Here is a 288,358-nt window from a genome sequence, read left to right as displayed (position 1 = left end):
CCCCCCAGATATTCTACAGAGTGGTAGCAGATATTGAACCAGGAGAGGAGCTCTTACTGTTCATGAAGAGTGAAGATTATTCACATGAAACCATGGCTCCGGACATCCACGGTTAGCCTCTTCTTACTGTTTGACCTGACAGAAAGTATCACTGAAATTAACACTGAATTTAGGAACACTTTTTCTTCTGTTGGAATCTGGGGTGGCTTCACTGCAGCCAGAGAGGAGAGCTGGACTGTGGTTGCATTTGTCCATCTTCTGCCCTTTTGTTCCTGATTGAAACTTGATTTTTTTGTGGGGTTTCAAAAGGAGAGCAGCAGTCCATGTCCTTATCTCAAGACTGTCCTGCTCCTTCAGGACATGTATGGGCCCTGGTCCTAGATTATTTTTTGTCATTTAGCCAAACAACTGTGACCTTGAAAAGAGGAAATCTGAGTTTGTCAATGTGGCTGTCACTTGTGAGGACATCCCAGCCATTCTTACGCCTCACACTTGTCCTTTACTCATCCCACGCACAGATTCTTCATCTGAAATTCCCGAGTTGTTGCTCAGATTTGTCCCCCAGTTTCCCAAATCTCCTTTGGCTGTGCTGCCTGTTGGACAGTAGTTTTTCAGCCACAGTGGGACCTGGGTGTGAGATATCTGCTTAATGCCCAGCCTGTGGCAGTTTCTGCCCAGAGGAACATTTTACAAATTTTCAGGGGTTTGGGGACAATGCACAGGGCAGGAATTATCAAAGTCTCCACTTTCTTGTAACTGCTTGTACATTCTTGTTCTCTTAAGAAAAAAGTGGGGGTTATACATTCATTCCCATTTGGTTTTGTGTTTGGGTATTTTCCCCCAGTGGTAACTTTAGTTTTTGCTGAAGGTGTCCCCTTGTGCAGCACTCTCTCCTCCCTGCCTAGTCCCCCTGGTCAAGTAGCTATTGTATAAATGACACAGAGGAGATCTCTGCAGTCACATGCAGGATCATGTCCCACAGGGCTAATTTAGAAGCAGACTGAGCCAAGGTGTTGCTCATGGACAGCCAAGAACAGAGCCCCATGACACTTTCTCTGGATCAGCTCAACTGTCAAGTAGCAACCAAGAACATTCACTGGGGATTCCAGCCAGTGCCTTTCTGACTCAGAGCCTCAGGGCATTTATATCTGGAACCAAACCAGGGTGTCTGGCTCCTTGTATGGACCAACACTAGAAAATACTGCAGAAAAAAACCATTGTGGGATGCTCTTCTCCAAGTTTGTTTCTTGGGATTTACTTTTGCAGGAATTACTAGTTAAGGGAATGCAATTTTGCAGGAATTACTACTTAAGGGAATGTCACTCAAAAGTAACACTTTGCTGATATTCTGCACTTTCCAGCAAGAAATTATGACCAATTTTTTGGAATTTAAAGCACAGAATTTAACTTCATCCATCTCTGGCTTACTTTGAACAGGGCTGGGTGCTGCAGAAGGACTGTGATGAAAATGAAGAGGCTTTTAAAAGCTCTAAACACCCTTTTGGCTCTTTTAGATGCTGGTGTTTGTGTCTGACTCAGTCCCTTTCATTGAGAAATGCACAGACTGGCAGACTCTGCTGGATAGCCGTGTTAGACCCTGTATAATTCCATTTAGGATGGTATTGAAACACTTGTCCTTGGTATTTAAACTTTGTCTTAAGCCAGTGTTAGGGATTCCTGTTGGATGTCACCCAGGCAGTTTTAACATTATAAAGCATTCTTAGGAATCCTTTTTTCTTTTGAGGTTCTTCTCTTTTTTTTTATTGAGGAGCAATTTGTTAACCACCCCATCATCCAGCTTCTGGTGGGGTGGTGGTTAAGGATGAGTGAAAGCTGAGGTGGTGTCCCTGTCCCCACCCCTGTGTGTTGCAGAGGAGCGCCAGTACCGCTGCGAGGACTGTGACCAGCTCTTTGAGTCCAAGGCTGAGCTGCTGGACCACCAGAAGTTCCCCTGCAGCACACCTCACTCTGCCTTCTCCATGGTGGAGGAGGACTTCCAGAAGAAGCTCGAGAACGAGAATGACCTTCAGGATGTGCATGAGATCCAGGAGTGCAAAGAGTGTGACCAAGTCTTCCCAGACTTACAGAGGTAGGAGAAGGAGCTTAAACCACGATTGAATGGGGCAGATTCTTGTTCGTTGGGTGATGTTGGGCAGTGTGTGTTCCATGTGTCTGATTTTCAGTCTGAGGGATTAATTTCAAGGGGCTGATGGAGGCCCATGAAGTCAGAAGAATTGCCTGGGTGAGGCAGGACCCTGGTCTGGGAGGTTTTTGCATGTTGGGAGTTATTCAGTGTTAAAGTTCTTTTCTCCCTGCGAGTGAGAGGACAGTATCTAACATATGGGAATCATTGAGGAAATGTAAATTTAGCTTAAAATATTAAATATTGAAGAGAAAAGGCAGAAAACAAAGAAGGACTCATCATAAATAGATGGGCAGTACTGTGAGAAAGATTGAAAAATGAGCTTGAATGGAGCCGTTCTCTGCGCTGCTGAATTATTGAAAGGCTCATACACCACACAGACAGTTCACTGCAAAAAAAGGGCCAAAGTGTGCTATATCCAGATTACATAAAACAAAGGGCCCAAATGAGCTGTGCTTGAGGGTGTGAGTGATTACATGGAGAAATAGCTGGGTGGGAAGCTGGGGGTGTTGGGTCCAGGAGTGCCCAGAGCTGATGGCTGGTCACAGAGTCCAGGAGCTGGTGCCACAGCCAGGGACAAGAATCTCTCTGGGTCTTATGGCAGATTTGTTTACATGATAGAAAGTAGGAGGAGAAGCCAGAATTATTTTTTTCCCTCCTCGAAAGAAGGAGAGGGGTAGAAGTAAGAGCATCTGCAGGGTGAAAGCATTTCCATTGCCCGTGGCTGAGAGTGGAGGTTACTGTTGGGCTACACAGCCCAAACAAGGCTGTAACCCCAGCAGGTTTGGTCACTGATTCAGCAGAGATCAGTGGGAACTTCATGTGAAAACAGTTTGGGCATCCCCCCTGGCTAAAATTCCCACTTCCCAGTGGGTTTTCTGTGAATCCACTCTTGCATTATGTAGTGACCCTCCCTCAAGCAGTGGTGTGAGTTATGACTCTGTATGTGAGCAAGCAATACGGCTGTTTAAAAATACATATTTGCTACAAATGAATGGTAAAAATTCAAGAAAAAATTTAATTTAAAGATGTGCAACAGACTTTGGGTGGACATTGAATAAACCACTAAGAAATGAATGACTTTACAACCATACAATTGCACACAGTTAGTAACAATCATCAGTAATAGCTTCACTTGTGGTGTACCTTGTCTAGAGGCTTCTTAAACTCATCCTACTCCAGAGGAGTTATTCCTCATCTATTCCTCCTGTAAGAAAAATTGACTCCCATCAAAGCAGCAGATTTATAGCAGGTGGTGGCATCCAAGGTGTGTTTAGAGGGAAAGTCATAAGGCAGAAATAATTCAGACTGCAGGGAAGAATTACCAGAGTGAAATAGTGAGAGGTGTATGAAATAATCTCCTTGGGGAGCGATGGCTGCAGCATCTCCTGGAGCATTTGCAAGTGGCGTGGCAAAACATGAGAGGATGTGTTATTCTGGTGGGGAGAAGGAGGTTCTGCCTCCTGGCTGGGGTGAGCCTGGGACTCACAGGACTTATTTCTGTCAGGGCTGGGCCTTTGGGGCTTTTTAATTTTCTTTCTTTTGGCTGTAACTATGTGCTCTGCTCTCTCCTCTTCCTATAAACCCCAGTCTCACTGAGCCCTGTCCCTGTTTCCACAGCCTGGAGAAGCACATGCTGTCACACAGTGAGGAGAGGGAGTACAAGTGTGACCAGTGCCCCAAAGCTTTCAACTGGAAGTCCAACTTGATACGTCACCAAATGTCACACGACAGTGGGAAGCACTACGAGTGTGAGAACTGTGCCAAGGTACATACAGTGAATTTTTAGGCTGCCTGGCACTTCCTGTGCTGCTGGGAGCCTGGAAGTCAGGGTACCCTAGCCTGGGATGCAGGAGGGCATAGGGCTTCTGCCGTGCTCCAGATGGCTTCTCAAGGGTTTTCACTTCTACTCTGAAAATATGTTCCTTTTCTTTCCCTTTTGGTTTGGAAATGGCTGTGGAGTCTGAAATGGGCGCTGATGCAGGATGCTGAGCATTGCTGAGCTCAGGGCTTGGCTCCTTGAAAAGTTTGGTGGGGTGTAAGAGGGTCAACGAGGGGCAAGAACCCCCAGGGAAACACAGGGCAGAGGATTCCCTAGGCTGTGTGCCAGCTGCTGGGACCAGAAACTTCAGGACACTACTGCAATATAGATCAAAAATAAGCAATAGCAATGCACCCCAGCTGCACTGAGTACAGCTCTCATCTCTAAAACATCTCCATCACTTCCCAGCACTGGGCTATGGGGATTATCTCTATTGTATGTGGTATTCTGCATTTGCCTTTTGTCAGATTTCCAAAGCTTGGCCCTTTTTCATGAGGACTTAATTGGTTTTAGGTTGATTTGCTGCAATAATGGGAATTTCATATTCTGCTGGCACTTATTAGATGTAACCAAGCCCTGCTTTCCAGCTCTGAGTTGTGTACAGGATTACTTGTCACACACTCAGGTATCAGTATAAAGTATTTCTATTGCAGTAACACTTAGAGGTTTCAAGCAGCCACATTTTCACTCATTTCCCATGAAATCCGTGACCTCAAATGTGCAATTTCTAGCAGCAAAGTCAAATGTTTCTGCTGCAAAGGGGTGAACAGACCCACACAACACTTGGGTGATCCTGGGAAACTGAGGCCCCTTCCTGCAGGCACAGCTCCCATTGCTTGCCATTAGCAAGGGTTTTAACCTTAGAATACTCCCAAAAATAGCTCCAAGGTTTGAATTTTAAAGGGCTCTTGTAATAACTGGCTTCTTCCACAGTCAAGTTGCTTGGTTAATCAGTACTCATTTCCTAGCAGGTTTTCACGGACCCCAGCAACCTTCAGAGGCACATTCGTTCCCAGCATGTGGGGGCTCGTGCTCACGCTTGTCCAGAGTGTGGCAAAACCTTTGCCACTTCTTCAGGCCTCAAACAGCATAAACACATCCACAGCAGTGTCAAACCTTTTATATGTAAGTCTCCAACTAAACATCTTTGATTAAGTGTTGTTTCATTGCCGTAAAGCAGCGCACTCTGGGAGCAGCAGGTTGTCTTCTGCTCCCTTTGAATTCCCCACCTGTGCCACAGGGGCTGGGAGTTACTGAGTGAGTTCTGGGAAATTTGTGGTCCAATGCAAGGAGTTGTTTTCATGTGATTTTCCTTTTCAGGCAGACTGTGTGCTGTACAAATGTACCTGTTGTCCTGGGGATGTTTTTCCAGGCGCAGATGCGAAGTGAGGAGTGGGATTTAGCCATGCCAGGCTTGGTGGCTGCAGCCTCATTGCTCTGCTCCTGCTTTAGAAGCAGATTTTGGGCTGCAGTCTCCACAGCAGATGCCATGACTTTTTGCTGGATTTGGAAAACACATCTCAGAGGCAGTGAGATTCGTCTTGCCGCCTTCCTTGAGCATGCCCCATGTTTAAGGACTGAGTTGAGCTGTTAGATCTTCACTAACAGCTTCTCCAGCAATAAAGCTGGCCTTGGATGTGATCCTGGCTGTGTGGTGGGCTTAAGTGGGATCCTCAGCACCTCACAGGTTGCATTTGCATCTGCTGAACCAGACCCTGCTTGGGAAGAGTGCAGGTTGCTTTCCCTCCTTTTTACTGGGGAAGTGGAGGCAGAAAATATTTTAAAATATTGTTGGTAGTGCTATTCTCCACCACAGCCTTTTCAGGCACCTGCTGTGACTGGAAAGACACCTTGACCATCTCTCCTTCTTGTCTGCTAAACCTCTCAATCTTTTGCTGCTCTCAACAATAATTTACCAAAATATCTGCACCATACCTTTGAAAAGCATTGGTCACAAACTATATATTTCCTCAAGAGGAGGAGTCTTACTCCTCAAGAGTAATACTCTTTGAGTAATCCTTTCCTCAAGAGGAGGAGGCGTAAACAACTCATTTGTGCAAAATCTGTAACCTGCCATTGGATTAGTAATACTTTTGGTTTGGACTCCTTCAATGAGAAAATATATAAATAGATCCAATATTAAACACCACTAATTATTTTCAAAGATGATTGCATATTAAATATTTACACTTAATTAGGAAACTAACTTCTGGTTAGGTAGGGACTCCTCAGGTAGGCCTACTGCAATGTCCTAAGTGGAAGTCTCTAAATGGAAGTCTCTAAGTGGAAGATCTCATGAATGAAATAATCTCTCAAATGCTTTTTTGTTGCTCTTTTTCCTGATAAATCAAACAACCACTGGTATTCTTCACATGTGGTGTGAGGGATGAAACCCCATGGAGCAACCTATGGATAACAGCCGTGTAATTGCAGAACAAAAAGGTTTGGAGACCACATGCTTGGTCGGCTTTGCTGAGCTGTGAGAGTGAGGTAGGGTCACCTAGAGCAGATATCTGCTTTCCACCACAAGGCCACACACCGTGATTTACTTGTACCAGTCTGTTTATGGCAACTGTCTCTCATTACAGTGTGCCGCCCAAGCTTGAGTGAAAACTCACCAACACTAAGGTAATTACTCACTGCCTTCACAGAATCTCCAGCCTCCCCAAATAGAAACCACATGCCACAATAGGCTGAATGTATTCTAAATAGTACTTACAGTAATTTTTTTAATAAGCAGAAAATATGCAAGCTTAACTGCTGGCTAATTTGGGGTTCAGAGACAATCACCATACAGAGTGAGTAGGCACGAGATTCTTTTTTTGCAGTTTTGGGGGGTTTGTGTTAAACCTGGGGTCTGTAGAGCAGTAAAAGCTGCAAGTAGGGGAGCTTCTCTTACAAGTTAGTTGCTTAAAAAGTATGGCAGTGAGATTTAAAGGGTGTAATAAGGTGCAACAGCAGAAATCAAACCCAGTTTCTGTTGCTTTTGTACATGGAAACAATTAAAGTCGATAACCACCCCCCATCTACCAAAGTTTAAGTCATGTGATGAAAAGGAGGTAGATGTTATAACACAAATTTATCTGAGGAGTCCTTGGGAATATCCATGGAGGTGTCACAGTCAGTTTTGACACTGAGTGTCCTCTGGAGTCCCTGAGGCAAAGGGTGTGCCTGTCACTGATACTGTGACACACCCGGACTTCAGGTGACAGTCCCCAAGAGGAACAGTACTCCAGGGAGCAAGGGCTGCCACCTGGGCACAACATTTCTTTGCTAGCCCTAAAAATTTAATAGAATGCCTGTTGAATGCAAGAGGCACCTTGAGCAAGCAGCACCTCATTAAGTAGTTTTAAATAACTTCAGTGCTCCAGAAGGTAAATTGTTGGTACAGCTGTTATTGTTTGCTGAGATTATAATAATAAATATTTACGTATGTTAATGGTATTTTCATTATTGATTTAATTTCGTTTAAAAACTGAGATAAAATGCATTTAGTCAAATTATTAATTTGCATCTCTCTTAATAGCCTGTAAAATTTTAAGTGCATAGTTTTGCTTTTCTCCAGAGTAGAAAGAATATTTCTTGATTCTGTTGACTTTGGAATATATTAATGGAGAACAGTAGTTTGATAATGCACCACTGTTCTTTAAGGGAGAACTTTCCAGATTTTAGGAAGACCTGTCTGTGCCAATACCCCTCTTTTCAGTCCTTTGCCACTTTAGCCTACCTGATCAAAGCCTTATCTTTAATAAAGCCATGTGAACAAGAAGCAGGACCTCAATGCAACCTGGCAAAAGATCAAAAGTTCATAAAACATTATTTCTTTTTAATTCTACCATAGCCTATCATTAGAAATGCATGCATTTGAGATATTTCTTTTTCTGGAAAAATGCATATGGTCTATCCTGCTTTAGACATGGGAGAGGAGGAAATTCATAATATCCAGCTTGTGTGACCTATGGATGCAACACTCGAGTCACAATTTGGGTCAGTTTAATTTTGGTTTCTGGGATCAACGTGGTGGGAGCTGGGGGAAATTACTGTGTAAAGCCTCAATAGTGAAGGTAAGGGGAGTGATTCTGTACCCTGGAGCGTGGAATATAAATCTTATGCCTGCAATTAAGTTAAAAATAGAAGAAAATTGCAGAAAAATCAGAGCAAAAAAGAATGTTAAATAATTCTATATTAAATAAAAATCCATCAATGTTAAATAGGCAAATAAATTATTTTTAAAGGGACAAAAACTACTTAAGAGAAAACCAAGCATTTTCAAGAAACTAGAATAATCTTTTCTCATCCTTCTTGTCTCACTTCTTTCTCTTCCATTTTTCTCCCTGTGTATTTTTCGCTTGATTTTTGATTTTCTCTCTCTTCTTTCTTGCCTTTCCTTGTGAATGAAGGTTTCCAGCAGGAACAGTAACTGATACACAGAAACAAACCTCCTTCCTGAATTACCACACTGCGAATTTCCTGTGTTTGGGCCCGATCCTGCACCGTTTACCCCACAAATTGTCCCGGGGATGTCAGTGTGGGATGAGAACAGGGGAAAAACGGGTGCATGGGGCAGGATCAGGCCCGGGAACAATAGCAGCATTGTTGGTGAGATATGGAGCAGGCTGCTGAAGAGGTAAACAGTTAGGAGATGACAACAAGTGGTGGAGTTTCTCAAGGGCAGGGATTTGGAGGAGCAGGAAGGTTAGCGCGGGCCCCGGTGCGAGTGGAAGTTAGAGGACGTGATTGCAGTTCATGGGAACCAAGAGTGCAGGATGGGATACATTCAATTCAGTTTCCTCTGCAGGCTTAAAATAGAGCCATTGTAAATTATGTCAGACTGTCTCGAGTCATGAAAATGATTGTTAAAAAGGCCTCGGAATACACAATGCGTATTGTTGTGCGGCTTTGATGTGTGAAAGATGAGAGTTTATGATATCACAGAAATTAAATAAAAAAATAAAGTGGCCACATGCTTTTTCCTGGCTGGGAAAAAAAAAAAAAAAGAAAAAAAAAAAAGGATTTATTGCAGAGGGATAGCAGTGGTTGCTGATAGTGGTGCTGCCTTGTTTTCAAACAAGTCTGGAGCTGATACTCTTAGAAGCAAGGTAGTGCAGAGGTACAGACAAATTTTGGCATAATAAAAAGTACAAGGCACAGCACAGCCTTGGGGCTTGTCTGGTGCTCCTACTCATCCAAAAGATGCCAAGAAGGGACGTAAAAACTCACTGGGGAACTAAGCACTGCCCTCTTCCAAACCCCACTTCTACTTACAGACTCTTAACTTGGTTGCTGCCCCAATGTGCTCCCTAAGGTTTGTAGCAGCCAGAAAACCAGGAGGCTGCAAAATCCTGTTTGCCTCAGTGATGTGATTGACTCTGCAGTGTCCCTCTCTGCACCACTGGGACCACTTCCAGCCTCCTGCCACTGTGCAAGGCTGCTGGAAGCTGAGCTCCAATGTGCAGAGTGTCACAGGCTAGATCAGGCCTGACCTCAAGGCAGATCTGCTCCCCTCTGTGTTCCCAGGCTTTCTCCCAAATGCTGCATTTGTGAGACTGAAATCTTTCTCATCCCAGAGGTGTTTGAAAGGAAATTCATCAGGCTCTTACTGAGCATCAGACATGCAAATAAAGAGAGTTTTATTCTTAAAGGAAAATGTTGTTGAAATATGGTCTATCTTGTCATGTGCAAGAGGCAAATAAGCAATATTCAGACTAGGAAAATTAAGGTGTGGAATTTAGAGTTACAGGCACCCGTGAGCACTGTTTGCATTGCATGAAGAGAAATGCATTGGACATATGAAAGTACTGAGGTTTTCCAGGTTCCAACCTGGACTTCCATGAGATTAAATTTTTCATAGTAAGTAGAAAAAAAAATTTTTGGTTACGTTTATACTTGGAAATAGGAAATACCTGATTGTCTGCTCCTTCACCTCTGTCCTATTCTTGCAGAGTGAAAGCTCTGTGAGGCAGCTTCATCTCTGTCTGGTCCTGCAAATATTTATTTTAATGATTCATTTCCACATGGGAATAGTGACATAAATGGATGCCATTTGAAGACACCTGTGCTCTCACACAGGAGCACCGTGGGTTCATGCGGGGTCACAGCACGGGGTCATGGCTCGTGGGGGGCTCTGGGGGCTAATGCAACATGGAATAATGGTACTGAATGTGCAGCACTGTGCAGTGCAAAGAGAAAATGAGGAGAGTGTGTCTTTTAGTGATTCCAGACCTTTTCTGCTTGATTGGAGTGGGTTTTGGTGCTGTCTTCTGACATTTGTCTGCCTTTGGACAGTACAGTTGCTTTTATACATTTGTGCACCTAGACCTCTCCCTGTGGCTTCCTCATTGACATTTGATGGGTAAAAAATGGTATTATTTGCACAACTTTTGAGGGTGGGGGCAATTACCACAAAGCCTGAGATGTGTTGTTGTTGTTGTTTACATACAGGTGAGGTCTGCCATAAATCCTATACTCAGTTTTCAAACCTTTGTCGTCATAAGCGCATGCATGCTGATTGCAGAACCCAAATCAAGTGCAAAGACTGTGGACAAATGTTCAGCACTACGTCTTCCTTAAATAAACACAGGAGATTTTGTGAGGGCAAGAACCATTTTGCAGCAGGAGGATTTTTTGGCCAAGGCATTTCTCTTCCTGGAACCCCAGCTATGGATAAAACGTCCATGGTTAATATGAATCATGCAAATCCGGGCCTTGCTGACTATTTTGGAGCCAATAGGCATCCTGCTGGTCTTACCTTTCCAACAGCTCCTGGATTTTCTTTTAGCTTCCCCGGTCTGTTTCCTTCAGGCTTGTACCACAGGCCACCTTTGCTACCTACTAGTTCTCCTGTTAAAGGACTTCCGAGCGCAGATCAGACAAACAAAAGCCAAAGTCCCCTCCTGACAAATCCTCAGATACTGCCAGCCACCCAGGATATTTTGAAGGCACTAAATAAACAACCATCAGTAGGGGAGAATAAGCCAGTGGAGCTTCAACCAGAAGGGTCCTCTGAAGAGAGGCCACATGAGAAACTCAGTGACCAGTCAGAGAGTAGTGACCTTGACCTTGACGATGTCAGTACCCCCAGTGGCAGTGACCTGGAAACCACCTCGGGCTCTGATCTGGAAAGTGACATTGAAAGTGAGAAAGAGAAATTTAAAGAAAATGGTAAAATGTTCAAAGACAAAGTAAGCTCTCTGCAGAGCCTGGCGTCAATAAATAATAAGAAAGACCACAGCAATCATTCCATTTTCTCACCATCCTTAGAGGAGCAGACTGCGGTGTCAGGAGCGGTGAATGATTCTATAAAGGCTATTGCTTCTATTGCTGAAAAGTACTTTGGTTCAACAGGACTTGTGGGGCTGCAAGACAAAAAAGTCGGAGCCTTACCTTACCCTTCCATGTTTCCCCTCCCGTTTTTTCCAGCATTCTCTCAATCAATGTATCCATTTCCTGATAGAGACTTGAGACCGTTACCCCTGAAAGTGGAGCCCCAATCACCCAGTGAAATTAAGAAGATCCCAAAGGGAAGCTCTGAGTCTCCCTTTGACCTCACCATAAAACGTAAGGAGGAGAAGCCACTCACTCCCATCCCCTCAAAGCCAGCAGCCCCCTCTGCATCCAGCCAGGACCAGCCTCTGGATCTCAGCATGGGCAGCCGAAGCCGAGCCAGCAGCACAAGGCAGGCTGAGCCTCGGAAAAACCACGTCTTTGGAGAGAAGAAAGGAGGAGACCTCGAGCAGAGGAAAGCTTCAGAGTCCTCTTTGCAGCACGCCAGGCCCACCCCATTCTTTATGGATCCCATTTACAGGTAAAGGACTCCCTGCTGCCTTTCAGCATCCTCCGGTGCAGGCAGCCAGCTCTGCCAGGGCTGCCACCCTGTCCCCCTCCCAGTGTCCCTGGAGGTGCCACTGCACTGCCAGGGCATGGGGGGCCCAGGCCACAGGCTGACCTGTACATCCCTCCTCCCATCCCAGCTGCTCCAAGTGAGCCACAGGACTGGCAATGCTGCACTTAGCAAGCCCTCGTTGCCATGAATCATTTATCTAACCTGCATAGCTTTTCATGCAGAGGTTGAATATATTCTCTGAGTTGGCATCAGAATTGAGTGTTTGTTTGTTTGATCTGTATTTGATGTCACTGGCTTGCCTAAAGTTCATTTTCTTCCAAACTCTGCCTCCTCTGGCTTCCCCTGGAGATGACAGTACCCCTTGTACTCCACTTTGCCAGCTCCTCTTGAGTTCAAGAGAAGTTTCTCACAAGTACAACAAAGAAACACATTGTCCCTAGATGTGTTAAAAGTCAGGATATTGAGAATGACTTCTGCCCTTTTTTACCATTATTTGAGTACTGGGCTGATTTCTTTGGGCATTTCATTCATAGAAATGAAGGCACAGCATCCTTGTGTGTACAAAGCCTCACCAGTGGGCTCTTCAGTGATAGAATCATCACAGAAAAGCTTGGGTTGGAAGGGGCCTTAAATCTCATCTCATCCCAACCCCCTGCCATGGGCAGGGACCCCTTCCACTCCACCAGGCTGTGCAGATCCCCATCCATGGTCTGCCTTGTGAAATCAGTGGGAGCATTGTTGGCTTCAAAAGGTGCACCCTGTCAGTGAGCTGAGATTTTAAAAACCAGTAGTAAAATACGGACCCTCTGGGATTTCCCAGCAGAACTGAGGTGGATCCCACTGGGATGTGAATTTCACCTGCATCCTGTGTGTGTCAGCCCCAACTTTGCCCCTTCTGCACTTATATCTCTGACAAGTCAAAGTCATGCATCTAAATTAGTTTAGAGAAATATTAGCCATAAAAATATTTGTCTGTAATATAAATGACTGATTTTACAGCCTCTTGTTATAAAAAAAGGATACTGCCATGTAAATTATGCTAATTTATTACTTTACTTGAAAAAGAAATGCTGTGGGCAAAGTTTTTGGAGAGTGCTGGTGCATAAGACAAGAAGTCTGCATTATGAAGAAACAGGATATGATGCTATTTAGTGAGATGGTTTTATTCATGCCAGATTGATATCTGTGTTAGACCATAAGTTTTCTTTGCGTCATATTCACTTAAAATGCCTGAAGCAGCGGATATAATCATCTGTGCTTTATGGCCCTGCATTACCAACTAATTAAATTGCATTGCAAACTCCCCTGCCCAGGGCAGAGGGGCTGGAACAAGATGATCTTTAGGGTCCTTTCCAACCCAAGCCATTCTGTGAGCCTACATTTCCATTTTTAATGAAATCTGTACAAATTCTGGCAGTTACTACTGAGCTTTCCTTTGCCATGAGTTACCTCTACACATGGACAACACGATTCATCCATGAAACCATGCACATCAGTAACAGAAAAAGCAAAATCCTCAAATTCCCACACTGCCTCTGAATTGTCCACGCTGGGTTTTGCTGCCACGAGTGAATTGCAGGATTTGCTGCTGGCACCCCAGAGTCTGTGTGTTCCTACAAGCCCACCTTTCTTGCTCTGCCTGACTTTGGCTGTGCACAGGGGAGGTTTCCAGGGTGGTGGCTGTGATGTTTGGACAGATGGCAAGGGACCCATTGCTCAAGGGACCCCTGAATTCCTCTCCTCTTAGTGCTGAGCATGTTCAGTTGCCTAATTTCTTTATAAAAGTGCTTGGTAGTTAGTCATTGGTTCCTATTATAATGGTTATCAACCTCTTGAAATGGGATTATTCCCTAATTAAATGGTATAATCTACTTTAAAGGTGATTCCCAGCCCCAATCTGGCAGCAATGAGCTGTGTGTGGGAATCAAGACTTGAGCTCCTCCCTTATCTTTTTCTGTTATCTCCTAGAAACAAATTGCTTGATGTGTAATTGCCTGTTTCAAACCTGAGTAGCTGTATGATCATTAATATCTGAGACTGATTCATCACAAGCAAATCTAATTTTAACATTTACAGAGTAGAAAAAAGAAAGCTAACTGACCCACTGGAAGCTTTAAAAGAGAAGTACTTGAGACCTTCCCCGGGATTCTTGTTTCATCCACAAGTAAGTATTTTGGGAATTTTGATGTTGTAAACAAGCCTGTTGATGCTTCAAAGCAGGTGCAGAGAAATGAATGCAGTCTTAGTCATTTTTGGATTTCCTAAAACACAAAGTTTTTGCTGGACCATTGTGGTGGAAAAGCATAAGCATTGTTCTGAGCTTCTTGATGTTTTGCAGATGAAACAACATGTTTTGATTATAGAGGAAGCCAGATTCGAACTGAGTGTGTCTTTTAGAACCATTTTCCTCCAAAACCACAATGTAGCTACCAACATTTGCAGCCGCTTGTGTCTTTAGCACTCTCCTGTGCTCTGAGCAAGGAGAGTCAGTATTGACTATGAGGAGTCAATGCAGATTCACAGTAAGGCCAGAAAAGCTGAACATCCCACTTTAAAAGGGATTTTGTTTTGTTTAAGGACTCTCATAAGAGAGAGAAAAGTTTCCACCTGTTGTTCCCAAGCCTCACAGTGCAAATGATCCATGGTTTCTTTGGTAGCTGGTGTGAGCTGCAATGTGTGCAGTGTTTGTAGGATCCCTGCTCCTCCAGTCCTGAAGAGAGACTTTATGAGGGCTGCTCACTTGTTCACAGGCCACAATCCTGGATGAAATACATTTAGGATGGTGTCCCAAAACAGTTTAACAGCTGTGATGTGTACGTGGCATAGGAAGAGGATCTGTGTGCAAACTGTACCTTGCTTTTCTCCACCAGCACTGCACCCTCATTTCGTCTTTCTCCTCCTTGCTCAAGGAGGTTTTGCTAAAAAATCTCAGTTAAATCTTATACCTGAGATAAAATCCTCTATGGTATTTACAGATTTGAACTCCTTGCTGACTGTGGGCTGTTTCATCTTAGTAATGACACCTCTACACATCCTGTATTTTAGGCACACGACCATGAGCTGCTGTCTCTGGTTCAGGTTCCTCTGAATTCCTGGGCAAAACAGCCCAATTACCAGTTGTTTTTTTTTTCCTAATGAACTCCTAAGTTATTTTGTCCTAACTTGCATAGAATATGTTCTGAAAAATGGTATTTCTGTAGAACAGGGAAGAGCAGCTGACAGCATGTATGGTTGCAGATGCACAACACACCTTTCCAATTTCAATGTCTGAACAAAGTGTTGGATTGTATATGAAAGTATTTAGTAGTATTTACATGCCATGAGTATTTAGGGCATTATGTAAGTATTTATAAGCATTAAATAAGAATTTAAGATGTATTAAAATCACTGAGAATTTATGTGCAAGGTTTAATAGTAGCTTAACACCTCCCACTGAGTTATCTTAAATAAGGTAAATCTGCCCCAATTGGCAAAACAAGTGAAAATTCCCCTTTAGTAGCAGATAGTGCTAATGCACAAATACACAAAGGACCTCAATCTGCTTTTTGTCCCTGCTGTGAAGCAGACTGGTTCCTCCCCATCAAGGCAATGATTCTGTTAGAGCAGCTAAGCAGCTGTAAATTATGAGAAAATTATTTAAATGAGGGCGTTTTAGATAGTGCATTGATTGAAAAAGCAGGATTATTTTGCTTAGTGCTCTCTAGCTGTTCAGAAGCTGTGACTCAGAGTGGTTCAGTGATTTGGGGGTTCTGAAGGTGTTGCTGCAGGTTGGACTGCTGCCAGTGGTAGGTGGGGTGGTCAGTGGGTGGGAAAGGGGCTGCTGAGGTAAAATTCACTGTTTGGAGTTTGGCTGTGGCGGGCAGGAAAGATGTTGGTTATTGAGTTGGAAAGGAGTTGTATATTCTTTAATGTATTCTTTTATGGAGTTGAATTTTCTTTTATGTATTCTTTCACATGGTTGGATAATCTTTTGTGTGACTGGGTTACCTGGGGAACTGGGGGTCAGGTGAGGATGTGTGGGTGAAATGGAGACATGGGGCATTTCCCTGTTAAAGGGAATGATGTCAGGCTTCCACCCTCCCTGTTTTGTCCCAGGGAGTTGTTGAATCTCTTGTTGGTGCCAGAGGAAGGTCCCAGTGCTGTCACCAAGGCTGTCAGTGTGAGGAGGAGGTGTCAGGTGCCACCTCCCCATGGCAGGGCCAGCCCAGGTGGGGCAGAGCCAGCCCAGGTGGGGCAGAGCCAGCCCCCAGGGGCAGGAGGGAGGGCTGGCTCTGCAGAATCCCTCCTCCACATTTCTCACTGTGCAACAGAACAAAAAGCCCATGGCAAACCTGGCTTTGGTTTTATCACTTGCCTGAGGGAGAGGGATGATGTCTGTGACTTGGTGTGAGCTGGAGCGATGCAGAGGTCAGGAGTGTAACGGGCACTAAGGAACGTTGTAAAAGAAAACCAAACCTCCAGCACATGTCCTGTCAAAAAAGTGAATGTCAAAATGCTTTCTTGCAAACTTTAATAGAACAGAAAGGAGCCTTCTGTTTGCAAAGGCAGAATCTGGCTTGGTATTTATGGAGGGCTGGGGAGCGGCTTCCAGAAAAGCTGTTTTTCCTTTATAGTCCTGTTCACTCCTGTAAAAGTACAGGTGGGGAGTGCTCCACGAGTTTTCATTTTCTGCTGGCGGGATTTAAAATATTTACAAACTTATTGTTCATGTCCTAAAAGCTTGTGGTTTTGCTGTTGAATTTATTCCGGAAAATTGCCATCTCAGGGACCAAGAATTTATTGTTTCTTAACTGGGTAATATGACAGCAAACAGATGGATCTTTCAAATAGGTTTCTGAAATAGACATAAACCCTGAAGTCTGTATCCTGTCCCTGGCTGGGGAAAAATCCTCCCTGTGCCCAAGAGCTATGAAAATTAGATAATCTAATGGCATTCCACAATTATTTGCCATTACAAGGATTGTAATTTTTAGGAAGAGAATACCCCTGCCCAATAAATCATTCATAAAAACTTTTTAATTAGTATCTTTAAATAAAATCTTAATAAGTACATTGATTGCAATAAGGATTCCAAAGCAGGAATAATGTGTTGTTTTTGTTTCAATTTTGCTCCCAGTTCCAATTGCCTGATCAAAGAATTTGGGTAAGTTCATTGCTTATATTTTTAATTTAATCACTGTGAAATAAATTGCATAAGAAAAATATAATATGAAAGATAACTTACCTCTCATTTATGGAGCAGGCCACTCTTTCCTACAGGGTCGTACAGCTGAGCAGACAAATATGCTCTTATGAAAAATTGGCTTTATTTTTACGTACCTGATCCTGCTGGTTTTGTTTGGTGAAGGCAATGGGAGCTTTACCTGAGTGAGGGTTGCAGAATGCAGTCTTTTGTTTATATGTGACTGAAATTGTTCCAAGCCGTTTTCCTTCAGATATTGCAGTGAAATTTTCAGGCTGAAATCTTGTTAGATAGCAATAGTTAATAAATATTCAATCTGCATTAAAATACAGAGTCTCAGAGGATTTTATGTTTTTCTCTCGCTTGACTTAGGTGGGAGTTAGTCACTTTAATAGTCAGTTTAATAGCTTTGAAATTTTGAGCCTAATTGCTCATTGCAGTGCTTGAAGCAGAAATAAAACACCCATTTATTTGCTGTGTTTAGGTCAAATTTGTCCTCTGTGCACACTTACATCATCCTCCTTACACGAACAGGAATTGTGCTTTAAATGCACTATGGGATAAATTTGGGCTTTCTCTTCTATTTTTATAAAACCTTGTTTTTAATACATTTAAATAGTTCATGAGAAGGAAAAAAAAATTAAAAAAAAGAACCACTGCAACTGCTTTTGCAGATGCAAGTCCAGAAATTCCGTGTTCTGATCTCGCACTGCTGGCTGCTCGGCTGCAGCGCCGAACCCATAAATGCTTGTCCCAGATTTTCCCAGCCTTTGGGCTTTGGAGGGGAGAGCTGGAGCCAGGAGGCAGGGCTGGGGTCCTGACTCACTGCTGCTCCTGGCTCTCGCTGCCACCTGGACTGGTTTCACCAGGCACAGCCAGAATTCTGCAGAGACCTTCCAGAGCTTCTCTGCTTGTGTGTCCCTGCTGCAGGAGGTGCTGCCCCTGGGCTCTGAGCCTGCCCTCTGCTCCGTGCCCTCCTTGGCACGCCTCTAGAGCAAGGCTGGACCTTTGCTCTGTGGGAGTTTAATCCCACTTTCTTCTGGGAAGAGCTATCTTAAGCAGCTGCAGAGATGCTCTGAAAGGAGCTGAGCAGGCACCAAAGGACTCCTGAGAGCATCCAGAGGTGCTGCAGCAGCTCAGCAAGCAGGAGGTGGGATTAGATGCCAGACTTGGAGAGCACAGAAGGTGGTTCCCAAATATTTTCTTTGGGAAACTCGTTGTAGGACATGAAGGGGCTGTAGTAGGATTTGTGATTTGGCCCAGGCACCCTTAATCCTCTGCCCTGAGAAAAGTGGCTCTGCTTCAGCAGGTTTGGGAAGTGGAAAAACCCAGTGCAGTCTGTTTCTTCTGTCTGATTTCCTTGCCTTTGGCTTAGCCCTCAAATTTCCATCATTCTGCTCCTTTTGTGAGTGTACTTCTCCTGGCTGTGCTCACGCTTTGGGGAGCTCCAGCAGAAATAGGTGTTTAAAACATGAAGTGGTTGAGCAGGATGCTGATTCATGGATGAATCTCCATCTTGAGAGATTTGGTTATGTCACACAAGCCTTTCCATCTCAATTCCCAGTTGCATGTGACACATATATCAAGATTATTTGAGATTGGTTTTTTCATTGTTTGGCAGGAGCCCTATGGTGCAAATCAATGGGCATCTGTTTTGAATGGATCAGGATTGATTTGATTTATTTGTGCCATTTTGGTCCCATCAGGAGAAGGTTGCTCTAAGGAGGGTCTGTAATTTTAGGCAGACGATATTTGCTTTAGGAAGAACCATTGTAAATAATTAAAACAATTTTACAAATAAATAGAAAGGAATTTGGTGAGCGCCTTAAAAAAGCTTTTGTTTTACTGGGCTTAGTTTTAGGGCATGATCCATTCTGTTAACTGAGCTTAGTCCCCACCAACTGGATTCATACAAATCCAGTTATTCTGGAGGCATACTGCAGATCAGAAGGGAGTTTCTTGCTACTGCTTCATAAAGTTCAGCCACATGTGATAGGTCTCTTGAACGTGAATATAACTCAGCCAAGTTCCAGGGCTGGCTGTCCAAATACACTCAGTTTCAAGACAACACGATTCACAAATTGCAGATTTTGGAGGCAGCATTATAACTTCAGCTGGGGGAGGGAGAAATGCTGAGCTTTAGCAGTTGGATTTTAAGAGTTCCCCAAATAACAGTAGTAAAAATAGAAAGCAAACACTTGAACAGTTTTTTTTTCCCATGAGGTCTGGCCATAAAGTCAGTTGTTTTTGTGATAGTAGCAATGAAGCAGTCATGTTTGTCAAACAGGTCACGTAATTCATGGCATTGTCTGCGAGATTATTTCATATCATCAGGTTATTCTTAAAAAGCGGCAACAGCAAACCTTCACTTTATTTATGCCACTTTTTCTTGGATTGGTTAATAAATTTTAAGACAAATGTTCAAGGCCCCTGCTGATGATATCTTGCCCGCTGAAATGTTTATAAATACTTGTTTTAGCCGATTATGGTAATGTCTGCATTTTTGAGTCGGAGCTGGGGAATTGTGACTGCACATTAGTTTGCGTCAGTTGGAGGTTAATAGCCTCTCAGGGAGGTGGGGGAAAGCTGCTTCCTTTTCCAGACATCTGGACACAGATAGAATCAACAACTCTTACATATGTAAATCAAAAGTTACTGTTCTATATAAAACACTGTCATTCACTGATGGCAGATTAGGAGCCACGTGACCTGTCCATAAGGCAAAAGCTGTATGTAAAATGTGTAATAGGATCTTCTCCCTCTCCTGCCTCCTCAGAGAGCTTTCTCCATGGGCAATCCCACTAATCCAGTCCTTGGGGTCAAGCAGTGCTTCCCCCCCCCCCACCACCATGCCCCATTCAGGGATCACCACAGCCCTTGGGTGTTGGGTTGGGGTGCAGAACCCCCTGAAAGCACAGCTGGTGGCTTTAGCCACACACCTGCCTCCCTGGTGGTCCCAGGGACCATCCCTGGAGAGGGGAGGTGACCATGAGCACCCACCCAACCCCCAGGACAGGCACTCTGACCAACACCTCTCTGCAGGAGTTGCGTGGATTGAGTAGCATCTCCATGGCCAACACAACTCCTGTGGAGGCAGGTCTTGCTTTGCCATCAGTGCTAACAGTGTGTAAAAGGCAGAGCAGCTACATCAGTTGTGTTTCAGCTGGAAGAGGGAGTTTCATTGTGGAAGAAAGAAAGTCATGACCTGGGTTAACATTTAGTCATTAAAAAAGAGGGGGGGAAGAGGGGAAGAAAAAAATTATGATTTTTACAGTCATTGAACCATTGGACCGGTGGGTCTGCCTTGGGGTGTCACTGTGGTCTGTGTCTGTAAATGCCATAGGAAGAAGGATGAGCAGGAAGAGAGTTTGTGACTGTTCACTGTGAGTACCCAAATCCAGAACTGACTATGAAGATTCTGTAGAAGATTCAGAGAAAGATGAATCACCAGGATTAAAACAGCCATAAAAGTCAATGTCAGTAAATACCCACTAATACCATGGGGAAAGTGTGACCTTTGATTCCTGTCATTCAGGAAAAAGATTTTGAAGCTGGTAGTCTTATGAAAATATCACCTGAGTGCTTTAGCAGAAAGGAGTTGAAAACATCATTATGCTATAGTGGCTTCAGGTCTTGAATACAGCTAATGTTCCTTTCAAAAAGGCCATAGCAGAATTAGAAAAGACACAGAAAAGTGCAACAATGATGATCACAGGTAGAGAACAGCTTCCATTCAAATAGAGGCTAAGTAGATTTTGATTTTTTCAGCTGGGAAAAAAAAAATGCCAGAGGGAGCTGAGCCCCAGCTCCATGAGCCCATGAATGGTGAGAACCTGAATGAGGAATGGTTGTTCATTAGTGATAACAATACCAAAAAAAAAAAAAACCTCACAAAAAATATTAGGCAAAAGGCTCAGCAGGAACAAAAGCCAGTATCTTTTCATATGCACCTAATTAAATTGGTGAACTCTCCTTGACAGAAATAGAAATGGGTTTGAAAAGGTTTAGCCAAGTGAATGGGAGCAGAGGCCGGTGGCTGCTCAATGTTGTAACAGAGATGAAGCCTCCAATTAATGCTCCTGCACCTCCCTGTGCTGGTGTGGGGCAGTGGGGAGATCTGTCCCTTGCCCACCCTCCAGCATGTCCCCTGGAGCCACCGCTTGGCACCAAGTACCAGCTTCCAAAAGCTCACGTGGCAGGTTTAGAATTCCTGCTTGGTTTTCGTGTCTGCATGAGACCTCAATGCAAACCCTCTGGATTTCTTACTGCTCAGCTGATGTTTTGCAAGTAGACTGGTGAGCAGGGTCTGTCTGCCTGCACTGAAGGTGATGGACAGCATGTTGGGGATCAGGGCTGCAGGATCTCATGAGCTGTAAAATGCCCCCACAGCCCCGGGACTCATCTCACAATAGGGATTTGCATCTTGAAGGCTCTGAGCACCAACACACTGCAGGACTTCTTTAAAAACTGCCCCAATTTTGGTTCTTGGGAGCCCTAACTCCAGCAGATAGTACCAACTGTGATTATCCTGATAGCAGTGGAGTGACAGTGCCTTGGAGCAGGAAAGCCATGGGGCCAAACACTTCCCATTGGTGCTGCTGCAGTTCTTGAAAAACATAAATCATACCAGGTCACCACATAAGTCAGGCTTTAAACAAAAAACCCACAAAAACAGCTAAACAGCAAAACAGCAAGCACAATAGTCATTCCTATGGTGAGAAACATATTTTTAGAAGGCGAGTAATACTTTAAAATAATTGGAAGTGCTCGTGTTTCCTCTGGATGAGGGATTTAAGATTAGGTGCTGATTTCATACCTATTTTGGGACTGATGTAATCCTGGAGGCAGTGTTGGAGGTAGAGCTGGTCTGTGTTGCTGTTCATGAAACAAGAGTCTGTCTCAGTTTCTACTCTTCAAAATCCTGGAAGTAGGAACTAAAACAAAAATCAGCATGACTAAGACATTTTAAATGTAAAGGGGAGAATGGTTGCTTTAATATATTACTGGTGGGCACCATGTGCATGAGAAATTGTGATCCAAAAATGATTTAAACCCACTAGATAATGAAATGGACTTGAATATTAAATATACATAAATAAAACATTTATTATACTTCTCAGTACCCTTATTATTCTTCACCATAAATATGTGATATCATAACCCATGCACTGTCTTGTCATTGCTAATCAGCCCCAAGGCCAAAGGGCATTTTTCATTCAAACCATTTATTTTCAGCAAATATAGATGAGTGAATTTTTGTGGGGAACAATTAGAAGGACTTAAAGGCAGTGGAATGACTATTTTAAAAGCTTTAAGAATCAATTCCAACTAAAGGAGACTATGAAGTCGTATAAAAAGAAATATATGGTAATGTTGAGGTGTATGGGTTGATAATGACATCTCGGTGCTGAAAGAGAATTACCTCCTCTCCCAGCAGCATCATCATTACATATCTCATGCCTGTGATCAGTACATGTCAAAATCCTTCATATTGACAAATGTGCTGTCCACTTGCATCTGTGGAGAATGTTTTAGCAGCTGAGTGATTATGAATCAAACCCCAGAGCTTACAGCCCTTACTGCCTCGCAATGCTTTCACATTTGTTGCCTGACAAGTAAATGTATCTTGACTTCCCTCTGAGATTTTTTATTTTTTTCCACTGTGTTTGATGAAAGACATTTGGCAAATTGGCAGTGGTACCCTGTACGTTGCAATTTGTACTCAGCATTAGGAATCTGAGCATGAAATGAGAGGGCAGGCTACAGGCTAAAGGGAAAAAAACAACCCAGCCCAAAGGCAGAGCTAACCATCGTGGAAATAGTCATGCCAGGAAACAACCGTGTCATTCTGCCAATGAAAATAAAATCCAATAAACCTGCAAAAAATCCCAGTTCTTCCAATTAAAATTTCAGTTTTCCAACAATCAGAGGAGCCTTTTATGGACTTTGAAGAACAGTCTGTGGAGGTGTTCCAGCTGAGAAGGGTTCAACATCTTGTCTTTAATATAATTTCCTTCTTTGTTACAAGCAAGATCTTGCACAGGGCTCATGCTGTGGGTTTTGTGCTCTGTAGGTGAGAGCTTGGCTTTCTTTTTTTTTCATTTGTTGGTGGTGTTATGGAGAGGTGGATGGTTATTCTCACCTGTCAGTAGTCTCAGCAGCATTCTTGAACTCTTCAAGAGGCAACGTTTGAGGTTTTGGAGGAGCTTTTCATGGTCAGTTCCAGACAGTTTAAAGGAAACTGTTCTCCAGAAATTATTTAATCCCCACTCCCTGCAAATTACAGACAGCTAATCAAGAGTGGAGCTATCCCAAAGCACATAGGAGTTACAAGCAACTAGAGGTAGAGCAAGAATATTAAGAGGTGGAAAAATAGCATAGACATCTAGCAGGGAATGTGAATGCAGACCACCAAAACTACCAAAGCTTCATTTCTTCTGTGTTTATCTGATGGTCTTTGGCCGTGATGGGCTAGAACACTGGGCTGGATGGTTGGATGTGGCTGGGAAATTGATGGAGCCTCTTTGGATCTGGATTGTGTCAGTCCTTTGTTGAGCTAGAGCGCTCATAAGGTTTCCTCTGCAGTATGTCTCCTCTGCAAGTCCTTAAAAAAATAAAATAGGAAGTTCAGTTATTGTTTCTGTTCATTTGGTAATAAATACTCAATGATTTCGGTAGATGGGATTCATAGACTTGTAGGCACACAACCACAGACCATGACTGCAAAACCTGGAATTTTGTAGGAGTCAGGGCTTACAAATAAGAAGACATGAGCACTTGCTGATTATTACCCTCATGACCCACAATTTTCAAGACTGCAGCTCTACACTGAGTCTTTTTCCCTTTTCTTCTTTCACTTGTCAGTTGATGTTCTCTGCATTTCAGGTTCCTGGTGGGGGCAGAAAGCAGAGGGGATTACTTATGGTGGTGGGCTCTGTGCTCTCTCCTGCTGCAGGTGTCAGCTATAGAAAACATGGCCGAGAAGCTGGAGAGTTTCAGCGCCCTGAAACCCGAGGCCAGCGAGCTGATCCAGTCGGTGCCGTCCATGTTCAACTTCCGCGCGCCGCCCAGCGCGCTCCCCGAGACGCTGCTGCGCAAGGGCAAGGAGCGCTACACCTGCAGGTACCTCTGCCCTCCCCAAGGCCCTGCTCTGACACCCAACAGCGAGGCTCTCAGGCCTCTCCCTGCCCAGCATGGAGAGCGTTTCCCTTTGGGGCTCCTGGCCTGGATCAGGAATGGTGTGGCCAGCTGGAGATGGGAGGTCGTTCTTCCCCGGTACTGGGTGCTGGTGAAGGCACACCTGGAGTGCTGTGTCCAGCTCTGGCCCCTCAGTTTGGGAAGGACTTTGAGATGCTTGAGCACATCCAGATGGGGAAACAAGGCTGGAGAGAAGCTTGGAACACAAACTCTATGGAGTAATGACTGAGGGAGCTGGGGGGGTCTCAGCCTGTAGAAAAGGAGACTCAGGGCTGCCCTCATCACTCTCTGCAGCTCCTGAAATGTGCCTGTGCTCAGCTAGGGCTGGGCTCTTTCTCCAGGCAGCACTGACAGAATGAGAGGACAGAGTCTCAAGCTGTGCCAAGGGAAATATAGGTTGAATATTAGGAAAATGTTTTTTGCTGAAAGAGTGATGAAGTACTGAAATTGTCTGCCCAGGGAGGTGGTGGAGTCACCATCCCTGGATGTATTTAGACTGGATGTGGCACTGGGTGCCAGGGTTTAGTTGAGGTGTTGGGGCTGGGTAGGACTCGATGATCTTGAAGGTCTCTTCCAACCCAATGATTCTATGATTCTGTGATTCTGTTTATTAAATTTTTGGTGTTAATGAAACAAAGAGCTCTCCCTTGATATCTTGGAGTGGCTGCCTAGAACTGAGGCTGGATAAGATTAAGAGAATAAAAGCAGGTATTTATTAAAGGCCTTCAATAGATACCCCTTGGGCTGTCAGAAGCCTCCCAGAGGCTACACCCAAGATGGACAACAGTCATGAGTTTTTCAGGCAATTACAAGTTTGGTCCATTTACATACCAGAGATTAATACTCCAATTGCAGTTTCAGGTAATGAAGTAATTTACTCCAACTTTGCCCCTCCCAATTCACTGTTGTTTACATCTCTCCTTGAGTTTCAGGTCCAGAGAGGAATTGTTTTGTCTGACTAAAATGTGAAGACAGTAGCTAACACTTTATATGGAATTTTAGAGTTATACACTAAAGCAGTACAGGATTTGAAAAATATAAAAGCTAAATCCTAAGGCATCACCCTGTATCACAGTGGTTTGATAAATGAGGTGGAAACTGTTATATAAACAATTCTTTTTTTTCCAAGTTTTCTCATCACTTTCATATATAAAAGTGTGCTTTCATAATTGATTTTTTTTGATCGTAAACTACAAACGTGTTTTCTCTCTGGCTTCTGCTTTTAATATCCAAAGGGATCAGTGATAAAATACATGACTTATTAGGACTTGTGTGTACAGACTTAAAAAAAAAGACCCACAATGAAGATAGTCATTGAATGTGCACCCAAAATGAATGGGAGCTTTGTCCAGGAGAGTGGAATTAGCTGTGTGGGTATTTTGAAGGCTTATACATCACGTTGTGAAAAAATAAATGGGATGTTAAAAGCGAAGGGATGCAATCTTCAAAGTCATTGCATGGAGCAGCCACCACCCTCATTCTCCTAAGAGAGTGCTGTGTATGCTCTGCCCCCGTGCAAAAATGGGCTCCATGTCCTCAACAGAATGGGCCAATTATAAACTGAATATTAATCTGCTACTTGAATGAAGGGGAGAACTCAGGATAATTTTGGTTTTTCTGCCATTATTTTTCCTGTGACATATTATCGAGTTTGCAGAATGGTTTTTAAATTGCACTGCTTAGGTCTCTCTATCATCTCCAGAATGTGCAGGCGTTTGACACTGGCATATCGGTTTATCTGATCTTTTTGAAAACATGTCACCTTCTTTCAAGACATGTTGTTATAGAAACATACCTTGATGGATTAGGTCTTTGAGTTTTGTCTGCTCTGATCCTATTCAATGCGCAGAACGGTGTCACGTTTGCTGACACGTAGAATTGGTTGAAAGGTTTGAAATTTGCTTACACAGAGGCAGAAATCCAAGGCTTTAATAACAGATTCTCTTGATTCCAAATCTGAATGAGGCTGATAATCACCCACTGGGCTTAGAACCTTGGGGTGATTTTTGAAACAGGTTTTTCATATAACCCTTGCTTCTGCACACTCAAAGCTGGTTGGTGCCAGCAGTTCCAGCCCCACACTTGTGTGCGTGTGGATCCCTTACATTTGCAGAATGCTTTTATTGAGATGTTGTTGCACCAAAGCAATGCCAATAGGACCATATCGTGATTATTCCATTTGGGCTGTGCATCCAGTGCAGCTCAAACTGGGACGAAGCCACTGAAGGTTGTGTTGTCTTATCAAACATTTTCTTATCACAGATACTGTGGCAAGATTTTCCCGAGGTCTGCAAACCTGACCCGTCACCTGAGGACGCACACTGGAGAGCAGCCCTATAGGTATCACACCCCTCACCCCGTCTGTGCTGTGGCCAAGCTTTGGGGTCCCTTCCAATGCAGACATTTTCTCTGAATAAAGCCAGGGAATCCAACATCCTTGCTGGACCAGCTCCAGCCCTTCCTCCTTAGCTTTGGACCCACCATTGCACTTTGGTGTCAGAGTTTTGTGCTGATCCTCGGTGTTGGAGCTGCAGAAGGGGGGAGAGTTTTGGTCTTAGTAAAGTTCTTTTGGCTGGGGCAGCTTCCCAGCACAACCCCCAAGTCCTGCCTTTGCTGGCAGGGTGGCTGGCACTGCTGAACCAGTGTGATTGAAGATGTTCACTAGGGCTCATGGATGTATTGTCCCTTGCAAAAATGTTTTTTACTGGAGTTCTGTGGTGTTATTCAGAGCCGAAATTTGGGTGCTTTGTCAGTCATCTGATTTCTGAATGGTCCTGGTTGCAAAGGCATTACTGTATTTATTTGTTTCCTGCCTAATCTGGATCCTTTCTGAGGTCTGCTTAACCACAACCCATGTGGGTGTACTCTCCTGTTGATAAGAATATGTGTGTGATACTGAATCCAGGACGGTCACATGCAGAAATGTGTATAAAGCTTCACCTTATTGAAAATGAAAGGCTAATTTAAACTGGAAAGAGGCCAGTTCATGTTCCAGTAAAACAAATGCACAGATTTCTGCATTTTATGAGCTGTAAAGAGCAAAGTAAGCTCATTGTTTGTGAGGAAACAATGTTTTTTGCATCTAGTCTCTTTGGGAAATGAGATTCACATCTAATTTTATTGAAGGAAGGTCTTGATGCATGTTATACCCGTCCACTGCATAAAAGCCACAAGCAATTAGTAGCATAATGGGTGATTTCAGCACTAAAAAAAAATTTTACATCCTTGACAAGTGTAAGAGAGGCACGGGAGAAGTAAAAGATTGAAAAACTAAAGTGGTGAAGACTCTTGGCTAGTTGCCAGCCAGAGAATTTGGAATAGTTATAGTATGACTTAGTAATGGCTTAAAGAGCAATACAGTAAAGGCTTTAGGGACTCCAAATCACTGCAGAGTATGAAAATTGATGCCTCTGGTACCAGAGTGATAGACTAAACTACTCACATTGGCACAGTATTAAAGGTTGGGATTGTTTATTGCTGGTTTTTGCAAGATAACCGAATTTCCTCTGGGATTAGCAATCAAGCAAGCTAATTCCTCAAGAAAAGATTTAATCACACAGTATAATTTAGAATAGGAAAAGAAATAGCCCTTTTTACCTTATTTGAGCATTAGAAGAGATCTGTTTCATGTTTTTTCCAAAAGTGTTTAATTGTATTGTATTGGCAGCACATGAAACAATAGAGTTATTGCTCTACTGTTTTCAAACTTCCCAACTTTGCATGCAACAGTTTTAAAAACATGGGACTCAATTACCATAGCTAATTTGATGCCGTTAGCTCAGAAATATTATGCTCATTCCTAGAGGCAGTATTTAAAATATAAAGTCTAATGTGAATTAAAGCTGAAAACCCCACCATAGAAGTTATGTCTCCATTCCAAGAGCACAGCTCTCTAGTTGGCCAAAATTTGTCTTTATGTCAGGGAGGATTGAGCCTCAGTAGGGAACAAGGAACTGTGGTTGGGTGCTGAGCCTGAGCCCAGAAGGCTCTTCATGTATCTTAGGACAAATCTTACATTTCCAGCTACTAACAAACTCTTTCCTACCCACTTGTTTTGTTGGTTTTTTTAGATGCAAATACTGTGACAGATCCTTCAGCATATCCTCTAACCTGCAGAGACATGTGCGTAACATCCACAATAAAGAGAAGCCATTCAAGTGTCACTTGTGTGACAGGTGTTTTGGTCAACAAACCAATCTTGACAGACATCTAAAAAAGCACGAGAATGGGAACATGTCTGGTATGTTCTGTCTTTTCCCTCCTGTCTCTTCCCTCCCCAGCCTGCTCCCTGTCCCATGTGCAGGGACTGCCCCTTCCCTGTCAGTGCTGCCACAGGCACACGCTGCTCCAGCGGGTGGGGGGTAGCAAAATATGTAAGAGCCTAAGCTCTGCTGACATTTAAAGTGCTTTGAAAATCCCAGCATAAACTCTCCCCTTGTATAACTTAAGACCACTGGATGATGTCTTTTCTTTTGGTTTTAATTAAGCCAACCCATAGAGTTTTGAGAACAGACTGGGAAAATTGGTTTAATCCCATCTCCGCAATCACTTGGCTCTCAATAGGAGTCCTAGATTTAGAGTCTCAGGGGCCACGATAAAAGATTTTCCTGGCACCTTCTGAAATATTCCCACTGTCAGGAGCTGAAAAGCAATGGCTATTATGGAGCTAATGGTGCCTTTCAAGCCCCAAAGCAAATTGGTCACTGCACAGCAGCAGCACAGGCAGTGGCAGGAGGGGATGTCATTGGGCCGGTTTGGGTGTCTGCAGGGTTTAATGAAAACCCTCTCTGCAGTCCTTTAAGTCTGCATTTTGCCTCAGTGGAGACAACCAGGGGCAGGCAGTGAATGCAGAGCTGTCCCCTCCCCAGTGCTCAGAGAAAGGTGTCTGACACTGGGCTCTCAGTGCTCAGTGAATATGTCAATGGCTGCTCCATATTTTGAATAAAACTGCATAATTGATAGATAAAAATTAAGTTCCATTTGCTCAGTTGAGCCAATGGTTGAAGAAGGACATTTATCAATGGACAGTCTTGGAATCACAAGGAGTAGGAGAGAGATGTTGAAATAGAGTCATGGCAAAAGTGATGATAAATCATGGAAATGGTACCCAGCATTCAACCAAGTAATTTTGCCTGGAAATCACCTTTGCTCATGAATAATTACTAATTACTGGTTTATTGGCCAAAAGCTAATAGTTCACACTGACCAGCTCACCCATTTTAACAAAAGTTTCAATTTCATTTTGATTTAAATGGTTAAATATGGAAAATGTAAAGGAGCAGCAACAGACATTGTATGTTTTGCTTTAAGGTACTGCAACATCTTCACCTCACTCAGAACTGGAAAGCACAGGGGCAATCCTAGATGACAAGGAGGACTCTTACTTCACAGAAATTAGGAATTTTATTGGAAACAGCAACCACAACAATCAATCCCCCCGAAACTCAGAGGAGAGGTGAGTTGTGTCTGATCTGCCTTCAGAAGGTGCCCACTGCTCCTTTTCCAGGTCTGCAGACCTGACTGTTCACATTTGGTGATGTCTGGAGCCAGAGTTATTTTAGAATCTGGTTGCTTCAGTGGCCACCTTGGTGTCTCAGGAAAAGAAATGTGTATGAAGATGTTCCAAGAGGCAGATGCTGGACAAGAGATTCCTTCTGTGAGCACATTTCTCCTTGTACCTGGAGCTCTCAGTTTCAGGCTCCCGCGGTTGATTCAAGTCTGCTGAAAAATTCCTTCTCTTTACATTTGCAGCAGAACAGGTGAATTCTACATCCTGTGGCTAAATGCATGGAGCCTTAGGATTTAGGTGCAATTTAAATGTGTAATTAATAAAGTAGACCAGGCTAAATTCTTGGATCAAATGAAAGATTGTAGCTGAAAGTCCTTTCCCGTAAGTAACTCAATCCCAAGAAAGATGCTGAGTAGCCAAAAGCCCGTGAGGCTGCGGGTGGGCGCTGGGAGTCCACAGTGCTCCAGCATGTGAAAGAGCTTTTTCTGCTAAGATTTATTAAGTATATGGGTGTTTGAATTCTTCTGAACTAACAGAAGAGAGACCACTTCTAAATATTTTCAGTTAATAAAAGTACAGCTAAGCAGAAAAGGCTGTGGGATGGAGCCCCACATATTTCTTTGGGATTGGTGTTGCGTTATGCATTATTTTCCCTTTTGAATTGGCATTACGTTATCAACATCAAAACATTCTTACTGTTGGTGACAAACTTTGCTGTCTCCTCTATTCCTTGATGCATTTGTGAAGGGATAAAAAGGGTGGACACAACACAATTTCCACTATAGTATTGGATTAAGTGATTACATGCATATTCAAATTTCATTCCATCTTGATTGGCAATGAAGGCTTGGGATTTTTTTCCTTGCACATCTGGTCTCAACATGTCCTCCGACAGGAAGTCAGCAAAGTGGAAAGGTTGCTGGGTTGTGCAGTGTTTCCTTTCTAAATTTGGCACTTCAGACTGCTCTTGACGGATATTTTATCCCTGGCAAATTGCTGCATTTGAAAGCATAATTAGAGAATCTGTTTTCTTAATCACATGGCTTTTGTTACTTTGGTTGTAGTCCATCTCCCTTTCACTTCTAGCAGCCTCAATTGAGCATAACAAGCAAGTTGGCAGCCCAAACTGAGCTCAACAGTTTCTTATTTCTGCCTATTTAAATAAAAGATGATAAAGAGATATTTCTCTGATGATCTTAGAGGGAGGTGGCTGCTTCAGCTCTCCCTGTTCTGCACAACCTCAGATTTTTTTGATACTCTTCTTAAGACAGACTGCTCCCTAGAGCTTTTTTCAATGCAATACTAAACTCATGGCAGTCAGCTGGAATTTGCTCGGAAAATAGATGAAACTCTAATATGTTCAGGAAAATGGTGCTGTTGTTGTGGCAGAGACCAGCTTCGCTCCTCAGAAAGTCAAAAGTTAAACACCAACAAGGCTGTGAAGGTTCATCTTATCTTGCTCCAACGTTGGGTCTATCCCATATTGTCCCGCTCAGTTTGAAGCACACGGAGTCTGAAGCAAACTGCGTGCGGACAATAAGGTTTCCATTTTTGTAACTGTATTCCTGGAAGAGTTAAGGACCTTTTGCACAATGAGAACAATAGATGAATCAAGGCCTCTGTGCTGCATGACGTGGTGGGGGCAGATACAGTGGTAGCACGAATTTTGGGGGGGGCTCCACTGGGTGCAGCTCGTTCACATCCCTGTGCCTCTGGTTGGGTGTTCATTGAGGCCGTGGTGCTGAATTTCTTTTGATGTGATGGACACAATGCATCCTACAGGGTTGAAACCATTACCAAACGAGCCCCTACTTCAGTGTGGGTATTATGTCCTTGATAAAAATCCTGTAGGAAGTAGTTAAGAGAAGTCATTGTCTGAGAGCAAAGGGCAGTGTAGTAACAGTTTGTAGACCAAATGGTTTTCCATGTGTGTATTGCTGTAATTACTCATTTAATAAGAATAAATGCACTTAAATTGCCGTATGACCTTTCTTTTCATTGCTTTTTACCCTTCAAATCAGTCAATAACCTAGTTCAGCACGGAGGTGACATTGCAGACCATTCTTCAGGTCTCCAGCTGAAGTCCCTTAAGTTCCCATGTATGAAATCCATACATTCAGGGAAGCAATATGGCTTCCAGAGGGCTTGTAGTGGGCAAAATTAATTATGTATGTAATTTTGACTTTAAAACTCTGAATGCAACATTGGATGTCATTTTTTTGTTAAAAATGCCAGATCCGATTGTCAAAGTTTCTTGGCCCCTACAGCTTCTGCTAAAAGGCAGTGAGTTGTTTTGCCCAGACTACATGTATGATTGAAAACTTGAGATGAAATAATGCATGGGAAAATTTGGAATGGTTATCTGAACTTGCCTCTGTTAGAACAGTAGTTTCAGCAGGATAACAGGAAAATCCCATGCTGATGGTGCTGTAACGTCCCACTGATTTCTGAGTGGAATTTTCTCCAGTGCTGCCTGAACGTCTAAAGCTAAGCAAGATATAAAATTCAAAAATCACTTTATTCTGCTGGGACAGATGCTTTTCAGATCTGCTTCCAAGAGTCTGCCCATGAGGAGCTTTCATATCTGATCTGTGTTTATAGCTTGCATTTGTTTTGGTCCTTTCAGAATGAATGGCAGCCACTTTAAGGATGAAAAAGCCATGGTAGCCAGCCAGAACTCGGATCTGCTGGATGACGAGGAGGCAGAAGATGAAGTAATGATGGATGAAGAGGATGAAGAGAGCGAAATGGCAGGGAAAGCAGTCAAAGAGCCCGTGACGAGTGACATGCATGAGGGCACTCCCGAGGAGGATTATGAGGAAACGAGTACTTTGGACATGAACTGCAAAGCTTCCCCTGGCAGGTTGGTTCCTTCCGAGTATTGGTGTGCCCGATAGGCGGAATGGGAACAATAAACCATACAAGAGTGCCAGCACCAAACCGGCTGCCGTGGGAACCGCCGCGGAGCGGCCGCCTCCCACTCACAATAGCAACGTGCGTCTGTGTTTGGGTCAACACCAGCCCTGCTTTCAGCCTCCTCATGCAGTCTGGAGCCCTTGTTAGGAAAACTGACTGTGCTTGGGGAGCTATTGTGAGGTTCTGGGTGAGACAGGAAGCAGGGTGAGACAGTTCCATGGGAGAGACGTTATCTGCTCTGTGAACCGTCCTGGATCTCTCATAATGGCCTTGTGAAAGGCTGTGGAGACACCATGAGGGAGACAAACTCTCCCTCCCCCACTCAACTGCCCTTTCTTTAGAGCAGAAAAGGGAATTCCTTTCACTTGAGGATCACCATTCCACAAGGCAAGGTGGTTTATGAATGTCAAAAAGGGGGTAATTGCTCAGATGTGTAAATCTGAGAAGATGAGGGCATGCAGCGAGGATCATTCAATTGACATTTAAAACCTCCGTGGTGTTTTTGTAGGTATAAAGAAGAGGAGTATAATAAGACTGGACTTTCAGCTTTGGACCACATAAGGCACTTCACAGATAGCCTCAAAATGAGGAAAATGGAAGAAAATCAATACAGTGAAGCTGAATTGGCAGCTTTCAATGCTTCCCAGCTGCCAGAGGACCTCAAGCAACCGTTGTACAGGAAATCCAAATCCCAGGTAAAAGCTTAACTCAGTTTAACTATTACTGTCACCAAATACCTGCAGGATTAAGCTGTTAGTGTGTGGCAGGCAGGGTTGTTCCAGCTTTTTCAGACAGGGCTGTGCTCCATGTCCACAAACCTCAGGCTCACCCAACATCCCACTGCACCTCAGAGACATGGCAGGGCACTCTGGTCCCTGAGAACAGAGGATTTCCACACTTTTTTCTTACTTTTCTTTACTATTTTTGTTCTGCCTGCTGCCCCCAGAAATGCCACGATAGGAACTAGTCCCACTCTGCTGACACTGATGCTGCAGAGTTTAGCTGCAGCCTCACAGGGATGTGACTTGATCTTCTGGCTGGCTTGGCTTTTTGGTATTTTTTATAGCCTGATGGATAGTACCACCTCTAGGTCCTCAGCATGTTTTACAAACAGCAATAACTGAAATAGCATCCTCGTGCTATTTTTTGCCATTTTCTAAACATCAGCTAATTAAAATGGGGTTTTTTTTTTTAGCCCCTTTGAAAGATTCCTGTTTTAAAAACTGCAGAATATGCATGTAGGAAAGGTCAGCCAGGGAGACTGTTACATTTGGTGAAATACAGGACGAGACAAGGGATAATGTGATTCCTCAGCCACTTGAAAAGAGACTCCTGTGCCAAGAATCTGAAGGCAAAGGAGATTTTGGGACCTTGTCAACTATTAAAGGTTTCTCTGAGCTTTGTGAAACCAGATGAAAGCAGAAATTATTATTACTATTAGTAAGTCAAAAGTGTCAGTGAAAGGGTTGACAGTGGTTTTACCTAAAGCATTTTGTTGGGGTTTTTTTTAACTACAGCCCCGTGGCTGTAGCCTGCCTGCTGCCCTGGCTGCGCACGGGTGGCGCAGGACCAAGCTCAGATCCCTGCTGCAGGAGTGTGACCTCCTTGTCCCTCTTCTGTCCCCATCCAGGCCTATGCCATGATGCTCTCTCTCTCCGAGAAGGACTCCCTTCATTCTGCATCCCACAGTTCTCCCAACATGTGGCACAGTATGGCGAGAGCCGCGGCGGAATCCAGCGCCATCCAGTCCATCAGCCACGTATGACAGTGCGGAGTCGTTCCGAGGATGGGACCAAGTCCAAACCAGTAGCATGGCTCTTTCATATATGACTATTTAAAAGACTGCTGAGCAGAATGCCTTATAAATCTGCAGGGTCACTCATTTAAAGTCCGGTGACCTTAAACGGAATAATTTTAAAGAAAAAAAAGAAAGAAAGAAAGAAAGAAACTATTTATTCTCAATATTTTGTTTTGCACAGCAAAGGCAGCTGCTGACTTCTGGAGGATCAATGTGACTTTAAAAAAAATAAAAATTAAAAATTGTTTCAGTGGATTACAGAAACGGGGCCGGGAAAAAGCGTCTTCCAGTTCACCCGGCTTTGAGGGGCAGGGGCAGAAGGGTTAAGACTGCATTGATACACACACGGGCACTCCTTTAAAGTAGGAACTGAATTGATTTTCTTTTTGTATAAGATAGTTTGACACAGGATTGGGAACAGTTGCTTTTATGTACAAATCTCTCCATTAAAGCTTTATGCATTTTAGCCCTTCAAAGAAAGAAAATAGTTCTATCAAATGCACACTATCCATCGTAAATGTAGAAAGAAGTAACAGGGAGTATTTTGTTCTCTCCGTAATTCTTTTACCTTCTCACCTGCATTGTTTAAAAAAAAAAGGAAAAACAAGGAGAAAAAAAAAACATGACAGAAAAAGAAAGGACTCTGAGAAACAATACATAAGAGGCTTGTGTATATTGTAAACTATGAATGTTCACTATGCCAAGAAGCTAAATCATCCAGATAATTCCATGAAAGCACCGCGTTCATCGACAGCACCACTAGTTCGAATCATTGTAAGGAGATTTTTTAATTTTCGACAATCATGTCACTATTTTGTTGTATTGTTTCCTTTCCCCCTACCCTCTTAATTTCTCCTTTGTGTTGTGTGTACCGTGTATTTATTTGTTGGCAAACGATTGTTTGTTGATTACAATAGCACTGTTCCTGTAACAAACAGCACTGCTCCAGTCCCCCACTGCGTTACCATGTAAGGCACCCATGTACTTCCAAAAAAGTGAGGTGAACTGATCTGTGTATATGGGAGTGCAAAACAGTGTTTGAAATTTTCTTACATTCCTCTCTTATTTTTTTTTTTTTTGTCTTTTAATGAACTAAATAACTAATAGATGCGACTTAGTTTTGTTCTGTTTTTTTTTTTTTGTAATACAGTAAATTGATTCGATTGTATAAACAGTTATAATTTCTTCATGAAAGCATGATTCTTCTGATTAAAAAAACTGTACCCAATATTTTATGCTGGTTGTCTGCGAGCTTGTGTGATGTTATGTTCATGTTAATCCTATTTGTAAGATGAAGTGTTCCAAATTTATGTTTTAAAAAAAATAAATAAATAACGGAAGGTATTCAGTTATTTTTGGGGTTTTTTTTGGCCTTTAGTGAGGGACCAGATTTATTTTTCCTTTTGTTTATAATCTCATTTTGAAATAATCGGCAAGTTGAGGTACTTTCTTTAAATGCTTTGTACAATGTAACTGTTACGCATTTCAGTACATTACTATGGGAGGATCAACTTAAAAAAAAATAATAAAGGACTACAAAACTGAAGGGATCTATTTCCTTTTTGTCTTGGTTTTGTCTGAGTTGGGGCAAAAAAAAAAAAAAAAAGAGCATTTCCTCTGCAGCAAAGATGGATCTGTGGGGTCATGAGGGCAACCAGAGGATGGGGCACTGGGAGGTGTCTTGGACTTGGCCATGAAATGTGGGACCCGAGCCAGAGCCTCTCAATAGACTGACTGTTGGAGGGGTTGAGTTGAGGCCTTTAAGTTTCAAAACACTACCTTGGAAAAGAGGGCTATTTAGGTCACTTCACAGAAGAGGTTGGTGCAGTGTCACCTTCAAAGGCGCTTGTGGAGCCCTGCATTTGAGTTTTGCCTGCCTGCTGCTTGTTGGGAAGAAGTGGCTTGGCTGGTGCATAGTGAAATATTCACTCACCAGAGTGATCAAAATCCATGGCTGAGAAGCTAAATGAGCCTCCAGCTGCATAAAATGAGCCTTCTGGAGTCTAAAAGGGAAAAAAGAGCATTTTAGTTTGTGTTACCTTTGAAATCAGATCTGAATCCCTGCTTTTGGGCCACCTGTGGAGGAGGGATGTCAGGAAAAGTCAGTATTTTCCCAGGGAATGCCCATCTTGCTGACCTCATCAGCAGAGATGGAAGGGCTGAGATTCTCCTCTCTCATCCTGTGTCAATGCCCAAAGACCTCTCATAGCTCGTTAGATATTTAAGTTATATTTCAGAATAACCTATGTATGTCTTTCTTGTCTTCAGCCCAGGTGTGGGCTTGCTTGGTTTGCTCCTTCAGCTTGAGAGCCTTCTGCAGGAGTTGGTGGCAAGCTGAGAACCTACACTGGAATAGTTTTCATGCAGGAAGCCTAAACCCCACCTGGAAAAAAGTAAATAGATGAAAAAAAAAAAAAAATCCTGTGTGCATATTCTTGTACTGCACTGGCCTGAGGCAATGGCCACGTACATGCAGATAATTGCATAAATAGGCCATTATTTTTAGGGCAGTTAAAGTCACTGTGAAACTTGGTTTTAGGTTTCTGCCAAACACAGAGAACAAATAGATTTATCAAGAGAAGTTTTATCTGCAAACAGCTTTCCAGATCGTTTTCCCCTTTAATTTGATGCAATGACAATTCTTATCGGCTCTGCCCTCACCTGCCCTAGATGAAAGAGGGTTTGGGAGGTGGAGAAAGGGTGGGACAGTGTCCCCTGGGTTTAATGTTCTGGGTTACAGCAGCACACGTGTCATAGACCTGTCAGGAAATGTACTCCTTGAGCTGAGCTCAGGGTTAGTTCAACCTGCCCATAACCAGGTCTGGTGACCATTAGGGAGCAAATCTCTGGGCTCATTTTCCCATTGGTTTTCTGGAACTTGGTATTTTTTTGTCACAGTGTCCCACCCAGCAGCACTGCCCATGGGGCTTGATGGGCAGAGGGGACAAAGAGTATTTCTGTAATATCAAAAAATCCTTCAACTCCATGTAGATCCCTTACCATGACCTTGATTTTCACTGCCTTGTCTCAGTACCAGAGTTGTTCATCCAGAGGAATAGCTGAAAAGCAAACACAGATTTGATTACTCATCTCATCCCCCAATAAACAAAGAAAACTGGATAGTTTTTGTCTTTGTGTCATACCCTCCCCAATGGACCACACAGGTGCAATTGTCCAGATGCAAACAGATGCTGAGGGAGGATTGATGTTTCTGGCTTTCTACTACACTGATTTAATTTTTTCTAAGGGAAAAAAAAAAAAGTCAATACTTTTCAAAAATCCCTTCAGCTTATTTCAGCATCATCCTACTGTTCACCCCACCGTAGTACTTTTCTGTAAGTCAACAAATCATTCCCATGTGATGCAGCAGCCTTCCTAGATGGAGGAGCTGCACATTACCCTCTCAGTTCCTATCTACAGAACTGAGCAAAGCCCCAGCATGACAAGATGATTAATCAATATTTCACCCTGGCCCAGCTCCTCAATACCCCTGTGGGTCTCCCTCGCCATTCCCATGTCAGCTGCTGTTTCCAATGGGTACATTTGTGGAGTAATGGGAGGGGAAGTTATTATAAAAGCATTTGCAGGGCTGCTTTTGCTCAGCTATTCAGTTTGGCCCATTGCTCCATGCATGTTTTGAACTCTAAAAGTTTCTGTCAGGTCTCTCACATGTACAGACTCACAGTGAGCTCCTGGATGGCTCCACTGTGCTCTCTGCCTCCCAGCTATATTTAGTCCCAGTTGTGGTTTTGTTGCTCTCTCGTAGAGTGCTGTGGAAAAGTCAGTTTTAAAGATGCTTCCAGTAATGATTTAAACAAAACAAAGGTATCCAGCAGCAAACAGAAACCCCTTTTTCCATGTCAAAGCCCATGTTCCTTGCCAGGACTACAGTTAGCAGGAAAATGCTTTCTGCAGCCTGGCCAAAACCAGCCTTTCTCCCCGTCCATTGACTGGCTCTGTAGGTCTGTGAGCACACCTAGCCTGGGGCTGCAAGAGCCAAATTCAGCTTCTGTTTCTGTACAGAAAATTGTGCCAGCTTTAGGAAGGGCTCAACTCAAGTTCAGAGTCATTTAGGGAAGTCTGGGGAGATGGTGAACATCAAATAAAAAGTAAAAAATAAGTACTGGGTACACCTTCTTTCCCATTATTTTTTTCCTCTGGTTCAGACTTATTTGCTGCTAGAGTAATACAATTTTCAGCAAAATTATCCCAGAATTTAGATTTTAACAAGACCAACATTTAGATAATCTCTAGAAAGAGGCCCCACTGCCACACAGTGATCCAGGAAAACATGGAATATGTCACCAGCCTTTACCCCAAAACCACTGCCTAAACTTTGCTTGGGACTGGTTGCCCCACTAAGTATGAACCCAAACCAGACCAAACACAGACCCTTTTGCGTGGTGGAAGCAAAGCCTGCTTTCTTTGATCCAAGAGAATGCACATTTTAAAGGCAATTGAAGCTATTTATATCTCCAAATCCATTTGGGGAAGTTTGGGGAACCTTTTATTACGAAAGGTGCTGTGGAAATATGAAAGTGCTGTGGTGCAATGAGTTTTAGCAGTCCAAGCAGGGGGTCTGAGAGAAGGCACCTCCAGCAGGCACTCCCCTTTTCCCTGCTTTATTTTAATACTAATTAATTCCAGAAAAGCTGAAGAAATTTGATGAAAAGCTACACTTCTAAGAAAAAGTTTTCGCCCAAGAGTCTTCAAGCAGGCCTCCCAGCTTGGGAGGGTCTAGTGGGAGAGGAGGGTTAGTGGTGATTTTGATGCTTAAATTATCAGTAATTAAGAAGTTGATTTTCAGGGATTGAAGAAAATTTTAAACAGCTGCTTCTTGCGAGCCTTTTACTCCTCATTTTCATTAGCATGTGCTAAGGCAATCTGGAAAATATATTTAGATCCATATTATGCTGTGTCAAGACCTCAGCATCTGTACCTTGGGGCAGATACATGTGAGATAGGCGAGGGTGGATGTGCCAGCACGCACATGTGGAAGCGTTCAATTTGTAATATGATTACAGCCCCAGCACAAAGCCCGCTTGATACCTGTGGCAGGCTTGTTTCATGGTAAGCTCAGAAAATTCTCCAAGATCATGTCATGTTTCACATCAGCAGCCAACTCAAACCAGAGGAGTAGCGCTTTAATTCCTGGGGAATCTCTTTCAACAGGCGCGTGTCAGGCCCAATTAAGGTCCAGGCTAATTGGGGGGAGGTGTAACGTGGTCCTGCAGCAAAGCAGCCCCTTTGTCCAGGCCACACCAGCCTGTCTGCCTTCCCCAGGGTGGCCACTGGAGGAACTCCTGCTAGAAAAGCTCCTGGAAAAGTTCACAAGAGGAGGGAGAGATTTCAGCATGGATAAGAGAGCTCAGGGTGCTCAGCAGCAGCTCACTGTGGGGTCTCCTGCTTTAAAGGTGCCAACAAAAGAGAGAAAGGTGGTGAGCTGCCTTCTCCACACACAGAGTACAAACCTGACCTCAGCATCCTCCAAGGATCCTCTCTCTATGCACACATCTTTCTCCACTCCTAAAATAGCAAAAGATTTTTTGACATCTGAAGTGCTGATACATTAGGGAAAAAAAATTAAAATTCAGGCATGAGCTATGTTAAATTTAATTTAAACATTCAACCTCTCCTGAACTTCAGAGTGATTTATGTGAAAATCCCAGCAGACTCAGTATCAGGTCATCCATAATCCAAATGAAAGTAAAGCATTGGAGGACAAAGCCTAATGGTCTAATTTAAAGCTGACTCCTACAAAAATTTGAAGGATTTTGATCTTCCTAATTATGGAAGCAAGTGTTTTACTGTACACAACTGTTTCATAGAGTCATACAATAGAGGGGACCTTTAAAGGCCATCTAGTTCCAACCCCTGCCACGGGCTGGGACACCTTCCACAACCTGGCCTTGGACATTTCCAGGGCAGCCACAGCTTCTCTGGGCAGCCAAAGGCCTCACCACCCACATTGTAAAAAATTCTTCTTTATGTCTAGTCTAAATAGATCTTCTTTTACCTTAAACCATCAGTCCTTGTCCAGTAGAACAAGCCCCATTAGAATCTGTCCCCTGCACCCTGTGGCCTGTTGGGCACCAGTCTGGTGGGTCTTCTCTTGAATTCATCTCTCATCTGAGCATGGCCAGGAATATTTTCTAGCACCCAGCCTTGGGCTCAGGTCTTAAGGGAGGAAAATCTTTGCCACTCTCAGACTAATGAGAGGTCCTAATACTTTGACACGTCTACCCTTCCTTGGGAGGCTCTCCAGAGGTGTGAGGTCCAGTCAGCTGCCATCACACTGGTGCAGTAAAAGTTTGGTTCAGAAGGATCCACAGCCCCTCAGCTCTGTGCAACCACAAGCCACAAAACACTTTGCAGTCCACTGTAACGAAGGAGAGACCTTTATTACATTTAGCCTTGATTCCCTGGTACTCCCTGGAAGCAGTTCTGCTGTTTTTATTACTTAAGAGCTATTAAAACCTTAACCACTGCATGGAGCAACTCGCTCCAGCTTTACACTCATCCATAAAAACTTTGAATGGGAGATCAAGAACTGCTTTTTGGACCATCAGCTGAGGAGTGCCAGGGTCAGGTCTGAATTTGTCCCTGCTCTGGCTGAGCACAGAGACCAGGCTGAGAGGTGCTGAAGGGCAGGAACATGGCTTGTAGCTGAGTTTTTCCCCATGCTTTTCTCTACTGCCTGTACGGATGGACAGGGAGTGGGATGCCAGTGACCTCTCCTTCCCCTTGTGCCAGCCATAAGCCAAGGTCTGAACATGCCACCATCTGTTAGCTTAGGAAACAGCAAAGTTGGACAGAAGCCACTGTGTGAAGAATAAAGTAGAGCAGGGGTAAACTCCACCCAAAAAAAGAAAAAAAAAAACCTAAAGAAAATTTTGAACCATCCTAAACTTGTCATGGTGCTGGGGGAGAAGAAGCAGGTGTGGGTAACCAGCAGGATGGCACAGGGGCATTGACCAGCTCAAGTCATCTCTCCAAAAAAATCCTTCTGGAGCACAAGTGCAAGACCAAAACAACCTGACATGGTGTAAGGGAAGTGGCAGCAGCCAGAACCTGCTATGAGGGAACTCCCTATTTGCTCTTTATGCTGCCCAGATACTGGTGGGGTGTAACACAGAAGTCAGCTCAAAACCTTTCATTATTTTCAGGGGGTTTTATTACAGAGTTGAAAAATCTGGCTTTCTCAGCTTGCTCCTATTCCAAAGTATAACTTACTTCTCCTCCACTCTGACACTGAATTTTTAATATTTCCTCTTTGGAAAATGTCAGGAGTCTCAGCAGGGTGTGGGTTTCTGCTCTAACACAGCTCTGCCAGGGGTGAGTGAGGCTGAGGAGCCTTAGGGCAACACTTTGCCCTTGGAAAATAAATTCTACCTACTGTCCCCACAGAACAACAAGTGAAAAAAAAAAGAAGCATTTTCCCAAAACCTGAGGAACCAGCCTCGTAAATTATCCATTTGTAATGTTTCTTCATTTCAGCTGAAACAATGATGCCAGTACATTCTCTTTTAAACTTTGTATCCCAGTCCAAGTGGCCACCTACTTTGTTGTCCAAATTTCTCGTGCAGTTCGGATCTTACAATGTGTAATCTCAGTAGGGTTATCAGTTATGTCATGCATTATACAGCCTCCAATCAGCGTAGTGGGAAACAACATTTTCATTTAATACCAGGAGAAACAGTGGAAGTCAGCGATTGATACCAACACAATGATGGGAAAAAGTGTCCAGAGGTGCTACTCACATAATCTCACTTTACAACATCTTGAAAATTCAATAGAAAGGACTTTGCTAACAATACCAGAATGACATACCACTGATTATTGTTCCTAAAGCTCTTAACAATAAGAAAGCTCTCTAAATATATCTCAACAAAAAACATATAACAGTTTGTTTCTTCTTTTTTTTTTTTTTTTTCTTTGCAAAGCACATAGTATTAGTCAACAATTGTTGTGTGGCGTGAGCCCATTAGAGCTGTTGGCTGGTAATGTTCTGGGAAATGAGCTCTTGAAAGATCTTTTTTTCTTTTTGAAACATGCCTAACAATTGTATCTTAAAACAATCATGGATCAGCAAACTGCAAGGACCCACTCTAACTTATTTTCTTAAGGATGACAAAAGAACTAACTCTGCTTGCATTTTATTCACTGGCTTCAAACTGCCGTGAGAAGTAAATTTGAGCTCGGAAAAGAAATGAAATGAGAATTTCTTTAAGGACCAGCTTCTTGGTCTCTCTTTCCCCAGCAGCCCATCCTCAGCATAAAGTGACTTTCAGAAATGCAGTTAAACTGAACCTTAAATACACTATAGTATTTCCCTCAGAAAGAAACTGGAAATAAGCATATTTATTTCTAAACCCACACATTAGGGGATGAACTAGAAACCCCTTAGGAGTCAGTGCCTACTACAGAAGAGCCCTGAAAGTAATTAATTGCTCAGCATATTCCAAGAGCAGTACCCACCTTTGGGGCCATTCCTGCTGACCCCAGAGCACACAGATGAAGACAGATATGGGAATAAAACCCTTCTTTTGCACTGCAACATCGAGCCCATTGCTGTGTTTCACCACCGTGTCACTGTACAATGCTTTCAGGGTGTATGGTCTTCCAGAAGCTTGTTAGTGAAGATTAAATCATAATTTAAATTCCTTTTGTATGGTTTACATTTCAAAACCAAACTGAACCCTTACATGTCTTGCAGAGATCTTCACTGCATGTATAGCCACAAAAGGCTAATGAAAGATCCCTAAAAATCATTAGTTGAAGTAAACATTGAATCACGTTACAGAGTCAACAACAAAGAATTTTTGAATGAAATAAATGTGTCGTGCTTGAGGATATTGAGTGAAACATCCCCTGGATTTTCTTTTATTGCATGCCCTTAGTCTCTCTGTTTATTATTGAAGTGGTTAATAAGCAATTCCTAAAACTGATCCAGAAGGTGTCTTTTGCAGCCTGACTGTCAGCCCATGCCATCCAATATGTTTTCCGCCAGCCTTTTGCAACCCCAGCTTGATTTCACCTTAAACACTCTTTGGAAGGATTATTTTTGTTCACTGAACTTAGACATCAGTCACAGAGATTCAGTTAAGATTTGTTTGTGGTCGATATAAACAACTTTTACTGGCTACAATATATCTCAGGAGGAAAAATTTCAACTTCTGAAAATATTTTAGGATGATCAAATGAAGGGAATTGAGAAAGCTTTGTGAAAATTTAACGTGAGCACTGGCTGCTTGGCACTGATTTTCCTGTGGTACCACCTGCTATTGCTCATCAGTAACCCCAAATTTATTCAGAGGAATAGATACATTATATACTTCATCTGGAGGATTTTTTTCACTTCCACACCATACACTATGGGTGTCCTTCAAAGCACCTTCTACTAAATTTCACAGCACCTGGTTATTGAACCAGCTGATCTCTCTCAGCTGAGCATATTGACAAACCTTTTTATGAAGTACAAAATATTAAGTGTTTATAGAGTATAAAGCAAGGTTTTGTTTTCTTACAATTTCTCTGACATTTAAGTGTAGACTTAATTAGTGATATTCCTACAACAGGCAACTTGAATGAAGCCTCTGTTGAGTTAGGCTGACTCTCCTTAAGGCAGGGCTGGAAATATCCCTAAAGTGGTTTCAAACTCATTTTGCTGCTTTCCACTCCTTCCTGATTTTATGTACTTACAATACTCATACATTGCATGTAATAAAGGTACTTACATGTAAGTATTGCATTGAATTGCACATACATCAATGGAATTTGGAGAAAGTGCTCACCTAAGGGACAGAGGCAGCCACACTGGCTGTGAAGGAGGAGGTGACTTCAAACTGCCCTGGCTGCAAGGTGAGGGGGTTCACCCACCTGTCCTGGGGGGGCTGTGTGTGTCCTGTCCCAGGGCTGGTACAGGTCAGTGGTGGCAGAGCTGCTGGTTCTTGGTGGTGCTGCTTGGTTTTGAAGTCAAGTGATAGGAAACTGCTTGAATGGCTGGAGCCAGAGCGTCTCTGCGAGGGGCTGCCAAAGAGAAAAAACACACAGGGCTGCACTGCTGGTTAATTACTTTGTTGTTTTTTAACTTGACTTTTTTGTTTATTGTTAGGGGTTATTTTTTTCTGTTGTAAGTTTTCAACTTAACAGTACCTGGGAGCGGGCTGGTGCTGCAGGGGCTCCTCACTGGGAGGTCAGTGCCTTTGAGGATATGGGGCAAAGCACTAAAATTCTTTTGGAGACTCCTCAGCCTAAAGCCCACTGTCCCTCCTACTCCTCTTCTTCCTCCTTCTCCCAAGAGAAACTCCTGGCAGCAAAGTATCTCCCCAAGTGATGGAGCCCCATCCCAGGGACACCCCACAGCTGAACCCAAAGAGCCAAAGCCCCTTTGCTGAGGGTCCTCATTGTGCCACGCAGGGCATTGTCCCCAGCCTGGCTTGAGCACAGCCAGGCCAGGTCTGGAGGTGTGCAGGGCTCTGGCAGTGGGATGGGACTGAGCCTTGGACATCCCAGCTCTGGGCTGGGCACGCTGCCCCGGACTCGTGCCCGGGAGTCGCCGTTACATGCCTGTGAAAATATGTACCCCAGTAACCACACAAGTAAACATGTGCCTCGTGAACTACATGATTCATGTGTGATCTGAGGTTTCAGGGGATTTCTGCATTTTTAAAATACTAACTCTGTTTGAAAGTATTGTCCCGGAACATTAATAATTTTCTATTATTTATATTATTTGTTTTCCTTTCTTGATAGCTCACCCCCAACCTCACAGTAAAAACTGGCATAAACTCTTTGAAAAAAAAAAGAGTTTATAACCAAGAGTTTAACATATTCTGTGAGTGCAGCAGTTCTTCACAGGAGCATCAGGAGTGGATGGACTCGAGGATTTCAGAGGCCTTTTCCAACTTTAATGATTCTGTGCTTCAATAGAATGTGCCGTGGCGGGGACAGCAGCAGGCAAGAGACCCCCACAGACCCCCTCCCTGTGCCTGCTTGTCCACACAACATTTCTTGCCTCTATCACTGTATCTAACATGTGAGAAATAAAGTGTGGAATACTTATTTCAGCTGCGCCTCACGGGGCAGGCGCTTTGATCAGCCAATGCCTGAGTTTATTATTCAGCACACAGGAAAATGGACAACTTAACTTTCAGGCTTTTAGGTACAGAGCTGCCGCCGTGAAAGGGCAGTCGAGGTTGCCAGCAGTCATTAGGCAGCCTTTGGCTTTGAACAAGAAGATCCTGAGCCAGGGGACAAACTCCCCCATCCCCTGCTCCGCTGCAGCATCCACAGCCTCCACCCCATCCCTGCGCCACCAACCCACGGCCAAACCTCGCAGCGACTCAGAACAAGTAGCGCGGGTTTAGTTAGACTCAGATTTTGTCTGAAGAGCTCGAGGCGAGGAGGGAAGGTGGAGCAGGGTTTTTTCCCGGAGCGCTGCGGGTGATTCGCGTTCTCCCTCCCCGGGCTGCCGCAGCCCTCCAGCCCTAATTGCCGGGTGCTCTCTCGTGGCTGCGCGGGGAAGTGCTCACGGTCCCGGCGCTCACACTGCACTCCTGCAAAACAAACCCAGGCAAAGGGCCCGTCACCAACTGCAAGTCAGGCGGGATGTCTGTAAAGTCCCCTGTAAGAGGACTTTTTGCAGCCCAGTACCTCAGCGCCGGGCTAGCACAGCTCCTTTCTGTGAAGCAAATTCAGTTTTTTTACTTAATTTTTGCCTATTTGAGAAGCTGAGAAACATCCAGAAGATAAACCGAGGCAGAGGTACCAAATTTGACCTCTTTATGCTGGCAGTTAGCTGGTAGGTACTATTAGGATTTTGGAATTCAGCTGTACCTTTTTTTTTTTAATATATGTTAGTCTGTGGAGCGGAACGCACGAGCCAGACCTGAGCAGTGTGGAAAGGCTGTCTTGATTCATTGCACTCATATGATTTTGGCTGCAGTAAATTCACTCTCCTGCTACAGCATGCAATTTGAGGGTTTATTGAATGCTGGCACAACCAGAGGGGAATCATCAAAGTGGAGATAATTGCAGGGCTCTCGTTGCTTCCGCTGTCATTGCTTTACCAGCTATTGTCTCACTGCTGGGGAGAGCATGGCCAAAGACCTCTCAAAAGAAATAAAATAGTAAAAAAAGTCAATTTTATTCCCCTCTTCTGTTTCTTTTCCTTGTGGTAGGACTTACTCTCATGTGTGATTCTTTACAGCCTCCAGGAAGTTTTTGGTTTCTTCTCCTATTTCACTCTCCCTTTATTCAGCGCTGTCTTTGAAAAACATTATACAAGATCCTGTCCTTTTTCGTATTGTTAGCACCCAAAATCTTGGCCCCTTTCTGTTTGAGGTGGAAACCTAACACGTCTTCTCCAGCAGCCGGAGTTTGGCCAGTGGAATCCCTGGAGGAGCTTTTTGTTCCCCTCAGCAAGCACCAGCCAACAGGGACAGCGTCTTGTCCCCGCAGCCTTCCCCAGCTATTTGTCTTCCCTGCTCTCCCTCCACTTCCATTCCCCTAAAAATCGCCTGGAGACCATTGGCCAGTTCAGCAAAGACAACTGCTCCATCACAGCCGAAATCTGAGCTCGCACATATGGTTGAAGTTAAGCTAAGGTCTTCTTCCCAGAAATGCTTTGTGAAGTCCTTCTTCAGGCAAGTCTTTCCCAGTAAGATAGTGTCTCCTCGCCGGCTATTTTGCTTAGTCTCGCTTTCTTTTATCTTCCTTGTCGAACTTAAATGTCGCCATTCACTGCTGGCAGATGTGGTTTGGGATTCCTACATTCTTTTATGCCTTTATTTCAGTGCTTTCATCACATCTTCTCTTTCAGCTAGGTGAATCAAAGGCCTTTCCATAGTCCAGTCAATGCGAGCTATACATGATGGCTTGTTTTATTTGGCAATCTTCTCCAGAATGTGATTCATTGTCTGCAGGTGATTCATAGTTAGGAAATTACTTCTGAACCCTGCCAGTGCTTGTGGTTGATTAAAGTTCAGAAGTCCCTGTAGTCTGTTCACCAGCGCTTTTTTGTCAACTCAAATATTTGTGCTCAGTAAAGAACAGTAAAAAGTGGATGTGCTACTGACATGAGCAATTTACTTGAATGTTTGCATCTTTAGAAAGTTCTACCAAAATATCTAGAACTGGCATGAAACTGTTTCACAATGTCTGACTAAATGAATCACGTTTTACAAATAAATATCTGTCAAATCGCTCAATTACTCAAGATCCAGTCATTAAGCAATAAAATAAAGCAGTAAATAGGAGACATCTGCTGCAAAGTGCTGCAGAAACATAAGCATCTTTCTCAAGTTACCTTCTTTGCATTTTGGTATAATGATTCACCAAAAATGACTTACCCAGGGCAATCAAACATCAGAAAATTGTCCACCCCAAAACAATATTGGCATAGCATGGTAACTTACCCAAGTACATCTTGGTGGAGGCTGCCTAGGAACTGATGAGCTGAAGTGATCACCAGTATTGGGTGAGCTCAGATGGTTCAGGGTACTGAAATCTTGAAAGAAAAATAGCATTGGAAGTCATTGCTTCTGATATTGAATTGATTTTTCTTAAAGATGTAAATGCTGCCCTTCTTTTGAAAGATAATATTTCCCATAATGGCCAAGAGAGAACCCAACTTTCTCTTTACATCAAAGGTGCTTCATGTCAGAGGTGCTTATGGGAATAATATTAAAACTCAAGGCATGGAAGGTCAAAGGGCTTGAAAACTGACTCTCTAAGGACCTCCTGCTCAAATCCATTACAGCAGGAACTGAATCTCAAAGGTTGGCTGCTTCCAGGGAGCTGCAGCCAGACAAAAGTGGGGATAACAGCTCATGACAGTCAGGCACATCCCCATCTGAACTGCCACTTTCCCCAGAAGGATGAGGGGCTTTTTGGCAGCATCATCCTACAGTGTTGACACAGAAAATGGTATTTCCAAGAACACAAATCAATTCAAGTACCTTTTGGAAAGGCTCTCAGATAACAGCAGATTTATGGACTTGTAGCCTCTTCACTTTGCTTTCGGGCAGCTCGGGCTCGTTGCTTCATCAAGAGTGTCAGTTTGCAGAGCAGTGCTTCATCTGCAGTTCTTTGAGAAAGAAAATATTTTTAAAACTTATCTTGATAGTTATAGAATTTCGTATGAAAGATACATTTTTCCTGCCAAAAGATTCCTACAATTCTCAGGGAGCACTTCAAAACTGGTAGAGCTGGACTGACATTGCATATTTTACTGGTAATGGAGCATAGTAAAAACAGAAATGGAAAGAATAATCAAGTACCCAAAGCTGCATTATCACAGAAGCATCAGCTCCTTTCAGACTTTTTCCTGGATAACATTTCAGCACCAGCAGCTCTACCTAAAATTTGGCTCATGGATTATGTTTAAACAGAAATTGTGTGTATTAAACCCATGCATAGGCAGGTTTCTGTGTTTAATTCAAAATTCTTCTCTAAACAAACTCTGTAACTTCTCTATGCTTCAGGTCACAACAGTTTCTCTGTGCATATCTCCAGATGGAGGTGGTTTTTGCCAAAACTGAGGTTTTAAAAATCTATTTAGTGACTTTAATTACTTTTCACAGTTCTCGCAAGCATAAGAATCTCCAGCAAGTGCAGTGTCTTTTAAAGCTTTCCCACTGTGCTTGTTCAGAGAAATATTTCTGCTGAGTTCAATTCCTCCCAGGGGAATTTACTTTGGAGAAGAAATGGTTAAAAAAAATTCCCCCAGGATTTGACTGAGTGTAAGTGTCAGCAATTTAGTGAGAACATTGCAACATTGTGAAGTTTAAAATCATATTAAAAAAAAAAAAGAAAAACAAACCTGTAAAACAGGAGGTTGAGACTTCAGTTTTCCATCTCATCCAAAAAACTGGGTCCAGTATAATTTAAATAAAGTTGTCTAACAAGTAGGAGCTGAATGCTTGACTTAGAAGACATAGAAATGCTCCTGCTCAGGGGAGGTTTTCCAAAAGCCGTCAGCTGCCACATGCACTTGCAGGTCCCACTGTCTCAGCTATGCTCCAGGTTAGATTTGCCTGCTGAGATCAGCCAACAACTCTCCTCTTATATGAAAAACTACAAGCAATGACAATGAATTTGGCATTTTCTTCATCAACAGTGCTCAGCTTTGAATTCTTGCCTCATTTAGCCAAAGATATTTGGCTTGGTCGCTGTTCCTTTTTGACAGTTTAGATATCCGTGCACTTCGCCTTCATGCAAACATGTGCTTTTTATTTTAGGCTATGCAAAACTATGTCAAAATGGTAGGGAATATATCCTCCTGCATCCCAGGATGAAAAGGATGGCAGTCGGTTCAAATTCGTGTCCACCCTTCCATGACAAGTGCATGCACATCTAGCTGATAAATGTGTTTATTTCCAGTGTTCCTCTATGGTTCAGATGTCAAGAGAAGGACAAACTCCACCATGAGGGGCAGAAGGACTTCCAGGAGGAGCCATGCCTCTGGCTGATCTATTCCTGAACAATATTTTTAATTAACTTGAAAATGTCCAAAGCAACAAATGTGTTTTTCAAGCAGAACTTAAATGACAAAGAACACAAAGCAATGAAACCAAAACTAGTGTGGTTTTGCTCCTTTTCCTGAAAGAAAAATCAGTGTTTTTATAAAAGTCCAGTGCTCCCAGTTATGATGTAGACACCCAACACGCGTGGGGGACAGAGAGGAGGTGGAGAGGTGTCTTTCTGAAAGAAACCTCCCTGAGGAGGTCATGCTCGATTCCACTCAAGGAGAAGACAAATGCTGCTGGATCCAGTGTCTACATGCATTCCTGGCTGTCCAGCCACCAGAAAACTGGGGGGAGGGAGGCTGTAGCAGCATCAGGAGTTGGCTGGTCCCACGGGAGGTTTGTAGGACATATAAAACAAATTTAAAACAAACAACGAGCACCAAGCAGTAACAGGGTGAGAGCCCTTCTTGAAAGCCTGAAGAGGCTCCTTGGAAACAACAACTCTTTGGAATAATTTACAAATGTTGTCCCATCTGTAAACACAAGAAACATCCTTAATGTAAACAGTGTCCCTTACTCTGGAAGTGTGAGGAGAAATGAACAGGAAGCAGGGCAGCAGAAGGAGGAATAAATCAGTTACAGACTTTTATGAAATAAGACATCTTGGTCCTTGTGCTTATATGCACACACCAAAATCGTTTATTAAGTCCACATGGATCCAGAGAGCTCTTTGGAAAAGACAGCCTAAAGAGATGAGGAACATGAAAGCAGCATCCAGAAACAGATGGGACATGAGGTTTTCAATAAACCTGAACATAGAAGGGGATCTCACACAGCAGCAGCTGAACTGCCTCGTGCTGTGAGCCCATCAAGTTTCAAAAGCTTAACAACACTGGGCTGACTCTGCTCATGGGGATGAGCACTCACAGAGGATAAACCCAGCCAGTTGTGTGGGGCTGATGAGCTGTGTGGTTCAGCTGTGAGGATGTTTCCTCCAGGAGAATGCAAGGTCCCCTTGTAGCTCATTGCTGGAATCAGCAGCTTCTCAGTGGGATTTGTCAACGTATCTTGCCTGGTCCATGGTTAATTAAAGGATCTACAATTCCCTTTCCTGTTCTGTGCCCATGCCAGAAATTCTTGTTCTAAGCCTGGATCTGGATCTCACTTTGAAATGAAATTTTTAAAGAATCCCCAGTGTCTGGTAGTATTCCATAGTTATTATTTGTGTTATAGGAAGACCAACAGATCCAAAAATGAGACGAGAGCCAATATGGTCATCTCTGTACCAATATAGTGTAACACTTCTTGTCTTAGAGAACTTACAAAAACGGGGAGAAATGGACAGAAATTCAATGGACAGAAATTAGCATTGCAGGAGAATAAACTCTTGGTTTCTTGATATACCCTATACTGTCCTGTCCATCTGCCCCTTCATCCTAGACCTCCTAGCACCTTCTCATGACCACTTGAAGATTGGTTTTTTCATCAAGAGCTGCTGTGGTGTTGATGAACAGAAGTATTTCCTGAGATAGAGAAGAATGACTGCAGACAAAAGATGCCCCCAGGTGAGATCAGATTTCCCATTAAAAAGCTTTATGTGTCTTCAGTTCTGACATAACACCAAGAGCCACCAATTAAATGTGACAGAGCAGATAAGACAAATCTACAGTTATCTCTAATATGTAACAGTAACTGGAACATAATTACCTGAATCACATTCACCCTCACTCTGAGGCTGGAGATTTGCAATCTGTCACTTCACCGACCTCCATCAAGAGTCTGAAAAAAAGCACCTTTGAAGAAAAGTTGAATTTTACAAGAACACTCTATTAGACTGTGGATTAAGACAGGAAATTAGTACCCAGGGTCAAATCCTTCTGGTACTATTTACATTGGAAGGGGCTCCCTGATTCATATCTCTATAAATATTATCTGCTCACCAGGTGCCAGCTGGGGGCAGGGCTGGACTGTGGAGGGTGTAAATCAGGACAGGGCATGGTGCATCCTCTGCATCTGATGACTTCCCTGTGGATGTGGGTGGAGGTGTGGGCTGCAAGACAAGACCTTTCATTTTGGGCTCCAGGGAACTCAGGGTAGAAATACGAGTCCAGAAATGAGCACCATGGGCACAGAAGGTAGGGCAGAGGTACACACACTTACATAGATTGTCTCTCCCATTCAGATCCACAGTGCACATGAGTTAAGGGATATCCCAGTAATTTGCATGCATTCCTTTAAGCAGTATCAGCAGTCACCTGCCTGACTTGGACAGGAGAAATGTGGACTTTCTCCTGACTTTATCAGACATCATCAGCCCCTACCAAAAAGTCCTGACTCACAGACTGCATTGGTCCTGCTTTTCCATCTCTCCCTGTGCCATGAAGTCAATCCTTTGGGGTGAACAATGGATGGGCATGGTGCTGGGCATCTCCTCCTTCTCCAAAAGCTCTTCAAGACACACCTCATCATCCCATGTCTTTTTGGGATGCAAAGTAATGTCACTGGTTCCATCACTGATTTTTGCCATGATTTTGAGTGATTGTGACCCATCTGGAAGGGAAGAGGTGATGATAAAGCGAATTTCCCCACACGCAAACCAGAGCTGAGTTCCTGCCATATGCAAATCCCAGCAGAGCTGGAGCTTTGGTCACCTGGCCACCTTTAAGGATTCAGTTTGTGCCTTGGGTGAGTCAGACTCAGCAGTGCCCTGCCACTTGCAGGAGGCATTTGGCAGAATGAACAGAAATTGCTTGTTTTACACTTCTGAAAAGGTCTGTGCTGGCTAAGCCCGAGAATATTTTTAACAAAAGATGGCACTGCAGAAATATTTCAGGCAGGAATTCTGTATCACTTAATATGGAGTTACTTTTCAAGTCTGAGTGTGAGCAGGATTTATGGCAAGATTGTGCCTTCAGCTATTGCTACCACAACTGCTGGTCCTACCCAGTCATTAAATACTGGGTTTTTGGAAGCACTAAGAGCCTTTCATAGTAAATAAATGTAAGTATCCTCAATTTACGATTGGAGAAAGAAAAACAGAAAGCAAAGACTTTAGATCTTCCTGAGATCCCAGTCTGTGAAATATCCATGCTGGAAAACCTCAACGTTTAGGAAAAAGTGATACAGGATCTAAGAAAGTTTCAACTGCTTTATAGAAACATTTACACACATCAGAACATTTCATCCCAGGCCACTGCCACTGCAGGTAGCTGCTAATTAAGATCTGCTGTGCTGTGGACTACTGTCTCTAAAACTCTGGCCAGCATATGTTTTATTTCTCTTCTTTTTAATGTTTCTATGTTGTTTGTTTAGCTTCTAAGTTTTTCTGATTATATTTTCAAAATTCAGTTTTATGTTTGAAGATTAAGGTTAATAAGCTTGTACAATATATAAAAAGATTATAATTTATTATTCAAAAAGTTTCCTGACAAGATGTCTACAAGAAACATGACCCAAACCACACCGCCTTGTAATAATACCTCTTAAAAATTCCTGACCTCCCACTAAACACTCCTGCAGACTTCCCTGCCTCAGTCCTTGCTGAATATCTCATATATGTCCCCTGTAACATTACACAGGAGGAAATGAAACGGGAAAGTCATCAGCCCAGACTGACAAACGAGGGCAATTATTACCACTAGGTGATTTTCCCCTAGTATTGACAAAAACCATTTTTTCTGGCAGTGAAGGGCTGGAGGTTCATGAAAACCATTTCATATTGCCTGTGACACTTGGGGCATCTTCCCTTTTTTTTAGAAATGGGCCACTGAGAACGTGGTGCCCTGGAAGAGGAGAGAGGGCGTGAGCTGTGCTTAGAGGGCAAAGGGAGCACAGGTGTGAGGAACACAGGTGTGAGAAGCAAAAAGGAAAGCCATGAGGAACACGGTTTCTCTGCAGTCAGCCCCTTCTGCCAGAGGTTTGGAGCTCACACAAGCACACCCAGGTTCAGCCAGGGGTGGTGCTGCCTCTGTCTGGCCCCAGAGTCACTTCTCAGGACCAGCCAGCAGCAGGTGACACTCCAGCCTGAGGGCAGTGTGTCCTCTCCCAGTGGGTTCCATGTGCCCACTGAGCTGGCTCTCTCCTTTCCCTGCACAAGGCTACAAGGATGGACACCTTTTTGCCATCACCACAACCTGCAGTTGTGTCCCCACAACTGCAGGTGACAACCAGGCTGGGCTTGGGGTTGGTAATTTATTGGCACAGCTGTTTGACAATTTGGGATTTCCATTTTTACAGATTTCACATTTGCTAAAAGTAGTTTGCTTGTCTAGCTGGAGAATGCTTTCCCCCCCCCTAATTTTGTCTTTCTGGGTGTTTTTTTATTCCTTGTGATAGGGTTTGGGAGCACTACTATAAGAGAGCTTTGTGTGAGCCTGGTCCACATGCCAACAGCTACTCACCACCACTAATAGGTAAAACTACTGGGGGATTTTAAAGCTTTTAACAAGACCTTGTCTAGACTGGTATTTAGTGACAATACAATTAAATCATATTGCAGAAGGAAAAAAGAAAAAGAGATTAAAATATTTTAATTACCTTTTGAAGCCACTTCTCCCCTGTAGAGGTCAAGCCTTGATTTTAATAGGTGCACGTCAGGTGTTGGTCCTCTGATGGAGCAGCATCAGTGTGAAGGTGAAAGGGATCTTGTGTTTGCCTATGAGACAGGCTAAAGCCTGGCCTATAACACAGCTATATTTGCAATAAATCTGTTCTCGTTTTTTTCCTTGCTGCAAACTTTCTCAAAGGAGTCCCTCGGCATGGGGCTGTCACTCAGGATTCATGTGAAATGTCCAAGATGCAGATATTGGGCATAAATTCTCCTGGGATGCATGGATGGGTTTTCCATGCCTGTTTCCCTTGGGCAACTCCTCACAATTTGGTGCCACCCTGCCCTGTAGGCCCTCAGTGTGGAGTGAACACCAACCATGTCCAGAGTGGGCAAGGGCTCTATTTATTTATTTATCCATATCAATTTCTCCCATATTATCCCATTTATTGTTTCACCACCACGCTTGGGTGGATGGCATTGCTTTGCTCCTTGGGCTTTTCCAGCCCTCCCTCCACATCAGATGCCTCTCCAGTGTTGATAATCTTTCCCTAAACAATTAAACCTTCATTTGTTGCTTCCTTGCAACTCCAGATTTTAAAACTATACACTTTTTTTTTTTCTGTTAGGTTAGGATTGCTTCCAACTTCCAATCCCCAATTTAGATTACACGCTCAGAAACTAACTCCAAACATTTACTGCGTTTGAAGGTCACAGTGCTATTGATTGATTTCCAGTTATAATGTATGTTGTCCTAACATGAGTTAAAAACATTCTGGGCTAAATCCAAAAATGCTGGGATCAAAGCATCTGGACTTGTTGCTTTCATGTTTGGCACATAAAGGGGCTGGCAGTCACCAATGTGGTCTTGGCTGGGCTATAGTTGTTTTCATTCTCTGATGTGAAACAGTTGGGAATCACAGACCCTCCAACAGTTATAGTGGACTAAATAAAAATTGGCTTAAAAACCTGCCAAGCATTTGAAAGTGCCAGTCTCCAGAGTTTTTCACAACTTATTGGCTATGGCATGTTTTTCTTTTCATTTCTCTTGTGTTTTTTTTTTTCCTCTCTCTCTCTCTCTTTTTTTGAGAAAGAATTTTCTGCAAAACTAGACTTTCAGTTGGGTAATTGAAATAGGTAAAGTCTTCATCTCATCAGACTCAATTTATCATCTTTGATCTGACTTCACTCATTCCTTTGCCTGCTCCATCTGATTTTATAATTAAAAAAAAAAAAATACATTTTTGTTATCGAACTTATCACATAAGAAAATAAACAAGGGCCAATTTCTTGGCTAGCCCGTCCTAAAGATATCCTAGCACTGCATCTGCATGTCAGCTTTTCACTTTCAAATTCACTTTAAACAGATTATTCCTAAAGTTTTTTCATTAGCCTCCCCTAAAAGTCTTCTATTTATATTTGCTGTTTATAAAACCGCATCCAGAGGCCGTTGTGCAACGCGCTGCACAGAGTCAAAAGCCATCAAGCCCTTGAGACAAACAATGGAAACACTTTACAGATGGGAGCTGTTGTACAGATGGGGGATGGGGGCAGGAGGGACATGGAGGTTGGGGAGAGGAAGAATTATGGACGTTGGCCATGCTTGCGAAAGAAGCCAGTGGCAGAGCCAGCCACTTAACCCACATTCCCATCCAATTGCTTCCCTACTAATTAATTTTCCTCTCTCATCCTTTTAGAAGGCACATTATAATTTTTACCCCCTTCTCTCGCGTTTCTAAAAAAATAAAGTGCTGGCAATTGAAAAAACAGATTCTTCACCAACGTAACGCATTTTTTCAGTCACTTTGGCTAATTTCTAGGAACTTTGTGCTGGCCTTAGGAGAGATGCTTTGGATCAGGCACGGGGGCTGCTCCTGGAGAGGGCAGCACCAGGAAGGTCACTGCTGCCAAAGTTAAAGAGCTGGCCTTGTTATTTCCAGCCAGACAACGGCACCTTGCTGCACACTGGGTTGAGGTTTATGCTCAGACAAGTTTTAGTGCAGTCTATCGGTCAGAGAGAGCAATGCTGCTCCTCCTGCTTCCCACTCTTGACAGCTAATCCACAGGAAAAGGGAATTTATTGTGGCCCCATCAGTGGTTCAGCCCTGCACTACACCTCGGCCTCCAAGATTGATGCCATCAATGTTCTTTGCCCATCCCTCCGTGCCTTCAGCAAACCTCTCCCAAGGGACCACGTGCTGCAAATCCCCTTTCTGCTGCCCAAGCTGAGCTGGGATTCCTTGGATTCAGGCAAGTGATATCAGAGGAAAAACTGGGAGGAGAAAAAGGACTGCATGATCCTTAACCTCTGCATGAGAAGCAGGGTCTTCTCTGACTGATTTTTAAACAGACCATTTTCAACATCTCCAAGAGGCTTCCAATCAGTTCTGGGACAGTAAAACTTGGATTGAAGAAAGGCTAAAACCAGCTAAAAGTAATGTTTTAGAGACAGTCAGGACATGAGGGATGAAGTGTTAAAGCAAAGAGATGATTTCAGTTCTGGCACCTTTGGCAAGACTAAATATCTCTTCAGGACTCATAGCAATGAAAAAATGAATGTTCCACTAAGAAAATCAACACTCATCAAAAACCACACATTTAGCATTAATATGTAGTCTAGAGCCCTCTAAAAGTAAGATTACCTTATAGTAAAATGAATAAAAATTTGGCTTGCTAAAGGATTTTGAGGACATTTTTGTGTTCAGGTGAAACATTATCAATTGCTGCTGTGTGTGGTTGTATTTATACAGTTTGCTTTTCATATTGCCATTAGAAAAAACCGTGCACATTCTTTCCATGTAAAATAATTTTGTAAAATAACTTAGTCCAACAGTTACACCTAGTCTGAGTATCAAAGATTTTTTTTTTTTTATTTTTAATGTTTTGATTATAAGTGAGTAAATGAGCATATGTGCAATTATATTTTGGGTGCAATAGCTTCAGCCGCCACATTTTGGCATTTTATTTTATTAGCTAAAAGCTCACATATGGTTTCCATGTTTCCAATCTGGCTTTAAGGATGCAATGGCTGAATTAAGCAATGTTTCTCCTCACTCCAATTCCCTTAGATATACTTAAAAAGTCCATTCAGATTATAAAAAAAGTAAATTAAGGTTTATAATATTCAGAAGGTGGCCTATGGTAGTGAATAATACAGTGCTATCTTGTAAGTCCCCTTGCACCCTGCAGAAACTGTTAAAGGCCAAGTTTCATAGCTTAAAATATTAAATCACCCTGTGATCCTGTGGGGCAGAGTCATGCCTGAATCCCAGTGTATTTCTTTTACTAACAACAGTGCCATAATATCAGTGTGAGAACCCCCAGACAATGGGTCACCCCACTGGGATTTACAGGCCCTCCAGCATCTCCCCATGTTGGACCTCAGGGATCTGGGGAGGATTTTGAGAGTCCCTGTTCAACACAGTCTGACAAAGTCTAGAAAAATGACCTGGAGGAAAGAGCTCAGGGTCACTTGATGTGTGGCTGTGAGAGTGGTCAGCAGGAATTGTTGGGTCTGCGAGAGGAGCACAGCTCCAGGGGGGTTATGGAAAGTGCATGAACAGCTCTGTATCCCACAGGGTTTGTGGCAGAAGTGGTGTGGCTCTGACATCAGGCAGTGCTTCCCAACCACAGACATTGTGAATCCCTAAACGCAAAGAGGGAAGTCAGCAAGTCCCTGGGGAGGAGGTTTGCAATAGCTGCAGGCAAACACACGTCAGGGATGGTCTTGGCCCCAGTGCAGCAGCTTGGCTGAGTGACCTCCCAGGTCCCAGCCAACCCTGAATTTCTGTGAGCTCATCAAAACACGTCCAGCACGTCTGGGAGCATGGGAACGTGGGGCTTCTCTGCTGAAGTGGTGCAAAAGTAAATCACAGCCAGAATTTCCCTCTTTTATCACAGAATCCTGGAATGGTTTGAATTGCAGGGGACCTTTAAAGACCATCTCATTCCAAGCCCCCACCACAGGCAGGAACGCCTTCCACGACCCCAGATGGCTCCAAGCCCTGTCCAACCTGGCCTTGAGCATTCCCAGGGATGGGGGAGCCACAGTTTCTCTGGGCAGCCTGCGCCAGTGCCTCACCAGCCATCCTAATACAGAGTCACCTCTCCAGATCTTCAAGTTTCCATCTAAATCCATCCAAATCCAGCAAAACTTGCAAGTTAGAACAGAACCCATATCCATAGGTACACTTAAGCATGGGATTAAACAGTTTTCTGAATGGGGTCCCTATGTTGCTAAGGATTGGCTGTTAGTCTTGGCTCTTTTTTTCAGCTAAATTGAGATGGGAAAAAGTTCCACACTAGGATAAAGCCAAGGGCTTTTTCCTCTCCCTTTCTCTCTCTTTTTTCCACCTTTTTTTCTCCAATAGAACAAGATAGGTGCCTGACAGCTTTTTCTATCTTACTAATATCCTGGAATTTGGGCCCTGGGGTGTGGGAAATTCAAGACTAAATAGCTGCTCAGACATGTTCAGAAGATTGCAATCCCAGCTCTCACATACTTGAGCTCTCCTGACCACTGGGATGTTTAGATCAGCAGAATTCTTTTGATTTGGGTAAATCACTGAGTAAGAAGGTGAGATAGTGTAAAGGATGGTCTAAATTCATCTGATTTTTCACAGGGTTTTGGTATTGAAATGTCACCATAATTTTCTAAAAATTTTGCTTTAATTGAAGTGTCCTAATGAACTCTAAACATTTGACTGATATTTTAAAGGGTGACCAATATTTTTTTCAGTTCTTTGGAGACATCAAACTACCACAAATTTGCCAGAAGTCATGGGGAAAGAGGTGACCTCAGCTTTTCTGAAAATCAGCTGGACATATTCCATATTTGTGAATTGCTGTCTGTGATCACCTTTAAGAATTTAGACCTTGGATATTCTCCCTTTTTAGTACCAGCGAAATGAACTAATCAAAACATCGAGAGCTCAGAGAACAAGTGAATATTGTGTTGGAAATTCCACATAGTGCCTGGACTGGTCCACATGGACACACAATCTGCAAGATCAAGAGATGCTTCAGCCCTTCTGCCGACACTTGAAAAAAAAAAACCATTATGAGGTTTAAGGAGGAAAGCAAATTAATGGAAACATCCGCTTAAGAGGACCGTTTCCAATCACTGGTACTCCATTCATTACAGGCCTGAGTGGTTCCAGAGACAACAGAAAACTATGCATTGTTGCAATGCCAAGAACAAGAGACGTAATATGGATGTTGTGTTGCTTCTCACTCATGGCAATCTGAATCTTTTCATGCCCTTCCCATCTCGCCTGGCGCGCTCATCAGCCAGAAAATTACTGCCACTGTCTCCCTCGTGACCAAATGGGAGGCAGGGCTGGTGTTTCAGAGCCCTTCCAGCCAGACACTGTTGGGATGGGGTGCTGGCACTGGAGCTGTGTTGCTTGCACAGCCCCAGCAATATAAGGCAGACACTGGGCAGGAGTTCTGCCTGATGCATCGTCAAGCTAAAAAACTTTTATGGGAGGCACAGCTTTTTATAGGAAGCAAAAGCACAGCAGTCATTTAATCACAGTACCTCAAAGTCTTCAGAGAACCACATGGCTGAAGTTTTCCCAGGGCCACTGTGATAACTTGTTAAAATTTGGCCAATGCAATTTAATCTTTGCTCCTCCAGCCATTTCCCCAGCATCCCTGCAGCGTGGCAGTGACATTATGGCACGGACTCTCCAACATGGTGAGGATTTGAAAATGTCACCATATGTTACAGATATCTCAACAGAACATGGAAAAGCTTCATCTCGAGGCCTGGCAAGGCATACACAGTAACCCTGGGATTTTCAGAAAGTGAAGCAGCAGCCTTTAAGCAGAGTTTGCTTCCAATCCACACCTAGCAGAGGGGAGGGTGCACCATTTCTGATTAGTACCTAAGGAATCTCAAAATACCAGGTAAGGCAGAAATAACCCTATGTTGTCCAATATTACCTGATTGAGGTCAACCAGGAGCAGGACATCAGCTGCCACAGCCCAGTGTGAAGTCCATCACAGGCTACTGGAGTCACCAATTTCTGTTGAGTTTGATGAAGCCAGAATGGGTTAAGAAATGGGTATGTGTGATGAAATTGTGCAATGTGTATTGTTTTGGCACTACATATATTCTAAACTAACAATCTTAGCCAAGTTGGGCTTTTTTTTTTTTTTTTAATCTTTCCTTTTAGGCCTCTTGTAATTTAATCTTACCCCAAATTTATGGAAAGAATACATACCCTCTTTATGCCAATCAGTGAGGATTACTCTTTGCAAAGTCTTTCTTTCGTGCTATTTTGCATCTTGGTGCAGTTTTCTAGATCTCTTAAACGCAAAAATAAACAAACATCCATACATCTGGGAGCAGATTTCCAAGAGGAGTCCAGCGCCAGCTTTTTTCCCCGTTCTGAGTGCTCAGCACCCACGATGGGGCCAGTTCAGCTAAAGCAGGGCCAGGTTTCCATAGGAACACGGCGATCTGGAGGCTCCCATGGTGACAAATATGCACAGATTCATGGTTTAGCTCATCCTCCCACCCAGGAATGATAAAATGACTCAGTGCTGCAGCAGCAACACCATCAGCTATCGATAACAGCAGCAGCGACCCCGCAAAGGACACATAAACAGCTGGGAGGAATTTTGGCCCTGCAGGGAGATTGCTCAAGTCCCCAGTGCAGACCTGAGTGTTTGCTTATGTTCCTGCTTGGCAAGATACGGCACTGTGGAGATACTGGTCAGTGCTTGGGTAAGAGAATCATTTCTGACATGCCACTGATTCCTCAGAACGTAAGGAAACCGTGCGGAAGGGAGATACAGCGCTGGTAACTGCTCTTCCTTGCTGATTTATTGGGCCTGATTTACGAGGTGCCACTCTGGACAGGATGTTGCCAGTTGAGGCTGTGTGTTGCATGTCAGCTGCAGGATTTAGGGATGACCCATGTCCTGCAGGGGAATGGCTCTACACTGGGCAGGGGATGATCTGAGCAGGTGTTTTCCATCTCCAGCTTCTGTGGTGAGTCGAGTTATTCAGTCTCATGACTGCCAAGTGCAAATTTAATTGGGTAGGAGAGAGAGTTGGGTGAGCAAAGCAGGGAAGCCTTGCCCTTGCTCATGCAAACAGCCTGATGGATTTCTTTCTGCTACAGTCCCTTCTTAATTTGCATTTCCTTTCCACAAACATTTGAATGAACCAAACTCGGGGAAAAGCAACTCCTTGGTCTGATGCAAAAGAGTCGCTGGAAATCATTTCTGCACACAAAAATACTCAGGCTTGTAACCAGGGGACAGTAACCTTGTGTGCCAGAGAAGCCAGATGATGTTGAACTGAACATGCACCGAACAGAGAATCATTTAGGTTGGAAAACCCTCTAAGACCATCAAGTCCAACCATTAACCCAGCACTGCCAAGCCCACCACAAGCCATGCCCCTAAGCACCACATACACAAGTTGTTTGAATAATTCCAGGTGTGGTGATTCCACCACTGCCCTGCACAGCCTCTTCCAATGCCTGACCACCCTTTCAGAGATGTTTTCCCTAATATCCAACCAAAACCTCTCCTGGGCACAACTTGAAGCCATTTCCTCTTGCCACATCACTCACTACCTGGAAGGAAATACCACTCCCCACCTGGGCTCCACCTCCTGTCAGGGAGCTGTAGAAATTGATAAGGTCCCCTGATCCTCCTTTTCTCCATACTAAACAACCCATGCAGGCAGATTCAGCTATCAAACACACCAACAGTCACACCAAAAAAAGATTTGTTGAGAAATTAGTAAAAAAAAAAAAAAATTAGGGAATAACAATTGCATAGATTGATAGATTGCAAGAAATCATACAGCATGTTGGAAACAACTTTCAATTCGTGTGACTGTTTTGCATCTCATGTCTTTTCCATAAGAGTTTTTTCCCAACATTATAAAAAAAAACCCCAAACATCCAAACCCCCACAGTTATTTGCTCACTGTAACACTCTGCAACTTTAAAAATTCTTCCTCCCCAGTGCAAACATACTTCCTCAGAGAGGCAGCAGCAGAGCCCCGCTAAGATGCTTAAGAGGAGGTCAAGAGAAAAGCCATTTACCAGGGGAATCTCTCTCAGCCCTTAACACATTTTTATTGCTACCTATGCACACAGTGTTCTCTCAGAGGCTGGATGAATAAATATGCTTCTTTTGAGCAAACATTTATAATGCTACTTGAACAAGGGGGAAAAACAGTTTCAGCTTAAAAATGATACTCACACCATGTTTACTTTTTTTTTTCCCAAGCTGCAGTTAAAATGAAACTGTCCAGACAGACATTCAGCATGAGGCTCAGGAAAGCATGTTTCTTTTGGCCCCTTTCACTACAGAATTTCACCTAAAAATGAAATACAAAAGACTGGGGTTTGGGGGCGGGAGAAATACAAAAGAAAGATTTGTTTGTAGATGAATTACTCAGTGGAAATTCATCCAACATCAGTGTAATTGCTCATTAATAAGAAAGTTGGAAGATACTTAAAAATGTTTCTCTTCCTTTGAACTTTCTGCAGCCAAGCAGAGTCTCCAAGCTGGCGATGTACTTGTGCCTGGACTTCACTTGGAATGAGGGGGTGTCCCTTTCCTCCTCCTCCTCCACCCCCCAAAACCCAGCAGATAATGCTCTGATCTGCTTTGGGGCACTCTGAGCTCAGCCCTTAGTGGCAGATCTGCCCCTGGGCAAGGAACTTTCTCATTTTCACCTCTTCACTACCAAATTTTAAATTCCCAAGTCTGGGGAGCTGCTCTCACTTTATCAGATGATGGAGGAATGAGCTGGACCTCTGGACACTGTCCCAGCAGCATTCCTGATGCCAGTTTTAAGAGGACTCCTCACACACTAAAAGTTAAGGAGCTCTGAAGGGCTTTCCTGGCTGGGGTTGGAGGAGAGTAATTAGCCCCTGTAAGGATCCCTGTTCTCCGAGCTGTGAGAAACTTCAAATCCCACTGACTTCACTGGCACTTCAGGGCACTCAGCACCTCCCAAGATTAATTCCTCAAGCAGGGAGAGGTCTAGAAACATATATATTAGAGCATTTTACGTCTTCAGCTGCAGTAGGGCTCTCTCTGGTGAGCTTGACAAAGGACAGATTATATATTATGCCATGCCATAAACTTCAGCAATCTAAGAATTCTGAAAATACCCCGTTCTATTACTCTCCCTGCTTTGACATGAAATATTAAACACCGCTTACCAAAGTGATGTTATTGAACACAGATGTCTGCTATCACATTCAAATTGTTCCAGTCAATCTAGGTTTATATATTTTCTTTACTTAAGCATTTGTATAAACCTAAGTGTGCCCTGACAGTAATGATTTCACAATATACTATATTCAATTAAGGAGACAAATATGCATTTACATTTTTACTGAACTTGTTTCACACACACACACACACACTCACAGGCTCCAGCTCCAACTTATTTTTGACATTGGGTGGAAAATAAAGGAATAGAAAGGGTGCCACCTACTGAGTTGCTCAAACATTTTGGAGGCCAAAAATAAATCCGTGCAAATTACCAATATGCTCATTCCAGTTAAAAATAAACAAACCTTCAAGCTTTATTTGTATGCCTGTGGGAAGATAGCCATGGGGAGTGTTCTGGTTATCAAATCACTCAGTGACTGGAGTTCTTACCAGGGTGTAGGAAACTCCAGTCCATCTCCCCCTTGACTCTCAGCAAGTTTGAATCCACCTATTCCTCTGGGAAACCCAAGCCAAATGAACCAGTCTGTGTTGTGGCAGTCCATGAATACCTTTTGCAAGCAATGGATGTCCCAGCAAGTGAGAATCCAGCAATGCTGCACCCAACAGGAGCCGCTCTGTGGGACCCACACCAATGGTCAACCTGACAGGAACTGGGAAGGTCTGCTGTCAAGTAGCTCCTAAACTCTATCAGGCAGATGAAATGTAGGCAGATATTTGAATTTACCAGCTGAAAATGTGTATCAAGGCTCAAGAATGAAGACAGGCTCTCAGTAGCACTTCAAAAGCCAGCGTCCCTGTCTGACATCCATCAAGGCAAAGCCTTGTCTTTAAGATCCTGCAGAGTGAGGCAGAAATATTGAAGGTGTTGTGCCAGCGCTGCAGTTTCCTTGCTTGGGGAGGATAAACTATCAAAATAAGCTGCAATGTTGCCTTGATATCAGGCAGAGGAGCTGCAATTTGTGGGGTTTTTTCAGTTGTAAAGGTCAGCCTCATCAGCTTTGACATCCACTAGGGGAAGCCAAGAAAGAGTTCTGTAAATACACCTTGAGGTAAATCATGAGTTTGCATCTGGTCTGAAGCCAGTGACAAAGCAACACCTTCATGGGGATGGGGAATTACAAACAACCCCTCCTCACTGGCCACCAACACTGCTCTCCTTCATTCCCCAGAGCAGCCTCTGTGCAGAAAAGTTGGGATGTGTCTGCCATGAGTAATTTGGGGTTTAGCTTCCTTCCACAAAAGACAAAAAATCAGGTTGATTTTCTTTGGAAAAGTTGTAGCTATGACAGAGAGAGCCCCAGCTTACTATTCATCTTGATTGCACAGAGTCCTCACCAGACCTGCAGATGTGCAGCTGTATCTTGGTCTTGGCACATGCAGACAGACCAGAGGTTTCCACAGTTATTGTGTATTTAATATCTGCCAGTTCCTTGTTGTTAGGGACTGGTGCAGCAATTAAATACTTGGGAAAATAATTGTGAAACATTAACAGGTCCTTATTGTTAACAGGTATTTCTGGCAGAGATTCCTTCAAGGCAACTTGGACAAGGCACTGGTGGAGTTGGCAATGGCATTTTCTTCCCAGAGGGACCTTCAAACCCTCTTGTGTGGGGCTTTGTTTTGCTGGCAGCAGAAACCCAGGAAGAAACCCAGTTTTCAACATCCTCCTTCATACCCACTCGAAGTAAAACATTAATTTGTTGGTCGTGATGGTTTTCACTTCTCCCCTGCCTTGGCACGTGATGCTGCAGCACCATTTATGTACTCGAGATAACCAGGGCTGCAGATCCATCCCTTCTCCAGCTCCTCAAGGGTCCAGGGGCTTTCTGCTTGCACAAGCCCTCACTGAGACATGCATCACAATGGCTTTCTAGTGCTGAAATCATCCTGTCCCAAGTGCTTACAGGCATTTTTGGGATTTTTCTCAAAGGAGGCAGCCCTGTCTCTCTAGAGCACCCTTGTGTGGTGGTTGGGGCTGTTCACATAGTTTTTTAAAAAGGCAAAAAAAAACAAGGCTTTTTTTTTTTTTTAAGCTAGGAATCAAAACCAAGAGAAAATCCACTGCAAATTCAAATACTTTTGCTCCAAATCACAGATATTGCTGTCCCTTGTAGAAAGCACAATTTTAGAGCAGTGACACTGAGCTACCAAATCAATCCTCAAAGCTTCCCAAGGGAAGGAAACCCCCAGCTAACATCCCACAGCAAAAGAGTTTTCAACAAGAAACCAAGCCCATGCAGCCCCTACCAATGCTCTTTTCAAAGACATAAAGATTTCCAGGTGCTTGACATCCATTTTAACTTTTTAAGTAATAAAACTTGAGGAGAGGATTCCCATTGGATAGAGGGGAGACTTTGCTACAACAATAGCTCTGCTGGCAAACTGACTCCTTTCAACACATTCTTCAGTTTGTATTTTAAGTGGTTTTGCCACATTGGCAGCCAAAAATAACTATTTTCTGATCAAATTCACTGGTTCTTGTAAAATATTTTAACACGCTAACTATGGCCGTGAGCAGCTCTAATAGTCTTTCAAGCTGCCTGTTCAGACCTCTGACTTTTGAGAGGGTGAAGGGCTCCACAAAAGGCTCCAGCACAGTGATGCCATCCATGGCTGCTGCTCCTGCAGCATTCCCAGCCCTCATTACCAGGGATACAGTCCCTGTTTAATCTGATGCTATTTGCTGCTTTGTATTTCATACCTGCCCTTAACGTAAAATAATAATTAAGAGCAGCCTTCCCCTATGCCTGGTAGTGCAAGGCCAAGATCCACAACAGCTACCACAGTTGAAATGTCAGGGAAAAGGGAAAGAAAGCAAATGGACAGGCAGGAATTACTCCACAGTCTCTACTTGCACCAATCTTGCTCTGGGATGATGATGTACAGCAAGAAGTCTTGATGTGGTTCTTAGGGGAGAAATAAATAATTTAAAAACTGGATTTCTGGTTGAAAAAAGCCTCCTCCAGCTGCAGAAATTAGAGAATTTTTGTTAAGTCACTTTATAAATAATTGATGGCACTTTAAGGCTTACCAAGTAACAGAGAAATGACAGGCTGGTTTGAGTGGCAACAGGGCAGAACCAGTGGGACATGGGGCATTTCCACCCCTAATGTGGCTCCACTTACCCAGCCAACACGAGCCCAGTTCACAGTGCTGCTCCCATTGGGAAGCCTCCATGGCCACCTCCAAAGCAGGGGACAGAGATGAGACAGCCCCTGAATTCCTGGATGAACCAACGGCTTGTAAGCAGAAAGAAAACACAGAGTGCAGAACCCACTCCAAATGGCAAAGCTGCCACTTTTGTCCCCCTTTAGGCAGGAGCTCAGTGAGGTCACCTGAGCAGGTGGATCTCAGTTACCATGGGCCAACATGGCTGTCTTGGATAACAGACCTTAATTAACCTAATGATAATTAACTAATTAATTATCATTAGGTTCTCAGAATCACCAGAGGGAGAAGCGAGCACATGCCTTAAATCAGGATGTTACATCTGGATGGGAAAAAACACCCAGTAGATGATGGCATGAAGCATTTAAGTATTAACTATAATATCTACACCACATGCAGCTTCTCAAGATGTTTTGCTGTCATCAGCTTAGTAAAAGATAAAGATTTATTGGGCTATTACTGAAAAGGAAGCTAGATACTGCCAAATGGCACGGACAGTTAGATGACTACTTGCTGACATCTTTATTCATATATAAAACAACACAACTGAGTTGAGTTTTCTTTAACTACCATGCTTGAAGGAATCAACAAAGAAATGCCTTATCATACAGAACTTTTAAGTCATTTTTAAACCATTCACGGGGTTTGGATGGTTGTTTTTATTGTGGGCAAACAGAATATTCTGTGAGCACCCCATGAACTTCTAGTGCTGACTAAAAGAAGAGATAAGCAGTGCTGGCTGCAGATTGGGGTGATGATTTCTGAAGGTGCTGAGGGACAGTCCCATGGAACAGTGCTCCCTGGACACAGTTACAAGGTCACTCTGGTCCCACATATCTCATATATCAGAAAAAAATTCTTTACTGTGAGGCTGGTGAGGCACTGCCAAAGGGTGCCCTGAGAAGTTGTGGTTGCCCCACATTTAGTTGGAAATAAATGGTCCCTTCCAGCCCAAACCATTCCATGATTTATGAACATTTCAACTGCTGCAGAGGCACGGCTTTTTAAAGGTGTAAAACACAGATCAATGCTACCTTTCCAGAGGTTGAGAACATTCTGGTTTAAGATTCCATGTCTAGTTTTTGATCAGCTTTTAACGGCCATCTGAGAGGTTAAAATCAACATGATATGTTGATATTATGGGATAACATCAACAGCTTCTTAGAATAGTATGAATATGGCTTCTCATAAAGAAATTACTGGATAAGTTGCAAGGATTATAGAATTATTTTTAGAACATATGTCAAAAAGATGAAAAACCAAATGAACTTAATTATTCTGTTCCTTGTTGAAAACTGCAGGAAGAGTGAAGTAAATCATGCAAGACAGAACCCTGCAGTATTACACAGCTCAGTTCAAAATGTTTGCCCTGAAAATTTCAAAAAGGAATCCAAGCCTGCTCTCCCAGAAAGCAGCAAGCCAGAGCTGCCCACTTTTTCTCTGACAGCTTGATCTACCGTTCCCCCTTTGTTACACATTTTGAATTCAATTTAGCCTGCTACTTCCAATTAACCAGCACACTCTTACTGCATTATTTGGCATTAAGCAGGCACACATGTTCCTTCAGCTCCTGCCAATGTGAGAAGACAATACCCTGAAGGTGAACCAGGTAATTTGTTGGCAGAACTGGGCTCTGGGAAGTGCCCAAGCAGGCTGATGGGAGGCTGCAGGTGTGTGGCTCCAAATGCCTTCAAAGTGCTCCGTGCCCGAGTCTTCCCAAAATGTCACACTTCACAACCATCCTCCTCCAGCAAGATTTATGCTGTGTTTTGAATATTTCTAATACTCTGGAGTGCCAGAAAGCTCCATTTGTCAGGCTCAGTCACTGGCCAGGTTGCCCTGCTCAGGGATCATATACAAACCCACTTGGGCACAGGCCACTATTTACCCTACACAAACTACCAAAAGCAGGTGTGATTTCAGCCTGTTTGCTCTGAAGGTCAATGAGTTCAGTAGAATAAAGTCTCATCCACAACATAAGCCTGTTGCTTCAAAACTAGCAATGAGGGAAAATCAAGACCAAGTTTTAATGACATGTTTATATTGAAAAAAAAAAAAATCAGCATCCTTTCACTACAACACGTCTACAACAGAAAGTACAGTACAAACCCGACATACATCCCACACATTTCTTGAAGAGGGATTACAAATTCACAGAGACATAATATTGCTATGCAAGTGCTTATTAAGAGCAATAAAAAGAACAGAAAGAACAATTTATGCTCTACAAGGCTGAGATTTGGTATTTACTGCTGGAAATTGCTTTACACAGTGTCAGAATTTAAAGCTGTGACCTTGCAAAAGAATTACTGGGCACTTTTGCAAGAATTACTTGCAAAAGTTGCAGCTCCAGCGTGGAGCTGCTCAGTCAGCCACAGGTCAACCTGAAGGAAAAGTCCTACAAAAACTTGGGGCTAAGAAGGTTTCTAACCTAAATATAAAAATATTCACACAAGTATGGGAGGATGGAGGCTTCTTGGTCCACCAGCACTCTCAAAGATTGTTCCTGAGCTTTACTTTGCTCTGATTAGAAGCTAAATTCTAACAGAGTCACTGTTTGATCTGCACAATGAAGCCACGATGGCTCCCAAATGTGTCTTTGCCTCTTCTGGGAAGGACATGAAGGTATTATTTCCATGTTTGTCCCGTTGGCAACTCCTGACACTATGCTGGTTATTACTTACACAAACAGAAACCTGCAGCCAATCAAAATAATATGGTTGGCAAGGAATCTGGGCAAACTTTAATAGCTATGGTTCTTCAACATAAAAAGGATAAAAGTAGAATAATAATTTCTGGCAGGGGAAGCGGGGAATTTTTTAAATTCTGATTGTTTTCCTATGAGGATAGTGTTAGTGAAGTCTAACTTGAAACATGTTGTTCTGGTTTCATGAATTCACAGGGAGCGAGGTTCTGCTGGGCCCACTGAGTTACACTCCACTCCTTCCCACTCCAGCTGAAGTTATCTGGAGCACACAAGGTAAGAGAGAGGGGGATTTGGCACAGGAGCTGCCTGGCTGAAATAATTCCAATGTCTTTCTGAAAGGAGTTATCTGCACGTGCAAGTGTGCTGCAGAGGAATACACAGAGCTCTCTCTGCAAGGAGTGTAATTAACTTCAGCCTCCTGGGAAATGGGGAGCCAGCAAAGGCCTTCACCAAGAGGAAGATGGACATCAATTTAACTATAAACCCCCTTTTCACTGGGTTTTTCACTTCCATTTTCAACAAGCCCCAGTGCTGTGCTCAGGGCTGCATCAGCCTGACATTCTTTCACTGGAATCTGATGAAGCAAATAAGCAGAGTTGTCTTAATTTAGTGGCAACTACACTCACTTGCCACAAGATTCATCTCTGGAAAAGCTGATTTAGTCAGATTTCCATTAAAAATTTCCATCCTGACTAATAAAGAATACTCTGTAGGCAAAGAATTAGGTAAATCTGTTAAACTGAAGTAAGGAGCAGAACCAGAACAGTAATATCAGAAGCAAGTAAACTTCCTTAATTAGTAGTTAATAATGTAAAGTTGTGACTCTGCTAGAAAATAAAACCTGTAAACAATTTCTCTGCCTTATGAAAAAAATAAAAGCCAAGACAAGACATTCCAACTATCCCAATCAAAATTCCTCTTTTAACGTTTTTGAAATCTTTAATTCTGATTTTTACCTGTATAAGACTGCATTTTGTTTTGGAACAAAAAGCCATGCAGAGCCACAAATCAGAATGGTCTGTTGGATGGCACTGAAGTGAACTTCTTTTCCAAAGGTAATAACACAAAGAAGCTAAGAAGCATTTTGAATAAAAAAGTCTATTGCATATGGAGTGGTTTGTATGAACTGGCATTTTTTGATTTAAAAAAAAGTTTGCTGAAATATTTCCCAAAGCAGATCTACTTGGGCCTCTTAATTCATTGGCAAAGGCTCAGTATCAGTCACTTAAAATATGTGTTTCATCATGTACCTAAAACCGTGACATCCTTTAAAAACACGTAATACAAAAATCTTTTATTTCTTTATGCTACATATTTACAATTCTATCACCAAGGTACTGTGGAAAACGTAAACAAATATCCATGGGTGTAAATCATATGGCTTGGGAAAGGCTTCCCCTTTGATTAGCTGCTCGAATCACACACCAATCTACAAAAATAAGAGAAAAACAGTACATTTGATACACTGTGCTGTCTGACAGCAGGGTAAAGGGCTTTGTGCTGCTGAGTAACCACACCAGTCTCTGGGCAGCTGGAAGGAACTGGAATGTCTGAGGTACTGGAATGTGGCCAATGGATGGGCTGTCTTCAGAAGAGAAGACCAAGGCTGTAGCCAACTACCCCATAGAGGCTGTGGGGGAGAGGAAGCCAAAGGCTCCTCAGAGATCCACACTGAAAGGATGAGAAGCAGTGGGACAAAGATGAAACTGAAGAAATTCTGATTAGAAACCAGACAAAAACAAAAAAAAAAAAAAAAAAAAAAAAAAAGGAAGAAAATGAAATCTCCACTAGGACAGGTTCAAAGAGATGGTGGGATCTCCTCCCTTGGAGATATTCAAAACTAGGCAGGATGAATCTCTGAAATTTGACTTGAATGATGAATCTCTGACCCATTTGACTCTGAAGTTGATCAGGCTTTAAAGGGAAGCTCAGACCTTCAGCTTTACTCACTCAATGATTCTACAAAAAAATCTTAAGTACAGTGTGACACTTGCACTACTGATGTATTTGGCTCTGCAGTAATACAGGGCTAAGGCCAAAATATGTCAAGTGCTCAACTTGAATTGTTCTTCTGCAGCATTTGCTAGGATTATATCCCATTGTCTCACAGGAGATTTACCTTACAGGTTCCTGTTCAGTGAAACGGCCCCGAATTCACACAATTGTAGGATCAGACTCAGGCCATCACACCTCCAAATGAACATTTAAAATATCACCTCCTTGCTGAGAGTCACATGCATCTGGAACCATAATTTTGCCACATTTACATTGAATGAACTTTCCAGTGACATTCATTGAGCTCCACAGAAGAAATTAAAAGGGATAAGTATCAGCCCCAGTGATTTTCTGGCTGAAAGCACAGTTAATTAATTAATTTTGACACATTCACAAATACCTTTGCTTTCAATACCTATGAAGCCATGAATAACAACATTAAGCTTCCATGAAGCTTGGAAAACACCTCCTAAAACTGTATTGCCTTCCATAGGTCACAATTTGAAATTAACTCCTAGGGGAGCAAGTGTCACTTGCTTTGGCCTGGACAGTCACTGACTGCAGATATGTTTAAGACCTGGGTTGAACCATGGGGGAAAATTGTTACCTTACCTTCCCATCCAACCTCCTGGATGCTTCTTCACCAGCTCATCACTTACCCAACCACAACAACAAACTTCCTCAGAAATCCCAAGTTACCATCAGTTATTGTCATTTTGTCTCTTGCAAAACAAAACCCTGCTCTTGCAGAGCTGCAGTTTGTTCTGGTGGTGAATGGAGTGTCAGCACAAGAGCTGGAACTGCCCATACTCTGTGTCCACCATGGTCCTGATGCCCCTTCTTAAGTGCACTTTTGATACAGAATCAAGTAGTTACTACACAGATTTTGTAACTCCTAACCTAAAGAGAGGTATAAAGAGGCACTCTGAAATCTTTTAGTCTGGTTAACAGAATATTAAAATACAGAACATACATTTCTTTATAATGACATAGTTCTATAACAAAGGAAAACCTGTCTAAACAGACAAAATAGCACCAAAATGTCTCTGTTTTATGAGGTGGCCACCAGCAGCTGTTGAATGGTATCAGGACTGTTGTGAGGTGACTTGATTAAAAAAATAAATTGCTCAATAAAAGCACAAACTCTAGAGATAGTATCTTTAAGCATCTCTCCTTGCTTACTATGTGCTTTCTCTATTCCAGATAAAATCTTTCCTGCATTAGCAGATACTGTTTGATGAGAAGTGCTGCACAGTTTGGCTTGACAACCCACTGAGAAATTCAGCTGGTAAGATGTGAGAACACAGGGTGCCAGGAGAGTCTGGCAGATGACACCACGCTCTTTGGAAGACAGATTCAGACAGAGACCTTCCAGTCAGATCACACCAGAAATGCAGAAGATGCTCTTAAATAAATTAACAGTGTATTGAGGACTCTTGTTGGGTTGTAGCAGATTCTTCTTCAGCTGAAAGTTCAAAATTAGACTGCATGCTTCTCTAGAACACACCATTTCATTCAAAGAGGAATTAACTTGATGAATCCCTCTAGTTCATGTGCAATGTGATTTTGCAATGAATCTGTAGAGAAATAATCTGTGGAATACTCTTCAAACTTGGTGCTGGTTGTCAAGTGGGTTTAGAAAGTCCCTGATAGGGAGCGTGGCTCATTCCATGGTGATGTGTTACATGCTGCTTATCCTGATACTCTTTGGAGCTGCTCTGATTAAAAACATGTCCAGGCTTTCAAGAAATGAACTATATTAATGCCAGAAAGAATGTCCAGAGTAGATTAATGGAGGGGCAAGAGGCTAGGAATGAGCACATGAAACAGATTCAACTCTTTAAAAGGATCCAGCTACTAAATGGCCTCTGTAGTCTTCCATAAGAAGTGTGAATACTTCAGTACAATTCAAGCTGAATTGAATAACTGTTTTCATATCCAAATTCAAATACCTTCTGTGCATATAAAACAGTTCATTTATTAGTCCAAATGTTACTGTTGTAGAGCTCTTGGAAAAATACTCCCTCTTTCTTGAGCTTGTTCTTCATAAAAAGGAAGCTTTGGAGGGCCACCTAGAGAATTAAGTAGAAACACGGTTTTAGGTCTATATAACCTAATACTGAAATATTGTGTAGATTATACAATTTACACCTAAATAATTCAATAAATGGTAGCCTTGAAAAGAAGGTAGAGGAGGGAGTTACAGCAGCCTCCTCACAGAGGCAGAGAGCAGGCAAAACTATAAAACACCTCCAAATCAGAAGGTTCCCAAAGTTTTTCCTAAACTAAAAGAGGAATTGTGATTACACCACAAGTGAGAGGAAACTTTCCCTCTACACTCTATTTCATTAAGAAGAGAAATTATCCAAACAATCCAGCGGGTTGACCCTCCCATCCCCACCGACCACCAGCACAGGCCAGAGGTGTTTTAGCCCCCAGGAAAGGCTGCAGCCCCAGGCTGGTTACCTTCTGTGCAGGTTGAGCCCCTCCAGGAGCCGGGGCAGGCGCAGTTCCCGTTGTGGGGATTGCAGCGGGATCTGCCGGAGCACTGGCACCGCAGCGAGCAGCCAGGGCCGTACCTGTCTGGCCTGCACCCTGCAAGGACAGGAGGGTTTGGGGCATGGGGAACACTCCTGGCAGCCTCTCCCTTCTGTGGGATCAGGAAGCTGCTCAGACACCCACATCTGTTCACATTCAAACATGACATTTGGGAAAGCGCGGCAGTCGTCGAGTTTTGTCTGCCACACGCTCTGCCCAAGCTGCAGCCCAGCTGTCCTGAAGAGTTCCCAGAATGGAAATCATTGCTGGTGTAAAAACAAGGCTTGACAGCCCAACAGAGAACATCTTGGGATCTGCTCAGGAAAGTTGCTGTCAGCATCCTGGATCCACACTATCTCCTGCCCCTGTCCCTCCTGCATGGCTGGGCTGTCAGTACGTGCTGGGCAGGAGCCTTCCCTCACAGAATGTGACACTGAGAGTGAATCCATTTTATAGATACTCATGGCTTGCACAATCTGCTGCATCACTAAAAAAAAAAAATCTCACTTCCAAATGCAAACACATTCATACCTAGGCTGGTAAATCCTCACTGCAATTTTTTAAGCATCAGAGGACAGGGAAGTGAGCAGCAGGGTCACAAGGCAGGGTGTGAAACACAGCAAACAATGGCCCTCTCACCCTCACCCCGCTGAAAAACCCTGCAGCCAGGGAATTTGCCTTCTCCCACGAGCACCCTCAGGTAAATAAAGCCCTGCTGAGCCCTGCAGCCCCAGCACGGGGGAGAACTCACCCCGTGCGCTCCGAGCTTGGCCTTTTCAATTAGGAAATGTTATGAGAAAAGGTCTCCCCAAACACCTCTGGACCTGATTTTAATTTATGTAATACCACATTTTCATGTTAATAACAATGTGTATTTAAGACATCTGTTTGAAAGTCTGCAATGTTAATTTACTACAGAAAAAGAACGCCCATAAAAGTCTGTTATATTCTCTCTCCCTTTTTTTTTTTTTTTTAATTAACATTTTGCCTGTTTAATGGGTGCTTTACCAGAGTTCAAATTAAAATCAGGCCTTTTATCTTTATGGCTGCTGCACAGTCACAGCTGCTCACAGTTATATCACAGATGAACTGAACCTAATTGAAAATAAAAATGCAAATAAAACCTACCCCATAACAGCTTTTCATGGATGGGGGCTACCCTAGCTGATTTAAGAAAAATAAAAATGACTCGCAGAGTTTGTGAGGAAGAAAACCTCAATTCCCATTTTTGGTGCTGAACTTCCCCCTTGCGTTCCAATTCTGACTAAAGTTTTACTGGAAAGGCCCAGGGACACCCGGTGCTGGGTGGGCACTGAAGGTGGCTCATGCTCCCACTGCAACAGTGCTGCAGGCTGGGAGCTTCATTTCCTGACCACAGGACACTGCCCAGAGGGAACCAAATGCTTTTCCATTTTAGTTCTGTAAGTTGCACTAATGCTTAAGCTCACAGCAACTTGTATTTGGAGTTTTGGAGCAACTTCTCCAAAACTCAAGGCAAATGACATTTTACAGCTGACCCGTGAACAGTTTTCCTATCAGGTTATCAATTTAAATATTGATTAAATCAAGAGGTTCAAGCCTGCTGATAAAGGTGTTGACAACCACAAAGAGCAATTTTCTACAAACAATGTGTTCTTGAACACCAGCAAATGTCCTTTTACAGTTATTCTGAAACAACAGGTCAGAGTGGTTTAACAATAACACAGTCCAGCCCTTAAAAATATTGCCCTTACCAATGTCACACTTGTCTCCAGTCTTCCCAGGTGGGCAAAGGCACTTCCCAGTCTCTGGATCACAAGGAGCATCTCCACAGTCACACTGATGCTGGCACCCCTCACCAAACCAGCCCCTGGCACAGCCTGGCAGCAAGAGAACACTTTAGGTGATGTCTGAGTGGCAGGATGCACATCAAACCCAGAGTTTTCCCAGGATGTCTCAGGGGAAAGCTCATAAATGAAATGAGTGTAAATGCCAAGCTTCACGAAGATATCAAACACAGTGGAATGGGCACATTCCACATTCCTCCTTCTGTTGGGGTTGTCTAATCTAACTTCTCAAAGGTATCTCTAAATCTGTCCCAGAAATGTAGCTGGCACTTATTTTTATTTTTAATTAGAACTCTCTAGAAGACTCCTCCATAACACTCAACAGGTTTGACATGCACCTATTTAATAATCTTATTTGGAGTTTTAGAAGCAAATTTAGAATCAGTAAAAGGGACTTCTTTTTAATAAATGGCATGTGGAACTCATTGCTGCAAGACATCACGGAGACCAGGACTTTCACTGTATTAATTGGAACCAGATTAGTTAATTTATAAGGGAATGGGAACACCCAGCTGTAACACACCCAGGAAATCTGTCCCAAATTCAGTGTTTCAGGATATTTACTAAGCTCAAAATATGGAAGAAGTGGCTCTCAACAAATATTTTAGTAATTATATGAGATATTTTTGAGTTTTGCTTTTGGGGTTTTTTCTGGTGTTTGTTTTTTTTTTTTCTGTTGGTTTTTTTTAAATTTTATTTTTATTTTTTATTTCCCATCAAAGGTGTACCAGTACCTTTTTCACAGTGGACACCATGGTAACCCAAGGGACAAAGGCACTGTCCTGTCACTGCATCACAGCTCGCTCCATTTTTACAGGCACAGGCCTGAAGACAGCCCAGCCCATAAAATCCCAGGGGGCACCCTGAAAAGTTAAAATGAAGAAGCTTCATGGAGAAAACCATACACACCATTAAAATCCTCTGTATTCTCTCTGACATTTGCTGGCAGCCAACAAAACAATGATATTTATCCTTAACTCTAATAATGCCGTGGGCTTTTAAACTTGTAGCACCCAGCATCACAGACATGCAAGATCTGGAAGGAGCTGGATGGTCTGGGACATCCCCAGAATTTTAACTGACCCAGTGAGGTGTTGACTCCTCTGAAGCCCCAAACCTGTGACAATTACCCCAAGTGCCCCCACTTACTGTGCTCACAGGAGTGGCCGTAGAAACCCTCGGGGCAGCTGCAGCACCCTGTGAACCTGTCACAGGTGCCATTGTGCTGGCACAGGCAGTCCAGGGAGCAGCCAGCCCCATACTTTCCTGGGAGGCACTCTGCTGGCAGGACATGGACAGAAAAACAGACAAACAAACAATCACTGCCCTCACCCAGGAAAACTTGCATTGCCAAGAGATGATACCCAGAAAATTATTTGCAGACCAATGAATATTTGTTATGAAGACACAAGATTTCTGCACAACTATGATGCATTTACATACTTAGGTGAGAAATCTTTTATGTTATATAGATGTTTGAACAGCAATTTCCTCAGTTTTAACAGTCTGCCTTTTTCAATTTGTCTCTTCACAGACTCGATGCTGAACCTGCACCATGTGTTGTAAAGCCTTGTAGTGAATAGCATAAATTAGATTTTCTTTTTTCTTTCTTTATCTACAGCAATATTTTCTTTTAGGCACTTAAAAAGTGTGAAAGAAAACACGAAGCTTTTCCTCCTCTGTGTTATCATTGGAGTTCACACTATTCGAATTCTTAATAGAACCAGGAGGATCTTTTTCACACATAGCAACAGTCTGTCCATGTATAATGAGCTATCTGCTTTTACAGAACCAAACGCATCTCAAATTACTGAAAGCCAAGTCATGCAGAAGGGCCTGTGCCAATATAATTAACCTCAGCATCATCTCTGAATAAGTTAACTTCCCACTGCTGGGATAATTTGAATCTGGGCAGACGAACTTAAACGAGCGTGGCCGTCCAAACAATCAGATTGAGAACCCTGCAAATGCCAGACAGGATCTTCCAGGAACATCATATCTAATCTATTAAAAGGATGCCTGATTAGCTGTCTTTGATTTCCAGTCACAACACACTCAAACCCACACTGCTGTGGAGATCAAGACTCAATTTTCCAATAATTTCACTCCCTCTGTCAAAAGATAAATAGTGAGGCTCTCTCTAGTGATACAACATACAGCTCCTTATGCAGTCTGTGCATGTCTGCCCCCTGTGCTCCACTCCAGAGATGTTTTATCTATGGGATACACCCACAATCCACTACTCCATGTGGGGACACCTGCACCACCCTGCTGAGCCCAACTCAGCCCATGGGTGATGACAGAGATCTCCTGGAACAGGCAAATGGAGATGACCACAAATGGAGATGGCCTTTGCTGGGTCACCCAGACATTGGTTAACTGCAAATGCTTTAGAGCCTGTGCCCAGAGAGCATTCACTGCCCACTGACTCCTCACAGCACTCACACTGTGAGCAGCTGCATCTTCCCTGCCCTCCCTGCTCCTCCCCTGCACACAGACCCACGGCAGGGCTCTGAGTCTCCTCAGATGAAGAGTGGAACAGCTGCATCTCAGAATGCTGCTAAAAACTGTCATTTCTAGATGACACTTTCATATAGGGACACTCCCCAGGAACAGCCAGCTCTTGGTATAGATACACATGGAGTTTGAGGTAATATTTGAGGTGTCAGGGACAGAAGTGCTGTAAATCAGAGCCTGGGAGGGTACTGGGGAGCTTGAACCAAGGCAGTTATGATTTAATGATGACATTTGTCTTAAATGTATACTTAGAACTATTTACTTGCATTTCATACCAATAAACTTGTGGTTTCCTGAACATTCAAGTCCATGACTATACAGATATCTCTCACCTACAGAGAAAAATAGGACCACAAGAATGCAGATTGGTTTCTGGGAGATGGACAGGACAGTTTTGGGAAGACTGGGCTGACAGGAGAGATTCTGGAATAGGAAATGAGCTATTCTGTTAGTGTGCTTTGTCTTGCACAAGGGACAGGTGTCATGGAGAATAAGGGTGAGAGAACAGGACAATCTCAATTGCTTTGGACAGTTGTTGTCAGAACACCTGGGAAGTCTACACATGGGAAGCTCAAATCCAGTCCAGAGTCAAATGAAAGAGAACACAACCAGTGAGGAGGAAGACATGGGCTTCTCCTGCTCTGAGGATCACATGGAAGAAGACAAAACCTAATATTCCTATAGATAAAAGAACACAAAAGTTGGACTGGAGAAGAAAGAGTGAAGAAGAAATAAGGAGTGTGAAGGGAATTCATGAGCAGGACTCAGGAGGAAAACTGTCTTTGATAAAAGACCTGAAGCTCTAACTAGGGGCAGTTCTGAAACTGTGCTTGTCTGTGGGTGTCTGGGGGCACTACAAACCCCAGCTTGACTGTACAAATCCACTGCCATGGAAGCAGGAAATCACCTTCCTCACAGGATCCTCCTGTCCAGCCGAGCCCGCAGGTGCAGTTGCCATCCACAGGGTCACAGATGCCACCGTTCTGACAGGTACACGTCCCCTGGCAGTTGGGGCCATATTGTCCCTGGGGACACACTACAGAGAATTAACAAAGTTTGAAAAAAACCCAAAAATTAGCACCCCAAGGAAAGGATGAAGGTGACAGGGAATAAACACAAACACATGCTCCCCACACGTATCCCAAGTGATTAGGGTCTCCCTAGGGTGGCGGGACACCACCATGATTGTTATTAGTTTCCATGATTATTATTATTTTCCATATTTATTATTAGTTTCCATGATTATTATCAGTTTCACCCAAACACTCAGTCCTGACATAGCCTCATCTTCCTGGAGAACCCAGTGCCCAGATGGGTGGCAGGGAGGTGTGGGCAGGATTAGGCTGGGTGATGGAGCGGGGAGGGACAGAGGCTGAGCGCCCCAAACCGCAGCCTTATCAGCAAAGGCCCTGGCTATGAACAATGTCTGGCACTGAGTTTATTTGCTGGGTACTCTAAGTGTGTCACCCTCTGGCGAGGTGACCTGGTCCTGCTCTGTTACCTTGCTGACAGGCAGGTCCCATGTGGCCGGGGGCACAGGTGCACTCGCCAGTCCGTGGGTCACACTGGCCTCTGCCACAGGCACAGAGCTGGGCACAGTCCTTCCCATACCAGCTCTCAGGGCAGGCTGAGGAAACACAGGATTTGTTAAACACCCACAGGATCCAAGGGCAGTTTTCATTTTTAACACAGCCACAACCTTAGGGGAAAGGCTGGCTTTGTTTTTATTCCCCCTAATGCACTTCAAAGCACCAACCATGAAGCCAGAACCCACCCAAAGACATGACTGCTTTACCTTCTGAGGCTACTTGTGATTATAAATATAATCCATGATTTCATATGGAATATTTACTGTCTTTCCTATCAGAAGAGTGCATGTACAACTGAAATATCAGCTGCTCATCCTTCCAGCTTAAAACATCTTTCCTTCCCTAATACTGATGCTGCTCAGCAATGAAGAGCAAAGCTATGGGCAACCAAACATTCCAACATTGCTTCTTTGTGAATAAGCTGAAGAGAACTTCACAGGGACCAGACCACAGAAATTCAGCCACAGCATTTAGCTGTGAAACAGAGAAGTAACAGTAGGGTTGTCATGGAGTCTTTACCAGTTTTACCATGACAAAACTTGATCTTTTTCCCATTTATTGAAACTAATGGCACCATAGTGTGAAGCAAAATATTGAGATAATTTCTCAACCTTGAAATTTTGGACAGGAAGAAGGAACTTGAGCAATTCATGCTGAGCTGGCTCTAGAAATAAACTTGGGCAAGCAGGTTGTAATCCTGGGGTAAGTGTCCTCGCTTCTATGCATGCAGGAGTGAGGGAAAATATTTTGCAAGAGATTTTTTTACAAAGCTGGAATCCTGATTTACAATTCAAGGAAGAGGTAGCTGGGATCTGTCTGTTTTTCTTCAGACAAGCTCTTATGCAAATGATCCTCTTTGCTGTGTTTTGACAGAAGCAGAACATGAATGCTGGCTTACTTTTGCTGCAGTTGGCTCCAATGAAACCGGGAGCGCAATCACAAGTTCCTGATGCGGGGTCACAGCGGCCTCCGTTCATGCATTTACAGGGATTTTGGCAGTTTGAACCGTAAGTACCTTCTGGACACCCTGTTTTAAAAGAAAAAATATCCAGCAATTAGGTTAGGTCGCTCCTGGACCTGGTGCATTTCATGTCTTAAGCACTTTGTTGCTTTCGATCAAAGTTTGATTTTCATTTTCTAATGTTCACTTCCAGAGGGCCAGTAGTAGGCATTGAGGAGCAGATGACTCCTTTGGACAAAGTGCCCTTGGGACAGCTCTGATTGCACTGTCAAATCCTGGAGAGCTGGACTGACTGCTGCTGACTCCTGGCTCTGTGCTCTCCCATTCCCCTTATGTGACAGCAGAAAGAAAAGCAAGCCTCGTTCTACAGAGGTTTTTTCTTGGGATTTCTGTTCCAAATGAATGCATTCCCTCTTTCCCTCCTACACAGGAGAGATGGGGTCATCCCTCTTCCTTTGGGCAGCAGCCACCTGGTTTGTCCAAGTCAGTGGGAAGCTGTGAGCCATTTTTGCCTCTTTTAGCAGCTGTTTCATGGATATGGGGTAGGTCACATATTCTTACAATGATTAAGTTGGAGAAAGTCTACTCCTTCCCTGTGAACTGGAGCTGGCACTGTAAGAGGTTACCCTGGGAGGTTGTGGATTCCCCATCCTTGGAAATGTTCAAGGCCAGGTTGGACAGGGCTTGGAGCAACCTGAGATAATGCAAGGTGCCCCTGCCTATGGAACTGGATGGGCTTTAAGCTCCCTTCCAACCCTGTGGATGGAAGACCATGAAAATGGTGCACATGGCAGCAACTAAGAATTTCAGGAGACACCACCTCAGAAGAGAGGTACGGGAGGAACATCACTTAAATGCAAAGCCAGAAAATTCTCTGAGGGGAATAAAAAAAAAAAAAGCAACAGTATTTTGTAACAACCACAAGAATCATCACACCTGGATGGATTGCTGAGCCAGTGTTACATGGCAACAAACTGTCCATGGAGAGGTTTTCCAGGGGATTTCTGGTTACTTTTTGGACAGCTAATGTTCAAGGAGAATCCAACAAAAGATCAGGAAGATGTAAATGCATTTGCCACATTTGCATCTTCTGGATAATCTATATTGATGGAGGCTGGAGCTGAGGGGAAGAGATGGGCAGAGCTGCTGGCACAGGCACCAGTGAACCTCCAGTGTGCCACCTCTGAAATCTGGAAATTCAGGTTATTCTCCTAATTTTCCAGTGTACTGGATGGAGGAGTAGCTGGTGCTCGAGCAGCATGATCAGCATCCAACAGTTCCACTTGTGTTACTACCTCCAAATGTCATTTCTTTGCTCACCCCTTCCTTCTCTTCCCTGGCAGAAGGAAAGTCTGTGGCTACTTTAGAAACCTGGTTGAAAATATGTTTGCTCACGTCTCCAAGCAACAGATCCCTTGCAATCTGCATAAATAACTTCATGTATTCTGTCTTTCCTAAAGGCAGGAAAGCAGGGCCTGAGTGGCTGGAGAAATCTCTGGCTTTTCTGAACTATTCAATAGTGAGGGAGAGCTTATGGGAAGCTTTGAAGGGGTGCCTTTTAAAATAAAACTGAACATTGGCTTCTGCTCAAACCAGGATAGCAGATCATCAGGACTAAGCAGATACACGCTTTTATAACGTGCAGATACTCTCCCCAGCCCTTCCCAAACACAGACTCTTCTCAATGAATGCTCTGTCATCAGTGCTTCCATCTGCCAGGACACAAAATCTGTTCCATGTGCAAGCCCTGGCATCAAGGAGTGAGCCCTGCAACACCCCCTTCATTCCCACCAAGACTTGAAGTTCAGGACTCACCCAGATTCAATCATTTAATTACTCTATGTGAGTTTCTCTTTTTCTCCTTCTTTTCCTTTTGGTCATCATTTGGATTTTCTCCTTTTTTAAAAAATTCTGTCTCCCAGACTCCAGAAGATGCTGCTTCTCCCTGGCAAAGCTTTCAGAGCTATTCCTTAGCTCAAGGCTAGCAGTAGCTGCTCCATGACTGAACGGGATGCAGTCATTCCCTCGCTCCCAAATTCTTTGTCCTTGCAGTATTTCCCGTGTTTTGGCTCGAGAAGGAGCAGCACATGCAGGGTATGTTCAGCTGTTGCACCGTGGACATGCTCAATAACAAGGCTGCCTCATCTGTTAGTACTTTGCAGAAGAATTTTGATGCAGATAACGAGGGCAATTTGCACCATGTCCCACCATTTCAGTAGGCTCTGCCTTTGCAAAGAGGGCTATTCTTGCACCACCAGTTATCTCATAAAGACATTTCCTAATTTAACAGTTTCCTGTGCTTCTGACTTATGTTTTTTTTTCTGTGAACAAAAGAGTGGCAGCCAGATTTCCACCTCATTTCCTGATTTTCCTTCTGCTTTGAGTGGGTTTGTCATGACCAAGAGCTCCTAAATCTTTCCATAGCAATTGCACACACTGAGGTTTTCTGACCAATGCTGTTAAATCACATTGTCAAATAATCCCTTCTGACACATCCTGTCACCTTCAGCTTGAGGGTGAAGCTGTTGAGATCTTTCTGGCTCTGGGTACTCCCAGCCCAGTCAATGTCACAGAAACATACCATGCTTTTTTTTTTTAAATAATTTCACCACCACTTACTGCTTTTTACCCCTTTTAACAAGTAGGTCTGCCCATCCACCAAGTTATGGACAAGTGATGGGAGCCTTATTGCTAGTTTGTCTGCTTCCTCTGCACCATGCCAAGAGACTTTTTCAGCTCCTCACTCCAAAATTTGTGAACATGAAAGCCCCGTTGCTCTTGGCTCCTGGAAATTTGACTTCCCAGCCAACTACACCTTTTATAGATACTTTCTTGAACCTTTTTTCATAAATACAGCAACAGTTGCCAGAAACTGTTTCCAGCAGCATCCAACCACATGTTGACTGGACCAGAGCCCGTTTGGGAGCGGCTCCCTGGGCTGGGTTAATATTCCATTGAGAGCTTCTTCACCCTGGAGCAGCCCCAGCTTTCCCTGCAGGGAGGACAGCAGGAGCTTGGAGTATTGCCACCAAAGTCATGCCAGTCATCCTTGGCTTTCAGTCAGGCACTTCAGAATCAGGCCCACAATCTCTCCCTCCACTGACCTGCCTTTTAAACTAACTGTTCTCCTCCTATTTTTTGTGTCTCTTTACGAATGGCACAGGGGACAACAGCAACAACACCAACATAGATGAGTATTTTCCTATGAGCTTCCATAATTTAATTATTTCTCCAATAAATATCTAACAAACCCGTGTTTAAGAATTTGCTGTACATTTTTCAGAGTACGAAACACCATGAAATCTCAAATCTCATACGCTTTAATCCCAGCTACACAGAAATCCCCCCTGAATGCAGCAAAACTCATTTTATTTTGCAATGAGTCTTTTTATATCTTTTCCATCAGAACTTCAGTGTAATTGTTTAAGCATTAAATTTTAAAATTCTGAAATAAAACCTGAAGTATCTAAGTAAGTTTGAGGACGTTTACTGTAATGAGAGATTTAGTGCTACACGCACAGGTAATGACTACTGAGAAATTGCTACATAAAGGTAATAGGCTGAGCATGATAAAGCCTTTTAAAATGATCCTGTTAAATAGTTGATCTCCACTACTGCTTTACTACAACATTTATTATAATCTAATGTATAATGGATCCAGATGGCTCCAGCCCCAGTGCTGAAGGCCAGGTTTCGATCTCACTTACAGCAAAAACTGATGCACAGCGGAGGACAAAATCAATCCTCTGTATTTTATTTATAATTTATATTTTAAAGAATAACTTGTGATGACGCGATGGCAATACAAAGGCCCATCTCTAAAGCGAGTCTTTCCCCAATTTCTGCTCAAGGAATAAAACACTGGTTTAACCCTTGCTGAGGCTGTTCATGTGACAGCTGGCTTTTGTCACCCCAAAAGGTAATTATGCCAAACAGAGCTGTGCTGGATTCCCAAGAAAGAGAAATCAGCACTCACCAAAGAGAGAAAAACTGAGCAAGAAAGACAACAGCTTTTTCTTTTTTTCCCTTTTTTTCTCCTCTAAATGAGACTACTACAAGCCATGGAGTAAAACCAAAATTAAAGTTGTAAATAAAAAGGTAATTAACTGTCTCCTTTATTGGCTGCTTTGGTATATGTTTCTTATCAGTTGCCACATTCCACCAAAAACAACTTTACAGATGTCCTAAAATACCAGCATGAGCCATGCGGATCTGGGAATATTTTTTATGATGGAGCATTGGGCCAATTGGCATTTTGTCCTCTACACTAGTCACCATTTTTCAATCCAGAGTAACAGTTGGTTTAATTTGATTGTACCTCAGAAGGCTCTGTAACTGAAAGGACTTTATGAATCACTTGGATTTATTGCCAATTTCAGCTTGTTGTTTTCTCATAACCATTTGTCCTCACTTGAGCACGCAGAGATTTCGGGAAGTATTTTGGACTTGGTATTTGGAAATGAGAGAGCTGCACAAAATCCAGGTGTAGCTGAGAGAACGATCTTTACATTCTTTAGTGTGGCATGAGATTGGGAAGAATTTAGCAGGTAAATCTGGTGGGTTTAAAAATAATTTGAAGGATTGAATTAATTACATTTTTGAACAAACCTGATTAATTAATTTTTAGAATTTTTTTAAATTTTAAAAAGATTAATTCCTTGCAATAATACAACTACTTTTGTTTAGTGTAAATCAACACACCCTATGCTTACTTCCTATACTATAACTATTTGTAATACTATGACTTCTATACTCTAATTAGCCTCTACTTCTCTCAGTCACAGATGAACCCAAAGCTCCAGCAGATGCTCCTGCAAGACTCAGTTCTCTGTCAGAAAGGCAGAAACCCCCCAGAATACTCACGGAGGTGGCAATGGGCCCCGTGGTAGCCCGGGCTGCAGGAGCAGTGGCCGGTGACAGGGTGACATTCCTGATTCTCAGCAGAGCACTGGCACACTCCCTGACAGTCCTGCCCATAGGTGCCTGCTGGACAAGCTTTGGGAAAAAGAAATGCAAACCAATAAATTAAATTTGTCTTGGTAAATATAGTGCTCAAACAAAGAGCGGGCTGAAATTTATTAAATAAAATCCCTGCCTACGGAATGACGCTCTCCTCCGGGACTCTGGATTTATTACATTTACTTGGGGGTTACTTGAATGCTTGATTTTGTTTTGTTCAGTCAATTTGTGCCCAACTGTCAAGGGCCAGATACAATTTTCTTGTCACTAGAAAAAAAAATCATAGGGAAATGTCAGGTGAAATTGACTAAAATAACAGTATAATTCCCAAGGGACCAGGCGTGTGGATAAAGACATTCTACCTTTTGCAGGGAGTTTAAACTTGCAAAGCTGCTGAAACATCAACATCAACAGGTTTATTCTGCCTGCTGACAGCCACATTGCCTACAGGTTTTGGACCTTCCACGTTTAATTCTTACATCTCATTTCCATTAAGCTGCCCTGGTTGTGGGTCAGCATTTAGAGTCCTCTGGAGGAGGATAATGGACACCAATGTCAGTCCTTTCAATTCCTATTTACTGCTGGCTCTCCTTTGGCTAAAGCAGGGCTCAGGCAAAGTTTTGTAGGGAGGAACCAAATCAGAGCTGCAGCTGGGGTCAAAACAGGAGCCTGCTTCCAAATACAGCTCTGGGGGACTGAATTCCATGCTATGAAAGCAGAAAATGTCCTTTCCATGAGCTCTGAGAGCAGGAATAGATAGCCTAGCACAGGGACAAGGCCAACAGAAGCTGAGCTGCTGCTTTACAGGCTGTGGGCAGGGCAGGGCTCCACTGGCACATCCTCAGCCTCTTTGGGGCCAGTTCAGCCCCTGGCAAACACAGACAGGGCAAACCCCAGCAGCCCAAACAGAGCTCAGAGCCGGCCAAACCACCTGGGTGAGGGACAAGCACCCTTGGCCATCTCCCCTCCCGTCGGGTTGCTGTCTCCTCCCTCTTCAGGCACCACACCACCACATTCCAATTCAACAAGCAGATTATGAACGAGCTGGCAAGGGAAGCATTTGTGCTGTGCCAAGGAACTCACCCTTGTGGCAGCCGTGGCCGGTGACTCCCGGGGGACATCCACAGGCGCCCGTCAGGTGGTGGCAGGGCCGTCCCGCGGGGCAGCGGCACCGCTGTGCGCACCCCACGCCGTGGCGGCCCGGCAGGCAGGCTGCAGGGGACACCAACCCCGTCAGGGCCAGCACAGGGGACAAAGACACCTGCTGCAGCCCTGCTCACTGAGAATCTCACACTGTCGGCGCTGACCGCCAAGAGAACACCGCGCTTGACCTGAGGCCTTGGGGAAGGCTTCCGAAATGGAATGATGGAACTGGGATTGTGGGTGTGTAATTTGAATGGAAGTGTGTGATATCACAGGATGGAAAACTTTGAGTTTGAAGTATTAAGAGATAAAGTTTTAGAATACAGTAATATTTAGTATCAAATATATTTAGAATATAGTATATATAGAATATATATTTTTATATGTATCTATATGTAGGAAAGGCATTTTGTGCTGTTCTTGTGAGCCAACGAAGGCTTCCTGAAGAAAAGGAAAGCCCCATATGCCTCCCAAGGCTATCCCCATGACAACGTGATGGAAGAGATAAAGTTAAGAGATACAGACTCTAGCTGGCTCACAGAATGACGTGGCTCCCTGTTCATCTCTTGAGAACTTTGTTTCTTTCTTATGACCAGTGGGAGGTGAACGTGTCTGTTAAGTAAATGTAAATATCTTGAAAAACTATAAAAGCAACATGTTGCTATAATAAATCTCTCTTATACACCTTTCTGATGGAGTCGTGGTGCATTGCGCCATGCCGCGTTCTATAGCGATATCTATATATAAAATCGAAATATTTAGAATATATTTGTGGTATTTACATTCTCTGAACAGGTTCTTTTTGCTCAGGGTTTTTCTCTTGGGAAGCTGAAAGGCAGAGAGAAGCCTCAGAGAAAAGGAAAATAATTCTTATCTTATTTGCTTCTCCTGTGTTGTGCTCATGTGGAATGTGTTTGGAGATTGTTCACCAAAGGTGATTGTTTCATTGGATTCTGCTGTGAGTTGTTTAAACTCATTGGCTGTGTTGGGACTCTGGAAAGAGTCATGAGTTTTCATTATTATTATCCTTTTAGCATTCAGTAAGTATCTGTTCTGTATTCTTTAGTATAGTATAGTATAGTATAGTATAGTATAGTATAGTATAGTATAGTATAGTATTCTTTAATATAATATAGTATAATAAAGTAATAATTTAGCCTTCTAATAAGACAGAGTCAGATACAACTTTCTCTCCCCTTGTCAGTGGACCTAAATTTACAATATATAGTAATATATATAAAGTAAGATAGAGGTTTTAGGGCAGCAGTTAGTCCTCTTTCTTCACCTTCTTCATGGGTTTGGGTGGTATTATGTAATTAGATAAAAAAGTGCACATTACAAACAAGTAGTTAGTTATTAAGTTAAAACTAGAAAATAACTTAAGTATAATTTCTTAATTAGACAGTTTATCCTTAAAAAAACCTTATAAAAATACAACTCCATTTTAAATATATAAAAATAAAATACTATAAACCTCAGGGTTTGTAAGACCAAGTGCCAGTTTTAAAATCTGAACACCGATTAGCGTGACCACACTATCACAAAAAACTTCATTTCCTCTCAAACCACAACAGACTATAATATAAATAAAAGCTAACAAATATCTAAATCCAAACAAGAAATACCATCTCGCACAAGTAATCCCACCCAACCTTAACAAAAACCCCACAAAATCTCCACAGCCACCCTCTCCATGCACCCATCCCAGCCAGCACCTCCAGCCCGACCTTGCGGAATGAGGGTGTGAAAATGTCCAGCCATGGCTGGGTATTGGGGGAACATGCACCCCAAGCTGAGCTATCCCCTCATCACTCACGTTTGTCACAGTGCCTCCCTCGCCACCCCCTCTCGCAGTGACACACTCCAGTCTGGGGGTGGCAGGACCAGCTGTGGGCGCAGTCACACCGCTCCTCGCAGCGCTCGCCGAAAAATCCCGGGGGACAGCCTGGGGGCAAGCAGAGAGAGCAGCCTTCTGCCTGCTGTGGCAATGCATCTGCAAGGTCCAGGCCACAGTGAGCAGCAGCCAGGCTGCTTCTTGTTATTCTCATCAGCACCCTCGGGAATTCGTCAAGGTTACCTGTGGCATTCACATTTTCTGGAAAAAACCCTTCGCCCAGGATTGTTCTCCTGGGAAGATGAGAAGCCTCAGAGAAAAAGGAAAACTATAATTATCTGATTGCTTCTCCTGTGTTTTGCTCCTTTGGAATGTGTTTGGAGGTTGTTTACCACAGGTGATTGTTTTATTGGTTTTTGCTGTGAGTTGTTTTCACTCTTTGGCCAATCAGGGCCAAGCTGTGTCAGGACTCTGGAAAGAGTTTTCATTATTATCTTGTTAGCCTTCTGTATTCTTTAAGATTGTTTAGAATAGCATTCTTTAATATAATATAGCATCACAAAATAATAAATTATCCTTCTGAGAACATGGAGTCAGATTCATCACTCCTCCCTTCGTTGGGGCACCCTGCAAATACAATAGTTACCAAGACATAAACTGTGCTAAATTAAGGAAGAAGAGGCTGAGAAACAGAATACCAAGACCACAAGAACTAGACAAAAGAGGGCTGTGAACCACCTGAGCTGTAACCAATACTCTGAGAAGTGCATGCAGAACACATGGACAAGATAGAAGCATCAATCAAGAAGTGTGCAATTAGCACGTGCAGTAGTTTGTAGAATGTATAAACAGGGTATAATCTAAACAATAATCATATTGGTTAGTTGGACAGCAGCCTCCACTGGACACCAGCCAGGATCCTCCCTGCCTGAGCTCCTGCTCAGGAGGATATTTAGCAGACTGTGTGGCCAGAAAATATCAGTGAAGATATTAAAAATATTAGAAGCGTTTAACACTGGCTGCTAGTGAGTGTGCACAGGGAAGTTTGCAAAGAATGAATCACAGCCTGGAGTGCAAATCCAGCTGGGTCCATGGAGAGGGTGATGCTGTTTGCTTTGACACAACTCTGCACACAGGGACAGCTGTTTGAGCAGTGGGAATTGTGCCCACAAACTGCTTCCACCTCCCAGGTTCCTGCAAAGTGACCACAGAGAAAGGGAGGTGGCAGTGAGAAGGGTTTACAGGTCGCACTGGTGGATGTGACTTTGTGAGTCCTCAGTGCCTCAGGGAGACCTCAGAAAGCTTCTTGTGGCTTGCCAAAAGCACAGCACCTCAGTGGCTGAGCTGGAAGCAAGTTTTAAGTCAACTGTGTATGAGATTTAATCCCTATTTCAGGGATTCAGATGGCTTTAAGCATGCCAAACAGCTGTGTCGAATCTGGGTCGTGTGCCAGATCTGAACTGTCTGAACCACCCCAGTCCAGTTTGCTGAGCTCCCAACAATGACCTACAGAGACTCAGCAGCAGGTGGCTGATCTGGCAAATTCTCCTTAAAACTCTCTCCCTTTCCTGTGCTCTTCCTTGTGTGTGTAAGGTAGAGAAATGACTTCATTTTCTTAGCTGGCAGGGAACAGAGGTAGGAGGGGATACAATTATTTGGACAAGGGCATGGTTGGGCAGAGATCTTCCTGTGGGTCTGAGATGGGGTGAGAGTGCATAAATCCTGACTGGCCTGCAGAATACTGGCAATTTAAGGTAGAAAATAGAAAACTGGCAGAAATGGCTGATGGTTCAAATGAAGGATTTGCAGAAGAAGCTGCCCTTACCAACATCACAGCGGTCCCCGGTCCAGCCAGCGTGGCAGAGGCACTTCCCTGAGGGCTGGTCACACACCCCATGGTGGCAGCTGCAGTTCTGCTCACAGCCCTCTCCAAACTGCCCCTCCCCACACTCTGAAATGAAATGGGGAGGATGATAAGGGCCAGGCTGGAGCAACCCCAGCAGGAAGTCCCTCATGCCTCTGCAATATGATGAGCCACCTAAACTGGGCTTAAAAACCTTCAGTGAAGGAAATTTTGAAGCCTCCTTTGGCAAAATTCTCTAGAAATACACCATTTTCCTCTTAAAGGATTTCTTTCTTTCTTTCTCCTTAAATTTGGAGCTCATTACAGTCTTCCCTGTTCCCAAAGGACAAAGAACAGCTTATTCCTCTCCTCTGCCCAGCAAATTTCCAGCACCATGGATTCATTCAAGTTCCGATATCACGTCTCCCCTCAGCCTTCTCCTTTCTGAATAAACAACCCCAATTTTCTTTTTTTTTAACTTCTCCCCACCTGGTGTTTTCCATCCTTTTTCCTCCAGCTCATCTCAAACCAGACCCCAGCACAACTGAACTTCTAGAGTGACTGGACCGAGGTGCTGGAGGGCTGGGGAAGGTGGTGGGACTCACCCAGCTCACAGGCTGTCCCTGTCCAGCCCTGGGGACACTGGCACTCACTGCTCACAGGGTCACAGTTTGGGGGGGATGGTGGGACTCACCCAGCTCACAGGCTGTCCCTGTCCAGCCCTGGGGACACTGGCACTCACTGCTCACAGGGTCACAGTTTGGGGGGGTGGTGGGACTCACCCAGCTCACAGGCTGTCCCTGTCCAGCCCTGGGGACACTGGCACTCGCCGCTCACAGGGTCACAGGTGGCCTGGCCGTGGCAGAGGCAGCGCTGCAGGCAGTTTGCTCCGTACCACCCTGGGGGACAGGCTGCAAGGGGAGGCAGGGAAAACCTTCCATCAGGAGGTGCAGGAGAAGGACACAGGTTGCACACCACCTTACAGCCCTTCTGGAGGTACAACCCAGCAGAAATGGGGACGCAACGAGTAAGGAATTACTCTGATCATTGTAAAGCTGGCCTTGGAACAAAGTAGGGGATGAAGTGAATTAGTGACTCACCAAATAACCTTGAGACTTTCTGTTTGTCCCTACAAAACCTATTTTTTTGTTCCTTCCAGCTTTCTCAACAGTGGGAGTGCAGTTCTTGATTTCCCTATTGTCAGAATTTCTTTGTACAGTCCTCCTAAAATCACAGCTCTTTCTTTAACTGATCCTGCTGCCCATATCTTGCTGATGACATTTCACCATTTAACTAATTTTAATATGGGAAATGTATGAATTTCTATCGCAACCAGTTTCTATGGATAGAACCTAAATTTCTGGAAAAACATCAGACACCTCTGCCATGTGCTAGAGTGACACCTCTTTAAGACAGAAACAAGGACAAGATCTGACTTTGGAAAAGCACAGGAACCAGAGGATGGCTCCCCAAGCCTCACATAATTGCTCTACCTCCTCACTTCATAGAGAAAAGAAATCCCCAAATGTGTATTTGAAGAGAAAAGGTGTGTTTGAAACAGCTTTTTAAACTTTCATTTTAGTTTTGTATTTGTGGCCTCCAGACAAAACAAAAATTTAGGTACATGTCATCAAGAACAGCTTGGTGTCTTCCCAAATTTTAAATTCTTCACGGAAAAGCTTCTGCATATCAAAAAGGGGAATGTGCTAGATTTAAATATCACTGCTAGCTTTCATCCTGCCAGCTTTCATCCCCTTTCCCTAGCAATCCCTGCTCACCCAGGAGCACCCACAGCAGCATTCCCAGCTCCATGGTACTGCTGCCACCCCAGGGACCTCGTGGGGAAGGCACAGAACAAGGAGCTTCTGCAATGGGCATGGACAGACTTTTCCTACTGCCTGGGATGCATGGATTAGGATGTGCAGTGCAAGCCACAGTGCAGCTTTTCTTTGCCAGCCTCTTCTTAAGGCTCTGTGGAGCTGGGCTTGTGCTTAAGCCTCATGTATGGGTCTGACTGCCAAGGCTGGAAGGCTCAATGCCTTTCACATGTTCTGGATTTAGGCTCTGTCTGGAACAGCACAAGGTAATGCCGAGGATCAGTCTGGTGCATGGGACAGCAAAGCAGCCCAAGGAAAAGAAACAGAGCTTCATTTCAGCATCATAATTGGGAGTTTTATGGACCTTTTCTCCCTTCATCAGCCTTCAAAATCCTCTCTCTTTCCAGTTTATGGCTGTTTCACCCCTCTGCCCCGTGCACTCTGGGATCCTACAACACAGTGCCACGGATTAATTTAATGGACCAATTCACGTCACTGCAGATCCAAACCCAAGCACAACACAGGGCAACGAGCTGAGAGCTAAAATACCAGTGAGCTTTCCCCAAACACAGGTTTTATTTTTCCCCCCTAAAATCCAGAGGCAGGGGTTTGAATTTCCAACGGTACCTTCTTGGCAGGTGGCTCCTTTCCAGCCCGGGCTGCAGAGGCACGTCCCGGTTTCGTGGTGACAGAGAGCTCCGTTGTGGCAGTGACAAGTGCTCCTGCAGCCTGGCCCATAGCTGTTCTCCTGGCAGGCTGCAATGACAGAATTCCATAAAACACCGTCAGGAAGTGTCCAAGGAAGAACAGAGCACAATGCAGTGACAGGGAAATCAGGTTGGAGCTGTGCTCCAGTGATACTTTTCACTTCATAAGAGTGTCTAAGTCCATATAAAATCATAGAATATTAAGGTTGGAAAGGATCTTCAAAATCATCAGTCCAACCTTTGGCCAAATACCATCAATATCCTTAAACCAAATCACAAAGCGCTGGAACCACTTGTTTTTTGAATGCTTCAAGGAATGGTGACTTCACCATTCCTGGAAATATAAATTTTAACCATGTCTGACTCTAGGAACAATAATAGAATCATTTAGGTTTGAAAAGACCTTTAAGATCATCAAGTTCTACTCTTAACTCAGCACTGCTAAGTCCACAAGAGCAGGCAATATATAAACTGCAAAAAGCATTTAAAAATAAAATATATTCTACAAATTAAGATCACATAAACTGAAACTGCTCTGCAACACTCTGCAGTTTAGAGAAAATGTGTCTTATGAAAGCCTAACCTAATAATGTGCGTTAAAAATGTGTATCACAGCCCATTCTGAAGAGGTTTCTATGGAGGGGCTGGATCACTGGGGTGATGGATCTGCTGTCATCCCCTGCTCTGCAGAACGTCTTTGTGCTAAACTAATGGTCCAGCAGAACTGCCAGCCTGACAGAGCCGGTATTTATTTGCATCCTGGTAAGAGAACTGACAACTTCATTGTTTTCAGTGTTCATTTTTCACAGCTGGGTGCCTCTGCTCAGCCAGACTCTCATTCTTTGGTCAGAGAGGGGTGATATTTTCAATGAGTTTGGTTAAGCAGCTGGCTCCCAGGTGAAAACTTAACGCAGTCATCTGGTAAGCAAACGCTCTGCTTTCAGTGCTGCTGCCCGTGAAAAATGGCAGGGATAAAATTCCTGCAGTCTCCACTGCACTGGAGATTTGGATAGCTTTGGATGGTGGAGAACAGACAGATCTTCTACCCTGTTTTCTTCAGATTTCACCCAAAATAATACAAAGGAGGCTGATGGAGCTGGATTGTCTCCTTGCATGGTTTTTGTTCTGCATTGCAGGGGCTCTGTCAGAACTTCTCATCCCTGCAGCACCTCTGGCATGCACTGGAGAGGCAAAAAAAGCCTGGATCCCTGATCCAGGAGAGTGTCCTGCACTCACTGAATGTGACATCTTCCAGGTTTCACAGCCAAACAGTGAATTTTCACCCAAGCTTCTCTGCCTTTCAGGGTGTCTGTGAACATGATGCAGTGCTGTGGGAGAGCAAGCCCCTGGGGACAGAAGGGAGGTGTGAAACCACCTTGATCTTGGAGGTGAACTTGGTTGACAGTCTCTGACCCATTCTCAGCCCCTTTCTCCCCATCTGAGAAAGGCTTCCAGCTTCCCAGCCTGGTTCTCAGACACCATTTCTCCCTGGACTACTTTTCTCCACTGCTTGTTCTTGTCATCACTTGGACCTCATCCATGTTGAAACCACAAGAAAGAGCAGGAGCTCAATCCCATCACAACTAAAAGTTTGTTCTGCAAATGAAGCTTGGTTGCCAAGTGAAAAGTTCAGCACATCTACAGAGCTCTGGCTCGGATTTTGGGAGCAGAACTAAATATTTCCACAATACAGACCAGAACTATAGCACAACCAAGCCAAAGGAAAAACCAGCTCATCACCAGATCCCCTGACTGGTTACCAGTGGTTTGTGGGAGGTTTTTGGAGTATGTGTGCAAAGCTCTTGTTACACTTACCAAAAAGACAATAGGGTGTTTCAGTGAAAATTCTGGTAAGAACGCAGAAATTTGTGGAGAAGAACATTTTAACTGTTCTACTGGGTAGACACAATTGCTGTTTTGCTTCCTGGTGGGACAATCCTGATTTTCAAAGTACTTTTCTGAAGATTTAGGGAAGAAGTGATATACTGAAGCTATTTCATGGAATTCCACAACTGAATGTACAGGTATCCCTGGGCCTTTTCTTTCTTCTCAATGAGAGAAAAGAGATAACTTAATCCAAAGGTTTAAATTAATAGATTTCCTCCTGGTTCAAAATTTTCCTCTTAGTGTCTTTCCCCTGCAAGAGGAGGAGTTATTTGTTTGCAGTTTTTAAAATCCCTTTTTGCATGCAGAGGAAGGATCACATGAAACTGGAGACTTTTCTTTCAGACCAGAAGTCAACAGCCCTCAAATGTGCCCAGGAGAAAAGGAAAATGATGGGCTCCAATGTTCTATAGGGTGTCCAGGAGCTTTGATTCCAAGTGACTTTAATGGATTATTCTCCACAAAATGAAGCTTTAGCTTTAAAAGAACAGGGAATCTGCAAATTCAAGTGCTCACACACCATGAAATGTCAAACCCCTGTTATCAGTGCCTCTGGCTGAGAAAATTTTTCTGTAGTTATTTATTTTTCAAACCAGTGTGGTCTCTTTTTTACCACAAGGAGCCACTTCAGTCAAGATTCTACAGAGCTCCAACAGCTCCAGAAAGAGGCATGTTTAGTACTGACAGAATTAAGGCAAAATTCAGATGTTGATTTGTGTACATCTGCTGCAGACCATATGCAGCATGATATTTTTGGAGGGTTTGGTTGGCTTTTTTTAAGTTTGCCAACTTTGGATGAATTTGCAGTGAATCAGAATGGTTTGGGTTGGAAGAGGCCCTAAAGATCATCAATTTCCAACCCCCCTGTCATGATCAGGTTGCTCCTTCCACCCAACCTGGCCTTGAACACTTCCAGGGATGGGGTATTCAGAAAGGAAGGTTACATCTCTGTCACAAAGAAATGCCAAATGTCAGCTCCTCACTTCTGTATCACTGAGATATCGCAGCACTCAGTGATACAGTTCATTAAAACAACACAACAGCAAAAACCAAAACAAACAAAACAACAACAACAATAAAAGAGAGAATAGGCAACATACTTTTCCTAAGCCTCTTTCTTGGAAACCTAAAATACCTCAGGTGGACACTCAAAAAAATCCCCAAATAAAACCTCCAAGCACAAACTGAAGCTGAGGCAGAGCTTGCTTGGCAGATTTCAGCCCAGATTAACATAATTCATTTTCAAACAACTGAAACCCAGGGTCTGGTAATGGAAAGCATTAGGCAGCTTCAACAAAAGGCATCACTGTCCATACTGCCTGTAATTAGATAGCAGAGTATAAAACTCACTGCATGGCTGGCTTAGGATCAATTCAAATCCCATGATGCCAAAATTATTCCTCAATATCCTCCAGCACATTGCCTGCAATCTGATTACTTCCACACGAGTGCTGTCCTTCCAGCTGCTGGAGCTGGTGGGTCCCAGGAACAGGCAAGGTGAATATTAAACACCCTGGGAGGATGGGGAGTGCTGAGCTCCCTCCCACCCTGAGCTGCCTGGCTCTGAGCAGCTCTGGAGCAGCCTGGATGGGGCCCAGGTGTAAAATCAAAATGAAGATCCCTCACTTGGCCAAGAGGAAAGGAGGAGACACCCTGCACTGTTAGCTGACCTCTCTCTCTCACTCATGGAGACCTCGGGGGCTTTGGCACCTTCACCAGCAGCAGGAACAAATCAGCCCAGCACAAAGCTCTAAGGCTCTGGCACAAGACAATAAATAGGGTTTCCTCCCTAATGTGAGCAGAGCAGGGCACCAGAGGCTGTGGAGAAGGAGCTGCAACTTTTAACTGAATTTAATGAAATTACAGCAAAGCTTCCCATCCCTAATGCTAAGGACTGGGGAAGGGGCAAGGTGACACATTGCCAGTGCTATGGCTGGATGGGAAAAATGAACTGTGACCAAGGAGCAAATATTGCTGCTGTTCAGCAGCACCTCTTCTGACCTGTGGGATGGAAAGTGACTCTGGGCTGCTTCTGTTCTGTGCTCACTCCACTAATCTGCCCTCAAAGGCTGGGCTACCACCAGCATCTGCAGGTGGTGGGAGGGGGAGAGCCAAGTGCTCCTCTGGGAGGGCATGAGGAGGCAAAACACTGCAGTGGTGGGATGTAAGGAAAAGTGTCTAAAATGGGGAAGATTCAACAGAACTGTAAACAAAAGGGGGTTTTTGCAGCAGGAGAAGCCTTCTCAGAAGATGGGCTGTGTTGAGTGATGGGGGAAAATATTGTGAAGAGCAAGCACTGCCTTCAAACAGGGCCGATGATAAAATATTGTATTGCTGAAGAACAGCCCTGCCTCAATACAAGCCACATTTCTCTCTATTTTCTAAATCAAACCACTTTTCCATTGCAGAAAGCTGTGACCTATGGACTAAGGAAGTGTTCCCTCACAGAGCTGGCTTGCTGTGAAGCTGCCCTGGAGCCCAGCTCTACACCCCAGTCCTGCAGACAGCACTCATATTTTCAAAAGGAAGCTTAGACCATGACATCATCCTAAAGGAAAACAAGGAAGCTGAGAAGCTAAAACCTGAAAATCTTAAAAAAGCCCACTTATTTGCTAAAGTTTGCAAATAGGCTCAGGAATCTCCATATGTAATGCCATGCAGCTAAAGAAAATGATCTAATTTCCCATGAAATGCAATGAAAAATTTCTCAGAATAGCCAATTTGATATATTTATACATACAAGCACTTTGTTGACTTAAAAATTGTGGAATAATCCACACTTGTGAACACCTAGGAAGCTGAAATTTATTTGAAAACAAATAAATTCCTTATTAATTATTTAAAAACCTATTTTGTCAAACTCAAATAACAAAATAGTCCCAGGTCTGATTTTTCCACTTTGCACATTTTGTAATCTGACACTTTTTAATTGATAATTAGATGAGATACACCAGAAACAGATACACAACATTTAATCTGTTAATGTCACACAAAAATAAAGAGCAGGGAGCTGTCACATGGCAGGAGACAGCTCTGCTATTTAAAACCTTATCACGTTTGACGAGTTAAAAAATAAATAGAACATTAAAAAGAGCTGGTGATTTTACACAGCCACCAAAAACTGTTCCTTTTTTAGGCATGTTTGGGAAGGAAGGTGACCTGTCTGGGAGCGTGCCCTGCAGGGCACTGTCCCATTCCCAGAGGAGGTTTGGGGTGTGGGAGCAGGGGGTACGTACGCTGCTCGCAGCTCTCCCCCAGCCAGCCTGGCAGGCAGTGGCACCAGCCCAGCACGTGGTCACAGCCAGCAGCATTCTTGCACTTGCACACCTGGTGGCAGTCAATCCCAAAGAATCCGTCTGGACAAGCTGGAAATGCAAAACATTCCTTTTTAGCACAGCTCCTGCTTCTGTTTTTCTGCACAAACTCCATCTCATCTTTTCACAGATGCTGAAGAACCGAAGTCGCACCAAGGGTTAAGCCTGCCCAGTTCTGCTACAGTGCATCTTGGAAAAATGTGACCCTTTTACACAAGCAACAGATTCCTGCACAGGAAAACAGGGCTGAGAATATTGAAAAGCCGTAAAACAAGTGAGAGAACGGAGCTGGGTTCACACAAGCTGTTCCTTGTGCCTCTGTAATGGTCAGAGGGAATAATTCAATATAACACCAGACTCCAGGGCCATCCCTGCTGACCTCCCTCCCTTTGGAAATGCAAAACTTCTGCTCCCATTCACTGTCCTGACACTTCTCTAAAGATTCTTTAACAGTGAACCTAAGCCACAGTGGTGCAGTTCAGGGCTGGAATGAAAAACTGGCAAAGTGAATGAGCACAGAAAACCAAGACAAATTAAATGTAGCAAAAACAACCCCAGGGAGCTGAAGAAGCTCTGCACCTACATCTGGAACTGAACCTGGACTAAGGAAGGGCAGCCCCAAGGATTCAATTTTTATCTGTACCAGTGCTGACAGCAGTGAACATAAGGATCAGTGCTTGTCAGTGGGCCACATCATACCCCAAGTGCTGCATTACAAGAACACTAAAGCTGCTATGCAAAGTTTAAAAATGTATTCTCCATGTAGCCCTAATTTAACCTCTGTGTGTGTTTAGATTATGTAAGTGCATATATTATGTCACACAGTACAGCATCTTATGTTGCACAGATCTGTAGATACACAACTGAACATCATTCTTTCCACAGAATCCCTGAATCAACCTCAGGAGTGAGGGTGCTCACAAAATAAGCAGTAATTCAGTAAAATAAGCAGTAATTCAGTAAAATTAGCAGTAAATTTAGTAAAATAAGCAGTAAATTCAGTAAAATAAGCAGTAGTTCCGTAAAATTTGTCTCTTTGTCCTCCCTGTTCAACATAAACTCTTATTTAAAATCCAATCCTCACACTTCTGCCATGAAATCAGAATGACTGGATTCCCAAGAGAATCTTGCAATGATTACCACCATCTACACTGACCAGCAACCCTGCACACTAATTCACAGATCTCTGCCAGGTCAGAGTAACACTGGTGACATCCAAGAGTGGTTTAGGTTGAAAGGGACCTTAAAGATCACCTGCCATCAGCACCCCTGCCATGGGCAGGGACACCTTCCACTGCTGCTCCAGGCCCCATCCAACCTGGCCTAGAACATTCCCAGTGAGTTCTCCCTGTACATCTTCCACTGCTGGGCTCTTCTGTCCCTTTTTTTGCCACTCACATCTGGAAGCTGGCTGGTGGCACTGCTAGCAGCATCCACCAAAAATGATTCATTTTCCTTTGGTAATGTGAGACCTTGTGAAGAAACAGACATTATTTCATCAGTGTTCTGCTTGTGCCACTTGCTGCTTTCAAGAAAATTCAAAGGAAGCCTTTCCTAGATTGCTCTCACAGACTGAAATAATTTCTTTGTAGATTATTTTTTTTTTCAGCCTTATTTGCAATCGTTACCTGCTCTGCAACTGAAACAGTTTTGCTGCTTTTGAAACTCCTTTGAAAGAGTCACAAAATTCACAAGGTTCATTTTCACAAAGCACTGAGCAGGGCTGAAAGATGGAGCAGGCATGTAGCACCTTCAGAAATGTCTAATTTTCTTTCAGAGAGTGTCTTGGTAGCTTTATTCTCCCCCATCATTATCAGATGTGACCACAGCACAACTGCAGAGGCAGCAGCACCACTGAGTGGTACCAGATGAAGAGCAGCTGATCAAAGTTGACTCAGGGCAGAGCAGAACTGAGGTGCTGATGGACAGACAAAAGTCCTTTGAAGAGTGTGAGGTCTTTTGTCAGCATCCTGTGGCTCAGAGCACAGAAGTTCAGTCAGCTCCTGAATAATTCACATCAAGGTTTCATGAAACAGCAGCCCTGGAGCAAAAGTGTCTCCTGCTATGAGTGAGTTTGAAAACTGTCCTGTGCTGCTGGGTGGTGATGATGATGATGATGATGATGATGGTGCTGTGGCTTTGGCTGTTATCTGCATTACTGACAGGTTATATAGATAGATTCAGACTCAGCAAGGACTAAGATTACATTAACAATTCTAATAAATATTAATAAAAGATTATGGAAATTTGTGGCAAATAAGTTTGGAAATGGTCACTGAAGTCTTGTTTTGCAACAAGGCACCTAAACCTATGAAGCCTTAATTCATACTGAGGGAAGCAAATTAATGAAAAGAAACAGCAGCTTCCCACCAAAATGGGAAGAAACTTTCCCCAAACAAAAACCAAAAATCCGAAGGCAAATTTTGGGATTTCTGCAGCCTCAGCTTGAACCCAGATCCTGTGTTGCCACAATGCAAAATACCAAAAACAACAACTGCAGGTTCAAACCCTTGCTGTGCAGGGGTGATATTAATTATTAACATCAATCAAAATCCCATTTTGTAAGGGGCTGTCTTCTCTACCCAGGCACGGGCTGAGGCACCAGCAGGATGTTGGAAGTCCAGGGCTCGATGTGAATTTCTGCCTGCAAGGCACAGAGCCTGGCCAACGTGGGTGGATTGCCAAGAGGACGGCAAAAAGCACATCCCTGCCAGAAGGAAACCCTGCCAGTCTCCCAGTCACTCCAAACAGAAGCGCTGCAGCTCCTCCGAGAGAAGGTGCCAAGAAGGTTCTACCAAGGGCAAACCACCCACATGTTCTCCTCCCTCGGCGTCTTTTGGAAGCTGCCAAACTGTTCTGGTTGAAACTTCCTAAGTTAAGAGGTAACCCAGGTCAGCTGAGAGCAAACACTCTGCCTTCCTGAGGGAAAACTCGCAGGAAATGGAGTTTTACAGAGCCCTGAATTTCACTCTCCCCTCCACAATCTTCTTTCAGGAATAAAAAAAAAGATAACAATGTCCAACATGACTGATTTGGAAGCTGAGATTTGTTCTTTTTTTTTCCATCAATAGAATCCCCAGTTTTCTTCATATTCCTCACACCTATTCTGGTAAAGGCTATTTAGCCTCTTTGTTCCCATTATAATTTCTGCTGGAATGAAGAGATTTACACAACACCACAGATAACTGCCTCATTTTTTTTCCAATAAAAATACAATAACTTTAAAAACCCAGTAGATTTAGGAAAACAGATTTCAGCTAAATTGTATTAAAAAGGGACATAGTGGAGATGAATTAAGAGATGCAATTTGGAGCAGAACCTTGGAAAGAATTTTTATTTTGTATCATAGTCCCTGGTAAGAAAGAGAGGGAAACAACAACAAGGAATATCAACTCCAACCTGTGGGTGCCTTGCCACACTCCTGGTCAGGCTGTGGAGCATCTTCCTTCCCATGAGAGGGCAGCAGCTGCCTGCAAGAGCTGTCACTTCCCTCCATCCTCGCTGCTGAAACTGGCTGATAAAGCTGCTTTCCATGCAAAATAGTTGTGACTTTGGTTCAAATACCATAATTTGCAGAATCTTCAATCACCTACAATTAACTTACACAGTGCCTGAATGGCCTTGTGTTGTTTCTCTTGTATTTTTTTATACAAAAATATCTGCAAAATGATGCAGCACGACAGCAACCTCCTGTGATAATGCCGTGGACTGACTCACCATAATGCAGCTAAAGAATCCAGTCCAACCTTTCCAACACTTTACCAAATGACTAGGTGATAGAAGAGTAGATAGAATAGGATTGGATTTATTTAAGTTAGAAGTGAATCTGTTCTTGAAGAGTTCCACAGGGATGATGCACACATCCATGTTTTTCTCGAAATCACTTCAGGGAGGCACTGGAGACAAGAAAGCATAAGGCTGAACAAGCTTCTCCCTGCTCAGTGCTCAAAGAGTGGGACTCTGCTTGAAAAGAGTCTTCACAAAGATGTGATAGAGCAGAAGCCTTAAGCATATATCTAATTTTAACCATGTGAAAACACGTGCCCAACATTTGGCACCCAGCACGATGCTCTGCTGAGCTGGGAGGGGAGTTCACATTTCAGCATCGGCTTCCAATAAAGTTCAGTGGTTCATTTAGATCCAATGCTGTCAATTGTAAAACCTGCTCTCTGAATAAAAACCGAGACAAATTCTCCTGAATTTGAATTGAATCCTAAAGGGACCAGGGGGAGCAGCAGTACCTTTTTCACAGAAGGTTCCTGTCCAGCCCGCCGTGCAGGTGCAGGCTCCACTGACGTGGTCGCAGGCAGCTCCGTTCTGGCACTGACAGCTGGACTCACAGCCCGGGCCAAAGCTCCCCTCGGGGCACCCTGCAGCACAGGAACCACAACCAGATGATGGATTAATGCCAGAGCAGACCAGGGATCAATGGAGAATTTTTACATGCATGGGAAATCTGATTATTTCCAAAATAATCAAGGCGTAAAGGTAACGGCTTAAAACTAAGATTTGAGTGTTTCCCCTGAGGTTCAGGTAAGCTGGGCTACACTTAAGATCTATTTTAGAAAAATTCCAGTGCTGAGAGACTAAATTCTGCACAGGAAATGAACACCTTCTATTGCAGAGCCTGAGACTTCACAGCTCCTGCATGATGACACTTTTTCCACTGGTCTGGAGATGCTTATGTGCACATCTCTGGGACTTCATCAGCTGGGAGGGGAGAAGCTCCTCTGTTTTCCTGCAAATCCTCTTTCCCCAGAAAGCTGGAGAAAGTATGAAATGTGTTGGTTGCCTTCACAAAGCTCCAAATTGAATGCTGCACACTTTCCCTTCATGCTCTGCTTTGAAAGATTCAAGTGAAAACATTACATCTGGGGGACAGATTAACAATTACATTTCCACAGCAGTTAATGTGAGGAGTTTTTAAAGATTTGCATGGTATTTGCTATCAGCAGAAAGAAAACATTTGAGAACGAAAATAATTTCTTCCAGGATTATAGGAAAATCAATTAAGACCAGGGCCAGTTGCCTAATTCACATTGAATATTTTGGACAGGCTGAAACACAGAGATAGACTTGGCTAAATACAATATTACAGGGCCTCTACTCATGTTTGAAGGTCTGTGAACATCCCTCTAAATGAGTTATGGAGATTATTGCCAGATCTCTTCTAGAAGTCTATGATTTTAGCATTTACAGCAACAAAGTGATTTTCAGGCAATCTGGAAGGAATCAGAGAGAACAGAAAACAAGAGTCCTCAAAGACAGCTCATGTCTGGAATAGGGGGGTGGGTTTGGTGTTGTTTGTTTGGTGCCATGGGTGGGCAGTGATTGGAGCTGGCAGGAATTTAGCTGCTCCTGCAGCTCAGTGACTCTGCCAACTGTGTGTCTTACAGAGGAGCTGGGAGAAGAGCAAGGTGCCTTCAGTATTTCTTGGCTTTCAAGGAGTCAAAAAATGGGACGTTGTTAAAATGTATGCTAGAATCAATTTTTTTGCACTTACAAGTGAAATCCCTTCCTCTTCCCAAAGATGCACATCACTGTTTAACAAATAAATACATAAAGGTGCACTTGTGCCTTAAAAGCTTGATCCTTCTCCATGTTTCCTTCTCAGCTGAAATTTCAGTCAGAGAACCTGAGCAAGGGAAATGGTGCTGCAGTGCAGCAAGAGGTGTGGGGCTCCCAGCAGAGCTTCCTTCAGGTGTTTAGCCCAGAGCTGAGGCTTTTCAAGGTGATGGCAAAGGGTCAGAGCACTTCACAAATGATTTCACAGTCCACAGCACAGAGAATCTGCCCCTGCTCCAGCAGGCACAGGCTGCTGTGATGCGTGTCAGGACCCAGCCACCCCGACAGAGAACCTGAGCTCCTGCCAGGGGAAGGAGCCCAGCCTGAGGGAGAAGGGAGGGATGCCTGGGGAGCAGAAGAAATATCCAGGGATAGTGAAGATTTCACCTCCAAAGCAGCATAAAATTATGGGAAGAACAATCTTGTGTGCACACACACACGTATATAAACATACATATATACACAAACACACAAAAAGGGGTAAAAAGCAGACTGAATAGAACAGAAAGCCCACAGAAAGAACTTTAAGGACTGCCTGATATTTTGTCAGTGGTGATGGCTTCACTGATTCCCTTCCCAGCGAGGATTACAAGCAGCTCTTTGGCCACTCTGTCTTCAGAGATGCTATTTTGAGAGGGATCAAGATTGAAAGAGAAGCAGAGCTGGCAGCTCCTTCTCTGGGAGCTGGTCCTCCCCACACACTGTCCTTCCATTCCCTCTGTGCCAAGAGCAACAAGGGCTGCACGATCTTTCCAGGCTTCCTTGTCTTAGGTCACGATTCCAGATTAATTGTTTTGACATTTCTGTGTGACACCAGCAGTTAATCCTGCCCACGCTACTGAGACTCTGGTAGCTACATCTGTGCTACTGTAAGATTGTTAAACTAGTAGATAAAATGTTTGTTTTATTTAACAACATCAATATAATCAATAATAATAGTAATAGCAGCTTAACTATGCAACTTACTGCCACAAGATGAAGTGGATTCCAAATGCTTGCATGAAATGAAAAAGAAAATAGGCACATTAATTGGAAAAAAAAATCAAGCAGTATTAAATATAGAGATATTGTTTCTGTCTCATGAAGCTCCTGAATGAGAAATTGATGGTACCTGGGGAGACATATGAGAAATTGACTATGAGCCTGTTTTCATATGCTTGAAGCATCTGCTACTGACCTCAGTTAAAGGTGAATGTAAAGGTGAGGGTCATGGGTCTCTGATAAGACCATTGCACATTTTTGTTGTTAATAAATACAGGACTCCAAAAATTCCTGGTTTTCCTTCTGTTGTGTACATGTGGAGTATTTCTATGTGCCTGACCTGAAAGAGAGACTTACGAAGGGTAAGTGCTGCCCTAAAACCGAATAAGTAAAACCAATATGGAAACTCCTATGCCACAACCCAAATACACATCAATCCTATCCCTCTCAAGAGATCCTAACACTAAAAATAGCTGCTGGGTCCCAAACAAGGCTGAAAATACCTTTTCTGGAAATCCAATTAGGCAAAGCATCTAACCCTGGTGAAACGCGAGAGCGCAGCGCGGGGCAGAGCGGGGGCGGAACAGCCTGGGAGCGTTCCTGCGGGGAAGGAGCAGGAAAACACAACTTCCAGGGATGTGGGAGCTGGGGTTTGGGAGGCAGGCACTTACTGAGCTGGCAGTGCTGCCCGGTGAATCCCGGCTGGCAGGAGCAGGTGCCCGTGGCGGGGTCGCAGCCGCCGTCGCCGCCGTCGCAGGCGCAGGAGTTGGAGCAGCCCCGGCCCCAGCGGCCGCTGCTGCAGGCTGCCAAGGGAAACGGGGTCACATCCAGCAGCACCCCAAAACCCTGCTGCATTTCCACATGAGAGAACACAGAGTACACAAAATGCTAAGGGACTGAACTCCCAGCTGCAGCACAGGCGCAAATTGTGGAAATAAAGACCGATTTTTCTGGTCTCTTTCAGCTGGACACAGGCAGATATTGTCTCATCCACATAAAACTAATCATTTGTAGTCATAAAACTAATCATTCATAAGCTGGGCCAAGGGAAATTTAGGTTAGATGTTAGGAAAAGATTTTTTACTGAAGGAGTGTGTCCTGGTTTAGGGCAAATTTTGGAGAGAACCCTCGGAGGGGTTCCTCTAGAAGGCAGATTCAAGTGGTACATTCAAGTGGCTGGAGAGTGATAAAGTTATCACTCTTATCTTTATCCAGAGTGATGAAGTTCTGGAATCATCTGCCCATGGTGGTGGAATCACCATCCCTGGGTGTGTTTAAATAAAGACTGGATGTGGCACTCAGTGCCATGGCTTAGTGGAGGCGGTGTTCAAGCATGGGCTGGACTCAATGATCTAAAAGGTCTCTTCCAGCCTGGTGATGCTGTGAATCCACACCCATCAGTGACAAATCTACAATTTTATGGAAATAAAATATCAGCTATTGACTCACTCAACGAAAATCTGCATAACCAGAATTAGTTAATGTGTTTAACCAGACAGATTTGGGAGCACCCTCCATGCCTTCCCCAAAATACAGGGAAATGCAGCATGGACACAAAGGAATCTCACAATGTTTGTTAAAGCAACTTATTGCTTTCATCCTGAAATCACAGAGCACTGACACGATTACACCAGTGTACCCCAGCAGGTCCTTTCTTTCGAGTAAAGGATGAAGATGAAAGTTCCAATTAGGGCAACAGAAACCTGATTCTGGAGTTGGGAATCTGTTTAATGCCTGGTCTGCAATAGCTGGAAGAGCTGCTGTACCAAGATACTACTGTAAAACAGTTTTTCTCAGATCTTATCCTGAATAGAAATAAAAGCTTTCCTTTGTCATGGTCTCTCAATTCCCTAGACAGCCCAGGGAGCTGAAAAGTGAAAAGCCATCTCAGTGGTTTTACACACTACCAACTGGCTTGATTTTTAAAATATGCATATGGGTGGAAACTTCAGATTTTCCCAGCATTTTCTTCCAAACAGAGCCTGAGAAGTCAGGTGCAAAACTTGCTGCTATCAACACTGCCAATTAAATGACTTTATGTGTTTAAGACAAAGTTTAGAAAGAGGTTTGTCTTCTGTTGGCTTTTTGCAAGAGGCATCACAATGAATCAAGCAGAAGAGATGTGTCACAGGAAAAGAGAGGATGGCTTCACATTTATATGGTGCCATCCAAAAAGGGCAAATCTACTCTCTCACACAGCCACCAATATGGAGAGCTATGCTAAAGTCAACAGAAGGATGCTCTGCTCTTCCAGAGAACAGAAATTTTCACAGCATTTATATTCCCAAGTTAAAAAGTGACCTTTAGACACACGACTGTACATGCCACTCACTTGTTGAATAAATCTCCCCCAAACAAAATGAGAAATGGAGAATTAATCTCAAAACTAATCTGCACTGAAAATGAAAAACAAAACTGTCTGTCAGTCAAAATGCTGACAGGACAGATGGTATTGGGCAAAGGGATCCATAGTGTTGAAATAAGAGCTTATATCAATACTTTGCGCTTCATCAGCCATCTATTTCCATGCTTTGAACCTGGATAATGAAGGATTATACCCACCCAGGCTGTGCAAACCCACAAACACACCATTTCAGAAGCAGTAAGATTAGCAAAACTATATTAAAAAACTGTAATAAACTAAGAGCAAACAGTGCAAACGTGCAGCCCCCAGGAGGTGCCGTGTGCCCTGACTTACGGTGTTTGCAGTCATGGCCAGTCCAGCCCGGGGGACAGGAGCACTCCCCAGTGACGTGGTGGCACTGGGCACTGCTGCCACAGCTGCACAGCCACAGGCAGCTCTGCCCATAGCGCCCATCGGGGCAGGCTGCAAACAGAGACAGGCTGTGACTTCACCCAGCTCACAGCCCGGCCACAGACCCATCCTCCCAAACAGGCAGCCACAGCTCACCCCCCAAAACTGGCTCCAGCTGAATCCAGGAACCAAAACAGCAACACAGAAATATCTGGGGTCTGCACCCTGGGGGTCTGGGGCTGAGTCCTGCAATGTGGGAACAGCCTGAGTGGCTTTCGGGTACTCCTGTGCATCAGGCTGTTTCCTCAGAGGAGAAAAACCTTCCTCAAAAGCCATTTTATGACTAACAAGAATTAAAAATGTGCCACCAAGGCACTGAGAGCCTCTGTGCAGCTCAACAGCCACACTCAGACAGCCTTTTAACACCCAGGGGCTGAAGAGCAGCACAGAACAGTTCCCTGAACTGCTCCCCTGGTCTCTGGCTGCAGGGATATCACTGATACTGATCCCCCATCTTTACTATTATTTAATCCTAAATGATCTACACCAAGGAATGCTGCTGCAAGCATAACTCAAGAATGATGCCACGTGGGCCAGCTGGTCACACCTCTTGCCAGACAGCCAGGATTTACACCACCAGTGGCGTGGCTGTTAAACGCTGTATTTCCAAGTTCAGCTTGCCATAAATTAGGTCTAATGATAACATCCATTGGGATTCAGCTTAGCTGATCACGTGCATTTATCTGCAATCTGCCTCCCACAAATAATGTCAAATCCAACCTGGGGAATTCCTGGAGATGAAGGGCACTCAATCTCAAATCAGCATGCTTTATCTCACAAAAGAGTAAGAAGGCAGAAATCAGACCATAACCTGAATTTTCAACCTTTCTTTTCCTGGGAAGGCTGAGGCAAGGACTTACTCTCAGAGCAGGATGGCCCAGTGTAGCCAGGGGGACAGTCACAGGCTCCAGTTTCCCTGTTGCACTGTCCCCCGTTGGCGCAGGGCTCGCAGGAGTTCTGGCAGTCTGGTCCCCACTGGCCATCTGGGCAATCTGTAGGAAAAGCACATGAGGTGTAACCAGTGCCATTTTCTGCTTCAGGACAGTTGTAGATTTCTGCTGCTCCCCTGAAGAATTTAAAAATAATAGTAAAACTAAAACTGAGCTGGATTGTTACATTACATTGTTGTACATCCCTGTCAGCCCAGTCATTAAACTGTGGCACACAAGTACCCAGCTCAAGAGAGACCAAAGGCTCTCTCCCAATTTCCATCACAGTTTGTCTGTTTGTTGGTTTGGGAAACAGCCAATTCTACTTCCCATCACGTCTTCCAAAGCTAGGCACTCCCTACCTTGGTCCAGCACCTCACACACCTTGCTCACATGTAGCACCAGTTTTCCCAGCTGGGCAAACACACTGCCCTGTCCTCGGGTCACACGGGGCTCCTCCACAGCTGCACCTCTGCCTGCAGCCCATCCCGAAGCTGCCAGGCTGACAAGCTGGACAAAAAACCCCAAAGTCATGGTTAGGAACATTTTGAAGACATTAGGAGGCACCACTGCCACCTATTTCAAACTGAGCTGTGCTGGTAGAAGTGATCAGTGTTAGCAGTAGTGTCTGAGCAACTGGTGTTCTGAAATGAACTGCAGCAGAGCCCTGCAAAATCTGTGCCTGAAGCTTTAAAAGCAACTATTTTTACCTGGGCAAATGTTAGTTTGGGTAACTGGCCTCAGCCTTGTGCCTCGACCTTTGCAGGGAGAGAGAAAGAAAGAGACAGCATTTGCCAGGCTCCAAATATCAGTCTGGTTTCAGTGGGGAGCTGCCAGCTCGTATCAACAACAAATGTGCCTGTTTGTCTGCAACTTCTGTATCTGAACCTAAGTTTCCTCAATAAGCTTTCCCATCCCAAGCGTATCTCCCAGGGAAACATGCAGTGAGTACCTACACAAATGGCATTTTTCTCCATGAAACCCAGCTGGACACGGATGTTTGCAGGCTCCTGTCTCAGGATCACACAGAACATCAGGAGGACAGCTGCACCTCAGTTTGCAACCAGCCCCATAAAACCCCGGGGTGCACTCTGGAAATACAAGCAGATACAGAATAGGTATAAGAAATAGGATAAGTTAAGAGAAGTGAACAAAAACCAGAAAATAATTTGGCAGAAACTTGCAGAGAATATATTATAATGTACATTTTAGAGGTGATGCTAACAAAGTGTAAATACTTAATAAATGCTTACATTTCAAAGAGGTTACTGCTTAAATGTAACCCAGAAACAGAGTGGCAGAATGCTTAAAGATTTATTCAATTAGAATACTTGAGGATGTATTCAATTAAATACATGATGGAATTCTCTTCTTTGATGTCTAAGTTCTGCTGCTCTCTGCCTTGGTGCACAGCCAGCGCTGGGCAAGGCATGCTCCCTGTCAGAATTCAGCCCATCAACAAGAATAGTAAAAATATTAAATATTGTCATTATTGCTCTCCACCAAACCCACCAGAGTTACTGCCATAAATCCAACACAGTCCTGCCTGGCCAGAGAAAAATCTGAAGGGAAAATCGTTATTGGGTTACTCCACTGCTGTCTGGAAAGGGCTACTGAGACATGCAAACATGAATGCAGGATACAATTCTCTTTGAACTGCCCCCAAAAACTACAAAGAGTAAGTTGAATTCAAAGAGCTGCAAATCTGAAGGAAAAGCAGCATTACTGAACCTGTTTACAAATCACCCCACTGCCATAGAACACAGACTTTGCCACTTTTTTACTGACTGTGTCAAAAAAGCACAGAAATAAAAACTCACATGATTTTCACTACTTAAGGTTGCATTAGGATTTAGGTTCTGGATTTCTGTTGTCATTTGACCAGGCTAAAACTCCTCCAGTTCCTAAGCTCTATTCCCCTCAGTGTCCCTGCAACCCTAGCAGGGTTAAAACCCCACAAAACCATAGTAGGATAGGAACAGATGAGTAGCAGCAGCCAAACAAAGCCAATGGGTGGAAGAAGGAGATGTCACTGGGGCAAAGGAACGAGCAGATGTGGGGACCTGGCTGTGGGTGGTACCTTTGTGACACTTTTTGCCGTGGTATCCAGGCTGGCAGGTGCAGGAGCCGTTCCTGGGGCTGCACTCCAGCGTGTGCTCCTTCACACACTGACACTCCTCCGAGCAGCCCGCGCCAAAGGCCCACCTGGGACAGGCTGCAGCCACAAGAAAAGGAAGCATCAGCTCTGCAATTATGCAGGAGCTGGCTGAAATTGCACACTGCTGCAGAATGCAACTGCTGCAAGAAGCAAAACCTCAGTTCTGCTTTCAGCCAGTACACCCCTGCCCCAGTGCAGCACCTGTTCATGTGTAGGTGGGTAAGAGAAGAGTTTACATGATCCCTGTGCTGGGTCATTCATTTCATATCAGCAATACACGGTGAATGCAGAAACCAGAAACATTTCAAAGCAAACTCAGCTGATTTTCCGAATGAAAAAAACTTGGGTGCACTCCAAGACAAAAGCTTTCATAATAAAACCCCAAACAAAATAAAACAAAAGATTTCTGATCTTGCATGGATTTTGCAAACAAAATCTGTAAGTACAAAGAAACTGGATCATCTATTTTTCAAAGTTTTTGGTTTAATTCTTTCTATTCCATCTAATGTCTGATCCTCATCCTGTCCCAGCCAGCCCTGCTCCCCAGCTCCCACTTCAACCCATCAGCAGTCACCAACCAGCTCCAACCAGATTCCAAGCTCAGCAATAACACTAATGTTAACCTGTCCACCCCACCTATAATCCTCACCTTTGAGCATCAGAAAATCTCAGTCCTCATGGCAAAGATTAATCACTAGAGGAAAAGAAGCTTCTGGGGCTTCCTGTCACATTTCAAAAGTCCTGTACTCCTGCTACTCCCAGACTATTGCAGAACCCAAAGTCTGATCATTTCATCACAGAATGGTTTGGAAGGTAATAAACCCCATCTCATTCCAGCTCCTTCCACTATCCCAGGCTGCTCCAAGCCCTGTCCAACCTAGCCTTGGGCCCTTCCAGGGTCGGGGCAGCCACAGCTTCTCTGGGCAGCCTGTGCCAGGGCCTGCCCACCCTCACAGCAAAGAACATTTTTCTAACATCTAAGCTAAACCTCCACTGTTTTAGTAAATCCATTCCTCCTTGTCCTAGCACTGTCTGACTGTGCAAGAAGTCACTCTCTTTCCTTTCTGCCAGCCCCTGTAGGTTATGTGGAATCTTTCACAGACTGTCCCACTGTGCACACGTTGAGCAGATCCCAAAACCACTGGGGACTTACTGAGGTGGCAGAAGCGGCCGTAGAGCCCGGGGTCACACAGGCAGGCTCCATACAGTCTGTGGCAGTGGCCCTTGTTGGCACAGTTGCATGGCTTGTTACAGTTCTTCCCAAAGAAACCTTTTGGGCAACCTTTGGAGTGCACAAACACAGGAAGGCATCAGTGGCTACAGACCAGAGCTGGGGCTCTGCACAGCCTCGCCACCACTGGCTTTTCCCACCCTCTGCTCTGCTCACTATTTAAAATAAAGGATCAGGGGGGGAAAAGTGGAGAGCTGAGGCAGAGCTGGAGCCATACCATCCTCGCAGAGCTGGCCCAGCACACCGGGTGGGCAGTGGCACTGCCCCGTGCCAGGGTCACACCAGCCTCCATTCTGGCACCTGCAGACACCGGCGCATCCTCTGCCGAACGTCCCGGGGGGACAGGCTGTGGAGAGAGCAGGGGCTGTGAGCACAGCAAGAAACACTTCCCCTCTGCTGTAAAGGAAGCAAAACAAGGCTTTGGTCACAGAGAAGGGCAGCAAGGCTGATGAAGGGTCTGGGACACAAGTCATGTGAGGAGCAGCTGATGGAGCTGGGGGTGTTCAGCTTGGAAAACTCATGGAGACCTCACTGCTCCCTACAACTCCCTGAGAAGAGGGTGGGGGGTTGATGTCCTCTCCCAGGCAGCCAGCAACAGGGCAAGAGGACACAGCCTTGAGCTGCACCAGGGGAGATTCAGGTCTGACATCAAGAGGAATTTCCTCACAGAGAGTGTGACTGGGCACTGGAATGGGCTGCCTGGTGGAGTCACCATCCCTGGAGGTGTTAGAAGAGACTGGATGTGGCACTCAGTGCCATGGGCTGGTTGAGAAGGTGGTGTTGGGTCATAGGTTGGACTCAGTCTCAAAAAGTCTTTTCCAGCCTAATTGTGATTCTGTGAAAACTGTGAGCAAGGAGAGAGTTCTTTTAGTTGAACAGGCTCTAAACAAAGTCATATTCTTCTGAAAAATACATCCACCTGATTTTTACTAGGATATCTCAAAGGACACTGAATTGACCAAGTTTTGGGAAGTACTGCCATGTACTCCCTCCCCAGCACATGCTGCCCTCCCCACAAAGCACAGGCTCAAAAACCACTGCTTGTCAAGCCCAAAGCTTAAACATCAGAGCACAGCTTGGAACACTCGGAGACAAATATTTTAAACATTGTTTTTTTCTCTCCCAAACACTATTATAAAAATAATATCTTGCTTTTCAAATGTAGTTTCTGAAACTCCCCAGGTAATCATGGCAGCAATGGATCCACAACAGCAAAAACAAACGGTGAGATGCAGCCTTGCTCTGCTGTTTGCAGCCTGAGTGGATACAGTTGCTGGAGTCATCTGACTTCACTGACGTTTTATCAATGTACATTAAGAAAGTTGACATTTCACATCAATTTCCATTTGGCTTCTTTGGTGCATTATTAGAGAAATTTAGTTCCAGTTTTCTCCATTGTTTTAGCTCTAAACCCTAAACCTGCTCACCCTAAACCCATGAATTGTGCTGTATATTAAAAAATGCAAGAGAAAAGAGTGAAAGCAATCACACATGAGTAATTAATACAGATTAGATATTGTGTTTATCACTGTCCCTGCTGACCTCATCAGACAGCAGGTTTAGCTCAATAACACAGTCCTGTTAAATTCTTTAAATTCCAGAGGTGAATTCTATTAGACTAAAGGCATGAAAGTCTAGTGCAAATATACATAATAAATTTTATTATTTATGAAATGAACTAAAGAATTTGGATACTGCCTTGAAATTTTTATAATCTATCCTGAACTACCAGCACACCAGGGGAAGAAGTAAGAATATCCTCATTTGATAGCTTGAACTGTCTTAGACTGGAAATTATCCTTTTAATCCTCCCCATTCCTACTCTCTTAGCTGCCCCCAGAGTTTACAAACCAAACCCACCATCAGTCTCCCAAAATAACCACAGGCAGACTGCTGGTTTCAATCACTTCCTTGATTTTTCTACATTTCTGTCCATGTGATGACGTCTCCTAAACAATCTTGATGGCAATTAACCTGAAGAGTGTTGTCTACTGATGTCAAGTAATAAATTTTCATCGACTTTTTGTCTCACCAGTGACAGCAAAGACTTTCTGAGAATGATGGGCCATCATGTCACACACCACGAAATGGAGGGACCCATCTCAAACAGGAAATCTGCTGTATGATGTCTCAGACAAGCAGCAGACAAGTTTTGCCAAACTGCAGATGAAGAACAGCACATCAAGAAATCACCACTCTCTTTCCAATGGGTTTTGACACATGCCTCTGAATCAGAAAGATCTTCTGCCAGGAAACAGGAGCAAGGAGAGTGAAAACCTGCTATAAAGGGCACTGACTTGGCAACAGAATTCTGAAAAATACCACTTCCAATGTGAAAAATTAACTGCTCCAAGACAGTGATGCTAATAATAAAAAGAATGATCAGGAAAAAGACATGGAAAACGTAAGAAAAAAAAAATTAAAGGCAATGTCCTGGGGTGTTACAATGGAAAAAAGTCAATTTCAGTATACGTGTCCACCCAGGCTGTCACACCAACTTCTGGGGCAGACTTCTGGAAGTTACCAAGGCAGGTTGTGGAACAAAGCATGGCCAGCAAACTTCATCGTCTTTTAGCAGCAGAGCAAGTAGGAATGAGCAACCACCAAATACTCAGGACAGGGATGACTCTGTCCTGACTTCTCTGTACTGCAGAAGTGCAGGGACCTCTCTGTACTGCGGCATCGCTTACAGCTCCTATTTCACACGCCCCAGCACAACAGCTTTGGTTACGAGACAGCTGTGCCCCTTCAGGAGCTTCACAGATGAAAAGAACAAGAGGTTCCTCCCAGTCCCCCCGTGCAGAGGCCCTGCAGGAGGATCAGTCCCCCTGCCAGCCCTGTACTCACTCTCGTTGCAGATGGCACCAGCCCGGCCGGGCGGGCAGACGCAGCCGCTGCGCTCACTGTTGCAGCGGCCCCCGTGCAGACAATCCTCACACCTCAGGCTGCAGTCCTGGCCAAACGTGTCACCCAGGCACACTGGCAGCAAAGAAACAGCACAGGGCTGAGTGAGCAGCAGGGCAAAACCCCTTCCACAAGCTCTTACCTACGGCTGGGTTGCGAAACAGCGCCGGTTCGGCACAAAAGGCACGGCAAAGTGGGCATTCCTGAATTCCCTCTTCATGCTTCTAAGTGAAAGGAAAGCTGGGTGTTCTGCTGGAATTTGCTCCCCTAAATGCTGTAATTCTCCAGCCAAAAGCACTTTGAGCTACTTTTTAAAAGGAAGAGTTTTGCCTTCAGAAAAAGTGAATTTGCACCTAATGCTCGACAACAACACTGTATATAACTGGAAGAATTTATTGGGAGTTTCCTTCTCTCCTTGCTAGGCTATCCCTGTTTGATTGCAGGAAGTGGATATAGCGCTACTTAAACATAGTTCAGTGGTATTTTCACCACACAGTGTGAGTGTTCTAGGAAAACAAAGCAAAATACACATTTATTTACATGTCTCTTCTCTTCATGGATATGAAGAGTTTTATACAGGAAACCTGATATGAAAATGCATTGTTTCCTCTCCTTCCCCACCCTCCTTTTATCCCTTGCCACCCTCACATTCTCTTTGTTGGACATATTGAGACAGGCATGCAAAATAGAGTGACTGTCTGGTAAAATACTTCAGTGGCATTGAAGATCTCATCCACACAGTTTAGAGCCTTCAGGGCTTAATGGCTGCAGCTGGAGGCTTTTTGGAAGGGGATTTTTAACAGCACCTGAAAGTGAGCTGGCAGCTTATTCAGCCTTATTTCAGTAAGTTACAGGCTGGTTGCATTTCACCAACATTTTTCTGTGTGAGGCCAGATTTCCTCTAGGGCTGAGCACCCAACTGTTCCCTTTTCTGTAGCTGAACAAATGCCCAAGCTTTCAGGGACATTTAGAATCCCAGTGCTCCCATTTGGAAAAGGGCACAAATTCATACTTCAGGAGAAGAATACAGACCACCAGTAAAAACATCATGCTTTCACCTTAAAAAGTCATTCAAGTTATAGAAAATATTTTGTTGCTTGCACCAGCTTACTGTTAAAGCAGGCTTTTTAAGAATAGAGATAGCAGCACAAAACCAGGTCTGAAAACACAAGGAATAAATTACTATTTGGGAGGTAAAAGAACTTACTAAGCCATTTAAAGTTCCTTTTTCCATCACGTTTTCATACAAACCACTGCATGCTGCAGAGCCTGAGCATTAGAAAAAGTGCAGCTGCTCAGCTGTGACTGATAATACCCAAATTTCTGTAGCTAAATATAAATAAAACATGCAAAAAGTGGTCAATAAATATTTGATTGTGGTTTCTAGGCCTGATAATTTTGCCTGTGGTTATCTCATTTATCTGTTTCCCAGTTGGTTATCGTTGTGGTTGAGTCCGGCTGGATGCTGTGTGATTTGGGATGGTCTTAACAGTTTTGTTCACAAAAATAAGGTAATTTTTTATTAAAGTCAAGACCAGCTCCTGATTTTTGCCTGTAGGGCACGGTCCTCAGATGGGTAATCATGGAGTTTATATAAAAATCACAGGACACACATAGGAAAAAACCAAGAAATCCTCCCTGGTGAGCCACCAGCACTCAGCACAAAGCAAACTGAGGGTTTCACCTCATCATGCTGTTAAAATTGTGAAGTTTCCACCTTTGGGCGGAAAGACTGAATCATGCAAAGCCCAGGTGGGTGCAAAGCTGTTCTGCACCCACTCCTGTGACAGTGGGTACTCCTGAGCTGTTTGCTACCACTTGAGCTGAGCAACACGTGGATGGGTTGGTGCTTTTCCCAGAGAGCCAAGGGAAACCTGAATCTTCAGAGGATTGTTTTTAACACAGACTAAATGCAAATATCTTAAACAAAAAGCCTCCAGTTGTAATAAAAGGGTTTGTAAAGAGGGACCCATGCTCCCAGCTCTAGGAGGAAGGGAGTTTCCCCAGTGCCCTGCAGTAAGCCACGCCATCCTCTCAGCCCTGGCATGACGAGCTCTCTGTGGCTGCTGCCCCTGGGCTCTGTGCAGACACCCTGCTTCCCAAGAGCCTCCCAGCCACCTCTTGCTGTGCTGCTCACTCTTCCCCTTCCTCCCTCCCAAAGAATCCAGGCAGCCTCCTGGATCTGGAATGGAACACGGAGACAGGCAGGATGCAGGATTGCAGGATGCAGGATTAATGATGCTGAGCCCTGCCAGCCCAGCCCTAAATCCTCTCCCAGGACGATCCCCCCAGGTTGCAGTGCTGGCTCAGGGCCCTGCACGTCACTCACCGACCCTGTGCACCAGGGTGAGCTCTCCTCGGGGGTCTCCATCCTCCAGGGCCCTGAGGGCGAGGTGGAGCAGCTGGGGGGGCCCTCGGAACTGCAGCCCCGGGGCACCAGCCAGCCCTGCTGCCTCCTCTGCATCCGCCTCCTCCACACCTAGGGCTGGACAAACACAGCCATCAGCACCTCAGCCTGCCTCCACCGCCTCTCATCTACATCTTTTCTTCTATTATGATGTTCCAGTCACACCTCTGCCCAGCAGTCCCAGCCCAGGCATTTTCTCATCTGTACTTACAGAGTTTCTGCCATGCAAAAAAGAAAATAGACAGAAAAGGGGAGACGCCCTCCCCGCCCCATCTTTCCCTTTTCCTTCTTCTGGAAAAAAACTCTGCTCCCAGAGAATCAAAATGAAATGAGGAGATTCATTTTCCTCACTTGAAGTTTGAGATTATTTTTAGCTAATGAAGGTCATTACTCTTGCTCATTTTGGAGATGACAAATAGAAAGTGAGGCTGGCTGTGCAATTTATTCTCAGAAACATTAAAACCTGGGCCTTAAAATGACGGGAAATCAGTTGGCTTTCTCTTTGGTGTTGGTTAGAATATCAAACTCTGGCTTAAGGTTTAGCAGTTGCTAAACTTGGTTATAAAACTGAGTTGCTCTGCTAAACTCTGGACTGGTTAGACTGGCAGAAATCCAGAATAACGTCACTGACTAACGGAAAAGTTGCCATGGTTGATCAAAGAAGAATCTGGCTACCTTCTTTATTTCCCACAGGATGTTAAACTTCATCAAACAGTGCAAGAAAAGTGTCAAAATAGTATTTATTTCTAAACCAGGAGCTTTAAGTTTTCAAACGTGTCCAGGGGATTTAAGTGTTCATCTACCATTAATCTTTGGCAAAAGCCATTACTGGAGGATGAACTTGGATCCACACACTGCATGTAGCCCTGCCCTGCCACATTCAGAGATGGCTCAAGTTGGGCTCCCAAAATCCCAGGATGTGTGAAAATCCCTGCTCTAAAAATCACTTTTTAAATCAGTGGGAAGTGCTTAATGGCCCTCAAGTTTTGAGAAGAACTCACCCACGCAGGCCCATCTGCTATCCCCAATCCTGTAACCCTCCTTACAGGCACACTCGTAGGACCCCAGGGAATTCACACAGAAATGGTCACAGTTGCCATTATCCAGACGACATTCATCCACATCTAGAAAATCCAGACATAAATGGTGATTAGGAACAAGTACTTCTGCTTGGAGAGCCCATGCTGTGCCCAGCTGCATCTGACAAATTATTCTATACATAAGAAAACACAATTTTTCTTATGTGTTTTGGGGCTCTCTGTTTCTCTCTGGTATTGGAGGTATGAAAACATTTCAGGGCAACAGGGAGCAGATTATTTCAGATGTTTTTGTCTCGAGTGAAAACAGATGCTTTAAACTGTTAAGCTCAGTTGATCCTTCAGTTATTTTGAGGGCTCTTTTTTTGTGGAAGGAGTGTTTTAACACACATCAGTTTAGTGTGTCCATGGAGAGAGGAGGGAAAGTTTCTCTCTGCTGGCTCCTCTACCACATCCCCACTTCCCCATGCTGGATGCTGGGTTATTCCTGTATTCCAGCCTCACAAAGAGGAAATGAAACATTTGTAAAAACCTTATCAGCAAAGCTGGCATAAGGTCAGTGACTCTCCATAGGGCAGTGCCCACAAAGCCCTGCAAAGGGCTTTGACAGCATTTCTTCTACCCTGGGCTGTGATTAGTTAGAGCGAGCCACTGGTACCAAAAGGCTTTTGACAAGGGCATGGAATGATGCAGGACAAGTGGGAATGACTTCAGACTAACAGAGGAAAGGTTTAGACGGGATATTAGGAGGGAGCTCTTCCCTGTGAGGGTCGTGAGGCCCTGGCTGCCCAGAGAAGCTGTGGCTGCCACATCCCTGGACGTGTTCCAGGTCAGGTTGGAGCAGCCTGGTGTCGCCACATTTCTCTTCACAGAGAAAAGCAAGACACAATTCTTCCCAAGAGTATTTCTGGGTTTCACATTCTTTAAACCTCAGAGAAAGAAAAACCAATTCTTATCTTATTTGCTGTGCCTGTGTTGTGCCAAAGCAGAATGCAATATGGAGGTTGTTTACCCAGAGTGATGGTGTTTTATTTCCTTGGCCTATCAGGGCCAGGTGTGTGTGTGTGTGAGGACTGTCACCCGACAGCCACAAGATTCTGGCAGTGTGTGCAGAGTTGAGTGCTTGGCACATTCATTTCAGATGTAATATAATATAATGTAATATAGTATAGAATAATATAGTATAAAAAAGCATTTAATTAGCCCTCTGACAAGATGGAGTCAGATACCTTATTTCTCTCCCTTTGTCAGGGGCAAAAATAAAATATCCACTATAGCCTGGTCTAGTGGGAGGTGTCCTGTGGATGCCATGGGACAGAGAGAGGGAAACAGCAAGCGTTTCTCACAGCGGCTTGTGAGAAGTTTTAGGGAGCTGGAAAGATGTGATAACCTGTTGACTATAAACAATTTGCAGGTGGTGTTTTTCTACCTTGCTTTTCCGTTCCTCTCAAGGAAAGTGCATGAGAAAGATGTTTCAGTTAGTTAGCCGATAGAACAGAATCTGTCCACCTCTCCATAAAAAATGCGCGGTTCTTTTGAATAAAATCCTTCTTTGCCGTTGCTCCGATCCTGCCTCTCGCCTGTTCCTGCCCCAACCCCGTGCACAAGTGACAGTGTCCCTGCCCACAGCAGGGGTGGAATGAGATGACATTTAGGTGCCTTGCAGCCCAGCCCAGCCCAGCCCATCCCAGCGCTCACCGTCGCAGGAGCAGCCGTCGGCGCTGAGCTGGAACCCCGCCTTGCAGGCGCACTCGTAGCCCCCCGCGTAGTTGATGCAGAACTGGGAGCAGCAGGACTCCCCAGTCTCACACTCGTCCACATCTGCAAAGAAAGGGCAGCACGTTCAGCCCACGAGACCCCCAGCTGCTGCCACAGCTCTGCTGAGAGCTTTTGGGCTGCAGCACTTGCTGCTTTACACCTTCCTTCAACCACATAAACACTGAATCCTGACTGCAGCTGCCTTCTACCTTCTCCCATGGCAGCCAGGACCCTCCTGGGAGGGGCATCTCCTGTGCAAGTCTGAGCTGCCATGAGGAGATTTATAAAACACCAGCTGGAATTGCTGGTGATCAAGGACAGGACCCGAGGGAATGGCTGGAGTTGTGTCAGGGAGTGTTAGGTTGGATATCAGAAAAAGTTCTTCCCCAGAGGGTGCTGGGCACTGCCCAGGCTGACCAGGGAATGGGGCACAGCTGCCAGAGCTCCAGGAGGTTTGGACAATGCTCCCAGGGATGCCCAGGGTGGGATTGTTGGGATGTCTGTGCAGGGCTAGGGGTGGGACTCAATGATCCCTGTGTGTCCCTTCCAACTCAGAATATTCTATGGTTCTGTGAAAAGAGACAACAGCAAGGGCCCACCAGCCCTCAAAAACATTCTGTTTAAGCTACATTTGACCATTTAGACTTCTTTACATTCAACCTTACACAATGCAAACTGCCAATGCTCTGATCCAACCAGGCACTTGCTGGACAGCAGCAGCCTGGAAGGTTCAGCTGTAGTTTCTGGAAACTGATTTCCTGTTGCCTCCTCCTGCTCTGTGCCCGCTCAGAAATTGGTATCATTGACACCACTGTTCTGGTGATTAGATAGGAGAGCTGAGCTGTTATCTGTGCACTGCAGGCTCCTGGCTGCTGTCAGGCTGCTGAGCAGGTCAGTGGCCATCCAAGGGCCACCTTGTCAATGCTGAGTCTGCAAAATGCTTCTGAACGTGGCCTGGCTGAGCAGCTGCAGGTGGGAAAGGTCAGTGTCTCAATTAACCTTGGAAGGAGCACCAACTTTATGAGGAAACACGGACAGGAGAAAGAAAATGTAATTAATCAATCGAGGTGAGGAGGTCAGTGTGAAAATGATTAATGCAGGTTATTTGAGGCAGTGTTTTCCAGAAATGTCACAAGCTGAGCTCCTCTGCAGTACATCAGGTGATGCCTTGCTCTGGGTTCCAGCAACAGCCCCTTGTTTGTGCAGGAATGCAAAGTCTGCATCCAACAAAAAGGAGGTTTTTGCTGTTAAGAGCAACTTTTCATGTCTTCAGCCTTCCTCTGTGTTCTCCCCATTCCCTGGCTGTGTCTGGAGTATCTGCTTCCCTCTGAACGCCCCAGCAGCAGGTCACCGAGCTGGGATGTGGGCAGGAGGCTGCTTTGCCTCCTGTCAGCTGTACAGACAAGACTGTGCAAGCCACCCACCCCTGTCAGGCTCTGGCTCCAAATCTGCCTCCCAAACTTTTTCTGTTTTTGCTTTTCAAGATCCATCATCACCCGCCCTTGCAGCCCTCAGTGCTTCCCTCCTCCCCTGCTCCTCCTCTCTCCTGCTCTTGGCTTTTTTTCCTTGCAAGACTCCTTTTGTCTGTAATGCCTCTCACACTCATCAGTGCTCCCACTCTCTACCTCTTCTCATCATCTCATATCTCACTGCACTGCTTTGTGGTGCCTGTTCCTTTTTCCATTCCCCCTCTCTTCCTGGCTATTCTTGAAAATCGTAATGGCATAGTGACAGCAAGCCCAAAGCAGAATGAGATACATTTTGCATGACAAAAGTCATAAACAAAACAAAAACATAAAACAAACATACACACACAAAAAAAAAATCTCATAGTAGAATTGCTTAAAACATGAATGAGTTTTTAAGCTCATGTCTCAAAATAAACCCAAGTCTAACTCAGGAGGCGAAAGCAACAAAGTGAAACTTCTCTCAGGCAGCTGTGTAACCCCATCACTGAGCAAATCTGATGGGAGCACAGCAGGCTCTGGAGCACCAAGTGCAGTTTGTGCAAGCAGCACTTGGGAGCCCTTGTGCTGCTGCTGCTCCCAGCCACCAGCTGAGAGGGGAAGGGAAACAAACTCAGTTCTGTGATGCTTGGGCTGCCCGTGGTGAGACACACCATGGCAGCAGGTGATGCAGCAGTGTCACTGCCACCCCCTGCCCTCCTTGGGGACACATCCCAGCCTGCTCCCAGGGCCAGGCACGCTGGAGCAGTGCTGCCAGAGGATGGTGTTAATAAACACCTGAGGAAGGAGGGAAAGCACAGCTTTCCCAGAGTGACAGCTCTCCTGCAGGATCCCTGGTGTAGCATCCCATGAACTCTCCCCCCTTGGTCAATCCCCAAGCCCTCAGCCCTGGAAACATTAACTACTTACCATGGAGTCATCCCTCCCAAAGGGAAAAACAGTCTCCCCATGGACTTGGTGTCTCAACTTCCTCTGGTTTCTCCTTCCCCTGTCTCCGGTTTGGTACCCCTGGTGGCCACCCCCTACCCCTGGAGACCCTCTGCCCACCCATTAGCCCACTCCCCACTCCTTCCCCTTTATAAGCTGCCTGCTCCACGTGGTTTTCCTCTTTCTCTGGGTTTGTCCTTTGGTGACAATGTTACTCTGCTGGAATAAACCCTTGCAAAAAAACCTTTCTTGCCTCTATCACTGAACCAGCTGTGGTGAGTGTTGAGTGGAGGTTTGACTGCATTGAATGTTAACTCAGCCTGCCTTTCAACAGGAGAGGCTTGCTGGGGACCAGAGATGGGCAGCAGCACCTACCACTGTAGCACCCGCATTTTTACCCCGGGCCCTTCACACCTGCTCCCTGCCCCCAGCTTGGGTTACCTGCGCCAGTTTTGCCCCAGCTGTGGTTACCTGTGCAGGTTTTGCTCCCATTTTGGGTTACCTGTGCAGCTTTTGCTCCCATTTTGTGTTACCTGTGCGGGTTTTGCCCCAGCTCGGGTTACCTGTGCAGGTTTTGCCCCCAGCTCGGGTTACCTGTGCGGGTTTTGCCCCCAGCTCAGGTTACCTGAGCAGGTTTTGCCGTCCCCGGCCAGGCGGTGGCCGCGGGGGCAGGAGCAGCGTGGCCCCGCTGCCGTGTGCTCGCAGCCGTGCTCGCAGCCGCCGTTCCCGTCCCGGCAGCTGTCCACGATTTCCATCTCGATGCCTGGCAGGGAAATAAATCAGAAGGGTGTTAAAAAGCAAGCCCGAAGGGTGTAAAACAGCAGCCACGAGTGCTGTAGCAGTGAGTGTAATCAGCTCAGAGCCCCTCCCCAGAAGAGCAGGCTTTGGAGTCACGGAGCTCCAGGTGCTTGTGTCACAACAGTGGATGCTCTCAAATTCAGCCACGTCCCCATGAACTGCTGGTTCAGTGTTCAGCAGTCAACTGAACTGTTGAGTTCAGGAGCCTTCCCAGCTTTCCTCAGGTTTATGCTTTGTTTGGGCACAGTGCTTGCCCCAAAGGAGGAGCAGAAGGATCTGAGGAGCCCAGGGAGTGCCCCCCAACCCAGCCTGATGCACTTCCCGAAGAGCAGCTTTAAATTTTGCGTGGGAATGGCAAAGAGCTGGGTTCTGAAACATCCCCCAAGCACAAAGGCATTGAAACTTCCTCAGCAGAGTCCTGCTGGTGAAATGGACACTCAACCACAATGCAAAACAACCTCCAGGTTTTGATTCTTGGATGTCCCTTCCAGGGGGACACAGCAGCTCCTCTGCTGAGACTTTGTCCCCTACAGCTAAGACAGGGTGATACAGTGCCACTGCCAGCCCCCTTTGCCCTGACAGACTTCCATGCCCTCCTCATGGGGCTGCACTGGACAGTCCTCAGAACATCCTGGCCATTCCAGAGGGAACCTTCACATGATAAAGGGAGCACCTGACCCCCTCATTCCCACCCAACTTCTTCATCAGATGATTTCTCCAAGATGCAAAGAAACCATAGGGTCAGCTATGAAGTTTTTCATGAAGGATTAGCCAGCTTTTGTTACAGAACTATTTAGAGAGGAAATAATTTCTCCCACTATGTAGGGAAACTGAAACACCTTCCTAAAGGAGCCACTGTACTTCCAGAAACAGCCCAGCTCTGAGTGGTGGCCATCAGATCTGGCACAGAATTTCCCCAGACACATCTGTTCTCGTGGGCTCTGGTCCTACCCCTGGGAGTAACCTGCTTGCCAACAAGAAATGTAATTCCAGCTGGAACAGGGTATAAATTAAGCGAATAAATATCTCTACATCTCATGCATAGTGGGATTACTTGAACCAGGGAGAAGAAATCTCCCTGGTCTCCTGTCCAGTGTGTTAAGCTGGGATTTAGTAAACCCAGCAATTAAATGCAGAATCTGACTTCATACACAATCTTCATCATTTACTTTGTCCCAGCTCTTCATCAGCAAAACTGAAATACCAGCTCTTCCCCAGCCACTGGGAAATGAAAGAATAAACAAAGATTGTAAATTGCTCAAACACTGGGATAATCCTGATCATAAATATATGCAGAATGTTTTTATTTTTATTGTTTGCTCTGCAATATTGTACATGAGGCACAGAGAATCACCATCCCCTGAGATCTGCTGAACATCCAGAAAAATTATTATCAGAAAAGCACAATGAAATCTAAGTGGTCTAAACCTCTTTTTTATGCCTATGACAGAAGATTTCATACCTCTATATTAATCACTTTTCCTCTGCCATTGCACCACTCACAGTTCCCCATCACCTATGAAATAACTTTCCAGGATGTCTCCCACATAATTGGGTTTTGTTTTTAATGTATGTTAATGCCTCGAAACTGGATTTCATTCTTAATAACTATTTCTTACACACACATTCTTAAATAAAGCACTCATTCTCTGGCATGCAGCATATTTTCCTAAGGAAGCTCTGCTGAAAGCTCTTGCACAGTATTATTAGATTGAATGATCTTTGCCCACCTTTTTGCTAAAACAGGTCATGCTTTTGTCTGCATTCCAGGGAGCTTATGTTAGGTCCATAATAACCCCAACTCTTCCACATCACCTCCTTTATTAATCTAAATTTGCCCTCAAGGGCAGGCCAGGGATCACCTATCAGCTAGCAGCCCTGGGAGTAAGTCCCCCTCTCCAGAAAAGCTGTGTTGATTAAGAAACCCCGCTGGCAAGAGGTAAGCATGTGAGGAAAGACAACAGGGCTCCCTTTAGCTTGGGAAGTTTGAGTTGCTTAACTATGTTTTCATCCCAAATCTTTCTTTTTTTGTTGCCTTTTTTTTTAAAGCACCCTCTTAACAGTGTCAGTAATGTCAGGAGAAACATAAGAAAACCCAGACAGGCAAAGACAAGAGCAGAACGTCGTGTTGGTTTTCTCTTGCATCAGGTCTCTAAGAAAGCTGGGAGAAGGAGGAGGAGGAGGGCAGGATGAATACATTTCACAGAACAGCAGCGTTCTGGAAGCTCTGCAGCAGAATTCACCAGACTCTGAAGATAAACCAACAGGGCTATTTGCTCTTTGAAAGGCAGTAATTAAGGTCTGTGAACACAGGCTTAGGAACGCCTCACCCTGCAAACCCAGCAGCAGCAGCAGGGAAGAAAACAGTATTAAGCTTGATCTTTTGCCTACATTTACTCTGCTGGGGACGGTAATCCCAGAGAATCAGAAGTGAGGCCTGGCAGGGAGCAGAGAGGAGAGGAAGAAGAGCAGGGCTGGGCAGGGTCACTTACGGTAGCAGCGCCGCCCGTCCGCACCCAGCTCGAAGCCAGGGCTGCAGGCACAGCTGAAGGAGCCCGGGGTGTTCACACAGCGATGGGCACACCTGGCCCTGCCCTCTGCACACTCATCCACGTCTGCAAGCACACAGAAAGTCGTTCAGCTGGATACTGAAATGAGAAAATAATGCTGCTCTGCATGGACGTGGCTGCGTTTCCAAATATCCGCGGGAAGGATTATCCTGGGGTCAGCCTGCAAAGGACAGCGCCCGGTGAGCCCAGGAACATTACACTCACATTATTCTCCAGGACAATCTTTTTCTGAGCACCATTGACCTTGAACTTCTCAGCATGAACATTTACAATATCAACCACTATATTTCCAGTATCAGCCAAAGCAACTTATTTATTATTCCTGTAAAAAGAGCAATGGGAAAAGAAGACTTCGTGTAAAGAACTCAGAAGAAACTTCCAAAACTCTGAAATTATCACCATGTCCTCCAAGCCACTGTAGTTAAATTAATGGAACAGGAAATAGCTGATTACTCTCTGAATGTCAAATGATCTGGATTAAGTGGTGGTTGGGTTTCAGCAGGGATGATGGAGACAGATCATCCCTGAATCCTGCAGCTGCTTTGCAGCAGTGCAGTGGGAGGCAGCTGCAGCAACCACAGCAGCTCCAGCAGCCCTGAGAGGAAAGGAAAAGCTGCAGAGCCTTAAGTGAGGAGGCTGTTCTTCCCCCATCCTCTGCCAAGCAGGCTGCTCCTCAGCTTCACACTTGCTGGTCTGTATTTTGGAGTTAAATGTCCCCAAAGGTGTCCATCTTCCTAAAGGCTCAGTGGAACATAAAAGTACTTTTAAGGAGTTAGTTAAAACTTTTAACTAGTTAAAAAAAAACAAACAAACCCACAAAAATTTACACTAAATACAGCTGCACAGAGCACTGACCTCTATGCAAAGACTAGTACCCCACATGGCAAACCCCTGATGCATCTCCTGGTCCTTCCCATTCTGACATCTTTCTGGCAAAATACAGATTATTTATTGCACCGATGCTGGGGCAGTGTCTCGGAAATGGCAGGGAGCAATCTGATGTGCAGCTCTTCACTTCTTACCCCACAAACCACACTTTCTAACAGTTTTGTCCCTCCACACGTGCTGTGCCCAGTGCTGTGCTCGTGGCCCCTGCACTGGAGCACGAGGAGCTTGATGGATGCAATCAGGCTCCTTGCAAAGAGAGGCCCCAGGCAGTGCAAACACCACACACTGGCTCATGAAAATTTCAGGACAAATGACATCTCCTCTGAAGCAGCCATGGGAGCAGCTGCTGCTTAGAATAAAATGGGTTATTCCTCCTTTTTTCTCTAATTGCCAGTTTGCGAGCACACTGCGCTGGCCAAGGCTGTAAATATTCTTTTCTCCTCTTCTTTTTAAATAGAAAAAATAAAAAGTTGAACCACAGCCACCACCCTGCACAGGTTTCTTCCTGTCCTAGAGCTAATAGCTGAAGTATGACACTTCAGCTGCCCTCTGTCTCCTTCCAGCTCAGTTTCCAGAGAGTCAAACAACAGCTTGAATTTTGCAAAAGGCATTGAGTAACTTCTAGGAGAAAAAACCAATAATTGTATATCCATGGTAAGACATGCTGCTTAATGATTCAAAAGATTGTTGCCATGAGGCTGGGGAGAAAATTTGTTCCAATGTATAACACTGCAAGTTAACTCAGTGACTCAGTTTATACATAAATCAACAGAGATGTCAATGTGTATCTGAGATAAAACAAACAACAGGCTGACCCTACTGCTAAACCCACTGTTGTTTCCATCCACTCATTATCAGTACATTACTTGAAAACAGTTTTTATTTTCAGCAATTACTTATGAGTAATTCCAGTAAAAGAGAATCACTAAGATGTGCCATTCTACTCACAGAAGGGCTTACAGGCAACTGAGTAAAATACTCAGGGTAGGAAGTAAATATTTTGAAAGGCACCCAGCACCCTTTATATGAGACAATAATTTACATATTGGCAAGATTTTGGCCACGTTTTCAAAAGAAGAGTGTAAAATTACGAAAATTTTATATATATATATATATATATAAAATTATATATATATATAAACATACTATATATATATATGATCCTGACTTGGCTGTTAAGAATCTTTGCACCATTAAGTCCAAAAATGCTTTTTATTTCATAAAAATGCTAAACTATCTTCCAAGCGGTTCACTGAAAGAGAAAAGCAGGTATTTTGATCTCTAGTTCCCCCAAGTTTCAGGTCAGAAATGCTACAGATTCTTTTGACAACCTCAGGCTAAACACAGGACTTGAGAATTCAACTTTTTAAGCTCCTCTCTTTGGAAATCTTACACATCATGATTTTTTCCTTCACAGTAGTTTCTCCATTAATATGGAAACAGTTCTCCAGGTAAAAAGCCCTTTGAATTCTAAATAGGTTTTCAGTGACCTGGTTCAGAGTTTTACTTGAACCAATTTTCCAGGAGCTGTATCTGGGACATTATTTTAAAGGCACCCTACAAGAATAACACTACAGCATTCACAAATCCAGTTGCTAGAAAGCATGACTTAGGAGATCACAGAGAAATTTTCATCACTGGAAAAGTCCTTCAAGACTGTGGGGTGATGTGAGTATCACAGAGAGAAATGTTTCAAAATGCACACATGTATTTGTCTAACATATTCCTTTCCACTCACAGCTCAGTAAGGCAGAGCACTGATTAATAACATTCTTCACAATAAAGAGCCCAGAGTTTCTTACCTAAACAGGACTTTTTGTCTGCAGCAAGAGAATGCCCTGGATGACACTCGCATTTTGCAATTCCTCTCTCATTCTGACAGATTTGTGAGCATCCTCCATTCCCACTTGTGCAGGGGTCTATCACTGAAACCAATTAGAGCACACTGTCAACTGAAAGGTCACTTTTTGCCTGAAAATGGTCTTACCTGCCATTGTTACAACTAATGACGAAGTAGCTGTAAGAGATTAGACTGGGAAAAAAATGTGACAGCATCTGGTGAGTAAAGCTGCTGTTTTTCTGGATGCTTTTTGTTGCTGGACAACATTTTTCACAGAGCAGCAACAAGGCTTTAAACAGCAGGAAACCGAGCTTGTATTACACTGGAAGTAGGACAAAAAAGTACATTTTATTGTTATTTTGCCGTACCTGAACAGATTTCAAGAGCTCTCTAAACAACAGCAATTAGCACTCCAGTATGTGTGAATCCATAAACACACACAATGATGGAGTTCACCACGAAACAATGAATATTTAAAAGGCTTGAGAGGAAATAAACACTGAAGAGCCCCCAAAGACATCTTTCAGTCTATAAACATATGCCATTCATGTTGTACATCAAGGCTTTTTCCTCTTCTAGAACAATAACATACCTTTTCAAGGAGAAGCTGCCCTAAGTGGCAAGTACTTAGAAAAACTTTTATCAAATGCCTACAGAAGCCTCCATCTCAAAGGTTTCATTGTGTTGTATGGGTTTATTTCTGGAACATGGACCTGCTGGAAGCATACTGCCCAAATAGAGACTGGGCACACCCCAAACCAGACCCACCACGACTGTTCAGACAGGTCTGACTTGGGTTAAGACCTCACCAGATTCTGCACCAGGCTGAGGTTTTGCTTTGGAGCACTCATTACACCAAAATTCTGGTGAATGACATTCCACAGGCAAATTTGGAGGACACCTTGAAAATGTGTCCTCTACAGTTCTGCTTAGCTTTGAATAAAAAGCTATACTCATTTCCCTACAATTCTGATTCAGCTTTAGCATTTCACTCATTACTGTCTGATTTGAGACAGATGACCAATATTCCTCATTTGCCTTGCCCTGTACAAACCAACTTCTCTCAGAGCCCCAGGGGAAAGTCACCATCAGTTCAACCACACTGGAGTCAGGGTTTGAGGAGCCCTGGGAAGGGCTGAAGGAGTTTTGCTCTGACCAGGCTGCTTTGCTCTTCCACTGGCTATGCAGGAAGAGGGAACAGCAGAGAAAACCCTCTACTTCATATGGATTTAAATATGGGGCAGGGCTTTCTTTGGTCCCTTTCTGTGCAGCCAAGTGGCATTTTGTGCCACCATTTGGTAAAGGAGGAATCAGCCCCAGAACATCCTCAAACTGCCTCATGCCACCTCCTGCCATCTCTGGAACACACAACACAAAAACCGTTCCGGTCTGCAGGGCTGAGCTTGACTTGACAGTATTAAACAGAAAAACACCTAAAAAAACCAAAAAAATTTTTAAAAAAAAGCACAGTTAGGGATGTAGAACTGAAATTGGACTTCTGACACGATAGGTTGCAAATAGGTTTCCAAGGAACAGCAGCACTTCATCGTGCATGACACTTCCAAGGCTGACAACTTGGCTCTGCAGCTCGACAATTTGCGGTCTTCAAAGGATTTAGCTCCAAGCAAGAACTCACTCCTTGCTGATATGAAATATTGAGTTATTTGCCGATTCCTTTTCTATTTGGGTAAATTAAATGAAATCACTATCAAACAGCATCTGTTAAACCTGCATATTATGAAGGTTTTCAGAGCAGCTAAAGCTTTAATTTGAGAATGATTACAGCGCGGAGTAAAGCTCGTAATGCTCTGTGACGTGACAACAGGCAAACAACAAATTACACGGTGGATGTTTGTAAAACAGTCATTCAAATAAAGGTAGCAGCCTTGGAAGTCCTTGGATGAGGTAAGGTTGTAAAGGAAAGATCTTCAGGACATGAGGCAATCAGTGATTGACTTGCTTTCCAGTGATATGCATGTTCCTGTTAGAAGCAGGTTTCAGGAAAAGCCAAAAATAACTCATTAGTGTTTTTTTTTCACACATTCGCCTCTTGCTGGTTCATTTAATAACTTTAGTAGATAACAGACTCCATCCTACAAAGCTCTACTCCAAGCTGTTAAACACTATGGTGAAAAATTTACTGGCATGGTTTCATTCCCAGGTGCCTCAGGACACAGAATCCCAAAATGGTTTGGGTTGGAAGGAACCTTAAAGCTCATCCAGCTCCACCCCCTGCCATGGGCAGGGACTCCTTTCACTATCCCAGGTTGCTCCAAGCCCCATCCAGCCTGGCCTTGGACACTTCCAGGAATGGGGCAGACAAGGCTGTAAACCACAGGTTTACAGTCTTGTCTGCCACGACCTCTAGAGCACCTAAACAAAAGAGGTTTGGGCCTTATCAAATGAATTTTCTTGTTCACAGCAACCATGACTTCACACTGGAGAAAATATAAAGTGGTAAAGAGAAAAGCTGCCAGGCTTGAGTGTTTCTCCAAGGCTTTTCAGGGCTGTGGGTGCAGTATTAACTCCCAAGGAGTCCACAGGGGTGAATCCACACCTGCACAGCACCTACACCTGCTGTGGCAAACACCCTCATGACACTGTGGTTTCTCCATCCGAACCATGACTCCAGCAGCCAAACTTTGGTTGGAAAATTAAAAAAAATCTCCTCCTCCCACCTCTTCTACTTAAAATATCTCTGAACTGACAACCCAAATGCATTCATGACCACTTAATCCTCATTTGTTCCTGTAAAAATCTTGTCCATGGGCTTACCTGGCCCTTTTCTCTCCCAGGCATTCATTCACTCAGGTATTTATGGGGGGGAAGCATCCTTCTCAGTCTCATTTTGCAAGCTGAGCTCTGCTTACAAGGCAGATCCTCCTTCCCCAAGCACAGCTGCCCTCCTTGGGAGGGCTGCAGTGATTTATTTTGGCTCAAACACCCAGGGGTAAGCAGGCACCCAGGTAATGGGTGCCCACCTGCAGCCAAAGCTGACCCTGCCCCTCTCCAGAGCTCAATAACTACAGGCTGGTGACAAAGCACTGCCTTTGGTGAGTGGCTAACTCTCTTCAGCCCCACCAAGTGAAGGGGTGAACAGTGGTGGCAAACCTCCCCTTTTAGGGGTCCCAGCTGAGACAGAGCTTGGAAGTGGTCCATGGGAGCTTGAGCTGTGCCCTGAGCACTCCAGGAGAACTCCCACCCCACCTGGCATCACTCAGACCCAACCGCTGTCCCACCACTCCATAAACCCACCCCAAAGCCCTGTGCACAGCCAGCTGGCCAGACACATCTCGAGATGTTTGGAAAAGGGATGGGGAACAGCAGAGGAAGCTCTCTGACACCCCCTTCTCCCCAGAGCTCCCCTTTTCTGGCTCTTTGATAATCTCAGGGAAAAAACGTGGCCACCCCCCGAGAGACAGCGAGGCCAGCAGGCTGTGGGTGCTCCCTGGGGTGCAGCCCCCACTGAGGGCAGGATTTGGGGGGGCCCAAACGGAAGGGGAAGGGTTCTCTGCACCCAGCAGGAGCTGGGAGCCATCTGAACAGCAGGATTTACTTACACTTCATCCACAGCGTGTAAAATCTCCGAGCAGAAGAGGAGCCATATGGAAACGGTTTTGTGACAGGAATTTCAGCTCAATAAATCCATAAATTTGGCCTTATCTTTCTCTGGCATGTTCAAGGGTGTGTGTGTGCTTGTGTTGGGGAATGGGGGGGCTGCCTTCCAAACTGATGAATATGTTAAGATACAGAAGAAAAGAAAAGCAACAATCAAACCCAAAGGTAGCATTGCTGTTCTGCTTGGAGAGTGCTTGAAACCTGAAGGGGAGGATGAATGAATCAGCCTGTGATAAGCCAAAAGGAGATAAAGAGAAGACTTTTTGTAGAATAAAACATGTAATGCAGGCCAACTCTATATACAACTTGATGAGCAATAAAAATGTTAGAATTAAATCCCGATTAAGTTCCTTACCTATGTCATCACCATCATTGTGCAAGGAGCAGCCAGGGATCTGGGAGGCCAAAATCTTGTTCAAAGCTGTGATTCAAAGTGAACTTCACACCTCAAACAAGTGTTATTTTAAAATCCTGTCAATAAGCAATTCCCAAAGCTGCTTCTGGCACACAGGGGGAAATGGGAATGAACACAGTGCCCCAAAACACCATCCTGGGGTCTTTTAAATTGCCTCTACTGCGTGTCTTCACAGGACTCACCTTCACAGGACTTGGCATCTGCCTTCAGCTGGTAGCCTGGCTGGCACTGGCACTTGTAGTGATCCTCACTGAGCTGAACACAGTCCTGCTCACAGCCCCCGTTGTTAATGCTGCAGGAATTGACAGCTGGAGCCAAGGAAGCAGGGAAGGAAAGCATGTCAGCAACCTGGGGGAATTCATTTCCTATTTTAAATACATAAATGGCAGCAAAAGCAGGCAAACCTTGCAGAACAGCTTTCAGAAATGCTCCTGTCCCCTCCCCTGAGTGACTGCCCTCCCTTGTGCTCACGGAGCCTGGCTGACACAGTGTCCCACACCAGTGAAATCCTGATTCCAGGGAGAGGCAGGTGAGATCTGAGGGCTGTAATGCTGACTGAAGCACAGCACCCTTTGATCTGACAGCACCAAAGCACTGCCAATCCACTAAGGCAAGGAGAGGAAAAAAGAACAGCCCTGCTGGCACTTGCACATTGATTATCTTTTTCTCTCCTTGCTTTCATTGATTAAAAATAGTAATTGTCTTTCAGGCTGATTTCCTCAGCCTCATAAATAAAAAAATTCAAATAACAGAAGCCACAAGCTCTGCAGAACAGACTCAGACAGCAAAACACAGGAACAGAGGGTCCTCTGTACATCTTTAAAGATGCTGCTTCTTTCACCCCAGCAAATTAATATTCTTTTCTGTTCAACACATATCCCTGGCCTCTGGAGAAACATTTCTCCTCCTGACAAAACATGTTAACACACACCCACACCTATTCACAGGCTGCATGTAAAAATAAGAGTGATGGTTTGGTGCTGCTATTGTGCTGTGCTGATGGAAGTGTCTGTGTGTGGCTGCATTGAGATTTCCACAGCAGGGATGTAGTATGGAGAGGTTTAAATGAGGTATTAGGAAGAAATTCTTGACTCTGAGGGTGGGGAGGCCCTGGCACAGGTTGCCCAGAGAAGCTGTGTCTGCCCCATCCCTGGAAGTGTCCAAGGCCAGGTTGGAAGGGGCTTGGAACAATCTGAGGGAGTGGAAGGTGTGGGATGGGGTGGGACTGAATGAGTTTTAAGGTCTCTTGCAACCCAAACCATTCTGGGATTCTGTGTTCTCTGTGGGCAGCTGGAAAGACTATTTGGCCCTTCATGGAATGCACCAAACTCTGAACCCAGTGAAATCAGCAAAGAGTTTTGAAATTTATTTTTTTCATATTCATTTTAGCAATATTTGTATTTCTTCATTTAACAGACATTAGTAAATGTCAGCTGCAAAACCTGCTACAGGATTCATTCCACCCTGTGCCACCAATTAGCAAACACTGAGTTTGTGCAGTCAAGTATGTGTTAAAAAGGTGAAAAGAAAAGGAAATTTTTACATTCTCCAGGCTGCACACACAGCAGGAGGCACCTCAGTGCCCAGAAACGACCCTGGCTTCTGATCCCCACCTGTGCCCAGGAGCCTTCTGCCCTGCCACAGACACAGCCTGGAAGCAGCTCCTGTCTGCCAGGACACAGCAGAGCCCACACACCATGAGCTCCCAGCTCCCTGCACATTTGTATCCAAAGACCTGTTTTTCAGCAAGAATATTCAAATAAGATGAAAATATTTCAGAAGACGAAAAACATCTTCAATCCAAGTGACAGAATATACATGTTGGCTTTTAAAAGTGCCATTTTCTCCCTCTGTTTCTGGGCACGAGCCAATCTGGATGCAAGGGGAGATGAGCAGCAACCTGTCATGATGAGGGTTTGGGAGGATCTGAAGGTGGGAGGGGACAGGTGTGAAATCCATGAGTCCCAGTGAGGTGTGTGGCCGTGCCAGCAGCCAGGGGTTGCTCTGGAGCAGCCAGGACAGGTTTGTCACCAGGCTGGATCCGTGAGAGGAGGTGCCAGGCTGAAGGAGAAGAGCCCCCAGGGACAGGACAGGATTGTGCTGGTGGCTGCCAGGCACCAGCAGCACCTCTCTGAGCAGAGAGAGACTTGGCACCTCCTGGGTCTGACTCCAGCTGTCACTAAGGGCCTGTGGCTGGAGGGCTGAGCACCTCCACAGGCAGAAATATGGCCTGACATTCACTTCTCAAAGATTTACTCTTGGAATTTGGTAGAAACCCCGCCCTGATGTGGATCCCAGACAGGCTGGGGATGATGCCAGGTGATGCCAAGACAGGGAGGGGGTGTCTGGGAAGAGGGACAGTGGTGGGAGACAGCAGGTGAGAAAAACAGGGATCACAGAATGGTTTGGGTTCATCCTAAAGATCATCTCATTCCATCCCCTGCCATGGCAGGGACACCTTCCACTGTCCCAGGTGCTCCCAGCCCATCCAGCCTGGCCTTGGGCACTTCCAGGGATGGGGCAGCCACAGCTTCTCTGTGCCAGGGTCTCCTCACCCTCACAGGGAACAATTCCTTCCTGACACCCAGTCTAACCCTGCTTTCTGTTGATTGAAAGCCTTTCTGCCTTGTCTGTCACCATATGTCCTTGTCAAAACTCCCTCTCCAGCTCTCCTGCAGGCCCCTGATCTGATAACAGTTTAAAAATGCACATTTCTCAACCCATTGTTTTTTATAGTAAAGGTGATATTTTTACAAAGAGCTGGCTCTGAAGCCATAGTTAGATACATGCATAGCAACCATGGGGTTAGAACATGCAATCTCTTCCAACCTGTGTTTTCCTTAAATCCAACCTTGGCAGTGACAAGAAATGTAACTTCAGACATACAGGGCTTATATATATGTTGGGAAACACAGATTATAGAGTTGTAGAGATATTTTCTTTGTTACTTTCTCAATATGCAAGAGCCTCAGTGTGCTAAAATCTCCATAAAAAACAGCATCTCAACAGCTTCTCCACATAAAGCAGACATCAAAGGTAACAGCTGGCACCAGAGATGAATCAGGGTCTAATGGCTGTGCCCTGTTTCCACTTCTAGGAGTTCAAACAGGAATAAATTCCACTGAAGACAATGAATTACAACAGTCCAAACCCACAGCCTGATACTACAATAAACATGTTCTTTCTGAGTCTCTCAGCTTTTCAGATACCAGCTGGTTAAACTCCAGTGAAGTCAAATTCATTGCATTAACATAATCAAGGCATTACAAACAAAGCAAACAAAAAAGTTGGACAGGGTTGCAGTGAATATTTGCTCTGGCACGTGTGTTTATAAATTAATTCAATGCTGAGCAAAATTTTTAGGACCAAAAAGCTGAAGGAAGAAAAGGAGCATTGAAAGAGATGGGATTTTATCATGGCACAAAGTACTGGGTGACATCAAAGGATGAGGAATTGAGCAGTTTATTCTCACACACTGAACAAGGCAACCCACTCTGGAGATTTTTGGGTCTGAGCAGAGCATGGGCAGAGTTCTCTGCCTTGGAGTATGAGCAGAAGTTTCCAAAGAGAGCAGGAAGAATGGCAAAAGCAGATTCCCTCTCCCCACGTATTTTAAGGCTCCTACTGGCAGAGGAGGGATGAACCAGCAGACACAAGTCAGGATCCCAAACACCCTGTGCTGAGGTGGCAGGAGGACCAGATTTACTGGAAAGCTTGTGTCAGCAGCTCATAATATTCCATGGATCACATGAGGAAGTGTCTTGTCCCAGGTTTTTGAGTCCTCAGATGTAGGCTGAATATCTTTTAAGATGATAGATCCACTTCCCTATGTATGGGAGATTTCCAAGCCATCCAGGCTGCAAAATCTGCTTCCCCTCAAATGATTTTGGCACTTTTGTTCCTACAAACACGGGGTTGCCAAAAAAGAAAAGGAGGACGTGGAAAGAATGAACCTAGCAGCAATCTGGGCTGGGCTCCTCTGAAAAGCCTGTCCAGAGGGACTCTTGTTTCTTATTTCTGCAGCTGAGATAATCACCTTCCATAAACAGCTCAGTGCCAGAAGGTGGTCCCTTTTCTTTCTCAGCATGCAGGAGAGATCCTTGCATCCTCTGAAGTATCCATGGAAGAAATACCACTGCTAATCCAAGCCTGTTTGAAATGCTGGCTGTTCTGCTGGGCTGCTCTAGGTCAAAGGAGAGGGGCATTAGTGGTTTGCTTCTCATCAGATGAGTGCTGAAAGCTGAATGTACAACCTGGTGCTGCACAAGGGGCACACTCTCCATCCCCAACAAGCAGCTACAGCCCAAATCCTGATCCTAGGCACTCCTGATTTATATGAAATGCTTCTCCCTGTCCTCATCAATTAGTAACTGTCTTGTTCTCCAATGCATGAGAGCTTATTGTATCCATTTGTTTTGGTGCCTTGTCTGAACAGCTGGAACAGGACTCAATATCCTCCCTCAGTATCTTGTGCATCCATTATTGTGATAGCAGAGCTCTCTGAAACTCCTGCCTCCCATCTCGGGATTTAGTTTTGTTTCTCCTTGATAGTTTCTGAGACATTGCAAACAAAGCTGGCCACTGTATGAAGTACTTTGAATAACTTCTTGAGAATATTTACATTTATTAAATGAAAGCTTGTCCTCTGATATTGTTAGACAAAGTTAAACTGAGCTTTCTGATTATGTGAGGCAAGAGCAAACCTAACTATTTCGTGTCCACAGAAGATTTTACATATTACACAAGTAAATTAATTTAATTTCCATTAACATCTACTCTTTGCCTTTATCACACACTTCTCATTCTCTTTTTCCCCCCAAAGTCCCTTTAGTCACCTTTTCGTATAAAAATCCCTCTCCACCACCAATGGGACAATTCAAAAGGAGTAATGTAGTTCAAACAACACAGCTTTCGCTTCTGGGTCTTCCCTGGTCAGATCTGATCTGAGTGAGATTAATTTCTCTTTTAATTCACAGAAAATCACAATTGCTTCTAGTTAATTATGAACCACTCTGCTTTTACATGATTTTTTCCCTCTCACTATAGTGTTTCCTTGTCCACTCCTTCACCAACTAAGATAATCAAGAAAATACTGAGACTTCATCACATTTTTAATTGCAGTTAATTACAAAACACTGAAAGTCTCTGTATGTGATAAACCCGAGAAGCCTAAAAGGGTAAGTTTTAAAATAAAAAAATCCATTATTCCCACAGCTTGAGCACTGGTACCTCCTGTGTCCTGGTTGCATCAGTGAATGTATTGCTGTGATAATTCCAGCAATGACTGATGACATCTCTGGCTGACGTTGAGCACAACCAAGGGACTTTGTGCAGGAGCTGAGGCCATGCCCAAACTGTGAGTGAACTTATTCTGCAATGTGGTCTGACTGTGCCTGACTGTGCTTCCCATATTACCTCAAATCAGGTTTAAAAATTTAAAGAAAAGGAGCCCTTTTCTGCTTCCCAGATGAAAGAACATTTTAATCCTTTCTGCAGAATTCAAAATTTTGACTTTTGTGCTGATTTAAATGCAATACAAGAATGGGTATTTCTGTTATTGCTTTTAACAATATGCAGAACTAACTCAGGTGTGCCTTGTTTCAGACTTTAGAGTCCAACCCAAGAAGCACAGGGTTTATTTCTACTGGCAGACCTGCAATCCCCTCCACATAACCAGGCAATGTGTCATGGCTGAGCTCCATGGTGCTCTCATTGACACCAGCACACACGGGGTGACTCCACCCTGGAAATCACAATCATTCACCCTGCACACAACCTCTAAAATCACCAAGTCCCAGGGCAGTGCTGGGATGTGCCACAAAAAAAAAAAAAAAAAAAAAAAAGCACTCAGAATTTTTAAAATATCGCTTGAAATTAAGACCCTAAGCTCTTCAATGCCTCCTGCAAAAGAATTTTCACCAACATGAGACACCATCAAAAAAACCCCCAAAAAACCACCAAACCACAAAACAAAATAAAGAGTAATTCTGGCAATACCTGAATCCTCCGGGGCTGTTTGAACCAGAATGGGTACTGATATTTAGTGAACACCCAGCCTGGAGAGTCAGAAGGCTTTGCAGTTAGAGAAGGGCAGAGCTGGAGGGTGAGGGGGTTCCTTACCGAGGCAGGAGCGGCCGTCGGCGTGGAGCCGGAATCCCGGCTGGCACTGGCACTGGAAGGAGCCCTGGGTGTTGGCACAGCCCTGCTGGCAGCCCCCGTTCAGCACCTCGCACTCATCCACGTCTGCAGAAGGAAGGGACAGGGTGAGGGAGGATTGCCAGAGAGCCCAGCACAGACACACCCTGGTTCTCCTGTCCTGCAGGGCTCATCCAAAATGCAAGGAGCTCTGGGGCTGGGTTGTTGTTTACTTCATTCTGGCAGCAAAGAAAAGGGGAATTTTATGGTATTTTTCCAAGTTCCTGCAGGCACTGCCTCTGTAGTTTCTGTTTCTGAAGTCCTGGTTAATTAGAGTGATTTGTGACATGGCTGTTTCCTTAAGGCCAAGAGAAAAATATAAGGGAAGAATTAGGGTTAGATAACACATCTGAGCCTGTAGGAACTGCTGGTCAAACCTTTGGCTTTTACAAAAACTTGCTCTATGAACATTTCCTTTTGCATCAGGCCTTTAATCCTCTTTGTTCTTGGGGGTACAAGCAGGTACAACCGACATGAATGGAAAACAGACACATTCTCCATCACCATTACATTTTCAACCATGCATAACACAGAGAGCTTAAAGAGAAAACTTCAGAAGAGTGAGGAATTTGTGCTGCATTTTCTGTGTCCCTCACCATACAAGCACAGAATCACAGAATGGTTTGGGCTGGATGGGACCCTAAAGCTCCTCTCATTCCAACCCCCTGGCCTTGTGCAGGGACACCTCCCACTATCCCAGGCTGCTCCAAGCTTCATCCAGCCTGGCCTTGGACACTTCCAGGGATGGGGGAAAATACTGTGCTTTGTTCTTCCTTGTGTTCTCCTAAACTTTCCATAGCATCTTCTCAGACAACCTCCCAGGAAAAGGATGTGAGCTCCTGCTGATATTTTTTCCAATGCTAAGCAGGAATCATTCCATATTTCAGGGGATTTTGGAGGATTACATTCGGTCAAATGAAGAGGCAAACAAGCATTAAACCAGCTTGAGAACACTGCTGTAAAGTTCCAGCTGAAAATGATGGACAATGATGGACAAAGATCAAGAAGAGTTTAAGTAAACAGGTGAAGGTCTAAGACAGAATCATAAAACTGAATTTCCAGAAGTACCACATAAGCAGTTTCTGCACCTCTTCAGCAATGCTGGGCTACTGTAAATAGCATTTGATTGACATGTTGACACCATTACCTTAAAAATCAACATGGGGTCATTGAAAATAAGGGTCAATTAGTCCATTCCCTGAAAAAAATCCACCTGGCAGATATTTGCCTAGATTTTGTCTGTCCTTTCCTTAGCAGTCCCCAGGGATAGCAGCTCCACCTCCCACCATCTCCCCCAGGGGCGATTCTTGTCCCAGATTATCCAAATGCCAAAGATATTTTCTTCCCCAAGTCAAGCCTCCCTCCTGCAACAGACATCTCTAAAGAACCCCCCTTTCAGCACTGCAGCCTCCTGCTGATTTAATTGCTCTTCAGATCATCTTCTGAAATTATCTAATGGGAGGCAAGTCCACAACTGCTCCTGTGGGGGAAGAGAGTCCACAGCAAAGGAATTCCCCCCCCCCCCCCCCAATATTGCACTTGAGGAACAAGGGTCTGGATTTCATATCTTTGCTTTGGTTGTATCTGTTTTGCATTTGGATGGTTTACATATTTTTTGAACGCTTTTATGTTTATTCCATTTTAGAAAATCTAACCACAATCAACTGAAAGAGGAAGTTTTAAAGAAGAATTGGAAATGCATAACATTCAGTTCCTGAGGAAATGCATTTATGATGTTAAATTTTAATACTTCACATGCGAATTTCCCTCACCTAAAATGAAGTCCTGGTGTTGACTGGTGTTTAAATTCAGACCATTTGCTAACATGCACCACTTTTTGATCCTTCTGCTGTATTTGTTGTTTTATTAGACTGTATACTACATGCATGTCCTACTGCCTGGAGACATCTGGAATATGCTTTTTTTGAAACAGAAATTTTGCCTTTTAAAATGTAAACAGTAAACAGAAAATGTTATTCACCTTGTTTAATTCCATACCGCTAAGAACCAGACTGCTGAAAAATGCCAGGACGAAATCAAACCCAGGAAAACCTTTGTATGGAGTGTCAGAGAAATAAAATAAGCAAAAAGACTCAGAAAAATAGAGCAAGGAAGCAGCTGAACCACATAGTACACCACGTTCCAGTATTTATACCTCAATAAACTCAAACACTGGGAGCGTCAGTATTTTAATTTTATAGGCTACGATCAGCTGGAGAATTTCTCTCATATACCAAACACAGTTTTAAGTTCAGATATTGGCACTTACAAAGGAGAAAAAATAGTCCAGCTAATAAAAACGAGCTGGGAGTTAGTGATATTTGTTAGTCTCCGTTTGCAGATTTAAAGGAGTGACTTGGTTTATGGGGGAGCTCTGCACCCAGCAGCATCTCTTCCCTGAGCAGCATTTCCCTCATGCTGGCACATCCCAGAGGGCCATAAAGTAGTGATACTTCTAAAAAGTAGCACGATTCAAGGCAAAATAAAAGATCCTAAACCACTTGTGCCCATGAGCTAGACCCAGCCTCAGCCTGAGCCTCCCCGCTGCAGGAGGAGGCGAGACCCAGGAGCTGAAAATGCAGCTCCACGACGCCACATCAACAGCAAATCTAATGACAGATGATCCCTTCCAGCCCCAGACTTCCTCTGCAAGATCAATATTTTAAGGATTATATGCTGAAAGATTCCTTCACATCCAACAGATAAAATCAAGAGAAATGCAAGGCGCAGTCGCCTTTCCACGTCTCCTCCATCTCAAGGCCAGGAAACAGCTTCACCCCCAGTTACAGCAGAAAAATTCCCTAATTATTTTGTCTGGGAAGCAGTCTGCAAAGCAGACACTGATCTAAATGCCTGAACTGCATTTGGAAGTTTCAAAAGTCTAAACTATTTGTACTTTCACGTTTGAATTGCTGTACTAGTAAAGGACACACGTAGCAGCAAAAGAACAGCTTTTGCTTTTGTAGGTACACAAGTGGACAGATTTTTTCTGCTTGGCTATAGAAAGATTAAATTATTCTAGAATAGCAGATGTATAAAAATATTTAAAAGCATTCTTGAAATATAAAGCCTTTCTATTTCAATTCTAGACCATCACAGGATTATGGAAGATTGTATCTGCATCTGTGATTAAATTTGGATTAGTTTCCAGCACAGATCAAACTGAAACACCTTCCAGCTCGAATTTCTATAGTTACAACCTAGGATGCTTATCTGAATAACCTGAATTTCAAGCCACTTAAGGCTTGCTTATCACAAGCCAGCCTGTGATGAAAGCAGCTGCATCCCCACAAGACAGAGGGAGAGCAATTCCTGGAGACAAGAAGGAAAATGAGAGCTCTGTGCTGTCCCCAGGCTGTCTTGCCAAGGAGATGACACTGCTGGGTGAACAAAGCAGAGGTGGTGTGTGGATATTCTCCTTCTCACCTTCAGAACACTTCAGAGATGCTTTACAGGGGGATTCCCCACTGAAGGCACCTTCCTGTGTCCTTGTTTGTTCAGCTTTCATCAGGAATTACCTAATACTCACTCAAACAAAACTAAGTCTGTGTGTTCCCAAGATGTAAAATATTTTCAGCTCCTCATGCTCCTGAGGGCTGTGCTCTTGGACTGACCCTTCCTCCATCCCAGCACCTCAAGTTCCAAACACAATAGAGGAAGATGGGATGCACAAATGCCCAACTCAGTGCCAGCACCTTTCCCTTTCCAAGGACAGATCCCACAGGTGGAGTTCCAGGTTGTGAAATCCTCCATACCCTTGACTAAAGGCCCTGCTAATCACCAAGGAAGTTGGTCCCTAATTGACTTGATTACCCACATTAAAATCTTTTTGCACTGCCCAAAACCTGTTTCAGTGCAGAGCTGTGTGACTGCTTGTTTGAAATTCAGGATTGTCACATTAGGAGCTTTTTTCATATTATTAAAATGCTCAGGAACAGCTATGATCAATCAGTTCCTCAAAAATACACAGAGAGCACTAATAAACATAGATAATTAGTGAACCTGAAATCATGGTTTTTATAAAGGAAGGAAGAAAGAAAGCAAGATCCTGCCAGATCAATACTCTACTAACAGAAAGCTTTGCTTTTTAGACCACTAGGAAATGCAAACAAGATACAAAACTGAACTCCCAAAAAAAAAAAGAAAAACAGGATAACAAGCCTCTATTTTGGAAATCCTGAATGGAGGAGGGATGATGTGCCAAAGGTATCCCAGGGATGGATACTGCCAAAAGCTCCACATGACACAGGGTGACAGCAAGGTCTGCCTCTCAAGGAGCTTCCCCCAGCCAGTGGCATTTCTTGAGGGTGACAAATGAACAGGCTTTCCCTCCCTTGACTATTAAAATTTGCAGATTGAGAACTGTTCAGTGTTTTCTGAGAGATAAGCAGACAAAAAACTTCCTCTTCCTAGTGCCCAGGCACTGATGGAGAAAGAAACCAGAAGTGGACGGACCAACCTCACCACTTAGAACAGATATGAGGAACAATTTTGTCCTGGAAGGGGTCATAAAGCATTGGACCAGGCTGCTGGGGCAGTGATGGGAATGTCACCATCCCTGGGCATGGTTTAATGGTGGACACTGTGGTGGTGCTGGCCTGACTGCTGCACTTGATCTTGAGGGTCTTTCCAAGCTCAGTGGTCGTATGATTTCAGGATTGTTTATTTATTAATTAGTTTTCAGCACAATCTCTTCACTTTGTCAAGCAGAGAGCAACACAGAGAGACCAAAGAGCTGTGAGCATCAGCCACCCCACAAACACCAGCACATGGTGGTTTTCCATATGGATGGGAAGATTTCTGTCCAGCTGGGAGCTGATGTGAGAACCTATTCCTTGCTGGCACCTGCACAGAGGGACCCCAGCCCCACCACAGCATCTGTCGGTCTGGCCCAAATGACTTCCTCTAAAGCATAACTACACCCTTTTTTTAAATGCCTAAGAAATACTACATAAAAGAGGAATGAATGACACACAAACATTTCCTCCTTCCAGCCACCACAGTCCCCCAGCTTGCTGCAGAAAGGATGAGACCAGCAGAAGCAGGGAAACACAAAACCCCTACTTGGATTTACTCAGAGAATGGTTCATGCTGATGATTTTCAAGTCAGATTGTAATTAAAAATAATTACAATGGTTATTTTTTTAAAAAATCCAGACCAGAAAGAAAAAACATGGTCTAGTCTTTGCAGCATTATCTTAAAATTCACTAAAATCAGGGTGTGATCCCTCTTTACCCGGGGAGCTCTGTGGGCCACTGGTCCCCACAAAATATTGTGAGGATCAGTCAGGAATGATGGTGACAGAGGGAGAGGGAAGACTGGATCTTAAGCAGAGTACCACAACAAGAAACATTACGAGGCTCTATTTAAAATTATCACAAGTGGATAAACTGTTCAACTCCAACACAGATTTGGGAATAAGTTCCAACAATCTGGCTCACCCCCCCTTGCCCCGACCAGCTCCCCCAGACTCTTCAGCTGCAGATCATTTCATACATCTGATAAGAAAACTCTGGTTGTTTGCTATTTAATGTGATATTTTAAATCAACAAAGATGCATGACAGTGCTTTGCCTTCTGTTATTTGTAACTACACTGTTACTACTCTCTTTTCTATATTCCAAAGGGTGTTTAAACCTCACAAAAGTTACAAAGTGAAAATATCATATGGTCTTTCCCCACTAATTACATGGAGGATTTTACACATTATTTAGTGTGTTTTTCAATTAAATAATTTATGTAGTCATGGGAAGGAAGGGAAACAGGCTTGGTTCCCAGACATTCTTAAGCTGATCACAAAAGTCAGAAATTATTCTATAAAGTAAAACTTAAAATAAGCCCCTGTTATTGCTGTAAGTAGGTAAATTTATAACAGATTCAACTCACAGCTTCCTTTAAATCACAGAACTGCTCAAGTCTCAAGCTCAGAAATGTCCAAAATTTGACAACCGGTGTGAATTCCCTCACAAAGCAAGACATAATTTGCTCTTGCAGCAGAAGTTTTGAAAAGGATCTCTCCCCTCTTACTAACACACAAAGGATTTTCAGGGTTTGAAACTCCTGTTGCTAGAAAAATATTTGGCCATCTTTTCCACAATGAAAGTAGTTTTACATTGGTATTGACTCTGGGAAGGAAAATACAAGTTTGAATTCTGGTCCAAAACAAAGCCTAAAATTAAAAAAAAAAAAAAAAAACCAAAAAAAAAAACCAAAACCAGTTCATATTAATAAAAATGAATTAATAAAAAACATATTTCTTTTTCATTGAACCAAACTGAGCAGCAAAGATTGAGAAAAGCAGTTTTGGGTGGCTGGGAAGTTTTAAACGGCAGAACTCCTGGTCTGGAGCTTTTTTTTAATGCTCCACAAAACACCACAAATACACCACAAGCTCCTTTGAGTGGTTTCCTAGAACCTGGTGTTAAAACACCTCCACAAAACAGCTTTCAGCATAGATAAATGTGCTCCTGCAGAGCCAGCTGGGTCATTTTGAACTGTTAGTGCTCCCAGGCTTTTATTTTTGCTCCTCAGCTATTTGTTCTGCCCTTTGCTGGCCCCTGCCATGGATTAGATGAGCATCCATTGTATGAGCCAGCCAGGTCAGCCCCGACCTGCTGCAGCTTCCTTGCCTTCCTCACTGCCAGGTGTCCCAGGCAAGGCTGATCCAACAGGATTAACTCATGGAATGGCTCCAGCAAACCAAAAGAGGCTGGGAAGAGGCTGGTTAAAAGGCAAGGTTAATGATTCCTCACCCAGTTTAGCCCCTGCAATCTGGTTTCACAAGGGAGGAGGACCCTTGTTGGAGCAGCCAGTTTTCTACTACATTTCTCCAGCCAGGACTAAGGACAAAGCAACTTCTACCAGCACCCATTTTGCAGGCAAAGAAAGAGGCTTTACAAGTGATCTGATTATTTACCTGCTCCTGAAAATGGGGAAGGGTAGGTAAATAATGGCATTAGACCACCACAGCTTTTTGTACCAGGTTCACTGTCTGTCAGTCTGTCCTCCAGACCGCCCTGAGATTTGGTCCATCATGGACAGGCATTTTCTGCCCTGTAGCTGGTACTTTGTCCTACACCTCAGATGCTTTCCCAGGTGGTTTTAAGGATTTCCAGCTGTGCCTAGGCCAGGTTTCACTTCTCTCCTTCTGGTTTCTCTCTCTCTCTACACAGGAAACACCAAAGGATGGAAACCACAGCACTGTGAAATGTTGAACAGCAGAGTCATGAATGGGACCTTGTGTTAGGTAATAAATATTTATGTCCAGATCTGAAAGGGGATGCATCTCCTGATGCCTGTTTTCAAGGGAAAAAAAGACAGAGGCATCTCCAAGGCATGGCATTCTTGACAGATCCATGGAGCAGCAGTGGCAGGAGCTGCCCCACCCCCTGCTTTTGGGGAGAAGACTTCTGTGAGCACTGCAAGGGACAATCCACCCCATCAAGTCTAAGAGACGGGGATTTCATCTCCTTGTTTGTCCCTGGCCTTACTGGGGAGTAAAGAGATGAATGAATTGTCATGAGATACCGTGCAACCCTGTTAGTGGGGGCCTCAGGTGACTGGAAGGAACAACGTTGACCTGACACAGATCCTGGTAATCTGAATTCATTGAATTTGAACTTGGTATGGCAGAGCCTTCCTTTTTTCCTTTTGCTTTCCTCCCCTCCCTTCAATATTCCTTTCAAGCTAAGACTGGCACCAGACAACCACTTAAAGTGGTGACTTGTTGCTCCCAATGCCTGGACCCTGCCACCACAGTTCATCTCCCCCAGGAGATCTCCTGGGCAGAGAGACAAGAAAAGAGAAAATTGGCCAACATTCGTACAGCCCATTTCTGCTTGCTCTCCATGCCTGACATGCCACTCTCTCACGAGATATTTAACAGTGGTTTAGCTCAATAAACATCCAAGAGCCCCTCATCCACAGCTCTAAATGCAAACCATATGTTGCAGATGAAAACCCTGAAGATTATAATTAGAACTGTCCATTCAATTTAAACAAAGTCAAGAATGAAAACTATTTCAAATTCAATAAACAGGCCATTTCAAAGTGTAGACACTGTGGAGGACAAGCTTAACAACTTAATTGACAGGTAAAGCTTCATTTCTAATCCTCATTTTGATATCATCTGTAGCCTCAGGAGTCAAAACACATCACTGCTCAGTGCTCAAAATATGCAGAGAAAATGAAAATGTCAGCTGAATGAAAAAAAAAGGAGAAGCATCTGTTTGATAGCTGTGTAAGCCTGTGATATGTAAACTGCTTTGGAGTCAAGCAGCCCTAATTAGAGTTTCAAGGAATTCTTCATTAAATATCCAGACAGAGACATATATATATATATATATATATATATATATACACAAAATCACACACTTTAAGCAATTATTGAAACCAGACAATTTGCAGGAAAACCAGGCTATAGAATTAAAGAAAGAACATGACAATTTCACGGCCAGACCTCAGACAACACTGTGATGTTTTCACACAGCCCTGTAGAAATGTATTCTTCCATCTTTTCACAAAGCAGGTCTCTATGTTTTTCTCCACTTTAGAGTATTTAAAACAAAAAAAGAATGATCCATTTTGGGATCTTGGTGTAGTACACAGCATCTCAGCAAAGAAAAGCCAAAAAGGAAGAGTGATGGGGTTACCAGCCCCCACAGTAGGGTTAGACTAATAGATATTTTGGCAACTGCACCCCCTTGACAACTCCAACTCCCATCAACATGAAACCCACACAGATGGACGCAAACTCTCAGTGAAGAACTGTGCCAGGATAAGTGAATGACCACATGAAATAACAAGGGAGTACAAGCTGAAGAATGACAAACAGAGAAAAGGGTAACTTAGGCTCCTAAAAAAATAAAAAAAACAACAACCCCCCCCCCCCCGGCTTCATTAATGTTACTGCTTCCAGCAGAAAAGAGGTAAACGTACTGGCTGCAAACAGGGAAGTAGGAAGGGAACGTTTTAAAGCCAAATATCAAAATTTCAGGCGGTTTCTGCTTAGCAGAAAGACTTTGAGATCACCAGTATCAGCAGCTACTGCAAGACTTTCGGATGTGGGGCGGAACAGCAGAGAGAATATTTGTTATGGGTCTATCAATTTTTAAATACAGCTCCTCAGCACAACCCAGTTGGGCCCTGCTGTGAGGTGGGAGGGTGGCAAAGGAGGAGAGGATCTCTATGAGGAGCTGTACTTAATAAGTGACAGCATGATACAGCCCAAACTCCTTGTGTGGACTGAGTTCTGAGCTGTATTAAGGAGGTTTATGTGTTGGGCCATCAGCATCTCCTCTCGGCAGGACATGGCAGTCTGCAAGAGTAGTCCTGGAATAAAGAGAGAAATGCCTGATGTGATGAGAACACCTGGATTTTGCTAGCAGCAATATTAATGCACACTTGCTGAGATCCGTGCCTCTGCTACAGCAGAATGCAGAGAAATGTGTTTTCCACACACAGCAGGTAAAACATGCACAAGAAAATTATAATCATGCAAACACCTTCATAATCTGGTGTTTCCAGCTTACAGTACATGTGCTGTGCTGGCTGGAGATAGAGGTGTGGTTTGTGACAGGGACAGCACAGGCACCATTCAGCCACCAAGCTCCACCTCTGCCACTCTGAGGCTGAGACCACGGCACAATCTCCTGTCCCCCTGTCACAGCTGGCTCCTGGCATTGCTCTACAGCCATCAGTTCATGGGGTGCCTCTTCAGGTGCCACCACAAGCACTGATCCCCACTGGAGCCATCCCAGATCCAGGACTATCTAAGAGATAAACTGCCAGGGAGCAAAGGACAGCATTTTACACCCATTTTCTTGCTCTGCTTCCTTTATGATAGAAATCACGTGTGACTCTGCAGAGGTTCTAGCAGGAGAAGAGAGAAGTGACATTAACACATCCAAAACCTGCCCCTGCCACCTTCCAGAGCTGGATCCTAATCATCAATCACAGAATGGCTTGGGTGGGAAGGGGCTTGAAGATCAACCAGTTCTAATTCCCCTGCCACCTTCCACAAGCTCAGGTTGCTCTGAGCCCTGTCCAGCCTGACACCTTCAACTCTTCCAGGTATTCCACGAATTCTCTGGGAAACCTGTGTCAGTGCCTAACATCACAGGGAAGAATTTCTTTTCAGTACCTGATCTAAATCTGCTTTCTGTCAGTTTGAAGCCATTTCTCTCTGTCTTATCACTCCATGCTTTTCTTGAAAGTCCCTCTCCAGCTCTCTTGGAGCCCCTTTAGGCATTGGAAGGGGCTCTGAGTTCTCCCCAGACACTTCTCAGCTCCAGGCTGAGCCACCCCAGCTCTCTCACCCTGTCTTTGTATCAATAATCTCACCAGGCATGGAAGAATTTACTTTACTTCCTTTTTTCTTCCTCTTCCTGAGATTAAAATCCACATCAAATTAACCAACTGATTGCTCCATTTTTATTACTAGTTGTTTTTGAACTCCTTGGCTGACACTGAATCCCTTTTGGGACAGGAGCTGTTCACAGGGTTCTCAGGTGGGCCTTTCACAGAGCTGGCGTGCAACAACAGCAGGTTCACTTCAAGTTGTTCTTCTAATATATCCCAGCTAAAGCCCTCAGGTACTCCTGTAATTGAAGTTTGAGTAATCCAATATGATGTTGATCAAACTACTGATCTTTTAATAATGCAGTGTAGCTCTCCCAGCAGTTGCTATCTCGCTGACAGTCATGTCTGGATCGCTTCCTTTGGGCCAAGGCTTTGAACAGAGTTTCTGTTTGCTTTAGATTTTATCACAAATTGTTTTAAAGCTCTTTAAGGTTGTATCAGATGGCTCATAAAATCCACAGGCATTTTAATAATATATAAAAAAAAAAAAGGAGTTCTATGAGGTGTCCAGGTGAAGCACAGTATTAAAGGCTCCCAAAGAGGAACACAAACACCACTCAGGAGCTGTTCTCTTTCCCGTCCCTGTACCTGCCGTCAGTTCTTGTTTACACAGCCTGTAGGCAAAGCTACAGAAAATGCTGTAGCCACCCTGCACAATACCCTCCTCTGAAAGGCAAATGTGCACATTTTTCCCCTCACAATTTCCATTTAAAGTACGAATTTAAGGTTTTTCTAAGCCTCGCCTCTCCACACAAGAATAATTCAGCTGCAATTTGCATTTTCGATGTGCTCGAAATGAACACCAAGATGACTCATGTGCTGTTTATAAGATGCCTGTATTTGCTGGTAAATACCTTGCTACAAACAAGCTATAATTTAAGTATTCAGAAGTCTTACTTCTGCATAAAATTACTACTAAGTGTAATTTTGGAGACCATGACCAGAGCTTCAATTTCAGGCTTGCAAAGCTCTTCCTACACAATGATTCTTAAAAGTACGAGTGGATTTTCTTCTCTGATAACAGCAATCATTGTATCTCTGTAATTGCAGAAAAGATTACCTGGCTTTTAATTCACATTAGTCAGCTCCAACAATACGGTGCTTCTTTCCTTTCCTTCAAAATAAACTAATTATTGTCAATCAGCCCACTGGAATGTTAACATTCTCTATAACCTGCCTTTCAGATGTAGTCATACATGCAAAAAACTAGCTAATATAAACTAATCAGAGCCCTAGAAATATATCAAAACATATTTGTACTGCAGTCTATCATTTTTTGTCGCATTATTTCCAAATATTATCTTTCATCTGGACAATAACAGCCTTTTCATATAGCTCTGTAATGCTTTCCATCTAACTATTCACTGCTCTCCCGTTAATTAAAAGCACTGAGTGCCTGAGTAATATGGCAAACACTGCAATACTTCTGAACTTTAAATGTTTTCACTATCAAAAGCTGATCAATACAGCTTTATGCATCAAGTGGTTTGGACAAAGAAAATTCTCCAGGGCAGTTTTTTTTTGCCCATGCCCAACTTTGTTGTGAGCACAAACTCACAACTGCAATACCTGGAGTCACTCAGAGAGGAACCACGGAGGGGGTGACAGCCGCTGTCCCCGCACATCCCACAGCCTGAAGGACATTCCTGCCCAAGGACAATGGCAAGTTGAGGTTCCTGCTCCATGTTTGCTTCCAGCTGGTGGGGCTGGAGGAAGACAAGGTAGCTGGAAGGCTGGGGAAGCAATCCCTGTGCCGAGTCTATAATCAGCTGTGACGCATGGGGAGCCGCCAGCTCCATATGGCAGACGCCGTGGAGATGGGGCTGCCCAGAAACAAGCCCTCCCCTTCAGATCAGTGATCAATAATTCATCTGATAACTGGAATGCAAAGGGAAAAGGTGCCAGTTTTCCCTGGAGTACGAGCAATGCTGTGCTTTTTAAGAGATGCTGCTGCCTTGGAATGCAGCACAAGGTGAGCTGCAGGGAATGTGTGACAAGCAGACATGGTGACAAGCTGCACTACACCTAACCCTGTGTTAGGTAGTGTTCTAACTGTGTACTAACCCTCTAGGTCTGACATAACCTGAAAATTAAACTGCCAGTTCCACAGTTTGTTTATACAAAAGGTTGTTACTAAAAGGTGGCAGCTGAATTAAGCATTCAAAGGCAAATTCTAGGCACCAAAAAACAAGCTCCATGGAGAAAAAGAGATTTACCAAGATTATCTGGAAATAATCACTGAATCCATGAAATATAAGTGGTCCCAGTCTTCCCCAAAAGTCAAGGGCTTTTGGGTAGGACTCCTTCAACTGTTTTTTTGCAGCCTTGGATTAGGCTAACAACACCCTTGACCCAAACTGGTGTGCATAAAACTTGTACTTAAAAAGTGACTGCAAACTGACTCAGCCTGTTCTCAGCTCCCATGGATGAAAACACATATCCAGGATCAAGGAGCTCAGCCTCCAATGGCAGCGCTCACTTTGGAGGGAGCTGTCACAACTGTGAGCCTGTCTGCCCCGAGGGATGGCAGATGTGAGAATCTGGGTGGTTCAGCTCGCAGCCGCCTTTGTTCGGTGTGAGAGGGAGGAGCAGGGAGCCTTCAGCCACAGCCAAGCAGGAATTGGGAAGAAATCAAAGCAGGGCAATTAAAAAACTTAAAAATAAAATTTAAAAATATATTTTAAAAATCAAAAATCAAAAATAAAAAATAAAAAAATTCAAAATTTAAAAATTAACAGTAAATCAATTATCAGAGCATCAGATGCTCTTGTCTGCCCAGACTGACAGAAATGCCCGGAGCCAGGTGGGAAGTGTCTGTTCTGGCCCAAGCAATGTGTGCCTTCCCTAACTGAAGAGAAACAGACAGAAAATGCTGGGATTTGCTGAGTTTAGTATTCAAAGTGTTTTAATAAGATGGAGAAGGTTTGTGTAACTGGGTGGTTTCTGCTGGGGAGGGCTCACAGAAAGCAAGGGGACTGCCCAGACCAAGGCACTGCCAGCCTGGAATGAGCCCCTGAAATTCAGCTCAAGCTCCTGCCTGCTCAGACTTGCCAGGAATCAGCACTCAGGTAATTAATTTTAAAAGTCCAATAAGCTGAAGTCAGTGTTACCCTTACTACGACGATGTTGTCATTTTTACTACTTATTTGGAGGGCTTTTTTTGCTGTAGAACTACCAGGAACAGACAAATGCAGACAGATGACACAATTTGCCTGGGAGAGTGTAACAACTCCACGCTGCTATTGATCCCAGCTGGATCCAACACAGCATGGGAGAGCACGAGGGAGGTCAGAGAGCAACCTCCAGCCATCATTTCTTCTCAGAGAAATGCCTGAAATTGAGAATTCCGAAAGAATGATTTGGGAGTAGAAATAAAATTAGATTCCCCATCAAGTTTGCAAATGTAGAACATCTCCAGCAGTTTCTGCCCCGAGCTTCTCTGCAGCCATGCACAAAAATCACACAGTCCTCCTGCCCAAATCCAGCAAAACCACAGAACTCTGAGTGCACAATGCCAAACAATGTTTATAATGCACAATTAATCCCTAATCTCACTTAATACAGTTCCCTCTGTAAGACAAGTAGGGGAACCCTATTTTTTTTTTTTTTAATTTCCAACTGGGATCTGAAATCAAAAGCAGTTATTAAGCTTTTTACTCATGACTAAAAATAATGATTTGACAGGTAGGAGCAATTATAATTAATACTTAAATGTAAAAACAGACATTGTTTCTTGTTGAATGTGCTTAAAATACAAGACAGTAACCAATATTCTGGATGTAAAAACTAATGGAGAAGAAAATGTTTACTCTTCACCCCCTCCCTTGGCAGATTACCGCCAGTTTTTTATACTTTGAAATGTAAATACTTGAAATTATCTGACTTATCTCTAAATGCCCAAGATGGACTCCCAGGATACCTGACAGCCACTAAAAACAGGTTTGGAAAAATCAGAAAACCTTCTCTCCTCTCACAAATCTTTTTATTTTGCCTATTCTTTTTCTCCTCTTTTCAAAATTGCTGTAAAATTCCAATACCCTGAAAGGCCTCAGTTATCAAGGTGGTTCTCCCAGGGTGTGCTGAGGTGGTGAGGTGGAGTTGTCCATTCCCCTCACTCTAAGGCAGACATTGGGTGGACAGAGTAATTCAGTGACAGATAATTCCATAATTGGGAAACAATTCCTGCAACCGGATTTATTTCCTTGTCTCAAGACAAGATCTTGAATTAGAGGAAGATGAAGAGGGTTGGGTGGCTTCACCTCATCTGAGGCTTCCTTCACTTGAGTGCTGCAAGATTTGAGTTCAGCTGGTCTGGTACTTGCTGCATCTGGAATAAGAACTGGTGCTTTTTGATATTTGTAAAATATATTCTCCTTGTTCTCCTTCTGCTGAAGTGTTCCTGGCAATAAGTACCTCAGTGTCATGGCCTGCCAACAATGTGTGCTGAATCAAAGCAACTGCTAGAGTGAAGATCATGCAAAAGCATCCTGAATCCTTCCAGTAGACTGATTTCTTCTGTTCTAATAAAAATTAAATAAATATGATTAAAAATGCCTTGGCATTTCCTTCCAAGTGCATGGTATTGTTCTTTTATCACAGAACACGGCAGACACCTGTACATTGATTTGCTGGGCAGGAAAAACAGCCCAAATGCAGAATTTGGATTTGTTCTCTTCAACAAAACCAGAATTTGGATGAGAATAAGTTGTGTTTCAGACCTTATTAACTTAAAAAATGCTGTCACCATATTAATAAACACTTTCTTGCTCTCAGACATGTCTCTCAGTATTCCTTTTAGCCCACCAAGGCAACAAACAGCGTTTGGAGAGTGCCCCCCTGCCCTGGAAGCAGGCTCCAGCAGTAACCCCAGTGACTCCTCCATTTCTGGGGTAACCAGTGGTGGCCCTGGCACAGTCACACTCTGCCTCTGGAGGCAGCTGCTCCCTAATTCCCCCTGGCAAAGGCCAGGAAATCTGCCAGAGCTCCAAGGTTTGACTGAAACCCCCAGGGATGGGGTTACAGCCATTGCAATATCTCTCTAATCAACCAAACAGGAGCTCCTTTTCATCAACAGTTAATCACAGGACTTCACTTGTCTCTAAGTTCCTGCAGTTGCCTTGACAGATGAGAGCACAATAATATAAATAAGAAATGACAGTTTACCAAAGAAGGTTAACATAAGGTCACGACCTTTTTCTACTTGACTTCTGCAGCTTATTCATGTGTGAAAACACGCTTTTGTAGCTGTAGCCTCAGCATCTCTTACAGATCTGGACTTCTGCCAACAACTGAGCTTTAAAATTACCATTTAAAATACCATTTTAAATGGTATTTATGTTCAGAAAATACAATTTCTGCATTTTGCGATGCTCGAGTAGAACTGCTTCGCATCAGAATAAAACATGCAATGAGGATAACTCTGCATTTCACAGCCTATCTCCCTGACACAGTGGTGCCTCTGCTGCACAAACGAGGAGGTATTGGGCACACACCCACTCCCTCTCCCTTCCTCAGACCAGGTCACACCTTTCTGAGCAAACCCACCCACGGCCCCTGCCCAGGCTGCCCCAGGAACAGCACACGGATGCACAGGGCACAGCATCAGCCTGACAGTCCTACACTGTTAAATGTCAAATATTAATTTGTCACATTATTTGTGCAGTGATTTAAAGCCAAATCCTGTCTCATCACTCATTTCCATCAGGCACACGAGGAGCGGGAGGGAAGCAGGAGCTTTCTGTCACAATCTGAAATGCCTGCGCCGGGAGCTGCCAGGAAATATTTCTCTGTCAGAGAAGCAAACTGAAGTTCTGAGCATGAAGGCTGGAGAGTGAAAGCTGCAGAATAACATGGAGATAATTAGCTTTGAAAGGCTAATCAGGTCACTGCTCTGGCTGGCATTTCTATGGAGGTGCCTCCAGCTCACTACATCTTGCCTCTCCATACGAGTATCCCTCACCAAAGTGAAGTAAGACCTTACAAACTACATACCCCTGAATGACATATCCTGCCAAAAGAGCCCCCAAATAGCCAGGAAAGATCTCTACAAATAGCCAGGAAAGATCCCTACAGCCCTTGGAATGAGGATAGACCCCACAGCACGGGTCTGTGCTGCCAAATCCTGTTCCCAATGTGGGTCCAACCAGTCACAGAATCCCTCAAGGAGGAGGTTTAATCAAAGCTGATGCAATAACTATTTTAAGATTATCCCACCTATTTTATGCTGTTGTCTTGTGCATATTCATGAAGCCTTGTGTCTTGCACACACCTCTGACACCCTAGAAGGTGGAGATGTTGTCATTGTCAGCTCCTTCAAGCTGTGAAATGAGGCCTTTGGGTCTTCAAAAAAATTACTCACAAACCCCCAGCAATGCTTGATCAAAAGAGCAGTGCACTTCAGTACATTGTTGGTTAGTGAATTTTTATCCACTTTCCCTTCCTTAGCATTAAACAGCTACACATGGCTAAAAAAATATTTCTAAAAGCCCAACAGTTCTTTCCTGACATCTTTCCCTTTTGTCAGAAGGATGCTCTATTTTGTTTCTGAAAAACACGATCAATCTTTCCAGTAATAATGACTTGCTGAATAAGATCTGTGCTACTTCCATGCTGCTTTTCTAACAATGCACCTTATTTGTACCTTGGCTTATAAAAAAGCCCCGTGCACTGATCGATCATTGCAGGCACCAGTGAAATAAAACCAACCACGAGACAAGTAATGGCAGCAGAACAATAGTGCACATCTATTTAATGCCTGAGTTTAGACTAAGGGGTAACATAAAGCACAATGGTGCTATAAAGGCAGAAAGAATGGAACAACCCAGAACAACAATAAACTTGATTCCTCCAAAACCAGTGGTTAACCTGAATGAGGAGCTGTTTTACTCCTATCTGCAAAAATGACTCCTTGGAGCAATGCAGAGGCAATAATAAAACCCCAGTTCACCCCCTGGAAGTCCCTCCAGCAGAACTCAGTTTTGTTTGAGAGCTCACTTTCCCTCATGCAGTAACCAACCACTGAGTTACTCATACTGTACCACCTGATGGCCACAAGTTGGCTGAAGGTGGCCTCCTTGCAGGTCAGTACAGCCAAATTCTGTCACCTCTGCAAAAGCTCAGGTGTATTTAGTGACACCACCACGCTCACTCTGTTTTATGACTTGAGCACTTCCAGTTCATTGTGTTTTTTCAATATTTGCCTGAGGATTTAAAAAAAATAAAATGGCCTCAAAACAGCTAATAATGTATTCCCCTGCAAATCCTGGTCAGATAAAATACAGCGCAAAACTCAAATACCTTAAGCTCTGTTTGAGTTTTTAAAGAGTGTCCAAAAGCTTGAATTTAAAGTGTATTGTAAGAAGTGAATTGTGCAGAAGGAACACTAATTTGACTAACTTATTTTAATAAGACTAGTCTAAAGGAAAAATTGCTCTTGCATGCTAAGGATTATGATGAGCAGGACTCCTGCTTTCAAAAACCTTGGGGTTTGGACAACTTTAATGCACTGAAAGCAGTAAGTAGGCATCAAAACACAGACCTGTGCACTGGCCCATGAGCATATTGCCAGTCAGTCCCCCAAAGAGGCAACAGAGGTGAAGCAGCAGGGATCTGTGAATCATAAATGATATTCCTGGGCTGAGCTCTCCTAAGGCCCAAATGAAAACACAGAGGACCATACTGAATCACTTCAATCAAAATAACATAACCATCTACAGCTTATTTCCATTGCCAAGGTGGATCTCAGCTGATAGGCTGCCATAGAAAATAATTTTATAATCTTTTAGTGAAAAAAGGAGTGCAGCCAAATAAATTATAAAGTTAGGAATAATCACATGACCACAGACAAGAAAGACATTGCTTTATCCAAACCTTAAAAAGGGGTTGGACAATGGTAAAATGAAATCTTGGAAGAAGGGGATTTGTGAGACCCTGTGCAATGGGAAAAGCCAGAGAACACAGTTTCTTTTGAGAAGGTGATAATACAGTTCATGAAAAGCTGCCCTGAGATTAAAAATAATTATCACCTTTGATGCATTTACTGCAGCACTGAAATGCAGGGGAGGTGCAATCCAGGCCCACAGCAGAACACACCAGGTGATGTGGCAGCACATCCCTGTTACCTGTGTCAGGGGAAAGCTCAGGAAGAAGGAATTGCTCTGGCCTGCACTACAGCACACCTTGGGTACCTCACACCTGACCTTCTGCAGCACCCAATGATGCACAAAATGCAGTGACTCTAGGTCAGCACATCATCTGGCCTTGTTTTCAGCCACTCTGTTTGCCAGTGAGCCTTTAAGAAGTCTGACCATAATTCATCATGTGTTCTAACACATTAAGTTCTTGCATAAGAATGAATTTTACCCTATAATGCACTAACTAGACTTAAATTTCCCTTAGGAAAAAGACAAATGGGTTTACAGAGCATCTGGTTTTAAATCCTTTTTTATTCAGCTAATCTCTAGCTGTGGAATTGTGATTGAAATATGAAAATGTATGTGTATTTTCTGATAAGAACCATTTTGCTTAAGAGACAGATGAAATATTATCAGGCGTATACATTTTCTTCAAGTTTTTCAACTGATGACGGAAATCCCATAATCAGAACATGGCACAGCCAATCCAGGTTAAGTGATAACATTTTTTTCAACAAAATAAAACAAAACCCCAACCCTTTGAAGTGTTCTTACAGTTACATCTTCATAATCCAGACATGAGAAGATCTGCGCTCTCGACAACTCTGAGCACACGCTCTTCAGCTGGCTCCACATAAAAGCCAGCATTTCCTTCCCTTCCCTAAGTCTGTTGATTCCTTAATAGCAGTGAGACACGGTACAAAGCATTACCTGCACAGGATTTTCCATCTTCCCCCAGCTTCTGGCCAGCTGGACACTTGCAGTGGTAGCTGCCGATGGTGTTGCAGCAGCGGTCGTGGCAGCCGCCGTTGTCCATGGTGCACTCGTTGACATCTGCCAGGAGAGAGCACAAACACCAGTGAAGGGTGGGCACTGACCACGGTACCTGAAGATCTGACGACAGTCGTGTCTGAGTGATGTGGAAAAATGAGAAATTTTCTGAGGTAAACAGCTCGGGACCCTGAAGCAACCCCAGGATCAGCGACTCCCGGCTACGGTGCTGAGCCCCTCCACTCAGCCAGGCTGTGCCAGGGGAGGTTTGGGTTGGCACCTAAAACATTTCTTCATTGAAAGGATTTCCAAGCACCGGAACAGGGTGCTCAGGAAGTGCTGGAGTCACCACCCCCAGAGGGATTTAGAAGACAGCTATCATAGAATCACTACAGTTGGAAAGCACCTGTGAGATCCTGGAGCCCAGCCGTTAGTGGATGTGGCACTTGGGGACATGGTTTAAAGGTGGGCTTGGCAGTGCTGGGTTAATGGTTGGACTCAATGGTCTTAAAGGTCTTTCCAACCTAAAAGATTCTTGCTCTCAGGTGAGACAGCAGAAAAGGAAGATTAAGCAGAAGGAGGAAGATTAAGCAGCAGAAGATAAGCATCACTATGACTGTAAAAACCACAGGCAGTTACTTCGTATTAGTGGCACTCCTCATCCCCAAGGGAGAAATGAGGCTTTTGAAAAAACCATTTAATTAGTTTGTAAAGAAAAATCATAAAAAAAATAATTTCACAATCATGCAAGAGAGGTGAAAGCCTTTCAACTGCAACCCTTTGGTGTTAAAGACTAAAATTTACCAAGGTTTGTTAGTCCTTTGATGAGCTCAAGTTTCACTCGACTGGTTCATTTCTGATCCTGGCTAAAAGCCACAGGTTAAAAGAAATTTTTGAGGAGGTTTCAGACTATTAAAAAGCTAAAAGAAAAGTGTATCACAAATCACCAACTTTTGCTAAAATGTAGCTGAAGAGGCACAAACCCACTAAAACCACCTCATTTCACTACAGCTTTGGATTCAACTCAAAATGATAATTTCTTTGTCCTCAGTGATACTGGAAAACACTGGCAGGCTATAAAGAAATAAACCAAAATTCAGTCATCCCAGAGCTACACAACAAACCAAATCCCAACTTGCGTGAATCCAGCGAGGCTCTTCTCGATTTCACCGGAACGCGATTCCAACACAAACTTTTCCCGGAGAAAAACACTCCCCCCCTCCTCCCCTCCAAAAACAAACGGCACCAAAATAACAACGTGCGTCTGCTCGCTTCTCCTCAGCAAGACACAGGGAGAGCATACGACAGGAGGCAGATTTTGGACGTGTTCCTCCGAGCTCTGGGAGGAGGCACGCGAGCGCTCGGTGCCTCGCAGAGAGCCGAGAGCGGCGCGCGGCCCCTTCCGGGTGGTTTACTCCATGTGGTGATAAACAGTGACAAGCCATAAAATAACCCAGCTCCACAATTTTCACTTCTATTTACACTAACAGGATTGAAAACTAATAAAATCCCCCTGCTCTTTTTATTTATGTTTTTTTAAACAAAATTAAGGGAAGAACCGGTTTATTCTTTAGCACCAACAATGTTACTTGACCTGGCGTAAAATATTGACTGGGTGAGGTGGTCTAGGATCTACAGCCCAATTTATTAACACCAGTGTCTATATTTTGAACTAAATTATTGGAATGAAACCTTTCTAGCTGAGGAGCTCATCATTATCCCCTTGATTTCACCAGGGTATAATCCATTCGGAAGTGTATTGTGCTGTTGCATGCTAATATATAGGAAGTTTCTCCTTTGATTGCAGAGTGTTCCTGTTAGCAATTAAAAATCTTTTCCTTCCTTGTTCAGCACAAAAAGCTGTGGTCCAGCTATTGCTGCTGTGTGACTGAAAACCTCATTTCCTCCTTCCTTCTAACCCTACCTTCTTGATGCTCTGTCCAGGATTTCTTTGTCCCTGCCTTAATATTTGTTTTCATCTTTTGATGAATTATTTTCATGCATTTCTTTGCTGCTTTTTACACCAGAAACCCAACACTCTTCTGTTATACTCACAAAACCTGACTTTCCATCTCCATGTGCCTTTAAGACAAATACCTTATTGAAAGCTAATCATCATAAAAAAAACTATGATTTAATTTCTGAGTAAAGATGTCCAAAAAAAATCTTTTTTGACACAGCTTTATTAGAGAGCAATCACACTAGAAGGAATACACTGAGTGGGAATAAATCTCACCAGTTTTAGCCCCAATACTATGAAAATCTGCTCACTAAGCATCTGTATCCTTTGCTGTCCTGTCTCCTGTTCAAGACCTTCTCCACTGCCTGCTCTCTGCCAAGCTATTTTCTACAACTCCATAATAAAGGTCAGATGCTGCCTCAGTCCAAAGAAGCACAAAAATAAATGATCTGAATGTGAACTAATAAAGAATGTGTTTTACATTTGTAAAAGGCTGGGCCATAGAGCGTTTACAAGCCACAATCAGCTGTTCCATATTCCTAAAACAGAGTCGTCAGGATTTCAAAATCTGATTACAGCTTTCTCTCTGAAAAAAAAAGGAAAGTTAAAATAAACTCAACAAAAACAATTCTGTCAAATGATAAATTTCTGTCTGCTTTTCATAGTCAATGTCACTCAAGGTCGCAAATATATTTTGCCTTTTGAATAGTGAACAAAATGACAGAAAATTTCTGACACGTAACAAGCCTGCCACGTTAGGTCTGACAAAAGTTCAATGTTATCAAGCCTATCAATCCATCTGTAATGACATGCTGTAGGCACTTCAAAAAAAAAAAAAACCAAACAAATGTGATGTTTGCTACAGCAATGTTTCACATTTATTTATAGAGCCAATGTTGCAACACAAAAATATTATCCATGGGACATACTGGATGTGAGCCTTCAATCTTACCATGGGAAAAATAATTGAAAACACCTTGCATCCAGATTAACTTGATATTAACTTTATATATGATCTGTCTGTGTGGGGAAAAAAAATGCATAATATATTTTGAATCCAGTAGTATGTTAAAATGTGGATTGTTGACATGTGCCCATGTCCCACACTCCCTGCACTCATGGTATTATAGACAGAACTATGTGAAAAAGTGTCTTTTCTCCAAAAATCTCATAAAATACTTGATATGGAAGGGAACATACATTTTTTTTCATGAAGCAGACCACCTTTGCCCAATCAACCCTGCCTAGGAACTACATGCTAAATGGAGAAGGACAATTCCAATCCCTTCACTTCTCTGTTCTTGTCAATGCTATTCCATCTGAAAATGCCACACATCCTCAGCTCCAGGGAAAACAGCCCTTCACCAAGTTTTTATGAAAATGTAGGTGATTTCAGATTTCCTACAAATAAATGAAGGCTTTATGTAAAAGCAGACCCTGGACAAAGTGGTTTTCATCGGTAATTCCAGCTTGAAATCTAACAGCAGTGACCTGCTCTATCACTAGCTCTCAAAAGTAGAAAGCAGATGAAGAAAAATAATTTTGAAAAGCAGAAATAGCTGTTGGCATCAGGGCAGAAGTCTCCCCTCCACTGAGCTGCTGGTGAGGGCTGCAGCTCTGCAGGGTCTGCACCTGGAGCTCAGATCAGCATCTTTAAAATCCAGTGAGGAATTAAACCTGTCCTGAGCACAGCAATGGCCAGAGCTGGGCAAGGAGAAAGCACCTGCAATGAGCAGGGGCTCAGCTCTGCAGCAGGAAAACCATGAAGTGAAAGACCATCTAATTTTGGCAAGTTTGTATGTTTAATTCAGTGGAACACAGCAGTTAACTCACTGCCTTCAGCTTAAGGTATTTTTATTTTCCCCACACGACAAGTTTAATGCCATATTCATTAATATAAAGACTAATTTTTAAGATAACAAAAGGAATCTCATAAGTGCCACACAGTATTTAAAGCCCATTTTCCAAGCTTTCTGTATTTATCAGCTGCATATGAGCAATAACTTTGTTCATTTAAGGCAGCCACATGCAAATTTGCCATGGGGGTGCCCAGTTTTGGGGCTAACCCGTGCTCTGACCCGTGAGCCACTGACTCCAGCACGTGTCAGAGCAACCTGGACTTGAAATAAATCATTGAAGTGGAATAAAATCTGTAAAATCATTGCCATTGTTATTGCAATCCTGCCTGAACAAAGCCCACCAGCACGGAGCAAGGAGGTGATTTTGATTAGTTTAAAAGCGTTAGGGGAACACACCCTGCTTCAATCAGGGGTCACAGCAACCACAAAACATTCATTTACAGGGAAGACAACATTTCATTAACAACATTTGGGAGCTTCTCCTGAAGACTGTGATGAAGATGGGCTGATTTCAGGAATATAAATGTTAAATATCTTTCAGAAAGCAGTTTGATTTCTCTCTCTAACAGGCACTGCCAGCTCTTATTGACTTTTATAGAAATTTAGAGATGTAAATTCCTAACTCAGAATACAAAAATGCTGTTGGGGTAAAATAAACCAAACCAAACCCTCATAATGGTTAGGATCAAAGTCTAAATACAGTTTATTATGTACACCTGAAATTCTCCTATATGCATACTTTAGTATATCTGAGTGTCTGGTACTCAAAGGTGTAGAACTGCAACTATCAGACAATTTGCTGTTATAAGGAGGTATTATAGGCAAGTGCCTGCAAATCACAATGCCCATTTGACAACTTCTCATACATTGATCTAAATAATTTGATTCAAGTTTTAAAAAACGCTGAAGATGAAAAAAAAAAGTACCTCCTTAAGTTTTACACACTGTTTTTGTTTTTTTTTAATTACAGCTTGGATGGTCTGCAACAAAAACCATATGCCTAAAAAATCCTGAAACCTGAGAAAGTTGATTTGAACTTTAAAGGCCACTCACTGCCACAATGCAATGTAGCACACATGCATATATATCAAAATTACACATACACATAATGAAATTAACATATACACTGGACAGGCTGCCAGGCACAGCACTTGCGCCCCAAAGACTGCATTTGTCTTTTGATTTCCTGCAGAAAGCTTTGCAGCAGTTGTCTCTGAGCAGTAACTGTCTCTAAAACATAAATTACATACATCACTTCCAGCACTAACCATAAATTATCCGCCTGAATAGCAAACAAAGCTGCTCGTTCTGATAGTCAGCACAGCCCTGCCCGGGTATTGATTAAGCACTCTCAATGCTTTATTAGGTTTTCTTCCCCCACAAAGTCAATACCAGGATGAATATTTCTTCTTGGGCTGTTATGAAGTATCGTAAATCTGAGTCATTATTAACAAGCGCCTGATTAGTGGAGCAAACTTATCGGAGAGTTTGGCACAGGCTCCTGGAGCCTCACCTCCCAGCAAGCACCCATCACTGCCACTGGCCCTGCTGGCAGCTCTGGTCCTTGTGCTTCCACAAGTTATCACCTCCTTTTTCCAATTTTTATTTTTTTTAATTAAAGAAATTACAGCTGCACTCTTTGTTCTTTATGCCCATGTCACATTCCCATATGCAGAGAGCATCCATCACAGAATGAGTACATGCATGGCCCCTCTTCCCCAGGGATGGGGGGCTCTGCCATGGGTTGCTTTCTTTTCTTACTGTGGCACTAAAGCATTTCATTTAATTCAACTTAGATGCAAAACCAAAAGCAAACAAAGCTCCTTGTTAAATATACTAAGCCAGCATTCATTTCTCCTTATTAAAATCATCATCTGAAGAAAATAAAAACCAAAACCAAACACATTCATCAATCATTTGCACTTGCTCGCATTAAGAACAACTCCTTTGAAGTCAGAATAAAATCCTGTGGGGGGAAAACACAGGCTCAAAGTTTAAGTAGGTGAAACCACAAACTCTTAAAGCCCAAGATGCTGCTGTGTTAGACTGGACCTGCAGCTCATCTTGTGCCACTACAAGGAACACCCTGTACCTGCTGCAGGTACAGAGATGGCCCCTTCCACCCCAAGCCCTCCTACACCACAGACCAGATTCAGTTCTAAAACTGGCACTTAAAAGTCCTTTTAAAATCTCTGTCCCTGGTCACGGCAGTCCTCCATAACCAAATACATGCCTGCTCACTTCTTAAAATTTTCTTCTTTTTAATTCCTAATGTCCTGCACATTGATGACATTTTGCAATGACTTCCAAAACCAAACTGTTACATGAAAAAACACCAGCTTTGATATCTTTTGATATCTTTCTCTTTAGAATTCTGTGTCAAGCAGGAGCTATTTCCTAGAAGTGAAATGCAGAATGGCCTAGATCATGCCCTAAGTTTTCCTCTGTTCACTAAACAGAACTAAACTGGGAGGTGGAGCTGGGAGAAGGTCTGTCAGAGTACAATGAAACCCTGTAATGGTGCTCATTTTTAAACTATGTTTTCCCAGCCAAAGTATGAATAATGCAACCAAGCAGCCCAGAACATCTGAATGAAGCAACAGCAGCCTAGAGGATGCTAATTGGCAGCAATTGGCGCTGATTGTGGAGTGCGGCTGGAGCTGTGATTACAAACAGAGCTGACGCAGCCAGCCCAAACCTCAAGTACTGCTGCTGCAATTAAAGATATTTTATCAAATTAGACAAGTGTTTGCCTTTCCCCGCTATGATGGTTATGAGCAAAACATAAAAGAAAGCCTGGCTGGCGGTGCGGCACCTTCCCCACTCTGCCGAGGTGAGCTCCTTTCTGCTTTGACTTTTTATGCCACAAAATGGAACCCTTTTAGAAAGAACTCAGGGCTCTGCAGTGCCATCCTTAAAAGCCCTTGCTTTTGTCTAGAAGTGCTTTGGCCCTAAAGATGCAGTCTCTTTGCAGTGTACCTGACTTCCAGCCCCGACAAGTGCTGGTTATGCACACACAAACACGGAAAGGCTTTGAACTTCCCAAGTCTGATTTCACAATGTGAGCCCTCAGTATTTTTGCAGGCAGGTAAACACTCTTCAAACACCATTTCCAAGGCAGGGACTAGCAGTGAGGCTTTAGGGCTCTTAGCAACTGGATTGATGTTTGGAGTGCTAAACCCCAAGCACAAGCCCCACAGTTGACTCCAGCCAAGCCAAGTCCTGGTGCCCAAAGGAGAGTTCAAAAAATGCACCCTGAACTCCAGACATCCCTGCACCCTGCTGCCTCCTGCTTTCCGCAGGGAGGAAGTCACTAAACCACTTGGTCATGAACTAAGGCTGGCTCTTTGCTAATATTTTCTGTTATCCCAAACCCTCCTTTCTTGCACCTGGATCTCAAGAAAATTAGCATGAACTTCTGCCTTTTCTCCAGTTTCCTGTAAACATCTATAAAGCAGGTCAGCAGAACTGAATTGCAAAATATATAGGAAAAAAAAACATGTGCTGGGTCATTTCTGAAAGCTTAGCATTTACGGTAATTTTTACTGACTTCCATGTGAATGAAAAAAAATAAAATATGAAGACTATGCAAATATATGGAAGTTCTCAGGCCAGAGAGCTGGAGAGTGACAGCCTGTGTCATATAAAAGTGTGAATAACCTGAAGATACCCATGGGTTAGCCAGTGCCAACATCTCCAGGGCCGAACACAAGCTCAGAGACCACGGCACTGGCATCAAAAAGAAACAGCAAGGAAGCAAAGGCAGCACTTTGTGTACTCTGCTCAACCTGTATTTTAAGGGATTTGTGATGTCAGGTGCTATGAAGAGCACGGCACTGATCCAACACAGCAATAACAAAAACCAGAGATAAAGACAGATGTGCACATTGGTGCTGCCTTTGAGGCTCCCCAGGATGAAAGGTGAATGAACAATTTCAAACAGAAATAAATGCTTGTTCCAAGTAAAACCTGTAAGGATGGGTCAGATTCTACCAATTTAGTGGTGGCACACCACGTGCAACGTGGGGTGTTCAGAAGCTCTGCTGTAATATTACTCAAAAATCTGTGTACAGCAGCAGTCTGAGTTTGTGTCAGCAGGAGTGTGAGAGGATGAGCACGAGCCAGCAGGATGCAGGAACAGGGAACTCAGGGCTGCAGGAATGGCTCATCTAGAAATCAGCTTCCAAACATTCAGGGAAAGGACACAAAACACAACTTTAGCTTCTAGCTGCAGAAGAGACAACAAAGCAAATTCCTGTTGGGAGTGGAGAATAAAGAGTTTATTCCAGCTTTGTCCCTGTCTTTACTCTGTCCTCAGAAGAACTCATCCATCTGAACAAGAGAAGGTCTCCTTCTGTCTACACTAAATGTGGAACAAATGTCTCAAATCCAGAGTGTCCTTGTGTCCACTGCAATGTTGTGGGAAAGGGACAGCTGAAGCACTCCACAGCCAATTTTGGTGCTTCAGTCAACACCAGGGCATCTCTCCCCTGGTCCAAAGCAGTCCCTGAAGCTGCAGTGGCCAGGACTGCAGGTGATCAGTGATGGAGCTGCCACGAGGCAATCCCCAAACCAGAAAATGCCAAACCCCTCCCTGCCCACAGTCCCCTGTGCAGGACCAAAGCCACAAGCCCAGAAGTTGCTTCTTAACCTACAAACAGGCAGAGTGTTACAACAGGATGGTCTGAGCAAGCTGACAAATTAGGCAGCTTAAATTTCAGGGCATTCCTATTGTAATAAGCCAGTTCCTTACAAAATGTGCTTTTTCATAATATAATTAACCCCAGCACTAAGCATGTGAGCAAATGAGTTCATTTTTCACATGAATAATGGAAACCTTTCTTTCTTTTTTCTCTCTCCTTTTCCTAAACCATTACGAGCAGAAATGAATATAAAAAATTTCTCAGCAGAGAAAGGATGATATGTGCTGGCTTCTAGTTTAGAATAGGAATTCATTATGGAGATTTAAATGGAAGCTCCTATTTTCCTTCCTTATTTTCTTAATATTTGTCCTGCCCAGTCTAATCCAAAACTTTGCTCATCATCAAGATCTAGCCTGGGGTTAGATCAAACAGCCTCTGCTATGGCCTGAAATGGATTGAATTTCTCTTCCTTCCCATATCTTCTTGAATATTTTCTTCCATCTTTTGTTTTCCATTTCTAGAAGATCTCTCTAGCAGTCCTGTGGGCAGAATTACTCACTGCCCTGACAAAAATCCTGTGCTAACTTTAAATGTAAACTCACTCCACTTCCTACTACAGAAAATAACATTTCTGTCATCATTCCCTGCGTGCCTGAAGCACAACCACACAACCAGGTCACTCGTTTACAAGAGACACAAATGGGAACTGGTTATTCAGTTTACAGGAGTATAAGAACTGGCAGAGGTGTAAGGCACAGACACTTTCAGAAACTGATCTTGTGTGTCAAGGGCAAAGCAACCCATGGGAAGAAAAAAAAAAAAAAAGGAATGTTAAATCCTCATCAGTCTCATCAGTTTAATTTGTAAAGAAACCCAAGGGAAGTCATTATTCCCAGACTCCATTGCCTGATTTGTCTTATGAATTCTTCCAACTTCTCTGACACCAACAGGTGCTCATTAACCATTGCTTACTGAAATTGCTGCTGACTGGCCCTGCTGAAAGGGAGTCCCTTGAAAAGGTAAAAAATAGCATTTAGTACTGAACAGGAGCTAAATATTGCACAGGTCTGAATCCTGCTCATCAGAAACAGCAGCCAGGTGAGCATCCTTTAGCTGAAAGGGAATTCCCACTATGGAATTCAACCAGGGCACTTCAACTTGAATATGGAGTTACACCAAGCTTGAGGGATGTACAAACCATAAACTTCCATGCAGATTTCACCAGTGACAAGCTCTGAAGAAACAGGATTTTCTCTTTCCAGTTAAATTACCAACGAGGAGCAGAGCACAGCTGGGATTTCTCAGGGCCTTTTCCAGCAGGACAGAACAGCACAGAACCCTTCTTTAAACCAAACCAACCAGGCCCAGTGGTGGGGTAAGGCAGACACTGCAGAAGGAAGAATTTGGCAGTCAGTTCCCTCAGCCTGACACCAGCAGCTGAACCTGGGACCTTCCCTGCTCCTGCTCACACATGTGCTCACCACGTGCAGCTGCTGCCTGAGCACGGGGAGCAGGCTCAGCCTCACACCCCAGGAATTCTGCTGATAAAAATGTGGGATCCCAAGGTTTTTCCAGCAGACCAGTGTCAAGGGTGATCACAGGCAGAAATTAGAGGGCTGAAATTGTTAATCCTGCATGACTGAAATTAATTCATACCAGAGCAGGAAGAGTCAGTTTCATGTAACCCAAACTTCACATTCTGGTTCCCAACACAAACTAAATTTGCCTTTTAAATCTCTCTAGATGTCAGGCATCTGGTCTTGATGGAAAGCCATACCCTATTTTTTCAGGGGGTATAACAAAGGAAAAATTTGCATTTATGTTTCCATGAGACATCAGCATCTCTTCAGCTTAAATAATTTAAAACTTCAAAGTTACTACATGACTTGGTCTTTTTATGTATGATCATTTTACACCTTAAAACATGTGTTCTTCTATCTCCCTGCAAACAGCTGACATATTTTCATGTTCCTCACTATTAACAAAGTGTGTACCATAGTAAAATATTAACATCACACCACACTCCTATGAGATTGTTTGGTTTAGGATAACAAACTCTGGTTTTATGAGCAACAGCAAGGTAAAAGTATTAAATTTAAATCTCTTAAACAGAATGTGCATTAGAAATAAACACAAAGTTTTAAAGATCTATTGAAAATGTTCAAAAAATTAAAAACAGACAGCAAAGGGCAAACACTACAAGGAGAGAAAAATTCTAATAGGGCCAGAAGGCTGTGTAAAAATAAATACATATCCAGCCCACACTTGTGTGCAGCACACCTAACGTAGGCAAAGACAAGTCTATTCCACAGACACGTGTATTGTTTGGAGTCTGAGGCCTGTTTTCAGAAGAGTGAGGAAGTAAATCAATAAATATGTTTACCTTGATCTTTAGCTCACTCTTACAGACCACTCAGAGCATCTCATTTAACCAAAGCTCTTCAAACCCAGCGCTGCCGGCTCTTCAGCTGGTGGAAAACAATGCACGTCAGAGGATCCAAGGCTGAACAGCCTGGGCTGAGCACATCCCAGCCTGGCCTGGGCACTGATTAAAACCAAAATCTTTCCAGCTATCTGAATAAAACACCCCCAAACCCGAGCAGCAAGGCAGGACCGCCGCAGCGCCGCGGCCGCGGGTCGGTGCCAGTTCACAGCTCAGGTTTCCAGGTTCAGAATTCCACCCTTCAGTTCCAATCAAAAAAGAAATTCCTCACATTCAACCCAGGCTAATTACTTTTTTGCATGGAAGAGGCAGCCAAATTCCCAGTGACGCACAAAGGGAAAGTGTGATCTATGAGCAGAGTACATCCACCACAGCGTTATGGATGGTTCTGGAAATGCAGCCAGAAACAGACGTCGCTCCCAACATCGCCGCTGTTGCCAACAGTTACCACCTAATGCTGTCTGAGAGTCTGCAGTGATTTCGTGTTCAAAGGGAAAGGCAAAGCCTCTGGTGTCTCAGATCCCACGTTACTGCTGGCAACGGGGAGTTTGAACACCTGGAGGATATTCCTGGAGAAGGCAGCGATCGCCGTCCCCACGTGGGATGCGGCCGCTGCCTGTGTGCCCCTGGGTTACTCAAAAAACAACAAACCTGCCCAAAACCCTGAGAGCTGGCCTGAGGCTCTCTGCTGAAGGAATGAATGCAGCAAAACCATAAACTATTCCTGAATTACAGGATACTCCAGTTATTAATCTCACTTTTTCTGCCTCTTTGTCCCAGCCAGGAGGGTGAAATGATTGATTTTACTAGATATTTATACCTTCTAATTTTACTAAATACTTGCATCTCTTCTCCAGAATACCTGCATTATGACCATTAGCAAACAGTGAAAAGTGCAGATAATGTGTGAGCATTTCTACATATTTATTTTTTTAAATACAGGAAAGGTGTGAACAGTGGCCAACACAGGTTATACTAAAACCTGGTTGTTACACCACTAGGGCAAAAGATCAGAGGCTCAAAGATGGTAGAGGAGGAAATTAACAGTTTAACTTGACAGGCAAACTTCTGCAGAACGTAAAGCTAAGGATGGTAATTTGTTAGTGTTAGACAACCCAACATTATTAATGGAAATTGTTAGGATTCTTGAGCATCCAGCCACGCGGTGGACCTCTGAAATGCAAATTTTAAAATACAGCTCCTTTTCCTTTGCATCTTTCTCTTTTTAGGGTCACTTTCTGAAATTCCTTTTGTGCTTTTTCAAAGGAACCAAGAGACAGCTTTTCAAGGAAGAAGTGTCTTGGTTTGGTGAAGACGAAAAAATCTCCTTAGGCCAAAATTTAGGCTCTGTTCTAACTGCCCCCCTAAGCCTGTGACCCAGAGAGCCAACACTCCCCTGTAAAACAGACCTCAAGCTTAAATTACAATAATCTGTCTCATCTTCAGGTGAAAGTTCTTCACAAGGTGCAAAATACTTTCAAACATTTTTTTTTCCTTATTTCTTCCTTCCCCCTCACCTCGATAGTCCCACACCACCAATTAAATTAGAAACTGGACCAGTGCAGTTTTGTGGGATTTTCCCCTCCAATATTGAAGTATAATTATAAAATGGGGGGAATAAAATTACAAATTCCACCAAGGTCATTAATGTACAAAATGCAAATTGTCTCCCATTTGTCAAAGACCCTGGGGAAGTCTAGAGATAATTGAAATGATAGATGAACAGAGGAGACTAACTGCTAATGGTCTGTATATCAATGAATCAATGTCACATTTATGAAGGGCTTTGGGAAATTATTCTAAATACTTCATCTACAACAGCTGAAGTTTAGCCTACTTTTTCTTTTTAATGCTGAAAATATAATGAAAAAGTTCACTTAATAGTTACACAAGTGTAAACCTGGGGTAATTTAAGGTGGATGGCAAGAAATTGGAGTGCTACTTATGTTTGTGCCAGATGTGACCAAACTTCTCAGGTACTGGGGATTATGGGATAAATAAAAGCAATATGTATTTCAGAGATAATCAAATATAGGACCAGCCTCGCCCTCAAAGCATTTAAACTCAGCTCTTCACCTTTGCAACTCATTTTCTTCAGCAGATGGATAAACTAAAACATCAAGGAGCACACATGCCACTGATTTGTTTTCCCATTTTCCTCCCATTTTCAATTACAGACTGAACTGCTCAGATCAGGGCCTGTTTTCAGATGCATTTATGGGGCACTGACCAAACAGGAACAGGGAGCAGAGAGAGGAAAACCCAAAATATTTCCTTTTCAAACAAATCCTGCAAGTCACTTTGGTACAGTTTCACAGAAAATCACATTTCCACTTCAAAAGAGGGAAAGCTACAACCAGTGAGTCCCTCTGCAGAGCATTCTCCCAGTTGTGTGCTGGCCAGGCTACACCAGTAAGGGACAGTGAAGAGGAGACATAAATAAAAAGAAAATTTGAACATTAAAATGTCATTTTGGTTGAATCTATAAATAGTTTGGGGAGCTGGGTCAGTTTAGACAATTTCTTCTATGATTATGATTATTACATTTATTATTCTTTTTTTCTGCTTTTTCTTCCCATACACCAGAAAGGTCTGGATGAAGGTAAACCAGAAGGACAACTGCAGGCTTCTTTGGTGAAAAAAATCTTTTTCTAGCAAAAAGAAATAAACCATCACACCCCTTTGTGAGGCAGTTTACACTGCAACAGGTAAAATTCACCACAAAATCACACAAAGTAAACCCTTTTCCATCTTGATTTCACTGTACAAAGTCACAGGAAGGGGATGAGGAGAAGAGGTGAGTTTTCTTGTCTGTGGGAATGAGATTTGTTTCATCTGGAAATAGCACCACGATTGCCTGGCTCGTGGAAACATGAACTAATCCAGAAAGACACCTGATTTCCCCAGAATCTGAATGAAATGGCTCTGTCTGAAACCCAGAACTGCTTCTCCTGTTACAGGACCTGGCACATGAAAGAAGAAGGGAACAGGGCTGTCAGGAAAACAGCACTGAGAGCAAACTTTGCTGCTGTCTGAGGAAAGGTAACAAGTACAAACTGCAGGTAAAATGATCACACTGCATTTTCTGTTCATTCCAACCACAAATATCCATAAAAAGAATCCAGAAGTCCCATCAGGCTGCTGAGAAAACAAGGAGAGATATCCACATGAAGGAAACTGCCTTCTCAAATATAAAATATCACTAAGGGTGATGGAGATCTGCAGCAGCTTCCCTTATGTTAAACCTTGAGGCAAAACTGGTCAGAAATGTAAAGTCCATGTGAAAAAGGAACCCCCAAGACCAATCTGCTGAGTCACTGACATTAATCAGCACTGGTCATACTGACTGTCTTTTCTAATAAAGATCTGTGAATAAATACTCAAAAAAAAAAAAAATCTTCACAGGAAGGGGATAGTGCTGTGGGGTAAAACAAAATTTTCAGTGCCTATTTTAAGGAAGAGAGGGAGGGAAGGAAAGCTAACAGCACAAATAAAACAAGGTGTCTTGCAAACTACAGGAGACTTTTGTGGAGAGAGCCTGTATTGCATGTGGCAGTTGGTTGGCAAAACCTGAAAACACACAAAACCAGAGTCTGTTTGAGGCTGATTTGCAAATATTCTGTCTTTTCTCCCCCACTGCCCTGTCAGTCTTGCCCAGTGCAAGCTCAAACCAACTGCTCTAACCCCAGCAATGTAAACGCCCACCTTAGCTAAATGAACAAGCATTTGTCTCCTTTGATCCATTGTTGGAGATCTACCTGTTAGAGGGGAGCAGGAGTGCTCCTTCTCCAAGGTCTCAGAGCTGCCCTTCCTTCCCACAGCCTCCCCAAATCCTTCCCCTGAGGAGAAAGAAAATGGTCCCCACTAAAGAGCAAAAGCCATCCCAAAGAAATAAAGCTGAGCTCTACAGAGCTCCCGAGCTGCCACTGAAGGTGGATCCCAAGGGCTTCCTCTGAGCATCTCAGGCTGGCAGCTTTCCATCCCTGCTGGACTCCCACCTGGGGTTTCCTGGAGATGCTGAAGGAGCAGAGCCCTGGCCCTTTTGGGTTTTCAGGGGAGAGCTGGCTCTGACCACTGTGAACCAGGTAACCCAGAAGGGCTGGCAGTAATTTCACCCCCCAGGTGTGCCAGGGGGTGAAGTGCAGCCCCTCTCTGCTGCTGTCAGTTTCCCCAGCAGCCAATTAACAGAACATTCAATTCCTCCATTTGCTGAGGCACATTTGTTCTGCTAGATCTTAATTTTCTGAATGAGTGAAATAGGAGTTAGGACAATTTATGTGAGTTAATGATACAGTGCAAGTTAACTGATGGGTTATTCTGGCTTTTTGCAGGCAACAATTTGCACGCAGCCTTTCTTTCAGGGCCATAATTACTTGCAATACCAGAGTCTCAGCACTCTCTTCCCTTTTTTATTTTTTTGCTGTTTTACAGACGTGTCACTCTCACAGTATTAAGTGAAAACAGATTACCTGCCACTGATCACCCAACACATCCTCAGAGGAAGGTGGGGGAAGCGTCTCTCCAGTGACAAGTTTTGATTTGTGGATTAAATTCCCCTCTTAATTGAGCCATGCTTCTTCTGCTAACAAATTCCTGTGGAAACCCCAGGATAAATTTCCCTCTTTGCAGAGTAACTTTTCCTCACATCACATCCTCCCCTTTCCTTCTCCTTATTTCATTAAGATTTTGAGCTGTACATCCAAACCCCTCATCTCAAACACTCATTATGGAAATACTGCAAACCCAGAAGATGTCACAGCCGTTTCTTTTACAGCTTTTCCTTTTGTAGGCGACATTCATATTGCAGAATAATTTAGACAGTAATTTAATCACAGGGTTTAGAGGTCCAGCAAATGTTACATTTACATAATGTCAGTCTTTCAGCAGATAATTTGGTCCTTTGCATGTGTTAAAAGACGACATTGCTTGTTAGGTTCATGTTGGTACGTTTAACCCAGCAGATGAATGGCTGGCTCCCTAATCTGCCATATATTTCTAATTTTCCTAAGGATGATTAGAAAATTTTATTTAGAGTAAATTCATGAGCACAGTCATTCCACTGGAGTGACAAATCAAAAAGATTATTAAATCTCAGGGTCCAGAAATCTCCATAAAATGGTCATAAAGTCCTTGCAACACAGAAAGTGCCATTTTTTTCCTTGTAGAAGTTCTTCACTGGTCAATATATTGCTTCTGCCTCCTTTGAGTACGTGACTGAAGTTATTGAAATGTGCCTCATTAGTTTAATAATATACTCCTAAGGACATATGGGTACTTTGTAGTTTGGAAATGTACTGTTCTTTGTCTTGGCAAATGCTATTAAAGAGAATGAAATAAGTTATAAGAAATGGGATTTTGTTTCAGTGTGCCAATGCTACTATCCTGGACATCCAAAAGATAAAATAAAAGGCGGTAAATCATCTTTACCCAAAGAGAAACAGCATGCCTGTACAAGTGATTTTACAAAAGTACTCCTGTGTATTTAAACTTAGAGGAATAATAACCTAGGCAAACATCTCCTGAGCCTTAACACTGAATACTTATGTTTAATACTGTAATTCTGCCTTTTTATTTTGAAGTTACACATTATAGCCTCCCTACTTAACATGTAAATTGAAATATCCCTTTTAATTTAAGTTTGTACAATATCAGGATTTACAGCAGGAACAAACCTGTTGCATCATCTGGCCAGCCCATGCCACTGTAGGATATTCTCTTATTTTCCACTGCCTCACTTGTGTGATTTTAAATCTACTGAAGCCAACCACAGACCAAATCAATGAGCCCAAAACCACCCCAAGAGCTGGGAGCACATTTTGATCATTAAGTTGTAACTTGGCACCCTTTCTGCACCCTTTAAAACAGAAATGTGTTTACCTAGAGGACACATTCATACAGCCTCCTATAAATGAAACAGGTAATGGACATCCCCCGGGAGGGGTGAGAGCAGCTGGAGAGCAAGGCAGCAGAACAGAGTGAGGGGAGACACCCATTATTCTCCTTAATTCACTCACTGACAATTGTCACCAGCCTGACTTGTACAGCACACAGAAACCCTCTTTCTCCTGGCTTAAGGTCTTGAAAGGATCACGTATCATTCCTAAAAAAAAATTCATTTCTTCCCATCGTACACTTCATGACAAACCAGTTCTCAGTCTGTGTCCTTTATCAGTTATTTTTACTTGTTAAAGAGCTAGATGGGGTTTTCTGTTCATTATTTGTTTTTAAAATCAAATCCAAAGAGTTTTTCTCTTATGGCGAGTTTGGGCTGAGGACCCCAGGAAGATCAGGAAACCCAACTTCTTCCCCATGTAAGACAACTGTGGATCCTCTCAGCAATGAAAAAATTGAATTGGTTAATTTGCACTAATACTCAGATGATAAAGCTTGAAAACAATCAGAATTAAATCAGATAAAGATTTAATTACCACTAAGGTTAAAAAAAGGATTATTTGCTATTGCCACTTAAACAGAGCGAGTTCCAAATTTAGAGTTGACACAACTGACATGGGCAACTCAGCATGCACTGATAATTTTGTCATCAAAGTGATAAAATTCTAAGCTCAAGGCACTTTCTTTGATTATTCTTTAACACAGTTTATAGTGTGGCTGGTGGGACCGGATGATCCATCCCCAAATGTATTTCCTGACTCAGCTGCTGAGTTCTTAAAGCAGTTTAAGGAAATACCTGACCCACACGAGGCTGGATCTCCTCACGAAGGTCCCACCAGGTGACCCCTTTGTCAATTAGACTGGCACAGGTACAACAACTTGTGCATCTGCACCAGGAATACATTGGAGAAAACGTGCACAGTCTCAAACTGTGCCGAAAATCAATGTGAATATTGATGTACAATGAGATCTTTAATGGAAAAATCCTTACAGTTCTTTACATCAACCAAATAATTAAATTAAAAAGAACTAAATGTTTTCCTAATTAAGCAGCATGAAGTGCCAAATACTGATCTATTTTCATCTCCAACATGTTTCTATCATTTTTCTCCCTGCAGTCCCTGATGTTCCCTGTTAAAAAAAAAAAAAACTCATAAAAAAAAAAAGCTGTCTTACAAATCCAAACTAAACCTCCACGCCTCATACAAGAAAGCAGAGAAAAGTTATAGAAGTCATTCTAAAATGTTCTCATTAGCACTTCTTTAGGTAAGAATGAGAATGAAAAAATGAGCTCTGTGAGGGCTGAGTGTCACAGCTATTTGCTGAGGCTATTATAATCATATCAGTGGCTTATTGAATTTCATAACCATGGTTCTACATCCTTCACTGACAACTACCAGAGAGCTTAACTCAAAATAAAACTCCAAGTCAGAATGAAGGCATAGACACAATATGCTTACACCCTGAAGAAAATAAAATCTCCGAAGGTCAGATTTATTTTATGGTTAAATAGGGAGACACACAAAGCTCCAGTTCCTGTCTTAACCCCAGTGAAGCCACAAAAGAGTAGATGTGAGTACACATTGTGTATGTGCTCCCTGCTGTGTATCACCACAGCACAATACAGCCTGAGAGAGAACATTTCTCTGCTTTTATCCTGCATGTCAACCTCATCCAGGCACTAATTCCATTCCTGGTACTGAACTGCTACAAAACTCACTGGGAATCGAGCCCAGCACCACCAGGATCAAACCTGGAGTGGGCAACAACAACCCCCTGGTATCAGGCACAGGGAGAGCCTCCCTGAGAACCCACAATTACGGGTAACTCCAAGCAAACCTTGCACCATCCTAACACAGCTCATCCTCCCCTGAGTGCACCACTGAGTCAGGCAGTGCAGAGGGAAGCAGGGCCTTTATGATCTATAGGTTCTCCTTACACACAGGTTGCACATTTAATTTGCTATTTACTGAAGCCTCCAAACTTGGCAGCAGAGGGAGACTGCATGGTTGCCAGAATAACTGGGGAGAATTAGGACTAGACGGTGCAGTAATGACAAAAGCCTGGGGAGAGATCCCACAGATGTTTCCTGATGCTGAGCAGAAACTGCATGCAAACCCAGCTAGTGAACAATAAAGTGACTAATACAAGCCAACAACCAAGACAAAAGTGGAATATTCAGTGACTCAGTGTGCAAAACACCTCACCTGCCTGCACTGGTGCCATGGCAGAGCCTGGGAGGTGCCAGTCTCCAAAGGGCAAGGAGACAAACAAGGTCTGTGACTTCACCAGGCCACAGCTTTGTTAACCTTCCTCTTCAGGGAGCTCCCAGTCATCTCTCACACGGCGTAGAACCGTGGTTCATTTTTTAATCATTTCTGTCTGGTAAAAAGCTGTGTCAGTGTTTCCCTCCCTCCTCCTCTTCACAGCCCAGCTCCTCTGAGTAACACAGAAGGATCCAGGTGTGTGTGGGTGCCTTCACTGTTACCACCCCCCTGCTGCACCCCGTGTTTTCTGAGGACAGTTTCAGTCCCCCAGGGAAGGGCTGGCACAGGCAACACGAAGCCACCACAGTCATTCAGCTCCTCCTGGTACCAGCTGAGTGTGGAGACAATTAACAGCTCCCTGCACAGCATTTCCCACTGGGAAGGGAGACAGAGACACCTCAAAAAGAAACCCTCACAAAGAACATGCTGCGTTCAGAGGGCACATCCAGATCACTCCTGCTGCCTTCTGGCCTTGTCAGCACCTGAAAGGCAGGTCTGATAAATCCCTGTAAGTCCTCCACACACAGCCCCCGTGCCAAAATCCCAAATGAATCTTGTTTATGTGCAGCACAAACACTTCTCAGGGCTCTTCCTGGGGGGAATGAGCCCATCTGGTCTTGTCTTGGCCGACCAGGAGTGGCTCTACCTTTGAGCTACAGCTGCTAAATTCCAGGGGAATTGCCTGTCCATTTGAATACCCAGTGAAGAGTGGAACCAAACACCAGCTCTCATCATCAGAATATTTCATAGCAGGGCTCCAGCCCCAGGCACACTCAGATGAGGACATGACAATGGATTTTTATGGCACTTGCAACTTTTGGGCCAAGTCCTTGGCAGGCAGAGCTCCAAGAACTCCAGAGTTACACCACGAGAGAATATGTCAATTGTCTGGCCAAGAGCATAAAAACCTTCTTGTTATTGTTGTTAGAAACCAAATGACAAGCAATTCATTACTGCACTGCAATTCAGTGCAATTTATTGGTTGATTTGCTGTGAGGGATTTTAGCTACATACTAATACACATACTATAAAAAGAATGCAAATTCAGTAATGCAAGTCTAAATGAATGAGACATAACATTTTCTCACAGTTTGCAAGAAATTAACCTTTAACGTCTTTTCTATGCTTTGGGAACAGCACTTGGCCAAAAGCTCTTACAGTAATAAAGCAGTGACCCATAGCAAAGAATAAATGTCAGAGTGAAATGATAACAGCAAGCCTATTTGCCAGAAAGTGGTAATTTATAAGATTTTAATTTGAGATCATCATGGGGGGTCAGCCTTATCAAATAATTCAAAATGTAGGTCACAATTATAGCTCACAAAGTGTGGCTCTGCTCTGAAATGTGACTGCAAAAATGGCATGTTTATTATTTCTAAATGATTTTTTTATCAGATGCATTGAGTTTACAAGTAAAATGCTAATGGGACAGGCTTGCTTTTTGCTTTCTCCATTTTTTACATTTGTGTAGCTCGCTGATTTCAGTGCTGCTTTCTGATTTACATTCCCCTAAAAGGAAAATCAAACCCATCAGTTTCCCACCTTCCAGCCAGAAAGTTCCACAGAGCCAAATTACATCCTTGTTGCTCCCTGTGTCACCAAAAGCTTTCAACAAATTTACACTTTTCTGGGCTAACTAGAATGTAAAGCCCTCCCAATTCCCTAAGTAATAAGGAATAAAAAAAACAATCCACCTGTCACTTCAGGCAGATTCCTTGGGTGGTGTCAGCCAGTGTGGCTCCACCACAATCAATGGAGTTCTCCATCAAAATCAGTGGAGCTCACCCCACAGCTCTCTCTGCAGCACTGCCCTTGGGTCTGCTGGCTCCTCAGTCCAACAGCAGAGGGGAGAAGAGGTTTTTAACAGGATTTTAAATCACCCTGCCCAAATCAGTCACTGTGAGATGCTAACACCTGCCTGCAGCAGAGCTGGAATCCAGCCTTTGCTTCAAAGTGAGCCAGACCAGGAGATGGTCCAGGAAGAAGGAAAGAACCATCAAACCCATTTCCTACCTTCTCTCACAGCATTTCCCAGCTCCAGGGGGGTCCTTAATGCAATGCAGAGTAATTGTTCATTACTCCCAGCCCTTCCTCAGAGATGCATCTGGGGCACTTCTCAGCCCATTTCCAGAGAAATGCTGAATTCTTTCTAATGAACCCACAGAATGAGTTGAGGAAAAGTCAGTGAGGCCTGGCTGAAGAGAAGGGTGTTTGCTCCACCAGTGCCTGGATGGAGACAGGAAGGTTTTTTATGTGCAGGAGAGACCTTGCTGTCAATAGCTCACACAGGGAGTCAATATTGCTGCTGCCAAGCAAGTTCTGTTCATCCTCTTGTGCCTTGAGAATTTGTGTCTTTGCTTCTTCCTCCTTTAAACTACAATGGAACTTATTAAGGCTGAAAAAAACCCTTATTCCTCTCTTTGGCAAAACAAGCTGTACACATGGAGAACAAAACCCACCCAGAACAAGCTGAGAGGCAATTAGAGTTTGATTTAATAGGATTTAACACAATGCAAATGAGAAGATGACATGAAACATCTCCATAGTCTTCATTCAAACAGGGCCATACTTTAGTTTTATCACATCTCTAATTTTACTTAATAATTGTGTTCCATAATTAAATTTCTGCTGTAATTCTGTCTTTTGACATCCTTCCTCTGTCACAGCTTTCCTTAAGCCAGCATGTGCATTCACAAAACTCAATACTGACATGCCAATGAATGATCAAAAACCTGCATTTGCCTGTCATGGGCTAAAAAACAAATCCAACCACAAGAACAGAGATTTCACGACATTGCTGGACTCAGAATTTCAACAAGCAATTCCACTCTTCCAAAACACTTTAAAATCCACATCACCTGCTCCAAGGAATATTCCCAAGAGAGGGAATAACTGGCCAGTCACACAGACTGAAGAGTTGGTGGCACTGTCTGGGGGTGACAACTGAACTCAGGCAAGCATAACATTAAATATAATACCTTTCACTATAAAACAAGGTAGGAGAAATGCAACAAATTATTTCTCACAGACAATTTGTTGCTTAATGGCCTGAAGCAACTCCAAGGGCTGTTAAAGCTGATAAGACAGTCCTTAACCACAGTAACAATCTATACACTGGGATTAATGCCATCATAAAGTTTAAGCAATGGTTTATAACTCCAAACATTGGCAGAAGCAACCAATTTTCTGTCTCTTGGAAAGCAGAGTATCTTACATTAAGAAAATCATAATTCAAAAGCAAGGAGGGGGAGAAAAGGAAAACCCCTGCCCTCCAAATGAATAGGTTTCACTTATAGTTGGTGTGTTGAAAATGCCTAATTATGAGTCAGGAAAGAGGACAGGAAGTGATGCACTGAGAGCACCTTGCTGCTGCTTTCTCCCAGGCTCTTCAGGCAGCAGTTTCAGGCTGATGCACAAGGCTCTGCAGACACAGAAGAAGAAGCTGCTTTCAGGAGGCAAATGCCTGGCAGTGCATGCTCGGTCACAAATGAACATGAAATGACTGGGGATCTTCCAGGAGCAGCTGATAATTTCTCTGTGATTGTGTGCCAACAAAAACAGCCTGAAAACCACATCCTCTTTAATGGTACCTAGCTCTTCAAAGCTGCAGTGGACAGTCCAAAGCTTGTGAAAAGAAAGGATGAAAACCTCAAGAGTGGCAGGGAGAGTCAAAGCAAACCCAAAATCTGTCCTAAGAAATGCTGTGCTCTGGTCAGAGCTTTTAAGAAACCCCATTGGGGGGTTCCAAATCCCACCACAGCAAATTACCTTGTTACATTTCTAACATTCAACTTCTGATCCAGACTGGGAAAAAATTTGGGGGTTATTTCTCTCCTTGAGTCATCCACTGCTTTTGAGTTTCCAGATGGGTCTGGAGCAGCTCTAAGCTCTAGGCTGGGTTCCTGTCACAACAACTTGCCTTTTGTCACAAAGCATCAACAGCAGGTTAATTGATATTAGAGGTATCTTTCATGACTCTGTGCAGTAAGAGCTCCAAGATGAAAGCACAATATGTTTCAGTGGGCACAGCTGAGTATTTCTATTTGCTTGCACTGGAGGACAGTGTTGAGGGACTTGGCAGAGTGGCACCATTTGATTCATCCCTGCTGCCTCCTTGGACAGTGCCAGCACTGGGGTCTGTCCAGAACTGGGGCTGTTCTGCTGGGATTAAAAACAAAAACAAAACCAACAAAAACACACCAAAACCCAAAACCAGAAAACCAAACAGCATTTTTTTCCTCTTTGCTACTGTAATTAAAAAAAAAAAAAAAAAACCACACCAAAACAACAATCCCCACATTTAAAGTTTAAAGCTTTCAGAAAACACACTGGTATTCTGGCACTTCAACACCTTGGGTATTATTTTGCCACTTTCTTCTCTCTAAGTGGATACATTACTCTTGCAAACGAGCAAAGGGTGTGGAAATATTTATTATCATCTACATTTTCTGTAGAGATCATCAAAGGACAGTGAAAAGTATCTGTGTGCAGAGCGGGGGAAGGAGAAACGCAATTACTCCTGCTTGATCTGTTTATTCCACAAGTTGGACACAAGTCATTGCCATGACATTTTCATTTTCCTGGCTACACGACTGGGCTCTAATCTCATTTGTGCTGGTGTAAGCACAGGAGGATCAGCCAGCTTTCCCCCCATTTACGTTTTGGGAAGTAGCAGCAGGAATCAGGCCCCCCTAACCCTTGGTCATTAATTCTGGTTCACCTCCTGCATGTAACAGGAGATGTCAAAAAGATTTTGGAAAACTGTCAATCTCTGGTAAGAGATAAAATCTTGATTAATAAAAATAATTTGAAGCTGAGTTTGTTCATTGGAAAGAGAGGTCATTGGCACTATGGTGTCAAGAAGCCAATATTTTACAAACACATGGTATTCTTAGGGGAAATCAAAGCAAAGTCTGTACAGAGCCTCCTGCCAAGTGAGCTAACAACTCCATTTAACAAAACAAAATCATCCCCATGCTTAGAAGAACTCTTTCCTTAACAAATAAAAATCAAAGCAAAATGAAGACCAAAGTGAAATTGCTTCCATGATCAAATCAGAAGCTAAGGGCCAAGCTGAGCTGTTGGGGGAAGGGGAGGGGGATGGAGTTTTGCTTTTAACAAGCAAGAAGTGTAATGGAAATGATCAGCAGTGAAAATTCAGTTATCTGTGCTTCTGTTCTGCTGGCCCATTATTGACAGAGAAGCCACTGAACAGATTTGAGTTTCCAGCTCTGCCACAGTGAGGAAGCCCAGAGATGGAGTCCAGAGGAGCTGGGGTCAGCTCAGCCTGGCTGCCCTTTGACCTGCACCCATCACCAGGTGAGCACCTCCTCCCACCCCTGCTGTTTGGGCAGCACTGCCCAAACTGTTTGCTCAGCAATAACCAGGTTATTTCACCTGCACAGGGCTTGGGCACTGCCACTCCTGACCCAAAGAAGAAAACAAATGAAAGAGACACCAAACCACCCCGCTGAGGGCATTCCTGTGCTGGGCTGGTGGTGGTTTGGGGGGTAAAAACCTCCTTTCCACCTCGGAGCAGTCAGGCTTTTATAGCAGCACAATGCACTGATGAAGTGGGGAATTATCCCACCAGTTAGCAGATAGATGGAAGTGCAACACTTCTTAGTGTTTAGCTGGTGATAAATTTCCAGGGTACACAGAGATTTTTGCTCCAGATTTTAATTTGGAGGAACTACCCCCAGACGCAACGCAGATCAGCGAGGGGCACCTCCAGCTAAGCTCAGAGAGCAGCTCCAGCACTCAGAATTCTCAGATCAAAACCTAAAATGCCTCAGCATCAGGATTTCCTTATTGCAGCTACAAGAGGCTGTGCCTAAGAAGGGAAAAATAAAAGTGAAGCTTCATCCTGTGCCTCTCTGAAGGGCGCTCCTGCGGGTAGGAGTGTGTGTCTATGTTGCAGATAACTAACTAGCTACATGACAATATGCATTGGAGATGAAACCAAAGCAAATGCCAGCATGATATATTGTGTCAGTAACATCAAAGGAGAAGGGGAGGGGAAGTGAGTGTGAAAATCAAACAGAGTACTTGGGAAAGAAAGCTAATTTTGAGTTTGATGTGCACGAGTGACACTCATTAAAAATTGACGAGTGCATGTGAAAGGATGCCACCTGGGATTATGCAACTGCTAATTAACATTTAACACCATTTTCTAACCTTATAAAATATTCTTAGCCTGCTGAAGGCTTCTTCATAACAAGCACAATGGAAAAAAAAAAAAAATCCAGCACCTAGCAACAGCAAATGGAATGGGGAAACTTTATGAACTTTATAAAGCAACACAGGAGGCACAGAGGGCTTAAAGGGAGAGTGACAAGGCAGCACCATCCTACAGGGGAAACACCTGTGTCTGTGCCCTGCTCCCTATCCTGCACCAAAGGGACAAAGGATGTGGCACTGGTTACAGGCACTGGGGCTGAATGTGGTCCTGGTGCACTGATGCTCACAGGATTCACTGGATTTCCACAGAATCATCACTTTTTGGGTTGGAAAAGAGCTCTCAGTTCATCAAGTCCAACCTTTGAACCCAGCACTGCCACACCCACCTCTAAACCATGTCCTTAAGCCAGGTCCATACATCTTTTAAACACCTTCAGCACATATTAATATTAAATTATTCTAAAATCCAGCATGTTTTAAATATTTTCCAGCACAGCACCCAATTTCACCCCAAATGACACCCTCCTACTTACTGTAAGCCACAACTGAGAGTATTACTTGAGGTCTCCCACCTTTGGAATTTAGCATGAGCCTTGCAGTAGCTGCTAATTTTCCCCCCAAAAATCCTTCTCCTGGATTCCTGCCACTAGCCAGCAGGGAAATCCTGGGTTTTAGTCTTTTTTAGTCCTTTTCATAATGGTGGTCAGGGGAAATATGGACTCCAAAGCACGAGCATCTGCTCTAGCTGTAAGTTCACATGGATTTGGGGTCCCAAAATAGCAATTTTTTAGAAGCTGAGTAGGAAGCTCTCTAGAGAGAAAGGGAGGATAATTAAAAAGAACAGGAGAAAGTAAGAGAAAGTGGAGGGGAGGCAGATAAGGTGACAACAAGACCGGAGCCTGGTGGAACAGATCACTGCAGCGAGGGAGGAGAAAGGGGCAGATCTGCTGATTCTGAACAAACCCGAGGAGCCTGGGAACATCCACTCCAGAGCATGCCAAAAAACCTAAGCCCAAAGCAACAAAATTAATAGATTACATTTGGGTCTGGTTATTTCAGCCCCGTGTTTACATTGTGGTGTTTCACAGTTTAAACAAAGAAGGGAGCCCAGAGGGACAAACCCAAACAGACCTTGCCTTTCCAGGGCCCAGCGTGGGCCATCCCAGCAGATCTCCCTGCTGCAATGACAGTGTGGCTCTTTGCAGTCATGAGACATTTTATAACCCCAGGAGCCTTCCAGAATTTTACACACATATCCCAGAAATGAAGTGCTTTTTAAAAGGTAAACACCTAACGCCGTCTGTGTACAGTGGAACTTCATGATAGAAAAGATATGGCTCTGACTGCACAATACTGACATATTTAGGTGGAATTTAATTAATACATTGGTATTCATACAGCATGCCCTGGAGGATTCCTGTGTCTTCTTTCACATGCTTCCAGATGAACTTGTTAATTGAATGGTTAAATGCTTTCCAAAGAGGCAAGACAGATTCTCCCCCTTTTCATTGGGAAAAGGGAATGGGATTAATTCTTAAAAATAATTCTCCAGCACTGTCAAAATCTTTTAAAAGAGAACAGTGCCTCTGCCACTTTTAGGTGTGTCCCAGATTAACCAAGCTCCTTAGATACCAACAACTGTTGATGTAATGTCATTTATCCACACCCAAAAGATGTGAGGTGTTGCCTTGTTGGCAATGAACTGCTCTGGTCCCTCCATCCTGAGATAACAAGAACAGCACACACTCAGGGAGGGCTGAGCACAAACCAAAAAAACAAAAACAAACAAACAAAAAACCCCAAAAAGTGTAAAAGAGTGGGGAAAGGATCAATAGATAAGCAAGGAAATGTTCCAGTTACAGCAGAACACAACAGGAAAGCCCAAGACAGTCAGGGGACAAGCCCCAGCAGGGCTGTCTCAGCAGACAGTGCTGAGGCAAAGCAGGGAACTGGAGGAAAATCGATTTTTAAGTAGAAAAAGAGCAGTTTTCCCTTGCTGAATTTGAAGCAGTGAACTTTCAGGTGTTTATCCTGGGACTGGCTCTCCCTGCAGCTCCTGCCCCGTGGCTGCTGTGGGGCAGTGCCAGGTTTGGGAACAGCTCTGGGTCACCAAAGCTGCCCCTCAAAATGAAACCTCTGAGAGCTGTGCAGCAGGGGTGAGCTCTAAATAGAGACAGAGGGATGCCAACAGACAAAAGGAGAATGAAAACTCTGTGAACAACATTTTCCTTCCCTATGAGCCCTCTCCATGACCAACATCCACTCACACTCCTGAGCAAGCCTGACCTCCTGCTTTGATTTACAAATCCCGGATATTACACTGGCTCTCTCCTTACAAATTGCAAAATCTGCCCTGAGAAAAAGCAGAGAATGAAGTTTAGATTTTTTTTTTTTTAAGGATTATCTGTCATCATTACCATTGTTTCAAAACTTTTTAAAGTATGGCCTTTTCTGAAGTGGCCCCTGTTTAAATGTGGAACCATATTTTCACATAAAGAGAGAGTTATTTTGCAGAAAACCCAGAAAGATAAAGCTCACCAATTGCCATGAACTGTCATCTTCACAGGAAAAAAAAAAGATCAAACACTTTAAAATCTGTCCAAAGCTTCTAACCCTTAAGCTAATAAAAGAAAAACAGTAAATCAGCTTTAAAAATATATTACCCAAAATTTTATATTTCTAGAAAAGCATGTCTGTGTAAACTATTACACCTCAAGTATGAGGTAGGGAAAATGTCAATATCCTGTGTTACATGCCTGAAGGAAATAGAGCAATTAAAAATTAAAAAAAAAAAGGAAGAGTCTGGAAAAGCCTATTCAGAGGATTGGGGAGAAGGTAATTTTGATTGCCAGTATGCAAATGAGGAAGGATGTGGATAAATGGCATGCAGGGATGTGATTTTATTTCTTCATTTTTTTAAAACTCTCACTAGAGTCTTCCAATTTTTGAGCTTTCTGTTTCTATAGTGAAGTATCAATTTAAGGCTTTCCTTATTTCTTTATTTTCTAAGTGTTTGAGCTTGGAAAGCCACTGATAGTGAATTCTGGAGCATATTTAGAGCAGGTGGCTTGTTTTGTTTGAGATTGTTGTCAACAACTCATCATGCTGTTGAAGAGATGCTTTTATTTGTCCATCCTTCCTTGATTTATATTTTTCTGTCTGTACCCAGAGGCAAAACCAAAACCCAAAGACACAGAGTGGATTTTCTCCTTGGTCCACCACGTTTGTCACCTGTTTCAAGGGACTCAAAACCCAAGATATTTTGGAATAATTCGTGCAGAAAGCTACACCTGCACAGGCAGATATGATCAGATCCACAATCAGGAGGAATATTAACAAGGATGAGAACCACACTCACTGGGGAAAATAACCCTTTTCAATACCAGGCAGCACAGACTCCTCCTGCTTCCTGCCAGCTTTTCCTTTGGTTTATTTGCAGTTGATAACACCACAAGAGTTTGTTAGAAATTCCCATTCTAATTTGGAAAATAGGAATGTGAGTGAATCCTTAGCTGTGCTGAATGAAAAGTCAAATGGTTTGTCCAACAATCTTAAAAAATGAAGTTTGGGTACTGGAGGGATAAGACAACCAGTCATTTCTACAGGATATTTTTGATGAGTTTTTTGGTAAAAACTCATAAAACCGACATTCTCAAAAGGAAAACCAATTGAATTTTGTTCAAGAAGAAAATTTAAGGGAAAGTAGATACAGCATATAAAAAAAAACCAGAACCCCCCCTTCTACATCCTAAAATTACAGTGATATAAATTCATCACATTTTGATTTTAGTAAGTGGTAAGTTATGTAAAACAGAGATGAAAACAAAGAATGACACCAAGCTGCTTTCCACAAGAAAAGTAACATCTATGAAGCCTCAGGATAGGATAAATTTCATTTTGTTCCCTGCTGCTGTGCTTTAAAATCTCCCTTTAAATTTACAACTCATATGAAAAAAGGACGGTGACACTTCAAACCCTCCCCACTTTCCCTCTTGAAACCAACCAGCAAAAGGAAAGCTGGTATCTCCCAATGCAGAAGGCTCTGTCCATTCACCCTTTCCTCCTGCCAGGCCTTGCTGGAGCAGGGGAGGAGCAGAATTCCTGTCCTGGGTTCTGGGGGAGCCCCGGGGCCCGGCGGAGACGAGCGCCCACAGCCCCTGAAACCAAGTATGGGTCGCCTTCGAGTTTGCTCACCAGGTCTTACCCACCCTTGATTTCTGGAGCCATGGGGCTGCTTGGGCAGGGTCTGCACCCTCTGGTGTTGGGAAGGATGAGAGTTTGACAAGAAAGTCTCCTGTGTGCTTAGCAGAAAGATTTTTGAATGTAGAGCCTGATGAAGGAATGGAGATGGAAGCAAGTTTTGATATAGAAGAGAAGAATTGCTGAGCCAGTCTGACTGGATACTGGAGCCTTACTTACTGGATAACCAAGGAGGCAAAGGGTCTGTTAGTTAGAGGGGTTTTTATGGCTTAGATCAAAAGATAAACCCACCTCAAACAAGATGTTTTTACCAAGCAGAAAGAGAGCACAGGCAAACAAGGCAGCAAATGTGGCAAGTAGAAAAAAGGTCTCAGAATTTTCCACTGCAAGAAAACTGAAAAACAACTTCTGGCTTAAACTGCAATGTACTGACTGTGAGTGATTGGAGAATAGTAACATGAATGTGTAATTATAGTAGTTATGATAGGCTGTAGGTAATAGCTAAGGGATAGATTGGTTCTACTGTATTAAGATTTCAAGCAAAGAAAAGTAAATAAAGCAATGTAACCAAAACCAAAGGGTCTCCAGGCCTGCTGCAGCTGGAGCTGACAGCTGTGGGCACAGCTCTGTCACCCACCACCCTGGACTGCTGTAACTCTTGGATACAATAAACTGCATTTTGAAGAGCTGCCTGGAGTCCCACATCCCCCATTTCAGCTCTTACACTCTGGCACCAGCGTGGGGTGAGGATGATGAGGGTGGTGTCTGTCTGCACCCACCCCTTACAAAACAAAGGGGTTTTGGCCAAGAATCACATATGCCTGATCTTGTGACTGATATTTCCTGCACAGAATTCCCCTTACATCATCTGTACTGTCTCCCTTGCACTTTACTGGGACTAATAAACATTCCACACTTACTTTGCAATGCATTTTCTCCCTGCAAGACAACCTGCTTGCTATTAGCATGTAAACTGCACACTTGCCAGTCAGGCTAACCTCATCAATCTTGTCCAAGGCAGAAGAGCTTGTACCCTCTTACAAGATTTCTGGGACTGCATTTTTTAGTTATTCATCCATTTATTTGAAAGGAGGAAAAAAAAAAACTTACAAGATTTCATCTCTAGACTTCAAAAATAGGACATATTAATGGAAAGAAAAAGGATCACTCGAGTTATTTTTATATTCAAATTTGAATTTTTTTCCCCCAGAGGAATCCGTTTTTGTGTTTCCCAGAAGAATATAGTACAGTTCCATCCCTGCTTTGAATTAGGAAAGCAGAATGAAGGAATTAAGATTTTTAAAATAACTATCAAAACCATGCCTTGGATTTCTGTGTTTGTGCTCTGGCTCAGTAATGACTCGCCACTCACACCCCGAGGAGCAGAATAAATTTAGCACGTACCACACTAACAAGCCCTGTTCTGGGGCTGACTCCACCATCCCTGCACTGGGTGTGGAAGATGAGCTCCTCAGGCCTTGGAGAAGAGCAGTTTCACCTGAGCCTGCTGCCCTGCCCTCCAGGGAAGGCAGTCCCTGCTGGCAAGGGGAGCCAGGAGAGCAAAGAGGGTCCCCAGGTGCCCTTGATGGTCACAGCCTGACCTGGCTCAGCATGCTGGCTGCTCAGCACTGGGAAATGTCCTGCCTGCCTGATGGCTGGAGATCAGCACAGCAGCAGGCAAAGGAAGAGTTATAAATGCATAAAATAGCCTGAGTGGGAAGGGACCCCAAAGCCCACCCAGTGCCACCCCTGCCATAGGCAGGGACATCTTCCATTATCCCAGGGCCACCTTCCACCATCCCAGGGTGCTCCAAGCCCCTTCCAATTGGCCTTGGACACTTCCAGGGCAGCCACATCTTCTCTGGGCACCCTGTGCCAGGGCCTCACCAACCTCACAGGGAAGAATTTCTTCCCAATATCCCGTTTAACCCTGCCCTCCTTCATTTTGCAGCCATTCCCTATCACACCAGGCCCTTGTAAATCTCTCTCCATCTTTACTGCACTCCTTTCAAGTACTGGAATTGGGTCACTCCAAAATTTTTCTTTTCCAGGCACCCTAATTCTCCCAGCCTTTCATGGTAGGAGGGGTGCTCCATCCTTCTAAACTCTGAAATTATTTTCTTCAATCCTATTATTTTGAGCTTTCCCAAGACAAAACTTGCATCTGGGCCACACAATTCAAGCATTGCAGATGGGAACAGAATTTGTCTAATTTTTCAAAACTCATTTGTACTTTTTTTTGGTTCTCCACACAGTGTAAAACTGAGTTCCCTCATTTTGTGCTGCTTGAAAAAGTAATTTTTCACTTTCTCTAAAAAAAGGACACATGGGCAATTTTGTTTTGCGGGAAGAAGAGAAAGGCAGGAAAAGATTATGAGCTTCGTTCAAGACTGTACAGGAAAACCACCAAAATAATAAAAAGACCTTTTTAAATTTCACCCTTGATATTTCAGAACCAAGTTCTGAATTCCTCTGGAGGATTTGTGAAGGAAGAATTTCAATATGTTCCCTCTGCCAGAATTAACATGAGACTTCATTAGACAGAAGTGAAGCTGAAACCTGAAAGATTAGACCTGAAAGTGCAAAAACATTGGGCACTTCAGGAGCTCCTTTCTTCAGCAGAGCTGCTCCCTTGCAAAGCTTTTCCAGATGATACTCCACAAATGGGGCACTGCTCAGAATGTGAACTAAACCTTCCACCAGCAGGAGGGGGGGAAAAGCAGCCACATTATTTCATTCTGAAGAGTGGTGTTGTACAGCAATTACTTTGCATAAAATCTTCCATAATGAATTAAGAACCCCGAGTTGGTGCAGCAGCCAGGCTGACAGAGAAGGCAATCCATCAGAGAAATGATTCATAAATTAAACCATCCCCAACTAAGGCCTTCACATATCACTGGGTAATGGCTCCTAAGGAGTCATTATGGGTATTCTGTCAATAATGCATAAACTTCACGACCCTTTTAACTCCCACCTCTCCTCAGATCCAAACAGTAATGGCCCATCACTCCTTCCTTCCCCCAGCCCTGATTCCTGGGTGCTGTTTTCCCACCCCATGGAAGTGGATGGAAGTGCTGCCATTGATCTTCACCAACACAAACTTCCTTAACGACCTTAACTCTAACACACAAACAAATTCAAACCTAGCGCTGCCAGGGCTGGAGCTGCATGCAGAGGGCAGGGACAAACCAAGGAAATGAAGGATTAAACATCAGCTTTCCTCATATTGCCAAAGCTCTGTGCAAGCCATCCTTGGTGTGTTACACAGAGACATGGGCTGGCTCAGTTTAGCTGCTCCCAATTTCATCAATCCCCCTCAATTTTCTGCTTTCACATCATACTTTCACATGCTCCTTCACTCATAAGAATTGCAAAAGCCACGAGAAAACATTTCATTCAATGTTGCCTACGAGACTTGGTGGTTCTGCAATATCCCACCAAAGCTCCACATTCACCAGACTGAAACCACAAACCAAACATCAGGTGAGCCCTGCTGGAAGGCATCTCCTGGAGCATCAGGGTCCTCAGAAGCACCTCAGCAATGACTGTCAAGGAGAGGAGCTTTTCAAGTTTATCTCAAGAAGAAAGCAAAAAGCATCATTTGAAATCTGAAATATATTGGCCAGGGAATAAAATAAGAGAATGTGAGTCTGGCATTTTGCAGTTCTTGTTTAAAGCCAGCAATTTGCAGAGAGTTCTTTTTGTAGAAGAAATACCATTTCCAAATGCAGAAATAAATGTACTAATATTAAACCACACATAATAAGTTATACTTTATTAGTTTAAGGACTATTTAGCAGAAGGAAACTCTTCATTCTTTTAAACTCCTGAGTAAGTTTAGCAACCTGTCTTGTTACATACAAAAAAACCATCCTGTAACTTCATATGAAACAACACAAAAGCAACACTCCAAATACCTCAGGGATTCTGCTCAGAAAGAAGAAGAAAAGAAAAAAGAAGAAGAAAAGAAAAAAAAATAAAACCCCCCTCTTTTTAGCACAATGTATATACAAGAGAAATTATACCACCCATAAAATCTCTCAGTTTATAGATCTGTTTGGAGTGAATGAAAACTGAAATTCTGGAGTTAGGTGAGGATGCCCTTTGGTGTGCAGCACAGAGTTGGTCTGTGCAACCTGCAGCTGCACCCCCCTAGAAAAGCAGAGTAAAACACAGCCTGGCTCATTACTGCAGCTCCTGCAAGTCATTGCTATTCTCCTTCCACCTTGCAGGGTTCACTGGCAGATCAGTCCCATCAATTACTGCTCTGTGCTCTGAGGCTCTGATATTACCTCCAGGAAAGCTCTGCACATCCAAATTCAAAGGCTGCCAAGGTGCAGTCGTGACTTAAACATCATCATTTAGTTTTCACACGCAACAAGGAAACTTATCATTGGGAAATGGGTGATCAGCCAAATAATCTTGCCTTCACTTCATTTACAGCTCTGCAGCTTGTAGTTTTAAAAACACAGTGAAAGTGTTGGGGTGTTTCAGCAGTAAATATTATTCATAGTATACTGGAATTTTCCAGGTAACAGAAAGAAAACAATGAGAGTGAGATGATGAATACCAACTGCAAGGAACCACACATCCTGGGTTTCTTTCCAGTATTGCTCTCCAGGATGGTTCAGATACTTCTGTTTCAGGGATTTTATGCATGGTAAGCAGTACAAGTAACCAGAAATATTTTCATTGCCCCAGCCCTCTGGACCCACCAGGATAAATCACCTCTTAGAATAGTAGCACCAAATACTTCATGTCAGTTCAAACCTCTGGATGCCTAAACCCATCCTTTACTTCACCAGTAATTACATTTTTAGGGAAAAAAAAAAAAAAAAAAGAAATATTACGTTCTTGACAACTTAAGCCAGCAGTGACACATTAATCTTTCTCTTCAGGTAGTGTCTCAGACTGAGCATTGCTCCCAACAGCAAAGCCCTGACTTGGGGAGGGGTGAGACATCCCCACGCTGGGGAAGGTCACACTCCTCCTCACCCTACTTCTGTCTAAGGGTTGTTAGATTTGGAAGAGTGAGTAATTTTTTTTTCCTAAAAAATAATCCAGATGAGAGTTTTATTTCCATTTTTTTCCTGTGTTGTTTCCATACCTGCACAGCAGGAGCCTTGAACTCTCCCACAGCTCCCAACCGTGTCTGTGCCAAGGCTGACCCTGATGCTCACCCCCTTTAGCACAAACACAAACATGTTTTTCTCAGGCTACCCAATAACCTGAAAACCATCACTTCCACCAGCTCTGTCCCTGTCCCTGAGCAGTAACTGTTGAGGTTTAATGGTGGCACTGGCATCTGTGAGGTTGAACATGAGAACTGTCCCTGTGCATGGGTCTGTATGAGGAAAATCAGCTTCACAAAGCCAAGAGGTGTAGAATGTCAGGTGTATTTGGTGAAACATGACATCCACAATTCAGCTGCAAACTTAGATCTAGGGGGCTGTTCTGGATCTGGAACCCAAGAAAACCAAACTGCATTGGGCACAACCCCCTGACACACACCCCCTTCGTGGGCTCCTTGGAAAAAGAAATAACTCTCCCAGAATAAGAATTCTCCTTTCACAGAGTTTTTTATGTACCCACATGCACAACAAACCTGACTTGATCTCTCTGTAGCATTTGCACTGCTTCTTATTCAGATGAGAACACAAATGCAATCCGCTGGCTTCACGTCTCTGCTTCTTGCAGATTGACTTTTTTATACCCTTACCTGGCCTAGTTCCATTTATTAGGAACATATAAAAAATTATTGCCTTCTATAACTCTTCTTCAACAATGCCTCCAGCCTGAAGGCTTCATGAAGTTATAAGCAAAGATTTATATGCAATAAATTATTGAAAATGAAAAATATCTGTCTCCAACAAAAGTAATATATTTCAGGTAACAATGACTTTTGTAGTGAAGGGGAAGATAAAAGTGTATTTAGCAGGTATTCTGGTACCATAAACTAGAATGCAATATTTGCATGCTCAAATATATTACAGAAAAACATGCTAATTCAAATCTGACATTAAGAAATTACTTTCTACTGCAAACTGGAATTCCAAATGAAACAATGAGCTGCACTAGACTTAGACAGCTCCACAGTCCACTTGGCAAAGAGAATCCACCTATAGAATTAATAAAAAAGCAAAACAAAAACCACAAAAAACCAACCAAAAAAACCCCCAAAAAGCATATTATTGTTAAAACAGAAAGAAATACCAGAATGAGATTTCCTGCCTTTGCAGCACACACCTTCTCCCAAATACCCACTCATAAATTTCCCACAGGAGTCCCAGATCCACACCCCATCACTCAGACCATAAAATGGTTCACAGCTTTTGTACAGAGAACCTGCTAAGTGGATTAAAGCTTATTTTTCATGTGTGACTTCATGATTTACTGTGTTTGGATAAGATTCTTCCTTGACTGAGCTTGACCTAATCCATCCATGATTTAAAGGGGATTTTATCTACACAAACACATGAACAGATAGGAAAGTACTTAGATTCATTATACAAGAAAACAACTCAGAGATTCCAACTCCAAAGAGGGTTCTAAAAACTACTATTGCATGTGCTTTTTATGTTCTTATTTCAAATGAGAATAAAAGCATTTTTACTGTTGACTTTGACTCCACAGTTCAGGATCAGACTCCACTAGTTTTAGATGGTTTGAACTATTTCTATATCTTAAGTCACAGAACTTACAATGTACATAAAACTGTCCAAACAGAATTTATCCTTACAAATAACAGATCAAGCATGGAAGCCCAAATGGAAATGTCCCATTCCCAACAACAGGAATGAAATAATATCGAAATAATACAATATTTTATAACAAGTGATCCAGCTGCCCTAAATTCCCCCAAATGGGCACTTCCAGTTGGCCACCATGGCCCTGAAAATGCCATTGCATCCTACCTCAGCATGGTTCTAGGAATACATCAAAAGAATCAGGTTTTAGTTCCAGACTTGGTTTCCCTTTCTAGCTTTGTGTACTGCTGACCAGGCTCTGCACAGAATTCAGATTTGCAGTTTGCTTTTGAAAAAGGAAGATAAAAACTCAAACCCTGCCACATTTTTCCTTACAAAGGCACATTTCTGCAGCAAAGTACTTTTTTGAATGATCCAGGAGACTGTCTCATTCCCAGGAGATCTTTAGGTTTATCTTGATCAGTTTGGCCTACCCACACCACTTTTCAACAGCACAACAATTAAATTTTGAATCTAAAAGCATCATCAATTTTATTTTTTATGCTGAACATATTACTGGCCTTGAAAGATCCTGCTATCAGAGCTTTCCCAGGGATGGGTGGATTTGCTTAGCCCTGAGCAAAGCTCCATTTCCAGGAGCTAGTCAGCAAACAGAACCTATTTCAGCTTCTCCCATCAGCAGGTTGGACCATAAATACCTGCAGGAAGTAGATCTGCAAGTCAGATGGAGTCATCACTGCCTACTTACTCTGAGGAGAGTGCCTGCCTTTAATACCTTCATAATCACAATTTACCATTGAGAAGCTGCCCCAAGCTATTGCCAATTTATGGTGGACACCCACGATGAGCAATAGTGGCTTGTACTGTGATAAAATAGATTTATTGTCAATATAAATATACTTACTGCAGCAGCTTTTCTTAAATCTTTATTTATAAGGCACACCAGAGAGCCCAATGAGGGAAAGGAAGTATTTCTATATGCCAGACTTTTCACTTCATTTCCTAGAAAGATTACAGAACATCATGGACACAAGGATCATACCAAAGGTTACATATTCTAATTTCAGAGAAAATAAAACACTGAGAAGAAAAGTAACTCTACAGAAATCCATGCAAATATTAGTCTATATACCCAGGTTTTACTCTGAAATGAGCCCCAGACTTCAAAAGGAATGGAGCTGAGTTGATGGACCCTCTGGAGATATTTATCTCATAAAAGACTTTCAAATTATCCTCCCACCCCCAAAGATATTATCTTCATAATGTTCTAAAAATAAAAAAAAATGCTGGCCTTTGGTATTCACCTAGCAGTCCTGGATGGTGCTGAAATTAATAAATAATAGAGCCACTAGCAACACCCTATTGATTTTCTGCCGGATTTGTCTGTCTCCTCAGAATTTTAAGAAGTGTTTAAACAGATATATCCATTATGTGTTGGAAGGAATTTTAAAGCTCCCCAGTAGGGCTGTAGCTGATGACATATTGACAGTATCTCAGCCTGAAATAATTTTGGACATTCCGCCTGTGCTGTCTGCAGATGCAGAGCCAAAAACACCCAGCTGAAGGGCAAAGTGAAGGTCAAATGCCTGAAGCACTCAGAGAGAGCAGCTACACTTGAGCACTATTGCTTCAGCCCTAGGACATCAGCTTGTGAAGACAGAAGCAATTCCTGTTATCAGCTGTACAAATAAAATTATTAAAGCATCAGACTGTTTTTCCATGGAAAAGAGCGCCCCAAGGACTGAGATTTTAACTCAGCTGCAAAAGAACTGAGGAGTTCTTATCTTCATTTGCTAATATAAACAGAGTACCTTCACTAATTCCCCACAGCAGCTCGTTTGCAGAGCTTTCCTCAAAGTTCCTTCCTCGTGCTCCACTTCTACTGCAGCCCAATTTAAGAGAGCATTTAATGCATTAAAACTGGAAGGCTTCAGATTTTCCCTTTGAAATGCAGGACACCAGAACACTCTCACCTTGCTCATAAAACAGGATGATGTGGTTTCAGAGCCATCTACCAATCCCTTGGAAGCTTTTTTTTACATTTTAATGCACAAGTTAAAGGGAAGAGCATATAAGAATTTTGGTACTACTTTGACAGGAGACTGAAACAAGAACACGTTAATCAGCTGTGTAAATGCTCCTTTTTGCACTGATCCTATTTGCTGCTCCTTTGCTCGAGCAGGAACATTCTCCTCATTATGGTCCTGATTAGGAAGTTTGATGCGCTGACCTTGAATATCAAATTAAGCTCCACGCTGCAAGCAAAGCATCCTATCTTCTCTAGTGGCTTATAAATTCATTAGACACTTTAGACAGAGTTTTAAAATTTGCTGACACTAAATTCACTCAATACGGAACAGAACTGTTAAGATTTATGAGGCAAATCTGCCGTTAAGTGAAACATGCAATCTCCAGGTGATTTCCACCAGGAATCCTTTCCATCTAGGCCCTTGCCTTGTTTTTTAAACAATGCCCTATTAAATTTCAGACTGTTAATTATCTCCTCATTTTCCAGCCAAGTGATCAATAGCAGAGGACAGACAGCTGCTGGGGCGAGCCCGAGCCAGGAAGGCGACGGCGCAGAATTCGGCGTTTGCCCGGTGCCGGTGGCTCCAGACACTGGGGCTGCACACCCCTCACAAGTTCAAAAGGAATAACTTCTGTGGAGAACTGTGCCTGCTGCTGTGGGGAGTGAAAATAATTTATCTCGGGTGCCATGTTTCTGAAGCAGCTGGATCAGAATTTTAAATCTCTTTGCCATCTATATTCCCCAAGGGCACGAGAAGTGAATCAAGGCTGGTTTTTTACTTTCATGGATTCCAGGCTTTGACAGGAGTTCACAGCAGAAAAAAAAAAAAAAAAAGTTACTTCTGAACACCAGGCAAGCCCAGTGTGCATGGTCTTTGCTTAACAGGCTTGATTTTCATTTTGGCAGAATTTGTTTTGTTTGCATTTAAAAAGGGACATTTGATATCAAATACGAGTCCTTAACTCGGAAGCAGCTCCACCAACAACACCAGCCTACCACACATGATAAGACTCACAAAAGTTAATTCAGTCATTTCTGAAGACACTTAAAGGGGATGTCAGGATGCAAAGCCTGCTCACCACAGGAAGGAGAGACGCAGAGAGGGAGACACAGGGTAAAATCAATCACTGGAGTAATATTCTCACCAGACGAATTTATCCGATATAGGGAAGGGTTAGAATCACAAACCTTTGTGCTGACAAGATTTAACTAAGCAGACACACTGCAGAGAAAGGGTCAGGATGAGGACACAGAGGCACCTAAAATACCCAGCAGCCTTCCCTAAATACTCAGCTGAAATTATTCTCTCTCATCTTGCACATGGTGTGCGACACAACAGTCTCAAGCCGTATGGCACCAAGGATGCTGATGTGCTCTTCTGCTGCCATCCTGGCCAGGAACCCAGAACAGCAGCAGCTGCCACAGGGATGTCTCTTCTTTCACATTGATCACTTTGTAAATACAGAGGATCGGCGCAGCTGTACAGCTCACAGCTCCAGGGTGGAGGCAGCGTGGCTCACACCAAGGCTTTCTTGGAAGTCTGGTGCCAGTCTGCAAGTTAGTCTGGATGACAGGATCCAAAATCCAAGTGGCAGACAGGATGCTTAACAAACTGATGCAGCCTGAAGCACAAAAATGCTCCTGTTTTTGGTGTAGAATTACACTTATAGCCAATTCTGCCTCAAATAAATGTATCAAAATGGAACACAAACACAAGCAAAAGTTTGCTATGCTGCTAGAAACCACAAACAAATAACTGGGATGGAAATGTTTATCTGGAGAGTGCCTCAAAGTGGCCTGAAGAAAGAGTGGCATCAACAGAACTTGATATCAGTGTTCAGTTGAATTCTCTGCTCTCAGAGCTGCTGGAGAGGAAGCAGATATATCTAATATCAACCTGAACTGCTGGAGCTGCAATTCCAGCCAGAATGGCAAGGTGGAAACAGGGGTCATACCTTGACCTTGTAAACAAAGAAAATAGAGAGCATAATTACAGACCCCACAAAACAAGCACACAAACACAGAAGAACAGCAAAAGGACCTTATCCTACATTCCAGCTGGCATTTCTGAGATTTATTACAGAAATGAAGGTTGAAAAGAAGTGTCACACAGTTAATGACATCAGAGAGGAGGGTGACCTTCTCCAACCCAAGTAAAAATGAACTTACATAAAATAGCCAGTTAAAAGATGAGGTGAGAAATGAGATGAGACCAACAGCCATATCTGCTTCCTCTTGAACCAGAAAGAGAAAATCAGGGGAAAGAACTACAGTCAAGCCTGTATGGGGAGAAAACATGGCCTAAGGTCTTCTACCACAGCTAATCTCTTCTCTATCCATAGACACAAATGACTGGATTTAAGACACAACACAGTGAGCTAGTACCAAGGAGTGTTTCATTAATGCCACAAATCTGCGTCCTGAAAACCAGAACTGATGTACTGTGGTTTAGTCACATGTAAATAGACAGAAAAACAAGTTGGACCTTGTGTCCATAAATGTTGTGCAAAAAGAATCCAGAGTTTTGCCTGCATTTCTTAAAATATTTTGCATTTCACCTACAGCAGAATATCCTTTAAATGAAATGTCATAGCAACTAAAATACCATCTTCAAACGTAATTTCATCCTTGTGCTCCATCACTTTTTCTTTCCTGTTTAATGCTGTAGTTGCTCACATTTGATATTCCTGTTAATCATCAGCACAGCATTTTACTGGCTTTTACCATGAAAAGTTCTTGAGGTTTCCTTCCAACCTGATATCCTGTGATTCACCTCTCCTCTTGCTGTCCTTCCCAGATTTATCTGACTTTATTTCCTGAAAAAAATAAATCAGGGACTTGACACAACAAGTCCAAGATCTATAAAGACTTTGTGCTCTGAACATGGTTTTACTAAACCCATGTGAAAATGCAAAATTTCCATCTCTACAGGCAAAGTTCAGTCTGTGAACTCTGAAGGTTGTCTGCACATGGGTCATAAAATAAAAACCTTGAGAGTGGTTTAGTCCCTCAGTTCTTCATTTCTGTGCAGTTACATCTGGTACTGAACCAGGAACCTCAAACCCAACCTGAGAAATTGAAGAAAACCTTAGAAAAACAAGAAATCTGCATCCACTGCCAGATGGTCCACCAGCAACAGCAATGAAAAAAATATTTAATGACAGTAAGATCTGAAAGGAAGACACAAATACTAGAACATAAGGTTTTTAAAGCAATTGCTTAACAAATTTATAGAGGGATTAATAAGACACATCTGCTCGCTCTAGCTGGAAATTCTGTCAGTGGCCCAGGAGTTTCCTCCAGTCCTAGGTTGATGTTATTTCATGAGAACCTCTCAATTTCCTACCAGTGTTCTCCTGTGAGGCAAGGAAACACAAATCTTGCATTTTAGCAGGAAAGGGGCAGTTGGAGAGCCCAGTCTGGGCTCCCAGGGGGGCAGAATTCAGCAGCCCCAGGGAGCAGAGCCAGGCACCATCACCCACTCCCTCATTTCAGTCCTGCCTGTGCTGCTCAAAGTGTCTCTGCTGAAACATTTAATTCATTGCTTTACCTGCAGCCCAGTCTCAAATTCCACACCTTCCCTGGCTGCTGTCAGGCACCTGCACACTGTGTGCATTCAGAGCTCACCCCAAGTGCCAGAACCCCCAAAATCTTTGTGCTTTCAAGCCCTCCCAGGCCCTCCCACCTCATTTCTGTTCCTATTTACTTTAGCAGACACCAGCTGCCTGTTCTCCCCTTCTCCCACTGAGCCCATTTTCACCCTCTCCACTCTCCAGGAGGGATGCTGAGCTCCTCTCTAACATGATCCCACCAAGGCTGCTCTCACCACACCAACCACCTTCCCCTAAGTGGTTTCATCTTCCCTCTGATGAAACAATTACCAATTCTGCCTTTTCTGAGATCACTGAATCTCAGTCAGCCCTCATTAGTGTAACTCCCTTATCACAGCACACAATATGACTGCCAAAATTACCTCCTGAATCCTTCCTACTCTTATTCACAACTTAGAAACAGCCTCTTTGGTAGAAGAGTTTTAAATACTGAGGTGTAATTTACAGTTTACTGCACAAACCTCAGAACAACTTACACGAACTTGAGTACATCAGGCTCTGTGCTCAAATTCAGTTGCTCCTCTTCCACCCCAAAGGAAGACAAAGTGTTAAAAGAACCAGCAGAGTGGCTTAAACTGAACTTTAATTCCAAGTTCCTTCTAAGGGACTCAATCAGGAACTAAAAACCTCAGAAAAATTAGCTGCAAAATTATCTCAGTCCTCCAGCTGCTCCAGATTCCTAACCACCTTCCTGATTGCAGCCTGATTCCAGAGGTGAGCTCCATGTCAAGGAAATTCATCCTCTGCCAGTGAGGAATGCTGAAACAAAGCAGCCCCAGCCCTGGTGCCAGGGGACAGACACCCCACAGCTGTGACAGTGCAAGAACAGGGCACTTCTAATATTTGGCCCAATTTCACTGCCAGGGAAACCCAAATTTGCTGGAAAAGGGTTAAATCCCCCCTTTAGTCCTGTACAAGTGCACAGGCTATTTTTTTTTTGTTTTAATTAAATGGGTCCTGCAAGGCAATGCCATATTTCCATGATCTCCTGCCTGCCCCTGTAAGAGATCCTGTTAGATCAGGATCCAACAGGTTACTGAGAACCAGGAGCCCAACATTCCTGCACAGCTCAGCCCCAGCTGCCTTCAACAGACCTGTCCAGCACAGCCAGAGCAGACCCCTAAAAAGCCACCAGAATTTCACCTGATAAATTCAGTTTGGACCAGAAATGAACCTGTCTCTATCCCTAGTTCATTTTAAGGACTAGATTTCAAGGTGCCTAGCCACACTTTAAATGCAACAAATATGATAAAGGCTTTTTTTCTCCTGGAAGAAAGATAAGTCTGATAAGGAGAGAAAAAAAAATCAATTTTTTGTCATGAGGCAACTTTGAATTAATCTAACAGTATTTCAGGATGACTGCACATGGATGCTTAGACTGTCAACTGCACAAGTTACAATCCCTTTACAGTCTCATTCTGCACCTTGGGATCTGCTCATTGTTTTAGTCTCCTAAAATTAGTTTGGAAGCCTTGCTTGCACGTGGCTTCTTTCCTCTCTTTGTCACAATTTTACTTGAAAAATGATCCCATAAATGCTTCTAAGTATGATCAGTGTTTCTGATAAAATTAGAAGGTGCTTTGTGGTATGATGGTTATGGTTTTAATTTGCTTTTATGACCTAAACTTCCCTTTCCTAGCAATTAATTAATTCAGCAGCAGGATTTTATTGTTCTCCTGGAGGAAGGAGGATTCCTGGAAGCTTCTCTGCAAGGACAGGGATGTCTACATGCACCCTTTCAGTGCATCTCCAGCTCAGGCCTGTGTTTTATTCAGAATGATGAGTAATTCAAACCTCAGTCACCATTTCTGCCTTTCTCTTTTTTTGGACTCGTGCACAATGCCTTTAGGAGCTGAGGTACCACAAAGAAAATGAACTTGAAAGAAAATGGTCCCAATCTATGCCATAAAAAGAGTTTATGTTTGAGGATATTAATTTATTCTTACACTAGTGACAAAAGGATAGAAGGAAAAAATCTGCCAGCAATCAGCAACAGAGAGCTGGGAGAAGAGTCTAATTTGAATCCTCCAGGGAAATTTAGCCAGACAAATTAAACATCCCAGTTTTAGCTGGTTAACACATCATTAAAGGGCAGGGAGAACCAAGTTTAGGATTTAAAACCTACCACTATCCTTTTACACCCAGGGTTTGGCCTTTGCTCAGTACAGGAAGACACAATCTCTGCTCACACTACCTTAAAAAGTAATTTCTGCCTCATCCTGGGCTTAAAGTAAGACCTGAGGGCCTGGCAACAACAGGACATGTAACAGGACAAGGGGAAATCCACCTACATGCAGCAGAAATACCAAAATATTCTCTGGTTAGCAAAGATTCTCCCAGTCATCTTTAACTTCCCACAGTGCTGAGAACTCCCAAGCACTTGGAGTCTCTCAGAAGAGAGATTTCAGGACTGCTGGAACTGTACTTTATCAGGATGATCCTTTCAGACCTGTCCACAGCCCCCTCACACCCCACCTAAAGGCCAAAGGAATTTGCTTTGGGATTGGTGGAAGAGCAGCCATTCACCTGGGAGGTTTGTGACCCTTCCCTAGGAAATATTGCTGAATTTACTTCAGGATGAGCAAACAGGTTCAAAACCTGAGAGAAAGCATGCTCAGAAATGGGGGGAGTTTCATTTTGGGACAGCAAAGAATTAAGCTAGGTTTTAAAGTCAAACTCCTGAAAGAATTCAGATTTTAACATCCTGACAGTCTTGTTGAGAGGTTTCCTCCTAAGTAACTCCAGAGCAAGGTGTGAGTGGTTTTACACATGGGCACCATCTTAGAGCCTTTTATCACAAAAACCCCATTTTCAGGGGCAGCTGTAAGAGGTGTTATTGCCAAACTTAGTTCTGTCCTGCAGCCCAGGCTCAGTGCACTGCTGCAGCACCATCCAGGGCCTGAGGAGGTGGTCAGCAGCCCCTGCAGAGCTGTACCTGGGAGCCAGAGGCTGGGCAGGAGGATCAGCCACAGCCTCCTGGGCTAACTGAGCACGTTTCACTCATCCTGGCACCTAAGAGCCAGAGATTCCAAGTGTGCTGGTGAATAAAAGAACATCTGCCTGATAACATCCATTCAATGTGAGTTACAAGTTTCAGAGAGCAATTACACACCATTTTTGTTTCCAATCCAAATCAGATGTTTAAACCATTTTGTGATTGCACAATTATCTTGTTTTACGAGGCAACCCAAACATCGTTTAACAAGATTTGAATGCCACTGTGTATTTTCAATTTATTAACAAAAATACAGAAGCCAAGCCCCCAAACACGACAGGAGAAGGATAACGAGGCAGTGGTGAAAACAACCTTGCTGGGAAAACACCACTGCACACCTCAACAGGAGCAGAGATGCTCCCAGCTCTCCTGCTTTGTTTCTGCAGGATTATTAAGCAGGCAGGAGCTGCTGAGGAAGCAGAGGCAGCTCATTGCTACCAGCTTTCCCACAGCTCTCACCTGGGGAGACACAGAGAAGGGCAGCAGAGCCTGTTCCCACAGCACTGCACAAACCCAAAGCCAGGGAAGCTGCTGCACTTCAAACCCTCCTGGATTTTTGGTCCATACTGGGATTTTGGTCTGCACATCTGGTCAAGCTACACAGCAAACTGTAAATACATAAGGTTGGGATCAGTGATTTTTGGATGTCTTTTCCAACCTTAATGATTCTGTGAATCCTTTCTCACCACGAGTCAGAAGATCAGAGAGGCAAACACATCATCCTTCTGTTTGTGCACCCAGAGACCTCCCATGACCTGTTCCAGCAGAGAGCTGGGCAAGGACTGCAGCAGCACTGGGCTCCCTGAGTTACTTGGGGATCTGCAGCACAGCCCAGAGTTTTCTCATTCTGTCCAAATGTAAAATTGGGAAGGAGAATAAGCCAGATGCTGCCTTGGAGAGAAGAGAGGCTGAGTAGACAAACATAATTCTGTTACTCAGGAATTAATTCCCACAAAAACATATTTCTGCCACATAGAAATTGTAATATTCGGCTTCCAAATCCACAAAACTCATTCCAAGATAATTCAGTACAAATTACACCCTTATAAAAAAAAAAAAGAAATATCTTTGATTTATCACATCTCATTTATATAACCTCCATTTACAGTCAAGAGCTAATTTAGTGTTTTCCAACAGATTTCCAATGTTACTGTACTGAGTTAAGCAGCAACACTGGAAAGCCCAGGCCAAATCTCAAAGCCAAGAACCAGGACTTTAAAAGCTCACTTGCACCTCCCAGTTTTCACTGCAGGAGCTCAAAGATGCCCCATGCAGGAAGGACCAGTCGTGACCTTCACCTGCAGAATGACAGGGACTCCAAAATTCACTTTTTGAGGTGAAGCTCATCACACCCCTCTGGGCTTTGGAAAGCTATTTTAAGACTGGGCTTTTTCTTAAGAGGTCATGGAATGCATCATCCTTGCTGTGCAACTTGCACTCTCAGCATCCAGCTGCTCAGTGCAGCTTTTATTCTTCCACCCCCGCCTGGACATGTCTTTCCTTCTCATGATTCCCAAAAAGGCTGGCAGAACAAAACCCTGAAAAACTCCACCAAACCAGACTCTGTCTGAGTGAAAGAGCAGGAGAAGGCAGCAGCAGGGACTGGCAGGCCAGGCTGAGCAGTGCACTGTAAAAACCTTGGAAATGCAGAGGGATCACCCCAAAATCTGGCTGCATTCTGCCTAATTGCTTGACAGCACAAGGTGGGAGCCAAGCAGGGCTGCAGCCTGAAAACTGTGGCAGAAAATGAGGGCTGCAGACATAAGGCATTGAGAGAACAATGAAAACCACAAAGCCCAGAGATAATTATAACCAAAAATAGGAGCTCACTAATTTTTCCACCACTAATACTGTTAGTAAAGAGCCATTACTGTATTCAGTCTTGTGGGGGAAAAAATGTTTATGGAAGCAAAATAAGGTAATCATTCCTCTACACTGAGGAGCTCTGAGGTCCAAGGAACACAGAAAGCAGTGAAATATGTACTGCTCTTATTTTTGTTTTACCACTGAGTAATTTTCATGAGCAGAGTACTGAGGCATCATCTCCCTTCTGTAATGTTTAAAAGATGTACAGCACAGAAAAGAACCCAGCACCAGTACAGCCATGGACCAGAGGACTGAAAAGTCTCCCAGAGCTCTAACTTTTTAACACTCTGATTTTCTGGACTTTCAGTAGAGCTTATATAAGTCTATATAATTTGCAAACACATTTCCTCCTGAGTCATCTTTTATTTACCTTTTTTCTCCTTGCTGACTTACAGAACCAGCTTTGTGACTAAACAATTTTGGTAAGCCTTGCAATCAACAGGATTAAGCAGTGTGTGCTGGGTGAACTACAGACAGAATTCATTTGTCAGATCCCCAGTGCCCTGACTTTAATCAGGGGTAATAAAGCCAGCAGTATTGCTAATCCAATCAGCAAGACCAATGAAAAAATAAATTTGTTACTGCAGTTCAAAAACTGCCCTTTCACTGTGCAAAGCAAAAGTGGAATGAAAATCTCTCCCTTTTCCCCTCTCACTCCAAAGGTCCCTAATGAACAGAAGAGGGAGGAGGCAGAGGAGTTGCATATCAAAGCCCAGTTGTCCCTTGAAATCCAACTTTAATTATTAATACATGTGATGTGCTGAGCAAAGACAACATGTTTGAGGTCTTGCAAGCTTACACTGCAGAATGTGGTGGTTGCAAAGCTGCACCACTCAAAGCCAAGGAGACTGCCTTTTCAAGAAATTTCTCCCAATGAATTCTTGACCTGAATATACTATTTTTCTACTGTGTGCTGAAAAGAAAAAAAAATCAACACTTAAGATACTCCTTCTCCCAGGAAATTGTTCTCTGTGAACAGCTGCTGCTTTAATTCTGTTCAGAGGGACGAGGTGCAGCTCAGAGCACTGGGAACCACAGAAGAGTTGCAAGGACTGAGCAGGTCAGGATGATTAATGAGCACTTGCTGACTCTGCTGGCTCAGGCTGATGCCAGGAGCTTCTCCAGCTCACCTTCAGCAGATCCCTGTGGCAGCACTGCTTGGAAGCAGAGCAAAAACAAAGGAGTGGGAATATTGCAGCTCCACCTGCCCTCTGCTGCTCCAGGAATTACCACGGGATCACAGATTCCAGGGGTGGGGAGGAATCTGAAGGATTCCAAACCTCTCTCCCTCTAGCTCAGGCTGGAAGGTGTCACTATTTTAGGATGGGAAATGATGAATATTTCAGGTACTCACTGAATTGTTTGTACCAATCATTTATTACACACAAATCCACGGGCTGAGGACAGAAGAATTTCCCTCCTGATGGGAACAGACTCCCAGCTTTTACAGGATTCTCTGCTTTTCACACTGAAAGATCCCTTTCCTTCTTAATGGCAAGGTACCAGCTCCCTCCCAGAGAGGGCAAGGACTGCAGCAATAAACCTTTCATGTGTCATCACTTTATGCCAGGTATTTCCAGAGAGAAGCACAGCAGTGAAAGAGCACCAGGGAACTCACCTCCCTCGTGTCTTGTGCTCCTCATCCTCAGCTGCCCACACCTGCTGCCTTCTGAAATCTGAACTGAAACATCACTCTGGCTTTTGCATGACCAGAAGGAAAACCCAGTTAATGCCAGTCTCTGTCAAAGGGGGGAACTTCCCCCAGAGCTGCTCCTGTTTTTATGGCCACAACAGCCTTAACCTTCTTTGGCTGATTTACTTCAATGGGAAACAGCCCCTCTTCATTCTGGACAAAACTGAGATGTTGGGATATCCTTGTAGGGACATTTGTATTACTGAGCTTGGTTTTCTTCCTCATATCTCCAAGCTTTTCCAGAAACGAAAATTATGTCTTTCAGCAGCACCTTCACTTGTTGTTTGTGAAGGTTCCACAGATATGGGAACTCCCTTGGTTTCTCCATCAATTTTAAAAATTATAGACTCTGAGAATGGACAATTCTAGAAATAATTTTTGAAATCTTAATGAAATTTCTCTCCAAAGAACAAGTATTTTTTTAAATAAATTTTTGAAAATATGTGCCAAAAGCAACATGGGTAAGGAAACAAATCCCCATCTCACTACAACATTAAATGCTCTACAACTGTGATAAGATTCATTTTCTGGACCACAGGCTGAAGAGGACCAGCAATTGTTACAAATCAGAAATGGTAGGATGAGTTGGCATTAATGACAAGATGGCAATGCCTTTTGGAAGGTTTTTTATCAGAATTTACATTCTCACCTATATCATTGCTACTTTAGCTGGAGAGGTTGTTCCAGACAACAAAGCAGCTGTTGTAAAACAACCACTGCTAATACTTTAATTATAGCCACATCATCATTAACTTGTGCTCTCTCAATCTGCTGCCTCCACCTGTTACTGTTAACTTTATATTTATCTTATTATTGTAGCTGGGAAATAAATTATCTTCCTGTTATCTAGCTTTACACTGCTCAGCAAAACAGGAGCCTGGGCACAAGCAGGACCTTCATACACTACCAAAAGAGGAGAAAAATACATTTTAAGTTCTCTTTCAGTTTTCTCTAAGGCTACTGGCATGTGATGTAACAAGTGAGGAACTCCAGCCTGCAGGTTAATGCACTTTCACAAGGAGAGAAGCAAAGAAGTTCATAAACACTTCATAAAGCCCACAGGCACTGATGAAAAGCAGAATATACATCAAATATAAAACGTTTTCCAGGATGCCAACCTCTTAGCAGGTAGGCACTGCCTATTTGAACAGATATTTTTTTGCACTGATGATGGTTTAATGAAGCAACTTTTGCTAGGTGTTCAAAGAAAAATCACTGTCTCTTCATTCTGCCTTATTACCAGAGCCTGTTGATCACTGAAGTGGAAGCTCTTTTGGTCCTCTGAGTCACAGCAGGAAGCCAACACAGCCATGAGTTGATTGAAAGAATGAAACACAGACTTTGGAGCAGCTCCTCAACAAAGGTAGAGTTTTAGAAACAGTGACAGACTGTCTAGAGCTGGAGAAAAAACTGTCACACCTGACAACCCCAACACAAGTCCCTGACACCTCACCTGTGAGCTCACTCATAAAACCAGGGAAAAATCGAGAAAACTTTCCGAAACTCTCTCCAGACAAACAAAATTACTTCAAATTCTCCCCAGACAACAAAAAGCCTTCAATTAATCTCTATTCTGATAGACTGTTTCTGGGCATATTTGTAAATGGCCTAGGGAACTATAATTAAGCAGTTAACTTGATGAACAGCTGCACATTTTTGAAAGCAGTCATTAAAAGTAAGGACAGAGTTACCTGCCTCATTGTTTAACAAGATCTATTAGAATAAAAACATGAAATAGTAACCCTGGAGGAAAAATAATTCTTCATAAAATATTAGATGGTTGAGTTTGGTTTCCCCACAGAGTTTTTTTCCAGGCTCCATATTTCTTTGGAAAGAAGGCAGCATCTCATTACTGTTCCTGTTCTTTCCAGAGAACAATGCTTGTCATTTAGCTAAAGGGATACATTCCAAGGAAGTGGGTGACCTCTAAATCCTCCTTGGATATAAAAATTCAGAAAAGACATGTATGGGTCTGGGCTTCCTGGAATTCTCAATGAAAACAATATTACCTAAAGTATTAAGATGTCACACAGTCACAATAGAGGTCAGAAATGTCATAAAACATTTCATCTGGAGTGGTTTTCTAATGCTAACATATAATTACTAGAAATTTTATTCATTTATAAAAACCATACATGCATTAGCATAAAAGTTTTTCATTCTGTCAGGGTTCAACAAAAAAACCCCAAGAATCTAGGATGCTTCAGTTTTGGAAAAAAGTTGGCTGGAATAGACAAAAATATTTTAGTTTCATTGTAGCCAATACTTTTATCAAGCTGCTATAGAACAGATAAAATTATCTGAAGCTATAACTCATCCTTACTATTAAGCTTAATGAAAAAAATCCTGTTTATTTCTAATATATTCTATTGTATTTGCTTTTTCTATGACCTTGGTTAGGGCTTAATGGGAAGACTCTACTGATTTTCACCCATGATGGTGCCAGAATGTTCCTAGAGGGGACATCACAAGCCAGTGCAAGAGGAGCATCACCACTGTTATTTTAAATTATCAGCTCTCCTTATTTAACAGAGTCGACTTTGGTGGCTTCCAAAGTCTCCTCTCTGTTCAAACACAGAAAGAAATTAATTCAGTAAAAGAAAAATAAGCAGTCAAGAGGTCAGCTTTTCATTGCAGGGACAATTAGAGCCTGATCTATTCCCAAAGCAGCCATGGAAAGACTTAAGAGCATTTGGCTCACACTGAAGACAGAAGGAGTAAAGAAGCCCTGACCTGGATGCACGCTGCAGGTTTGTTTCAATTTATGGTGCCATTAATCTGGAGGGGGAGGAACTGTATTTCAGCTTTTAGCTTTGGACAGGTTTGGTTTAAGGTCTCATTTATGCCCCACTGCACTTGACTCCAACCAAAGCACTGAGCACTTGATTATTTACCACTGCCCCAGCACCAGTAAATGAAAAACTGCATTTCTGGCACTGAGAAAAACAGCTTTCCCAGAGAAGGTGTGGAGTGTCCCTCACTGTAGGTATTCCAGAGCCATCCAGACACAGCCCTGTGCTCTGGGCAGGCAGCTGGGACAAATGACAACTTGGTCCCTTCCAGCCTGACCCATTCTAGGGCTTTGAAGGCTGTGAACAGCATTTCACAACCCAAAAGTCTCATTTTCAAAGCTGCCAAGCTCACACACCCCTGATGAGCTCCCAGATGGTTTTGGTGCCAGCATTTCTGAAAAGCCAAGCTCCAGGAGCCAGCTGTGCTTCAGGAAAGGGAGCAAGTTACCATCCAAACAGGCAAGGGTTAAACCCTGCATAGACCAGCACCTAGGAGCTACAAAAATAACTTCAGATAGGGAAATTTGGCTTAATTATTGCTTTTTCACCAAGTCATACATCCCCAAACACTGAAATACAACGTGCCTCAGTTTCCCTCATTTGTGACCCAGTTCATACAACACAGCTGCTTACAGAGGGGGTGGGCAGGGTCTGGTGTTTAAAAACCAGGAGTTTACTGATGGCTGCAACTCAGCCCTGGCAGGGGAGAGGAGAAGCAGACAAAACCAATTTGGCACCCAGCCCTGCAGTTCTGGGGCCTCTGTGGCACTTTGGGTCAGCTGAGGAGCTGCAGCAGATGAAGCTGCATTCTGCACCTCCCTCATCCTGCAGCTTTTGTGGGAACAGCAAAAAATATCCTCGAAGCTGTAACCTTGTGTGAGCATGAAAGGTTAAACAGGCAAAAATCAGGCCACATAATGAGAGACTGAATGAAGGGAAAAGAAACCTTCCTGGCCGGAGGATTCTGTGCTTGTGGAGCAGATAACCAGGCAAAGATCACACAGTCTGCCCCCAGAAGATAAAGCTCCTGGTGCCTGTTCAATGCAAAGGCTCCTGCTTGTTCAGCACAGTATTTTCTCTTGCATTTGTTTCCCTCAGACCTTGGTGATCTCTCCTGCATTCAATTGCTCGGCTCCATTTCTCATCACACTGTGTGCTACAAAAGCAACTATTCAGGACTTGGAGGTGCTGAAACTCCTTATGTTGAATTTTAAGGACAGATTACACTAGCCTCACTCACAGTGAGCAGCATTTTGTACAAAGTGTGTGTACCACCAAAGTCCTTGAGAGCACCTATGCTACAGAATATGGCTCAACAGGAACAGAGATAGCACAAAGGATGGAAATCTTTCCCTGGCACCTCATGCTGCCTGATAAATACACCAATGAAGTACAAAATTTAATGCATACTGGAAGTCTCTGACATTTATTACCAAAAAAAATTTGCATAATAAAAGCCATACTTGCACCAGAAGGATAGGGCAGGCTGCATTTGTAAAAATCTGCTCAAATTAACTGTTCCTAAAATGTTTCTCTCTGTCTGGATTGAAAGATCCTGTAATATTCTGACCAAACCCAAAGGGGAGGGTAGACCTTTCTTGCTTTGGAATAGATTCAGATGCCAAACCACAGGGATTGCTTTGGCTCTACAAAACCACATCTTCTGAATTTCCGTTCCTGGCAAGAAACACGAGAAGTAAATCAGGAGCAAAAAGGAAATACAATGTCATTTCCAAGAAAACAAAACTGCAGGACCTCATCTGTTAAATTTTAGAAAAGTGGGGATGAGCAGAGTAAGCATTTGTGGGCACAGAGAGGCTTCCCAGAGCCTTCTCTCACAGATGGAGCCGGGCTGGAGACTGGCAGCCCTGCCAAGGTCAGGCTGGCAGCAGTGCTGGATGGCAGGGCACAGCCCAGCCAAGCACTCCAGGAAGGAGCTGCCAAGCAAAACTCACACCCCGACCTACAAATTGTGCCCATCAGTGGTCTGCAGGTGGAAAACAAGCACAGGATTGTGCAGTGGAGCTCGTTTGCTCAGGCTTCATTCACGTTTCAAACTGGTTCTTCATTGCTCTGCAGTGCATCATTGCTGTGATACACACAACTGCTGAGCAGGTTATTGGGCTTGAGATGAAGGTTGAAGTCTGTGCAGTGCCCCAAAAATCCCATCAGCTCCCTCACAGGTGCTCCTCTGGGCCCTTAGAGCCCCACAGTGCCAACACAGCAAAGGCTCCAACTGAGCAGAGGGAGCCAAGAGAGACCCAGGATTCCTGGCACCCACAGCAGGGACAGAAAAGCTCTGGAGGCCACATTTTAACAAAACCTTCTGTGAGAGTGCACACTTTGTCACAGCGTTTTCTCCCCTGCACTGTTTTTTTGGTTTACAGCTTCACAAATGATCTTAACCAAAATTAGCTCATGTACATGGCCCAACCAAGAGGTTGCTTTTTTCCCCTCATTAATTAAACCCTGGATCAGCTACCAGAGCTTATCTGCTCCAAAGATGAACCTTTTTTTTTAATGAAATCCTTGAGGAGGATCAGTATTCCTTAAAATCATTTTTTAAAAAAGCTATTTTCTTCAAACCTTGGGCTGGGATTAGCTTCATCATTTGTGCTTTTCAGTACACTCTGAGTAGGATTGCACACAACTCCACAATAACAAATTTTCTATTTTCCCTGAAGTATCATTAGTTTAATGCCATATTCTCATGGCTTTACACATGCCATTAATTTCAATCACTTTTTATTTCTTTGTATGAAGCAAGTAATGATGAGAAGTAAGTCAAATTAGAGACCAAAGGAAAGTACAAAAAGACACAACCTGACTTTATCCTAATCACTCTGTATGAAACCAGCAAAAATATGGTATCATTTAGAGGTCTCAGCTGTAAGAACCTGTACAAAAGCAAGCAAGGTGCCTACATGGCACAGCAAATTGCCATTTCCAGCACTTCCCACTCACTTTGTGCTGTGTTAGCTCAGGTACCAGGAGCAGAGTGGCTAAATTAGCTGAAAAAAAAATAGCAACTGATCTGGGGGAAATTCCAAGTTAACACAGCTGAGAGCACACAACAGTGAGAAACTGTCCCCATCCTGAATCAGTTCAGACAAACCAGGAAGGAGTGGTAGAAGGTGGAAAACAACAACACAGCAAAGCCAACAGAACTCTCCAACACTGCACACAAAGCAATCCTAGAGCCACATCAGAGACCTGCCACAGCACACAGCAGAACTCTGTCAGATTCCCAGCAAGTCACATCAAATTCAGGCATGGCAATTTTTATATTTCTGCTCTTTGCAAGAGGGGCTTTGTGCAGGCACCTTCTGCTGAGGTGGGAGCGCTCCTCACAGCTCTGAGCACTTCTGCTCTCAGATGGAAAACTGCTCCCTCAAATGCTGCTCTCTGCCCCTTTCCCAAGCACCAGAGGTTCTGGCTGGCAGGATTAGCAAGGGCTCTTCCACCAGCCAGGAAACCCCTCCTGGAGCTGCCCCTCTCTGCCTCCTGCCTGGGAGCTTTCCAGGGGCACAGCCCTGCTCCTTCTGCCCACGGGGCTGGAGGTTGTTCTGCTCCCACTGCAAAGATTCCCCAGAATCTGTCACCAAAGGACACCAGTACCTGTGCTGTGTGAACACGAGATATATTCCTGAGCAGAGAATGTATAACCACTGGCTCTTTGTGGATAAGGATAAATAATTTACAGAATATGGATGCTGTCCTAAAGTAACCAACCATTAATACAGTAAAAGAAGGATAACACAATACTGAGCAATTGTCTATACAGTTTTTACCTTTCATAAACAAGAAATTAAGGCCTTTGATATAAAAGAAACACTCTTATAGACTTGAATCCATTTAAAATGGATTTTGTTTAGAGTTGCTTTCAACTCCTACTGCTTTCTTACGAGCCTCAGGACTTCATTTTTAAACAAGGAACCCTTTGTATTCTGTCACACATCCATGGTAGTGAAAGCCAGATGTGAACTGCAGAGTCTCATTAAAAGCAGCGTTGCAAAGAGGTGATGGAAGCTTGGAGGACTTATGACCAAGCAGGGAGGTCTGAGATTCCAGTAATGGCACAAGAATACATTTTCAGAGGCTAAAGCTGTTTAATGTGAAACAGCCTTTGAACTTTCCAGTACCTGTAGTGCTCAGAGCACCACTGCTTGCCACAGAGTGGCAAGAAATAAAGATAACCAGTATTTGTTGGGTTTATTTCACTCTACAAATGCTGAACATAACCATGGCTCCCAGTCAAATAAATCCTGTACTCCCAACACTGGTTCCAAAGCTAAATGGCTTTTACCAGATTACAGCTAGTACCTCACCAGGCTGGAAATAACCCAAATCTACACAAATTGAACCTGATGTGGGAGCAGAGGCAGCTCCCTGCTTGGAAACATTTCCACCAGGGCAGCACCACTGAGGCACATTTGGTGGTCCAATCACTCGGAAGGATCCAGAGCTGATGCTGCTCATGGTTCTGTCTCTCCTCTCACAACAATAATGCTTACAAGGAATAGAAAATAAAATGTGGAACCAGCAGAGTCAGGGCTTTAAATACCCCTGGGGTTTGTGCTGTGACCATTCTGAATGTTGCTGATGGGGCTCTCTTGGTGGTAATTAGGAGGATGCACTCACTCTGAAGGAGGATGGTAAAGTCTTTGTGAGCACTTTCTTTTGAGATTAAAATAAACTCAAGACAACACCTAGGATGGAAACATACACAGGTTAAATTAACATTGTAAATTTAGCATTTAACTAGTTAGGTCTTCACACTTTGTGCCCTGTAACAGCCAAGTTATTTCAGGAAAATACCTGAATTTTGATTTTTTTAATGATTTTTTTAAAAATCTGCTCCTCTTCACATGAAAACTCCAAGCACTCCTGTTTATGAAAATAGTCATTTTAGTTCAAATGAAGCCACATCTCCCCCCTTCCCTGAGGCATAAAGAAGACATTGCACCAGAGAGAAACTGGGCAGATTTAGCAGTTCAAACTTATTTCCTCTCTTCAGAACGATGTAAGTGAATTTAATCCAGAAAAACTGTATCATTAATATGTGCTTACAGGCATTTCCTTGAGCTTTCAAGTTTGTACAACAGTGTGAGTTATCATATCAAAACCTTAAGCACCAGACAGGGAAAATGGGAGCTGCATTATGATTAAACATTAAGATAAGGTGAGTAAAAAGTTTTATTTTCACATGTGTGAGCTCATTTTTCTTCAAAAAATAAGCACTAACTTTACCAGCCTTCTCAGCATCACCGTGTGACTCTCCTTGCATTAGCTCTGCTAACCATGATTAAAGGGGATGAAGGCCAATTCTCCTCTTTGTGACTAACAGGAAAAAAAAGATACCAGTGATGAAATATTTCTATCTGGTGAACAAAGTGCCAGGGAAATATCAGAACCACCATCAGCACTGGCAGCTGCAGCAGCAAGGCAGAGATTTCCACCCAACCTTTGCCTTTGCTCCAGCTATCTGAAGCACTTCACATTTTCTTCTACTTCAGAGCAGGCTGCTTGAAAGGAAAAATAATTCAGCACTGTCCACAGATAATGAGCAAAACTGTGCAGATTATAGCAATGTATCTTATTTTTTTCATTAAAATTAGTGTTTCCTAAGTTTCAGATATAAAAACCATCCTGCAAGTACCACTACCAGCAGTGACACAGACCAAAAAAATTAAAATCATTTAATTAGTGATTCAAATCCAAGGATGATAGGACACACATAAATTTTAAACTGAAAATCCTTGTGTATTTTTTTGTGAGGAGTTATCTAGATGATCTTTTTTAAGCAAAAAAAGGAGTTTACTGGCAGCTGTGTATCAGGCACGGCATCGTTATTGTTGTTTTTTATCTACAGCTTGCACAGGCAAAGTTATTAATAAACATCCCCCTTGTCTCTGCCACAGCTTCCAGTTTGCATTAATGTTGTGATAGCTGGATTGAAAATCCTGCCCAGGGAAGAGATTCCTGACCCAAATGGCTGCACAAATTCCTCCTGTGAGACTTCCCCCCCTACCCGGGCTGGTTCTGAAGCACCTGATAAAACAGGGACACATCCTTGGGTATGCAGAGCCAGGGAATGCTGCTGACAGAGACAAATTCCCTACCCCAGCAGTGAAAGGGAAAGCTCCTGGTGCAGGGGGCATGATCACAGGGCAGAATAACAAAACACTGAGCTGCTCCTTCCACCTGAGCCAGAGAAAAGGTGCATTTGTTTCTGAACAAACAGCGTGTCAGACATGCAATCAAAGGTTGTAATTAGCTACTAATTATAGCAGCCAGGATCCAGTCATCGAAGTCACTCAACAACCCAGATCTGCATTTCAAACAAAAGTTCCTGTAGAAAAAATATTTGTGGAGAAAAAATAGAGAACTGGCTCTTTCCAGTGTCAAGCATCAGCAATTAAAAGCAATTATAAGCAGAGGATTTGCTTGCCTGCATAATCACATTCACTCCAATCTGTCTGCTGGCTGTACAAGGGGAGGGTCAGGCAGGAGACAAACACAGAGCTGCACAGGTCAGCTCCATTTATTTGGAAGTCTCAGTGGACTTCCAAAATAAAGAATCCTTATGGAGAGGGAATGTGTCAGCCACACGGCTCTGAAGCTAAACGGGTTTTAGCTCCAGCAAAGAAGATACAAAAGAAGCCCACGATGAAGCACAAATATTAATAGTTCTGGGCACCGTCAGGCAATTGATTAATTTTCTCAAATTGATAAGGTGGGGGAAAAAGGGAGATCAAAAAAATCGTTAGCAACTAAATAATTAAATATTAAAAGGAGAAAACAAAGATATGAAGACAGATCTTACTGCTGGTAGCAAGAAGGAGCACATTCTTGACAGTCAGGAAAAGTAAGACCCATCCCATCCCTGGGGTAACTTTTCCATTTAAATGAACTGCTTGAGAACTGGCTCATCAACTCCATCTGTATTTTCCTCGTTCCCCTATGGTTTTGCTCCAAACAGCAGCTAGTTTACTGCTCACTCTTACCTGGACATAAAATTCTAAATCTGCTTTTCCACAGAAACTCAAATTCCAGGTATTCCAATTATTTCCTTGCATGCACTTTCGAATGGATGAGCTAATTAACAAATCGTTTTGATGCTTTAATGAGACTCCAACTCCTTTGAGGATTTAACTGCAGTGGGGAGAACAGGGCTGCCATGTTTTCTGTCCAGGTACTATTTGGAGAGAACAAAAGCTACTGCTACACCTTCTTTTGCCTACCAGGCATCTCCTTGCCATCCTGGGAGGTGACCTAAAACTCTGCAAATCACTTTTTCCAGGTTTTTGGGGGTTTTTTTTGAGTTCAATTTCCCTTGCTCACATCCATACAGATTTGGGAACCCCCCAGTCTGGGTAAGGGGCATTTGCAGCCAGATCTCAGCTCTCTTTCTGCTGCTGTTCCTCCATCTCTGCGACATCCAGAATTTATTTTCTCGCCTTTCCTTCCTTCCAGGGTCCCCAACAGCTCTGTCCCATCCATCAAGGTGTCAGGCTACATTACCCATATGATAAAAATAAAAGCAAACAACTCTCCTTGCATATTGTCTTACATTGTCTCTCACCTTGCAGGACCAGGGACTCCACTCTCCCTGAACAATCAAAAACCTCTGAAACAACTTTGTTACTACAGAGCTCTGCTAAGATTAGGTGGTGGATATGACAAAAAACACAACCAAACCCGATAAATATCTGAAATTCTCATTGGTTTTCTACCTGTCTTACTTTTAAGGTGTAATTCTGAGCAGTGATAAGCAAAATTCTTTTGTACTTTCATCAGTCTCAGGATCTCACCCATAATGAACTTCATGGTAATGGTGTTTCAGTGAAACAGCCTAAAAAAATAAAATATTTTTTATCCCTACAAATTAAACAAGAAATAAATCTGCAAAACCACTTCCTTCAGAGTTTGATGACTCCTGTATTTTGTCACTTTTCCCCCCAAATCACTAGGAACATCCTTGTCTCTTTCTGACCCCCACCCAAACTTTGTGATTTGGCAGTTCTTTGCACATTTGTACACAAGTACTGTACTTTCTAGTGAACCACCTCAAGCCCTTTCAATATCACAATGAGGGACAGTGCACTTACTTATGCTAAAATGGTTTTATTACTACAATTTTCTATTCTTGCAATGTTTTTAACTGTGGAGTACACAGAGAGTGCACTGTGCATTAATCCTACTGCCAGAAAAAGAAAGAATTTCTCATTGGAAGCATCTGGTAAAAGCACACTAGAGGCCTTGAAATCATGACTGGTGCTCTTACTATTTGCAAAAAAATGAGTACAAATACACACTAATTTGATTTCCCTGACCCTGTTTGCCCAATAGGAACCATATGCTTCTGTTCATCGCCTCCCATCCACCCTGATCCAAGATCACAAATCCAGCAGCAACCATCCCTTCTTTGTCTGCAGTGTCTTTGCATTAACCCAAAGCAGAAGATGAAATAAAGAATGCTAAAATGAGCTTTAACAATCTATAAAACTCTTCCATTACGCAGTTTATGGCGAGTGATTATGGCTACACTTTGGATTCCCATAATGAGTTACTTTCTTAATAACCTCCTGAGGGCATCATAGAACAGAGTCAATGGCTGAAAATTACAGGGCAAACAAGAGCCAGCTCCAAGTCAGTGTTTTATATTCAGCAGAGGTGCAACTGGACTGAGCTGGGCTCTGCATCCTGAGCTGATTTCAGTAACGAGCCTGAATGAACTAAGAGAAGAATTAGCAGAGTTCCTCTCAGCTCCACTCAGCAACACCTGCGTGTTTTTGTCCTCTGAAAGCAGAGATTTGAGACATTCAAGGAACAGCAGATAGAGCTGGGGTGGAACACCAGATCTGCACGAGGAGGAGGAGCTGTGAAAATCCCATGTTCTGGCCAGCACCCCATTACTCATCCCAGACAGCTGGAATGGAAACAAGGACCACATGAATCATCCAGGCTGCTCTCTAGGAACACACTGGGCTGCTCTGCACAGGCCATAATAATAACATTTGTTATTCCACAATGGACTTTTAGATTAACTGTCTTATCTGGTTTTACGATGCTGCGCTCGGCGCATTTCAAGGGAAGGTAAATCACTTCAGCAGCCCTCCACCAAGAAAGCCACAGTAGATCTCCCAGGAAATAAATATTGATCAAGCCTCTGTCATAATTACAGGCTCTTCAGAACATTCCATTTGCACCAAGGAAGTTTTGCCATTACTGGGGAGGCCTGTGCACCTGCAATGAGATCCACTATCTCAAAAATTAAATTGGAAGAATAACTTTAACTGGAAGTCAGGTTCATATAAGCACCAATATGGCCAGTATTTATTAGAGCCCTAAATCAGGTCCTTCTGTAAAGGATCACCAGTGAACAGATGTAGCATTATTAAATGAAACCACAAACAAGGAGATGCTGCAATATGCATAAATTCTTTGGGCACTTAGCTTAATGTAATTTTTCTGGGGAGATTACAGGTGGCAATGAAACAAATAAAACCTAGGAAACACTTTCCTATGTGCTGGCTTTTTTTTTTCCTCCCAAGGATGGCAGTCACAGAGATACAACCTTTGAAAAAAAGTGATATATTTATATTATGCACAAGGTTAGTAGAGTTTCTAAAGCTCTTTCTGTGATTACACTTTCTCATTCTCGTTAGCTATGTAACAGTTGTCAAACACCTCATTACAAGATAAGCTCAGTTTTATTTCAGAAACCGAGGAACAGACAAATTAACTGACAGCCCCAAGAACAAATTGGTTGTAAGAAATGGGCTCAGAAGCTGCTTTTTATAATCCCATGAAATACGTATCTCGAAAAAGCATCATTAATGAATTTTCTCAGAAGCAATCTTTGAAAAATCCTAAGAGGTGAGCAATACAAAACTCTAAAAATAAAAATAAGTGGGCATAAACCTGCAAGATCTTCAGTTATTTCTGAATCTCCAGATACAAGAGAAGCGGAAAAATAGCATAGGAAGGGGAAACATTACAGGAACAGTTCAACAGATAAATGTGTTCATATCTTAAAGGAGTTAATAATTTACAGAATGTTAGAAATAATTACTTGTTTAAGCAAGCTACCCACTGGACAAATTTTTGGAGCCATCAGGGATTTTTTAAATTCAGCGTATCGGCTCAATTCTGATTCAAAAAGAAATACATTTTACTCTGAAAATAAAGTGTAGACATGATGCTCTCTTTGAAATCCAGCACGAGCCCCCATTCTGCTGCAAGAAACGCTTTGGGGGAGAGGCTGTGTTTCAAATTTATTAATGATTCCTCAAGTTGTTATAGAAACGCAACGGCAGCAAGGCAATGTCTAGAGACACGAGCCCCTTTCATGTTCCCTGTCAGAGGAGCTGGTTGCTGAGGTTACCTAACAATGGAGGAACTTGTACTTCCAATTCCCTCTTTACAAAGGCCCCACAAACCCAGGGCTTGCCACACAACAATGCTGGCTCGAGCAACCACTGGGCTTGTTTACAGTGTGCAGATTGAGGAAACACTGCTCTCAGGTTTCTGCAAATACCTGGTGGCCACTGCAGCCAGAACCAGCTCTTCAAAGAAAGCATCAAAAGGCTTTTGCTGGGGAAACAGAACAGGATATTTCTAAAACAGGCTTCAACTCCACCACCTGCCTCAGAACCTCCAGCATGTGCTAAATTCATTTTTAATTTCTGTAGGACAACAGAGTGCTCAAAGAGACATTTAGGGTGAGATCTTAAAGGCTTCCATGCACTCTGATACCTTCAGTCAGGACTTGCAGCCCTCTCAGGAACAAACCCAGGAACCAGCCAGGAGGGGAAGGGAAAGGCACTGACCTCTGGGGACCAGGGACTGGCCCCAAGGGAATGTCTGCAGCTGTGTCAGGGCACGTTTGGGGTGGATATCAGAAAAAAGTCTTCCCCCAGAGGATGCTGGCACTGCCCAGGCTCCCCAGGGAATGGTCCCAGCCCTGAGGCTGCCAGAGCTCCAGGAGGGTTTGGACAACATTCCCAGGGATGGCCAGGGTGGGATTGTTGGGGTGTCTGTGCAGGGCAGGAGCTGGGCTGGATCATCCTTGTGGGTCCCATAAGTCGGTCATTGAAAAGAAATAAAGTTTCTTTTTGTTACTAAAAATGCAACTAAGAGGATTTGAACACCTTGCAAGTGAGCAGGGATGAAATATTGAAGAGAGAGGAGAAGGCAAAGGAAAAAGGAAAAAGAAAGGTTTATTTCCAGATTTCAAATGGAAATCTCCATTTAATTACAGTCAATGAGTACTCTTCTATCAATTTTAAGGGAGCCATGACCCCCCCCAGACAATTATTAAGTGCAACCAACTACTACATCTTTTTTTTTCCTTTAAGCAAGGAGAGAAATAGTAAAATGAAAAACCTTTGAGTCTGGCAAATCCCGGAACAGCAGCTGAATAAAAATGAGGAGATAAATGATGAAAAGTGTGTTAAAGCACTTCTTCAATGGGCTGGAATAAAACAAAAGTTTGCATTCTCACTCCACGTCCCCAAAATGGTTTTTGAATAACTGGAATTAGAAAATCATGGCTGGCTATGGGGAGGAGTCTCAAGGGTGACTGAACAACCTGCATGGGTTTGATAAGAAACTCCTACAGCACATCTGTGAGGTGAGCACACACACACGTGTGAGCCTTACACACAACCACACCTACTAGAAAGAGACAATACTTAAACAAACAGTGTCAAACAAAGCACTTCACTGGGAATTTACCATTTTTTAAGTTCTTGCGAGAAGATTTCTAGAAAAAATTCTTTGGAAGAAATAAAAGTTGCAAGTGCACTCTGTGTTTTTTTACCTTTGGCCTCTCTGCAATTTATGCCACAACCACACAAGTTCTGCATGGGATGGTTTCAGAGCTGGGATTTAAAGGGACTAAAAAGTGTTTCTGCTCCTAGCTGGCCTTTCCTTGGGGCAGGCACAGGCTGTGGGGCCACGCTGCCATGGTCAGTTTGCATCCCACACCCTTCCAGACACATCCAGAAACTCCTCCCTGCTGGTAGAGCTCGCTCTGGGTCCCAGCCCAACACACATCAACCAGTACTGGTCCCAGTATAAAGGCACTGGAAGAACCCAAGGAACTGGCCTTATCTACAGTTCATTCATCCCAGCTGCTCGATTCTGCATAGAATGACAGCCAAGAGAATGTTAAAATTAAGAAGAATACACTCAGTAGATGATGTTCCTGGTAGGTTTGGTTTCACAAAGAAAATCAGTCTTTTCTTTGTCAGCCTTCCCTCTACAGACCTTCTACTCATCATGTGTCCAGTCCTCAGCACAACCCTCCTGTCACAGTGCCTAAAAACCCCAGTTCCACACGAAGGAGCACAGCTCTCCATTCAGAGCTCTAAAAGATTCTAATAAAAGGCTATTTTTCACAGAAGTGGCATAAAGAACACTCAGTAATTCCAAGAGTGTGAGTTGTGTATCATTTCTGTGTATGTATCATTTATATGATTAAAACAGCAATGGCACATATGGCTAGAACTGGCAGGCTTCACTTAATGAAAATACAGAAAAATTAAATGCCTGATTTTCATTATGCTGTTCAGAGGGTGTTGTTGCCTCTTCTCCTGGCAAAACACAGCCTGAAATCTGGATTCACCCACAAATCATTTCTTGCAAACACCTGGACCGTGGACTAGAAGGGAAATTTATCCCAAGCCCTTCCTAGCCATTCTCCATTTCTCTAATGAAAAGATCTTGGGGGCTCTGAGAGCAGCCTTTTATTTTCTTTAATGGTTATAGTTCAATAAAGCTGACATAATCCAGAATGGCTTGAAATGAATAAATCTGCTGGATAAGATCCACAGATCTTACAGTCTGCTCCAATGAGAAAAAAAATTGGTTTCTTTAAAAAAAAAAAAAAAAAAAATTGATTATGAACCTGTCTTGAGAATGGCTCCTTAGCAGTGGACAGCATGCCTGTAACAACTGCAGTCCCATCCTCACAGATGACTGATGATCTGAGAGCCCTGTGTGCCTCACTGAACTTTATTTAAACTCATCACAGCCCCAGAATTGCTCTGGAGTTCTCACAGAACTCCTCTGGCTCCGTGTCCAAATGTTCATCAATAGCTTTTCACCAGGCTGAGGCTCTCAGTGCCTGCTTTTGCTGCTTTGTGCTGCAGACAGGCAGGGGTTTGGGGAATGCAGGTGTGCCAGAGCATCCTTTAAAATGGCTTTTAAATGGTCCTGGACCTGCTCAACCAGAAAGCTGAGCCAGTGGGAGGCACCTCATCCCCAGGGGACTCCGAGGTGTAAATTAACTGGGTACCTGCCCTTGTTCCACAGCACATGCAGCACCAGCACAGGAGGACTGAAAGCTCCTTCTTTTAAGAGAATTTCTGCCACAAAACCTTTTGCAGACTGCTTTTCAAACTCCCCACTTTCAATTACATAAAGAGACTTCAGACTGGGCCAGTCAAGCTGCTCCTGATCTGCAGTGATGGAAAGAGAGGGAAATTTAGCAGGAGAGTTCACAGAAAGTTAATTGGCTGAACTTACAGGCACAGAGACTTTCTGCATGAGACCATTATAGAAAATATAGAATTAAGAACCAAATGATCCCCTGAACTTGAGAGCACAACTTAGTCCACAAGACAACAGAAGGGGAGACAACAGCAAGTGCTCAGCTCCAGCACTGGCTGAGTCAATTCCCAGAGTTCACCTCCAAAGCTAAAAGCAAAACTGACTGCCAGAGGAAAAAGAACAATGTAAATTTTATAGATTCTCCCTCCATCCTTCCAATGTTCTGTCCTCATTTCCAGCCACCACTGCCAGGTCCTGCAGGTTTCCATGCCTGAGGGGGAGCCTGGGGAAGGGAGAAGGGTCTGCAGGGCAGAGTGGGAAGGAGCTCAAGGAGAGGCACCAACCTGACCAGGAGCTCCAGCTGTGTCTGGCTCTGTATCAGGGTGCAATATTCACAATAAAGTGGCAGCAGTGGGGCAGAAGGACAGATTTAGGCATTAACTTCTGTACCCCTTCCCTCTTTCAGGACCTGCTGCCATTTCCAGTGTTAGGCCCTTGGAATCTGGATAAAATCACACTCTCAAATTCTCACACAGCACATTGAGGGTGAGTGCTTGAAACTCCCACTAAAGTGAACCAGATGCTGGAATGCAGCAGTGGAACTAGGAGTTGCATCACAGGTTTTTAAGAATTATTTACAAGTGTTTGGAAGACACGACATTTCTAGAATTAGGCCAACTTATTATAAGATGAACATTTTTAACATTAATATAGAACAGAGCTGGAGGCTCAGCTCTCATTTCTATCACTGTAACACATTTTTCCTGAAAAGGGGTGATGAGAGAAAATGTGTTTTCTTTCAGTGCCAGACATGCACATGGACCTGGCACTGAGGAAAGTGTTTCACAGTATTCCCCAGTGGCTGCAGCTATGATCCAGAAACTGATCCTTTAAGAGCATTTAGTCATAACACTGGTACTTTTTAAATAAATCAAATCAAAGCATTAGATAAGACATTGAATTATTTTGCTTAGGACCACATTTACTAGGGCTGGGAAGAGCCTACTCCACTCTTACTACAATTTCTTTGACTTTTAAAAGGACTGGAGTTTAGAGAGAAAGTGGCTTTTTCTATTTTTTTTTTTTCTTTTTAAAAAGTGATGCTGTAATTCAAATCCTGGTAACCTTGGAAACAGCCTCTCTCCTCAAATATGTCTGTGTCAATTAAAGTAATTGGGACACTCCAGCTAATGGTGCCTAGATTTCAATATCCAGCCCAGTGCCCAAGCATTAGTCCTAAAGGACTTTCTGCAGACAGATCCTCAGAAAAAAGCATCTCTTGGAAAGGTTCTGCTCTTCTTGAGACATTTGTAAGGAGCATAGATGGGAAGAAGCCACCCTAAAGAGTGTCTCTGTGTGTATTCACCATGCCCAGACTATTGACAGTGAACTTGGGGTTTATTTGTATGTGTATGGCAACAAAAATTCTAAGCAAAGCAGGAGTACAGCATCATCACCTTTAAGACTGACTAAAAAACTCTACAGATTTACAGAATTACGCTTTTCTCCTGACCCTTTGATAACATGTGAGCATAAACATGCACACACACACCTCAAAATTATGTATTTTTTAGGAGTCAACCTCCATCCACCCCAGATTCATGAACAAACAAACAATACTGGCTTTACCAAAGTGCCTTAGGCTGTTCCAAAAACTGGAATAAACCAGGATTCCCACCTTGTAACACTGTTGGCTGGGAGAAAGAAAATCAAGAAACAATTCAGAATTTCTCACAGCACCCAAAAGCAGCTCCCTTCCTTCTTCATTGAAACCAGAAAGGCTTATTTAAGAAAAGGAATATCCTCTAGTGAATTTTGAAAACCACAGACATCAATCAATCACTCAGTTCAATGACAGCCATCACCACCTTTCTGCAGATAGACTTTAGTAAAACCCTTTTTCTGAGAGCATACAAATATATCTTGAGGCCCACCCCCCAATCCACAAAAGAAGGCATTAAAGAAATATTTCTGTAGAAGAAATATTTAAAAGAAATATTTCTTCTACAGAGGATACTCACTGTGAAATACTGGCATGCAGCATTGATAATTCAAATCAACTTTTAAAGTCTTCTGGAGATAAATAGCTTTTCAAGGTATTTTAAAAATATTTATTTTTGTACATTAAATTGTTGTATAGCAGAAAGTGATTTTTAGTAAATGTTTCTTCTTGTTGTGCAAATGGTAAAGTGCCTAAGCCACATCTAAAATCTGTCCTTTCCATCCCTTTCAACAGCAGGGAAGCAGAAGGACTTACATAGCCTTTGGGAAAAATAATCTAAATAATGATGGTTTGAAATGATTATGACTGGGTATTTTTATTGTCACACATAACATGGGCAGAGGGAATAAAATAAAGTCCAAGCTCTGAGCAGTCTTTTCCCATATGAAAGATTTACTGTAATGATTCTTTTTCTGAAGCACAGATGATCCAGGCCTTCCAGGCTGGAAGACCAGACCTGGGGTGCTCAGACCTAGGCTGAGGAGCCTAAGTGATCCTCTGACATTAATAATGGAAAAGAAGGGGGGAAAGCAGGCAGAAGAGTGCAGTAGCTGAGTCAGGACCCACACACACATCACTGCCAGCAAAGGCACCAAAGATCAGAGAAGTCCCAGCCCAGAACTGTTGTTGCAGTCCCTTTGAGACGTGGAGTTATTTATATAAGAAATCTGTAATACAATATGGAATAACTCCATTGACAAGATGTGAAGTGGGACAGGTCCAAGTCTGCAGCAGAGCAGCTGCCAAACTGGGCTTGGACAGCTGAGCTCTGGAAGGCCATTTTTCAGTTTAAGGACTACAATAAGCAAAATCCTGAAATATTATGCCTGTAAAACACTTTGGAAATATGCTGTAATTGTCACTAAAACCAGCAGAGATAATAATGCGAGTTTCAACTCGTTACAGTTTGAGTATGGAAAACACATTCTAGTCACTGAAAACCCAGACAGGAAGGGGTTTTGTAACAACTTGCTTTTACAAAGTAAAAATTTGTAGTTTCACTCTTCAGATGGGTCCCATTGTCCTCCCACTGAAGGGAGCTGAGTTTGACACCCACATCAGCAGCAGCAGAATTAGGCTACAAAGCTACAACTGCATATAAACAGCTGTCACACAATCACATGGCAGAATAAACATAAACCCAAAATTAATTCAGAATAATTATTTATACAGGCACAAGTGAGACCAGCGTTGTGGATTTTTTCCCTTTGGTGGAGATAAAGATTATCTTTGTTTTATTACCTTCTTTTAGGTGAGTAGACACTGAATACTGTATCTCGCTGTAAAACATTTCATATTTTAGCCTAAATATTTATACTGAGTTTCATCCTGAGGCAAAGTAGTTTAAACTTGGTGCTTCATTTTACTAGTTTTACATTAGAATAGAAGTAGTCACGTTCTCAGCAGAGCAGATTTTAATGCTGTACTAAACCCATCCTGCTGACCATCTCTGAGAGGAGGCCCATCACAGTTGATTGTGCCAATCAGATCTTCCAGAAACACCAGCAGAATTAAATTTACAATAAAGGCTATTGAGACCTTTCCAAGGAAAACAAGCTTGTTTGTTTTTAGATCATTCAATAAGGAATCTCACAGAAAACACGAGTTGGAATCCAGCTCTGGTGAGACATGGAGCAGGCATATGCTCGTGCAGAGCAAAGCTGCTCCGAGAGCAGCTGGAGATCCCTGGGCTGCAACAACCCTGAGAGCCCATCTGGAAGGGTTATGGACCCCAAATCCCCAGGGGTTCCTTCAGTCACAGAGCTGGGATGGTTTTGGGATGCTGTGCTGGCACCAGCCGAGCTTGCGCAGAGCCAGGGACGCGTCAGGCTGTGTGACTGCAGGGCTCCTCAGCTCAGGGAGGGCTGGAAGGAGCCACAGTGAGCACTGCACATTTAACCACACCTGCCAGAGCAGGGCTCTGCTCCACTCAGAGCTGTTCTCTACCTGAAGCAGAATAAGGGAGATCTTCAGGTCCACAAACACCTGAATTTTGTTGCTCTGTTCCAAATTGGGGCGAGATGGAGACAAAACATCTCTCTGATCTTGAAAACAAGCTCAGAACAGAAATCCTGATGGCCAGCCAGGCCTACACCACAGCACATCTTCTCTCATGCTCTTTGCAAAGGCATCTGCAACCTCAGCCTTTGCTGCCTCTAATATTCAGTGTTTTGTTCACTCCAAACTAAGTGCAGGATGATGAAAACTCACGGAGCAGGATGGTGCCAAAAGAAAAGCTGCACTACCATTAATTGCTACACGAGTACATCAGATCTGTCACGAGCACTGACATGCCAGGCATAACAAGCATCTCTGAAGTCAAACTCCCCTTTTCTCTCTGCCACAGAACAGAGGATGCTGATGACAGATGGGCAGAGTTAAGCAAGATGACCGGCCAAAATCCTCTAGCTGCATTTCACTGCCAAGACCAGAACCTCAGTTTATAGCAGAAACCACTAACTTTCAGGCATCAGACAGGGGAAAAAAATCTATAAAAAATTAATGGTATAAATAACAAGAATTAAAAATGAAACAATCATCCATTCTTCTGGCACCTATTCCTAAATTTCTCCTCTGGCTCCAGGACTATTCCCTCTGCCTGCATAGTCCCAGATCCACGTAATTGCAGAACTGCCACTCCACATCACTTAACACTGCTATCCACTGAAGTCAGAACTCCTCTCCTCTCCTCTGACTGCTCTTTATCCTCTCCACCTGAACTAGGATGGACTTTTATTCTGCCATGCTGACTGGCACCAGCCTGGAGTCCCTGGACTGAGAGGTTCAGTCACGCCTGGTGTGTGTGAGGTCTCCCACCACTTTTAGCAGGAGGTGATCATTTCTCATTTACTCCATGGTGACAGCACATCTTTTATCAATAATGAAGCTTCCAAACCTGCTTAGGGTGTGTGCAGTCAGGAGGGACCCTGCCAGACAAAGCCACTGTATATAAAGTGGTATTTTAACACTTTGCCTCTGCTCTCTCCAAAATTCTCCTGGGAAAGTTTGTTTCAGGTTCACCCATCTGAACCTGAACTTGCATTGTTTCACATTTAAACCTCTCAGCTGCAAGTAGCTAAGCCAAGAAGGTTCCTCTGTTTCAGAGTGGTTAATGGTGCATCAAGTCTTCTGCTGCCTCATATCCCTCCCTCAAAGTCAGCAGGGCTGAAAAGAGTCTGAGTCAGGATAATTTCAGCCAAAGTCCCTTCAAGTATCTGCACCATTCACATTTTCCTGCCCATGAATTGTAACAGCAAGTCACGAAGCACTATCATTTATATAAACTTGCATTTTAAACTTAAATCTCTTCTCAAGAAAATGAAGGCAATGATTTACTTAAGTATGAGAAAGAATGAGATCATTACAAGTACACTACATAAAAAATGGCAAGAAACTTTTCAAACCTTTTTTTATACTGGCAACTTTTGTAGACTTACTTCACTATTCATTACTATCTGGTCAAAGTGAAAACAATCAATATTAAATTTCTACCAAAAGAAAAACCTAACAGCACAATATCATATTGTGTGCATTAAATCAATAGCCCTGCTCAGTTTTAATGTAGTTGCTGCAATACTTTAAAGAGAATTCTGAAATGAGTGTTTTTAAACCACAGAATCTCACTTCCTTCATTGTGAACTGAATAGGCTTTTAATGAGTGTTTCTCCATACAGATGAAATTCTCTATAAGGGCTTCAAAAAGCTTTGCAATTATTAAGATAAATAAACCACCCACATTTCTAATAAGTGCTTCACAGATGGGTAAGATGAGACAGTCTGAAAGCTGCTTGCCCCAGACACAGAGCAAGCCAAGGACAGACCCACGGTGGTGGGGTTAAGAGTTCATCTTCTCTGGAAAAGTGAAACGAGCCTGATGCAGAGTTCAAACCTGCCACAGCACACCTTCAGAGGGAGGCTGGGAGAGGCCAAGGCCAGCACAAACAGCTCCTGCTGGGCAGGCAGGAGCAGGGATGGGGCAAATGCTCCTGAGGAACACACATGGCTGTGGCTGTGCTGCAGGGTACAACCTAAAGCCATCACCTCCACCCCAAGGGCTGGGGATAATCTTTAAGAGCTCCAGCAAGGCAATAAGTCCTTCCTGGCTTGGGAAGCAGACCAGGTGCTTCTGCAGAAGTTCTGCACCGCTCACACTCCAGTGCAGTAAAACACAAGAAACGCTTCCCAGGAGATGGCAACACCCTTGTCTGAGGGACTGTCACACACAGCCACCCACCCTGAGCCTCACAGCTCACATCCCGCAGCATAAACACAGGAGAGGCAGAAAAAACACTGCAGAGGATGAAACATGAGCCTGAACTGCATTGGCAGGGAAGGGACTTGAGGAAATGCTGGATAAAGCAGGACCTCTCTGTCCCTCGAGTGGGATGGCAGCACAGCAGCAGGAGAGGAACCTCCAGCCAGTCACTCTGCCCTCACACAGCAAGGCCAGATGGATTTTCTTTTCCCCAGGACTGTGGACACTCCAAGACATGGCCACTGCTGTGGTTTCTGGACCAGTACCACCCCCCCATCCCTTGTCCTCCAGCTTGAGTGCAGAAAAGCTTTGTAAGCCCCCAATTAATTTAGCCAAAGACATCAGAGCATCACTAGGAAGAGACTGGCACATCTGCCAGGGCAGAGTGCAATGCAGGCAAGAGATCTGCACCATCACTGGTTAAAAACCTCTCAGGTTTGCTGGTAGCACTGAACAGGGTTAATAATGACAACACAGAAAACCTTTGAAATGGTGGCAGAAATATGGGCCTCCCAAGAGAGCAAAAAACACAGCCTGCTCAGAACTCCTAAAGCCAGGAAATTTGATATTGGACAGGAACAAGCCAATAAAATGAATCAGGTGATAGTTACTAAGTACCTGTGTCAGGGTGAGGGGCAGACAAAACTCACAGCATTGCATCCAGAGATGGACAGACAGAATGAGCTGCACTGCAGGTCAGCCAGGGGGGCAAGGTAGCACACACTGGGATGAAGCACACTTCAGGCATGTTCTGCCCCTGAATCCCAAGGCACAGTAATCCCTGAATCTCCACCCAGAGAGCCTATTTTAAATCTGTTTTAATATTTGTAAGACAGAAGGTGCTGTTGCTACACACATTTTCATCTCGATGCATTGATAAGTCTATCAAAAATAAAAGAAAGGGATGCTGGCACTGAATTTGCATTTTTGAAAGCTTATGTAAATGAACATTCATGAAGAGGCCATGAGAGCAAAGGATCAATTAATAAGAGGAACTTACACTAAGAGAATAGTCCTGGTTCAAAAAATTCTAGTTAGCCAAGGCCAGAGCAGACATCAGAGCAGATTTAACCTCACTCAACTCTTCTCCCATGCATTCTCCCCCAGCCCAACCTGTGCATGTTGCTTTTCTAAATGTTTAGGTACACATGAAACTTCACAAATATGGGTGTTTGGATATTTTGGGGCAGTTCAATTGTTTTTCTTTAGACAGTCTTCCTTATTTTAAGACTCAAGGAAACAAAGACCATTTCTGGGATGCAGTAACAATTCTGAAGTGCTGAGCTCACATGTAACCTGACCAGGCTTTTACAGCAACATGCTTGTAGCATGCCCCCTTTTTGGTTTTTTGGGGGGTTCTCTTTCGGTTTCTTTAAATAAAGACAGCACCTTTACATTACAAACACTTATCTAAAAATACCCAGGAATTTTGAGGAAAATGAGATGAGGCAGGTCCCATCAAACCTCCCTTTGAACTGCTCTGAATGGCTAAGTACAACTTTCTGTGGTGTTTGAAGGAGTTATGCTACTCTTCAGGCACTTCTCTAAATTGCTAGTTAGCTTCATCCTTCACCTCCAGCAAGCTGTCCATATTCCATGAGAGGAATGATGGCATGTCAAGTGTTGGTGAACCCTTTCCCATCCCATCTCCACGCAGAACCAGACAAAACCAAGAGAATGTTTTCAGCAGAACTGAATCAGTCGCCCAACCCAAAACTCCTGAAGTATTTATTCACAGATACAGTTGTTCATCAGCTCTGAAACTCCTGGCTTTATTATGTGCCTGTCAGGATGAATGATAATGCCAAGGGGCTGGCAGGATAATGAACAACTGCCAGGATAAATGGATCCTCACACAAAGCTCTCTGCAATACAAAGATGATGACGAGAGCAACGCTCACAGCTACACCTACAGTTTCTCCTTTTCCATTTTTCCCCATGTGTTGTGCAATTTTCCTCTTTCTCGAGTTTACTTGGCTGGAACAAAGGTGGAACCTGAAACAAATTGTGGCAAAATTCTCTGGAGATGTGAAGCACAACTCTGCTGCAATCAATGTATAATTGCCTAGTCATGCCACAGATGAATCTGCCCTCCATGCAAAGAACTTAGCAAGCATTGTAATATATTCACTTATTTCACAGTTATTAAGTCTGCCCTCTGATGAACATCTCTCCCTTATCTACTGTGTTAGCACATTCTCCCTCCTGTTGCTTCCCACACCACATAAAACTACTAAAGAAAGATTATTACAAGTGGAGATTGGGTGTGAAAACAATTCCAAATTCAGTTCCCACATCTGTTCATACAGTACCACCTTCCAGTGCATGGAAGAGGATTTTAACCACAAAACACAGAAACCAGGGAAGAGAGGATTTTACTGAACTCTCCTCTTCTTTGACTGCAGAAGGATCCAGAAGGGATGCACTGCAGATTCAGCTTGGAAAACATCACTTACATAAACAGCCCCTATTTATAGCAGCAGCAAACAAGGATATTCAATTAAACAAGATTTACACACAATTTCAACACTATTTTCCACAGGATACCAAGATCCAAAATGAGAAAATATTCAGGAAGTTTAACATCATATTGAGTTGGGTTTTTCCCCCCAATGCCAGAACTGTTACATTTCCAGCTTCTAGATTATTTACAACATAAATGCAGCACATGGATCTAGGAAGAGTTGCAAAGGGTCAGTGAGGAGGGATAAAAGTCACACTGCAGGTACATCTCAGATTGGAGCAGGTGCAGGAAGAGGAGATGGATGGACAAGTGAAAATCTAGCCATAAAAATTCCATGGGATGGGCTCTTTCTCCCCTCGTGTCACATTATGTTAATACCAACAGGATTTCCAGCACTTATGTGTGAAGGAAACCGTGTCAGACCTGCAGCAGATCAGCACTGCCTCCCCTAACTCCTGTCAGCTCTCTGAGCTCCCTAACAGTGAGATTACAGAGGGAAAAAGCAGATTCAGGTCAGCAACCCTGCACACAAAAGCCACCCTTGCAGCACGGATAGCAGAGAGAGAAGCAATTGCCTGTGAATTCCTGGTGAAGAAAAAGCAATCAGATTTTACAAAAAAGGAAACAGTAACAAATAAGTTTTCTTTAAAAGGACAGCACAGACACCAACTCCCCCACTTCAGTACCACCATGAGAACCTCTCAAATGTCTGAAAAAAAGGAGCAGCCACTTTTATTCCAGGTGGTCACGAAATAGATTTGGCCTTTTCAACTTTTGGTGCACTTAGAACAGATTATTAGAAAGTTCCTGAAGAAGCAGAAAACAGTTTTGAAATAACTGGATCTAAAGTTTAAGTTGCAACTTGAGGTTTGGAAAGTAGCAAGGATGGGAAAAAAATGAAGAGGGAAAAGGAAAAAGAAAGATAAAGACACTCAAAAATAAAAAAAATTGTAAGAATCAGAGGGGCAGTGTCTCCAGGGATCACTTCTTCCACAGGAGATGCAACAAAGCAGAAATTAAATATCTGCCTAGACAAATAACAGCTGCACTTCCTTTAAGCAAAGTCAGTGCTTTCATTATCATTGGGGGGAAAAAGGAAGCACCTAAGAGGAAACTTTAAAAAGACTAAATCTTCAAACAGTCAAATCTGAAATTTACCCAACCTTCATAGCTATTTATGTGACCAACAAAACCTATCTGGAACAGGACCTACTTTCAGAGGACACCAAATCTTACCACAGAAAAAACACAAAAAGGTTTCCAAAACTCCAAATTATTACTCACTTCCAAATTTAAGAGAGCATGGGAAGTCATTTCAGGAAACAACTGACCAATGATGCTGGAAAAATCATTCAGACCAAGTTCTTGTTCCAGCCTGACTTGGAGAATATTTCAATTTGCCTGTGGAGGTTTCTAGCTATTACTTTTAGTTTTACAAGGCTTAAATTCACTTTGGAATTTTTGATTTTCCGTTTATAAAAGCTGAAATATATCAGCAACAAAATACTGAAAATATAACTCTAGTAGTCACATGCTTTTCCATTTCAGTTGTGGTAGTCATATCATTGAATAAAATGACAAATAAAGTGAATTTTTAGGTCATCTTTAGCACATGTTTAACCTTCTCCCATCCCTCCCTGTTCCAGGCAGGGATAGTACTTTCTTGGGATTGCTACAGAAATACAAAAAAGTCCAGTAAGTAGCATTTCCTTCCCAACTTGTTGAGGTTAATCACACAACCAGTGCTTAGATTAGATAATCTAAGACTTTTATTTGTGAGCAGTCTCACATTTTTGGGTGGAAGCACGCCTGACATATCTGAGCAAGAGCCAGCCAGACAAAAAACAAACCTCATCCTGCAACCTCCCTGGGGAAATCTTTATTCATTTTAATACTTGTTCAGTCAGCTGTCTCAGTGAATGACAAGGTTTTATCTCTAATGTGAATGGCTCTGAAGGCTACTTGCATTATCCATTCTTCAGCAGCTGCTGCTGAAACCACAGGGTTGCAAACTTATAATTAAATCCAGCTGCCACTACTGTGAGCTCAGCTCTATCGAAGTGAGCAGCAGTGCCTCGTGGTTGCTGGCAAGATTCTGCCTCCCCTTCTAGACAATGTAATTAACTCTTCTGCCCCTTTTAGATGAAATAAACATCAGCACTGAAAATGCTGTTAAATGACTGTAAAACAGTATTTATGCTGAAGAATTCTGCTGCAGTCATTACACCTGAGAAAACAAATTTCTAGGTTGACAACAAATATCTGTTTCCTTAAGAGCACTGGGAGGACACCCAAGGAGACACAAGGCACAGGATGGAGGAGTTTGCTGTAGAAAAAGTGACAGATACACATTTACACATCTACTCTTAAGCCTTAAAACACAGCCCCTGGCAAAAAAAGCACATACCCAAACCCAGCTTGAGAGAATTGCAGACAAGGGCTGGAAAGGAACCAGGACAGGCACCACAGGCTTTCCTTTGATGCTAAAATAATTTTTAAAGGCCATTGCTCCTGCCTTAAAATAGATTTAGAGGTACCAGACAGAGAAGTTGTAGATCCCCCTTCCTGAGAGTGTTCAAGGACAGGGCTTGGAGCAAGCTGGTCCAGTGGAACGTGTCCCTGCCCATGGCAGGGGGGTGAAAAAAGATGTTCTCTAAGGTCCTTCCAAAGCTGTGACACAGTCCTGACTGAACAGCTAAACCCACACATCTCTGGAGGAATCCCTTTTCTCTTTTTACAGAGCAGATCTGTTCACATCCCTCTGTCAAAGCGTTTAGGTCAGCAAAAGCAATCAGCCACCCAAATGTGACTTTGCCAGCCAGAGTCCTTGCAGGGCTGCTCAGGGCAGCTCTGCTCCCTCTGTCCCCTCCACAGGACACACTGCAGGGACAGTGCCTCAAGAGCACCTCATGGCAGGAGCAGCAACCAGCAGTGACACTCTGCACCAATGCCACTGCAGGAGAAAACCACAGCCAGCCAGGCTTTGCTTGTGAGGGCTCTCCTGCTATCTGTACCTCTTTGGAAGCACACAGCAGTCCCAAGATTTTTGAGGGTGCAGCAGAAGTGTTTGAGCTCTGACTGAAGGGGAGAGCTCTCTGCAGACAGGACAATGAAATGCACAGCAGCCATCTCCAACTTCACTCTGAAGAGTTACCAAAATGCAACAAGAATACTCCTAAAGACATAACAATCTGCTGGATATTCTGCCAAATCAGTTAAAATTCCATGTTGTCTAGATGCTTCATTAATACAGGGGTTGCATCCAGAGCTACACAAGCACTGCCTGAACTGGGTGCTGGCAGAGCTCAGCCATGGTACCTTGGGCTAATTAAATCCATCTGCATTACCTGATCAAATTCACTGGGATCCAGCTCAAATCCCTGAAGCAAGCTGGGAGCCCAAATAAATCTGCCCACAGCCACACAGGCCATGCAGGTGTCACGAAACAGAATCCAGATGTTTCTAGAGACTCCAAGTCTGCTCATTCACCTTTTGTTAATATGGGGGGGCAGAATGAACCTGCACAGCCCCTCTGCACAACACTCAGTTTGCTGGCACCTGCAACCACATCTCCTCACCCAACAAACAAAAGCCAGCAGCCAGACAGCAGCTCTTCCCCTGTGATTTTTTACTTTTCCCTTCTGCAGCAAGCACAGCCTAAACAGCCTTTTGTGGCAGAGACAACGGGGGTGAATTCTCCCTGCAGTGGTTATTCTGAGGTTCATTTCCTTCTGACATATTTGTTTGCAGCTCCAGCTCTGCTGCCTGTCTACCTGTCTCTCTCTCTAATGGCAGTGGAGGCCAGGCAGTGCCTCCCTTTCAGCAGGATGGGCTGATGATTATATCCTGTCACACCCAGCAGAGAGCCAGGCATGATCTTTCAATCAGCATTTTTTACTGCTCCTGGTTTAGGGCAGCAGAGCTTTTATTCCTCTCAGCTTTTTAGTGGCTGCTTTAAAGGGCTTTTTTATCTGGAGAGGCTGATGAAAGGTGTTTCTGTGGGCAATGCTGGCAAAGAGCAGGTGGGTGTGAGGAGGGGAGCAAAGAAGAAAGAATGGAAAGTTTGGAGGAAGCCATGCTTTCAGGGCTTTTTGATTCCTGCCCAGGGCCTTGCTCACAACTGGAATTAATCTCTGAATCAACTGTTATCCATCACCAGAACAGATAATGTCATTTTTATCTCAACCATAACTTTTTTTTCCTTGAGAGATTACAGATAGCTTGGACCTCCTGCAGTGATCTGTGCACTACATTTGTCTTCTGCAAACCTCTGCCCAAGAGAACACCCAACTCACTCCTCTCATGGGCTTCCAACCAGCTCCAGACTTGTGGCACTTCATACTCAGGCCCAGTGTTACCTTCCTACTAATTTGTAGCTATATCCATCTGTAATTTAAATCTACAAATCCCATGATGTTTTGAGTGTCAGGACACTTGTCAGCTGTCACCAGAGCACAGGAGACAGGTTACAGAAAGGTGTGTCACCATGGGACCACACCCTGGCAGCAGATGCCTGTTTTCCTAGACCCACATGATGGGGATGACATTGTAGATTAGAAACAGATTCTTTTCTTAATACCTGAAATATTTTTTTTCTCTTTAAATTTAAAAATCTAATGGGAAATTTATAGGTTCCATTGAGGTTTAGGGGTTAAAAAAATAATAATAATAAAAAAATCAAGCAGAGCCTTTTTGGTTCTCAGATTTTCAAGGCAATTAGGTCATTGGAGAGCTGAAGGATTCACTCTCCAGTAAGGACAGAATCAGCCAAAAGGCTGCAATTGATGACTTTACTGCATCTCAATTTTCACTAAATTTGATAAACTACTTATAAAATGGAAGAAAAAGGACAGGGGCAGAGGACTCATGGCCAAAATATGAAAACAAAATGCCAAAACCCCTGGCACAATGAGGGCCCAGCTATCAGAACTGATTTACCCCCACAAATATTTAAACATTTCATAGTTTCAGTGGGAAACAAAGATCCATGAAGACTGAAGACATCCCTATGGGCAACAGATCCAAGGGAGCTTTCCCCTTGCAATTTGCTGTTTAAAAGAAGGAAAATTTGTAGCACTTGTTCATGGATTTACACTGCCCTGTAAGGCTTGTGTAGGTCTCCAGCTTCAAAGAAGAAAAACTTCGAGACCAGGATGGCAGAAAGGACATTAATCAGAAGTTGTATCAAGCAGCTCTTTGCAGGAAAAAACATTTCCTAGAGGAAAATGGAAGAAAATTCTTTCACAGTGAAAGAAAACATTTTTATTAGTAAGAAAATATATCAGATTTCCTGCCATTTTAATCAATGGTTTCAAAAAAAAACCAGAAAAACCCCACCTTTGTTTTAAGCAGCTTTAAAAACTCCGATCTACCTGCTCTAGGAGGTGCTGGTATTTTTGTTTACCAGAATCTTTATAAGTTCAATATCTTAATAGTGTGTGACCATTGTGAAGGCAGAGATTGACAGCTAGTCAATGAACTGATGGATATCTCCCTCATAAGCATTTCATTTAGCTACCCATGCATCCTGCCCTTCTGCACACATTCCAGCACCATTATCTCACACTTAATTACTTGGGTCTCAAAGCACCTGAGGAAGGAACGAGCCACCATTATCAGCATTTCACCAACAACAAAGCCCAGGCAGAGTGGGGTAATTTGCTAAAAGTTACCTCACTAAATATCCAAGGTCAGTGGCAGGTGGAAGAGAAAGTTCTTGTCAGGTGAGCCCTGCACCCAGCAGAGCTCACTGCCTCTCCAGGTGTGGGCTGGGGAAGCTCCTCCAATTATCTGCACCAGGCACTGCAAAAGAACTAAAAATCCCACTTGTGTGGCAGCAAACAGTGCTGTAACAATTCATCTACTGGCACTTCATCTGTTGAACACTGGAATACTGTATTTTATATTATATAAAGCTTTCTTTGGAGGGGACAAACACCATGCCACCATGAGAGGGCTTTGCTGACAAATCCTCCCTGGTCATTCCTCACCTATTTTTAAACACCTTCCAATCACACCCACTGTCTCAGACAGAATAAGTACAGCTGAGCCTTTCATAACTATGAAAAGAATAACTGCAAACCATTAATCATGCTCAGATTTTGTATCAGTGAAGAAACCACAAAGCCTGTTCAGGTCTCACTCTGGTTTTTTACTTCATGGTTTAAAACCCATCAGGAGGCACTCAGCAAAACCATCAGCAACTTGAGATTTGATGACAAAACACTTAAAAGTCAAAACTAACCCCTCATTTTCCATTGATAACACATACATGTAGAGTACAGAGAAGAGGAGTAAATAAATACACCCTTGTTTGCAGAATTTGGAATGCTTTCAGAGCCTGCATGTCCAAGTAAAAGTCCCAGGGCTGAATGAAACAAGCTAAATGAAATTCATTTAATCCCATGTCCAGCTCAGGTGGCCCCCAGGCCTTGAACAGGATTACCAGGACAACAGAGGATACCAATGACACCAGCCCTGCAGCAGAATTCATTCTTGGCACTGGGATATCCTTCTCTCTTTCTTGTTACAGGTTTTCCCTCCCTTTCACTGGGACAAATGGGGATCACAACTTCCAAACGAGTTCAAAACAATGGAAAGAGATCCAGCTTGCAAGTTGACATTGTAATTGATATAAGTCTATTATGACAAGACAAATTGCAGCAGACAGTGCAGGAGACAGCTCAATCTGTTACCCAGTCCCTGCAATGGCTCTGGGAAGAACTCCACCATCTCACCCATAAATCTCTCTCCCAAGTTTGCATTGCTGCTTGTGTGGGTCAAATAATAAAACTGTGCAGTGCCAAATTAGTATGAAAATATTGCTTTATTTTTAGAAATAGCACTTTATAAGTAATTTTTGTAGTGTACAAGGGAGGCAGTAACACATTTCTAAACACAATTACATTAAGTTTGTTACAGGGGCCCCGGCCCTTGCAGCATCTCATCAGGAATGTGTCGTGTCCCAGGCTGCAGGAACATCCCATAATTCCTTTAAAAAGTCATTAGCTGCTATCATGCCAATTGGGAATAATCATCTCTGCTGAGATGGCTGTGAGGCTGCCGTCAGCCATCCTGGAGGATCCAGCACAAACTTTCTTCAGGACAAAAATTCATTTCCAGGGCACTGACCTATTCCCTAACTCAATGGCAAATATAAACTCCACAAAAAGAATGATTAGAAGATTCCTCAGACCTATTTATTTCTTAGAGTAATTGAATTTAATAATATTTTTGTACTAATTTGTCTGTAGTTCACAGCACCCAGCAAGGAGATCATGAGAGCTGCTGAACAAGTGAAACTTTAGAACCAGCTGCCAACACTGATGACAGAAACAGAGAAGAAAATCAAAAAGGTTGGAGAGGGGGAGATATAAAATGGGATACATGAAGCAATTTTGCTCAAATGAGTTCAAGTGCAGCTATGAAATGCCTGTGGTTCCTCCTCTGTCAGGAGACTGACAGGAAGTCACAATACCAGAAGTGACAGAAGCCAAGATTACAAATGTGGGAAATGGATTTATAGAGAATTCTCAAAGCCTGACAAAAAGCTCACATCGTATACATCTATATACCAACCTTAAAATAAAAATACCATAAACTAAAAGAAACATTATTAAAAAAAAATAAACAAAAAACAGGTTACAAAAATAACCTTACAAATAAAACTAGATACTTTAAAAAACTATAAAAAATAAGTTGTAATAAAACCTACACAAAATAATTTTAAATAATTAACTTTAAAGCACTTACAATATAATATAACTAAAACTAATAAACAAAAATTGTAATATATTATTATTAAAAATTAGTTACCCTCTAATTGCTGCTCTTATAACAATTGGTGGTACCAAGTATCAAATTCACCTCAGAATCACAGTGATGGACTCCTTAATTCTTTGAAAGGGAGAAAGAAGCCATCTCTCAAGCATTAAATCCAAGCTACTTTATGGGCAATATTCCAACATCAGCCAAGAAAACTGGAGGCTGTGGCTGTTAGTCCCACAGTACATTTCCCCTTCCTTTTGCCTGCACGAATATGATACAAACCTCAGAAGAATCTGACTGGAGGCACCTGCAACAGCTAAGAGGCCTTACACTCTAAATTACCTTGCTTTTGTTAGGCAGGTGAATGGTCCATAACACCCTTGCTGAAAGAAGGGCTTTCCCTTCAGAATTCAATTTATAAACTTCCTCCTGCCAGGCTGCGATAGCAGCTGCTGCACAGACCTGAGAATGATGGCTCCTGGAATTCCATTCAAACCCCAGGAATCAATAGAAAGCAGACAAAGGAGCAGAGATAAAAGGTCCCCCCAAGTGCAAAGAGCAGGGACTGCAGGATGCCCCTGATTGTTTTTACTGCAGGGGCTGCAGTCTCCAGCCCGTGGGACAGAGACTGCACCATCTCCTTGCAGCTGGAAAATCTGAGCTGGGCTATCCACAATCTGCCTGCTGGGAATGCCCCAGCTCCACAGGTGTTTCCAAGCAAAAAGGAGTCTCAAAAGGCAATTTATCATGGCAAGGACAATTTATAATTTGCTGAGATATATTCCATCTGGTAAAAGCTCATTCTATGGCCTTTTTGGAGATTGTGATCCTGCTTACCTTGAAGCAGCAGCTCTTGTGTAAGTTAATCACAGCCAGCCTGCCTTGGTGTCACTCTGGCTCACCTCAACTCACCCACATAAACTTGTTTTTGTGGGCAGTAAAGAAATACCCAATCACAGCTCAACTGAACTGAAATTGTCTGCAGGCAGCAGCAGCTCCATTGTAAACAGCTCTGCATTTTATTTATTGTTATAGTCCCTCTCACTCACACTGCCTGACAGACAAGCCAGGTGAGGACACAAAGATATTAGAATTTAAAAAGGAAAAAACGAAATACTTAAAAATCTGCCTTCCTTTCAACAAAGCACAATATGCTTCAGCTGAAAAGGAAATTATCATTTGCCTAATACAAAAGAAACCCTTTGTCCCAATCACAGCCTACTCTGAAGGAATGACTTTCTTCCCTCCCTTAAGAAGCCAAATGGATGCAGTGCTGTAATTTTGGAGAGCTTTACACAGTGTGCTAAATTACAAGACAACCCATTGTAGGTTTATCAAAATGTGAGCCAGTGTGTGAGACAAAAAAGATTCTCATTGAGAGTGGGTGATGGAGTCTAAGTCAGAATTCAGACTATAGTATGCTAGAACACAGGGAAATGAAAGATTGGTGCATATATTAGTCCAGGAATACGATGAAATATTTGGCAGTGAGCTATAAAACCTTTCAACTTTGAGATGCACAAAAAAAAATCCCATGAACAAATACAGTGGTTCATTTGCTGCATTCTTCACCTACTGCCCACCTGCTTTGACTCAGAATTTCCTCTCACAAAGCTAAAGGCAAGGCTGAGAAATTCACTGAGAGCACCACAGGACCATTCAAGTTGAGAAGCAACAGACAGATACTGCACTGGACACCACTGCTGATATTCAGTGACATTATCCACCACAGACACTCATCTGATACCAACCAAATTCAGTTTTCATCTTGCTTTGTTAAAATTCAATACCAAAAAAAAAAAATTCTGGAAAATCAGAGAATGATCAAATAACCATTTCAGAGCGCAGCAAAGGCACCTTTAATTCTAAGTCAACATGAATAAAACATTCTTGTTTTAAGATGCCTTTTCTCCCAACAGCAGCTGCCCTTGAGAGAATTCCCCCTGCACTCACCGTACTGGCAGCGAGGCCCCTGGAACCCTGCAGGACACTGGCACACCTGGGATCCTCCTTCAGAGCACCTCCCTCCATTGAAGCAAGAGCCAGCAGTGCACAGCACTAGAGCACACAAACAGAATGGGACAGGCTGTTTCAGCTCATCCTGGCCCAAGGATCCCCCAGAACTGCCTCTCTGGCTCAGTCCTGCTGCAACACCACCTCCCAAATGAGAAACCCAGACTTTTATTGAAGTGCAGAGGCTGGGCTGCAGCAGGACTTGCTGTCACAGGTGTAACTGCCTTGTTGATAGGAAACAATTTAATAAGAGTAAGACTTAAATATTCCAGTTTAACTTCAAGGTGCTTCAGAGGCAGAAGACAGGACTCAAAGCACTGCCTGAATCTAAAATAAGATAGGAAAAGCTGCCAGACAATGTTGGAATGGTTAAAAACCACTGATGGGCTGGGAGATATTATACATGTGGAAGGGAATTGCAATTCTTCCCTTCCTCTAACACAGAACAGTTTTATTTACAACAACTTAAATTCCACATGCTTGAGTCAAACTTGCAAAGAAAATCAAATACAAAAGAGTAATTCAACCACTTTGGGGCCTTAAAGAATTCAAAGCAAGTCTGCACTCTCTTTTAGGAAGAAAATTTCATTTTGCCACTGGTGCTCACATACCTTAAACTCCTTTACACCAGAGATTAAAACACAGATTGTAAACATATTTTTGACTTCTTACATCTAAACAGGTGCACACTAAATATGTAGATTCAGGCTGAAACTAACAGGAATACCTCTCAGGCTTGTTTTTGTGTTTTAACTACAAAGAGACAATCATAAAAGCGAGCTCTCTGAATGCAGCCCTGAAGTTGGTATGAAGATTAGAAAATAAATAAGAACAGATGCTAACTTTCATACAGAAAACACAATTACTGACTAAACAGCACCAAAACTAAACACTGAGTAGGTTGCCATCTTCTACTGATGTCTTGTTAGCAGCAGCTGAAGTGCTGCCTTATCATTCCAATTAAATTCCATCTTTTAGTAAAACATCAAACCATGATTAGAAATTAGTGATAGAAACGGGTCCTCATCAGATGAGGAACCACAGGGTAGAGATAAAACTGCCTCAATGTCACCAGCAGAAGGGAAAATGCCAAGACCAGACAGACTAGCAAGTGCTGCACCCAAGGAAAGTGCCTCACAGCAGATTTCTCTGCATAATTTGTGTAACAGCAATAAATTTGGTTGGCCTGTCAAAGCCAGGCTGGCACAAAAATGCTGCAACAACTCCAATTAGAGTTTAGACTGTTAATCCAAACTGTGGGGATTAAAATTAGATCTATTTGCTGCTTTTACATGAGCACTTTTATCTTTTTAAAGGACATTTGCTCTCCCACCACTGGGGAAATGCCAGTTATAAACCACAAGAAACAAACCCCTTGTATCTAGACGTGGGGATTCAGTAGGAAGGCATGGCCTGGGGATGTCACCTCGTGGTTTTGTCCCAGTTTTGTCCCAACTCACAGTGCAGACAGCCAGGTTCATTGTCCTGCTGGGCCCAGCCAGGGCAGCACTTGTAGACAGTCTGCTGCTCCATCCTGTACACCTGCTTGTAAACGGTGTAGTAGCCAGACCTGTGGGGAGAGGAAGGTTAGGAGAGCAGTCCCAACTCTCATTCCACTCACTCCCACCTCCCCAGCAGCACACTGCACTCATCTGTCATATTTATGATATTTATGAGATGCTTTTCCAGCCTCCATCAGGAGTTCTCATTAAAAACAAAGCAAATACAGCAAACTGCATCCTGATAACAGCCAGGAGCTCTGATATGCCATGTCCACATATTATTGTGAAGAATTTGTATTCAGGCAAGTCAAAGGTGAGTAAATTTTTTTTTTTTACTTTTCTTTTTTTTTTTTTGCCAATCAGTTTTGGGGTTAGCTGTTGGGGGAGTCAGATCTCCCATCAGTTCCAAGCATGTGACAGAAATAGAAAGAAGTTCAATTTTTCAAAGTCAATGACTTGACAGCTGGGCTTCACCTGAACAAGAACAAGACGGGAACATTTTCTGATAGTGTAAAATTCTGAATCTAAAGCCAGCCACGAAGCTCATGAGCAACCCAAAATGCATTAAAAAGTCACATTTTCTACTCAGCAATGACAGATTTCAAGTCAAATCTCAGGAGGACACCATGTCCATAACCACATGTTTCAGATGAAACAGTTGACAACTCCTCTCACAAAAAAAAGTTGAAGAACTTGCACAGAGATGAGCAACAAAACCCATTTATAACAACATATAATGTATTACCTTCTCTCATAGCTCACACACCACCTCCTCTTTGTGCAGCCTTGCTTCCACATCCTGACCATGCGACTGAAGGACTGAATGCAGGGCTCCTGGTGTCCCACCAGAGCCAGCTCCAGCACTGGGCACACATTGGGCCTGGGGGGGCAAAGAAAAAGATAATTTTTATTTCTAACACCAAATTTAGACCTCTTGAGAAACACACCTAAATCTCTGCTGGGTGTAACAGCTTGAACCAGAATTTTTAGTGGTGGTGGAACACACTGCAGCTCCTCAGAAGGCAGCATGTGAACAATGCACTGAAATTCAGGCTCCTCACCAGTCAGTGAAGGATTTACCACAGATTCAAGGGCAGATAAGATTTATCTCAACTATTGCTGGGGAAATTGTGTATTCTGTAAGAGCCCCCCTCGCTATCAGTCCCCTCAGGGAAACACACGAAATTGGTAAGAGGAAGTATCCTTGTTCTCTGCTGATTATTCCTAAAATAACAAGACCAAAATAAAAGCTCTGCTTTGGAGGATGATATGTAATCTTCATCCTGCTACCTAGCCAGAGTTACAAAAATATCAGGATTGCAGGAGGTATGGAGGGTCAAAAAAAAAGGTTACATGCTGATGGTTTTGCAGAGATTTTGTCTGCCTTATCCCAATTTCTTTGCCCTGGGATAAATCAGGAAATTTTGCATGACAGAAAACAAAAGCAGCAAACATTCAGGATCTAAATAAAACCAAAAAGAATGAGGGGTTTTGTTATCTTTGAAGGCAGGAACCTGTTGTGACACGAATGAAATTATCTCACTGATTTTTTTTGAGTAGTTTATAGATTGTTAGTGCAATAATTTAATCACCAATTCCCCAGGACAGCCGGGTGAGGCTTTGCAAGCACAAGCCTCAGTAACTCAAACACAGAGGGGAACAGGGACCTTCTCTACCCACCCTGGCAACAACACCATCCAGCAGACAAGTCCTTCCCCAGATTTCAGTCTGAGCCCTCTCCAAGCTAGAGGGTGATCAGATAACACCCTGTCACACTTGTTTCCTTTGTCACAGGTAGGAACACGACCCTGTGCTAGAAAACCTGGGGGTGGCCCTAATAAGAGAGCAGTTCTAGCCCAAGAGCTGCCTGGCAGTTGGTCACCATCACTTACAGTGGGTAGTGTTAATCTCTCATTCAGGATTTATGGTGGTTTTTAACTCCTCTGAAGCCTGAACACCACACAAGGTAGCCTTGCTAACCAGGGAACATCTTTCATCCACAGGTCTTCAAGTGCTTTACAAATATCATTAAATTAAGCCTGTGCAGAACCAGAAATCACTATAACCATGATCAGTTTTCATGCTGAGCTGAACACTTGGAAGAAGCCCTGCCTGGATCAAATCCTACAGGATTTGACTGGAAAACAGTCCCAGTGCTGTGCAGAATGATGTCAGCACCCCATGGAGGATGGCACATCCAGCCAGGCCTCCCAAAGCCACCACAGCTCCCAGGAGAACACCTGGGACATCATCTCAGGGTAAAGAGGACTCTGCCCAACAAGGACACTCCAGGAGGAGGAACAGAGCAGGTGTAAGCACAATCCAAACAGCCCCCAGGAATTCAGGCAGCCCATGTAAAGGAAGGCAGGAGAAGAAAGCCCACAGCTGTAAGCTCTGGCTGTCCTGTATCACCACTGAAATAAAGAATCCATTTGTACTGGAACACCTGACCTTGGCAGAAGGTACTTTGCTGAACTAGAATATCTCCCAGGCTTTAGAGCAATCAGAGCAATCATCTGCATCATCCTAAACCACACTGCCAGTGGACATCCCTCCATGTTCCTCCTCCTCTACTGCACAGCCCATGCTCAATATTGCTCCATATTTCCCATCCCTCAGGTCTGCCCTGGGTGCCAACACCTCAGAGCAGAACAGGAGATGGTCACAGCCCAGTTCCAGATTGCCTCAAGTTCCTCAAGCAGCCAGGCTTCCCCCTCATTCCCAGTGTCATCTCCATAACCTAGCAATCCTTCCCATGTGTCCCAGCTACCCCTTCCCCCCAGAATTACCTCCCCATTTCACATATTTAGCTGAAGTTCAGAGCCATTGTTCCCAATCCATTCTTAGCACAAAGTCTGCCATTTGTTTCCCATCCAAAGAAGATCTTTGTGTGCCCAAAATCTTGCCTGTTTTTCCTCCTTTCCATTACGTCAGTTGGTCTAATAAAACCCTTGCCTTACTTAGCAACCATGCCTCACTTAGCAGGCTTTTTAAATGACTCTCCCTCCAATGAATAGAACATCATGTTCTGATAATTCATGCATATCTCTCCTTTTATTAGAATTGCCTAAAACTTTCCAGATAAAGGTACATTCATATGCAGCGCTCTTCCATAAATAAAAGAGAGGAGCTGACAATTGTTGTAATGACACACTGAGCCCATCCCACAAGTTCCTCCTCATGTGATATTGCCATGTTTCCAGGAATAGCAGTATTGACTTCTAGGATATGGTTAATGGGAACAAATGACGCTCACAGAACAAAACAAGCCAGCAGCAGAGTCACATGTTTATGAAGATTTATTCAAAGTAAGCCATTCCTCCTTGATGCCCTTGGGATAATTTAAAGGCAGATATCAAAACTGCTGAAACACTATAATTAAATTGCAGCAATTGCATAACATGTAATCCTGTGCTGGCAAAGCTGGGAATCAAACATGCCCTCTCCAACAACTCAGCATCCTCACAGCTCCCCACACACCGAGTCAACACGGCAGTTTTGGAGCCATCTGACTCACTGGAGACCTCTAAACCTCAGAGCAGCTCCTGGAACCAGGCTGCAGGCAGTGAAGGTACAATTCAGCACCGTGGCACTCTGCTAATTAGAGGCCATCCAGGAGTGAGCTGAAGCCCCAGGTGGATGCAGTGGTGTATCAGAGAACAGCTCCTGTTTTCCTGCCCTGCCCTTTGCAATCAGATGTTTCTTAAAGGGGGTTTAAGTGTTAAAACAAGCAAAAGACTCAAAGGCATATTATGGGCCAGGATTTGATTGATACACCAGTCCCTTTAAACCTTTTTGCTCTGGTGCTCTGTGCTAGCCAAGGCTAACACCAAGGCTATTATTAGCTTGTCAGTCTGACTCAGGCAAGGCAGAAAGCTCTCTTAATATTTGCATTAGGAGACTGCCCTTTAAACAAAGACACCCTACACACTTCCAGCTCAAGACTTGAGATTCTAATGAACAGATAATTAGACCAACAAGGAGCAAGAGCAGCCTGGGCTAATCATATGGCTGTGGTGCCTGTGAACCACTGCACAACGGGAAAAGTTCAGAGAAAATTAAAAGCATCTCCAGGCGTGATGCAATTCATTCCTGTGTTTGGGATTTGAAAAAGAAAAGGAATAGATCTACCACAAAAATCACAGAATGGTTTGATTTGGAAAGGACCTTAAAGATTACTCAGTTCTAACCCCCTGCCATGGGCAGGGACACCTTCCACTGTCCCAGGTGGCTCCAAGCCCTGGCCTTGGACACTTCCATCTGTAAAGGTCCATCATATCTCTGTGACAGGGATATTTTCTTTTTCTGCCCAACACCTGGGATGCCAAAGTAAATCTCTTATTCTACCCATCTACTTTTCCCCAGCTCAATGCAAGAAGCTGAAGGTAGGCAGATTTAACAGCAGTGAGAGAGCAAACACACATCAAGATATCCCTAAAGATTTCTTTCAACAGCACAAACTTTAAATCAAAACATTAACGAAGACGAATTTGGCTGTCTTATTTCAGGTCTTTCCACAGAGACTCCCTGAATGACACCACCTTCTACACTAAGTCAGACAGCTGTTAGCATCTCCCTAAAAATGAGATGTTGCAGCCTGCATTGCCTCAGCTGACGAATTTGCAGCCTGAACTCTATTGATCTTCCCATAAATCAGTCAATAGTGAAACCTGTCGTAAGGAGCGACTTGCTGGAATCCTGTATTTTCCAAACACTAATTGGTTGCTGCTCCTTCCCCTTATGCTGTTATTAAAAGTTTAGAAAACCACAGTCTGCTTACTCAGTTTTAGTTTGAAAAGATCAAATCCGAGCTTTCTTAAGGGAACCGAGATTACAGTCAGGGCTAAATTCTCCACTGCTGTGATGATAACTGGTTTTGCACTAGAGAGGCACTGATGTTGATCTGAAAATAGTTGTACACTGCTATAAAGGATTTGGTTAGGAGCTTTCCAGGTTAACTGTCTGAATCCCCTCACACCAACATCACCATTGTCTTATAAAAAAGACCTCTAGAAAGACACTGTGACATCTTTCAGAAACATGTGGCACTGCAGAGGACAAACAGCCAGCAGCATGATGTTGTATGCAAAAGAGGTGTTGATTAAAAGTTTTTGATCTATATGATCTAAATTGGAAAGGAGAAAAAACCAAATTTTATTTGAACACAGGAAAAAAGTCAAATCGGGAAATAGACCACAGAAACAAAAGGTCCAAAGAACAAGTTACATATATTGGCTCATATATATAAATTTTGTCTCTAGATACATATTGCTTAATAATTCACAAAGGCCAGAATGACAGAAAGGCTTTTATTTTTTTGAACTGCCAAGCTCCCCTTTCTACCCTTAATCTATTTTAAGGCTCATTTCCCTGATCAAATTAATCAGCACTACCAGAGACAATTAGGACATCCTGCTCCCTTGACCACTAATCAATCCCTGCTCTCTCCTGATCCTGTATCAATATTTGTGATGTTCACAGCCCCTCTGGGACACGGATTGTAAGCACCAAGCTCATTTAGATTAGGTCTCATTATCACTGCTGTTCTCTGGCTCTGTGGAGGAAGGTCCACCACACAAGGCTGCCCCATCCCACAGGTTACTAATGCACTGCTGTGTCTTACTCACATCCTCTCTCTGATTACATGGAGCAGCTAAATAACATGAGAGTTCCTTCAGCCTTTGTGCCCTGCATCTAGATGAAGAGCAAATCAATAGGAGATGATTAATTACACACTCAGCTATTATAACAACAATAAGATTTTTAGTTCTTGCCGCTATCAAAGTGCAGCGCCTGTCGTTTACCTTCCACTTAACCATCCTCCTCCCTCCCCCAGGACAGAATTATCTATTTTGGTTGGCAAGAAAAGCAGAAGATAAACATGCACATCCAAATCATTTAACCATGATTGACCAAGTCACCTTTTTTTTGTTGTTGTTTGTGCATTTTAAAATCAGGGAGTGATTCTTATTCTTTTTTTTCTTTTAGTGTCATGTAGATGCAATACCCAGCAACATCCAGTTTTCTAGTTCTATCTGCTACATCCAGGAGAGCACCAGTGACCAGGCCTGCAAAGCCCCAAGCAGCACAAACACTCAGCTTTACAAAATTTAAGGACCAGTGTCCCAAGGATCTCTCTCCTAATTAGAAAACCATATGGGATATCTCATAAAGGAGGCTAAGAAATAGTTGGCACACACTCATTGTTAAGACAAAGCAGATAAGGGTTCAAAATCCACATTAAATTGAGGGTGTAAAAGTGTGAAATGAGGGAGGAAAGCTCTAGGTATAATTTCACATTAACTACACCCACTGCCATTATCACTCCCCTGCAGAGGGGTGTAACCCCCCAGTAAACTCCAGCTCCCAATAAACCTGCCAGGTGCACACACCTGAGCCTCCTTCAGCAGGAAGGCACGGAGGGACCTGATCTTCAAGTATTAACATGAAAATCATTCCAAGTGTCACACCACTTTGTCACAAGGAGAGAAAGCTCACTCTGGTTTACAGCAAGTGCCACACTGTTTGACAATTAAATGAGCTAGAAGGCACTGAAATCCTCAGCTCTATTTCAGCAACCATATCTAGGGATTGTTCACTGCTTTTTTGGTGCCTGCCAGATTTTAACAGCTTCAAAGCAAAAGTTTTTTTAAAGCTTACTTTTAAAATAACATGAAATATATAACTTCCAGTCAAACTGCAACAAACATGATTACATCTAATGTATGCAATATATGCAAGAAAAATCCCCACATGCCAACATTTTAGGTGTTAAAATATTCCAAGTCTTTTACTCCCCTATAAATCACTAGCTTGATACCAATGTCCATTTTTTGAGGGGTTTTGTTTGGTTTGGGGTTTTCATTTGTTTGCTTTAACATTAAGAAAACTTGGTTAAGCTAAATATTTAATTAATTTTAACCACAGAAAAACTAACATGCATTAGTGGATTAGTGTTCAACAGTGGCAAAGTAGGAGGGGGAAAAATCTCAATTTATATCTTTTGGATAAGAAACTTCTGCTGAGGTTCTAAATAACCCACAGCTCTTGGTGTTACTCTGCAGAGAGAGATGGGCAGGCTCTGACTCACAGCTATAAGATACAAGCAATATAATGATGAGAGAAGTTTATACAGCTGTATTCTTCACCATTGATGGTGCACTGGTCAGGCAGTGAGAGCACCAGCAATTACAAACAAAAGGGCAACCACTGAAGAGTCTCCTGAGGGCTGAGGTGTATAAAAACTCACATACTATAGAGGAATATTCCAACCTGAGAAGACCAGGCCCAAAATACCCAATTGTTCCATAATTTATGGGGATTTCTTCATTAAAAACCAGTACAGAGCACCATATAAAGCCTCTTCTCAGGCACATCCTGAGACATTATGGTAAATTTTCAATACTGAATTAGGTCAAGTACATAAAAACATGGTCTGGGCATGGCATTCTCTTCTAAACAAGATTTTGTGCCAAGCTCTGCTCTGACTTAGGGAAGACAGCGAGGTGTTTCTACTACAGAACACAAAAACAAGTGTCAGCACTGTGACTTGAACAACATTCCCCTTTCCACACACAAATATTCATCCACAGGTCAAAGGCATTGAAATGGAGCTCAGAGCACACGTCACAGCCCACAGCATCTCCCAGCAAAGGCAGAAATATCAGGTTCCCCTCTGGAACAATTAATGATTGGTTTGAAAGCAAGGCTAGAAGCTGGAATCCAAAGCACAAACTGCATATGTTCAGTACATCATTTTCAAATGCTTTGATTTCACAGTAATGAAAGGAAATTTCTTTCTGCTCAGAAATAAATTAAAAGCAATAGATTTGAGAGGGAATGTAAGCAATAACAGGCTTGGATTTCAGAGGAAGGAAATCTATTAACTGTGTTCAAAGGGAGAAGGTATTTAATTGGTGAATAACACAAGTCTGCAATATGGGCTGTTAACCCCCTGGGAGCCAAAGCGTCACTTCCATCAAAGTTCTGCTCAAAAGTCACCTGGAGACCAGGTCTGCCACCACAGATAATCTCATCCCTCCTCACCAGGGGGTTTCTTCAAATTTATTAAAAATATTCCACAGTCTGTCATACCTAGATCATGGCATGCCTACAACTAGGAAAAACAGGCAATGCTGGATATAAACAATGCAGAAGAAAAAGCAAAAACCAGGCAATTTTCCCAAGAAATGCTGCAAAAACACATTTCAAGCACATTGAACTATTGCTTAAGGAACTAAAATATAGCAACATTCCATGGCAATTACACCTAAAGAAACCTGACAAGCTTTTTCCTCTTAGAGCGTATTTATGGAGAGCAACGTGAGAAGTCAAATCCCATCAAAAGTGAAGGGACATTCCCCTTCACTTTCTTACCTTAAATGTGCAGATTTAAGAATCATACAGTATGTGTAATCCTACTGTGGTTGTGAGCAGAGAATTTCTAAACCTCTGGTGAGATTTAAAAGCATTTTATGATGTCTCTGATGCAAACCCAGGAGTTTCTAAAACTGGAAAATATTTACAGTTCAAGTTCATCGTTGATAAATATACCAACTTCAGGCTATCAGATTTTACGATGCTGTCTTACAGCTATTTCAGAGTTCAGGAGAAAGTCTTGATCTCATTTTTCTCCAGAAGAGCAGGAAAACGTCATAAATCAGGAAAAACACAGAACCACCACGACACTCATTCATTATCTTTAGGTCTCCTGACAGTGAATATACTGGGGCAGAAAAAGAGGAAAAGAGCTCTTTGCCATCTGTTAAAAGACTAAATTCAAAATTAATATTCCTCTAGGAACTGTGAAACAGAAGCTTGAAGCGCAAAGTCCCGAGGAATGGAATTCTGTGCTGCAGTGCTGACCAGCGTGAGCTCTATCTGCTGGCAGCATCCTGTAGTGCACAGGATAAAAAAAACCCTATTTTTGTTCAGTGTGATCTTCACATTCACAAAGATCAGAAACATCTCAGCCTTCAACTGCAAATTCAAGGATTGTGGAAATAGGGGATGAAATCACCACGAATTTTAAACCATGCTTGCTAAAATCACATTATCCAAGCCTCAAAGGCTGGAGTAGCTGCTGCTCAGGAGGAGTGAGGGTTTGCTGCAACCCTATGGAGTCTGAGCAGACAGGAAGGGGAAGAAGGGCTTCAGGTTTCAGCTGAAAACAAGTTAGGCAAAATTCAGTAGCCTAAAAATCAACATTTGTCAGTGACTCTCAGTTGCCAGCATCGCTTCAACCAAGGTTTAAAGAGAAATACTTAATCTCACTTGATGGACAAATTTAATACAAAATTAAACTGTGGCACAAATTTGAATACACCACTAGCAAACCAGGTCCTTATTTTCACCAGGAAAACTTGCAAATTTTTTTAACTACAAAACCTCCAAGTCTAAGATAACCCATCCAAAGAAGTGGAAGGAGATTCCACTACATTATTCAGCTCAAAAAAGGAAACCTACTTTAAGTCTTTATTTAATGCTAGGAAGACAAGCTTTCCTCACACCTGCAAATTGACATCACTGGAGGTGAAAATACAGTGTATTGGCTAAACAGCCAATACATCGAGACAATTTCTCACCAAGAAATGATTACACCATCTACTTTTCACATCATTTGGACAGTATCATAACAAAATTCCAGGTTGAAGTTGTATCTCTGTATACCTTATAGCATTTCTTTTTTGTTGTTGTTTTCTGTGCTGCATTCCAAATATTCAAACTGACATGCAATTTGGTCCTCTGTAACAATCACAACTCAGAGGCATCTCCTCATATGGAAACACTTTGCACAACAGCAGTTCATTCTTGAAATGCATTCCATCAAGAAAAAAAAGTGGACTTGGCATTTTTCAATTATACCTTAAAAGGAATTTTTATTTATGTCACTCAAAGAAAGCGTCCACGGGCACATCTGTCTGCAGTGGGGCAAAACCAGCCCTGTGTCACTGCACCCAACAGCTGGAACAGCTGAAGGGCCAGGTTTGCTCGAGGTTTGCAGAGCCACATAACATGTGGATGCTAGAATTTGCTTTTGGGAACGTGATTTATCAGGAGGAGCACAAGAAAGCTGATACTGCCCTGAAGAATTGAAGAAGCTGGAAAACAGTAACTCAGCCAGGAATCCAGCTCTACATCCAGGTGTTCCTTGGAATGTGACCAGACTGCTAGTGGATAAAGTGAAAATATGCAGATACAACATGTGAGCAGCAAAGAAAAACCCTAAGCAAAACACTTTTATGGCAAGATTGAGACTGGATCCTCTAAAAGCAAAGCAGCCCCTTAAGATGTCATCCTGGACCTGCAGAGCCACAGAGCAAGTCAAGGGGCTTAATGCTGACAGAACAAAACTTCTCTCCTGCCTTTGGCAAAGAAGTCCTCACCCACCTCACCTGGGAACAGAAGAATCCATTCTTGAGCCCTGTCCCAGTCCTAACTCTGAAAGGAGATATTTATTGCACAAAGGGGGTTCCCAGCACACAGCTCATAACTCCACTGCCTCTGCTCTGTCCTACACCCCTAACCAAGAGCAGACATCTGTACTGCTCCAGCTCCCAGGGGAATGTTTGTCTAGGAGAGGATTTACCACTTCTGACAGCAACTCAAGTCCTCCTTTAGTTCTCATTTCTGTACTGTCCCACAGCTCCCCCCGATTTCTGTGAATACCAGTGCTAGGTAACCACACATCACACTTGCATTGACTGACACACCCCAGTTTTGGGCTAGAGAGCTCACTACCAAGTGCTAAAAATGTGCTTTTTATCATCAGATATGGTTAATTCCTCATTTAAAGACCCAAATATGCTTTACAATGAAAATGGCATATCTGTTCTCTGGTCATTCCAGAGTTCTCTGAAGTTCTATTAGAGGATCATCAAGGGCTAATTGTATGGAAAAGCAGTTGATAGAAATATCTCATCATTCTCTAATCTGTTCTACATTAAATCTCCTCAGGGGGCTTGGAAGCAGAACACCAACATCCACAGAGATCCCTCCCATTTCTAGCTAGGAGCAAATGCTCAAGTTAGCAACAGAATGAAAACAATTATGAAGAATATCCTGTGTAACCTCAGCCACATAAGATCTCAATCAAAACAACAGCAAAGAACACACTCAGCATGGTGTGTTCCAAGGGATACATTTGCTGTTCTGATTTCATTGACTGCAGATGACCAAAGTCAGACCAGAGTTGTTAGAAAAAGGTGATTCATTAAAAAAATCCTCCTGGACATGTCACTGTTCTTGGTGAAAGCTGGCAGACTCACTCCTGAAGGTGGTGACATTTTGCATTCGTGCTTACACCAAAGGTGAAGTGCCTAAATAGCAAGAAAGTTTAGAGTAATACTCATTCTTGCCCTGGCTCGGGAAAAGCAGGAAGAAAGGCAGTCATTTCAGGGATATGACTCTTGGGAAAAGCACTCAAGGCTCTGACACAGGTCAGGGGCTTGGGTGGCTGCTCCTGATTGCTGCTGGCTGGCAGTGCACTGCTGCTCCCAGTGCCTCCAGCCCAGCAGCAACATCCTCACACAGCGTGGCTCCCAGAAGGGAATGCTTCCTCTGCTCTTTCAGTGACACAGTCTTTAAAAAGGTAAAAGCAAATAAAAATTGTTTGGAGGCAATTCACAGTTAACAGCACCTCCAGCTTCAAAAGTGCAGAATCATAGTTATTACTGATGTCACATGCAAACAGATTAATGTAGGCCAATGCTATTCCTCCTCCTGATAGAGTAATTGCTCAGAAAGAGAGCACAAAGCATGCCTGAAAGGAACACAGAGCACTTTTAACAAAGGAAAATGTTTTACCACAGAATGAGCTTAACTTCTCTAAGCACTGTGATGGATACTTTGTGCTCCAGCAAAATGGAGTAATATAAACCACCTTAAAAGCACTTCTGGTAAATGCTGTGTAAATATGTATTGCATAGAAAGCCAGTGAGCAATAGGCTTGGAAATCTCAATTTTCGGACAGAATAAAGAACTAAACAGAAAGCAAATACAAGACATTAATTATGAAAGAGTGGCATGAAGTTGATGAAGATAAAACCCAGGAAGGCAAGGCAGGTTAGAAATTAGGCTATACACAGATATTTGAAAAGGCTCTTGTCAAGTTGCTTTGAGAGGGGGGGGAAACATTCCTTAAAACACGAGAAAGGTACACAAAGAAAAGTAAAGGTACACAGCAAACAATTTCCATCAACATTCAATTTCAACACACAAAAACTTTAACCACAGGTTTCGTGCATGCGGCCAGTTACTCTCTTCTAGAGCCCGACCAGAGAGCCACCTCCGGACACAAACGTTCCACCGCATTTTCAACAAAGAGCATTTGTTGCTCGTGCCGTGCAGAACCCCTCGGAGAAAGTTCCCCGGCACCGCGGCAGCCGCACACGTGCGGCCCCAGCTCTTTGTGCGCTCCCGGCCGCGGGATGGATGGATGGATGGATGGATGGATGGATGGATGGATGGATGGATGGATGGATGGATGCTCTCCATCCCTGCCCTTCCCGCACGGATGCCCAGCTGGTACCCCCATCTTCCTCCTGCTACTCTCCCCACGCTAATAGCAAAGGCAGGAGCAGCCCGGGAGTTGCCTTCACCTCCCACGGCAAAGCCAAGCCCAGCCCAGCGTTCTCTCCCGGGAGCCCCGCAAGCCCCATCCAGGACAACTCCGCGGGTTGGGGGACACGCGGAGTTACGGCGCACCCACCCAAACTTTCCGCGCAGCTCCGGGGAGCCGAGGGGAGCAGGACCCTCCAGGCAGGGCCACAGGCGGCGTGTCCCGGCCGAGCCCCCACACTCGAATACCCCGCACACACTCACACGGCCCCGCACACTCACATGCCCCGCTGCAGCCGCGGCTCCGCGGCCAGAGCGCAGCCCAGCAGCACGGGCAGCAGCGCCGGCCCGGCTCGCATGGCGCTGCCGGGGAGCGAGGACGGAGCGCCGGCTGGAGCAGCACCAACACCCGCAGCAGCAGCAGCAGCAGTAGGAGCAGCAGCCGCGGCCCCCAAATCATTTAAAGCGGCGGCAGAGCCGCGCCACGGGCGGAGCGGCCTCGGGCCGGCCCCATCCCCGCCCCGCCGGGCCCGCCCCGCAGCTCGGAGCCGTGCCGTGCCGTGCCGTGCCGTGCCGTGCCGTGCCGTGCCGTGCCGTGGCAGCGTCCCGGGAGCTCCCCGCGGGAACACTGCTGTGCTCCTCCTTCAAAGGGAGCTTCCCCTGCTCCGCATCCCCGCGGGAAGCAGCTCCGGCAGGAGACAGGAGATGTGCAGCGGGTGTTCTCCGTGTCCGTGCGCAGCGATGTGCAGCCTCCAGCTCTCCCTGCGCTGCCGGGATGCCAAGAGCGTTCTGCTGCGCTGACGGACACGGATCTTGCCTGCTCTTTATTTCCTCTGGTCCTTCTTTGTTCTGTACAGGATGCCCAGTGCAATCGTATCTGAGCGCTTCCGAGAGGTAACCGTGAAAATAAACGCGTTAAACATCTTGAGGGAGGGATAACACCGCTGCTGCCGAGAGTTAGTGACAGCAAGAACATAAAACTGAGAACTCAGGAGTGGTTTTTAAATCCTAGGGCTGCCTGCCGTCCTCCAGACCATCGTCTCATCTTTATGATCACTCCAGACCTTTACTGCTGTCAAAACACAACTCTTTCCCTTTTACTGCTGAGAGCAGGGAGACCAACTGACCTGGAAAGGGAATTGTGCATAGTAGCAAATAAAAAATTGAGAAAAACACACCTTAAGCGTTTTATGATCTAATGCAAGTCTCCAGGTGCATTACAGCACGGTTTCCCTCTCTCCTGAGAGCTGTGACTAACCAGGCACTGGGCTGTGAACAGCAGATGGGCCCTGAGCCAGCCAGTGCTAAAATCTGTGATTCCTTTCCACTCTGATGGAATGGCTCGGTCTCCACTTGCTCTAAGGGAGCTCCTGCACAAATTTGTGACAGACACAGCTGGGTGGGTGCACCAGCATCCTCACCAGCCAGGAGTCAGCCTCTGTTTTACAGAGCATTCATTCCTCTCCCTTGCAGCCCTGTAACATGATACACCCACTTCTCATTTTCCACACACTTTACAAGTGGTTTCCTGTATGGTTTTTATTTTCCAAGGCCTTTGCTGAAGTAGGTAAACATTCACCATTCACAACAAGAAAACTGGTTTTGTATTGTTCACTGCTTTGAAGCTTGCATGGACATGATCCCTTGGAGATTTTATCAACTGATTTCTTTTTCATGGGGAAGAAAACACACAGCCGTTATCTGGCCTTAGAGCAGAATAATTGTACCCTGAAATTTCCAATGAATGGCTGAGTCTTTCTTGTGTCTGGAGTAGTTTTAACTCCACAGGACCTTGTGTTGAGCTAATCTCATTACCTCCCGCAGAGAACATAGTTTTTAATCATTTTATTTCTTAAACCCCAGAAAATCTTTCTTCATAAAATAATAGACGCTCATTATGTCAAGGCTGAGTGTTCATTATGTCCTGTGATGTCATCCCAACCTGGATTATTTTCAGGATCACATCATGGCAAAATAGCAAAAGATCTCATTCCTCAGTTGTTGGGGATTTTTCCAGGAGAGGTAAATTAGTCTTTAAAAAATTACTTTATTTTTTCCATCTTAAGGAACTTAAACTATTCAACATTGTTCCTCAAAGCTGAGTGTGACCATTACAAATTATCCACAACATTTATTATACCCAGTTGTTAAGAATAATGGACCAGCAACATGCAGACTGGGAGGTACTGAAATGCAGAGTGAAGGCCACTTAATAGATGAGACCTTTGCCTGGGGGCCACACAGCAAAATGAAGCTGCAGCCAAAGTCTGGAGTAAAAAATCCCTGCTTTCTGCTGCTGTGACCTTGACATTGCCCTGAACTCCAAAGCCAACCCAGTCAGGGCAATGTGCTCCTCTTACAAATCTAATGTTTTCTCCTCTGCTGTGTTTTATTTGAGAATATCCTGCAGAGCTGTTGACTTTGATGGGATGATTCCCATGGGTAGAGTTGCAGCATTGGTGGAAGGAGTTTCAAAGCCTCCTGAGATAATTGATCTGCTGGGATCCCAAGTCAGTTAAACCTTCAGACCTGACACAGAGGTAGAAGCTGACTCATTTATTCCAGTTCTTACACTGAGCTCTGGTAAAAAGGGCACTGGGAACAGCATTAGTGACTTCTTTATATTCCACATCCTTGCTATGACCAGCCAGGCACCTTCCTGCTGTCCTGAAATTTATTTGCTATAACTTCTGCATCTCTGACCTCAGCATCTACAAACAGCAGCCTGGCCACTACCAAAGCAGTCACTGGGCATGATGACCAGAGCTCCCTTCCTGACTGGGAAAAGGAGTAAATTAAATTGCATCTTGCTCAGCTAAACCAGCTTTTGAGCTGAGCAGGTAAAGTGCCAATTCCCCTTGGTGGCTTTGTGCAGTTATAATGGGATGCAATTGCCTGGAGTACAAGTGGTTAGGGGAAAAAAAGCCAGTCATGCCCTCCATATAGTACTGAAGGACTTTCTGAGGGATGGAAATTGCATTATTCTCCTCTCCTCTTGATCAGAAAATTGTTCTGTCAGATTCCAGTGCAATCCAAATTCAGCACATTATTTACAACACCGTCCAGATCACGAATTCTGTAAAAGATTTGATATCTCCCATAATGTTCCATCCCATCCTCTCTACTTTAAAGCATATTTCCCCCTTCATTAACATTTTAATTTTGATGTGTAATTTCCTACAAACAGGCTGTGACAGTTGTTGTGTATCCCCAAGCATGAACGAGTGTTGCCCAAAACTTTGAGTCAGTGTCATGCCATCCTGTTCTATTTTCATTTTTCTGTCTAATTCTCACTATCTCCATTGCCAGTCTTTTTAAATTGTAGCTAGTTGCAGGATTTAACAGTCCAATCTGATATAAAGAAATTTTCGTGCAGAGATTGTAATTAGGAAGGCTGAGCTCTGTTCTGTTATTAGCAGAATTGTGATTTTTGGAGTGGTGGGTTAATTGCTAATAACCATATGCAATGCTTCTGTCAAGATGTTTCCCATTACAGTAATTAACTTAGCAGCTGGGGTAACAGACATTTACCATTTGTCTTCACAGTATCCCTGATTTAGGATTGTTCCAAAACCCTTTTTGGACTCTGTTTGTTCAATTCCCAGGTGTAAGATGAAAGAGAGAGGAAGCTGAGGAGGGGAGATCTGGGAAGAACAACTTGCAGGGATAGTACCTGTTTCAGATGTAACGTGTCTGTCAGTGGATCCTCGGGAATTCTGGATTTTTCTTCACTAATCTCAGCCTTGGACCATCATTTTTATCAGCACCAACAGAATGGAGAGCACGGCAGAGCAGCCTGAAACAGAGAATGTTTTCAGAAATGATTACTCAGCTGCTCAAATTAATCTGATCATTATTGAGGATTTATTAAATGAAAAGTGCAGAATTTTTCATTGCCTATTCATATCCTTAAACCTCAAAATCCCTATGACAGGGGATTTTTTTCTTCATGTTTTGTAGTCAGCTATACAGATATAAACATTTTTTGTTAATTACTTCCTTTCTGTGCTGTCCCACTGGAGCTCCTTCCTCCACAGAGCTGTGCAAGAATTACAGTAATATTAAGTGTATGGCCAACCTGAAAATTAGAAAGAAAATAAAGTTGTTCAGAAGCTCTGTAAAGATCTGAAGCCAGATCACATGACAGACCAGTAGCAGTTTCACTGATTTAATTCATCAACAGAATATATTGAAGCAATTCATTTTGTTTATGAGATAATTTTAAAGACTTTTAAAACCATGATGCCAGATTTATCCTTTTGTTTTTTTTATTTTTTAAAGTTTGTTCTGGCCAAAGCAAATTCTGTACAATGCTCCATGAAGGAAGGTTTTTCAATACCCTTAAAGGTGTAAAGCAGCACGCCAAGGGCATGGGAAGCTTTCTCTGTTGCAAGGAATTGGCTTTGCTCCACTGCAAGGAATTGGGGAATGCTAATTTACAGCAACTAGCCCGTGTTGTTAATCATAATTATGGACTTATTTTGGGAGGTGCATTTTCCAAACTAGTTGGGGGAGACAAGAAAATTAAGTTAAAATTATGTTCTTCCACAGGAGGTAAAAGCAGTACATAAATAAATACTTGGTGTGGCAGTAGATCTTTAAAACCTACAATAGTTTCTGGCACTGCAGCGTCCTGTGATATTTTTTCCTCCAGCACATAATAGTAAGTTTCTGATAATAGTGCTCACAGACAGCTTTGATTATAACCACTTGTCAGGGAATGGATAACTAGGAAAATAACACCATATTCAGCTGTAAAAAATGCTGCCTGGAGTACATTAACAGAGTGATAATTTCTGCTAATAGCAGCCTCCGAACCCCATCCATTAGCTTTGGGTTGAAATTCCTGCTTCATTTCTGCCCATCTGAGCATTTCTGCCCTCTGACCCTCTGTCCCTTTACTTGGGAGCAGCAGAGCCATCCACAGGCACCCAGAGTAAGACAAACTCTGTGTTTGAGCACTCTGGTGGGCACTGGGGACAGGGACAATGCTCATGGGCAGTGCCAGCCCAGGGGATGGAGAGGGACAGGGATGTTTCTTCTGTAGATTTGCATCCTGTGGGAATTTTCTGCCAGCACCCTACTCCTTCCCTGGCCTCCTCCTCCCTGCCAACTCGAGTCAGCAGCTGCACTCTCCCAGTGTCACAGGAGTTTGGGGTTTCATTCCTGTTCCTTAGGAGGAGAGGGCAGGAGGGGTTGGGAGGGAAAACAGAAAAGGTCTGAACAATTCAACCCCAGAGCAGTAGAGTCAGAGAATCAGAGAGTTGTTAAGGTTGGAAAAGACTTTCAGGACCATCAAAATCCACTGTCAGCCACCACTGCATTCACCTCTAAACCACGTCCTCAAGTGCCACATCCTCAGGATTTTTGGACACTTCAGGGACAATGACCCCAGCACTGCCCTGGGAAGCTTGTTACCATTCTTAAAACCCTTTCCATGAAGAAATTTTCCCTAATACCAACTGTAAACCTCCCCTGGCAAAACTTAAGACCTTTTGCTCTTGTCCTGTCACTGGGACATGCCTGAATCCCCCTCACTACAACCTCCCTTCAATAAGGTGTCCCCTCACCCCACTCAGTCTCTCCAAACAGAAAAACCTTCAAACAAAGTATTTCTTTTTGACATAATTAGGAGAAGCCCATTGATATTCAAGTCAGGAGGATATTTCTGTAGGGACCTATTACATCTGATTGGGAAAATAAAATGTTACCCACATCCACAATTACTTCTATAAAGACCACTGATCTCATTCCTGAGCTTTTCTCTTCAGCATTAGTTAACCAAAACTCTGGTAAGAACAGGCTCTTGACAATATAATCCTAAAATAAGTTTTATGTTGGCAGGCAATAGCAACTGGGAGTACTTTCATCTATTTCTGGATTTGGGATAACGACACTCCAATGAGTGGATAATCTGGTGTGCTTGTGTACATTCAAGTTAAAATCACTCATTAGGGGGCAAGTCACATCTTCTCTGACCTACACAGGTGAGAGCCAAATGTAACTCTAAATTTAATGCAGCTATTCCAGCCTCATCTCAACACAAAGGAAAGAATTAGGGTTTAGAAAGTTTAGAGCAATCCATTTTTCTTGGCAGAGCAGTGTATTACTAAATATTTTCTAAGAGGAACTGTTTTATTTGGTTTTTAACAATTTTTTTTTCACAGTGATCTTCTTTTGGCCATGCTGATATCCACCTGAAAAACCTGCAAGCAGCTGAACAAGCAACTCATTCAAAAATTTAGCAGAGGACCTTCATGCTTGTGCATTCATAGAAATCAAATCTGGGGTATTCGTGCTAGGGGTATCTAAAGGCACATCAAGCCAGGAGATACTGAGAGCCCTTGGAGACTTGGCCAATCTGATTATCAGATATTCCTGATCCAGCCAGAGGACTGGAAATTTCAGAGAGCTATCCTCAAAGCAAATTGAAACAAATAAATGAAAACAAGCAAAAAACCAAAAAAAACCAAACAAGAAACTCCTAAAATATGTGATAAAAGAGGTTTGCTGCCCCTGATGAATTTTTTCAGTTGGTTCACAGCACAGCTCAGTGAGTGCCAGGGCAACACTAAAGGGATGAAGTCAATCACACAAAGCAGGCAGTAACAACACTCCAGCAACCTCAGCCTGTTAAACTCCAGCCTCAACCAGCACTGATACTTCAATCATTCTAATTTATCCTCCGGGGTAGGCAGCCCCCTCAAAATTTGAGTTTTAGATGTTCAAGCTGGTACCTCTCATCTACATCACTGAAAATGCAGTCACACAATAAATCAAAGTGAAAGAGGGCTCAGAAGTGGGATTCTCCTCAGGGTTTCCCCGTCCCTTTGGGATTGCTGGTGGATCTCAGATGTGAGCTGCCTGAGCTTCCCCCTTTGTCTAACACAGTGCTGAGCACATCACTGGGACTTAAAATACTGAAATTCAAAGGAATAAATGCTTTGTTTGTTTGCTTCCAATTAGGAGCTAATGAAACCCCAGGAATACACTTGCAGGTGGTTTGTCACAGAACTGAAACTCAGCTTAGAGTGTTCCTGGGTGTAACTTCCCTCTCTGTCTGTTCTGCTGACACAACTAGACCACACTTCATTCTCCCAAAGACATTAGAGCATTACTTTACTGGTTTTTCCTCCAAATTACCTGCCTGGCTACAGTCACCATTGATCTTTTAAGTCCTTGACTGAGTAATCAGTCAGAGAGCTAATTAATGTAGTGGCTTGGAGGGAAGGATGAAATGAAAAAGGAGATTTTTTTTCCCTTATTCTTGATGTTTTTATTGCCTTTGAAAGGTGCTTTATCCGTAGCATAAAGGAGCATTTGTCTGTGCCTTTTCCTCCTGTCAGTTCAACTACTATAAATCTATTTCTCAACTATTTAGAGAAAGCAGGAGAATTGCACGGGAATGGTGATACTGAAATCTAAGCAAAAAGAAATCTAAGATTTTGTATTTTTTTCCCCCCCATTGACACTCACAGACTGCAATGTGTATTTGGAGTGAGCAGCAACTGCAAGACCTGACCCAGATTTTCAGATGGTTTTAGAACTAAACAGATGTTTTAATATTATGATAACTTTGTTATATTTTATAGAAAAATAAGGGGTTTTTTCTTTCTTTCTTTCCTTCCTGATGGGTCTGCTCCCCATGTGTGATCTGCAACCCCCGAAATTTATCCAGATTATTTTCTAACCAAAATGGATCAAGCTCAGGTGCCTGAACATATGGTTTAAACATCACCACTCAGTTTGACTTTAGTCTGAGACCAAGGATGTGAGAAAAGGGAACCTCAGAAAGTTTGGGTTGGAAGGGACCTTAAATATCATCCAGCTCCACACCTTCCACTATCCCAGGCTGCTCCAAGCCCCATCCAACCTGGCCTTGAGCACTTGCAGGGATGGGGCAGGCACAGCCTCTCTGGAATGCCCCATGCTAAAGCAAATATTCCAAAAGTACTCATCAGGGTCCATGGTTTAAAAGAAAAAGAAATACTCAAATGCTAAGGAGCAAGTTCTCCTAAAAGAATAAATGAACTGTTTAAAAGCTAGCAGTACACAGAGCCTGTTTTCCTCATGCTGGATATCTAAGAAGCAGAGAGTGTTCTTGTTGCTATAATAACTCTGATACGTGAAGAGGTATTTAATTTTCTTTATTCTCAAGGAATTCTACATGCTCTGGAACAGCTCTTTTAATCCACAGAGTTAACCCCACACTGCCAGGCACACAGAGGTGGATATTTACATATTCTTCAGCAGGATTTAAACACTGCTGTCCACAGGGAGCTGATGAACCGAAAATGGTTTAATAAGCTTTCTCTTAAAATTCTTCAGGGAGGCAGATATTAGCATCAGCAGTATTTGTTGCTAAATGCAAATAAAGTCATGGTGCATGTGGGAATTGTGCTGCCCATGCTCCAGGAAGCAGCGAGCCCAGGGCTGCAGCAAGCAAGTGGCAATTAAATATTTCACACATGCCTGCCTGGCTCTTTATCCACAGCACCGTGGCCACATCCAGCAACAATTAATGGTATTGGGATGGAATCCTCAACTCAGAATTCTGGGATTAACTCGTGGAGAAACCCATTTCTTACAAAGGTTGACACAGGAAGTGTCTGAGAAACCCACTTTGCTATAAAGGACTACTCAAAAAGAAGCAGTCCAAAAAGCAGCCTGCCCTCCAAGAAAATCAGCATTGCCTGGGCTGAGTACTGCAAACTGAGCATGTTTTATTAATTCCAGTGTCAAGACAACAATAAATTAAGCACCTAGATATACAGGGGGAAAAGGCAATGTCAGCAGTTACAGGCTTTTAGACTTGACCTCCTAATTTGTTCAAAAATCAAAAATATTTCTGAAGTTTACTATAATTAAAGATTAATATGAATGCTGTAAAGTTCTGAAAAGTTTATGACGCTAAACCTTGCTAAACTAACTCAACATTTTTCTTCTATTATTGACTTTTTAGATACAAACTCTGATCTATACAGAATTCAGCAAAGCATTTCATAGATATGAAAAATTCCTTGTTTAACCTTGAGCAGTTCTCTGGGCAGGAAAAAATAAGGAGGATATAATGGTGAGTTGTGGCAAAAGAGGAATTGTTCAATTGGGAAGCTCATTAATGAACTTCCAGTGATGAATCTCAAGGAAAAAATAGCAATATCTTTGCCCCTGGCACAAGAGATAGAACCAGCCTTGTGGAGTTTGCTGTGGAAAAGGCAGATGAGGATGGGAATCTCCTGCTGGAAAAACAAGATTTCTTTGAGGCTGAGGTCTATGGACAGCATGGACAGAATCTAGAGCCATGAAAAGCTGGATGACACACTTGAGGACTAAGAATAATTTCTCCTACTGGGGTGGTCTTCTGATCTACCTCATCCAATTTTGACTATTCAGGAGCCAGAGAAGAGAATTCAACCTGATGCAGACATGGAACAGGACTGTTAGGATGAACCAAACAGCAGGAAAAGAGAAGGAATTTGATCTGTTTAGAGCAAAACTAAGGCTGGTTTAAACTAGCAGTGATGCCTTGTGCAGGCTGCCCTGGAGCAGGGGCTGGGCAGAGTCCCAGAATAAAGCAGGGATTGATTCCAAGGATCTCCTCCATGGACCCACCTTGGGCAGCACCAGAGCCCAGCCAGGGCTGCCCCCAAGATGACCCAAAATGGCCCCAAAATGCACCAGCGCTCCCGGGGTCTCTCCCTGGGATCAGCTCTGCTCCATTCCCACCTTGCAGTTCATTGTCCCAGCCCAGCTTTAGCCCAGGCACTCCCACCCTGCTTGTTTTTCTCTCTCCAGCCCACGGGGTTTGTGCTCCTGGGCTGGGATTTGGCTCATTTGTCCTTGGTGCCCAGCTGGAGCAGGAATTGTTTTGTCTCCCTGCTCTGGGCACAGAGCTCACCATCCCCTGATGTGAAGCCCAGGCCCACACACTAAAGCAGCACAGAACCTGAAACATGGAAAAGCCAAACCTGAGGCATCAGCAGGGGGTGGGATGGGATCAATTTCAGGGACACCCAGGAAGGCTGGCACAGTAAAAGCCAAGGCTGGCACCAGAAGAAGCCAGCCCAAAGCCACGCAGGTGTTTGAGCAGTGAGTGTCTGGGATAGCCTAGTGCAAGCAATAGCAGCAAATTAAGATGTAGCATGGGGGAAATTTGTAAATTCATTAAAAGAATTCTAAAATATGTTTTTGTGTGATAACAGGGAACTGGGTTTGGTCACCAGGCAGTGCCTCTCAAGCCCTTGCTCCTTGCTGGGTTTCAGCTGTTTAATTTGGAATCCTATCACCATAACCCAAGTGTGCTGCAGCCTCAGGTACCAGAACAACACTGATCTTCTTCTGAAAACTCCTGTGCTCAAAACTGGGCTATGCCTCAAGTAACTGCAGGAAATAGCTTTGGAGGAGGCCAATTTAACTAACTGTCAGTGACTACCTGAATTAACAATTAAGCCTTTTGCTCCTTGAAATGGGAGTAATCATTTTGGTTTGTGTTTGGGTGCAAGAGAATCCTGCACCTTTCCTGGGGATGTTCAGCCTTGTGCAAATCTAAATAATAACCAAAAAATAGGCAACTAACCCTATCATTAGAGCATGCCATGATTTTTTCTCTAAGAGAAATGTGTTTGTCTTTTAGATCACAGAAGAACACCCAGAGGCTGAATAAATCAAAGACCAACTGCTATTTGCAAAGGCAAATTTGCATGGACCTATATCATGATAGCAAGGGTGGCTACAGCAGAGGTGCCAAGGCAGTCCAAACCTGCTGGCTGAGCTTTGCAATGTTCCTGACATTGGGAAATTATCACTTTTTATAATTTAGTTAGAATTAGAAAATTATATGTGCCAACTTTCTTTTCAGTGTAGCAGCACCTCCTTTTTGAACCATGTATTTACTGCTCAAGGTTATCACTGCAGGGCTGTCAGAGGCTTCTAGCACATCTGTATCACAGCAGCAAGTTACCTCCTAAATTTTCTTTATCCCCAGCAATAATTCATGCAGGAAAAACTGCTGTGGATTGATCAGCAATTACAAAGTTGATTTTGTGAATTTAAACAACTGCAGAACATTTTTGTGCAACAGCACTTTGGTACTGAAGAGGAAAATTTGACAGAAACATTTAATTTCATAAAGCTGGTATGGTAGACAACACTCATTTAACATCAATTAGTGTTATAGCTGGTAATTTGGGCCTGGGCAATATAAAATTGGCAGGCAGAGCTTGGTGTGGGCATGTTATGGATAAAGGGGATGCCCTGTGGATAAAGGGGGATGCCTCTGCAGCTGATGCTCCTCCCCTGTCACACCCTCTGTGTGTGTTGAACAGCAGCAGGACACTGCTCCTGTTATTAAGAATTGCTTCCATGTACTCAAACCCAGTTGAAAGCACTTTATCTTTGAGCACATTATATTCAGTGAAAATGGGATCTGCTTCCTGACTGCTTGGGATGTATTTTGGCTGTTGCAGCCAAAACCTTTAAAGTTTAAATCTTTAAACTTAAGGTGGTTTTTGTGTTTCTGTTTAAGTGTTGAGCACAGCAGTGATATTGTTCAGATATACATTATCTACTGATAAACCATTCTGTCCTTCTTAAGGCTTGGTTTTACTTACTGAAAGATCAGCAAATGCAGCATGGGAACAAGAATCTGATAGCTTAGGAATTCAAATTGGTTTTTTTTCCTTGCTCCCAAAGCTCATAGGTGACTGAAATGAGTCATGAGAAAAGTTGTGAAGTTGCAAAAAAAGATAAGTTCAGGTTGTTTAGCCCCTAAAGTAGAGCTGCAGTATCTAAGCTTGGAGGAGAAATGGATCCACAGCATCACCACAAGGAAGCCATGTAAATTATCCCATAGGAAAACATAAGGGACAAAGATCTGTCCTAAAGCTCACTTTCCTCTAGCCTTAAACACTGGGCTATGAGCAAATTCCTGTCTGTCTGGGCTGTGCAGTCTGGGATTACCCTGATCTTTATGTTGAGTGATCACTGATCATTCAGCAATCTTTAGAGGAGGGGGTCAAGGCCAAGTTACCTCTTTTTCAGCTCGATGCCTTCTTCTGTTCCTGCTCTGAGCACCTCCATCCACCTCCACCCCTGTCTTAGCTTCCTCCTCCTCTCAGCATTTTTCCAGAAATTCACAATTTCTTGTCCCAGTTTCTCCTTTGTCAGGTGCCTCCAAAGGTGAAGACTAGCAGAAGCACAGGAAACACTGAGGGAAGATATTTTCTTTTGAACTGTTGGGCAAGAATAGACACCTGTGTCCTCCAGCATAACTCCTGTTGAGGATAAATCCTGGCTCCATGACTTCTGGGGAGGTTATCTCAGGCAGCACAGAGGGGTGTCAGCAAGGTGCAGGCAAAGCCCTGCTCTGACAGAGGCAGCTCTGAACACAGGCTGGAACAGATTGTTAAAAGCATCAGGGAAACATCACCATCAAAATCATGGCCATTGTGAGCTTTGGGCTGGCAATTCTCACTGCTCTGCCAGGATTAAAGCACTTCTATTTCACCTCCATGTCTTAGGGCACTGGGGGGTTGTGCTTTAATTTTCTAATTTCCCTTTGAGTTCTCCCTGCCTTGCCAAGGTGGCCTAAGGACAAATCCATTAATCTGTGTGATGTGCAGGTCTGTTTACATGATGAGAGTTATGTAAGCAGGTAGAGCTCATCAATAATTAAAGGCTCTGTGGGTAAAGTAGAGATGTGGCCATTTTCTTCTACCTTCTCAGGGTTTCAGTGCAAGCCCCACAGTCCTTATGGTTTTCTTCTCAATGATGCTAAGGGACAGTGTTTTAAGGGGTGGCAGCTCCAAGCCTTCCATCTGCAGAGGTTGTGTGAGCCTCTCTCATTTCTCACAGAAATGAGCTGGAGGAATTACCAATGTAAAACAGGGATTAGAAAGGGAAGGGGATCAAGCTCCCTGGTTCTGTTTGGATGGCAGTCTGTACAAGGTGTAATAAAATCAATAGTTTCTCTCACTGAAAGGGTTCTTTCTATCTCCAGCAATGACAAGAGGATAGTGGGCAAAGAGCTCTATTAGCTGTTCTTTAAGAATCAATCACACTTAAAAGCAATAGTCAAAATGACAGCAACTGCACAATAGATGAATAATTTTTCACACAAATAGCCCGAATTTCAGAGAAGTGACACACTTTTAAAGAGATAGTAGATAAAATATCTGCCTCTCTGAAAGCCAAGAAAATACTAAGCATTTATTACTAAAGACACTGAAACAAAAATGCTCAGATCCTCAAGGGGTAAAAGCCAAAATATCAATTCACCTGAGCAAGAACACGAGATAATGATCAAGGTTCACTGGACTCAATTTTAAATGTCACATCAGGAAGTACATAATTCCTGAAGCTGCACTCAGGAAGAAAATCCTCATGGCCATGTCACTTCTGCTGTCAGACAAGGGCTTTCCCTCCCCCACAGTACAACAGCCCCTGAGCCTCAGGGGCTGGCATGAGGCTGTGCCAGGACAGGTTTAGTTTGGAAAGGAAAAGTTTCTTCTTTTCCTTTCCCAGAGGGTGGTGGGGACTGCCCAGGGAATGGGCACAGCCCCTGGGAGCTCCAGGAGGGTTTGGACAAGGCTCCCAGGGATGCCCAGGGTGGGATTGTTGGGGTGTCTGTGCAGGGCCAGGAGCTGGACTGGATGATCCTTGTGAGTCCCTTCCAACTCAGGATATTCTGAGATTTTATGATCTGCTGAGGATGTGAGCTGATCCAGCACAGAGCTTTTGTCTCACACCAGATGAGAACCAGCTGTGTTAAATCTCTGTATTTTATCTACATCCAGCATCAAGATGTAATTGGCAATTACAAAGTCACATTAAACATTATGTAATGAGCTATTTAAATACATCAGAACTGCATAAAACACCAGGAAAAAAAAAATATCAGGTAAAAGCCATATTCATGCATAAATAATGAGGGGGAAATACAGCAGTCAGCTTGTTCTGGTGTGTCACACTGAAATTTCCATATGGCCCCAGCAGTGTGGAAGAGCAAATGGAAGCCAAAGAAAGGAGCTGTGCCTGGAGATTAATTCCTTGTTGACTCTGGGTGATCTTCATGTGGCTCCACAGCAAGCATGAAAGCACCATCAAGGCCAAAATCCTCTGGTTAACATCTCCCCCCTCCTGCCTGGGGTGCAGGGTTTGAGATGCTGGAGAGGAGGAACACTGTCACTCAGTTTGAGGCAAAACCAGGCAAAAGCTGAGTGCTGGAGCTGCAGGCAGGATGACTTTGTAAATGTGGACAGCAGACTGTACTCTGTCTTTTCATGCTGTCGTGTTTCTTTGTTGATGTCTCTGTTTTAAGATCTTTTTTGCTCCATGCATCGCCAATTGCCTTTTGTTTTCTCACAGCAGGAAAGGCTCAGTTAATCCATATGTCATGACAAAAAATCCAGCCTTCTCTTTGATAGGAACCAAGCATGACAGCAATCTATTGAAAAGGTGTTTTGGACTATCATTTCTTCCAAGCTAATTTATTGACTGGATGGCTTTCAAAAATAATAGGTCTGTTTCCCAAGATAATGAGCTGAGATGTGACTCACAAAGTCCGTGTGAGCACACAGACAGCCTAATTATGAGAAATAAACTAATAACAAACCATCAGTCTCTAGAAATCACTAGCTGTTGTGATATACAAGTCCAAACATCAGAGAACATGAATGTTTCCACCTGTTCCCTTCTGCAGTGATTTTGTTTTATCATCCCTAGATATGTAAAATAAATTTCTTACCATTAAGCCCTAGACAGATCAGGATGCTGAGAAAGATGTGATCTTTGGAGCTGGGGGGTGACAGCTTTGCTGAGCAAACTCCAGCTCCAGAATGTGGTTATGAGGGGAAAATGCTGTTCAAATGGATATTTAGTCAGAAACCACAGATTTATAAATCAGAGCTGGCAAAGTGAATCAACCATGCAAATAAAAGCCCTTTAACACACCCCATTGACCACGTTCTTTCCCCCCAGTATATTTTACTTTAAGTACAGATCACAGTGTAAGTACATAAAGAATGTTTCTTTCCTGTAGCATTTGTGGAACAATTTAAACCATTTTTAACAAATAGTTTCCGTCACTCATTTTCCCATTTCTTGGACAGATGATGGACAGGACACAGCCACATTTTGCCTGTAGAAAAGGCATATTAAAGAAATGTGGCATGCTTAGGGAACATGAATTATTCTCACTCAGTGAATCTCCTGCTTCTAACAAACAGAATGCCCACAATCTTATCTTCCAGAATTAGGGACCGTGCCCAGCTCGTGCTGAAGCTCTAAGAAGGCTGTCACTACCTGGTCCAGCCAGTTTTCAAATCTTGGAGCCCAGAGGGAAAATCTCATCCTGCAAAGAGCTTTTCTGACATGTTTACAACATGCCAGAAAAAATGGGTATTCAAAGAAACTTTCACCATGTTCTCCTCCCCTCAGGTGTAAAAGAAGCAGGGTTTTTTATGATTACTGACTACCTGTGCTCACTGTGGAGTAATCAGCTGTAAAACCAGTTGAACAGTGGAAAATTCTGTGTTTATCACCCTTTCAAGGCTGGCACTTTTAAGTCTGACCCTGAATCATCCCGACCTCCACTTTGCTGGTGAAACATCTCTGCCTCATGCTACCAAGGAAAGAAATTGCTGCCTTAAAATGCTTTGACCTTGTCCAGCACATTTCTTGTGCCATAAGTGACTTGCTTTTCATTGCTGTCTTGGTTTGAACAGCCAGGTGTCTGCAAAGGAAGACAGGAGCCTCCCCTGAAATGGAAAATGTAAACCCCCTTCCTCTGGATTATTATAATTTTTGAAATTAAGGGGCTCTCAGGCAAAGATATGGGAGTAGGAATAACAGATCTTTACCAGGATAACTGAAATTAAATACAAATGCAATAGTACAAACAAACAAACAAAAAAAGAAAAGAAAACAAAAAAACCCGAAACCACTGCCAGAGTCAGACCATGCCCTGCCCCCTGTGTGTCAGGGTGGTGGCACAGCCCCATCCCAGGGGGGGTCAGGGTGGTGGCACAGTCCCATCCCAGGGGGGCTCAGGATGGTGGCACAGTCCCATGCCAGGGGGGCTCAGGGTGGTGGCACAGTCCCATCCCAGGGGGGCTCAGGGTGGTGGCACAGTCCCATCCCAGGTGGCTCAGGGTGGTGGCACAGTCCCATCCCAGGGGGGCTCAGGGTGGTGGCACAGTCCCATCCCAGGGGGGCTCAGGGTGGTGGCACAGTCCCATCCCAGGGGGGCTCAGGGTGGTGGCACAGTCCCATCCCAGGGGGCTCAGGGTGGTGGCACAGTCCCATCCCAGGGGGGCTCAGGGTGGTGGCACAGTCCCATCCCAGGTGGCTCAGGGTGGTGGCACAGTCCCATCCCAGGGGGGCTCAGGGTGGTGGCACAGTCCCATCCCAGGGGGGCTCAGGGTGGTGGCACAGTCCCATCCCAGGGGGCTCAGGGTGGTGGCACAGTCCCATCCCAGGGGGCTCAGGGTGGTGGCACAGTCCCATGCCAGGGGGGCTCAGGGTGGTGGCACAGTCCCATCCCAGGGGGCTCAGGGTGGTGGCACAGTCCCATCCCAGGGGGGCTCAGCCCTCCTGCAATGCCAGCTGTGGTTCTGCTGGAGCAGGGATCCTGCACAAGGGGGGAGTTTTCCTCTGCAGCTCCAGGGCTGCTGGAGATGGGCCTGCTCTCCCTCTGGGAATGCAGGGCAGCAGAAAGCTGCTCCTCTGGGAATGCAGGGGGCAAAGGCTGCTGGGCTGCTCCCAGCACCTCAGATTGGATCCAGGTAGGAATGCTTGGCTCCTCCCCTGGGCGGAGCATCTCCCATGGGATGGTGGGATTTGATCAGCCCTGCAGGGACACTCCCTGGCCATGGACAGCAGATAATTAATAATTAATGGCCCATGGACAGCAGAGATCTCCTGGAGGGAGGGTTGGCTGTGGGAGAGAGAAAGAAAACTGCCCAAAGAACAGAGAGAACTGCCCCAGCTCTGACAGGTGGGGACAGAGCACACACACATCTGCCAGCCCAGGACAATTGCCAATCAAGCAGAGCCCACATGCTCAGAGATGACAAACCAAAGCTGCAGAAATTGCATTCCAGGAGCATTTATAATTCCCCCATAGGATTTGGAGCTCCCCTCTAGCAGGGTGAGCTCCAGGCTGCTGGGGATGCTCTGCCTCTGGCTCACGTTTCCCTGAGTTGTGATGGGATTTCTCCAAGCACACTTCAGACTGTTGCACTTGCATCAACACCTAACTGATGCTCAGCAAGGCTTTTGACAAATCTGGTTTGTTCTGGGGATGGACAAACAGGGGAGATAATCTGGAGCCACAGAGTCATCATTATTTTCTAAGCCTGTTGTCTTTAGCACAACAGATGTCCATTGAAAAGAAAAACATGTTCCCAATGCTTTTAAGCTTGCCAGGATTTTCTCTCCACAAACATCTCCTATAAAAGCAGTTCCTGAGAAAAGCAAGTGACCCAAAGCCCCATTTGGAACTGCCCTGAAGAATCCCATTTACACAGATTTCCACTTTCCTCTCCTTTTAGGGCCCTGACTGAGGCCTCCAGTTTGAGCAGTTCCCAGTTATTGTGGGGCTGTACAGTGGTAAAAAGCTCACTTAGCAGGGATGAACAGATGCATTTTGAGTTGTGAAATAAAACCTGGACCTTAAGGGATGAAGTTCTGAGCCATAAGCAATCCTCTGATGCCACAGCAACCCTGTTACAGTAAGTTTGAAACCAATTTGCCATCAATATTTTTGTACAAGCCCGAGTACACAAACTCAGTACCAGGTAGGCATTTCTAACAAGTGCAGGCGAGACAGGTACCTGTTGGTTTCAATTAAGCTTTGCAAAACCCCCCTCATGCAGGAGAAAAATAATGAGGCTACATGAGCCAGGAGCTTCACTTCCAGTGCAGACTTTGGGCTGTGTGAATGAAATTTGCACTGAAAATAAGCAACTCACCAGCACTCTGAGAACAGCAGGTCAAGGAGAAGCAGGACGAGAGCTGCAGAGGGGGGAAGAATGGAATGAAAATGTTTTGTGAGCCCCCAGTTTCCATCAGCTGGGAACATACCCTTTATTCTTGTTTCCAATGAAACTCTGTGGATTGTTTCAAGGTAATAAACATCCACTGTTAGTCATCTCACTTTCATTTTTGAGTGTTCATCCTGCAGATCTCAAAACACTTTACAAACCTCTGGCAAAGGCTGCCTGAAAGTTCTGGAAAAGTTTTCCTGAATGTTATCAGCAATTCATAGACAGAAGGAAAAAGATAAATTTAAAAAAAAATCACAGCTAATATTTTTTCATTATATTTATGCTGAGGGATGTCCACTGAAACAAAATCAGTTGTAAAAATTACACAGTGGGAGATGACATTTTTATAGTTTAAATAAACCACACATTGGAAGAAGAAAATTCCCATCTCTCATTTCCAGGGGAGAAAAAGTCAGCCTGGGACATGTCCACAGTGAAGCAGAGATGGGATGCTCAGAGCAGTCATTTTGAGGGCCACACCAGTGCATCAGAGCATGGGAAGCTCAAATGGATGTTATCAAACACAGTTTTATGTTTTGTGACAAAATGAGATCTCTGAACTCAGTGAGAACTGCCACAAACTGGGCAAGGATTATTTTCCTATTTTCTACTTTCCATTTCTTTTTTGGCTCTGAGATAAAACTGGTGAATAAGAAAACCCCTTTGAATTAAAACATGACAACTAACTTTTTCTTGAACAGACTGTACTCTCAGTGAAGAGAGCAGAAGAGTGGAAGAAGAGTGTCAATGCAGTATTTACTGCCTTGTGGAGGAGGAAACACTGTTTCCTTTGGTTCTTTAGGTCCTGTAAAATCCCAGATGTTCCTCAAACACCTGGAATGGCACAGGAGCAGGAGGTGTGTGGAGAGGAGAACAGGAAACCAGCAGTAGCTCAGGGCAGACACAAACACCTGAGGAGCAGAACCCATCCAGCTGGAGATCTGAAGGAATTCAGTGGCACAAAAATCCCAAGGAAATCAGTGATAGGATTATGGGAGCAAAAGGCTTTCCACAAAGGTGAGAGAACATCTCACAAAGATCTCCTCACAAAGATCATTCAGACCAGGAGACTTTTTCAGGAGCCAGCACTCCACGGACCCCCACAAAACAGAAGTGCAGGATTAGGGAACTCTCTAACCACGATTTGAGGGTTTTTTCCCCAACAAGTTCAATATTTGGAGTTTAGCTCAATCTCTGTAGTCGCCTTCTGGGAAATTTTCATTTTATTAAGTCTGAAATCTAAACCAAAGTGGTTTTACCTTCCCAGGACTTCATTTGGCTGGACAAGAAGGACACGAAGGTGGAGCCAAAGCTCTCCGTGCTCAGCCCAGCGCTCCGGGCCAGCCCCAGCTCTGCCAGCCGGGAGGTGCGGGAATGCTGGGGAAAATGGGAATGCTCGGGATGTGCGGGAATGGCCGGGAGGTGAGGGAATACTCGAAAAACTGGGAATTCCCGGGGGATTTGGGAATGGCAGGGATATGCGGGAATGGACGGGAGATGGAGGAATGGTCAGGAGGTGCGGGAATGACCGGGAAGTGCGGGAATTCCCAGGAGGTGCGGGAATGACCGGGAGGTGCGGGAATTCCCAGGAGATGCGGGAATGACCGGGAAGTGCGGGAATTCCCAGGAGATGCGGGAATGACCGGGAGGTGCGGGAATTCCCAGGAGATGCGGGAATGACCGGGAGGTGCGGGAATGCTTGGGAAAGCGGAATGGCCGGGAAGTGCGGGAATTGCCGGGGGATGTGGGAATGTCCGGGAAATGCGGGAATGGCCGGAAAAGTGCGAATGGCCGGGAAAAGCGGGATTTGCCGGGATGTCCCCCAGCATCAGGGATCTGGTGTCACCTGGCGGTCGCATCCCGAAAAGGCACCGGGCGCGGGGGATCGCAGGAGATCGCCAGGTCCCACCTTCCCACCGCCTCTGGAGCTGGAATTTGTGGCTGTGAAAATCCCGCTCCCCGCAGGAACAACATCCACGGTGCTGGTCCTGCATCGGGTCTGAAATGTCACTGACTGAGAAGCCACATAAACCAAAGTTCTCAGGGTTACCCAGCACGGGCTGGTGCTGCTGAGGAATATCAGAGTGTAAATAGAAGAGAAACATAAATAATTCAGGGTTAAAGATCATCGAACAAGGAGAGAAGAAAGAAGAGGAAGAAAAAAAATAATCTCAAACTGACTCTGCCTGAATGGTAGAGAAGAGAATAACTATGTATAAAAAGGCCCTTGTGTCAGAGAGAAACAGCAGATGGACTGGAGAAGTTTCTTCCAGGCAGGGATCATGAAGCCATAGAATCCTTAAGGCTGGAAAAGACCTCTGAGGTCACTAAGTCCACTTCCAACCCAGCATCACCACCATGCTCACCATTAAACCCTGTCCTTGACTGCCACATCCACAATCTTCAAACATTTCCAGGGTTGATGACTCCACCACTGCTCTGGGCAGCCTGCTCCACTGCCTGACAACCCTTTCCATGAAGAAATTTTCCCTAATATCGAGTTTAAACCTCCCCTCGTGCAATTTGAGGCTGTTTCCTCTCATCTTGTCACTTGTTGGAATGGAGACCAAGTCCCACTTGGCTCCAGCCTCTGTGTTTGCTGAGAAGTTCAGGTGCCAGTGCCATCCCTAGACTGGGATAAAAATAATGTAATGGCTAAAAATAATGTAAAATGAACACTGGGACCACACCTGAATAGTTTTAGGAACAACCACTCCATCCTGACAGTGCCCCTACCCACAGAAAGTAGAATTGTGCTGTGCAAATTGAGAGCCAGAACACCTCAGCATTTTCCCACCAGGCTGCACTTGCAAGAAATATTTCTGTCACTGGATGTTCTTGTTACAAGGTGTTAAATTTGGCTAACAAATATACTGCTCTTTTTTAGTGTAGAACATGGCTACACTTCAGTCAGCATTTCTCCCCTCATTAAAAAGTAAAACAAAACCTCATCAGCACAAGGTGATTTGCATACAGAGGCTTCCCTGCCATGTCTAAAGCATGAAGTCATATTTCATTGAAAAACCCCCAAAAACCATTATGTACTCACTTCAAAGGGCTTAATTATTATTCATCATGTGAGAGGTTACTAAGAACCCCAGAAGGATTTGCTGGATTTCTTTCTGCAAATACTGTCACAAATGGGATCCAGTAATTTTCTTTTGCAGTGCTTATTGTCATGGGAAGATGAAGTTAAAGGTCACACATGGAGGTGCCTAAAAAAGCTTGGAGAAGCTTCTTGGTGATGAATAGGAATCAGAAACCCAAAATGTGGCAAAACATTGGTGGCTTTTGTCCAGAAGGCAGCTGCATTCTAGAAGGAACTTAAAAAATATGACACACCAAGGAGTTTGGTATTTTTTGGTGTGCTTCCCTCCTTTTGAAAATGTTACCAATGAGCTGGGGATCATCAATCAGCCTCTTTGCCTCTTCCTTTTGTTTCTCTCCTTGTTTCCCTCATCATCCTCTTCAGTGGTATCAGCATTGTTGGCCACTTCTGGAGGGGCTCTAGGGATGGAGAGGCAGCAGTGAAAAGCTCTTTACTGCACATTTTACCCTGTATTTCTAATCCCTTTTCCAAATTCCATTCAACTACAGAGTCATGATCTCAGGGGTAAATATGGTCTCAAAGTAAAGTCCACATAAACTTCAAGGCAAAAGGAATTTATAAGATATTGGACAGAGAAGCAGTATGATCAAAGTAAAACATCAAAAATAAAACCCCATTTTTTCCAGACTCAATCTTTAGGTGCAAAGGAAAATAACTTAAATTGGCAGGAGCACATTTATGGTTGGTTGTTTCAGTAAAAGCAGCTCATTATTTGAAGGAAGAAACTCTTCCCCCAACCTAAAATAAATGGAGATTTACAATGCAGCCCCCACCTGGCTTGGGATGACAACAAGATTTTTCAACAAGGTATCCAAAACAGACAGAACCCAGAGTCTGGAATATTTTAGTCTTAGAACCATAGAAAAGAATCACAGAATGATTTGAATTGGAGGGGCTTAAAGACCCTGTTCCAGCCCCTGCCTCGGACAGGGACACCTTCCACCATCCCAGGGTGCTCAAAGCCCCAATGTCCAGCCTGGCCTTGGGCACTTCCAGGGATCCAGGGGCAGCCACAGCTTCTTTCTGTCCTCAGAAAGTGTGGAGAATCCCTGGCTGGACTCTCCCTTCCCCTGATTCAAAGAGGTCTGTAACTTCCATGTGCCACCTTTGAGGAAGGAGTTATCCATACACTTTTCCCTTTGGAGATGTTGGTGGAAAGCAGCTCAGATCACCAAGGCTTGGCTGCTGGCACTGAGCACAGAGCCTCCTCTGCTTGGCTGTTTTTAAAGGCAGGGTCCCAGGCAATGTTTCTTGTAGTCAAGGAGAATTTGAGCTGAAAGGAATTTCAATTGTATCCCAACAAAGCACTATGGCATGGAAACAGGATAGAAAGCTTGGATGCACGTTCTGGATCTGGTTTATAATGAGAATTTTGGGGCCCAGGCAGTACTAAAGAGATTTCCAGGGATTTCAAGACCTATGGCCAGATCTCTTGAGTGAAGTTTCCTGTTGTAAGGGACTGCTCTACCCAGGCTGAACTGCACAGTTTTGTGAGTGAAAAACATCCCAAGGATGATCATTAGTCTGTGGCTTCCTCTCTGCAGTTTTTTTATGTTTACATGCAGGAGCTGTGACCAGTGGTAACAGCTTTGGCACCTTAAAGGATGTTTGTTACTGCCAGAGGAATTCCTGCACTAACTGAGAGGGTTGGACACCTGCCACTTACAGGTTTGTCACAGTGCCCCAGAATGGTTTGGCTTGGAAGAAACCTTAAAGCCCATCCAGCTCCACCCCTGCCATGGCAGGGACACCTTCCACTGCCCCAGGCTGCTCCAAGCCCCATCCAGCCTGGATTTGGACACTTCCAGGGATCCAGGAAGTGGATCCTCAACCCAACTGAGGCTGATGTAGAGCATCCTCTGAGGTTAATTGCCAAACATCAAGTGTAAAGCAACTCTTGCTGTTCTAGAACAGCTGTTTTCCCAAGAAGGGACACTCAGGAGTGTCAGTCTGAGAACCCTGAAGTTCCCAGCTGTGTGTTGCATTCACATGAATATATCAAATATCATGTTATATCTGCATGGGCTTTGGAGTGAGCTCTAAAAAGCACATTGCCAACAGTGTGAAGCTTGTTAAAGTCAGGGGTTTAGCTCTTCCCTTCAAATAAGGGAAGGAACCTGTTTCAAGAAAAATGTCCTAGATACTGTAATTCCTACAGGGAAAAAATGGAAATTTATCTTCCATTTTAAAAAAAAAACTTTTCTTCAGATGAGCCCATGTGCCTTTGGTATTTATAGAGAAACACTGGCAAATTTGGTTATAAGTGACAAAGAGGATGTGTAATCCTGACTGATCCTGAGGCTTCATGCCTTGAGAAAATCATATAAAACCTACTTCTTGAAGTTTCAAAATTTGCACTGAAACACATGAAGAGAGCTCTCAAAAGACAGTGGACACTGAGCTGAAGGGGAAAAAAAACAGACAGCAAGCCCACTCTTAAACCTGATAGATCACCAAATACCATAGTGATAAATGCTGTAAAAAATGCAGGGCTTTAGGATGGACACATCAAAGTGGAATAAGAATAAGAACTTTCCAGCCTCATCTACTCTATGCTCATTCTCATACATTAACCAAGCCCAATTTATGTGTCCCAAAGCAGAGACAACCTTCTTTTCTCAAAACACCCTGCAAAAGTGGAAAAGGGAGAGTCTGACTTCAAAAGCTCTCCAACACTCTAACAGTAGATCAAGTGTATTTTAATTAGAAAAAGGTTTCAGGCTGCAGAATACAGGTCTGGCTCTGGACCCAAACTGCTCTAAAATGCAGCCTGGATGTCATCTTTCAGCTGGGGCCTCTTACTTTTACTGTGGAAATAAAAATGAAAAAAAAATCCTCCACTGTAGCATTGGTAGGAGTCCAAATTGACAATAAAGTTGCTGGAGTTTCTTGGGATTTACCCTAACAGGAAGTTTTATCGCTGCACATCAGCGTTAGTCATGCCTCAGGTTATGAGTCAAGTCAAAACAAAGCAATCACCTCTTAAATTGTGAAGGGAAAAGAAAGTAAAAGTGAAATTTGGAGTATGCTGTAGTCTATAACCTGATTTTGGCTTTAACAGAAGGAGGGTGTCACCCAGAAAAGTGTCTGTAGGAATTCCAGGCTTTGTTTTGTTTTGCACATAATGCACATTAAATAGCAATTCTGAGAAGTGCAACCCTTAGGCAAACATAGTTCTTACTTGATTTGATTAGGAATTGCACTTTTAATCAATCATCCTTATAGGTAAGAGGTCAGCAATTCTTTTACCTGTAGATTGGGAGATTTCTGCCATCTGAAACTGGAGAAAAATCATCAGCTCTTCCTGACAGTCAGTTTTTCTATGTGTGCTACATGAACTCAAAAGCTCTATTGCTTTGCTGCAGCATCTTTCTCCATTCTTTCAGTCTCTTTAGAGATAAAACAAGTAAATTTTAAGCAACCAGGAAGTCTACCTGAGCCAGAAAGCTCACTATAATAAAATCCTATTTGATCAAAATTTGGCAAATTCCCTCTCCTCATTGCTGGCATTTGAATGTTAAAATATCCAATAATGCATTTTGATTTCCAATTGTTTTGGTTATTTCACCCCTTGGAATACCACAGCTCTAGTCCAGATGTATTTTAATCTTCCTTACTGCCCCTGCCAAAGTTCTGTTTCCCATTTGCTGAGTGCTCTCATCATGAGCAATATGTCTATGTCACTTCCTCCCTGTATGCCCAGGCTTTTCCTTGACTCATGCAATCTGGGAGAAGCTAAGCCCAAAGGAAAATTGAAGCCCTTTAGGGCTGCTATTTTTAAATACAGGAACTTCCGTGGGGCTGTTTGAAAAGGAGATTCCTTTTGAAGATGATAAACAGCATGTGAGAGATAACATTTGCAGCTCCTCTCCAAAGTGCCCCAGCCCTGGAGCAGGTCAGCAGAAATGACACTCCAAAAAGCAAAAAAATATCCAAAAAGCAGCCACAGAGAACCAGGTTTCCAAAGCCTGATGCTGTGGGGTTTGGAATTATCTGCTGAAACATGTAGACTGACCCCATTGATTGTGGATGCCCCATCCCTGAAAGTGTTCCTGGCCAGGTTGGAGGGGGCTTGGAGCAGCCTGGGATAGTGGAAGGTGCAGGGAATGGGACTGGATGGGCTTTAAGGTCCTTTCCAACCCAAACCATTCTGGGATTCTGTGATCTGCATCACCAGGCTTCTGGGGTCTCCTCCTCCCCCCCTCTCCTCCTCAAGGATTGGCCTGACCTCCTGTAAACACATCTTTGATCCCAAAGAGTGCAAGGCCAACTGCCCATGACACAAATCCTCCTCTTTCCACACGAAATGGGGAGGAAGGGAGGGTCCCTTTGAGCCCAGAGACAAGAGAGGCAAAGGTGTCCCAGGGGCAGCACAGGGAGCTCATTCCGATCCTTTTTGTTTTTTCTGTGAATTGCCATCCCCTTCTAAATGAGTCCCTTCTGGCAGTCACACCCTGCAGTTCGGGACACGAGGTGATCTCACATTCAAAGCAGAGTGAGTGGCAAACAGCAAGAACGTGCTCAGAGTGCACCAGGATTCTCTGCTCTCAAACAGCCAGAGCCAGCCAGGCTGGGCTAACACTTTGGGCTTCTGCCAGGACCTAAATGCATTTCAGCTGAGAATGCTGGTGGCATTCAGTGGTGCCAGGGTGCCAGGCAGCGTGCTGGGATCCCACTGCAGGGTGGAATCAGGAGTAAAACCCCTGCTGCTGCTCAATGCCCCAATCCCACTCACATTCCTCTTTTACTACCACTTTTCTGTTGCTTTTGCCTAAACAAACACTTGCAGCACAAGCTTATCTTTGAAAATCTTGTGGTTTGTAGTTTACTATGAAAAGTAATGGTAGGGTTTTTTCTGTACTAGCAGTATGTATTAAGTATTTTCCCGTGTTATTAGGGGCCAGCTGATGGAACTTTTCTCCCTAGCTGACTCTCCTCTACCTGGACACTTATTTCCATGAAACTTTCAGGAATGTCATGTTTGAGATTGATGCCCTCTGGTAAATCTGCTTGAGTTAAACAAGGAATTGCAAGGTTTGAAAGTGAACAACTCACAAACACAACGCCCTTGTCTGATTGCAACACCATTTCCTAAAGAAATGAAGTTTTATTTTCAATCAAACAAGAAAAGGCATGCACTGAGCTGGCCTTCATGGCTCTCAGGGACTGTTCATCATCATGGCCAGAGCACAAGAATGTCTGATACTGTAGGTGAGCAGATTTTGCTCTCAAGGCTCATTATTTACAAGGCAGTTACTCCGTGCAGAGGTTCTTACCAGCAGCTGTAGCACTTCTTTATTCACAATGTAAATGTGCTGTGTAAATGCTTGTAAAACTTTATGAGCTCCATTGCCTCCAAGCACTTCAGCCCAGGTATGGTTAATAAACCCTGCATGTGCACTGTCTTGACCCCCTCCCCAGCCTTTCCAGGGCAATATTCCACAGGCAAAGAGCTCCCCTGCACCCACTGAGCAGTGTTAGGGGCTTTTTGTTACCTAACAGACACAGCCCCCTTGTAAGGAGCTGTACCAGATTTAATTAACTTTACTTTTTTCCATCCACCACCTGTAGCCTCCATCTCACACACTCCCAGCCTTACTTACTGAGCTCCCACACCATCATCAATGATTTCTTTATTTCTCTATGAGATTTTTTTAGGGTGAAAAGCAGGAGCCTGGCTCTCCTCGATCTTCTGGAGAATTCCCACTAGGTGGCACCGATATCCAACATTCCCTCTCCACCCTGCGTGTGGATTCCCCTTGCTTTGCTCCAGGTCTTCTCTCTCCCTTTTTTTTTTTTTTTTTTTTTCCCAGCATTTCCAAACTCTGAGCTCATCGGTTTTAATAACTACAAAAACAAACAGCTCACGGGATATTTTTCCCTCTCCTTACAGTGCTGGATGGATCCAAGCCAAAAGCCTAGTTATGTTTTTTTCACAGACAGAAAAGATCAATTTCCAGTGTGGTTTCTACAGCTGGTTCAGGAGTCTGTCTGGTACAGCCATTAATTATTTCTTTTAGGACCTTCATCATTCGAGTCCTTAGAGGTTCTTTACTTTGTCATCCTCACTCATGTGCATAATAAACCTGACCTCTGCAGGAACATCCTGATTCCAGACAGAGCAGGGAGCTGGGAAACAGGGAAAGCTGTGAGGAAAACTGATGCAGCAGTGACTGAGAGCTGCCAGCAGCCATTCATCTTCCAGGAAATAAGAGAATGCCTCAAATGAGGCTTTGGTAGCAAATAAAACACAATAGTTCTTTCAACAGGAAGTAGTCAAGAGTAATTCTCACTAATAGGACTGAAGTAATTTTGGACATCTTGCAGAAGAGACTGAGGTTTTTCAGCAGGTCTTTCTCAAATTCATCCCTTTTGTCCACTCCTCCATACTCTTATACGTTCCCAAACAAATATGTAGAATTCCTTTGGACTGGAACTAATTTTAGATGGTAATGTAACAGCAAAGCCCTTCCAAGACTAACAGTCAGGAAAGATAGTTCTGTTTTGGGAAAAAAGCCTGTTCCTGGTGAACAGTAAGAATCTAGAAGTCAATAACTCAAATTAAATTAAAACTACTATTTGAGGATAACCCTGTAATTGACTGGATAAACAGCTTCTGTTCCTGAGTCTGCCAGGCCATGATAATATCATTAGCAGAGATAACAGTCCCTTGAAAATGAATGTGGATATGGCTGTTGAAGTCCTGAGTTCATTTTAAGCTCATTTAAAATTCTTTTATCTACATTGCTTCAGATTTTAAATATAAATTCCTGAGTGGTTGTTTTTCTCTCCTTAAATTAAGTTGACAAATAAGAGTTTCCAAACTCCATTTGAAACTCTCCATTTTAGATCCTTTAAAAGTCACAAGGACATCCCAGACATAAACATCAAGGAATGTACATTAGTTCATCACTCTCTATCTTACAGTGCAATGATAATGTAAACAATTATGAAGATGGGATTGCTGGAAGGCCAGGCAGCTTTACAGCTGTGGGATATCAGACTCTGGCTTTTATTCAGGTGCTGGAAAAACAAAGACTGAAAAAAAAAATGGATAAGTGTGACAAGGTTGGAAAAAGCAGGGATGGAATAATTCAAAATTCACTGACCTATTTACTCCTGCATCTGCCACGGCCTCTGGACAGCCCAACAGGAAATGCACGAGGAAAAAGTAATCACTGGAGATTATCCTGTGTATGAGAGAGAAACAATTCTGCAGTCAGCCTTCCCAAGCTCAACAATTTCCTCTAACTCATAAAAAGCAGAATGCAACTGCTGTCCTTTGGACAGCAATGTGGGGCAGCCCCTTCCCTTGCAGACAGGACAGAGAATTCCCCAACACTCCAGGCAGAGAGAACCCACCAGGCTCCCCTGTCCTCACACCTGCCTGGTGCTCCTCCAGGAGCCAGGGATTTTTCCTTCCATTTGGGGTTTTCCCCTCCCATTCCCACCTGGCTGCAGGCACAGCCCCAGGGCTTTGATGTGCAGTTGTTCATCCTCGGGACAGCCCGAGCTGCTGTTTGTATTTCACCCACTGGTTCAGAGGGATCTGCAGCACCAAAAAACCACACAGAAGCAAAATACAAACAGATCCTTGTGAAAATGCACAAAATGTCCTGTTAGATCAGTGCCCAGAGGCTCAAAAATCCAGAATACCCAGGAATATCCAGATTATCATTAGCACTCCATCATAATTATTTTTCTTTTTTGTTCCTCAGGAGCGAGGGTTTCAAATTGTGAATTTTTCATCAGGTGGATCACCTGACCACTGTTTAAAGTCAATTCACTGTTTAAAAGACATGGGATCCTACTCTTTATTTTAAGTGTTTACTACTGTTTTTATGGAAGCTGTCATGTTAAGAACAATGGAGCATGTAATGGCATGAGGAGGTTTTTTTTTTTCCCTTGGGATTACAGCAAAAGGCTGATCAGATTTCAGTGTTTCTTAGAAGTTGTTCTGCCTTGACAGGCAGCTAATGGCTCCAGCAGGGGATGCACTGAATTTCAGCTGTGGTGACTGCATGGCAGTGACACAAAGTCATCTATGGCCATTCCAAGTGCATCCTGTCTGTTAAACAGTAAAGGGAATCTGTAGCTCCGTGGCAAATACAGCTCCACTACTTCCAAGTCCTGCTATAACAGCTGTACATTTGAATGCATCTACTTACCTGCATGAATTATTCACAAAGGATAATGGTTTTGAGCCAGTAAAATGACAAGACTGTTTTAAGTCAAGAAACAAGATAAAGTCCCAGTGTAGCCTCCTCAGCCATCTCCACCAGGAACACATTTCTCACATTTCTCAGTGAGGATTGTTTAAATTACTCCTTGTACCCCCACAAAAATTTTCTCACCAGTGTTTCACCCCCATTCCTACCATGAATGCTGGAGGATTTACAAAAAGGTGTCTTTATGTGCATCCATGAAGAGGAAGTCAACCATCATCCTCTATTCCACATGCAGAACTGAGGGCACCAAAAAATGAATGTCAAAGCTCTGACACCTTAGAGTGTTCAGTTTGGGATGCCAAATGTTTGATTCTTTCCCCCCCCCCAGAATATTAAATAGCACAGAACTCTCTATATTAAAACACAGCCCTTCTGTTCTTACCTCCAATCTGAACATCAGCAGAGTTCAGCTGATTACTCAAGCTGGACGCTCGGACATAGCTCAGCTATAAAAATCCTGATTTCCCCCAATATCACAAACTATGACCCTCAAGCAGTGGTAGATTCAATTTTCCCAGAAGCATTCACCTCTTCAAGTCCAATCTTTTTATTCCTGCAGCCTCTGATTGCTAAGAGATGACACTGCATGTTCAAACAATCTTTGTACGTCTCAGTAAGCTTTAGCCACTGGACAAAGAGGTGAAACATCTGCAGCTGGAATGTACTTTGTAGCTGGAGAGGTAACAACAGATGCCTTGCCAGGACATTCCTGAACTCCTGGCAGGCAAAGAAATGTTCTGTGACTTGTGTGGGACAACCTGCCCCGTGCATTTCCATCACAGGATCCCTGATCCATTGACTGGGAAGATTAAAATAAAGTAAGAATAAATTAAAGACCTGCTGCCTGATCTGTTTAGCTGCTGTGCTCACTACAGCATTCTGGAAAAACTCAAAGCTGTTCAATGATCATTTTTGTTAGAGATGTAATAATTGTGGCATCGAGTTTAGTGAAAAAAGTGACAGAAAATATAAGAAAATTATCTTATGAGGAGGAAAATAAACAAAGGAAACAGCAAACCAAAAGATGTAGTTCTGTGGTGTCCAAATTACAGAGGGGTGCACTTCCCACATCTTGTGGTTGATGATGAGAACCTGAAGGGGAAAGGAAAAGGGATTCTTCTGACATCTCTCCCCTGGTCAGGCTCTCAGTTACCCAGGTCTGAGTACATGGAACTTCCAGGGTTATAATTTATACATTTCTCACAACTTAGAGGAACTTCATTTTGCTCAACATTCTTGGGTTAATGTGATGGAATTGCCCAATCTGTGGCCAAGGGCTGGGGTTGAGCAGCACAAACTCCCAGCAGCTGGGTTGCACAAGGCTCCTGTGGCCAGGAAATGAAAGCAGAGCTGACAAATGGCTCTGTGTGAATTCCTGCCACCAATTCCCTCTGCAGCCTCCCAGCTCCCCAGGCTGGAAACCACCCATCCCTCATCTCTCCTGATTAGATCAGGAACGTATCCAGAGATTAGGCCAAGTTGCATTTCTCTCCCAGCAACTAATTTAATGCTTTTTAATATATTACAGCTTCTTTTAGGTCCGAACCTTTCTATTTTGGGACTTCCAATTCAAATTTGCCTAATAGCTTTGCATAATAGTCCCTTGCTCCCAATAAATTCCTCATTTCAACTTTAATTGGTTTGTTCATGGAGAATCACAATTTACACGAGCTGAAGAGATCTATCACCAGCAGCTACTGAATATAAGTAATATTTGATTAAACAAAATGAGATAGTCATTTGCCTTTTTTTTCCCCTAGTATTTGTTAATGATATTGCCAATTTCTACTAGCAGTTACAGTATATTTACACCATAATCAATTAAATGTATTTGGAATAGATATTAAATAACACTGTGGGTTCAGTGTCCTTTTAAATCTACATTTTATCATTTTAAACACTTTGAAATGTCAGCCAATTGTTCTCCAGTGCAAAGTAATCAAAATTGAAGACACAGACTGGTTTTATGAGTGGTGATGTAAGCAACAAGTGGAAACACAAAAAAATTAAATCATTTGAAGAGCTGTAATGCTGAAGTATAAATCACCCCAAGTGATTGGAAAGTCTCAGTCCAAAATAAAGAATTATCTCATTTTACTCAGCAGAGCTCAGCCTGGGAGCCTGGAAATGAAAAAAGCACAGGACAGCTCTGAAGGAGTTTGGTAGAGGGAGGGGAGCTGGAGCTTGGGTGATACTAAGAAACTTCCTGGAAATATATTGTGAAAGAAATGGATACTCTAAACCAGCATGAAAATAGCTCAACTTGAAACACTCATGGTTGAAAGAAAAGATTTTAAATGTAACTTTGATTACCCCAAGAAGCTTCCTAAAGACAAGGGAAAAGGTTTGTGTTTTGTTTTTTGGTTTTTTTAATCATCACTGTTTCAAAGCAAGTACAGTTCCTTCTAACTCATAATTTAAAACACTTTGGTCCTCAAATGAGAGCAAGGGATTCCATTAAATGAGAATATATCAAACAGATATTTGAAATACATGTAGAAATCATATTAGCTCGTGGTACTGACTGCTATTAATTACTGAAATATGCAGAATATTTGAATAAGAATTTCTTGAGCTTCTTTGATGTTGTTTTTCTATCAGGGCCAGAATAATGGTTATGCAAAACACAGATTTATGAGTTAAATATATTTAGGGAAAAAATAACTTTGGCATATTAATTAGATGATTTTTTTTGCTTATTTTTCTAGTTTAGCTTGAGAGTTGGTTTGGTTTTGTTTGTCCTGTAATAAAATACACGAGGAGAGGGAGCTGTATTTAGGCTAAGTCTGAATTAATGCTGATGAAGTATACGTGACAGGTTTTTCAGCACCACAGGGGGATTTGGGAGCACTGAATTAGGATGGCACATTTTTGGGAGCCTGACCTGAGATGCACCAGTGGCCTGGGCTGGGCTCTGGGGGAAGAAGAGGCCAAGGACAACGAAGGCTGTTACAATCAACACCCAGAACAAAGTGCAGCCAACAAGCTACGAAAAAATCGATTAAAGTGATGAGTAGGTTTAGATGGGATATTGGGGAGGAATTCTTCCTTGTCAGGGTGGGAAGAGGCTGGGATGGAATTCCCAGAGAAGCTGGGAATCCCTGGCAGTGCCCAAGGCCTGGGCAGGGCTTGGAGCAGCCTGGGACAGTGGAAGGTGTCGCTGCCACGGCAGGGGTGGCACTGGGCGATCTTTAAGGTCCCTTCCAACCCAAACCATCCTGCGATTCCACGAACACTTCAGGGGCTTGGCCACAAGAAGCTCTTGGGGGCTTTGCCTTCCCCGTGCCCCTGAGTCCCACACGGTCCCGGCGGTGCCACTGGGGACGGGCTGCGTGTCACCCCCTCCGTCACAGCCCCGGTGTCACCCCCGCTGCCACAGCCCCGGTGTCACCTCCTCTGTCACAGCCCCGGTGTCACCCCCTCTGTCACAGCCCCGCAGTCACAGACCCGCTCATCACCGCATGAGCCCCGTTCTAGAGGCGGCCCCGCACCGGGGGATGCGGGGCTGAGG

At 43.5% G+C, this 288,358-nt stretch overlaps 2 protein-coding genes across 4 annotated transcripts in view; one reads left to right on the top strand and one right to left on the bottom strand.

Annotated features, from left to right (window-relative positions):
- MECOM (MDS1 and EVI1 complex locus) overlaps positions 1-35,956 on the top strand; it is a 325,352-nt gene extending 289,396 nt beyond the window's left edge. For 2 of the 3 annotated variants that reach the window (XM_050978107.1, XM_050978109.1), the window contains 13 exons: positions 9-111; positions 1,873-2,089; positions 3,764-3,911; positions 4,934-5,090; positions 10,407-11,769; positions 13,885-13,972; positions 23,946-24,112; positions 26,450-26,527; positions 28,258-28,427; positions 29,498-29,642; positions 32,323-32,559; positions 33,121-33,307; positions 34,243-35,956. In XM_050978107.1, coding sequence (XP_050834064.1) covers positions 9-111; positions 1,873-2,089; positions 3,764-3,911; positions 4,934-5,090; positions 10,407-11,769; positions 13,885-13,972; positions 23,946-24,112; positions 26,450-26,527; positions 28,258-28,427; positions 29,498-29,642; positions 32,323-32,559; positions 33,121-33,307; positions 34,243-34,377 — 3,195 coding nt within the window. In that variant the 3' untranslated portion in view covers positions 34,378-35,956. The remainder of the gene's footprint in view (positions 1-8; positions 112-1,872; positions 2,090-3,763; positions 3,912-4,933; positions 5,091-10,406; positions 11,770-13,884; positions 13,973-23,945; positions 24,113-26,449; positions 26,528-28,257; positions 28,428-29,497; positions 29,643-32,322; positions 32,560-33,120; positions 33,308-34,242) is intronic. The other variant, XM_050978108.1, reaches the window with a different exon arrangement.
- A 36,597-nt stretch (positions 35,957-72,553) lies between these two features.
- Positions 72,554-255,825, bottom strand: LOC103815278 (multiple epidermal growth factor-like domains protein 6). The gene is made up of 37 exons (XM_050978185.1): positions 255,749-255,825; positions 243,654-243,788; positions 242,867-242,976; positions 241,347-241,451; positions 158,149-158,271; positions 138,872-138,994; positions 132,934-133,059; positions 128,681-128,803; positions 125,913-126,035; positions 123,248-123,385; positions 120,170-120,292; positions 118,436-118,558; positions 117,357-117,506; positions 114,971-115,102; positions 112,341-112,469; positions 112,046-112,174; positions 110,815-110,949; positions 109,691-109,825; positions 109,119-109,244; positions 108,666-108,797; positions 107,689-107,817; positions 102,686-102,814; positions 98,367-98,495; positions 93,167-93,295; positions 91,505-91,633; positions 90,705-90,830; positions 88,862-88,990; positions 86,986-87,114; positions 85,807-85,938; positions 80,881-81,009; positions 79,895-80,020; positions 79,301-79,429; positions 77,026-77,154; positions 76,611-76,739; positions 75,784-75,909; positions 73,979-74,107; positions 72,554-73,584 (listed from the first exon to the last, which is right to left on the bottom strand). The coding sequence occupies exons 1-37, from the start codon at positions 255,823-255,825 to the stop codon at positions 73,505-73,507; spliced, it is 4,635 nt and encodes a 1,544-aa protein (XP_050834142.1). The 3' UTR covers positions 72,554-73,504.
- Positions 255,826-288,358: the final 32,533 nt, after the last annotated feature.

The sequence above is a fragment of the Serinus canaria genome, chromosome 9 (genome assembly GCF_022539315.1).
Source record: "Serinus canaria isolate serCan28SL12 chromosome 9, serCan2020, whole genome shotgun sequence".
NCBI lineage: Eukaryota > Metazoa > Chordata > Aves > Passeriformes > Fringillidae > Serinus > Serinus canaria.
This window is presented reverse-complemented; position numbering and strand designations above follow the sequence as displayed.

Excerpts from the sequence above, each read along its gene's own strand:
- LOC103815278 (XM_050978185.1), bottom strand. The coding sequence starts at position 255,825 with ATGCGAGCCGGGCCGGCGCTGCTGCCCGTGCTGCTGGGCTGCGCTCTG. Across the intron at positions 138,995-158,148 it reads AGATGGAAAATCCTGTGCAG|ACGTGGATGAGTGCGAGGTG; the intron begins GTAATGCTTTGT and ends TTCCTTCTGCAG. Across the intron at positions 102,815-107,688 it reads TGGCCATGACTGCAAACACC|GGTGCCCCGAGGGGAGCTTT; the intron begins GTAAGTCAGGGC and ends CCTGTGCTGCAG.